At 49.7% G+C, this 246736-nt stretch overlaps 1 protein-coding gene across 7 annotated transcripts; it reads right to left on the minus strand.

The window, feature by feature from the left end:
• Positions 1-55961: 55961 nt before the first annotated feature.
• Positions 55962-229634, minus strand: CDK5RAP2 (CDK5 regulatory subunit associated protein 2). Of its 7 annotated transcripts, XM_047068657.1 has the most exons (38): positions 229305-229423; positions 219557-219624; positions 216485-216552; positions 200060-200170; positions 196551-196627; positions 189536-189659; positions 187690-187844; positions 181402-181564; positions 180040-180093; positions 179060-179179; positions 176599-176691; positions 168103-168321; positions 153193-153363; positions 149046-149183; positions 141141-141238; positions 136277-136407; positions 135082-135191; positions 132877-133005; positions 125581-125676; positions 123572-123759; positions 116918-117350; positions 111471-111702; positions 107381-107503; positions 102637-103207; positions 100573-100805; positions 89811-89859; positions 86710-86885; positions 82367-82486; positions 78188-78304; positions 76096-76285; positions 75161-75282; positions 73846-74082; positions 71041-71118; positions 69754-70019; positions 67578-67721; positions 61073-61199; positions 56536-56582; positions 55962-56057 (listed from the first exon to the last, which is right to left on the minus strand). In XM_047068657.1, exons 1-38 carry the CDS (start codon positions 229361-229363, stop codon positions 56001-56003), a joined length of 5694 nt encoding a protein of 1897 aa, XP_046924613.1. In that variant the 5' UTR covers positions 229364-229423; the 3' UTR covers positions 55962-56000. The 7 variants fall into 7 exon arrangements, with proteins under 7 accessions (XP_046924613.1, XP_046924572.1, XP_046924595.1 ...); XM_047068616.1 differs by lacking the exon at positions 107381-107503; XM_047068639.1 differs by lacking the exons at positions 107381-107503; positions 168103-168321.
• Between the last annotated feature and the right edge of the window lie 17102 nt (positions 229635-246736).

The raw sequence follows: 246736 nt of genomic DNA on the forward strand, positions 1-246736 counted from the left end.
CCCACGCTTCACGCAAGGTGCCGTCTGGCTTGCCCACTCGAGCGCGAACTCCTTGAGGAGAGGTCCGTGTCCGAAGCTTCCGTGTCCCCATCTTGAACACAGGAGCTGCCACTGTCTGTTCAGGACGCACAGGGAGGTCAAGCCTGAAACCGATCCTCCACCAGCAGCCAAAAAGACACTGGCAGAAAACGCGGAGCCAGGAGCTGGGGAGACGAGGACGAGCCAGACACTACTCTCTCGCCTTCAGGTGGGCTGTGGTCCTCAGCAGGGTTCAAGTCCCTACCCACCACCTCCCCACTATGTAAAGGCTGCAAGAAGTTGTACTTTTCTGAGGCTCAGCTATGTCATCTGTACAACAGAGATAATTTTCCCTACCTCCATTGGTGGTATTGAGGAAGGAAGAAAAGAAGGAAGGGAAGGAAGGAAGGAGGGAGGGAAAGAAGGAAGAAGGAAGGAAGGAAGGAAGGGAGGGAGGGCAGGAAGAAGGAAAGGAAGGAAGAAGGAAGGAAGGAAGGAAGGAAGGAAGGTGGAAGGAAGGGCAGGAAGGAGGGAAGGAAGGAAGAAGGAAGGAAGGAAGGAAGGAAGGAAGGAAGGAAGAAGGAAGGAAGGAAGGAAGGAAGGAAGGAAGGAAGGAAGGAGGAAGGGAGGGAGGGCAGGAAGGAAGAAGGAAGGAAGAAGGAAGGAAGGAAGGAAAGAAAGGAAGGAGGGAAGAAGGAAGGGAAGGAAGGGGGGAAGAAGGAAGGAAGGAAGAAGGAAGGAAGGAAGGAAAGAAGGAAGGGAAGGAAGGAGGGAAGAAGGAAGGGAAGGAAGGGGGGAAGAAGGAAGGAAGGAAGAAGGAAGGAAGGAAGGAAGGAAGGAAGAAAAGAAGGAAGGGAAGGAAGGAGGGAAGAAGGAAGGGAAGGAAGGGGGGAAGAAGGAAGGAAGGAAGAAGGAAGGAAGGAAGGAAGGAAGGAAGAAAAGAAGGAAGGGAAGGAAGGAGGGAAGAAGGAAGGAAGGAAGGAAGGAAGGAAGGAAGGAAGAAAAGAAGGAAGGGAAGGAAGGAGGGAAGAAGGAAGGGAAGGAAGGGGGGAGGAAGGAAGGAAGGAAGGACAGAGGAAGGAAGGAAGGAAGGAAGGAAGGAAGGAAGGAAAGAAGGAGGAAGGAAGGAGGAAGAGGTAGGGAGGGGAGGGAAGGGATTGGAGTAAGGAGAAAGGAGTTAAGTATGGACACAAACCGCCCTAAGACACGAACGGGTGAACAAATGAATGAATGGATGAACTGGTGAATAAGTGAATGAATGAATGAACTGCATTTCTCCCCACCATCTCCTGGTCCCACAAGCCATGTGGCAAGATGCCTGGGCCGCGTCTTTATCATTCCACCCGGAGAGAATTCATCCCCCCCCCCCGCCCCCGCCCCTGCCGCCTTTACAGCCTAGTTTTCAGTAAGTGAGACCTAGTTAAAGATCCACTGCTCCAAGGAACAGCATCATTGGACAGAGAACCCACGCCTTCGCCCATTTACGACCATTAATAATACATGGCAAAAAGCCGCAGCTTTATTTTATTTCGTCCTCCAAGTCAAGCTCTTTAAATCAAATATTTAGGGAGGGAATACTTACCCACACATCCTTGAGGAGGCATTTCTGGTCTTAAAGGCACACGATCGTGGGCTGGTACACACAACAGCTGAGTGTGGGTTCTCTCAGGGCAGTCCCGCAAGATACCTTCCCTTATGGATAAGGAAACAGGCTCAGAGCGAAGGGAGTCAGCTCCCAAGCAGAGGGGCAGGGGTTCACACGCAAGCAGCCTGACTCAGGGCTCACCGCCACCGGCCCCGGGCGTTGGGGCAGGAGGCTGAGACCAAGGGGGTCTCCCGGCCATTAGCCAGCCCATATATGGGTGCCCACCCCTGCTGGAGACAGAGCAGGGGGGCCTGCAGGCTGGTTCAAGAGGCAGAAGTAAAACGAACAGAAGCCCTGAGCTTCGGGTGCGTCTGAGCCGTTTGCAGAAGAGACAGAAGTGGTGGCCAGACCTTGGAAAGCTTGAGGGGCCAGGAGAGCAGAAGAGAGGCCTCCCGGGGCCTTCCAGAGCTTGGAGTTTGAGGGCCACAGCCTGGGGGGTTCTGACGCCCACCGCCCAGCGCTGAGCCAGGAGCAAAGATGGCCGAGAAGGGGAAGCCACAGGCCCTTCTCGGGAGAAAAGGCAGCAAATCAACATTCACTCCATGAGGGGCTGGGTGCTAGCTGGGCCCTCTGCTCGGTTATACCCGCTACTATAAACGATAGCCGATTAAGTTCCCATTGTATGCAGGAGTGAACTGAGGTCGAGGAGGTCAAAGCAGCCCCCGCCTGACGGTAGAGACAAATGCAAAAATAGCCAACCCCAACGCACCCACCGCAGTAGTAACAAAAGCAACTAGCATTTATCAAGTACTTTATTAAGTTCCAGTCCCCAAGCTCTGCGCTTTCCCTGGGCGTATGTCTTCCCAAATAAATCCCGTCAACAGCCCGGTGGGGAGGGATCACAATCCTCATGCCACAGATGAGGCTCAGAGAGGTTAAGTAACTTGCGCGAAGCGGCACAGCTGGCAAAGGGCAGAGGACACTCCCTCTCAGCCCACCTGTTTCCACTGCCTCCTCTACTCACTGCTCACGGCACCCACATGTGTCCAAGGGGCACTGAGAGTAAAGGAGGAGGTACTTAACCAGGTCGGTGAGGTTTGAGGAGGCGGAGGAGACACTTCCCAGGCACAGAAGGAAGGAAAGGGCATCGGCACCCGGGGACTGTCAAGTGCACAGAGGGTTCAGGATGTCTGCAGCCCAGGGAATGTGGGTAGGAAATTAGGCGGGGGAGAACCTAGGTTAGCACCTGAAGAACACTGGGTGCCAAATCAAGGAGTCGTGGCTTTATCCCGCTGGCCCCGAAGACTGAGGGGCTGACGCCCTCACCTCATGCTTAAGGGAGCACCTGAGAGCCTTTGGGGAGGACGGAGAAAAGAAGGGGAAGGATGACAGCCAGGATGTTGCCTGTTACAGTCATGACTGCAAGGACCCCTGAAAACCCAGCATCGACTGTCCTCTCTGTCTTTACTAGGCTAGTAAAGGCAGGCGTAACTGTCTCCTGAGGGATGTCGCTTCCGCGAGAGCAAATTAAAGCTGCTTCCCTGTCCCTTCCCAGCCCAGCCTCCCCGGTGACCCATGACTGTCCCTGCTGGGCCCCCACCGCAAGACTCTTGCTTCTCTCTCTCTAGCCTCGCGTCATCCCACCTCTGCCTCCTTGGGCCCTGAGATCTAGCCACTCACATTCTTTGCTTTATTGAAGGCGTCCCACTCCTTCTCACCTCAGGACCTTTGCACGAGCTGTTTGTTCGGTCTTTGGCTGTTCTTCCCCTGGGGGAAGTCGGAGACGACTCCTACTCAGGTCTCAGCACAAATGCTACTTACTCGAGTGCTCCCGTGACTCCTCAAGCTAACCACCCACCAGTACATCCCACTCCATTACGCTTTTGCTTTATTGCACATATCACAATTTACAAGCGTGTGTGTGAGTTTCGCTTCAGACTCGCAAGCCTTAGGAGGGCAGGGATCAAATGTCTGGCAGATGGTCAACAAAAATTAGCTGCCAAAACATATATATCCGTTGGATTAATGAGTGGATGGTGTGTTTAGGGTAGAGAGGTAGTTTGAGGAGGGGAGTGGTAAGTGTCGTGTTGAGGGAGGGCTGCAGACAGAAGGAACACCTGAGTAGGGTTTTGAGGCACAAAGAGGTGTCCACCAGAGGGCTCAGATCAGGGACAGGGGCCGGCATTCTTCAGAGGGAGAAGAGCCTTGGGGTCACTGAACAGATTGGGTGTCGGGGGAATCGCACGTGGTTTCATCTGACCTGCGAGTTAAACGCAAGAGGAGAGGGGGTTGGGGATGCGGCTGGAAAGATGGCCAGGAGACAGAGTTAGAATTTAATAAAAAGGTACCAGGGAGCCATTGAAGGACCGCGAGCAGCAGTGACGTGGTCAGAGCTGATTTGAGAGCCAGGACGTGGGTGCTGGCGGGGAGGGAAGTGGCCCGGGGGGGAAGGTGTGGGCAGAATAATCGGATGGCTGTCGCGGTGGCAGGGGCAGTGGGTGGTTGGGTGACGGGGGGCAGGGGCGGGGGGTGTTGTACAGCTGAAGTGAGGGCTCGCCCGGGAGGACTGTGGGTAGAAACGGTTTGGGACCTACTGAGTGAGAGGTGCCTGCGGTGGCCCAGATGGACGAGGTCATGAGGCTGTGGGGTCTGTGACCAGCAGTACCAAGGAGGTACCCAGGCTGAAGGTGTCAGTCTGGGAGGCCAGCTTGGAGGTGGCACCTGGAAGCCAAGGGCACGGATGAGAGAGCCCAGGAAGGATGGTTGTGGGGAGGAGAGCTCCCCTGGTGGTCCTGGCAGCCGTGATCTCGTGGGAGTGGGAAGCTTTATCAGCCGGGGGAGTGGGGGCAGGGGGCAGAGTTCAGGCTTCAGCTCCAGACGCGGGAGGTGGGAGTCAGAGGGAGCAGGAGGGACGGGAGGGCCCATCATCCTCCGCCTCCTGGCATCGGGCATCACTCGGGTTGGCCTCGGACCAATGAAACAGCTCGGGGCGGCCGGCAGCCTGGCATCGGGGGCTCGCGAGGCTGGGCCGGGCTGCCGAAGGCCGTGTCCCATTCCCCCCCTCAGCTGGCCTTGCAGAGGGACATGGGCCAGCAGAGGGGTCACTAGCCGAGGTCAGAATCTATGTTTCTTGAGGGACAGGCCAAAGGACTGGAGAAGAGAAGGCCCCAAAGCCCAGGCCGGAAGCCGCCCCGGGCCAAGGTGGTGAATACAAGCTGGGGGTGGCTCATATCGGGGGGTGGCGGCCGTGAACTCCCTGTCACGGCGAGCACAGTCTGCACATCCGGGCACAGCTAGCCTTAACAGAGAGAATTCCGGTCTTGGAGAACGGGTGGAATGAGATGACGCCGACCTAACCATCCGCACGCGAGGCTTTCTCTGGGCGCCTGTTGTCACATCTCACCATCCCAAAGTCTGGAGACTTCCACCATAGACATCTCCCGTCAAGCCCTCGGGCAGCGGCCTCAGCCACCCTGGCCCATGTTAAGTGGCTAAACTGCAGCCACATCGTCCCTTTGGCCAGACCCTCAGAGCCTCTCGCCCTCTGCCCAAAGACCACCCACCCCACCTCCCCGCCCAGCCCTGTCCGGGTGGCCCTGTGAGCGTCCTCCACCAGCAAGAGGGAAGATAGGAGCCAGGGGGTCAACACTAGGCCATTGGAAATCCACGCACTGCTTTTCTGACCCACGGGACACCCTGGGCCTCGGTCTCCATGCTCAAAGGACGTAGGACAGGGACACTGCTCACCAGCAGGGCAGCCCCGGCGATTCCTCGGCTGCAGAAGTCCTTGGAGTGGCCCCCAGAGCCGTAGGACTTGGGAGCAGGTGGCCAGACCCACATCGGGCAGGTGCAGCCTGCCCCGCAGGGGCCAGGAGCTCTTACAGCACCTGCCAGAGTCCTGAGAGGGACATCTCAGTCCTGGCCCTGAGGCAGCTGTGACAGAAGTTCCCAGAGTTCGGGGACTTCTTAGCTGTCCAAATGCAGGGCGCAGGACATCCGTTCCGCCAGTTTGTGGCCAAGAAGTGACATGGCTCGGGCCTGAGCAGTGGTGGGGACTTGTCGGTTTAGCGGGCGCCTTGCTGGTCTAGGGCTCCATCACAGCGACGGCGGGGGGCTCCCGGACAGCCCAGTTCTGGGTGCGGTTCTGGGAGAGGCGGATGAAATTTCAACGTGACTGCTGTTCCTTTGGGACCGCCAATGATTCGGTAAGCATGCGACACCGCAGTCAGACCCCTCGTGATTTGGCCCCTGACCCCCCGCCGATAGAAATGCCAACATCTCTCCCGAGGCCCTGCTCACGCCTGCTAAAAACCAAGACCCCGAGAAGGCAAGGGCTTAGCCAAGGTCACCTGAGGGTCGGTGTGTCCCAGGCCTTCTGATTCCAACCCTTCTCACCCAACTCCAGGAACGGAGAGAGGGCACAGGCTGGCGGGTGCGTCCGTTAGCACTGAGGAGAGGGTTAGGACTCAGCCGTTTCCTCCATAAAGTCCCTGCCAGTCCCCGGGTTACCTGCCCGAAAAGCCCCGGTCGGCGGAGCCAAAGACAGGCGCCAGTAGAGAAAACGGTAAAATTCCGACATACTGTTTAAATAAAATAAATACAAGTTCTAGAAGACTCTCACTCCCCAAAACTAACCAGATCTGTCCAAATGAAAAACCATCTCAGTGAGGATGGAAAGCGGTTGCCTCTCATGAGTAACACTACCACTTTTTTTTTCCTATCATTGTCTTTTTCAATCATATCATTTCATTTCTGAAGCCCAGGCGTGGATTATTTTTATTAAACAATATTTAATTATTAAAGTAGTAGCTAATACCTTATAGACATGATTATATATGATTGTACATTAAATATATATGCTTGGACCTATCATCTATATTGCACATTGCTTTGTATATATTATATGTTCAATACACTCGAAAAGTCCTAATTTCACGGCACGGCCTAGTCGTATACATCGAACAAATTCAGTGTTATGACAAACTGAGTTTTTAAAAAATTCTTGCTATGGCGGGTAACTTTACTCTTGAATTATACTCTTCAGGATTCAAAGACACATTGTCTCTTATGCCAACGATATCCCATTTTAAGCATTCATGCCAGCCCTGGCTTACAATTTGATGTCTTTTTTTTTTTTTTTTTGCCCCCTTACATTCTCCTTCGTTTTATTTTTGCAAGACTTGGTGACGTGCTTGTATAGTGGCCTTTCCGTAGCTTATCATGACGCTGAAGGCGTATTTTTCTGGCTCTGTTCTAAGGAACTCTGCCTTAAACAGAGCTCTCATTCTGTGATCTTGGTGACACCTGCCCCTTTGCCTTGGAACTTCGAGCACTGAGACTGATGTCGGCATTCAAGGCCCTGCTGAAAGTCAGGGGTGTCCTCAGGCCTCTGAAGCCTGGCCCCCACCGGCTCCTGAAAACGTATCTCTTGCTTACGCCCCCATCACGAATGCCAAAGACACCTTCCCCCGTGCTCTCCTCCACCACACCCTTAGGCACTGCACTGCCTCCCCGTGGGAATGCTGTCCCCTGATATCCTCACGTGTCCACACCCCTCCAGGTGAGCTGCAACAATTAAGACAGCCAGGAAGTAGAGCAGCTACTATGTGCGTGAGGACACATCCCAACATCTTAAAGTAGCGAATGTTTACAGAATGACGCATACGTATGAAGTCCTTTGTACCCATTTCCATTTCATCTGCATGCTCTCCTCACTGAGTGGAGAGCCTACTTGGGATTCTCTCTCTGTACCCCTCCTTTGCTCGAGCTCTTTCTCTCTCCCTCTCAAAATAAATAAATAAACTTTAAAAAAAGAAAAGAAAAGAGAAAGACTATAAAGGCGTCAAAGAGTCAAACACTGAGTTACCATGCGACCCAGCAATTCCGCTCACAGGTATACGTCCGAGAGAAATGGAAACGTACATCCACACAGAAACCTGTACACGCATGTTGTCAGCAGCAAAAAGGTAGAAGCAACTCGAATGTCCATCAACAGACAGATGAACTGTGGTGTAGCCATGCAACGGAGTATTCTCTAGCCATAGGAAGGACGGAAGGACTGACACCAGAGACAGCACGGATGAACCTCGAGGACACGGCACTACGGGAGTGAAGCCAGACACAGAAAGTCACTGCAAGGTGCTGTAAGTGACAGAGGCCCTGCGTGTGCCTACGTGGGGCCCAGGTGCCTACGGAACTCTGTGCCTTCTGTTCAGTTTTGTTCTGAACCTAAAACTGCTCTAAATGAGAAAGTCTATTTAAAAAAAAAAAAAAAAGGATCACGGTGTTAGTTCGCTAAACCTACTGTAATGAAGGAGCACAGGCTACGTGGTACTTAGCAGAAACCCTAAAACAACAGAACTTTATCTGCTCACTATTCAGGAGATCAGAAGTCTGAGATCGAGGGGTCAGGGGTTGGGTTTCCCCCAAGGCCTCTCTCCTTGGCTTGGAGGGTGGCCATCTCCCCGTGTCCTCACGCGGCTTCCCTCTACGTACGCCTGTGCCCTACCCTCCTCTTCTTATAAGAAGACCAGTCATATTGGATTAGAACTCATCCTAAGGACCTCAGTTAACTTAATTCCCTCGGTAAAGACCCCACCTCTAAATACCATCATATTCTGAGGGTCTCAGGGTTAGGACTCCAGCATGTGAATTTTGAGGGACACGCTAAAGCCCCTAACGGTCCCATGTTGAACAATCCCTTTTAGAGTCAATATCCAGAGTAGACAAGTTCATAGAGACAGAAAGACATGAGTGGTTCCTAGGGGTCAGGGACAGGGGAAATGGGGAGTGATTAGTTACTGAGGGCAGGGTGTCCTTTCAGGGCAACGGAGGTATTTTGAAACTAGAGAGACATGGTGTTGGCACAGCGCCGTGAACGCATCACATGTCGCTGCCATCGTGCACTTTAAATGATTCTTTGTGGGGCGCCTGGGTGGCTCAGTCAGTTAAGCGTCCAACGTCAGCTCAGGCCATGATCTCACGGTTCGTGAGTTCGAGCCTCACGTCAGGCTGTCCGCTGTCAGCACAGAGTCTGTTTTGGATCCTCTGTCCCCCTCTTTCTCTGCTCCTCCTGCCCCTTTCTAAAATAAATAAACACTAAAAAAAATTAAATGGTTAATTGTAGGCTACACGCATTTCACCTTAATTTTTTTTAAGCTAAAAAAAAGAAAGAAAAGGCTATAAACATAGGCCTCCCTGCAGAGTCCCAGCTCCCTCTCTTTCCTCCCAGCCAAGCTTATGCTCTCTGCCTGTCTTTACCCAGGGGAAGGCAGGCCTGGGGGCCGATGGGGCCCTGCGCTTTCCTAAGTATAACATAAGATTAAGTCAAGCTTGCCAAAGAAAGAAGGAAGAGAATGGCCCCGATTTTCAGGAGAAGGTAAATAAAACCAAGGCTCCAAGCAAAATATCAATCCAAAGAACCCACCGCTGCGGGTCTGAGACAGGCCAGGTGTGAAGTTTATTCCTTTGTTCTGGGCCCTGAGCCAGTGCTTACTGCTGAAGGTCCGCAAATGCCATTGGCTGAGACTGATTTCCCAGAGTTGGCCGGAGGGCGTGGAGTCTATAAAAGGGGGCAGTTAAATTGGGGAACGGCAACAAGCTGTACGAATGCCTCCCTGGGGCTGAGACCTGGGCCCCACCTCATCTGGGGAGCCCCTGGGGTGCCCAGGTTGGCCCTGGGTTTCCTCCACCCCAGGACTTCCCATGGTACATTGTACGTGGCCCCCGCTCAGCACGGGGAGGGCAGGGACGGTGTCGCATCCCTGCCCCGATGCCCGTTAGGGGGCATAGGGCCTGAAACAAAAGAGAGGCCTAGCTAAGGCTGGGACAGGAGGGGAGGGGGGAGAAGAGACGAGGGAAGGCGCATCATAGGGAGCCATAGCGCTGATCACCTCAGGCCTTGCTTGCACTTGAAGAGACTTGTTTCCAGACAACCAAAGGAAAAATGTTCCAGAAATGCAACAGGTTCAAACAAGCACGGGTTTTGAAGGCCACGCTCCCTCTGTCAAGTCCAAATCCGGACCAGTCACAGCACGACCAGCATCATCCACCATCTCGGAAACTGAAAAGCCTTCGCCTAAAACCCTCTACACGATGATTATGGGACAACACCCATCACTGAACTACTGGCATCCCCACTATCTGAAAGGGGAGCGTTCCTATGAAAGCTTTCCTACACTGAAATGTGGTAAAGAGCACAAGTAATTATCGTTAATCTACATGGAAAAAACGCGAGAGCTCCCAGACCCAAATTATCACCTCTCTTAGGCTTTTCTGATGCCGGAGGACACCTGTTGCTAACGGGTGCTCAAGCGACGTGGAGATAAAGCACAGATGCTTCCAGAAGGCACAGCTCAGAGCTCCGGTGGCTGACACCAGTGCCGAGTGTGGGAGACCTAAGTCACGTCCACGCTCAGCCACTAACTAGCTTTGAGTCTTAGCTGAACACGTCCTCTCTGTTCTACAGTTTCCAAATCTCTGCACGCACTCACCCTTGCGTGATGCACCCAGATATCCTGTAGTAACTAACGTGTATCGTTCACATACTACATGCTTCCCGCCACATGCTTTCTGCACTCCGATGCATTGTATCCACACAAGGTTGAAAAGAATGCCTCCTAACCGGAAGGAAGAGAAATCTCTTTAAGGTCAGTTATTTTTTTTTTTTAATTTTTTTTTTCTTTCAACGTTTATTTATTTTTGGGACAGAGAGAGACAGAGCATGAACGGGGGAGGGGCAGAGAGAGAGGGAGACACAGAATCGGAAACAGGCTCCAGCCTCTGAGCCATCAGCCCAGAGCCCGACGCGGGGCTCGAACTCACGGACCGCGAGATCGTGACCTGGCTGAAGTCGGACGTTTAACCGACTGCGCCACCCAGGCGCCCCAAGGTCAGTTATTTTTGTTTGCTGTGTGTGAGCCTGAATGCCTTTCAGCGGTGATTCTGTGCTTTCTCTCTGTGGTGGCTTTGCAAATACCTTATTTTGTAAAACGATGGGGTAGGTCTGCTGTGCGTTACTTCATGCTAAACTTCAGATTGTTTGCACTAAAATTTACTTTGACTATTACCTGTTGAGTCTTCGCGCTATGATGTTGGAATAAAAAAAAAAAAAATCTGGGAACGGGCCAAAAATATCTAGGAATTACTTAGTCTTTGGAGATACGTAAAGGTAATGTGAAAATGGAATTGCATCTGAAATGTGCCATAATCCGGTTGTACTTTGATCCTTTATGGCGATTCATGTAGAGCCCAGCTCATCTGATAGTGTGGGAGCTCCGTGGCGGCATGAACGTTACTCTTTCTGGGTGGGAATTGGCATTTTTTTTAAGCCTTAGGCCACTCTTTGTGAATAATTTGGGTAAAAATGGGAACAGAGAAACCGGATTTTAAAAAGTTATGTACCAGGTGCCTGAATGGCTCAGATCTTAAGCATCTGACTTCAGTTCAGGTCATGAGTTCTCGGTTCATGAGTTTGAGCCCCCCCCGTCGGGTGAGTACGAGCCCTGCTCCAGGTGAACACAAACTCTGTTTTGTGTGAACACGTATCCCTCTTCAGGTGAGCCCCGCTTCTCTCTCTCTCTATCTCTCACCGCCCTCCCTCCCCCTCCTGGGATATTCTCTCTCTGTCTCTGCCCCTCTCTCACTTGTGTCCCCCCTCTCTCTCTCTCTCTCAAAAAAAAAACAAGTTACGTACATGAGGGCTGTACAAAAATTGGAGGGTGAGGGGTAATGGGGTTAACAGTGGTTTTAGTAAAAGGAAAAATAGGAAGGGGGAAGGAAATAGACCGAAGGGAAGGTGCCCACCTCGTGCGCCGCGGGTGGGAAAGTAACACAGTGCTGCCGCGGCAGAACGCACGGTTGCCCTGTTAGCCAGTAGTCCCGGTCCTTGGTTTGTAGCCAACAGAGCTGAAAATAGAGAGACAGACACGGGCATTCCAACGGTGACCGCAGCACGATCCCCCTAAACCAAAGGTGCCCACCACCCAAGCGTCCATCCATCCACAGATGAATGGGTGTACCAAATGTAGTATATTCACACAAAGGAATATCGTTCAGCCACAAACAGTAGAAATGTTGTATGATTCCACTTCGGCGAAACGCTTGGAAGAGGGTCAATTCATGGAGACAGAGAGGAGATTAGAAGACACCAGGGAAAGGGGAGGGGGCGCCCGGGTGACTCAGTTGGTTGAGCGTCCGTCTCGATTTCGGCTCAGGTCATGATCCCAGGGTTGTGGGATCGAGGCCCGCGTCAGGCTTTGCGCTACACCCCCAAGCAGGCTCTCCCCCTGTCTCTCTGCCCCTCCCCTGCCTGCATTCTCTCTGTCTGTCTCAAAATCAATAAATCAACCTTAAAATTAAAAGGAAACTGTCTCTCTCTGCCCCTCCTCCGCTCATCTCTCTCTAAAAAATTAAATAATAAGTAAACAAATACATAAATAAATAAATAGGAGTTGCCAGGGGAAGGGGAGATGGGAATTATTGCTTAATGGTACAGCGTTTCTGTTTGAGGCGATAAAAATGTTCGGAAATAGAGCCGTGATGTTGTACGACATCGTGAATGTAATTAACGTCACTGAATCGACTGAATCGAACGTTGTTAAATGGCAATTTTTATGTTAGATGTGTTTTCCCACAATTTTTTTTTTTAACTTGGGAACAGAGGAGCAGAGAACCAAGGACGCTCGAATGGGTGTCTGTGGGGCTGAGCTGGCTGCAAAATGTTTTGGGGGTTCTTGATTTATTTCACGGTGAAACCGTTCATGCATCTGCAGGATGTTCATGGTGCATAAATGATGTTAGTGATTCTAGGGGACCCATTTCTGCCCCGTTAAACCGCTAACGACTTTTTCTTCCAACTCGCTAAAAAAATGTGTTACGTGGGGTTCCCGTGGGAACCCCTCAATTCCCCGCAAAGGATTTTGAACAAAACTGCCGGCACCCGTACTCGTCCACAGGCAGCCCTCGATTCTCATCTTTGTTAGGCACGTGGACACTCCACCTGTGACATCGAAGGTGCGTATCCCACGTCTGAACTTGAACCTGAGGGCGGTTTGCAATAACCCCCCTCACCTCGGAATGCAGCCTTGGCGAAGACACATCAGGATACGAATGCTCAGCACCGGACGAGTCGAAATTAGATTTAAAGGAATAGCGCAGGTGGGTTCTCCTCCCTCCCAGGGTACAGACCCTTTTTAGCGGTTTTGGTCAAAACTTTACTCTTGATCTTCCAGAAGGCAGGGAAATGAAATAGAAACAAAGGAGCTTGTCAGCTTCCAGGTAGACAAGTGGTGAGAAAGTTTAAATTCAGAGGACATGACACGATAGTTAAAAATACACTGGCAGGTAGCAACACCCAGAATAATGAGATAACAAAGTAGGTCAGGGCCATTCGCCGTGGTCAGGAGATGCTGCTCTGGGCCGGGCAAAGAGGGAGACCGCATCGGGTACTGGAATAGGTGATACCGTCTGTGGCCTGGCATGCAGAATTATGTATCTCAGAGTATCATCGCTCATCCATAGCAAATAGCAAAGAAGGAAGGAAGGAAGGAAGGAAGGAAGGAAGGAAGGAAGGGAGGAAGGGAGGAAGGAAGGAAGGAAGGGAGGAAGGACAGAAGGAAGGAAGGAAGGTGAGAAGGAAAGGAAAGGAAAGGAAAGGAAAGGAAAGGAAAGGAGATGGAGGGAGGGATGGAGGGAGGGAAGGTGCTAGATGAGGAAAGTCACAAATGAATTCTTTTTAATAGGGCAGTAAAAATATAAAACAACACCTGGGGATAGCGGGGGAATACGGAATGTGAAGTCTTTGATCAGAGAGAATCTATGGTTTAGGCGGATGGGAAAGTGTCCGAGTAGCTAGGAAAGAGCCAGAACGGTAGTTGGTAAATTCCAGAGACACGCAGACCAGTCCTCGATGGAGCAGAGAGGTGAAATAAGGAGAGAGAACAGGCAGACCGGGGGACGGTGGCATTTTTTTTTAATCTCAAAATTTGGAAAAGACGGAAATCTCCATCAAAGCCACCTGCTAATGCTCCATTCCCAGGTGCTTAAAAACAGAAAGGCTCCTTTATGCTAATGACGTTATAATAAAGGGAAAGACGTACAGAAGTGAAGAAACGGTGAATTGCCTTGTGCCTTTGTATCAAATTACCATGAACTTCGTGGCTTTCAACAACACGGGTTTAGTTACCGCCTTACGGTTCTGGAGGTCGGGTGTCCAAACTGCACGCCACTGGGCTAACACCGGGGCAGATCTCCTTCTGGACGCTCTGGGGAGCATCCACTCCCTCGCCTTCTCCAGATGCTAGAGGTCGCCCGCGGTCCTGGCCTGGCAGCGCCTTCCTCCGTCTACAGAGCCCGCAGCACAGCATCCGGGATACCAGTCTCAGGCTCGGGCTCTGACTTCTCTTATGCCTCCTTCTTGCCCTCGCAAGGACCCTTGTGACTACAACGGGGCCATCTGAGCCACCTCCCTCTTCATGCGAATAACAAGGTTAACTCCACCCGCAACCGGAACTCCTCTTTGCTATGTAACGTGACACACCCCCAGGATATGGGGGTCAGGACAAACATAAATCTTCGGGGCAGCCATCACTCTGTCCCCCACCCCAGGGGAGGACCACCGTGATACAGTTAACGCCGTCCCGGGAAAAGGTCTGAAGAGAGTCTTCCTTCCATGTCTTGTCCCCTGTTGTGTCTCTCCCCAGCTCTCGTCGGAGGCCATGTGGAGGCATCGATCACACGGCTTGTGTCTCTGACTGGCCCCGCCAGGCCGACTCATCGGTGTCACCGCCCAGGAGCGAATCCCGAATTCTCCTCAGCCAAGGCTGCGGAAAGGCGGGTGGCCGTTCGTCCTCTTGGTGCGCCCTGAACGTCTTGGTGCCCGTCGTGTGCAGAAATGTTGAGTCACTAGAAAGAGGTGGGGAAGCCCCCTGCCTACACCGCTCCCCCGTCCTTTCCAGCTGACAGGTGGGACCCACCCAGACATGGGGAACGGGCCAGGCGTCCACAGTAGGCTCCATTACTAGCTCCATCCTAAAGGTGAAAAACTAAAGCCTAGAGACGCTACGTGGCTTGCCCATGGCTTGTCCTGACTAGTAAACAATGGATTTGGCTGGGATTTGGCTCCAGACCCGTCTGACCCGCAAAAGCTCGGTTGTCCATTGAACAAGTACGCCATTATACTGGATTCTAGGTACACAGAGATAAGCCACGTATCTATTTTCAATGGATTCAATTTGTTTTTAATTGTTTTCACATGTATTCATTTTTGAGAGACAGAGAGAGACAGAGCGTGAGTGGGAGAGGGCCAGACACACACACACACACACACACACACACACACAATCTGAGGCAGGCTGTAGGCTCTAGCATGCAGAATTATGTATCTCAGAGTATCATCGCTCATCCATAGCAAATAGCAAAGAAGGAGGGAAGGAAGGAAGGAAGGAAGGAAGGAAGGAAGGAAGGAAGGAAGGTGAGAAGGAAAGGAAAGGAAAGGAAAAGAAAGGAAAGGAAAGGAAAGGAAAGGAAGGAAAGAAGGAGGGAGGGAGGGAAGGAGCCCAACGCAGAGCTTGAGCTCAGAGACCGCGAAATCACAGCCAGTCCTGAAGTCGGCACTTAACCGACTGAGCCACCCAGGTCCCCCTTCCATGGATTCGACTTAAAGGACACACTTGGCAAGGAAGATACGGAATGCATATGATATCTAGATTATACATACACGATGGAATATTATTCGGCCGTAAAAAGGAATGAATCCTTGCTATTTGCAACAATAGGGATGGACCTGGAGGGTACAGTGCTAAGTGACATAAGTCCGTTGGAGAAAGACAAATACCCCCTGGTTTCACTCGTGTGTGGAACGTACGAAACAGAACAGACGAAGGCAGGAAAAAGAGAGGCAGACCAAGAAACAGACTCTTAACTACGGAGAACAAACTGGTGGTCACCAGAGAGGAGGGGGGTGGGGGGATGGGGGAAATAGGTGATGGGGATGAAGCCTACACTCGGCGTGAGGAGCACGGAGTCACGTGCAGAAACGTTGAGTCACCGGCTCGCACCCCTGAAGCTACCACAACACTATGGTAACTACAGTGAAGTGAAGTGTTTTGTCTTAAGGACACCAGCGCTTACTCCTTTAGGCGGAACGGCATTGGGGTTTGCAGACCAGAAAGCCAAAGAGGCTGTGGGAGCGCCAGGGCACGTTTTTGGGAAGGGACAGCGAGGAAATTTCCAATCCTGGCGGAAATGGGGAAGCCCGGGCAGGGGCGGGGTGCCTAGGGGTGACTAAGATGTCATCTGTCCCACAGGGCGAGCCAGGATGTGGGGGCAAGCTCCGCGCCTGCGTTTTCGCATACCCGCCAAATCACGGAGGACTTGAACTTTCTTTCCCAGGCGCATGAAGTCACCAAAGGGAGGGGAAACTGGAGCCCTACGACACGGTGTCAGACGGACCAGTTTCCGGGCCGGGGGAGCAAGCGTCCCTCCCAAGGTGTTCATACTGGACGAACACCAAACATTCCACTGAAATCGTTAAACGGGTAGAGGAGTTTAATTATGAGAATTTAATTTTTTCCGAAGCAAAAGCTGCCTTTATACAATTACAGTGAGGCAACTTTTAATTAACTTTGGAAACTTTCTGGTGCTTGGAACATCTAATTAAAAATACTCAGGGAACTATTAACATAACACAAGATTCAGGAGGGGGGTAAGAGATAATATTGAGAAGGCGTGGGAAAGAGACGTAGAAGAAGCGTCACTGGCCAGTTAGTGGCACCTCCGTGTCCCCGACCATTCAAGAGTCCCTGCCCCTCCCTCGGCTCCGGGGACATCAGCAAAAGACCCTGCCAGCAATGGTTCTGCGGGAGTCCCCTCAGCAACGGGGTCCGGCGAGACTTCCGTCTTTCGTTCTTCTACGTTGGGGACCCCCCCACCTCTGATGTAGGGAATACAGAGGAAGGGGTGAGTGGTCAGAGCACCTCCTGGGAGGAGGCGACCGGGTGGATGTCATTGGTTTTGCAACCCATCTACCCTAGAGCTGGCCCAAGGGGATGAGCGTATGGCCTTGACCACAGCGGTTCTCCGAGAGTGGTCCCCCAGCAGCAACACCATCAGGAAGCTGGTTAGACACATCATCCTACAGACTCTTGGGCCCCACCTAAGATCCACCGAATCCGGATGGCTTGAACACAATGCCCACGTAGGATCTGTATACGCATCGAAGTCTGAGAGGCAGTGAACCTGGCCACAGGGATCTCCAAGCGGGAGTTGCCAACAGTCTGCCCCAGAATTCCTTGGGGGGAGTTTGTTTACAAAGGCCCGGCCCCAAATGTCACGTATCAGAATCCCTGGAAGTGGGGTTCAGGAATTCGCATTTCAGATTTTTTTAATGTCGATTTATTTTTGAGAGAGAGAGAGAGAGAGGAAAGTGAGCAAGGGAGGGGCAGAAGGAGGGAGACAAAGACACCGACGTAGCTGAGCTCTGAGCCGTCAGCACAGAGCCCGACGCGGGGCTCAAACTCACAGACCGCGAGATCATGACCTGAGCCAGAGCCGGACGCTCAACCGACTGAGCCACCCAGGCGCCCCAGGAAGTCATTTTTCAAAGAATCTTCCCAGGAGTTTCTGATGTGTGCTAGAGTTTGGGAAGCACTGGCCTGCTCTATAGAACTCCAAGTTCGAGATCAGGAAGCTGGACCTCCACCTGCTATCCGAGGAGCCCATCAACCGTCCTAGGCCTCGGTTTCCTCACCCGTGGCACGAAGAGGGCAGAGCCTCCCCAGAGCTGGGCACAACGGGCTGCAAGTCCCAGGGCTCTTTGCCGATGACGTCATCACCTCAGGCTGGTGCCACCGAAATCAGAGGGCCCTTGGGGGTCGGCCCACCAAGAGTCCGGTCTGGCCCTGCGGCTAACTCGCCACCAGACCTTGCAAATCAGACCACCTCCCCGGTCTCCGTTTCTCAACAGCCGAGCAGAAAGTTGCAAACTTAGAGCTCATCTGAGATCTAAGGTAACCTCTGAGGCTTCCCGGGGCTCTGGAACCTGTCACTGGAACGGCCCACCCCACGGCCGGGGGTTTGGAGAGGGAAGACTGGACCCCTCTGTTGCAGAAATGTGGTTTTCTCAGTCAGTTCCTTCGGCGGCTCTAAAGTCAAAGCGAAAAGGAAAACAAACAAAATTGATTCCCAAGAGGCTCCCGCATCCCCCCCCCCCCGCCCCCAGCCCACGGGGCCAGGCGCCCACTGGGGGTTCCGCATAGAACCACCTGACCCGGATTCCTGAACCCAAGGGCCTCCTCGGCTTGTGCAGGGCAGAGCAGTCGAGAGGAACTTTAATGTTACACTGACCCCCTGTGGAAGTCGGAGTCGGAGGCGGCAGACAGGGCTCCCACCTCTAGCAGCGCCCCCCCCACCCCCAGTCGGACCCCCAGCCCATCCTCCCAGCTGGACCCTCCAGACAGCAATCCCGGCTGCCTCCTCGGAGGCAGAGAGCACTGGCGAACCTGACCGCATCTGGTGGGGGAACCCGGCCAAGGTCAGACAGAGGACAAGGGGAGGGGGCAAGCCCTCTGCTCCAGCCCGATGTCGCCCACCGGCCTACCACCACTCTTGCTCGGATATGGCTGCAACCTTCTCAGTGGCCTCCCCGCCCCTCGACTCACCCCCCTGTGGAGTGAAGCCTCTTCCCTGCTCCAAAGCCTTCGCCAGCAGCCTGGAGCGTCCGGGATGAAGTTCATTCCCCGGTCTGGCTTCCAGGGGTCCCCACGATCGGGCGCAGCCTGCCTCGGCGAGGCCGGGAGAGAACTTCTCCCGCTCCTGCAGTCTCCCTTGGCTCAGGCTGTTGCCTCCACCTGGAAGCCCCCCAGCCTCCTCAAATGACCACATCTCGCCCGGGCTTGCAAGCACAGCAGACTGCTTCCCTAATCGCTCAGCGCCTTACGGCAGGAGCACACCAGGAGCACCGTTGCACCTGCGACGGCCAGTCCCCAGATGTGTGTGGCCGCTCACGGGCCCTCTTCAAGCCTCCGTTTTCTCAAATACGGAATGGAGGTACTAACTCCAGCCAGTGGCGCTCGGAGGAGGGGCACGGGGGCGGAACGAGATACCTGAGGGCGGTGGAAACCATTAAGTCCGCGACCAGCTCACGACTCACTACGGCGGCCTCTGTCACCCGGTGACTGGCATCACAGAGACGTTTTGTCTCACACACTAAGCCCGGAGCGACTGAGCGTGGCCATCGGAGCCGGTGAGTGGCAGGGGCGGACCTGGAACCCTGAGGTCCAACCCCGTGCCGAATGCCAAAGACACCAAGATGCCCTCAAGAGGCCCTCGGCCAGTGGAGAAGATAGCCGTGAAGGTCACAGATCAGGTTGCAGAGGGCTGGGACAGAGGTGGGCACACAGTAGGGCCCCTGTCCTGGTGGTCAGGGAAGGCCCCCTGAAAGAGGTGACCTCTGAATTGAAACCTGAAGGACCAGTGTGTGTTGGCCAGAAGGATCGTGAGGGTTGGCGGGAAGGTGCCAGAGGTGTGGGCAATGAGCCCAGCGTGGGAGAGACGTAAGAGGCCCGTGTGGCTGGGGCAGAGAGTGGGAGGGACAGGCAGCAAGGCTGGAGGGGACAAATCACGCAAAAGATGCGAGCCCAGAGGAAAGCCTCTGCCAAGTTTAAAGCAAGAAGGTGACATGGTCAGATTATCTGGAAAACTCTGACTTCAGGGTGCAGAACAAAGGGGAGCTGGGGGGAGGCTGGAGACAGGGAGGAGGCGGAGAGGGGGGCCGGGCACTCATTCCAGCCGACACATCCCCTATGTTCGGACCCTGCCCTGCAAAAGAAAGCCCCGCTTAAAGCTGCAAGCAGACGGGTCTGTAAAAATGAGGGACCCACACATACGCTCAGACAGAGTCCACAGGGACCTCAGCCACAGGGACCTGGGTGGCTCAGGGCATCAGGATTTAGGATTAGGTGGCCGATGAGATCAAGCCCCGCATCGGGCTTCTTACAATTCGATGGCTTGTCACAGTCTAACCGGCATGATTTTTTTTCTTTGTTAGCGGTACGTAAGTAATGGTGCATTTTACAATATGCGGTATTTTCACTTAGTTCAGGGATTGGCGGACGTTTTCTGTAAATGGTTAGATGGTAAATATTTTGCTCCGACTTTGAGAGCCATACGGTCTGCGTTGTAACAAATCAGCTCCGCACTTGTGGCATGAAGGTAGCCACAGACAACGTATAAACAAGGGAGCATGACTAATGTTCCAATAAAACTTTATTTACAAAACAGTGGGTTGCCTTTGGGTCCAGGGGTTGAGACGTGACTTAGATGAACTATGATCTAGTGAATATTCATCCCGGAGATTTAAAATCTATTTCCTAAGTGATGGATGTTTAGATTCTTTCTCTTTTTCTTTTTAGGTTTATTTATTTATTTTGAGAGAGACAGAGAGAGCATGAGTGGGGAAGGGGCGGAGAAGGAAGGAGGGGGAGAGAGAATCCCAAGCAGGCTCCCCACTGTCAACGCAGAGCCCAACGTGGGGCTCGATCCCATGACCCTGGGTTCGTGACCCGAGCTGAAATCACGAGGCGGGTGCTTAACTGAGCCACCCAGGTGCCCTGTCGGCTCTCACCGTGCAGCCCAAACGCACTAGGCCTTCGCCAGCCTGGACTTCTCCCATCAAGCTCTACTCTATCTCCAGCCACTCATCAGATATTCCCCCGGCCCCTGTGTGTCGTAAGGTCTGTGAGTCACAAACACGCTAAGGGTCGCTGCCCTCCACACACCAGGTGGTAGGAGACGCTGAAGGGGAGCAGACCACACCCATACCACGTGGGAGGAGCAGGGGAGCGCAGTGGGGGGCTGAGGAATCTGGGAAGTCTTCCTGGGGGAGGTGGCATCTAAGCCACCTTAAGGAGGTATCGGCTGGGTGAAGGGAGGAAGGAGAGAGAGGCGCGCAGACGGCACAGCCTAGGGAGGTGAGAAAGAGAGGGGCTCGGCTGTGGACCCGGAACCAGTAGAGAGCCATCTGGCTAGAGCAGAGATGCGAGGAGAGGGGTAGGGGGAGACCATGCTGGGAAGGCCAGCTGGGCCCAAGGGCACACAAATCCTAATGAGCTGGGCCTCGGCTCACGGCACAGGGAAGCAACACTGTCAAGGGTTGCTGTCCGCAGGGTCCAGTCGAGGCAGAGAGGGCATGTGGGAGGGAAGAGTCAGATGGAGGAGGACCAGGGAGCACCGGCTGCTCTCCAGGCCCTGCCCTCAGCACCTTCCACACCTACCGGCTCAATTTCCTTCTCACCGGGAGGAGGACGGGCGGCCGCCCCGCTTCCCACACGAGGAAGCGGAGGCCCAGAGAAGTCACTTAACCTGTCCAGGGTCACGGGACCGTAACGGTGCAGAGTGAGGGGAAAAGAGCCAGAGCAAGCTACAGATGCTCCTTTCCCTCTTTGCCTTGGCTGCTGGGGAGCTCAGAGCCAAACATAAATGTGATCATCCAGCCCTATCAGTTTCCTAGTGCTCACCGAGGAGGCCCTTTCCACAAACGCAATTTCCCGGCATACCCTGGCGGGAGCAAACACGCCCTTAGGTGTCTATCTCAAGGTCCATCTTACGTTGCTACATTTGTTTATGCCTAGCCCCAGCTTCCTTACTCTTTTCCCCCCCAAAATAAAAATGCACACACCCCACTTGAAATTCACCCCTCAGAGATAAATGTTCGTGTGCACATTTGGGTGAACGTCCTCCCACACAGGCAAAAGGATAGTTTTCATAACAACGGCATCGTATAATCGACTCAGCTGTATGTCACGGAGAGCGTTTCGTGTCAATGAAAGTAAACCCACGGGACCGCGCGGGGCGCCGGAATGCCGATCACTGTTACTGTTCGTCATTTCTCCAGTTATTTAAAAAAAAAAAAAAAAAGCTGCCATGAAATTCCTGGTGCATCATTTCTAGATTTTTTTTTAATGTTTATTTCTGAGACAGAGAGAGACAGAGCATGAGTGGGGGAGGGGCAGAGAGAGGGAGACACAGAAATGGAAGCAGGCTCCAGGATCTGAGTCATCAGCACAGAGCCCGACGCGGGGCTCGAACTCACGGACCCCCGTGAGATCATGACCTGAGCCGAAGTCGGACACTCAACCGACGGAGCCACCCAGGCGCCCCACCTGGTGCATCATTTCTTCCCATTTGTGTGACCTTCTTCTCATGAAATATTCTTAGAAATTGTCTCTCATTTTTGTTGTTGATCTGTCAGCTGTCTTTGAGTTTCGTGGCTGGTCGATCCTTTGGGGAAGTAGAAGAAAAAGGTATTCACCAAATGAAATACACGAAGCCACGTTTATCCATTTGGCAAAACGATGGAATATTACTCAGCCACAAAAAGGGGTAAAGTACTGGGGTGCCTGGGTGGCTCCGTCAGTTCAACGTCCGACTCTTGATTTCAGCTCAGGTGATGATCTCACGATTCGTGAGATCGAGCCCCACATCAGGCTCTGCACTGGCAGCACAGAACCTGCTTGGGATTCTCTCTCTCTCTCTCTCTCTCTCTCTCTCTCTGCCTGTCACAATAAATAAATAAACATTTTTTAAAAATCTGTTTTAAAAAGGGGGTGAAGTATTGATACATGGATGAGCCTTGCAAACATGCTGAGAGAAACCCATCATCAAAGAGCACAGATCGTATGGTTCCATTTGTATGAAATGTTCATGGTGCACAAATCTATAGAGACAGGAGTTAAGTGGCTGCCCCAGCCTGGGAGGGATGGGTGGGGGGGAGTGGAAGGTGACAGGTAAAGGGAAGTGGGTTTTCTTTTAAAAAATGAAAATGTTTAAAAACGAATTTGGGGGGGGGGGGTTGCACAGCTTTGCGAATACCATTCAATTGAATTGATCTGAACTGCAATACCATTGAATTTCACACTTTATGGGTGGACGGTGGGATGTATATCTCAATAAAGCTGTTACAAAAAATAAAATAATAAAATAAAACAAAACAAAATAAGATAAGGTAATAATAAAACAAAACAAAATAAAAGCTGTGAACAGATCCCAGGAGACGGAGAGGAGACAGGAGGACTGTTGGAGGACAAGGGGGTAAAGGAGTTGACATCCTGGGGCTCCTTGTCCTGGAGAAGAAACCCGGAGACACTGTCTCACTGCCACCCCAGGCCGGGAAATGGGGGCAGGAGACTCCTTCTGAGGTTTGGGGGCACAAGGGAGGGGCTCTCAGACCGGCAGGGCCTCCTTCCCTGGCCCTACTCCCCTCCCGGAGCAGTTTGGTCCCACCAACTAAGAAGGTCGGGAACGTCGGTGGAGCCTTCTCGGGGCTCCCGTTGTCAGCCGTAGATGGCTCGAAGCGACCATGGGGACGTGGGCCACGGGGACGCCCCAACAGCCGAGGGCAGAGGGAGGAGGGCAGCTGGCTGCCAGAGGCCCCCAGGTGGCCTCCGACTCTTCCGGAATGTTCCTCCTTTCCTGTCGCCCTCCCACAGGCCTTGCCTGCAGAGTGGCCAGTCCACTCTGTGGGGCACCGGAGTGGCACAGAGCCTGTCGGTGTGACAGCAGGTGCCAAGCAGCACAGAGAGGTAGTGTTGGCCGACCCTGAAAGACAGCTCTCAACGGGACCACTTTCCTCCTCTGAGCCTCAGTTTCCTCCCTGGGAAATGGGGGATCCCACTCACCTTTCATGTTTGCTAGATGAGGGGCGTGGAGTATACTCAGCACATAATGAGTCCTCAGTAAAGAGTAGCTATTAGCATTTTTATACTAGTTTATAGTTTTTATTATTTTGTAGAGGCTATTAGCAAGTTCTTCCGATGACTTAAAACCTAAAAGCCATCTTTTTTTATGTTCTTTGCCCGAATTTTTTTTCTAGTTTTCTTTTCTTTTTCCATTCCACAAATAATGTATGTTCACTGTAAAAATTCAAACAATCCAGAAGGATTGAATCCTACCACTTATAGTTTGGGGCGTAGTTTTCCAAACATTTCTCTATAAACAGGAATAAACCTATAGCTGCCATGATCCTCTCTCTCTCTCTCTCTCTCTCCCTCTTTTACACACACACACACACACACACACACACACATAAAAACACACACAAAATGGCATCACACACTGTAAGTTGTGCAGAAATTTGCTTTTTTTCTCTACTCAACAAACATCCTTCCATGCCAGCATAGAGATCCATTGACCTGAGGGCTAAAAAAGTGTTTTATTACATGTTTTATTACTTTTATTACAAAAGTGTTTTATTACATATAAAAAGTGTTTTATTACACCCATGCCTAGGTCCATAGGCACCTATGGACAGACATATAGGTATTTTTTTTTTCCATTCTTCTCACCAGACCCGCAACGCCCATCTTTGAACGTTTATCCTTGAACCTTTGATAAGCGTTCCTAGGCAACCGCCATGCATCTGGTGCGAAATACTTAACACGCACCTATCTCATTTAAACCTTGCCACATCTCGGGGCGCGGGGGTGGCTCAGTCGGTTAAGCGTCCAACTTCGGCTCAGGTCACGATCTCGCGGTATGTGGGTTCGAGCCCCGCATCGGGCTCTGGGCTGATGGCTCAGAGCCTGGAGCCTGCTTTGGATTCTGTGTCTCCCTCTCTCTCTGACCCTCCCCTGTTCATGCTCTGTCTCTCTCTGTCTCAAAAATAAATAAACGTTAAAAAAAAAAATTTTTTTTTAAATAAATAAACCTCACCACATCTCTGCCAGATTCGACAGACGAAGAGGCTGAGATTGAGACTTTCAAGGCCCGCACCTCTGTTCCGGGAGCTCGTGAGTGGCAGGGTCAAGATGAAGCCTGTGGCGGATTGACTGCATTGCAATCCACGAACTTCCAAGCATCCCTCCCCCGGGGTAGCCCCGCCCACACCGACTCTAGGCGTGGCCGAATCACTTACTTTGGCCCTTGAGACGGTAGCAAACCAGATGCAAGGAGAAGCCTGAAAAAGCTTTTGTATATTTCTGCTTCTGCCCTCAACGTCCTGTTCTGCCATGAGAACAAGCTCGGGTTCGTTGGCCAGAGAATGAGCAAGTCCATGAAGCATCCCACCCAAGGCCATGCTAGACTAGCAAGCCCCCAGCCCACCTGCCAGCTGACCTAAGATACATGAGGAAGCCCAGCCAAGATTAGTCAATCGAGCCCAGATCAGCAGAATAGCACAGGTGACTTGTAGAGTTCGAAAAATAATAGGCAGTTGTTATCATAACCACTAAGTTTGGGTAGGACTTGTTACGCAGCAATAACTGACTGATACAAAGCTGAACTGACTGATCCCTATTATCTGCAAGACCCCACTGCCCTTGATAGGGACCGAAGCCCTACAGGCAGCCTGTATACAGCAAACACTACACTCATAGAGGTCTACCGGTCAAGACTAAATAAGATAGGGCTCCGCCACTGAGGAGCCGATGGTCCAGTGAGAAAGAACCCAGTGAGTGATTTTTGTTCACGGACAGGAACTGGGGCTCAGAAGCGACCTGTAATTGATCATGACCACACAGCACTTCGGTGACAAAGAGAAACGTCGGGCTCCTGACCAGAAATCGAGAGTTCCCAGGGCCACTCAAAAGCTCAAGCATCCTCGAGTGCCAATAAAAATTATTTTATTGTCCTAGAAGCCACCCTTGACTACACCAGGCAGTAACCCCAGGGACAGCCTGTTCCCCATTTAGTGAGTCAAGGAAAAGAGCTCCAGTTTCTGTCTGAAGGCATTAACTGCAAATTTATATTTGAGGCCCCGTGTGCAGTTTTTTATGCATCCTTAAATACCAAAACATAATTACCAATGTCAATACATAATGTTTATTTCTTTCAGAACCGACATTTTAATTTTCCTGAGCAGGCGGGAAAAATGATATGCATAAAAATAATGACAAATATTAAAAGTCTCCCAAATAAGGGACCGGGATCACCCGCGTAATCCTAAATTTAAATGCATTCACGATCACAGCCATATTAAAGGTCTGATAAGCCAAATTAGGTTCCATGTAAGCATAATTAATCTTCCTTTTCAATGAAGATATTACCAGGGCGTTAATTTGAATCCCAAAGGCCTTTGGGAAATTGAATTATATAGATAAAGCAAATATTTGACCTTTTACAGATAATTACTATTAAAAAAAAAAAAGTCACAACGCAAATGAACAGCAAGTAAACCTTGGGTGTTGCCGGGCCCTACCGAAATAAAGTTCTTTATAAACATTCAGCCAAAGAAGAGGCAGATTTTTGTACCCTATTCAGCTTCCTAGCTTTTCATTTCAAAGTTGGAAGCGTAAAACTCCAGCCAGGGGTCCTGGTGGGTTTTTTTAACAAATAATTGAATGGAATTGGCCGGTGCTGATTATGTCAAATTTGCAAATTATCTGTTATCATGCACAGGTCATTAAATTTCAAAAGACAGGGCAATGGAGCTACAGTAACGATCCCAGGGCCAAGTTCAGCGGGACTAATGTTTATCTAGATGAATGACTCATCATAGGAACAGCACTCCTGAAACCACTGAGTCAGGTTCCCCTGGTCCCCAGGTGGGGTGGGAAGGAGCAGCCACCACGGCCCTTCCCTTAGGCCAGCTGGTGGCCTAAAAGAAAGAACAGGTGCCTCGGGCCACAGGAGGAGTGAATGACACTGGACCGCCTCTAGCCTGGTTTCCTCAACAGGAAGTGAGTCGAAAGGCCCCTCGGAATCTGAAAGGAGATTGGGGGGGTACTAAAGCCTGAGGCACTTTGCAGTTGGACAGACCTGTGTTTGCACCCTTGTCCCCGCCCCCCCACCGCCCCAACCAGCAACCCCCCCCAACCCATGATCAGGTCTCCCGAGCCTCCCAATCTCAAAGGGCATCTCTATCACCAACTCGATATCCTGAGGTTCTTGCGAAGAGGAAACAAGGAAAGGCAGAGAGTAAGCGCTCCCGGATGCTCAACTCAGCCTCAGCATGCTAAGTGCCTCCCCCACACCCCCAAACAGCAGCCCCCTCCCCAGTTCCAGAACATTCCCCGTCTCTGGGCCCAAAGCAACACAGCGTGTTTGGGCCCAGAATCCCACACATTCATTCCCGAAGACAGTTCCTGTAGCTTCTGGTGCCAGCCCCTCTCCAGAATGAGGTCCAAAGACCACTGCCACTCGTAGCTGATGTGGCTGAGTGCCACCCCACTCGCTGCTCCGAGGGCTTTACGTGGGCGTTGCATTTAATCCTCCAACAATCCTATAAGGAGGGCCCAAGAATATCCCCATCTGAGAGATGAGGAAACTGAGACCCGGAGAGACGAAGGAAGTCCCTGGGGTGGCAGGACTGGGGGGCTCACGCCCACGGTCTGGCTCCAGGCCCTTTATCCCATTGGTGCCGCCACCCACGCCCTGCAAGAGGCCAGGCAGGGACCCAGCCACCTTCCATCGCCACCCTGGCCTGGTCTCCCCACGCCTTCTCAGTGGCCTGAACACAAACATAGGAGCCCCCCTCTTTCCAAACGCAAAGGCTTTTATTCCATCAACCTGTTCCCGCAGATCCCCGGGGGTCCTCGGCTGACCGGGTCTGAAGCCAGAAGGAACCATGACCATGTGGCACAGAGGAGCTGGCCTGAGGACCTCCCTAGGCCCCTGCATGGAGACATTATAGAATAGTGTCTACCTCAGTTTCCTTTGAAGACTGAGCTTATCCCCAGCTACGGGGGACGGCAATGTTCAGACGTCCAGATCTGCGTTCAGAGCTAAGGTGCTTCCAGGAAAAAAGGAGGCTCGTGGAGAGAAGGGCAAGAAGAACAGACTCATGGGATAGAACACAGTGACCAGCTTTCCCCCAGGGACCGGGGGATGGGGTGAGGGGGGGGCTGGTGTTCAGAGGGGACATTTTGAGCGGGTTTTGAAGGATGAGTAAGAGGTCACCGGTGGGACAGAGGAAGCAGCAGCGAGAGCAAATAAGGGCGGTGGGCAGGGCATGTGCTGGGGGGGCAAGGCACTCTCTGAAGGCCCTGGTCATCATTGCTTGTGGGACGTTCCAGCCCTAGACTCCCCTCGGCCCAGAGTGCTGCCACCAGGTGCTCGGCCTTGCCCCTGGACCCCCAGGTTGGCAGGATGCAGAGACGGACCAGCTCAGAGCTGGCAGGGGGATGAGTTCCCCCATCAGCACTGTTTGTCATCGTGTTCCGAGCTCGCCCGAGGCACCATTCAAAGGCCTCACCCGGGCTCTAGGGGAAAAGAGACTATTGACCTATCGAGATCAGGTAACAAGGTTCCACCAAACCCTCGGCCGGCCGGCCCACAGCCCCAGCAAAGCAAGTTCAGGGGCCTCAGCTCCCGGGAAGTGTCTGCGGTGGGAGACATTTAAGCGGCCGGAGACAAAGTCATTTCCCCGTCATTGTCACACTGGAGTTTTCGATCTCTCTGATTAGAGCAGAATTGAATCTGGCCAGGCGAAATTGAATCTGTACCCTTCCTTAATCATACAATCTTCAAACACCGAACGTCCTAGACCCAATTAGTCTGCCCTGATCTGGAAGGAGAGGGGAGCCTTCCTTATTGGCAAGAGTGGGGTGAGAACTCAGAGCCTGGAGTTACCGGCGATTGATCAGCTGAGTCCCCAGTAAAAGTCAGAGCCTTGTCCCAGGGGTCAAGCCTCCCCTCCAAGGCAGGGGACAGGCCCTGGAGGAGGTCTCCCTGCAGTAGGCGATTTGGTGCCCCCACAATTTGGGCCATTCTCTGGGCCTTTCCAGAAAAGGAGAGATTTGTTGTAGGTCAAGTACTTGACCTTTGACTGCCAGGTGGGCTCCACAGGCAGGAACAGAACCCACGTTAAGCCTCACATTGGGCCTGGACCCTCCCCAGGTCCGCCCCCTGTCCACTTCCCAATGGTGTTTCTCTTGCTGCGTCTTTTTGCACTGAATACAATTTCCCGGTGGTTTAATCTGCCCGCTCGGCTTGGGTTACCATTTCCACCCCAGACCTCTCCCTTGAGCTCCAAACCCAGGGATCCAGTAGCCCTCTGAGCCCCTCCACTCAGATGTCCAAGATGCCTCCCGCTCAACGTGGCCCAAATGAGGTCGGCATCTTCGTGTATCGAAAGTCCCAAGGCCAGGCAGAACGAATGAAAACCCCAATGCCGGGCACTCTTCTAAATGTCAAAATACACACATATTTCATGCAGCTCTCTCATGAGCTTATCAGGAAGTCCTCGTATTAGCCCTATCTTACAGGTACATAAAAACAGTCTGCCTTTGTATACGTGAGCATCTTTGGAAGGACGAAAATAACCAGGGCCGCAACTCGGCAGATGCTGGTCTGTTGCTTCAAGGGAGGGAGGTCTGAAGCCAGCCTGACCTGTTCCTTGCTGGGTCACCTTGCTTCTTCCTGCCTGGATCCTTGCGGGTTCTTTAGTTTGCTTTTTCCTGGTAATTCAGTATATTATCCGGAATGTATCAAAGCGGCCGTCTTCCATTGGCTTGGAAGGAAGGGGCCTTGGGAACCTACACGGTGTGGCTTTAAATTTTTTTTTTTCAACGTTTATTTATTTTTGGGACAGAGAGAGAGCATGAACGGGGGAGGGGCAGAGAGAGAGAGAGAGGGAGACACAGAATCGGAAACAGGCTCCAGGCTCCGAGCCATCAGCCCAGAGCCTGACGCGGGGCTCGAACTCACGGACCGTGAGATCGTGACCTGGCTGAAGTCGGACGCTTAACCGACTGCGCCACCCAGGCGCCCCCACGGTGTGGCTTTAATTTCTGCCTTGGTGGGGCGCCTGGGTGGTTCAGTCGATTAAGCACCAGACTTTGGCTCGGGTCATAATCTCATGGTTCGTGGGTTCGAGCCCCACATCGGGCTCTGTGCTGACAGCTCACAGCTCAGAGCCTGGAACCTGCTTTGGATTCTGTGTCTCCCTCTCTCTCTGCCCCTCTCCCACTTACTCCCGCGCGCACGCTCTCTCTCTCTCTCTCTCTCTGTCTCAAAAATAAATAAGCATTAAACAAAATTTAAAAAATTCTGCCTTGGTGCCAACTGTCCCAGCTCTTTCCACAAGACCCTCCATCATATCTTCTATTGCCCCATACCCTCTGTCTTTATTTATCCTTTGCTCCCACCTTCTAAGGAAGCTTTTTAAGATAGTCTTCCATATTGCTGATTTGATTTCCATGAAGTCAACTCCACCATCGAGTCTTGCAGAGACATTGTAATGCTTCTATTGCCTTCTAGGTCCTCGGTCAATCTTCGTCATCTCGTGCATCTCTCTTTGTATTTCATTGGTGCTACTGTTCTTCTCCGCTTGCTCTCCTTAGAGCTTTCTGCTGTGACTTGAGCAAAGCCTCGCATTCACTCGAAAATCCAAACGAGATTGGAAAATTGCTTTCCGGATCCAGAGAAAACACTTCTCGGAGGTCTTCGTCGCCCTCTGGGTCTTGAACGATGTTCTCATTTAATTATTCGGCGATGTTTTTTCAGAAGCCCCAAACCATGTCGTGAAGAAGAACATGAAACCACACTGGTTGATTCGCCAAATATTTACTAAGCATCATTATGTCTCGAGCGTTGCGGAAAATGCCGCAGAGGCCGTCAGGAGCTCCTGGCGACCCACTGGCACAGAGCGGCTTGGAATTTGTTTGCCCTCAGGCCAGGCGGAGGCCCTGCAAGGGCAAGGAACAGAACAGGTCTGTCTTCTGCACCTGCCAGGGGCCTGGCAGAGCTCTGTGGATGGGCCGCTGGACCCTGAGTAGGACCTGAAGGGGCTAATCATTCGAGGGAAGACAAGGGACACTTGCTGGCCCTCAGGGCTGGATGGCACAGCCAGTTCCCAGGAGACGGTTTCTTCCCCTTTGGGAAAGAGACACCTCTCTTCCCGAGCCCTTGCCCTACGTGCTGAAAGGACACGAACCACGCAGCGGGCAGCCTGGATCTTGCGGTGTGGAGGCGAAACTGGGAGCAGCCGCCTCCAAAATGGAGCACAGGAGAAACCAAAGCGATCACGGCCAAAAGCGATCACGGCTCCTGACCGCCGCGCCCACACCCTCTGCTCCCGCCGCTGTACCTGGACACAGCCCTGGAGAAGCCGGACCAGAGGGAGCCGTGGCTTGAGCAAGGCAGTCAGTTGGAGAGAGAAGTTTTGTCAGCAAGAGAAGTTCTTTTTTTTTTAATGTTTATTTATTTATTTTGAGAGAGAGAGAGAGAGAGAGAGAGCGCACAAGCAAGGGAGGGGCAGAGAGAGAGGGAGAGAGAGAATCCCAAGCAAGCTCCGTGCTGTCAGTGCAGAGACGGACACAGGGCTCGGATCGCAGGAACCGCGAGATCATGGCCTGAGCCGAATCAAGAGTTAGATGCTTGGGGCGCCTGGGTGGCTCAGTCGGTTAAGCGTCCAACTTCCGCTCAGGTCACGATCTCACGGTTCGTGAGCTCGAGCCCCGCGTCGGGCTGTGTGCTGACAGCTCGGAGCCCGAAGCCTGCCTCGGATTCTGTGTCTCCCTCTCTCTCTGCCCCTCTCCCACTTGTGCTCTGTCTCTCAAAAACGAATAAACGTTAAAAAAAAATTAAGAAAAAAAAAGAGTTGGACGCTTAACTGACTGAGCCACCCAGGTGACCCAGGAGTTCTTTTTTTTTTTTTTTTAACAGTGGTATTGAGGCATCACAGATATACAAAAGCCTGCACATTTTTAGTGTATATAATCTGATGAGCTTGGACGTACCTGGAGACCCATGAAACCATGATCACAATCGAGGTAAGAAACAGATTCATCGCCTCCAAACATTTCCTTGTGTCTCTTCGGTTTTTTGTTTTGTTTTTTCTTTTTTTTCTTTTTTTTTTATTATTAGATTTTTTTTTTAACGTTTATTTATTTTTGAGACAGAGAGAGACAAAGCATGAACTGGGGAGGAGCAGAGAGAGAGGGAGACACAGAATCGGAAGCAGGCTCCAGGCTCTGAGCTGTCAGCACAGAGCCCGACGCGGGGCTCGAACTCACGGACCGTGAGATCATGACCTGAGCCGAAGTCCGACGCCCAACCGATCAAGCCACCCAGGCGCCCCTGTTTTGTTTTCTCGTTGTTGTTGTTATTGCTTTGGTTCGGTTTTGGGAAGAACGCTTAACGTGAGCTCTACATTCTTGACGAATTTTTCAGCACACAATACAGTATTGGTGATTACAGGGGCTATGTTGTACAGCGGATCTCCGGAACTTAGTCATCTTGCGTGACTGTAACTTTACACCAGTGGAATGATGGTCCCCCCACCCCGCTCTCCCCCGCTCTGGCCCTTGGTAACCACCTTTCTACTCACTGCTTCCGCGGCATTTGAGACAATCTCCTGCAAGTGGGATCGTGCAGTGCTTGTCCCGTGACTGGCTTATTTCACTCAGCGCGATGCCCCCCAGGTCCCTCTGTGTCCCAAATAGCAGGATTGCTTATTCTTTAAGGCCGAATAATATTCCGTTTTGTGTCTATAGCACATTTTCTGCATGCATCCACCTGTTGATGGCCATCCGGGTTATTTCCACATCTTGGCTATCGCCAGTCACGCTGCAGTGAACGTAGGGGTCATCTCAGGGCAGTGGGAAGGTCCCGTAGTAACAAAGACAGGGGAAGACGCTCCACACAAGAGGTCCACACAAGGGCTGGAGCCATCCCTGCCTTTAAGGAGCGGATACAATTCGGTGGCAGAAAAAAGTTCGAACGACATGTAAACCAACAACATACGTGCGTGCATCCTGGATTGTTTTAGAGCTGCACCAACTCTCCACGTTTTGGAGCCATGCACTAAGGGATGCAGGGATGAAATCCACGATGTCTGTGACCTGCCACTCGGGCGTCGCCCCTGGGACCAGCAGCAGCGGCTGCGCCTGGGAGCTTGGGCACGATGCAAATCCTCAGGCCCCGTCACGCGCGTACAAATCAAAACCTGGAATTTAGCAAGATCCCCAGGTGACCTGCTGGCACGTTAAATATCGGGGGGGGGGGGGTGGAGAAGGGGAGAGCAAAGCAAAGAGAGAATCAGACGCGTAGCCGTTGAGCCCAGGACATGGGCATCTGGGAGATCAGTGAACCAGTCTAACTGTTGCGTGTATTTGAAAACATCAGAAGTAAAAAGAGAGAGAGAGAGAGAGAGAGAGATGCACCGATGAACTGACAGAAGATACCGTGGTCCGGGACGCCAGAGGTCATCACTTCCAGGAGGACCTGCTTTGCACTCATCTTGCATGACTGTCGCTTCACGCCAATGGAACAGTGATTCCCCCATCCTGCGAGGCGGGCAGCTCCAAGCGCCACGTCACAAGCCCCGTGCTGGCCCCAGGGACGGGACCGTCGCCAGGTGGTTCGTCGAGGGGCTGCACGTAGGATGCCGGGGGCGGGGAGCTGTGACCTCAAAGAACAGGCAGGACCGAGACCACACAGGACGAGTGAAGAACCCCCCCCCCCCAAGACAGTTGGTGAGATTGCGGCAGAAGAGAAAACGCCAAAGGCTTCCAGGGAGCAAAACCACGGAAGCTCCGACGGTTAGCCACCGCCTGGAGCCACAGGCACGGAGGCGGACGTCTGCGTCAGCTTCCTGTCGCTGCTGTAACAAATCGCCACCAACTCGGGGACTCCCATCAACACAAATGTAATTTCTTGCAGGGCTGGAGGTCAGGGGCCTGAAACCAGTTTCACCGGGTGTCATTCAAGGTGTCTGACTACCTCCCTCCAGAAGTCCTAGGGGAGAACCGGGCCCCTTGCCTGGCCTTTTCCAGCTTCTAGAGCTGCCTCCCACACAGCCCTGGGCTCCTGACGCCTTCCTCCGTCTTCAAAGCCAGCAGTGTAGCATCTGGCCTCAGCAGCCACATGGCTTTCTTCCCCTGTAGACAGATTCCCCCTCCCTGCCTCCCTCTTGTAAGGACCCTTGCCATTGCTTTTAGGGCCCACCCGGACCCATTCCTCTCCCCATCTCAAGATCCTTACACACATCGGCAAAGTCCCCTTCGTCACACAGGGTAACGCGTGCACGAGTTCCAGGGATTAGGACCTGGATATTTGGAGGGGTCACTATTCTGCCTACCGCAGGTCTCAAGCTCCGAGGAAAAGTGGTTTTAATCCCAGGGTCCTATACAAAGCCAAGCTATTGAACAAGTTCCCGAGAATGCAGAATATTTACCACTCGGCACCCGGATTTCAGGACACGTCTATGGAGATACTTCTGTAACCAAATAACAATAACGTTAAAAATGTTTTTTCAAACGACAGAAAGACATACAACCCGAATCAAAGATGTGCCAAGGACTCGAATAGATACCACTCCAAAGAATACGCACGTTGGCCAACACGCGCGTGGAAAGATGCTCCAGCATCATTAGTCATTAGGGAAATGCAAATCAAAACCAGAACTTCGCACCCCGGGTTGGCTGTCATCAAAAGTCAGAGAATAATAAGTATTGGCAGGGATAGAGGGTATGGAGAAATTGGAACCCTCATGCTTCACTGGTGGGAATATCAACTGGTGTAGCCATTCTGGGAAACAGTGTGGCAGCTCCTTGATGAGTTAGATATAGAATTACCATATGACCCAGCAATTCTACACGGAGGTATGCACCACCCCCCCTCCCCAAGAAGGGAAAGCAGGGACTCAAACGGATACTTGCTCACAAATGTCGGGAGCAGCTCACTCTATAATAGCCAAAGGCGGAAACAACCCAGATGTCTGTCAACGTATGAGTGGATAAAATATGGTATATCTGCACGATGGAATAGCATTTTGTCCAGGGAACGCAGAACTCGCTGTTACATGCTTGGAAACATTATGCTAAGGGAAAGTAGCCAGACACAAATGGCCACGTATGATTCCATTTATTCTTCAAGAGTCTGCAGTAGAGACATCCACAGAGACAGAAAGATTAGCAGTTGCCAGGGGCTGGTGGGAAGGAAGAATGAGGGCTGACTGTTCCGGGAGGATAGGGTTTCCTTTGGGGACGATGGAGTGTTCTGGAACTGGATCGAGGTGATGGACGCCTAACATTGTGGATGTACTTAAATGCACTGACTGACTAGCACCTTTAAAATCACTGAAATAGTATATTTTATGCTCAAGAAACTTAGGGAAGAGAAAAAGAGTAGACACAGGAAGCAATAGCCACTAAGGAGAAGTCAGGACCTAGGAAAGTGCAAAGCAAACGAGCGGAGAATCCACACGCCCCGGTGTTTAGAACATTCCCTTTTGAGCGCAAAGGGCTTCCAGACGCAGGATCACATTCTCCTCTCTGCAGCTATAATCACATCACGTTGGTTCTGCAGTGACTATTTCCACCATCTAGTGTATGAATGGTATCTTGTTGGGTGGGAAATTTTAGGAGCAACCTATAGAGAAGTCATGAAAGATCATTACGGCAACAGAGAGAATGTAAACGTGATGAACCTTGACAGTGTTAGAACAATCGTTTAACAAGAATTGGGGGGCGGGCAGGAGATACAGAAGAAAGCGTAAGTGTACTGGCTTCTTGGTTTTTCAGAGCAGAGATCAATACTTACCACCCAAAAGGAATAAATCAAGAAATAGAGACTGACGACGGTATTTAAAGTTGCAAAGCCAAACTATAGGAGAACTCAGATTAATAGCATAACTAAATTCAGTCAGGGAAAGGAGAGGTAGAAGACAGCAAAATATGCTCAATTCCTCATCTTTCTTAGGGAGGAAACAGACACTGTCCAAAGGAGGTACGTCACGAAACAGGGCTGTAGTCAAAACTTCAATTGTTGGTAAACACGAGTTTTTACCTGACTTTGGATGCCTCCTTTCCCAGGGGATTACCCGCTTGTGTGGTTAGGGTGGGGCTGACCGACCTCTTTGGCCATGGGAACGGTCACCTGATCCAGCCTGGCCAATCGGGACCTCCCCTGGGACTTTCCGGCCAGCACTCCTGGGGGAGGTACTCACTGTCAGTGTTGTCACATTGGAGGAGTGTGAATCTGGGCCTTTCTGTGTCCATCCTCTTGCTCCCGGCATGCATCTGTGTACAGCTGAAGCATATCCGAGCCAAGGACATTAATGAGTCCCTAGACGTGCCTGGAGCTCCTATCACCCTTCAGATGCCTGCTATGTTACCCAGTAAATTCCCCGTTTGCTTTAAAAATAAGTAAAGTGCTCTGGGACAGCCATTTGGTTTCTGTGCTGTGCTGATAGGTGCTGGTGACCCAGGGAATCCTCCAGAAGGATATGGAGTTCACCAGCACTGAAAAGGAGTCAGAACAGGGGCGCCTGGGTGGCTCAGTCCGTTAAGCGTCTGACTTCGGCTCAGGTCACGATCTCACAGTCCGTGGGTTCGAGCCCCGCGTCGGGCTCTGTGCTGACAGCTCGGAGCCTGGAGCCTGCTTCGGGTTCTGTGCCTCCCCCTCTCTCTCTGCCCCTCCCCTGCTCATGCTCTGTCTCTCTCTGTCTCAGAAATAAATAAAAACATTAAAAAAGAAAAGGAGTCAGAACAATAGCCCATGGGAAAACCCTGAAGCATTCAGAACCAGACCGCAGACGGACTTCAATGGCTAGAACATCACCCTGTGTGGTAATGATCATGGCAGGAACTTGACGGTCCGACAGCCAGACTGGAGGAGTCCAGATCCCCATCTAGGAGCTGTGCAACTTGGACACGATTCTTAACCACTCTGATCTTAGTGTCCTCGTAACTGAAATAGAGATAATACTATAACGTCTATCTCATGGGGTCATTGAGATGGGAAAACAATGAATGAAAAGGTACTTTAGCAACGACACTGGGTTTTCTTTTTTATGACCATTCATTTCGTCCCTGGGTTGGTCAGTTAAACGGATTCTGTCGTCTGACCGCGGATGATACCCTTAATTCTGCCCCAACCACCCACAAACGTGGGCTCTGGCTCCCAGGGGGGTGTGAGAGTGTGAACAGTTCACCGCAGCCCCTTCCGACGACTTGGTGGGGGACCCCCTGCGGGGGGTCACAAGTTACTCAACCGAGATCATCACTCATCTCTGGCCCCTCTTCCCACAGGGTACCTCACCCTTCTGGCCAGTTCTTCTGATTCGATTGTGCTTTTGTAAATGCCATCCTCACGGAGGGGCAGAGGGGATTTCGTAGAGCAGGGGTTATGATTCAGACGATCTGTGTGTCTCGAGAGAGCAAGAGAAACCTCCATGGGAGGCTTGGAATGGCTCGGCGCTGAGACAGGGTCACTTACAAATTACGTGGTGTGGCGTCCTTTCGTAAACGTCCGTGTTTTTTCCTCTTCTAAAAGTAATACTGTGTCTTGTAATCTTCTATTGCAAGTAATGTAATATTATGTATTACGGGACACAGAGAAAGAAATAAAAGTCACCTGCAATCCCACACCAGACGGAAACCCTGTTTAACCCTGTTTAACATTCTGGTAGACCTCCTTCTACTCTGTTCCCCCAACACTCCTGAAATCATACCCTATATTGGGCCCTGCTGTTTCCACTCAATGTTACATTGTGAGCGTGTTTCCATTTCGTTAAAAATTCGTCAGAAACAGTTTCCGATTCTGTGTCTCCCTCTCTCTCTGCCCCTCCCCCGTTCATCCTCTGTCTCTCTCTGTCCCAAAAATAAATAAACGTTGAAAAAAAAATTAAAAAAAAAAATTCGTCAGAAACATTCTTCTTATCAGAATAATACGCCAGGGCATCCAAATCTATTTCATCAAGCTCCCATTATTAAATATTTTAGAAACTGCTGGTTTTTCACTATTGATCACTCACCCTAATTTTTTTTTTAACCTGTTCAATAAGAGACTTTAACCATGTGAACTGACGGGGTCAGCCTTACAGCTCTCTGGGCTCACGGTCCAACCTGAAGCCCATCGTTGCCCACACAGGGGGCAGTGACCCTGCCCCAAAGGCCCCCTGCCCTCCCTCACCTCCTAATCCTCCGGGGGGGGGGGCAAGCCAGTTCCCCCTGACTTCTCTCCCCCCACCCGGTCTGCATCTCTGGAAGCAGAGACTGTGGCCTCAGCCGTGTCCTTCAAGAAGGTTCTGGGCTCCGTATGCAAGCAAGTCCCTCCCCGCTCAGCCTCCAGGCCCAGAAGGTAACGGTGCATTTTTCTAAATTCTCCCAAATAAACGGCTGCTTGACACCCTAGCCCCCGTGCACCAGGTGCCTACAGACTGAGTCTGTGTCACCGAGGCCCTGTATCTGCCCTTCTTGCCAGGGGAGGGGGCTCCAGGGGAGGCAGAGCCAGAGAGGACCAGCCAGAAAGATCCTGAGCCAGTGCCCCATTGTACGGGCCAGGAAACAGAGCTCACCCTGGAGAAGGGACAGCGCTGCTCCACATCCTCGACTTTTGTCACCATCTGGTGGCCCCACCCAGCCGGACGTACCCAGGATCTGGGCTCGAACAGAGGACGCCCGGGTCTAGCTACAGCCCTGCCACTCCCATGCTGTGTGTCGTTGGGCAAGTGCCTTCCCCTCCCTGGGCTGCAGGGAAGGCAGAAATGGGAGATGACTGGAGGATCTCCAAAGCCCTCTTGGGTCTGTTTGGGGGTTCGAGCCCCGCGTCGGGCTCTGTGCTGAAAGTTCAGAGCCTGGAGCCTGCCTCGGATTCTGTGTCTCCTTCTCTCTCTGCCCCTCCCCCACTCGTGCTTGCTCTCTCTCTCTCTCTGTCTCTGTCCCTCCCCACCCCCCCCAAAACAAATAAATAAACTTAAAAAAGAAAAACCTTTCCACAAGTAATTACTCATTTCAAAGTAAAAGAAGTGACTTACAGTGACAGGAGCTTATAGACACAACCTTGATCAAGTCACCAAGAACGGGACATCGTGAATTTCGCGCACCCTGATGGGAGGTGCCGAGGAGACTGTCAGCACATGGGTCTAATCGTCAGGAGACATCAGACAAACCCCAACGGAGGGATGTTCGAGAAACAACTTCAACAATGTCAAAGTCACTAAAGTCGAGGGGGGGAGAAAGACAAAGAGAAATTGTTCCAGGTTGAAGGAGAAAAAGAGTCATGACGATAGAGCGCAGCACACGGGATACTGATCCTGGGGCCTTTTGCCGGGAAGGACGGTACTGGGACGTTTGGTGACCCTCTGGGGTCTGAGGTCAGATGGGAGAGTGCGTCCACGCGAATTTCCTAATGGCGATGGTGACAGCCTTTAAGACGGTCCCCAGGGGGCCTCACCTCCGTACTCCTTCCTGTGTCATCCCCTCCCCTTGAGTGGAGAATATGTCAGAAGAGATGGGACGTCATTTCCGAAGTCACGTTTCGAAAAGACTGTGGCCTCTTCCCCTCTCCCCCCTCTCGTAACCCACTCTGCTACGAGCAAGCTGTCCTACTGTGCGCAGCCCCATGGAGAGGCTCTCCTGTCCCAGTGACAACCTGGGGCCCCCCGTCCAACAGCCTGTGAGGACCTAAAGCCTCCGACAACCGCCTGAACGAGGCCACAAGTGGGTCCTTAGACCCAGTCAAGTGCGAATATGAACGTGGCCCTGGCCAGCAGCCTGACTACACCTTATGAGTCAAAAGCATCCCGAATGCTTGCGTCAGAACCATCCGGCTAAGCTGCCCCTGTGAGGCAATAAATGTTTGTTGTCTTAAGCCACTAACTTTGGGGGTGATAGGTTATGAGGCAGCAGATAACTCCGCTATGTTGTGGTTACGCAGGAGAATGTCCGTGTTTGCAAGAAATACCCGCTGAAGGAGTCAGGCCTGCGGGGACATCAGACAAGGCATTATGTTCTTTTTTCTTTTTAAAAAAATTTTTTTTAATGTCCGTTTATTTTTGAGAGAGACAGAGAGACACAACATGAGCGAGGGAGGGGCAGAGAGAGAGGGAGACACAGAATCCGAAGCAGGCTCCAGGCTCTGAGCTGTCAGCACACAGTCCGACATGGGGCTCGAACCCACAAACCGTGAGATCCTAACCTGAGCCGAAGTCGGACACTTAACCCACTGAGCCACCCAGGCACCCCAAACGAGGCATTCTTTTCAAATGGCGCAGGAATAAAAAGTTCTTTGCACTGGCAACTTTTCTGTACGTTTAAGATGGTTTTCAACTTAAGACATTTGTTTTGAAAAGAATCCCATCGAAAATGGGATCAAACCACCTCTGCCTCATGCCCTTCGATGACTTTTTTGTTGCCCCAAGATAAAATCCACCCTCCTACTGCTGGTGAGAATGCAAACTGGTGCAGCCACTCTGCGAAACGGTGTGGAGGTTCCTCAAAAAAAATAAAAAAATGGAACAACCCTACAACCCAGCAATTGCACTACTAGGAATTTATCCAAAGGATACAGAAGTGTGGATTTCAGGGGACACACGCACCCCCAGGTTTCTAGCAGCACTATCGACAATGGCCAAAGTATGGAAAGAGCCCGAATGTCCATCGCTGGATGAATGGATAAAGAAGATGTATATATACAATGGAGTATCACTCGGCAATCAAAAAGAATGAAATCTTGCCATTTGCAACAACATGGATGGAACTGGAGGGTGTTATGCTAAGTGAAATAAGTCAGAGAAAGACATATATCACATGACTTCACTCATATGTGGAACTTGAGGAACTTAAGAGGTGATCGTGGGGGAAGGGAAGGAAAAAGAAGATAAAAACAGAGAGGGAAACCGTAAGAGACTCTTAAATATGGGGAACCAAAGGAGGGTTGCTGGAGGGGTGCTGGGTGGGGGGGATGGGCTAAATGGGTGATGGGCATGAAGGAGGGCACCTGTTGGGATGAGCACAGGGTGTTTTATGTAAGTGATGAATCACTGGGTTCTACTCCTGGAGCCAAGACTACACTGTATGTTAACTAAGTTGAGAATTTAAAAAAAAAAAAAAAAAAAAAATCCATGCTCCTGGGTCTGGCATTCAAGGCCGCCCCCCCCCCCCCCACCGGTCCTACCTCACCTGCATCTTGCACACCTTTTGTACCTTAATCCAGACAGTGCACTTTCTTTCTTTCTTTTTTAATGCTGATTTATTTTCAGGGGGGAGGGGCAGGGAGAGAGAGAATCCCAAGCAGCCTCCGCACTGGCAGCACAGAGCCCACACGGGGCTCGATCTCATGAACTGTGAGATCATGACCTGAGCCGAAATCAAGAATCCGACACTTAACCGACTGAGCCATGCAGATGCCCCAGGTAGTGCACTTTCTAGCAGCTCCCAGAGCCCTGCTGTTTCTCCGTAGCCCCCCCTTCTCCCCAACCCCCCTGCCGTGCTTTCTCTGCCTGGACGGCCCCCTCCCCTGCTTCCCTGGACGGTCCCTCATAATCCCCTAAGACTCGTTTCAGAGTCACCCCTCCCTCTCCGTGCCCACCCCCCCAGCCCCTTCACCTTCCCCAGTCACAGCCCAGCATATACTGTAGGACACGTTACTGACTGTGAGGTCAGTGAGGACGGGGGTTTTATCCGGTTCCCTGTGGGGACCCAGCCCCCAGCCCCTCCATGCACAGTGGGCGCTCATTTCCAAGGTCCCCTCTGTCCCCCCAAGGCAAGACCAGGGAGGGGGCCCGCCAGACGCCCCCGCCCCCACGGGGACGGTCACGCTAACAGCCCGAGCAACATGTTCGGGGGGTCAGTCTCGGATGGGGGGCCCGGATTCTGGTGCCTAGAAGTGACCTCCCTGCGACAGGCCCTCGGGGCCCCCACGGCGCCTGGGGAAGGCCCCCGGGGGGAATTTCCGGCCCTGCAAAGGAGCAATTTGTACTTCAGGCCCGTTAATGAATCCCTAAACGGAGGAATTAATTACCGTCTGTCAAAATTAGACTTTTCCTTTCCTTCGAGATGCATCTTCTTTTTATTCTTAATTAATTTTTAAAATTACGGCGTCAGTGCGAAGTCTAATTCATTTTACTTCTAGCATTATTTCTCTGATCAGTCATTTCACCTCAGGCCAGGCTCCCGCCTCGGCACCAATTTATCACGGGGGCTCCAGCTTCGGGGAGACCGCACCAGACTTGGAGGGCCGGGGGGTAGAGCCAGTAAAGGGCCTTGCGAGCGCACGGCCCTGCGGGGGTCGGTGACGGGCTCCTGCGTTACTGTCTCACGACCCCCCACAAAAGCCCTTCTGAAACGGAGCCCGTCAGCCCCATTTTATAGGTGAGGAAACTGAGGCTCGCAGAGGAGACGTGACCAGCACACGTTGGAAGAAAGGGGCTCGGCCTCCAAACCTGATAATGCTCCTACTTGCCCCTGGTACTCGGACGGGCCTTATTTGGACTTTGCGCCCTTTGACTTAGACCCAGGCGCTGACAGGACGGGTCCCGCGTGACAGTAACTTCATCGTGCCTCAGCGATGGCTCCGTTCGCACCCGTAGCCCCCTCCCTGGGGTTTTCCTCCCTGCGGCTGCAGGAGAGAGCGGTCTCCTCCCTGGTTATGAAGCCCAGCAGGTGTGAGCCCGGAAGCTGCCGGGCTGGGTGTCCCCCACCCCCAGCCCGCAGAGGAGGGAGGACGGTGGCCCCAAGACAGACGGAGAGGCAGAGGGGTGGTGAGTCCCTGGTTCCAGCTCCTTCCACGGCCCGCTCCTCCCTGGCTGCTCGCGGCTGGTGACACAAGCCCAGGAGGCCCCCCCAGGGTCCAGACGGGTCCGAACGGGGTTTCCGCCCCTTGCTGCCCTACGGGTTCTCACTGGCACAGGGGGGCTTGCGGAGCTGGAGGAACGTAGGAGCTGAGCCCCAGGGGCCCTGGAACTGCTCCCGGTCACTGTCCTGGGACACGAAGCACTGAGGCCTGAGGGGAGAGAAGAGGGCATTCTGAAACCCAGGCAGGGCCTGTCCCGGCGTGCTCGTCCCCTCTCGCCTCCCTGGGAAGAGCCCACACGCGGGAGGCTGACACACAGGTCCCCGGCCCATCTCCCAGCCCTGCGTCCGTCACGGACAAGCCCCACACCACGTCCCGCAGCCTCAGGGGACGGGAGCTCGCTGCCCTTTCCCTTGCCGCCATGCTTTTGCACATCGGTTCCCTCGACCAGGCCCTCTTACCACGGCCTGCCTACGCATTTCTAACACCTCCTCCGGGAGGTCCTCAGGCCACCCCAGAAAGAGTGACGCGCCCCTCCTCTGGTCACGCCCGTCCAGTTCCGGCACGCGGCACCCGGGTAGAGCTACAGGGTTAGGTCACTTGGGAGCTGTCCGAAGTCCTTGGATTGGCCGTCCCGGTGCCCAGCCCCGGCCCACCTCGGGGGGAGCATCATTTAGCCAACAAATATTGATCAAGGGTCTACGAGGTGCTAGGCAAAAACAGACAAGACAGCAAAACTCGCGGAGTTCACCGTCTACGAAGGGAAACGAGACAATGAACGATGGACGTAACACGTATAAAAATCACACGGCAGTGACCCTACTAAGTGGGACCAGAAGCACAGGGGCCAGGCGGTGTCTTGTAAACGGGGGTCAGCGGAGGCCTTGCTGAGAAGGTGACGGCTGAGAAAGTCTCCGAGGAGGCGAGGGAGTGAACCACGTGGACGTCCCATGGGGAGGGCACTCCAGGCACAGGGAGCACTTTCTCGCCTCCTCCCACCTTCTTTCTGGTGGTGGGTTCCTTGGCAGTGACATCAGTCCATTCTCCGCCTCTCTCGTCACCCTGTCCTCATCTGGCGCTTCCCCCGCGTGTCTCCCCTTCTTACAAGGACACCCGTCACGTGGGGTTAAGGGCTCACCCTCCTCCAGGAGGACCTCGTCTTCCCCACGTACATCTGCAACAACCCTATTTCCAATAAGGTCCCACTCTGAGACGGTACGGGTTGGGACGTCAGCGTATCTTTGAGGGATACACACAGTTCAAGCCACAGCAGATTTCTAGCCTCCCAGAGACCCAACGTGTGACCTTGGAGGTGCCACATTCCCTCTCTGGGCCTCAGTCCGTCCTCCCGGAAGACAAAGAGGCTGCCCCCCCCCCCATCCCTCCAGCGGCCCTGGTGCCTCTCCAGGTCCTTTTGAAGAAACCAGTCTCCTTTTCTCACCGTGCCGCCTCTGATCTCCAGCGCAGCAACATGGGGACAGGAGCGTAGATGCTTCCAGACTGTATCTTCACCATAAAACAAATATTTTGAAAAGCCTTTGGATGTCGCTCCGATGGAGTGCGGAAAACGCCGCTCAACCCCACCCCCCCACATTTTTAATTCCATCCTTTTTGCAATTTTCTTCCCCTCCTTTAAAGCTTATGTTTGCTTTCGTGTTACACGTTATTTATTTAGTTGCTTGTCAATTAGTGTCTATTCTCCGAGCGACAAGCACATTAGCAGCTGCAGAGACTGGGATTAAAATTTGCGGCCCGGTTGATGGTACCGAAGCCCCGCCTGCCCGACTGCGACAGCAGCACCTCCTCGTCATTTCAAAAGATGACCTTCCTCTCCCTTCTTCCTGTTCCTGGCTCCTGATTTAATTCCAGCTGACTCCTCCACGGTCACTGCACTGACGTGATGGCTTTGAGACGGAACGTTTTCAAATGCACAAAGGAAGATGTGCCTCCTGTTAACAGTGGCCTTTGATGGCAGTTAGTGTGAAACAGGAGCGGGCTGGATTTGAATAACACGCTCGAAACCGCCAGTTGCGGGGGTCTAACTCAGCTAGCCTGATCCGACACGCCTCCAGTCGGCAGGTCAGCACACCCTTAACGAGGTGACACAACGCGGTGGCCACACACGGACCCGGTACCGGCCCCTTGACTTACTGGGCCCCGTTCCTGAGCGAGGGAATTAATCACGCTGAGGTTTATTCCCTCGTCTGCAAAATGGGAGAATGAAAACCAGCCGCAGAGACCGTCCCGAGGGCTGAGACGGGGTGCGTGGAGGGCGGCAAACCAGGCTTCAGCGCCCGACTCTTCCAGCAAACTGGAAGTATTGACTTGCACACGTTAATCCTGTGGCCAGGAGGGCTCTGGGGACAGGAGGTTGAGGATGGGGAGTCCCCGGGGCAAAGGCAGGGGCCTGTCCTCAGCCCAGCCCGGGACAAGACTGGCCACTGTGCACAAGGCTGCAGGCAGAAGGTAGAGGGACCAGGAGACCCCAGCCTAAGCAGGGGCGGGGGGCAGGGGGGCTTCAGAGCCCAATGTTAAGGCAAACAGCCAAGCAAGTGGGAGGGCAACATCTTTCTCTGTTCCCGATGTGCCACTGCACAGATCCAGGCAATGGAGGAATCAGGATGACTGCTTCATCGTGAGCTGAGCAAACGTCTGTTACCACCACATGCCTCTGAAGGACGCCCTTCTCTGTCCTAGGTCCCCTGGGAGTAGGGGAGACTCTCTTGGCAGTTCCAATGGGAAGACAGGAGCCCCCAGGGGACGATGTGACTGAGTGCGATTCTGTCCAGATCACATTGCAACACGGTGCCTTGCCTGGGACTTCTGTCTTCTCACTGCTGGAATCCAACAGGCCTGAGGGGAACCGGAACCCTCCCAGGGCTCCCCCCTTTTGGTGGCAGACAGGACAAGAAGCTGGCTTGAGCTCTGGCTCCCCCAGACCCTCTCTGTGACCTCAGGCGGCTGTCTCCACCTCTCTGAAATGTTCCTTCAAGTATAGAAGAAAAGGACGTGAAGCTTCGTTTACAGGACCGTTTGCTGAGAGACTTAACGGTGAGAAAATATGCTGAAAATACCGTAAACGTGGAGGCCCAGGCAACAAAGGTGTGGACAGCGGTAAGGAGGGAGGGACTGCCACTGCACCGCAGGCAGGACGCCAGGGGGAGTCTTTTCTCCAGCGTTCTTCCTGGGTGGCCACGCCCTGGCCACGGGGAAAACCAGAGGGCGGGCTGGAGTGGATGCCCCCTGGCTCAGGAACCCGGGCGACGCTCCCGGAAGCCATCCGGCCACCCCTCCTTCTTCTCCAGACCCCCAGCGTCCGCCCATCTCCTTCAGAGTCACGCTGACCGTCCGAGGGCCCGTGTCCACCCCGCACCAGCCTCCTCCTTGCTCCTGGGCTCCCTCCTGCCTCCCAGTGGTGCTCCCCTGTCCCCTCCCTGGGCCTGGGACACCCGTACCCTCGTCTCCTCCCGCTTCGCTCTCCTGTCCCGGGGGGCCGAAGCACCTTCACCCCTAACAGAGGAGGTCGCTCCTCCGTCCTGCGCCCACGCTGCTAGAATCTAAGCCACGGATGCGTCCCCAGGGCCCAGAACAGGAACCGTGTCAATCTGTGCCAGGGTGGCCGTGGCGGCGGGACGGGGCCCGGATGGGGGCAGGCCGGTGGGGTACAGGGAGGAAGCCGTCCTAACTCCCCGTGCAGCAGGGTCCCTGGGGCGCCTGTTAAAACTGGGGACTCCTGTGCTCCCCCCTCCCCCACCGAGCCACCACGCCTCACTCTGGGGCTGGGCCTCCCCGTCGGGGTGACCGACGAGTCCCCGGAACCCCCCACCCGGCGAGGGTTGAGAGAGCTGTGAGTCCCAGCCGTGGCCCCAGCTTGGGGTGCGACCTCGGGCAAGCACTCCCCACCTGGGCGGATACGGCGCCGGGCCACTGGTTTGCAGAGGGGGCCCCTTGGAGCCCCCGTGCTCTGCGCAGGGGCGCCAGCGTGGGGGTGGAGGTGTGGTGGGCTCCCCGGTGGTCGGGACCCTGGCCGCGCACGTCGGCTTCCCGCACAGCGGACCCCCTCTGTCTGCCGGGCCCGCCCAGGAGATGCTCCGTGGAAAACGGTTCGATTCCAGTTCCCAAGGACGGCAGGGACACAGGAGCCACCAGTTTACGGGTGCTGGGCCGCGGGCAGATGGCCTCGCCCCTCAAGGCTTCACACACCCAACTGTGGGACGTAGGCCTGGGCCGAGTGGCCCCCACCCCCACCCCGGGCCCTCCCACCTCCCAAGCTCAGGTGTGCGGGTTGCCCGGCAACAGACGCGTCGGGAGAAAGCGTGGGAACCGGGTGAGGATCGCGAGACGGCGTCTGCCGACGGACAATTAGCATCACGCAATATAACACTCTAATGGCAGAATCTTTTCTATTAGAATAGACATTATGGAGCACGGTTCCATCACATGAATATAATAGACTTGTTTTATAATACAATGCACACTGTAATTACACATTTCAATAATTCCTTCGACGCGTTACACAGAAGCATTCCGCGGTAATGGAGTCCTGTAACCATATATAATCGCTCGCCGGAGGGGAGGACGCTGTGGGTGGTGACGGGTGACAGAGAACCAGGGGAGAGAACCCTAATCTCCTCCCGCTTGGAGCCACCCGGCTTCTGACTCCGATCTCTGGCCGCTCTTCAGAGGGGGGGTGCTTCGTCCAAGCACCTGCCCATCTGGACGAGAATCCCCTCGACATCTCGTACGGCACTTCTGCAACCATACCTCTGGGGATGGGGAGCTCACTACCTCCAAGGCCACCTGTTTGATGGGCCCTTAGGAAGTTACTCTACGTTGCTATGGGGCACATGGCTTACAATCTCTAAATTCAGATGATCATATTTTTGTAAGTCCACTTATTTATGCTGAGAGAGAGAGAGAGTGCAGAGGAGGGGCAGAGAGAGGGGGAGAGGAAGAATCCCCAGCAGGCTCGGCGTGGCCAGCACAGAGCCCGAGGCGGGGCTCGAAGTCACGAACCAACGGTGAGATCATGACCTGGGCTGAAATCAAGACTTAACTGCCTAAGCCTCGAGGCGCCCCAAACTGTCGTATTTATATTGACTAAGGCATTGTGTTAGGTTCCTATCGCAGCCATAGCAAATCACCATACACTTGGTGGCTTCGAACAACACAAATGTATCCTGCAGCTCCGGAGGTCAGAGGTCTGACATGGCCTCACTGGGCTACAATCAAGCAGTTAGCAGGACTGTGTTCCTTCCTGGAATTTCTAGGGAAGAATCTGTTCCTTGCCTTTTCCAGCTCCCCAGGCCATCAGCACCCTTGACTCATGGCCCCTTCCCCCACCCTCAAAGCCAGCCACTCTCTGACCCTTTTTCCATCGTTCTCTCTCTCTCTCTGGCCACTGCTGGAAAAAATTCTCTTCGAAGGACTCAGGCCATTAGCGTCCCACCTGGATAATCCAGGATGAGCTCCCCACCTCAAGGTCTTTAACATTAAGCCCATCCGTGAATGTCCTTTTGCCACGAAATGTAAATATTCACAAGTTCCAGGGATTAGAGAATGTCTCTGGGGGGCCCTGTTCTGCCCACCACAGGCATTATTTTCTTAATACCAAGCAGACTGTGGGTTCAGACTGTGAGTTCCTCTTCACCTATAGAAAGGACGGGATTGTAGGATTAAATGTGACAGTATGTTTCGAGGTGCCTGGTATCGACAGGTTTGATGAATGAAAAACAAATTCACTGAACCAGTGTGAAAGGATCAGTGAGAGAATCCCCTTTGTCGATATGCCCCCTAAAGCCAGGTGCAGGAAAGGATCACAGGGCTCACAGCGCAGTATGACAGGTCACAGGCAGGACAAGACTATTCGCCTCTCTTGTTTTGGACTCTGTCTTTATTATTTTTTTAAGTTACCTTATTTATTTTGAGAGAGAGAGAGAGAGAGAGAGAGAGCGGGGCAGGGGCAGAGAGAGAGGGAGAAAGAGAATCCCAAGCAGGCTCCGCACTGTCAGCGCACAGCCCGATGTGGGGCTCGATCTCACGGACCGCGAGATCACGACCTGAGCCGAAACCCGGAGTCGGACGCTCAAACCCACTGAGCCACCCAGGCGCCCCTGGCTTTTACCTTTATTAATGCAGCCACGGTAACATTAGCATGTGAGGCCCTTTCTTTGGAGTCCGTTAACTTAGCTGCTTGCAGTCCATTAAAACCGTTAAGTCTGTCTGCAGTTACAAGGGGACAAATAGGATTGTGCCCATTTAACAGGGGGATAGACTGAGGCTTAGAGGTTGGGGGCCGAGGTGATGCCTAAGAGTCTTTAAGGATGAGTGGAGTCAGCCTGGGCCCTTCAGACCGGGAGACACAGAAGGCTGGCACTGTGGGCGAACAGGAGGTGCCCCTGGGGCTGTGAGGGGTGTGGCAGCACAGGCCCCTCGGGAGGGGGAGGAGATACCAGCAGTGAGGAGCCCAGGGAGCCGGGAGCCGAAGGCCGGGGCCACACAGGGGAGGTGTGCATGCCAAGGAGGAACGGGGGCTCGGCCGGGAAGTGAAATGGCCTCTGGGCTCCTGATTGATAAGCTCACTGTGTCTTGTGCACAGAGACTGGACATAGGCAGGAGGCCAGGAGGCTGCAGTAAGGAGGAGGAGGGATGGAGAGGAGGGAGCAGGGCAGACTCAGCAACTGAGAGGCAGCGAGAGACCGAGGACAGCCTCGGGGAGGCTGGAAGCAGCTGGGGGCTGGGCAGGGGCTGGGTGGGGGGGACAGGAACCTCTCAAGGGAGGAGGAAAAAGGATGTATTATTACCCCATTCTCAAAGATGAGAAACTGAGGCTGGGAGCGTTCAGATCCCTTCCCGAGGCCAGGCAGGCAGGAGGCCATGCACAGCTGCCCGGACCAGCATCACGGTCCCATTTCCAACAGAAGAGCTGCCCGTAGCCAGGTCACCGGCTCACTCCAGGGCGGGACCCAGAGTCAGCAGACGAAACAGGAGTCCCGGCAGGGCCCCAGGAGGACACCTCAGGCCGGTATCCCCCACCGCTGCCCGGCCATCAACCTCCCTAGAGCAGCGGCAAGAAGAGAGCAGGGTCACGCGTGCTCGGGCCAGGCCCACCTGCCGTGGCGCTGGGCTGGGTCCTCCCTCAGCCCCGCACTGGCCTCACTTCCAGCCTTTGTCTTCCCGCCTCCCCTCTGCTCTGGGCTTCCTCCCCCACCTCCCTTGGGTCCCCATTGGTGCCCCAACGCCAAAAAATGGGCCCGAATCCTGAATACCTTGTCTCCAACCTCACGCTGGCCGCCTGGCCGCACGTCACTACCACGGGGCCCTGGCGGCCTCCATGCCTCTGTACAGGCTGTTCCTTCCACCCGGTGCCCTGTCCCCACTCCCCAACCTCTGACATTTTGCCTGCTCTGAAGGACAAACCCGGCATCAGCACCCCTCCGTGCACCCATTCTCCATGAATGAGGCCGCACCACGGCCACCGCCGGACCCAGCAGCCCTGACACTCTTCCACCCCTCCCCTTCCCCCTCGTGTGTGCACACAGGGCCCCACTCAGCCAGTGCACCGGTCCCCAGACCCCCCTAAGTGGCTCACATTCACCCCACCTCCCCACACCTGGCCTTGCCCGAGTGAGGACACCCTGGGCCTCCCCGGCCCCCGTGCTGTCCCTCTCCATGGCTGTTCCACCCTTCCCAACACAGATCCCTCCGTGTCTCTTCACTGCCTGACACCCTCTTCCAAAGAAGCCTGGCTGCCTTATGTGGGCAGTCCCCGGCCCCCCAACCTCCAGCCTGCCCTCTCCCTGTCGCCGACCAGATCCCAGGCTCCATGCGCACGCCTGTCCTAGGCTGTTTGTTCGGCCTAGAACGCCTTCTTCCCCACCGTCCCACGTCACGCACTCCTGGCCAGCCTTCACCCGCACCGCAGGGCACCTCCAAGGCCCGCGGGGGAGCCTCTTTCCCAGGCGCCCCTGCTCTTGTCATTTCCCACCTCACGTGGTTAACCGTGTGCCTGCCCCTCCCCCTCTGGATCTGGTGGGTGCTTGAAGGTGAAGGTCTCCCCATCCCTTCCGGTGCCAAGGGTCTCCTGCCCCTCGTGAGTCACACATGCGTTCTAGCTGGGCTGGCGGCACGGGCATCCACCACCAAGGAGCCTTGTGAGCTGGTCACCCCCTGTCTGTGACCCCTGAGCCCACGGTCAGTCTGGAGAGCCAGGGCAGCGCTGTTCCCCTTCTTCCCTGTTGTGTGCCATCCCTGGCCACGTGGCGCCACAAACAAGCCGGTGCCACACGTTGTTCCATGTGGCGTTAATACAAACAGAGGATCCTTTTACACCTGAAAACCTGTAATTAAGCTCTCCTGTAAATGCCTGTTGACGAGGATGTGATTACGGCGCGAGAGGAAAGCGTGGGAAGGTGGCTGGTTGACGCTGTGCCTTTCACCAAGGTGGCGGTCGGGGAGGAGAGGAGCCCGCCGTGCCCAGGGCTGCCCTCTGGGGTCAGCTGGGGGCAGCGGCGTCCCCAAGATCGGGGGCGAACGGACAGGGGCGGAAGGGCAGGACAGGAGCCCAAGAGGGGGGAGTCGAGGTGGCTCCCACTCCCTGTCTCCCGTTGAGGATGGGGAGACTAAGGCCACGCCAGGGGCAGGGCTGGACTTCGCATCTGATGGCGGGAACCTTCTGGGCACTGACCGTGTGGATCACCCCGGGGCCACCCCGCACCATCTTGGACTTTACACGCGGCGCCGTGGTGGGGGCTGAGCTCCGCAGCCCGCCGGCCTGCCTCTGAGTCCGGCTCCAGTGAATAATGGCCACGTGATGCAGGGCAGGCCACTCTGGGACCCCGTCCTTCGGCTGGCAAAAGCAGCCTCCCACCACATGACTGCCTGTGGTGACATTGGGAAGACAGCCTGGTCCGCAGGACCCCCCTGAACAAGTCTTCCCCACCAGTCTGATTTCTTCCAAAGGGACCCTGGAGGGGCCCTGGGAATGTTTGGTGAGTGAATATATTTGCTGCCCTGTGGCTGGCATGGGGGTCAGAGTGGGGAGCAAATCACACGGGTCTGTGCCCTCACGGAACTTCTAGGTACTGACGGGGCGAGGCCTAACCCCCCAAAAATCGCACTCACACAGTCCAGTTGATGAGGCGAACAAAGGCAAGAGAAATGGAACATAAGTGAACTCTTACAGCTTGCGTGGCCTTCCTCAAGCAACTCAGGGCTGCCTGACTTCCTTAATGTTTTTGTTTTATTGAAGACTAACCGTATCTTAACAGCAGCTGGCCCCTCGAAGTCCTGAAAGCCTTGCTTTCAAATTCTTTAGAGACTTAATGCTACCCCTCACCCCTACTAACTTAAAAGCATATGATCAGTCAGTCCTCACAACCCCAGTGCAGCTCTTTCTGCCCACGGGTCCTGTCCCCGCGCGTTAATAAAATCGCCTTTGAAAACCGAGAATAAACTGAGGGTTGATGGGGGGGGGGGTGGGGAGGGAGGGGAAAGCGGGTGATGGGCATCGAGGAGGGCACCTGCTGGGATGAGCCCTGGGTGTCGTATGGGAACCAATTTGACAATAAATTTCGTATCAAAAAAAAAAAAAAAGGCCAAATGGGTTAAAGAAAAACAAACAAACGAATAAATAAATAAAATCGCCTTTTGGCACCAAAGACGTCTCAAGAATCCTTTCGCAGCCGTCTGCTCAAGAATTCCATCACAGTCACAACAGCGGCCACGTGCCTGTGACGGGGAACCATGCTGTGACAGTGTATATAACACAAGCTCCTCATTGGAAAGAATTCCCTGACTAGGGGTGAGGCATGAGTAGGACCCAACTAGCCAGGGAAACAAGAGAGGCCGGGGAAGTGGATGGAAGTCTGCCAGGCAAGTGGCAACACGTGCAAAGGCCCTGCGGCTGGAGAGAGGAAAGCCCCCATGAGGCTGCAGCATAGGGAGCTGAGAGGGTGGGCAGCCAGAGGGGAATAAGGAACGGGCAGGACTCAGCACACCTAGGGCCTGCAGATCATGCACAATGGGAAGCATTCAACATTTTAAACGGAGAGGGTATGCTCGGCTTTGCATTCTGAAGAATCCCTCTAGCTATGATATGGGGACGCTGGAGGAGGTAAGGCTGGATACGAGGAGTCCAGCCTGCAAGCCAGCAAGTGATCCAGGTGAGGGACAATGGTCATCTAGGCCAAGATGGTGACGGAGATAAACGAAGAACGGCCTCGGGAGAGGAAGCGGATAGAGTGGCCATGATCGTGGATGGGATATGGAGTGTGAGGAAGGAGGCGGCTCAGGGAGGACCCCCGCCTGTGCTGGAGCCCCGAGGCAGAACCTTCACTGAGACAAATGAACAAGCGAACCCGGGATCTGGCCCATGTCTGGGTCTTGTAGTGAGCCGTCACACATCCTTATCTGTCTATATCATAATCTTGCAGGTGAGGAAACTGAGGCCAGGGCAGGACCCGGGCTCTCTGGACCTGCCCGCACCCAGCCCACCTCACGCCAACAGAGCTGGGAAGGCCTCATCCGTGGCAAGAGGTAAACACGTCTGGCCCCTAAGGCACACAGTCCTGGGCTTCTCAGAAGACGGGATGAGTAATTTTGATAATTGAATTTTTGAGTTAGACTTAAAATACAGCCAAGATTGAAGAGGCAATTTGGCAGGGTCGACAGCCCCCAGGCAGGTCTCCCTGCCTCCACGGTGCTGAGAGCTTATTAGCAAGATCACTCTTCCTTCCATCCACAGCCCTTTTATAAGTGCTGTGTCGAGGAATCCAATTGTGGGCCTCCAAGCTCCTCTCTGGTCACCCAGAGACATGTTGTTGCAGGAAAGAGTGGGAATACTTTGGTTTGTAAGGTAGGAGAAGGGCTGCAATTTTGTTTTTGTTTTTTTGTTTTTGTTTTTTTTTGAATAGATAGCATTCTGGGAAGACAGGATAGTCCAGAGGACAGGATAGAGAACAGGTCGTAACAGGCTCGGGTTCAGATCCTGGCTCCAACACTTACTGAGGGGACGATCTACCCGTTCTCTCATTCATGAAGGGCACAGGGTAGTACAGGTTAATGAGACCATGCATAGCACAGTTACCGCTATGCAGGTGGGCACTGGCCCGGAAAGACCGGGATTACCATCCTGGCTCATGACAGGGAGGTGGACAGGTGAGCCGAGGTGGGGGCGAGGAGACTCCCGGGGGAGCTGGAAGCCCTGTGCCCCTCTCCCCCTCCTTCTCTCTCTGTATATTTAGCCCCTGCAGCTGCTTCTCTGGGAGCGCCTCATCTCACATGGTGATTAATTTCACCAACGGGAAATTGACACATCCTCCTGAATTCAGCTGCTGCAAACATGAACTCTCCAGGGACACGGGAGCTTTCTCCAAGATCCAAATTGTCCTTATTGCAGTTTGTTCTTGGCCTGAGTCCAGTCCAAACAAACCAGGCTGCTCCTGCACCCCCCAGAGGGGCCTTCACTAGCCCAAGGTTGGGAATATTTTACACGAATCTAAACTGGTGTTGTGCGGGGGAGGGGTGCAAAAATACACTTTGCTTCCGGCTACTGCCTTCCTGGAGAGTTGTGGGTGACTAAGCCAATGGCCAGCTGGATTCCCAGGGCCCCCTCCTCCGTAGGCGGTGCTCCCAGGCATGCCTGGGTCTCCCAGCCAGATGGACCTGGGCTGTAGCAGCATCCAAGTGGAACCCTCTCAACCTTCCAGCTTCCCCACCCTTGCCAACGACCAAGTTCAGTGCCCAAGGGCTACGCAGTAACCATGTGCAAATACACCTACAACTTTCCCTGCAGGTACAGCTGAACCCAGCTCCCGCTTCCACACCTAGCCTAGGCTCTAACCACTCACTATACAGCTTACTCCCCACATCTCTCCCCCCCACACACACACACACACTCGCATTTGGGCACAACCGCCATGTGAACTTTAAGTACTGCTTCAAAAATCTGTTTTGAGACCAGCCACTGAGAATCGCTAAGAGTCGCTGATTTTTGGAAAAGGTCTCATTGTTCTGCGAGTTTCAGATTTTGGGGCTCACAACCGTAACCAGGTCTGGGCAGAAGGGGGAGGGCTGTCTCACCGGCACGGAGACCAGCGGGGGAAGCCAAGCCCCCTGCGGCCTCCACCGAAGCACGCCAAGAGGCCTCGTGTGCAGTTCGTGCGGCTTCTGGAGGCAGGAGCTGCTCCATTATTTTCTGCCGGAATCTGCATTTCCACACTCTGGCAAGTATTAAAATAAGGCACATCTGTGCAAGTAGTCCTTATGAAGGAAGCTCAGATGACAGGAACCCAAGCAGAGTGGGTCCCCGCCCCCACCCATTGACCCCTTATCCCCCTTACTTCATGGGAAACAAAGGTCCAGAGGTGGGGAGCCCAGGAGAGGCCGGCTCCCTGACCCCCCGCCCCTGCACCTCCACTCCCTATACCTGTAGCTCACAGCATCAGTCACCTCAGATCATCCCCGGGTCCCAGGGGCTGCGGGAGCAGCAGTGAGGACGGTGTGGGGTTTGGCAGGACAGGAAGGATCAGGGCCCAGCTACACCACTCACAAGCTAAGGGCCTCGGACAAGTCACACGGGGCCAGAGTGGGGCCTGGTAAACCTCCTTAGGGACTTGGGCTCGGAGCTGAGGGTACACCTGTTTCAGAGGGAGCGGCATCCGGGGTCTGATGGTGCCTTCTCTCAACACCTCAGGGTAGAAAAGGGATTCAGGTGTGGGTGGCAGGACTCAAGACGCCTGACAGGAAAGGAACTAAAAACGAGGATCCCACGGACAGGGAAAGAGGCAGAGGGACCGGAGGTTAGGACCTCCAAGAGGTCAGAGGAGGGGACGAGGGAGCGAGCAAGCTGACGGACAGGAAGCGACAGTTCAAGGACAAAGTGTCAGAGTAACTGCAGAAGACAAGTAAACAAGTAAACAAGTGTCGCCCAGACACTGAAGCCCCAAGAGTGATGGCCAGAACGGGCACAGAGGGAGACGGAGTCAGGATTCAGAACGCTCCCCACCCAGGCCCAGCGGATGCCCAGGCGGTGGCACAGAGGTGGGTGGGGGGCAGCGAGGCCACAGCTGAGCAGCAAGCGTCCTGGCAGAGCAGGGCCCCTCAGGGCTGCCGGGGCTTCTTCTGCAAAGGGGGCTGAGCCCTACCTTGTGCATTGCTCAGGGAAACCATGACGCTCAGGGCAAAGGCGAAGGCTGAACATGAGGGTCAGTGGCAAGATTGTAGCAAAGCACCAGGCAGTGTTGTGGACAGGGGAATGGAAAGATCACCGTCATCTGGGGGACGCTGCAGTGACAAGTCCCCGCTCCGGGCCTCACCCTTGGATCTTTCCTACCCTGGGAACGCACCAGCTCCGGGGACGGCTCTAGGATGTGACCATGTACTGCCCAGCGTAGGCCAGATACAGGCACCAGTGCCCTGGCCACGCCGCATGGCATCGTTCATCCCTGGACACCTAAGTGACCTGGACAGAGAGCCTGTGAGGTATCTGAGGGCCGGGCCACTGCCGAGCCCCTGGCCTGTCCCTCTGTGGAGTTGAGGGCCTGGGCTCTGGGGCTCTACACGCAATAACCAAATCACCAAGTTGAAACCACTCACTGAGGATCTTCAAACCGCAGGCTGGGCTGAGCACTCGGCAAATCCATGGTGGACACGAAGCCCACCGCCGTGCACAGACACGAGGCCGCAGCTCGGGGGGGGGGGGGGGGGGGCACACCCAGCGCCCGGAAGCTTGAGGCCCGTGAAAAGCCTCATTACTGAGCATCTGAACGCTGTTTGATAACAGCCCTTCAACCAGCTTTAGGATAGAAAACATAAAGGGAAAAGTAGATTTCCTTCAGCCAGACAGTCCTTTCTTTTCCCCCTCAATAAATAGAAACCCCACTTGTAACAAAGACACAGCGTGAGCTCGGTGGGAACCACAGGCTTTATTGGCTGCAAGTTCTCCTCACGAGCCTGGTCGGCCGGGACTGGATGTTCCTGGGTGGGCACCCCCGGGCCTAAGCTAGGAAAAGGGAGGGAGAAAAGGAGAATTTTAGGTCCAGTGGAGGGTTTCTGAAGTTAAGATCCCTGACAGAGTTAAAGGCAAAATTGTTATTGTGAAACTACTTTCAAAGACATGCTGTTTGATCAGTAAATATTTATAGAACCAAATGGCAGTGAGATCATACTGTATTCATTCATTCATTCATTCATTCATTCACTCAAGAAACGTTTATCAAACACCTACTATGTGCCAGGCATTGTTTGTGGTATTCGTCCCTCGTAAAAACAGCACACAAACTTAATGATTAGAACAACCACTGAAACCATGCCACGCTAAAACGAAACTTTTTATGTGCTACTGGCAGAAAAATAGAATCGTGGAGGACGTGTGTCCCAGTTCCACCTTCAACTTCATTTTTCCAAAGTAATTTCCTGCCCTGCACCCACTCCCCATGCCCCAAATGGGCTTTCAGTAACAGAACTCAAAAGGGCATTACCTCCAGGTTTCCTCGGGCCTTCCGGAGGATTTTGTGGGTGACGACCACTGAGGAGAAAGAAAGAATAGGGATCGTTAGACACAGATGCCCAGGAAGACAGCGTAAAAGCCAGCTGCAGGGAGGAGGCTCCTGAACCCCAAATGGGTCAGACAGACACGTGGACAGGCCCGAGGCATCCAGACCCAGAGAGGGGTGTGGGAGGCTCCATCTGCCCCATCACACGGCCCAAGACCAAAGAATCCGTGGGGTACCGGAGACACCCCTTCACGTTCATGCTAGGCCACAACCTCACAGCGATACCGGCCCATGTTTTAGGTAACAAAACCAAGGCTCCAGAAGGCTGGCGGGCGCCCAGGCACCCCAAAGCCTCACCTCTATGGGTCTGGGGGCCAATGGTGCAGGGCAAGGGGAGGGCCGTGTGACTGACTAGCCCCCACACGCTGTGGTTTCTCTGGGAAGGGGGTGTGCCCGACTCCAAGCAAACCCGTGTGCCAAGGCCCAAGGCAAGGGTCACGGGCAGTTCTGCAAAGTCAATTTTTACCCTTAGGGCGGGCTTCCCATCAGCCGAGGGAAAGCATGAACTCTGGGCATTTTCGCTCCTTGGACTCCCTTCAGCAGGTACAGGAACCCGACGTGGTTCCCCGGGTAGGACGATTTCAGAGGTCCCACCGACTGGACGCTCTCAGCTGCGTGCAGGCAGATCGTCAGTGTGTCAGAACCCCAGGGAGGAAGGGGGGTGCAGCCAAATGTACAGGAAGGCCGCTTCCTCCCTCAATCCTTTTCTTGTCCGGCACAAACACCGGCAACAGGGGGAATGCCGCCACGGAAGAGATTTCTGCCTTGATCCGGGGTCCTTTCTAAACAGGCCTTGGCGAGGGTCACAGATTCCATTTACTCCCCGGAGGAGACAGAACCAAGGCTTCTGGAATTAGGGCTTTGGCCAATGGTGCCCAAGGATGAAACAGACTCCCCATCAACACACATACAGCCCAACTCCCCAGCGTCTCCTTCAGAACAGGAGCCACGTGGTGGCCTGGGGAAAATATTTATTTCTTGCCTTACAAAAAAATTTCCATCTGGGGGCGCCTGGGTGGCGCAGTCAGTTAGGCGTCCGACTTCAGCCAGGTCACGATCTCGCGGTCCGCGAGTTCGAGCCCCACGTCGGGCTCTGGGCTGATGGCTCAGAGCCTGGAGCCTGTTTCCGATTCTGTGTCTCCCTCTCTCTCTGCCCCTCCCCCGTTCATGCTCTGTCTCTCTCTGTCCCAAAAATGAATAAACGTTGAAAAAAAAAAAAAAATTTCCATCTGGGGGTAACAAAGTCTGTTTGCAATCTGTGATGCTGGCGGGGGGGGGGGTGGCGGAGGGAGATAACCGGCGTGGGCTTCATTTTTAACCGGCCGACGTCGATTTCAGAGGTGCCCACTGTCTCTCCGTGCCCTCCCCCACCCCCAGGCTGCAGACCCCTCGACCTGGGTCCGGGCTCTGCTTTAGGAGGGGTCCCAAATCCCTGGAAAGCAAGCGCAAATCTGTGTGCATCTGGATGTGTGCGTTTTTCTGCAGCGAGAACTCACAGCTCTCCTGAGACCGGCCAAGGGGCCTGTGACCCAGAAAAGATTCAGCCTCCCAGGTGTGGAGGTTAAACATCACACCGGAAGGGTACCGGAGTCCCAAAGCGCCACGCTCCCGGCCAGGAGCCAGGGCTCACCCGCCCCCAGCTGCAGGGGCCTCACGTCTGAACCGTACCGCTCACCTTGCAGAGCCCAAAATCCCTGCTGCAAGGAGCAGCCTGGGAAGACAGCGCAGTGACGAGCTCGTCCAAACCCAGGCTTGCCCGGGGCTGAGGTGCGACTCGAACCCACGACTCTCCCACTCAGTACGGGGCTCTTCCCACCTCACTGCTGGCAGGGAAGACACCGACCGGGGGGTCTAGCTCGCGAACTGTGACCTCAGCGAATACCCCCGACCCTGCGCAGCAGGCTCTCCTGCGTCAGAGGCCGTGAGGGAAGTGACACTTGTCCTTCCTCTCCCCTGCACGCTCCGGGACACGTGTTCGGCTTGCCTCCGGCACCGACCAGCCCCGGGCCCTGGTTCTCCCCAGTCACCAGGTGAGGGCAGGCAGGGGAGGGGACACTACGCCGACCTCCGCTTGGCCCCTCAGAGCCAGAAGCAGCCCCGTGAGGCTGGCAGGGTTGGGGAAACGTCCAAGGACCCGACTCACTGGGATGAGGCACACAGCCCGGCCGGAGTCAGCCGCCCGCTGTGCGACCTTGGGCAACCCCTCACCCAGCTCTGAGCCGATCCCCGCTCGGGGCCAGGCCCTGGAGACATGGAGGTGGGTGACGCCATTTCAGCAGGGGAGGCGGTGCGAGACATTTGTGATTTTTTTTGTATGAATGGTCTGCCACCTGCACACCCGGAATTCAGTCCGAGCCAACAGGAAAAGAAGAGGCAGAGAACTAGGGTCTGCTGAGCATCTGCTTTGTTCCCAGGGTACGATAAAGTTTAGGTATTATTACCATCCCACTTTACAGATAGGAAAACTGAGGTGCTTTTTACAAAGTCGTGATTAGAACCCAGGCCTGTCTGGCCAATCTGAGTCCTTTGGAATTACCGGCTCCCGTTAGAAATGAGGAATCAGACGCTCGGGGAGTCATTTAGTCCAGGCGACACAGGACGGCACTCATTAATGGCTGCATGTCACTGAGGCAGGACCCCGAGGCTGGGTTCTGTCCTCTGGATCTACCACAGGAACTTACACCTTTGAACCTACTGCCCGTTTCCAAAACTTCCTCAGCAGCAAGTGCCCCGTGACCCTTCGGGGCTGCCCAGGAGGTGCTAACGCAGAGTCCTAACTGTCCCGGACTTGCCCTGTTCCCCTGCTGCCCTGGGGTCGGACCCAAATGCTCCACAGCCGTCTCACACGTGGCCACGACTGGCACTGTCCCCCACAGGCCCCGCCAGGGCTCCTTTTCTCTGAGTGACACGAACGTCTTCACTATCTGCCCACCATCCCCTCCCCTCCACAGCCCCACCCCAGCCCTGCTGTCATGGGCGGGGGGCGGGGGGACTGCCACAGCCCCCACAGAGGTCTCTGCCTCCTGGCCCCTCCGCGCTCGGCCACAAGGACCTTCTAAGACATGACGAACACCAACAGCCCCTGGAGTCCATCCACAGGCCCCTTGGGACCTGGTCCCTATTTATCTCTTTCACGCGGCGTCTCAGGGCGAATCCCCTCACACCTCCTGTGTTCCCGAGTGCTTAGTTCCCACCCTCGAGGCCACCTGCCACAACCCTGTCCCTAGCCCTTCTGTAACTCCTACTCAAGACCCAGTGAGTCCAGAGCCTCGAAGCACCGAGGCTGCGGGGGAGGCACCCAGCGCCTTGCCCGGCAGCTAACTGCCGTGTCCCCCTCATCAGGCCAGAGCCCTGTGCTGGCAGGAACGGTGCCGTTCACCTCCGTGCCCAGAGCCCGGCACGGGGGCACGAGCGGGACGTTAGCGCTTGCTCCTCGACCGCGTCTCTTTCTTCCGCAGTTCGAACTCTGCCAGTCTCACGGAGTCCGTGTTCAGAAGGTCCCCGGGGGTGGCTAAGGAGAACTCCCACCCGACCACAATCTAGGTTCTGTGCTTCTCAGAAATGCCACAGAAACGTTGGCCTTTGGTGAGCGAGCAGCACGGGGCAGACTGACACCTCCGGAGGGAAGGTCCGCAGTGGGCGGCCCTCCCACAACAGGGAGGGTGACGGGCAGACCGCGAGGCCGGCCAGGGCTGTGACAGACACGAGGGGCGCCCCAGGGCTGCGGGTTCCCATGATCTCTGAAGCTCCTGGATCGGACGAGGACTGATGTTACAAATGTCATTTAGCCTCCCTGAGCCTGAGTTTGTGGATCTGCCTTGGGAAGCAGGCCTCACGGCCATCCCCTCCCCTGGATCCGCGCGGTACGGCCGAGGCCCTCCTCCTCGCCTGCCCGGACCAGGGGAGCCGCGGTGACAGGTCCCTGCCCTACCCTGCGTGCCAGCCGCCCTGGGCCTGCCCTCTAAGGCCTTCACGCCACAGTCCTGGTCCCAGCGGCCCCTCCAGCCTCGACCTGCCCCTCGCAGTCCTGCTCCAGCCACGTGAGCTGCTGTAGGTTTCTCACATATGCTTCTTGCCCCTCCGCACCGCTCCATCTGACCAACACCTGCTCCTTCTGGCAGACTCAGCTCAGGTGTCACTTTGTCCAAGAAGCCCACCTTCCAGGACAGAAGGACGCCCTCCCCCACTCCCCTCTCAGGGTTCCCTAACACCCTACCCCACACACCTGTGTCCCCACCGAGATGACTGTCCCTGGCACCACGTGGCCTCGCCACTGAGGTCTGTTAAGTGCATTTATTTGTCTGTGCGGGTCAAAAAGGACGAAGTATGAAAGGAAACCCATAAATAGGAGGCATGAGGACACATGATCTGGGCTCCAAAGTAGGTGTCCGGGACTGGGCTTTTTGTCTTCGGAGGCACAAAGTGGCTGGACGTGGCGGCCCGCCCCCCACCGCTCACTTACACTGGTCAAAGATGACTTTTTCCTGGCGCTTGCTCAGCTGCAAAAGCTTCACAGAGTTCTGCAACTTTTTTTCTTGTTCAAACAGCTTTTTGTGTAGTCTGGTGATCTCTGCCTTCATTTCTCCAGCCTCAGGAGAAAAGGAATTAGAAAAATGAACGAAGAGTACAAAACAGTGTATCACACAGGAGAGAATTAAAAGACACACAAAAAGATGCGCGACCTTCCTGACGATGCTAGTTGAGGGAAAACTAGAAGCCATGTTCTGCTGGTCAGATGGGCCAAGTCCAGGGACAGCCGGGGTGTGGGGCAGGCACTCTCGTGGCCGCAGGCGCGGCCCGGGGGGAAAGCCCTGGCAAGATTTACCAAACCGTAAGACGCACTCAACCTGCTGACCCAGCAATTCTATACTTGGGCATCTGCCCCAATAAGTAACCACACAAGCACAGGAAGACGCCTACGTCCCAGGAGGTTCATCTCCGCGCTCTTCATAGCAGGAGCCAATGAACAACCTGCTTTGTTCCAACAGGGGTCTGGATGAGTAAATCACGGGTCTTACAGACAATGGCATAACTGTGCGGCTGCTAAAAATGATGTTGTGGGACTCTATTTATTGACGTCGAAAGATGATCACAATTAGTGACAAAGAGAGCCCAGAACAGCTATTGTATATCAGGCATTCCTGTTTCAGAAAACCGCATACATCTATCTATATCCGTACATGCGTATACGGAGATGTCTAAAAAACTGATGACGGAGAGACAACGTCAAAATGATTAACGGTGATTTATCTCTGAGGGATGTGATTTAGAAGTTTTATTTTTCATTTTTTAAAATGTATCAGAATTGTGTGAGGTTCTGTTATGGTTTTTTACAAAAACTATAGAGCAAATTTTTTGATGGTACAAAAAAGAGAACGTAAAAGCATTATGAGGAGAGTTTAATCCTTCAGACAGCTTCCATCTTTTAGAGGGGTGGGGAGAGTGCATGGGTAGCCAGAGTCCCCAGCTCTCCCGTGCAATGTGGACACCCCAGGGGCTCTCTCCACCGTCTCCAGGGAACTAGGTCACAGAGGTGAGGACCCTCCTCTCTCATAAGCCCCCCCACCACAGGCTACCCTCTGCTTCCGTGAAACACCTCTGTTCCCGAGAGGGCAGATGTTGGGCGGTCAGCTTACAAAGAACCACTTTACTTTGTTCCCAAACTTGTCTATAAGGCAATTGTACTTGCAATCGGTTACAGGATTTAATTAAGTATTAGTAAACCCATGAAATACATGCATGAGAACAGAGAACTATGAAAACATATGCCTCAGAAAAGACGTGATAAAGGCAAGTCACTAAAAACCACGTTTCTGGCAAATTAGGTGTGTGTGGGGTGGGGGGGGATCAACTCTGGAAGACGTGGGAGGATCGGAGTCTAGAAGAATTCTATATTCGAGTTGCCTTACAAGTGTCTGCGTTTTTTTCTTCATCTTAAAAAACAGAAACTGGAAGTGACAGACATACATTATGGATGTAGTTTATGAAAGAAGGAAGATGTGAAACCCTAATCAGCAGACCCGTATTCAAAGAAAAGGCCCCGGCCCTACATCAAAAGAATGCCAAATGAATGTACGTTGAACTGTTTTCAGTTAAATTACAGTGTTTAAGGTATGTATCATCTCTTGATTCCCTGCTTTAACCTACTTTCAAGATTCACCAATTGTGTCAGCTACAAGACTGTCAACGGTCCTTCCACAACAGACCTGAACTTAAACCTTCGGTTTTCTCTGATTCTCTTCCTCATGCTAAGAGCCCACAAAGATTTGTGTTCAGGTCGTGGCTTCCTAGACCACACAACCTGGATAACCCCTGACCCATCCATCTAGAGTGAGACGCAAAGGAGATACACCTGCAGACAATGATTTATTTCCTCACCCCTGCCTGGCTAACCTCTAGTCCTCTTCCAAAAGTCACCTTGGGCAACACCTCCTCCAGGAAGCTTTCCTTGAGACTCCTCCCCACCCGGAGTCTAGGTTGGTTAGCGCTCCTTCGGGCACCCACTATGCCCAGCGCTCCCTCTATCACTGCCCATTTCATGTGGAACGGTAACTGGTCATCTACTTGTTTGCTGCTTCACCCAAGACCCCATTCTTCCCTCTGACCACCAGCGCCTGGCACACAGTAGGTGCTGCGAGACCCTTTGCCAACTGGTGGGTTAATTTTCACCTGCTCTCCCCAAATGCCTTATTTATTTGAGAGAGAGAGAGCAAGCAGGGGAGAGGGGCAGAGGGGGAGAGAGAGAATCCTAAGCAGGCTCCACCACGCTCAGTGCAGAGCCGACAGGGCTCAATCCCATGACCCTGGGGTCGTGACCCTGAGCCGAAATCAGGGGTCGGATGCTCAACCGACTGAGCCACCCTGGCGCCCTGCACCTTATACATATTCTATCCAGCCTTTAAAACGAGCAATTTTGGGGCGCCTGGGTGGCGCAGCCGGTTAAGCGTCCGACTTCAGCCAGGTCACGATCTCGCGGTCCGTGAGTTCGAGCCCCGCGTCAGGCTCTGGGCTGATGGCTCGGAGCCTGGAGCCTGTTTCCGATTCTGTGTCTCCCTCTCTCTCTGCCCCTCCCCCGTTCATGCTCTGTCTCTCTCTGTCCCAAAAATAAATAAACGTTGAAAAAAAAAATTTAAAAAAAAAATAAAATAAAATAAAACGAGCAATTTTAATTGTGTCTGTCTGCTGCTCCACTGAACTAAAATCTTCATTTTTAAAGGATGAATTCACCACGGTAAACATACAACGGGGCTCGACCCGGCTTGGTCACTTCCAGCTGTGATGATGACAAAGCAAGAAGTTTCAGTTCCTCCTTCTGGAAGGTGGCAATAATAATACCTAGCTCTGGAGGCTCCCGGAAGGGATGGAAGGAGGTGCTGAGTGCATAGCAGGGTGCCCGACACCTGGGAGAGTTCAAAAGACCAACTCCTCCTCAGGGCCACAGAGCCCAGCTCAGGGCTGGGCCCCACGCTCCTCCCAGCACGGGTAGGCGGCCTGACTCCCGGAGCTGGCTTTGGTAGTGGTTGGTTTTTTCTTTTTTGTAATGAAAAATCTTAAACATTTACAAACGTCCTGGAACGGGATAATGAACCGCCAGGCACCCACCCAGCTTCGGCCATTATCAACTCACGGCCAAACCCCTTACGTCTCCGTCCCTGCCCATCTGCACCCTACAACTATTTTTAAATTCAATCCCAGGAGCTAATTACATTTCACAGCCATACAGTTGTTTGGTATATAGGTCCAGAAAAAAACCAAAATCCATAAAAAGAAAAACACAACATCATCACTACATCTCAAATAATGACAGAAATTGCTTAATATCACCACGTGTCAGGAGACACATTCCCCTGAGTGCATCGTAATTTTTTTGAACAACTGGTCTGATTCCCCAGCATCCAAATAAACTCCATGTTTAGCACGTGACTATACGTCTCTTAAGTTCCTTTTAATCCAGTGGTTCCCAGGGCTACCAAGACGACCTGTAAAAGCAGACCTTCTGAGTCAGCAGGTTTGGGGTGAGGCCCCAAATTTCCCTTTCCAACAAGTTTTCAGACGACACTGATGCTGCTGTCCAGGGGGCCATATTTTGAGAACCACCGTAAATCTGTTTTACTCCCTCTTTCCCCTCTTTTTCCCTACGATGAAAAGATGTCCGAGGCTCATAGTGTATACTTCCGGCCCCAGACCTAGAATCAAGCCATTTCTCCAGGGAGTCCTCGTTCCCGTGAGTGGGGAAAGGTACTTAGAAACCATAATTCGGCGCTTGAGGTACTCACTGGTACTGGATTGGACATTTTTAAAACCTAAGTGTAAATGTTTTTAATCGGAAACCCATGAGTTCATGCTGATATTTTCAAATCAAGGATGGCAGGATTTTTATTTCTTTGATTTTTTTAAATTTATCTCTCTTCCCTGACAGTAAAAATCTTAATAAATTAGCTATTTGTTTGGTCCTCTAATAGAAATATGACAGTTTTAACTATCAACACCAATATCATTATTAACAATATCACTAGAAACAATCAAAAATGGTTTTTGCAGGTCCTTTTTAACCTCCGAGTAGTTCCATTAGGGATGCAGTCAAATTACCGTGTTCTAGGCTTGAAATGTTTCCTCTTTGCATGGGTAACGCCTTCAACGATGTCTACAGGAAGGTCTGTTTCATTTTGCTATGAATTTTAAGAGACTGCTTTTATTCTCATTTTGATTTATTTTTAATTAAAACATTTACATAGTTTCAATGCCAAACTTGGCGAAACAAGGTCCATTCGGGAGAGAAATCTATGTTCTACGCCCGTCCTTCCAACCTCTTCCTTCCCACCTCCCCAGGTAGCCTGTTTTCTTGTGATCGTTTGTTGTTCCAGCTAATCAAAAATTTTCTAAACAAGTAGATGTATATGTTCATATCTCTCCTCACAACTTTCTTAGATAAACAGATGAGTAGGATACACACTTTCCAGACTAGCCCTCGGGATGGCAGGGGGGTGGTATAGTACATGCAAAAGGCAAATTAATGACAGAGAAAACCTTAGGTCATAAAAAAAAAAAACCATTGGGGTTGCTGGCGACAACTTGGAAATCTGCTTTACACACATTTCACACTAAGAAAAAGGCACCGTATGAAACACAGGCAGGGGCGGAAAAGTGGCTCGAGGCAATTTAACACCACACAGGGGGTCTGTGTCCACGAGCCCTCGTATTGGAGTGTCTCTAAGGTCCTTTTTCTGGCTCTCCAATTCTATGATGCTAAAGTGAGCATAATCAATTATACGACAAACGTCTGGAAAGAAGGGTGAGTCATCACAAGCACTGGCCAGTCGCCGGACTAGCTGGCCGGTGGGAGAGATCAACGTGTCTATAATTTATATTTATACACACACATGAAATAAGAAGTGCGTTCCGTCTACTTAACAGACATTACTGTGTACTGAGGACAAAAACACTGCGCTGGGTTCCGTTCGGACACACTGTGCTTTATAAATCATACGGGCAAGTGCTAGGCTGCTAATATGAGAGAAAAACTATTCATTCAAACATATGAAAACAGCCATGGCCCCTCCTGGAAAACAGAGGAAACAGACATTAACTCTAACAACAAATCTATAGTTTAATCAGGGCTGTGATGAAACAGAAGAGGATGCTACAACTGAGCAATCGGGGAGCCCTCTCTGACCTTGAGGTGACATTTTAAGCTGAGACCTGAGAGGTGAGAAGAAGCCAGCCAGCGAGTGGGAGCCGGCGGGCCGGGGTGGGGGGAGGTGGGCAGTCAGAGCATCTGTGCTATCAGGCCTACGACGGGAAGAGCTTGGTGGGTGAGCAGAAAACAAAGGCCAACATGGGTCTGGAGCCCAGCGGGCCCTCTCCCTCTCCATGGCCCCCGCCCCCGCTAGAAGTGGGCAAAACACGATTTCCCTGCGAAATGACCAGTTACCTACTCCGCCACACTTCCTCCCCAGGATCCTGAGAGGGAAGCCTCAGGAGGGGCTCATGAGACCCTTCGGAGCAGAGAGCTGCTTCGCCGCTGCTCCCCTGCCATGACGGGGGGGGGGGGGCGGGGGGGACCCGAGCACCGTCAGAACGGGTGTAATGAGGGCAAGTACCGGCGTGGAACTCAAACTCCCCTCTGCCTGCCTGCTGGCCTCTGGCACAAAGTCACAGGTCAGGTAACTGAAGGGGAGCGAATCTGTCAGACCGCCAAGCACAGTTCTGACTCTGCGTCATCTGCGGGCCCTTCCTCCCAGGGACGCTTCTCTCATGACCAGAGTGGCTGCTCGACCTGCTTCCCGCGGACTAAACCCCAGGGAGCGTCTGCTCTGCCGGACGCCCGGTCTGTGCCGTGAAAGATGGGGGTGAGCGCAGTGGTGGGAGCAACGGTTCTGAACTCAGTCACGTTCAAGTTACTGCAAAGTCAAGCTTTCAAGGGAAGCTTCAGTGGTTTCACGATAAATGATTTTCATTGGTTAAAAAAAAAAACCAAAAACCTTTCTTAGTAATAGAAGAGACTGAAGCAAGACCCACTAAAATATGATGCCAGAAGCATCAGACGGTCCGGAGAAAGGCACCTAAAATGAAAAGAGATTTAGAGTGGAAGGGAATGAGCTAGTCTATGAGGACAAACTAGGACTTAAAACCTGTACAATAAAAGCGTATCTTTTGGATTCTGATACTTGTGCCTTCAAAACCAGCTCTGTACCCTTGGTCGGGCCTCTCTCCCGAAGTCTCAGCTTCCTGTACAAGATGCAGACAGGATTTCCCGCAACAAAGACGTACCGGGAGTGGGCCTGCGGTCAGTCAGGAGCACAGGCCGGCCCAGCAGAGGCGCTGGGGGAGCAGGTAAGAACACGCCTGAGGCAGCCGGCACGGCACCTGGCGTGTCACTCTTGACAAACAAGGCACCTTCCCCTCCCTCTGACTGTTCCCCAAACTGAGAGCACATCTGCCGCGAGCAAGGCTGTGTCCCCTCCTACCTGTTCACCCTGAAGCGAGCACTGGTCATTTGTGGGGAGCGAGACCCTCCAGAAGAGCATCAGCAACCTCGCGGCCTCTTCGAGGATCTGCTTGGCTGTGCCCACGCCGGTGACAAACCCGCCCGGGGGCGCCGAGTGTGGACCCTGCGTGAGGGGGAGGGGCGGGGGATGAGAAGGGTGTTACAGGCAGTCTTGAAAAGGATTATGGACAAGCCGGCTTTAACGGGCAGCGTAAATCTCCAGGCCACGGGGTTTGTATCCACACGCTGAGCGAGGGCCTGGGGCCAGACGGCACCAATTTATTGTTCTTCAAGACTGGTGAATTATAGATTATGAGAGAATTTCGGTGGTGATTTCAGCCCAATCAATAACCACGACTAATAACCACCTGCGTTAACCGTATTTACTAGGCCACAAAGAGGGTCCGCGGGAGGGCGGTTCACGTGGTTCGGCACCATGGAGCCTCTCCAGAAGGCACAGGGTGCCGAGGGCAAGTGACGGGATGGGAACGTTCCCGTCTCCAGCAGCCCCTGCGACACGGCCGTGTGCATACTGCCAATACCCAGTCGGGGCCGGCAAAGTCTCCCTCACCCTCTGCTGGCAGGGGCAAAGCTGACCTGGCGGGTGTCAAGGGCATGAGAAAGCAAAGAACACGAGTCAGAGAAGGGAAAAGACAATAAAGTTCAAGAAGAAAAGAAGTTAAAAGAGCACTGTGTTCACAAGTAATCAAATCAGTACAAGATAAAACGGCCTACTCTTTTTAGCTACCAAGTTGGCAAAAAAGAAAAAAAAAAAAAAAAAACAACAACCCACTTACAAATCAACTCACGCAACGAAGACGCAAGTGTAGCGAGTAGGATACTCTCACTTGTAAACGGGGATACGAGTGATACTTCTGGAAAGTAATGTATCAACGGTGATCAGCAAGGGCTCTAAAGGGTTCACAACCCCTAAAGGGTTTAAAAGGATGTGCGCCACACCTTAACCAGGCGAAAGAGTACATAAACGGTGGCACATCCACGTGTTGGCTTCTTTGTCAGCCAAGAAAAGTCAAGTTCTAGAAAAATATTGAATGGGACAGGAAAATTGTTAGTATGTTAGCTGAGAAGCAAACCATGAAATTCATAGAAGTAGGAGTCAGTTGTTTTTTTTTAACATTTATTTATTTTTGAGACAGAGAGCATGAACGGGGAAGGGTCAGAGAGAGAGGGAGACACAGAATCTGAAACAGGCTGCAGGTTCTGAGCGGTCAGCACAGAGCCCGACGCGGGGCTTGAACTCACAGACCGTGAGATCATGACCTGAGCCGAAGTCGGACGCTTAACCGACCAAGCCACCCAGGCGCCCCAGTAGGAGTCAGTTTTACTGAACTTCATGAATGAGCTAAAAGCGTGTGTGTGTGTGTGTGTGTGTGTGTACCAAAATTTTTAGCGGAGTGCTATGTGATGTTTTTACACTTTTCTACAGTTTCTAACCTTTTGTACACCAAAGATGATCAGAAAAGAACAATAATCTTACTAGTATTTACTACGTTCAACACCCATTCACCATGTGCCTGCACACTGCACACCAGGCCCTGTGCTAGGTAGTAAATACACGATAATGAGCAAAAGAAATACTATCCCTGCTCTCCTGAAGCTTATTACCTAGTGAAATATAAAATACGGAATTGACTCCTACAATATAATAAAACAAAACAAAACGGCAAATCAGGTATCGGGAAGCACGGGGCCTCAGTAAGGACCTGAGAACAGGGACCAGAAGACGTGACCCGTGGAAGCTTGGCAGTTGGGGGTCCGGCTGGGGAGGAAAAGAGAATGTGACCCCCGAGCCTTGGAGGAAGTGAATGAATAACTTTATGCCAAGCACCTGGCACGAGGTTCTTCAACAAGAGGTAACTTTACAGTGAGGAGGGTTCCAGGAGGACGAGGCAGGAAGGAGTGACCCCAGCGAAGAGACCTCACTAACACAGGTGACAAGCCACAAGTGCCCCCCACAGGACAGCCACCCGGACTGGACCTGAGCTCTGAGCTTTGGCGGGCTACGTTTCCCGGACCCTCTTCCCAGGGCCTTCCCGAGAAGCTGTGCACCCTCGCCGTCTTAGGGCCCTCAGGCGGCCCCTGGGCGTGGTGCTCCCAGTGAGTACCTCCTGGCCTCCAGCCGTCCATCAGCTCACCTTTGTCTCCAGCTCCAGACCTGCAGGGTGGGGAGCCTCTTGGATCCGAAGGGCCATCTCGGCAAGGAGCTTCTGGCCCTGGTCAATCTGCTGGCACAGGGCCTCGAAGTCCCCAGTCAGGCCCAGGACGTGGCAGCCGCTGTCGTCGGCCCACAGGCGGTGGCCAGGGACCAGGTGGGACGCGCACGGCGTGCCGGTGACCGAAGTGCCACTGCTGCAGGACAGGGAGTCCGTGTCATTTCCGGAGAGCGGCGGAGTCTCCGAAGCTACAACATGAGAGGGAAGATGTGAGATCTATTTGGGCCGGTATCCTGTGTTCACCAACGCTGAAGCCAGGCGGGAGGACGAAGAGAGGCCTTCAGACCCCAAGGCCACGAGGCACCGTGCAAGGGGAGGCCTGGCTCTGGGGCCTCTGTCTGCGGATTACCCCACGCTGGGCTTATTCGTCTCACGGGACAAGCTCGATTCAATTCAGCCAACACTCCTCAGGCACCCAGTCTGCAGAGACCCCTGATCTGCACAGATGAATCAGGCCAGTGTCTGCACTCCGGGAGCCCGTGGTCTAATCAGACACCATGCGGGAGGTGTAAGAGCACGATGACAGAGAGCCAGAGCGCAGAGGAGAAAATAATCAATTCTCTGTGCGGGAAGGGAGATCAGGAAAGGCTTCCTAGGAGAAGCAACAAGTGAGCGGGCTTCCACACGAAGCAAGGTTACACTAAACAGAGGTAAAGCCTGTTGGTCTTTACCTTTGGATCAATAAAAGTCTGGACGAATAGCTCTGACTGGGGGGCTCCAGAAAGGCATGTCACAGACCAGTCTGCACTCAGGATGAGTCTCAGGGAGGGAACGGGGCTTGCACTGGCAGAGAATGGGACAAGGGTGGTCTGGAAAAGGAGGAGCCACACCGCACCATCCTGGGGAGAGGAAAGTGCAGGCCCGTCTGCAGGACGGTGACCCCTCTGTCGGCAGCACGGATGCACAAGGACAGGGCTGGATGGGCCCAGTGAGGCTGGACGCTGGAGGGCCTTACAAGCTACACCAAGGCGGTGACACTTTTTCATCTAAGGCAACAAGGACCCAATGACGTTGCTAAGGTCGGTAACAGCTAGGAACAGATGAACTGGCTTAGAGGAGGAGATCACCAGCTAGACGTGCTGAGAACGTGAAACCCCAAATCCTGGCAAGCTCCCTCTTGATTAGACCAGGGACCCCCTTTGGTTCAACTTAAAAAGTCCTCCTGCCAAACCCAATCGTGCCACAGTTACCCAGCCTTCAGCTCCGCACCTGACCGTGGTGGCACCACCAGGCGGGAGTCAAACAGGTCGCAGGAATTATCTCCAGGCATGGGGCACTTGTCAGCATCTACAAAATGCAAAAGAAGAGAAGGAAAATACACTGTCATGGGCGTTTGAGAAAGAACTGAATGAGAAAACAGTAAAGTACCAGCCACACACGAGCATTCACTCCAATCTTCCTGGCATCCCCTCTGCAGGACCCGGGGACACAGAGTGAGCACACCCAGTCTCCTCTCTGGAAGGACCCTCCTGCCCAACAAGTGAACAGGCAGCTTCCCTTCCAGGTGGTCAAGGTAAGGGAGGGAAGCACAGGGGCTGCGGGCCCTGGGGAGGGAGAGGGAGGCAGGCAGGCAGAGGGATGAACAGATGCAAAGGCACAGGCGACTGAGCCACAGGACGCCTTCGGGGAGGATCAGGCAAGGGGTAGGCGGAGCCCAGGGCGCAAGGGAGGGCCCTGGTGGCAGCACGGTCAGAACAAGGAGGACGGTGGGGCCCCCTCGAGGGCGTCAGGCAGGGCAAGGTCAAGCTGAGGGCCGCGTTCTGGACTGGAGCAGTGAGTCTGGAGGCTGCGGGAGCCACCCAAGCAAGAGAGAAGAGGCCCCAGAGTAGAGATTGGGAAGCGATGTGCTGGAAACAGCATAAGGGGGCAAAGTCAGTTAGATGGCGAGGTGGCCTGCCACTCTGTGAAATCTCGAGAGCACTTGTACACCTGAACCCCCAGTGGCACCGTGGGCAGGATGGCACCGTCATTCAGACCTGGTGGAGGAGGGACGACTGAGGGGCAGGGACAGCAGGTGATCCAGCCAGAGCTACCCAGAGTGTGGAGGCACAGTGAGGACCGTGCCTAGTGTCCAGGCCTTCACACGCCCCACCAGCCCCTTCCCACCCAGCTGCCTCTAAGGGCGCACTTCATTTCCAGGGCCAAGGAGCTGGCCCCTCAGAGGGATTGCTTTCTGCCCAAAACAGCCATCTTCAGAGCAGAACTTTCGAACAAGCGCGCTTAAATACAATCCTGGAAAGTCTTCTGCAAAGGAAGAAAGGCCCGGCCGAAGGAAGAATTCCAATGCCCACTCGAGGACACAGGAGCACTTGCGGCACTGAGACAGCACGGTGGATTCTCAACACATTCTCCCGGGTCCTCTGGCGAGGCACACCTAGGCTGACCCCGGACCGGTTTCAGAAGCAGCAAATGCTGTTCAATGGCCGCCTCCCTTCAGCTGCCCCAACTGTCCCTCCTGGGCAGCCCTGGTCCTGGATTGTTCTCCCTGCCCCAAAGTCCCCAGAGCACCCCCCTATCTCCTCAGTCCCATCTCCGCTAAGCCCGAAGTAGGGCCAGGAGAAGCCTACGTTTAAAACACAGACACCCACTACTGATATACATCCCACGCAAAAGGAGGCAACGTGGCTCCTTTCCAAGTCTTTTGAGATTCCACTAGTAGGATTTTATCCTAAGAATGCTGTTTAACAGCAAAAAGCATATTAACATCGACGTTTATTAAAGCTCCAAATCAGAGACCACTTTAATAATCACCGCGGTAATGGTTTCGTGACTGGCGATAATCTGAAAACAGTAATTAGGAAGCCCGTGTGAAAGACTGGGAACCATTCATGATGCAACACCGGGCAAAAACAAAGAAAGGCCGTAGAATGGCACAAAACCCAACGTGAACAATATAAATTCACACTGGCATGTGATTATCAAATGAAGAGAAATAACGCAAAGCAAAATATTATCATTCTGTAGAGTCATGAAGGATTTTTCTTCACTTTTTTTTTTTCATATCGTCACATCATCTCCTGGTTAAAACTTTAAATTCTTTATCAAGGAGAAATCAATAAATCGATCACGGTAAGTTCTAAAGCACACTGGGTGCTCTTTAAGAGATTTTAATTTCTTTTTTTTTTAATTAAGGGCAATAAACAGAATTCCCAATCCCAGCAAAGACTAAGTCCAAACTTCTATACAATATTTTTGTATAAACTACATTGACATTCCTTGTCCCACTAGATGTGCACACCCACGCTGCGGGTATTCGGGTGATGACCCCGGACACCTGAGGCTCCGTCGGGTCAGGCGGTGCTCCAGGGACAGCACTGGACTCGGGAGCTAAAAGATGATTTCCAGCTGCAGCTCTGCCCCTATCTGCCATGTCACTTTGGGTGAGCCCAGTACCCTCTCTGGGTCTCAGGCTCTCCATCCATAGAGCAAAGAGGATGGCCTGGCCAACTGCCTTAAGTCTGACCACTTTCTGGCTTGTTCCTGGCTCTGTGCTGGGCAAGGGACAAAGGAATGATGGGGACCCGCTCCTGTCCTTTTTCTGCTACCCTACACAGCTTCTGCAGGGCTAGACAATAAACCCACAAGCAAATGGCAAAACAGAATCAGTTTTCAAACCTACCGGGATGCTTTCAGATCCTGAAAGACACTGAGAGCCAGTGTAAGAAGTTTAGATTCTTTTTAAAAGGCAGTAAGAGGGACCAAAAAGGATTTTCAGTGGAGCGATATGGGCAGGGCTAAATGGATGGGGGAGGGGGGACAAGACAGGAGGCGAAGAGAGCGTTGGCAGCCCAAACTCCACTTCCCTGAGAACCGAGGGCCCCGGACGGAGATCGGACCACCCTGCCAAAGGTGACGACTGCTCAGTGGCCAGGCCCCTGGCTCCTGGGGTCCAGCATGCCTGCAGTCAGCGGAGGGACACCTCCACGGGGCAAGGGCACCATTCAGAAGCTCACGTGTCCCAGTGACATGCACAGGGCTGCAATCTCAAGAGGTTAGGAGGTGCGGGGGCAGTACCGTGCTTGTCCAGCTGCAGGGGCCACTCGGGGACACACGGCGTCTGGAGAGCCCCGGTGAGGGCTCCTTCCTGAGCCTTCTTCCCCTCCTTCGCCAGCTGCCCCTCCAGCTTGTTCTGCAGCGTGCTGTTGGTCTCGATGCTCCTTTCCAGCTGTCCCCGCAGAGCCTGGACCTCTGTTAGGAGACCGTGCAGGTCACTGAAAGGGTCCTGTCCCCTCCAGCCTTCTCCTGATGGCTCTGCAAACAAGCGCAAAGGGAAAACCTTGAACGTCTTCTGCCTCCAAAAGGTCAGCCATCAAAGGAGCGCAACAGGGTCTTAAACCCGCCATCGCCACCGCCCTCCCCTTCCTAAGAACTGGGTACAATTTAAAATAACAACTTGACTTAAAAACAAAAATATTGGCAGACTTAATTGCCGCTATTCCACAGCCTAAATAAGAGCTGGAAATTAATTTTCGCTTCTGGCCATAAAAGCCTCGCAAATTGCACACCAAACCCCGAAATTATGTCTAGTAGTAATAAAATCTATTTGGGCTGGAATTATAGAATGAAAGGGGCTGATTTTAAGAGCCACAGTATATTAAAAAGGCACAACAGCAAGAATAAGAAAAGTGACTTGAGGAGAAAATGAAAGCTGTGAGGTGACCCTTTTCCAGCTAAACTTTCAATAGGGAGAAACCATCTGGAAAATTAGTTAAAAAACAAAACAAAACAAAACAAAAACCCTAGCACACCTCAAAAAAGATTCTGAAACATTAGACCTGACGGTCAAGTCCCTCTGATCTGGTGTCTAGAGGACCGGGGCGAAGCACCATCCCGCAGCAATGCCCTGCGATGTGGTAGGTGCTCCATAATCATGTGCTGAATGAATGGACCAAAGAAACACGCACTAGCAGGAAACGTGTAATCAGATTATTCCTTGAGTGTCTACTGTGTCCCAGGCACTGTGATAGTGTGCTGTTCAGAAATGAGCTCGTTTAATTCTCAAGACTCCACAGAACAGACATTAGGACACATGTTTGATGGAGGCAGAACCAGGCCCAGAGGGGCCAGGCGACCTGCGGAAGGTCCCACGGCCCGGGAGCGAGGCAGAGAGAACCCAGGCCTCGGCTGGCCTGACCCCCCAGCCCGCGTCCTTCCGCGTTTCTTGCTGCTGCAGAAGAAGAGCGGGCCCGAGGGGCTCGCTGCGAAGCGTGCCCCTCCGCCCAGGAGGCAAGCCTGGGTGTGACGGCGGCATTCCGGAAAGAGCGGCCAGCCCACAGCCCCCACGCAGCAGCCCCAGGACGGGAAGCGCCTCGGGCAGCGCGCCCAGTACCTCTCGGCCTCCTGTGCTCCTCGTCCAGCTTCGCGTACACCTTCAGCTCCACCCGCAGGGACTGCAGGAGCCTGTCGTTCTGGGAGAGCAGCTGCTGCCTCGACTTCGCCTCCTCCTGCACCCTGGAGAGGCCCCCCGGCCACAGGGAGGGGACGTTAATTCTGACGCACGGGGACTTGCTCTGACTCCACAGCCGGCAGAGTGTGGACGAGACTGACAAGCGTGGGTGACAATTCCAGTCACGGCCACTCCTTCCCGAGCGGCCCCCTGGGCCCGGCCCGGACGTGCGTGATCGACACCCAAAGCGTACGTGCTCTCAGTCCCCAGCGCACAGATAGCAAATGAGGAAGTGAAGCTTAAAGGTTACGTCTCACCCACGGGTGCAGAGCTCGGGAGGGCCCGGGGACTGCACGATGGCAAGAGAGCGATCTTGCTGGGGGACAACTGGAAACATGGGACAAGACAGAGGCGAGGGGAAACTGCAAAGGGGGCGGTCAGTACGAGCCCTTTCATATCTAAGTCGGACAAACGTCCCTCCTCTGCGCAGACTCCCCTCCGTGGCTTCCCAGTCACTCAGAGTGAAACCCCAGTCCTCCCCACGGCTGCGAGGGCCTACGGGACTCGGCACCCAGCCTCTCCGGTCCCCCTTCACTCCAGGTGCGCTGGCCTCCCTGCTCCGCCCCGCACAGGCCAAGGACACCCTGCCCCAGGGCCCCCACCCCTCCGCTGCCTTCAGGTCGCCGTTTCAGAGAGGCCTACCCTGACGTCCCCCGGAGAAAAACAGCCATCTGCCCCCCCAGGCCCTACCCTCTTCCCTCAGACGATTCTGCTCCTTGTGCTTTGTTCCCACCTGACGTCGTGTGCCTGAGTGTTTGCTGGCCTTCCCCGGCACTTGGGCAGGGGTCAGCGCGCCCCGGGATGACCCTGACCGCTACCTGCTCAGTTCGCTGCGGGTGCTGCACACTTCCCGGAGCAGCTGCTGGGAGTGCCTGTCCCGCTCGCAGACCTCCCTCTGCAGCCTCTCATTCTCCTCCTTCAAGCAGGCGTACTCTCGCCGAAGGAGCTCGAGGTTCGCAGCCTTCCTGGAGAGGGACTCGCGTAATTTCTCATTCTCCTTCTGTTTATCTGCAAACACAAAAAAAGCACCACTGAGAAGAGACACCATTTGTTTTTTCCAACCCTATTACGCAAATACGGCCCTTCAGCTCAAGCACTCCAGGAATACAAAACAGAATGAGATTTAATCTGGCATTTATGATTTTGGCATTCCAATTATCTTATGCATTTTGGGCAGATAAATCTGTCAACATCAAGGCTGCAGATTAAACGTCACTGGGATGAAATGGGCCTGTTTAATTTTCTATACAATAATGGGCCGTGCAAACCTAGTTACTTTGCCGTCGCGGAGCAAACCGTGGGTATAAATTATAGACACAGGCAAGAAACAGTCCCAAACTCTGGCAACGGATGTGAGGAAAGTCCGTAAGCCCTCCGGTAAAGCCGGCAGGGCTGTGCAAAAGGCAACCTGGGGCCCCATCTGCTCCTCAGCCCAGGAGAGCACCTCTCCTGATGGAGAAAACACGCCCAGGACCCAGAGACGGGGCAGTTAAGAGCACGCCCCGGAGGCACAGTGGCATGTTCAAGTGCACTCTTCTGCCTACTCGGAATCTAGGGTCAGAGAGATTAAGACTTCCTTCCCCAAGGTCACAAAGCCAAAGAGGGGCTGAGCTTTTCAGGTCCCACTCTTCGCCCCGGCATGCTGATTTCTCAGCAAGTGCTCCCCTCCTCCTTCACACTCCAGCCACAGTGAGCTTCCTACAAGTCCCGAGTGGTGGATACTCTCCCTGCCACTAATCCCCAGGCCTCTGTCTGCTCTCTTTCTTCTACTTAAAAGGCCCTGGCTCTTCTAAATCTTAGGCACCTTGGCTAATCCCTGCTGAGCCTTCTGGACTGAGCTCTTGAAGCCGAGCCTCTCCTGGGTGCTGTGCTCCCTGAGCCTGCCTTTGCCAAGCCTGATCCTCATGCTGGCCTGCCATGGGCTGCCTGGCTGCCTCTGCCATCAGACCACGAGTCCCTCGAGGGAGGGGACCAGGTCTCATTCATCTCTGTATCGGTCTACACAGGCCCTAACATGTTTGCTGAGTGAATGAATGATCTGCAGAAGCCTGGACTCTGTCTCTTAAGACAACAGCCGCATCAGTATCCTCTAGGGAAAGTAGAGACGCTGACCCACATCCCAGCTCTGCCCATTTCTAGACAAGGGACCACAGGCCGGCCAACTCCCCAGGCCTCAGTTTCTTACCTATAAAACAGGACTGATAATTCCTCCTTCCAGAAACATCTTAAGTATTGAGAGATACTGTAGGTGAAAGCTCTTTGGGGACTAAGCTCCAAAAAGAAAGAATTAAGAGAAAGGATCTTCCTAAGAAATACTAAGGGCGCCTGGGTGGCTCAGTCGGTTAAGCGTCCGACTTCAGCTCAGGTCACGATCTCACGGTCCGTGAGTTCGAGCCCCGCGTCAGGCTCTGGGCTGATGGCTCAGAGCCTGGAGCCTGTTTCCGGTTCTGTGTCTCCCTCTCTCTCTGCCCCTCCCCCGTTCATGCTCTGTCTCTCTCTGTCTCAAAAATAAATAAACGTTAAAGAAAAATTAAAAAAAAAAAAAAAAAAAAAGAAAAAAGAAATACTAGAAAACCTCCCTGATAGTAGGGAGTCTCTGGATGAGATTCTGGCAGAGTAATGCATTTCTAGCCTTGCTCTCTTCCACTGTAAACTGAGGCAAACGAGAGGTGGCTGTATACTTATTAGAGACACTGTGCTAAGGGCTTCACAGAGATAACCATCACAACTGCCCCCTGAGGTACTCTTATTTTACAGCTAAGAATACTGAGGTTCAGAGAGGTTAAGGGACCTGCGCAAAGTCACAGAGCCACAGAATTTGAACCTAGGTTGGTCAGACTCCAATGCATTCTTCCCAGGCCACAGAGGGCTGTGGGGTTCCAGCCGGCAGATGGCTCCGTTAGTTCCTACCTCTGGATCCCTTGGCGAGCATTGTATTGAGAGCCTGGTTCTGCTTCCTCAGGAAACAGATCTCTGATGTCAGAGAATTATGCAGCTCTGATCCATAAGCCAAACCGTTCGTAGAACCTATAAAAACACACATGAAAAGTGATTTATGGATAGTTGCCAGGTCAGTATGCACGGAACTTTCTAGAAAACAGTTTTAAACGAGGAGGAAACACAATATGCAATGGAAATGACTTCAGTGAAGCAGATGAGGTATCACAAGAGTCCAAAGGGAAATAAGAGTGAGCTTATTAAAGAGGAGGCAAAAGGCACCCCCTCCCGTTCTCACCTGCCCTCAGGGTGAACGAAGGTGAGTGGGTAACAGTCTTAACCTCCACGGATGTCTCTCCTGGGGTCCACACCTTCAGTAGACCTCTCCGCTGAGGCAAGCTCCCGGGCCCCAGAGCCAAAGCTGAAGCCTTCCCCTTTCCTCCCTCACCTCCCAAACCTGCCCTCTTCTGATTGTTTCTGCTCCTATAGATGCTGTCACCACCACCCCTAATCTGAGCTGCAAACCTGGAGTCATCCTAACCACCACTCTCTGGCATTGCCCAAGCAGGCAATCACGACTGCTGGCTCTTCCTCACCAGCGCCTCGGATGCCGGCCCACTCTTTTCCGTCCCTGTAGTTCAAGCTTCATCACTGCGCCCTGACCTTGCCCCCCTGCTACTCTGCCAGTGGGGGGCACGCAGTCCACTCAGGTTATCCCCTGCTCAGAAACACCTGACGGCCCTCCGCTGCGAAGACAGACAGACAAACCAAACACGAGGCCCAAACTTCAGACCTCCATTATTTCACTCCAATCTCACGCACAGCCCGCTCCCTCTCTACCCTGGACTCTAGTGGCCTCGGATGCCGCCAAACTGAGCTACTTCTGTGCCCCCACATACCGTGCGGTCACACATCTCCCAGACCCTGTACAGTGAGGTCGTGAGGTCTTTATTCTCTGGGCCTCGAATGCCCAGCTCCTTCTTCACCTGTCAAAATCACAGTTGTCTTTCAACTCTCAGCTCAAGCTCACAGCCTCTGAGTATTTAATACAACAAAGATCAGGGTCCACAGCCAGACAGACCGGGGTTGAGGTCACTTACAAACTCTGACCACTTTCCTCGTCTGTAAATATCTGCCCAGGCTGTGGTCTCTCTCCGAAAATCCCACTCCTTCCTCTGGCCGGACAGCTGCTCTGACCCTCCCTCCACCTCAGCTTTCTGCACTGCACCCTGTGTAATGTCCAGAGCGTGGGGACGTGCTACCTACCCTCTGCAGAGCACAGGGCTTTCCGCGTGAGGCAGGCAGGGGCCTCCCTCCCCCCACCTTCCTTACTACACCACACGGCCAACATGCCAGACAGAGCCTGCTTTCCCAGACCCCGGCGCAGCTAGAACACAGCCAGGTGCCACTTCCGGTCAACGAGACCCGACGGGAAGCCTGCTGGAGGCTTCTGGGAAAGGTTTCTCACCCGGATGAAAAGAGCAGAGCAGGGGGAAGCCCCACCATCTTCGTCCCCGTGCTTTGGACGCTGTCCTGAGAGGATGTGGTATTATAGTGACTGCGGCCATCACAGATACTTAACTCCAAGCCCTGCTATCATTTCACGGAGTCATTAAACCTGCCTTGGAACTGCCTGCATCCGCATTTCTTGTTACGGAAGACAAGAGAAACCCCCATTGTTTACACCGGTTTTTCCTCATGTTCTGCTCTCCGCAGCTGAAAGCATCCTGGTCCACAAAGGATTCCCTGTAACGTTCAAACTCCCCGTAAGGAAGCTATGACGTCAGGCCTCCCAGAAGCCAATGTTCCACAGTCTTTCTGCACAACAGCACTCCCTTTCCTCGGGTTAATGACTCACAAACCATAACGTCACGTCATTTTTTCATTCACATATGTCTCTCCCCTATGAACTCTGCCGTCTTTGCAGAGACACCTGGGGTTGAATCATGGCTCTGGCTTCTTAATGGCTGTATGACCTCAGGTACGTCACACAACTTCCCCAAGTCTCCACGAGCCCAATAAAAATGATCAATGTTATTATTACTGCTATTACCGTTTGTATTAATATCATAACTGATGATAGGCTAGAGCCCAAAACGGGACCCAACAGCCATCTGGATGAACAGGAAACATTCTGCAGAAGAAGTCTGCTCTGACCACAGCTAGCGTGGTCGCTTCTCAAAGGGAGACCCAGGCCAGAGAAGGGCTCCTGACAGAGCCCGAGCCAGCGGGGTCCAGTGCTGAGGTAAGAGGCCAGTCTTTCCTCTGAAGGCGTCACTACCAGCTCCCCGTAACTGGTGACAAGCTACCACGTGAGATGACAGTTTTAACAATATTCCACCTCCAATCACACGGAGCCAGGCCTTTCTCAAAGCTGCTCCCAAGATGAACGACTCACAGCAGGGGGGAGGCGGAGCCACTTTTCTTTCTTTGTCTTTTCAGAGACTGTGAAGACAAGGTGAGAACAGCGCGTCTTTCCACCAGCCACCAGCGTAAATACTTTATGAATGCCTTTTTTGTAAACCTTCCCATCAGAGTGAATTACTCTCCAGAGCAACTGCCAGCTCCGTTGTCGCTGGTGGCCATGTGAGCCCCCAAATAATTCTATAATTGGATTTGCCAGGAAAAATGTAAAACAGAATGAATCTAATTCAGGCATTACCAAGAGTGAATGTGAAGGGTCCAGGCATGTATTTCTTCCCAGGGTTTGATAGGACTAATAACTCAGGTTAATCAATTTCTCTGGGGGTGAGAGACAGGGAGGGAGCAGGATGGGGGGTGGTGTGGAGAGTGGGGGAGGGAGGCAGAGGGAGGCGTGGGTGGGTCCACTCTGTTTATCTCGCACACCGCAGCACATACAGTACTCTGGAAAGATCCTTCCAGGCTGATGGCTACGACAGACCAGGGGTCCAAGGACTCAAGTGCTTCTACGGAGTTCATCTTTCTAGAACTCCGTGATTTAATCTCTAAAAACGTTTGCGTCCCCCCTTGTTGCCGAGCTTTGCAATGTCCAACTAACAACGTTGTACAAAATAAAATAGTGAAATAACATGATAATGGCAAAGAAAACAACCACGTCTTGAGTGAGGCACAGAGCAACACCCTATTCAGAGCACTGCCTTATCAAAATCTCACGATGACTCTGTTTTGTACAATAATGAAAGCCGGGAGAGGTGGGGTGGCTTCCCCAAAAGCCCCCCAGCTGATACACGGAAGAGCCGGGTCCACACTCAGCTCAGTCCATCTCCCAAGCAAACTCGGGCTCTTTCCCAGGGCACAAAGCTGCTCCCAAGGCACATTCTTCAGGTACGAAAACAATCTCTTTGGAGCAACAAGGAAAGATGTCCAAAAATACTCTGTTCAAGGAAAACAGGGACAGGCATAAAGTATTCTACCTTTTGGGCGAGGGAAAGAGTAAGAAGATATATTTGCATTTGCACTGAAAAACCACTGTAAGGTTGTGGAAGACACCTACCAGAGGTGGGAGGAGAGGAGCCAGGAGAGGATGGATGGGCACAGAACGGAGGTACTAAGTTCTGTACCATGTGAATGTCTTCCCTACGGAAAAACCCATTTTTAAGTTCCGCATGGAAGAATATTCCATTCAGATCTAACTGTGTTTACGCAGGAATAATGGCGACCTGGGAACGGGCGTGTGAGACTCTCACCAAACTGCCTACATGCTAATACTTTTTAAAATCCATTACTGACAAAAAGACGAAACGCCGCTCTGTTTTATTTTAAAACCCCCTATCTGTTTCTCTACAGCCACCGACGTCACATGAGGAGCCAAGCACAATCCAGGGTGCAGGGGCCGGCGGACTCGTTCAGTGCCTGGGAAGTCACTCCGTGCCAGGGACCGTGCGGGCACCCTGCTGAAGTTAGCTCACTCAATCCTCATCGCACCAGGATAAAACGGGGATTATCGTCCCCACGTCATGAACACAGTACTGTAACTAACACGTTACAGTATTTCCACAACGTTAAGTGAGGTCACCGTGGAGGTGAGCGGCGAGGTCAGGATTTGAGCGGAAATCTCTCTGGCCACCGGGGTGAGTTCTCCCCAACACGGGGAAAGCTTATCCAGGCAAACGTAACCGAGTCCCTTCCCGGATGAAGCACAGGCAGGCTGGCAACAAGGTCTTCCCTTACCTTGATCAAATTCACACCCTTGCCTTTCCAGTTGTCCCCGAAGTTTCTCGTTTGTTTTGATTGATTCTTCTAAACGTCTCCTCAAGCTTCGAATTTCTTGTATATGTTCCATTACTAAGTCTACGGGAAGGAGAGTATTTTTAATTTAAAGTCTGAAGCCCCCAACAAATGGAATAATTTACAGATTATGCCACGATCTTGAAATTCTAAATCGTGCGGGATGTGTTGAGTCAGTCAGTAACTGGCGATTTTTTCCCAGGCATGGTGACCACAGCCCACAGACACAGCTCTGTAATGATTCCCTGCAGCCCTCCACAAGGAGGGGGCTTTACAGCACATGGAAAAATTATATTCCATACAATTTTAATGCTAGCTGTAATGCAGCCCTTTATTCTTCTAAATATCAAATATTAATTTAAAATCTTCCTTACGGTGAAACTAACAGATCACTTTCAAGTCTGCCTGAATTGCCTGAGAGTTGATTAAACTACCTTCATAATGAATCCAGATATTTTTGAGACTAATTCTCTGGAAGGAATATATTTATCCATTTGCCACTTACTAATTTAAGACTTAAACACAAAGCAAAATGATAATCCCAGTGCTAGTGAAAGTTGTAAGAAGGGTACTCTCAAGGGCACATCCTGTTCGTGTGAATATAAATGTGCGTGACTTTGGGGAACTATTTTTATCATTAGCCGTAGAAGGGTTCTTTTCCAATGTCTTTCCCCAAATAAGTCTACTTCTAGGAATCTATTCAAAGAGATCACCAGACATGCTGACAACCATGTGCCAGAATGCATGAAAATGTTAATCTTCAGCACTATACGGAGCACTTAAAACTGAAAATAACTCAGATTATTAAGTAAGCTGTGTTACATCCACCGTGATGCAATATGACACGGCTACTGAAATTATATCATGAGGACCATGTAATATCGCAGAAAAACACAGATACAAAATGGATTATCCAGCACAATTATAACTCTATTTAAAAGTTTACAGACAGAAAAGACACATAAACACACAAAAAAGAAAAGATACTTAAATATTGACAGCAGTTGCCTTTGGGTGTTAGATTTCAGGTTTCTCAAAACTTCTACACTGTATCTCAATATAACATTTAATAAGATGTAAAAATTTAAATTTCCCAAATGTTCTATACTGAGCATGTCCTATTTTTCTAGCCTCTGCCACATCTCACTTGAACGAAGAAAGGAAGAGACACAGTTGCAATCTCGAGGTACACTCTAGAATCAGGATCTAAAGCATAACCACATTAGGTATCCAAAGGCAAAACTAATGTCTTTAATTCATCAATTAGGGTACACTCAGTGTGTCTTAGTAATGTTTGTTTTAAAACATTAGACTAATGTTATGACCCAGTTTTAATTCCTCCAAAATGACTTTCATTTAAAAGTAGCACCATGTTACAGATCTTTTCCTAATTAAATAGTAATTCTGCCATGAATCTGAATGTTTATGAGGTGACTTAATTCCCGGGCCTTCAGCTATCTCGATTAATGCCGCAAGTGTGGCCAGTCATCTGGTGGAACGTGCGAGGCCCTCGCCGCAGCCCGCAGCCGGGGGAACCCATCTGCAGCCAGGTCCTGGCGGCACCTCCCGTCCCTGCCTGGCTGCGTCGCAAATCTGCCGGCGGCCAGTCAGGGCGGAGTGAGGCGGGAACTTCTCTATTTCGACCGCAGTCCTCCGAGCGGGTTTAGATCTGCATCACCCGCTGCCGGCTTCTGGGGTAACAGCGCTTGGCAGCCATGGGCCCGCGTCACCTCCTGCTGAGTCTGGCCAGGGGCTGGAAGCATCGCTGGGGCTTAAGGAAACATTCCCAGTCGAACTGGACACCACTTATTAATTATGCAGCCCTAACCGAGAGAGGGAAACACGACACTCATCTTTACAAAACGGGAGAAAAACAGCTGTCCCTCTTACAACTAATATCCTTCTGACGAACGCGAACTTTTTAAAGCCAAAAATCCTGCAAAAAGCAACTGCTAAAACCCGCGTGTGCATCTTTGGCCTCGTAGTTCCACTTCACAGAATCGAGGAGAAGAAAATGCCCCAAAATAAGGAGAAAGAAAGCTTCGTGTTCAAAGATACTCCCTTGCAGCAGTGTTCGTAATTGTGGAATTTTAGAAAGGACTGAAATGTTCAGCAACGGGGGAACATAAGGAAAACTGCAGTTCAGCCATTCAACGGACTATATTCTAAAGCCACTAAAAATGATGTTATGTAACAACATGTCAGAAAGCTTATGATATAATGTCAAGTGAAAAAAGGAAAAATCCTTAAATTATCTCTCTACTTAGAATAAAAACACGACAAAAGGAAAAACAGATGCAGAGACCAAAAGTCTGAAGAGAAGCAAACCAAAAAAGCTAAAAGTGAAGTGTATTAGGAGGGCTCCAGAGAACACTGTCCCCATTCAGGAAAGTGCTTGGTAAATTCACCGGGAGGGCATGATAAGCCCAAGGTCAGGGGTGCCCAGAATAATGAGACGTAAAGGAGATGCCTAAATGGTTCTATATTGGAAATAAACCAAGGTTGGCCGGGGGGGGGGGGAGGGGAGGGGGGCAGACATGTGGGAGGGTAGGAAAAAAGAGGGGCAGGCAAGAGAAAGCAGAGAGAGGTACCCAGCACCATATCAGATGGGTTTGAAAGAACAGAGATCTCAAATATTCCCATTAAATGATCTGGCCTGCTGCGCTGTAACCCCCCACTGCCTTATAATTCCTCAAGCCCTCAATCAAGTATGTTTCTCCCACAAAGGCCTTGTAGGAGTCGATTCGGGGGTTCTTGGAAAGGCAATGAGTTCCATGCCAGGTTGATACAGTACAGAAGGAAGTGCAAATAAGGACAAGGAAACAACTCATAGGTCTGACCCAATTCAGCAGAAGGCAGATCAAAGAGCCAGAAATAACCGAGAGAGACCTAGTACACAAGACTCACAGAAGTCACACAGGGATACAGCCAGAGATCCAAAGAAGGCACATCTAGGTAACCGGCTACTAGAAGAACCCAGGTAACACCTCAGTTATATCACACGTGTATATTCCACGCTCCAGGTATGTTTTCAGACTGTGCTCCTCTGGGCTCGGGGTATCCTAGAGAAGCCTCAGAAGCCACCAGGGAGGATAAAGGCTCTACCTGCAGCCCTTTCACATGTTTGGCCTCCATGTAAAGTTTCATCTGAAAAAAAGGGGGGTGGAGCTCTGTTGCTAAAAAAGATTTTGATTTTTGAAAACCACGTTCTATGTGATCAGGTGTCAACAAAAGGCTTTTAGAATGGAGGTGCCAGTGTCTGATTCGTGCTCTGGGTCCACTCTGGGTGTCTTGCCAACAACCACTGGAAGAAAGGAGAGACCAGAGGATGTCAGCTGAGGTCCAGAACACATACCAAGGGTCAGAAAACCACAGCTCCTAGGTCGAACCCACCTACCACCTGTTTTGGTAAATAAAGTTTTATTGGAACAGAGCCACACTCGCTCATTTACGTTTTTTTGTCTATGGCTGCTTTCTGCTACAACAACAGGATTGAGTAACTACAACAAAGACCATATGCTCCCCAAAGCCCAAAATATTTACTATCTGGCCTTTGTCAGGAAAAATTTGCCAATCCCTGGTCTATATTATCCCTTGAACTTCGGAAACACATTGACTTATAAACATGAATCCCTCCCTAACACCCAACAGGAGGCAATGAAGACTGTAAATGCAGAAGAGGTAAAAGGGAGCTCGGGTAGATGGACGCTTGGGATTCTACCGACTGAGCCCATGGACCACAGTCAGAGGCAGGACAAGGGACTGAGCCGAAGGATGAAGGGTCACACACTAAAGGGAAATACTGCAGATTGACAGAAGTACAAAATGTTCAAATGGTGGGCAGTGGGGGGGGGGGGCGGGGGGTGGTTAGGTGCTCTGGGGAATCTGTACGATTCAAAGCAAGAGTCTTCAAAGCGACAGTGCCTCGGAAAGCGTCTGAAAGGAACACCAGGAAATTAACCACACTTGGAACAGACACATAACCTCTGCTTTCCAGCCTGTTTTCTGCCACCGTCAGAAGCACGAGGAAATGGCAAATCACGTAATAAGTCATCATTAAGAAATAAAAATGACTCTTCCCCAATCACCAACACTTTCAACAACCGCAGCTTTCCCTGGTGATAAATGATAGTCTGAATGACCAGCTTTGGCCCTGCCAGGATCTCCTTTCATCAGACAAATATTCGAATGTCACTACGCTCTGCTTACTCAGGCAAGACGGCAAATTACTGTTTAAACCAGGAAACCTTGGCCGCATCTGAAATGCTTAGCAAAGCTCAGCTTACCTTGAGAAAAATGGTTCGCCATTACCGAGGTCCTCCCGGTCTCACTGTCTTGCTTCTGGTCTCGTGAGAGGCCGGAGGACTTCTCGGACATTTCACAGTCGGACAACGCGTGAGAGGCAGAAGGCTCGGGAGACTCAGGCAGGATGTGTTGGTAGGTTAAATTGCCTTCCTCGATCCTTGACCATAGGGATTGAAAGAGAAATCGTTTCCCACACTAAGATTCCAAGCCAGGACCATGACTTGGGAACAAACACTTAAGATCATTTGGCCCCTTGTAATTTCCCCGTATTTACAACTTTGTTTTGGAGCCCTTTTGCTTCCCCAGAGCAGTTTTTAGTGAGGACGCTCTAAAAACAAAAAGCACGCCGTGGGGTTGAGTCTGGAGCCAGTGAAGGGGGAGCCACTACGTGGCTTATGGGGAGGGAGCCTAAGAAAGAACACGGGTCAAAGGCAGCCGCTTATCGACGGCTCCCTCTGTACCAGGCATGTTAGATGTACTACCTTACCTGGTCCCCACAGAAACCCTCTGAGGCAGGGACGACCATCCTCATTCAGAGCTGGGGAGACTGAGCTGCATCACAAGTTGCTCACTGTCTCACAGCTTCTTAGTGGCAGAGCTCACACTTGAACCCAGGTCTGTCTGGCTCTGGGACCCCAGGAGAAAGTGGGAGGCCACCTCAAACCCATGAAGAGGCCTTATGGGTTTAAAACTCTCAAAACCCTCACGGCCTCCAAGCAGGTCCCAAAACCACCACTCTGGCAATCATCTGGTTATTAACCTGTATTTGCCAAGAGCCACCTAAGCCATAAAGAAGAACACCCTGAACTCTGCGAAAAGCCCACCTGAGTCTCCATTATAGATAAGCTCCTTAATTTAAGCTCTTTTTTTTCTCCCACTTTTTCCTATTACTTCTTGTCTCATTATTCATGAGCTCAGACAAGAGCAAAGGACTCCGGAGCTGCCACGCATTCATTAACAGGTAAACACCAGATGCAACTTCGCCCAGACAGTGTGATGGACGCACGGGCTTGTCGCTGCCTTGCCAAAGTGCCGAATGGGCCAAGGGCACCCATTTAATTAGCTTAGGAGTGACCCGTGTGAGCGCTAAGCCTACAGCTGAAAAAGGCAGAACAGAAGGAAAAGAAACAAACCTGTCGGAAACGGGAAGGGTGACACATGGTTAAGGGGGCTGAAGGAGGCTCCACGCACCCCCCCCTCCCCACCCCACCCCTCCCCCGCCCCGCCCCGCAGCCCATTCTCCAAGCAACCACGGGCGTCTTTCACAATAGCAAATCTCTTGCCTGGCCCCAGCTTACCCTCCTTCAAAGACTCCCCTCTTCCTGCAGCACAGAATTTGCGCTCTTAACAGAGAATCTGAGGACCAGTCCAGCAAGGCCCTGCCTGTCCTCTGGCCTTGACCCTTACGTTCCCGGCACCAGCTCGCAGGGCCACGTCTCCCTCGCCTCGCACACGGACACTGTCCGGCAATCCCTGCCCCTGGCCTCATCCTTTAGCTCTCAGTTACGACCGCCTCCACCCTGGAGGCCTTGCTTGCCCTCTCCACGGCCCGCCACTGCAATGTGATCCGTTATTAGAAGGATGGGAGCGGAGGGTCAAACCGGGAGGGATCTGCAAAAATACTACAGTGGGAAAGGAGTTTTCTTCCGAACTCACAGAAGCTCTGATTAAAACATCCTCCGGTGAGCGGTGATGCCTCCCCACCTGCTCACTCTGATGATGTGGCCTTCAACATGCCCATAAAATCTACAGTTCTGCACCCCAGACATCTTAGCCCCAGAAGCCCAAAGGGTCGCTGCTCCAAAGAGGAGGGAAATACCCATAGCACTAACAACAGTCAGAACCTCTAGGGGCGCCTGGGTGGCGCAGTCGGTTAAGCGTCCGACTTCAGCCAGGTCACGATCTCGCGGTCCGTGAGTTCGAGCCCCGCGTCGGGCTCTGGGCTGATGGCTCAGAGCCTGGAGCCTGTTTCCGATTCTGTGTCTCCCTCTCTCTCTGCCCCTCCCCCGTTCATGCTCTGTCTCTCTCTGTCCCAAAAATAAATAAACGTTGAAAAAAAAAATTAAAAAAAAAAAATAATAAAATAAAAAATAAAAAAAAAAGAACCTCTAACCAGTAAACAGAGGAGGACGACACCTTGACCCTCCCTGTGGGCCATCGAGGCAAACTAAGAAAGTATACATTTATTCCATGAGCGTTTTGTGAACTCCAACTATACGCTACACACTTGGGGCTGGAATTCAAGACACAGTCTCTGTCCCCAAAAAGGCAATTTGTGGTAATAAGGCCTCAGGAGTACGACAGACTCAGGTTCAAACTCCAGCTCTGCCTTTTCAAGGCAAGCATGCAACTCTGACCCTCAGGTTCCTCGCCCTAAAATGGGAACAACAATGCTTGCCTCCTAGGGTCAGAAATAATGAACACGAATGCCTAGAGCAGCAGCAGACACACGCCAACACCCGGTTATACGCTAGCCGCTTTCCCGTTCCGGGGAATTCTGGGAGCGGGAAGGTAATTGCAGGAAGCGTCACATCGCCATGTGGTTAAGTGCTGCAATGTGACGATGTGCCAAGTGCTACAGGAAGAATCGCTGATCCCGGGAAGTCGTAGAGAGACGGGGGCGCCGGGGAGAGCCAGGTTCATCGCCACGAACGCCGACTCTGCTGAAGGACTTCCAAACTACAACAGGAAGAAGTCGAGCATACGGCTCGTGTCCAGGCACGGGCTGGAGGACAGCAACAGGTCAGATAAGACCACAGCACGGGGAACATGACAGAAAGAAAGACGGGTCAGACCGAGGAGGGCCTCAAGTGTCAGGCTGAGGCATGTGACGTTTAGCCTGCAGGTACCCAGGGGCCGACAGAAGGAACGTGTCGTCCCAGTCACAGAACCTAACAGAGAAATGCCACGAATGACCTAAAACGACTGACTGAAGGCTGCGGGCTTTGCGAGGGCACCGTCAGTTTCACAGCTGTTTACGCTTCACGTACAAGAGGCAGGGGACTCACTGAACGGGAGGGAGCCACAGTGTACCCAGCAGACCGACCAACCGCCGTCTTCTTCCCGAACGCCACACACTCACCTCTCCGTCGGTTCATCCTGGGTGCTCATTTCCACTTCAACCGATTTCCCTGGAAGCAGAAGGAACATCAAGAAGAAGGAAAACATTAAAAAACAAACAAACAAACAAACAAACCCCAAGTGATCCCTAATAATCTCTGACTCATACATCCGCAGAGGCCCTGTTCCATTTGTTTAAACACTTTTTCTAACAATCCCGGGTATTTAAAGTAGGATGACCGAGAACCCATTCAGACCACAGGCTCCTCCTTCATCACTGCTCTGGCACCAGTTCTGGAGGGACGGGACAGCCCTGAATCTAAAAAGCGATCACAAAATGGGGCGTCTGGGTGGCACAGTCGGTTAAGCGTCCGACTTCAGCCAGGTCACGATCTCGCGGTCTGTGAGTTTGAGCCCCGCGTCGGGCTCTGGGCTGATGGCTCAGAGCCTGGAGCCTGTTTCCCATTCTGTGTCTCCCTCTCTCTCTGCCCCTCCCCCGTTCATGCTCTGTCTCTCTCTGTCCCAAAAATAAATAAAAAACGTTGAAAAATAAAAAAAATAAAAAAAATAAAAAATAAAAAGCGATCACAAAGGCGCTGCTGGGTGCATGCTCTTTTTCCTTCTCTAAAACTCTCAACACAATATATCCTCATTACAGGAAACAGGTAACAGAGACAAGAAAAAGAACATGACCGTCCTCCAGGTACCTACAACAGACATGCCGTGGACTTCCTTCCGTCCTTTTTTTCCACGCATTTTGGCCTGGGTGACGCTGCACTGGGGCTTAATTGTTTTCCCTTCGAATTTTATTATTAGAAGCATTTGTCTTACTGAATTTGCTTTAGAAACATAAGTTTTAATGGCTGCATTAATATTCCACTGTAGGCATGCATGTACCAGTTTCTGCCGGTCCCTTTATTTGACATTTAGGTCATCTCCGATTTTGCACTTTTATACATAAAGGAAATACACATCTTTGTACATACAGCTTTATCTGCATTTAAATGATTTCCTCAGGAAAGACTCTCAGAAGTGGGATTAGCAGGCAGAGGAGTATGTGAGTGCAGCTGAGTAAGCCAGCGCCTGCAGCAGGGGAATGACTACAAGAAATGGGGAAAGACAACAAAATAAAGCTCGAAACGTAGCTGGGAAGAAGGCGCTCGGCTCCCCCTGCACGGCCCCGTTTGCTGTCTGAAAGGAAACACGGGAGCCCAGATTTCAAAGAGACTAACAACTTCATGTTAAAAATACTTCAGAACTCTGGAAATTGCAGCCTGGGATGAGCTCTTTGAAGAAGCTAACGTGTGGCTAAAGGAAAAAACAAACCCTTCTGTGGCCGTACTTGAAACATGAGACTATAATTAAAGTGCACCCACACATACCATTTTCAAAACTACTCCTAAAAGGGAAAGTTCTCGAACACCACAGCGCAGAGGAAAGGAGCACCCGGAGCCTCGCGTGTTTGCCTCGTGCCTTGTGGTCCCCACCGCCTGCTCCCGGGGCCGGCTGGTGTTGTTCTCGGGGCCCCCTCAACACCCCAGCAGCACAGCCACGGGCACCGAGAGCCAGCACGATGTCCCGAGGGCTTGAGAGTCACCTGCCATGGCATGGCATCGGCGGGCACCGGAAGAGGGCCAGCCAGGCCCCCGAGATCAGGTGCCCGGCCCCAAAGATGGCTCCTTGACACTGACCCCGTCCGGAACAGTGGCAGGATTTCCACTGTACAGAAAAGAGGTGCAAATCCAGAAGGTGTGATGGGGCCCCTCTTACTCTGCTCAACTCACACTCGATCACCTACTTGAATACATGCTCCAGTGAAGCAAAGGATGCAGAGATACTCCAGAGCTAGCTCAACCACAAAACTAGGTCTTGATCCTCTTGGTTACATCCTGATCAAAAATGCAGTGACACTGTGGCTCCCCAAAAGGCAGAGAGAGGTTGACAGGCCCCTACCACAGTGGACGGGTTCCACCTTTCTGTCTTCTACATTCCTGGTCAAGAGGGGAAATATCCATTTAACTGGGTCTATTTCCAAGACGCTGACTTGCAGTCCCGGGCGGCAAGACCCCCATAAACGGGCAGCGACAAGTGCTGTTAGAAGAACAACTCGGCATTTTCCATCTCGCACCTGCACAGGGCTGCTTACCAACATTCAGCCGGTAAGATTCTGGCCCTAAAACCCTGAGGATGGCCCATCTGCCCAGCCCGGCCCTCCAAGGGGCTCAGCAGTCTACACGTACCAGCCTAGCACACGATAGCATCACAGCCTGCCTCACCGTGCAATCGCCCTCCAGGAGCACAGACACACGCCTCGGAAACCGCACAGGGCAGGGTACCACTGGTCGGGGGCAGGCTTTAAGCACGCTGGGACTTCCGACCAAAAATTCATCTTGTAACTATCAAAAAAACAAAAAAAAAAACCAAAAACAACAACAACAAAAAAAACGCCTCTCCTCAATTCCTTAATAAAATCCACGACCACAGAAGGAAGTGTCCTGAGACCACCCAAAGCACGAGTTTCTGTCTTCAAACAGGACGTCCTTTGAGGAGTCTGTAAGGATTCAACAACTGTATCCTGCCCATTCCCCAGCCACAACAGAGTTCTTTAAAACCAAACGACAAATGGTTAGCGTGGGAGTCACAGGGACGTCATTACGAGTGGTGCGGTGAACTTTGCGGTGGAAACCGCTCCACACAGGTGACAGGTACCATCTGTCCAGCTGTTCCAACAGCTTAGGGAGCGTGGCATGAAGGCACCGCTTCCATCTTTCAGGCAAATCTTACCGCTACGCCTAAAAGCTGGGTCGTGGCGGGGGCCTCACCTTGTCAAATAAAAACGCGTCTAGTCACCCGCTCCACATGTGAACACGAGAATTATCACGCGGGACCTGCAGGACTGGCCGACCCGCCCTCCTCTCTGCACCGGTCCATCGCGTATGCTGCCTCCATTTGAGAGGCCTCTTTTGAAACAGGACTCCTTTGCTCAAAGTCCACCGGTCGTAGAGAACCCGGTTCAAATATCATAGCCTGGCATCTCCTCCACGGCCCAAATGTTTCTTCCTTTCCGTCCACCAGTAATTTGTGTAACGTGCTTACACTCTCCTCCCGGTGCCCGTGCTGGACACTGAGGATACAGAGGTGACTGAGGGGCCATCCGACCCTCGTTGAGTTCACAGCTGAGTGGGGACAAGAGACCCAAAAGACAATTACACTACTGAGCTGTGACAAGGGACAGCACGGGATACCATGGGAGGGCGCACAGAAGAAATGAACATGACCCAGCCTGGACCATCGGGGCAAATTTAGAGGAGGTAATGACAGACAGATATTTGAGGCAGGAAAGGACTGCTGTATGAAGATAGGAAGCAGCTAAGGCGCTACATGGAGGGCAGATCCCAGGGCTACTTAGGAGGAAAAATGTTCCATTTTACCGGACAGCCTGGTTCACCATGCTAACTCGACCCCGCATGCCCATTACGGCTCCCAAAATACCTCTCCCCATCAACTATGAATCCTTCCAATACGGAATACCCCTCCAATACCCCTTCCTCCTGGAAGACTTCCCTTCCGAGCTCAGAGATACCTCTCCCTCCAGGCCCCTACTATGCGGGTCAGACAGAGTCAGACACAGAATGGAAGGGAGCCCCAGCGTAAGATCCAAACCACATAAAACTAGCAGTATTGCCCTCAAATCCTGACTGGGCACTACATGTATGGCCCCGGCCTAGTTTGGAAGGCCGGGACGAGACGAGGCCCCCATCTTCCAGGAGTTTATGCTCTCAAGAAATAAAATATGCTCACGAGAAATCACTGCTGTCACCTCCTGAGCTCCCAAGATTGGTCAGGCAGGATACAGACACTTGAAATAATCTCATTTAATCCTCAGAAATAACTCCGCGAGACAGGTAGTATTCCCTCACAGAGGAAATCTGACCATGAAAGGGATAAGAGAACCATAAAGCTGAGATTTGAACTCAAGTCTGGCTCCAAAGGGGTCTGTTCTGTCCACCCTGGCAGAGTGTCCTTCACAAGGCCGGACGTAATTGTCATGTGCAAGCTACGAACAACCCAGAATAAAAAACCAAACAGTTTTGCTTCCACCTGGGGTGAACAAAGAAAGCTTCCTAGAAGCTTTCTAGAAGGGAAGAGACAGTGAAAGCCTGCTAGCAAAGGGAGTGGTTTGAACAAAGTCCCAGAAGTGGGGAGTTGCAAGCAAGGCCCACAGCACAGAGGTACAGACCAGACACCTGAAGTGACAAGAGTGTGAGAAGTACGACATCATGGCGGTCAGGAGGTCAGGCTGTGGAAGCAAACTGCCCGGGCTCAAATCCAGACCCTGCTACACCTAGTGCAGCCCTGAGCCAGTATGTTAACTTCTCTGTTCCTTGTTTCTTAAATGAAGATGATGGGGGCTCCTGGGTGGTTCAGTCAGTTAAGCGTCCGACTTCGGCTCAGGTCATGATCTCGGGTCTGTGAGTTCGAGCCCCGCGTCGGGCTCTGTGCTGACGGCTCAGAGCCTGGAGCCTGCTTCGGATTCTGTGTCTCCCTCTCTCTCTCTGCCCCTCCCCTGCTTGCTCTCTGTCTCTCTCTCAAAAATAAACGTTAAAACAATTTTAAATGAAGGTGATGAACCGTACCTTCTCCTAGGCTGAGAACAATGCCTAGCATACAACATGCAGCTGCTAAAGACCAGCCTTCCTCATGGTTTCCCCATCATCATCATCACCAACACCACCACCATCGAGACGGTAGTGGGCTAGACAAGGCAGACTGTGGGAGGCCTTGAAAGTAATGAACAGTTTAGGTTCTTCCTGCAGGCAGAGGAGAGTCAAGAGAAAGGACCCCAGCGGCTGCCTTCTATTCATGTGGCTAAACCCTGACAAACCTGGTGAGCTGGTGGAGGAAAGAGGCTACCTCACCATCTCCTACCATCCTCCCCAGTGCTTACTCAGACATTCCTGGCGACAACGCCGTCTTCCTCATTTACGCTACTGGCCTTGGGGGGCACTCTGGACGAGGACACGGTGGAAAACCTGGGACTGCAACCCCGGTTCTCCATCTACTTTGGCTCCCAACCCACTTTTAGAATCTGAAATTTGCAGATCCTCATCTCAGAAAAATGCACAGAGGCAGAAAAATCTTGCAGGGTTCTGGACCCCTAGTGAAATCCCTAGCTTGTGAAGCTAGAAAACACACCCGGCTCTCATCCTTACAAGGAGTGAGAAACCACACCATCATCCTACCAACTAAATATTATTAAAGGAAAGCAGGGATATGTACAAAGATTCCAGCATGGTGTTCTTTCAATAGCCCCAAACTGGAAACAATCTAAACGTCCACCTAATGGGGAATGATTAAGTGAATTACGGGACATTCATACAAAAGAATGCTCTGCAGTCACTAAAACTTACAATGTAGGTTAATATTTATTATCTACAACTTGACAGAGGGAAAGGCTGCAAAGAGTTCTAGTTCTACAAAAAATACATATACATATAAAACAGAACTGAAAGTATAAATTCCAGGGCGTTCATTTTTGCTGTATAAATAATGCAATTATAGGAGTATTTGCTTATCTGGTATTCTACCATAAACAAACACTGCTTTGTATTCATAAAAAAAAAAAAAAAAGGTTATATTTAAAACTTTTAGGAACTCATGCCATGCAATTACCTCAAATATAAAACTACTTTACAATAAGCTCCTTTCATAATGCAGGAGCCAGACCCCTCGGATAGCATCCAAGAAAGACCCACCTTGGTTACATTTTACTCTCTAAGAAAGGAAGTTAGAGAGAAGTACCTGAGACTTTTACGCCTTTTGTATACAAGAAAATAAAGTTCTGTGTTTGTGTTGTCTGCTAAGCCTGAAGTGCTTTCTACTTCCAGAGCCAGCAAGAAACAAGAAGTGAGATCTCCTTGGGCTTGTCAAGGTAAATAAATAACTAAAAAATAAATCAAGGGGGGCGGCTGGATGAGTGAGGGAAGGCAGCTGGTGCCAGAGGCAGTCTTTCTCGGCTTCCCAGGCTTCCCACCTCCTCAGGCCGGTTGAGGGCCTGCAGGAAGAAGAGAGACAAACAGAAAAACGCCTCGGGCCTGGAAGATACGGCTCTATCTTGAGGACCCAGTTATTTCTCCAATAATACAATGGAAACTAGCTTATTTGGAAACCCTTGGTCAGAAGAAAGTGGGTTTCGCAAAGCTGGGAAAAGTCAACTGCTCCTGCGTCCTGGCCCCCAGGGTCCTGGGGAGCTGGTCCTAGGACAATCAATGTGCAACAGGCCTGAGCTGTTAGGTTCTATAAAAAAATCAGGAAAAGCTCTCTAGACCCAGAAACCCAAACTATCCCACGTTCTATCTTGAAATTAAGTTGAATATAGGTGGACCCTCGTGAGTCATCTGTTTTGTATGTACGAAGACAGAAGAACTAAGGTCAAATCTTGGTTTCACCAAGTCAGTTATAACTTTGAGCAACTGACTTTCCTCTGTAAGGCTAAGTTCCTCAAGTAAAACAGGTTGTTCTGAGGAGTAAGCCCCCCGCTCACAACAGGTATGGCTATCAGCAAGCACGGAGCGCATAGGAGCATGGACCCAGCGCTGAGTCAAGGCTTCATGCTCATTATTTAACTCTTACAACTCACATAGGAAAGCCTTTGATTTTAAGCAGAAGGAACAGGACCTGATTACATTTTGAAAAGATCACTCTGTCTCTTGTACGGAAATGGACCGTGGCAGGACACAGGTGGAGGCCGGAAGGCCAGGGAGGCCAGGCCTGGAATAATCCACTGGAGCTGCAGCAGCAATGAGGAAGGGGAGATCGGTCAGATTTGCAGCACGTGTTGAAGGCAGAAACTCCAAGGTGCGGCCAGTGGGGTGGGAGGAGAACTGGCTCTGGGTGGTGTCCTCCTAGAAGCCCAGGGAGGAAAGGATTTCCCCCAGGAGGGAGGGACGGGCCACATCCAAAAAATACTGCTGTGAGTTTGGGTGAGGTGCCATCCAAAAGCGATCACCGGATTTAGCAAAGTGGAAGGTGTTAGTGTCTCGGGCACACGCCCATTCCGTGGAGAGGCTGGGATGCCTAAAAGGCCAGTTCCCGAAGGTTTGAGAAAGGGGAACTAGAAAGTCATACTCATGGATATAAAGGAGAGGGACAAAAATAATGATTTCATAGAGGCAATTTCAATGGAGAAAGTTTTAGCTTGAGAACCACCTTAATATTTTTCATATTCAAAACATAAAATGAAATCAGTAAAAACGGGAGGGGAACCCTAACCCTAAAATTGAGCACAAATGGAAACAAATAAATCTAATTATATTTCACACGAATATCCTAACAACACTGCAGAAAGAATGAAATCCAATAACTTTTCAATTTAATACCTGACTACATACCCTTAGCCTAAAAACTAAAAGAACTGATCTCTTAGCAGGTTTGCTTTTCACAGTGCTAAGGATGGGGCAATTCTGGAACTATCTGTGTGTCTTAGAGAACTAAGCAAAGGAGCGGACATACTGATGTGAGAGCCAGGATTCTCACTGTTGGAGACAGGAAACACAAATACAGAAGTGGAAACAGCAATAAAGGGCACGGTGGGCTGGACTGGAATTGGAGGCCCCACTGTGAAATAATGATTTTTAAAATAAATAACATATTGTTATATATATCATGTGTATGCATGTGAGCTATATTCTAGTCCCGCCTGCTAAAGGGTCTAGAAACAATGATCCCCTAGTAGCAATGAACCTACACAGCCCCAAATCATAGTTGTTGTGTTTTTTTTTTTAATGTTTATTTATTTTTGACAAGAGAGAGAGACAGCATGAGCAGGGGAGAGGCAGAGAGAAAGGGAGACACAGAATCTGAAGCAGGTGCCAGGCTCTGAGCTGTCAGCACAGAGCCCAACGCGGGGCTCGAACTCACGGGCCACGAGATCATGACCTGAGCCGAAGTCGGACACTCAACCGACTGAGCCACCCAGGCGCACCCTCCAAATCACAGTTTTTGCATAGCATTTCCCTTTAAGATGAACCAGGGCTACTTGGAGAAATGGCTGATTCAGGGGCAGGGACAGTATCAATGGGGCTGGAACATCTTTTTTGTGCCAGGATGCACAGATGTACAGAAGGAAGCTCCTCCAAAAGATGGAGACCCGTCAAAAGGAATTGCCACTTGCCAAACGAGGAACAATTTGAGCATCGGGATGAATGACAGAATGAGTAATAGTCCCCTGAATAAAATAAGAACCTAAACTAAGTCCACACTGCTAATAAACAAACAACAAATATAGGAATAAAAAGGGGCAGGTAAAGGAAGAGTTTATCCTTCTACAGACGCCATCTAATAAGAAATGAAGACAAAATAACGACGTCAAGAAAAAAAAAACCACCAGGTGGCCACCATCGTAGTCATTAATTAATAACAGAGGCAAGGAACGTTGTGCAAACCTTGAGTACAAATTTGAAGAGGAGCCAAGTATTTACAAGGTTACAAAGTACCTCCCACTAATTGCTTCTATATGACACAGAGAAATGTTGTCATTTAGAGTGGAGAAACCTGATGCATATCAGCTCAACCAAATGGTCAAAGTTATTTTCGCCAAAAACGGGACAAACTAATGGCATGCGGCCTCATGAACACGATACCATGAGAACACAATACTTAACATCGTATTCTTCCCCAAATCACATAATCTCATCTAATTTTCCTAACTTAATCCTAAAGAAACAGATAATCCCAAACTGGGGCACTGGCCTGAACTCTTCAAATAGGTCCGTGTCATGAAAGACAAAGGGTGAACGACTACCCCCGATTAAAGGAAACCAGAGAAACAGACAACTTGATGTCACGTAGGGAGTGGGTCCTGGAACAGAATCAGGAATAAAATTCATAGAAGACATTATTGAATCAATTAGCGAAATTTTAGTATAGACTGTATATGAGATGATGATACTGTGTCATGAATTTAGCAGCGGTGTTTTGGCTAAGAGAGGGTCTCCGGTGTGAGGGGCCACACACTGACACATCTAGGGGGAAAGGACAGGACACCATCAATCCATCCTCAGAGGGTTAGGAGAAGATAACAATCATAATCATAATAATGTGGGGTGCCTGGCTGGCTCAGTCGGTGGAGTGTGCAACTCTTGATCTCGGGGTTGTGAGTTCGAGCCTCACGTTGGGTGCAGAGATTACTTAAAAATAAAATCTTAAAAAACAGCAGGGGGTGGGGGGGGGACACCTGGGTGGCTCGGTTGGTTAAGCGTCCGACTCTTGATCTCAGCTCAGGTCTTGATCTCAGAACCTTGGGCTCAAGCCCCATATCGGGCTCCGTGCTGGGTATGAAGCCCACTTTAAAATAACATAACAGGGGCGCCTGGGTGGCGCAGTCGGTTAAGCGTCCGACTTCAGCCAGGTCACGATCTCACAGTCCGTGAGTTTGAGCCCCGCGTCGGGCTCTGGGCTGATGGCTCAGAGCCTGGAGCCTGTTTCCGATTCTGTGTCTCCCTCTCTCTCTGCCCCTCGCCCGTTCATGCTCTGTCTCTCTCTGTCCCAAAAAAAATAAATAAACGTTGAAAAAAAAAATTTTTTTTTAAATAAAAAATAAAAAAAAATAAAATAACATAACATAAAGTCTTAGAAAATAACAATAATAATAATAATGTATGTGCGCACATATATGCATATGTATGCATACACAGGTGGTCCCTGACTTACGAGGGTTCAGCTTACAGGTTTTGACTTCAGGACGGTGTGAAAGCAACAGGCACCCAGTAAGGACTGGGCTGCAGATGCTGAATTGTGATCTTTTCCCGAGCCGGGGACATGCGGTACGATCCTCCCTCCTGGCTCCGGGCAGAGACGACGGTGAGCTGCGGTTCCCAGTCAGCCCCATCATCACGAGAGGAAATAACTGATACAACCATTCTGGACCCACACAGACATTCTGATTCTCACTTTCAGCAGGGCGTTGGGCATATGACACGAGGTACTCAACACCTCACTATAAAATGGGCTCTGCGCAAGGGGACAGGGCCCAACAGTGGGCTACTGTAGGTGCTCTGAGCACGCTTCAGCTGGGCTGGGCTAAGCGATGGTGTTGGGAGGTTGGGGTGTTATATGCATTCCTGGCTTATGATACTTTTAACTCATGATGAGTCTGCCGGGATGCGACCCCATCACAAATCGAGGAAGATCTGAATATAGGCAGAGAGAGAAAACGACAGAGCGAACACGGCAAAACTGATGAGGCTGGGTAAAGAGTGTAAGAGAATTCTCGTTCTAGTCTCAAAAGAATTGCAAATGATTATTTTTTTACTTAAATGCAACAGCCCCTATTTAAGTGCCTAGCACATAGTGACTGTTTAGCAGAGGCTTTCTTTCATCCTTGCTCTAAACCACCTCTGACCCTTGAATAGATTTTTTTTAACCGATAAATGTTTGGGGTTTTTTTGTTTGCTTGTTTTGTCTGTTGTTGCCAACATTTAAAACTCAAGAGTTCTTACCCTCCTCCCCCTCGAAAAAAAAAAAAACAACAAAAAACACCTGATTCCCATCTTCTCTTGAAAATCTGGAGCAGCCATGTGGCGGGCACTGGAGGGGTGTCCCTCCCCAGCCGGACCCCGGGTCTGGAGCAGTGAGGACGACCAGCCGCTGGAAGCAGTCACCGGAAGGGACAGCAGCCAGTGTGGGTCCGCTGTCCCCTCATCAGAGCAGAGCTAAGTACTGCCAAGAAGTCTTGGACCGATAAATGCTGTTTCTTAAGACTCGCAAGCCCCTGCCCTACTTACCGTCGAGGAACAGCTTTTCCAGTTTCTCGAGTAGCTCCGCACACTGATTCAGCTGCTCCTGGAAGCCCTCGGCCACATAGCGATCCACGTCGCTGGCCTGTAGCAACTCCTCAAATGCCTTAATCACGGTGTTCATATGTCGACGGTAAATGACACAGATGCCATGGCTGTCCTTAATCTGCTGTCTTTGAAGGGAGAGCTCCCTGGCTTGGGACTGAACTAATGAATCGTATCTGATAAAAGGGGGGGGGGGGAGGGGGGATAAAACGCTTGTACCATTTCAGAATTGCATTTTTGTGACCTTAACACTAATTGGAAAAATGACAGAGCACAATTTTTTAAAGCCTGCAGCTGTACAAGTATATATACCTCTAGAAAAATTGGAAGTGTGTAAGGTCACTCCTTCGATTTCAAAACAACCCACAAACGCTGGAACAAAGGTTCTTCTGCGCTATTTTCAACCTTATAAAGCCCCCAATTACAGTACAGACTGGCAAGAACTCGGGAGAACATTTAGTTTCCATAAACTCCTCAAAAATATTATTCTGAATTATAGAAACAAGTGCTCCAAGGGTCAGAGGACCCGCCACAAATTCCCATGAAGAAGAAAAAAGAAACTGTTGACACAGGAAAACAAAATCGCGACTCTCTCCTCTCCAAAGGTCAGGGGGTAATCATAATCCTAACTACCATTTATGGAGGGTCTATGATCTGCCGGCCACTGCGTTAGGTGTTTTTTAGAAGTTAACTGTTCCTCCCAATCTTTCAACAAATGTATGAACCTCCTTGTCTACAGCGAGGAAACGGACTCCGAGATTGCGAAGTTAAATGGGGAAGGTTTCGGACTCAAACAGTCCGCCTTCAAAGCCCATGCTGCATCGCACGATACGGCCTCTCCTGACGCCGGATCTGTCTTCCCCCGTGTGAGCCCACCGGTACTCCGAGGCATGGAGAAAAACCCAAGTTAAGCAAACCGTGGCTCATATACAGCGTGGCCACAGTAACTCGGCCCCAGCGTGGCTCGGCAAAGATGCTGACCCTTCAGTTCAACGTGTCCCCCTTTTCCTGAAATGAGGGCAGTACGTGGGGCTGCTGACCACCTCTGGCGGTGAGCGTGCACGTACAGACCATGTGGCACCAGCCTTGAAGGTGGGGCAGGCCTCGCTGGTGAGGAAGAACACGGGGCGGGGGGGGGGTGCTCGGGCAGGACACTGTGGGCTCGCGCACTGGCGACAGCTCTGAGCAACACCACCCGTCTCCTTGGGCCATCTGCTCGGTCAGCCTCTTTGAGGCTCCACTTCCTCATCCATATTTAGGAACACCACCTTTCCGGGCGATGCTGAGGATTAAATAAGAAAAGTGCCTACCCGGGCGTCTGACACTACCGTCTTTCAATAAAATGCAAGCTTCCTCCCAGCTTGCTGTTTGCGAAGGCTCGAAAAACTTCGCTCTGGCTCCTGACAATTTAGAATAATGTGTCTGTCTCAAATTAGTGACGAATGAAGGTCAACTTTGCAACTGGTCGCTTTTTTGTCACATCTCATAAAGCAAAACTGTACCTATCTATGCCCGTAAAACATGACGTAAGAATTCTTCTCTTTCAACACAGGCTTATTTCTCTAAGATGACCTTAAAGGGTAAAGATATGGGAAATATTTATATCCTTCCTACCCCGGCTAGGACATCAGTTTCAACCCCGCAGTAAAGGCCAAAACGGGGTCCAGGAGGAAACACTGCCGTTCAGCAAACGTACCAGGACTCCCCGAATGGCTGGCATAATACCTTCACCCCGTTCCCAGCCTGAGGAGGGCAAAATCTGTTCTGCCAATTCCGGAAGACACAACACAAGAATTGTACGGCCACCACTCCCTGTGGCCTCACGTTCACCTCTCCATCGGGCCCACCTGCCCTAAACCCACCATCGAGCCTTGCCCGGCACACAACCCACAACCACAACCCACCGAGCAGCATCCCCCCCCCCCCCCCCGCTCACGGGCTCCGACCTAGAGGCAACGTGGGGGAACTGCAGGTTGCCACCGTGGAAGAAGCAGAGGTGGGATGTACCTGGAGGGGGAGAGATCTCTGAACCTATTCTGCAGGTTACGGATTTCACCGAAAAGCTCCACGTTCAAGTTCTGCTCCTTCTGCAGCTGACACTCCTGATCCACCAGCTGCCGTCTGAGGCCCTCCAGCAGCCCACCGTCGGTCACATCTGGAGCCAGCTGATGAAGGATCTTCATGTGTTTCACATACCGAACCTGCTGCAAACTTGAAAAGGTCATTTCTTCTTCGTCGGTACTACCCTTGGGCTTGTTCAAGGCATCCTGGGCCGCTTCTTCTGTCCCACACAAAACTGTGATAATGGCCTCACTGCACTGGGAGTGCTTTTGAAGCTGAAATAAGAAATTCCGGTAGCCCTCGAGCTCAGTTTCCAAGTCACAGATTTTCCGTTTTAAGTTTTCTGCATCACCCGAGGTGTCAACGTTCTCCGACTGGTGGGTCCCAATCACGCGGACTTTAGTGGGAAGCTGACTCAAGTAAGTAGCTACTGAGGTCGGGCCCGGAAAATCTTCAGAAGGATTCTCATTGCATGTTGGCAAGACGGCAAGGCCATCGGGCTGGTAAATTTCAGAGTCTGCAAATCAGACATGTGTATATCAGTACCTCCTTTGCTGAAAGCCACCCCCCGCCCCGGCCCTGTGCGGCCACAGCCTAACAAGCCTCTCTGACCCTAGTCCTTCCTCTTACCCTCTTCCTCAGAGTAACTACTCTGAAAAGTGAGCTTGGCCATGATAACCACCAACACCCACCTAAAATCCATCGATAACCCCACTATCCTGAGGATCAAACCCAAACGCCCTCTTAAAGCATCTGAGACCCTCCACGATCTAGTTCTGGGCAGGCTTCCCAGGAATATCCCCTCACGCCACCTATGGAGACGCCCTACTAAATTAGCCAGAATTCCCTGCACACACCAGGCTATTTTGTGCCCCCATGCTTTTGCACGTGCTGTTCCCTCTGCCTGGAATATGCCTGGTCCTCTACACCTACTCAACAAACTCCTACTCGTCCTCCAACATCCAGATCTAATGCTCCTTCTGCAAGCCCATCTTCAAACTGTGCACAACAGTCCCTCCTTTCTGTGCTTCCACAGCCCCTTACGCGTCTTGCCCGGGACAAACATTCCACGTGCAGGGTGCTGCCAGAGGAACTACATCGGCTTGCTTATTTATCTACCTAGCAATTGTTTATTTGGATTCCTCTCTCCCTCCTTCCCAGGAGGGGCTTGGCCTTTCACCTTCACGTTCCCAGTGCCTGGTACAGTCCTTAGCCCAGACCAGAAGTCAGTGCAGGCCTGAGAGATACCGGGGAGTTCGTGAAGTACCATTAAGAGCAGTAATTCTAAAACCCATCCCCGACGGGAGTCTTCTTTTCATTTCCACGTCTAACAGTTTCCAGGAGGTGCCACGATGTCCCCCGCAGTGAGCCGTTTCACTGATGCACGACCCTGCCGGGAAATACTTCCTGACAGCTAGTTTAAATCCCCAGACGTGCGGCCAAACTTGTCTAAGCGCTGGGGCGGTGCTGAGAAAGAATGCGGAGCTCTGAAACCAAAGAGCAGGGGGCTCACACCCAGCTTTGCCACCTGCTGACTCCGTCGCCTTAGGCAAGTAATCTAACGTCCCAGAACCTCAGTTTCCCCAAAAAGATGCCTAGGGTGCCTGTTATGAGGCTTCAAGCTCAGGCCCGAGTCCAGAGCTCCTGTCCTTAATCACATACCACACCACCCCATGTGCGGGGAAGCCTCAGCTCGATAGAAGCGTTGCTGAATACTTAGGAGGCAGCAGAATACAGGAGAAAAACCCATCTTCAAAATCCAACAGATCTGGTTTCCCACTCTGGCTGTGCCACTTACTAGCTGCGGGACCTTAGGCAAGTTCCTTAACCTCTCTGAGCCTCAGTCGCTTCACGCGCTGCATGGAAAGAACATCGCTTACTGTGAAGGGTTGTGTTTGCTGTGTTCTTAGGATCACACGGCACAACAGCTCTGCAAAAAGCATCTGGCTCGCAGTGGTGAAGGAACCCAGCTAATGCTGATAGTCTTTGCTTCCCTGAAACTGTCTGAAGATGGAAGAGGATGCTGATGGCAGGAGGCAGGAGGCCTGCGAGCCGGGGCTGAGGACCAGGGGAAGCGCTGCCTAAGCAGCCGTGCGGGTTGGACGGCAGGGCCTGGGGGAGCTCTCAGAAGGAAAAGCGCACCAGAATCCTCGGCAGACTGTATATTCCAATTTCTGGGTTCCGCAACTGTTCCTCGTGGCTGTAAGCCCCTTCTTATCTCTCTGTTCACGATGCAAATACCATAAAATAACTCTTTTTATTTTAGAAAGCAGCTGCTCCATGACCTAAAGGAAGCATTCCCCGCACAGCATTTCTACTGCATAAAATGTGTGACAGTCGCCAGTCCCCGCGCTCTCTCACGTGCAGGCATGTCCTTCTGCAATCCAGGGCCTGGCCCGGGGCCTGGGGCAGACAAGGGGCTCAGTAAGTAACCGCCGGCTGAATGAGTGTAAGAGACAGAGACAGAGCGAGACATCTCAGCAGGCCTTTTCCCCAGTAGATCACCTTCCAAGTCAAGGAAGTATCTCTGCCATAACAACCTCATGACAGTGGAATCTCACGGCAAGAAGCAATGTTCACTCAGGGGAATAATGATCAGTTTTGATGATTTTCACTAAGTAATCATGAGGCAGAGACAAACGTAAGACCCACACAAACGTCCTGCCGTGGTGCAGACCGCGGCCGGCTCAGACGTTTAGGGGCACGTGCATCTCAGGATGGCGGGGACGGTGTGCCCGCTCACACAACACTTACCCTCCACTGGAGGCTTTGACCCTACGGCACGACCAGTCTCACACTCATACACTCGGCATTCGTAACTTCGACTCTGGAAGCGCCCTCAATCCGCAGCACCTGGTGTTCAGCAGCAGCGAGGAGGCAGTGGCCCAGTGCCAAGGCCGGTATCCGGCACGTCTCGCGGCCCAGCATGGGCTCTGCAGTGTGGCTTTGCCACTCGCGGCCCAGCAGCCCTCGATGAAGGGCCAAAGGCAGATATTTCATCAGAAATCACTGCACGGCGGGTGTGGGACAGGGAGGATCACAAGCTGTAGTATGTGGTGTGAGCCTGAAGGCTCTAGAAAATTCTAGAAGCACATTCAGAAAGGCCTCGGGACACGTAACTATGCCAGGACCTGGCCTACCGCCGAGCGCCAAGCACCTCGCCTGTGATATCCATTTAGTCTTCGCGACAGTCCAGCGAGGAGTCACCAGTGTCCCCATTTTACAGAAGAGGAACTCGAGGTTTAGTTAGAGAGGTAAGAACCTGCCCCAGGGTCAGGGCGAGTAAGCAGCACAGCCCCTCCTTCAAAGCCTGGCCACCTGCCTCCAACTCTGAACGCCGCCTCCTGATGTGTCTACCCCTCCCACGCCTGGAGTCTCCTGTAGCAGGGGTGCACGAGCGGGGAGGGGCAATCCTCAACCCTCAGTGTGAAGGCCAATAACATCTGTGGAATCAGACCAAAACCTGGGAGGCCAACAGGAGTGTCTAAATAACTGAGGGATTCAGGAAGGCCTTCCCTGGAAAATGACATCTAAGCTGAGACCTAAAAGACAGGGGCCTCGGCTAGGCCTCAACTGAAGGGGGCAAATTCAGGCAGGGGTAACAGCACGTGCAAAGTTCTAGAAGCACATTCAGAAAAAGGAAAGAAGGTCACCAATGATGGGGATTTGGGAGGGAAAAGGAAACTGCCAGTTCGACACGAAGCCTTTAGTAACCAACTGGCTGTGAACAAGAACTCAAAAGATGTCTCCAGGACCACTTATTTGTGTTGGAGGAAATACTGCAGCTCTGGAACTTTCTACAATTCAGCTAAGAGTACTTTACTGCCTGGTAGAGTGGCTTTCTCCTCAAAGCCCACAACCTTCAGAAGCATGTGACCAGGTATTCAGTGCACTGACTGGAGGCCTCGGGGAAGCGGACATCGTAACTCAGTACTTCCCCAGAGACGGTGTTCTCATAGCCGCCCCATGACAAATTTAGGATTCCTGAAGATAATTATTTCTTACGGAGTGAATTAGGTCCAGATGAAAGGTGACTCCTTTTTTTTAACAAAGGCAGAGGGGGATGGATGTAAGGTAAAAAGAAAAAATGTAAGCATTTATTCATTCTGGATGAATGGGAACGTGAATATTCTTTTATCACCCTTTGTGATTCTCTGTATGCTTAGAATACTTTATACTGCCAAGAAGAAATAGATGTGACTTGCCTGGGACCTCACTCATGTCTCTGTACCTTTCCCACCGGCCTGCCTGACAAACCCCACAAACCAGGAGTCAGCTCGGGCTCACCTCTCACCCCCCTCCTGGGCAGCCGGAGGCCGGTGGGGCACACCTAACCTAACCCAGCCAGCACCACACAGAGACCTGCCTGCCTGCTGGGCTGTGAGGTCCCTGAGAGCACGTACCACGCCCGCCAGGACCCAGTCCACGGCCTGGGAGGAAAGCGTGCCAGACAGACTGGTAAGCTCGGACACACAGTCTACCAGACCTCCGCTCGTCTATCCACTTACCAGCTGGGTGACCTGGATCAATTCTTTCTAAAAACCTCAGCTTCCTCACGTGTTAAGTGGGAATAATGATGATGTCCTAAGAAGCCTGTTGCAGGGCTTAGTGACAATTTTTTCTATACAAGACCCCAAGGAGTGCCTGGCACACGGAAGCTGTTCGACACACACAGAGGCTGAATTCCGACCGGTCTCGTGGCTGGTGTGCTGATAACTGTCCCCTTCCTTGTCTCTCCAGACACAGGCCATGGTTCTAATTCCTTTCTGCTCTCCTGGGCTGTCCTGGTAGGCTGCTCCCACAAGGGGCTGGGCTACAGGCGTTCGTGAAGAGAAGGAAAAATAAATAAAACCGTAGACTTGAAACTTAGCCAAGCAACTGAGAAGAACACAAAGATACAACGGGGAAAATAAAAACACTGGGGAGGCAAAATGCAATTTATAAGATAAAATTAATCTATCGAGCTGCCATAACAGGACATAAAAAGCATAAATATACTGCAGCTTGTCTGAAATGGTTTAAGTCTAGGCTCTCAAAAAACTATGAGTGAGAAAATGAATTCTATAGACTCATGCCCACTTTTCCCCTGGAAGAGAGAGGCCTCGGGGGTCTCCTGGGAAACCGCGAGAGCAGCACCTGGTTGAGGCGCCCTGGTGTCTCAGCAAGAAACAAAAACATTGGTAAGTGCATACGGCAAGCTCCGGGCAAAGTGCCAGGGCCTCTGTTGGGCTGAGTCACCTTTGCCGTGCAAATCTTTCCTCCCTGAAGTGCCCCCCGCTTCTGCCCCACACTGATGTGTTTAATTCTCTGCCCCCTTCCCACTGGACAGGGAGTTCTCAGAAGGCACTGAGACTATCTCATTCCTCTGTCTCTCTGTCTCTGTCTCTCTCCTACACCCAGTGCACGAGGCTGGCACACAACAGGTGCTCAGGGAATATCCACTGAATGCATGAATGATGTCTGGATGGATGGATGGATGGATGGATGGATGGAAGGAAACAAAGTGGGAAAGGAGGGGGGAAGGAAAGAGCAGTATGCCAAAGCCCCAATTATCTTGAAACCTCCACTAAGGTGAACCCGAGAACCTAAACATAAATGGAAAACACCATACGCTACAGATCATCAGAAAATCCATACGCGAGTTATCAGACACGAGGCTTTATGAAGCAGTAAAGGGCACAGGCTTCGAAATCAGGCAGGCTGGTGCAAATCTACCGCCGGAAGTTAGTGGCAGTATGACCGCAGCCAAGTCACTTTATCTCTGAAACTGTGGCCTCAACGACAGACAAACGGGGATAATGACTATTCCTGCCTCGAGGACTGTGAAGAAGAATCAATTAATCTTGCATTTAAAAAAAATTTTTTTTTAACATTTATTTATTTTTGAGACAGAGAGAGACAGAGCATGAATGGGGGAGGGTCAGAGAGAGAGGGAGACACAGAATCCGAAACAGGCTCCAGGCTCTGAGCTGTCAGCACAGAGCGCGACGCGGGGCTTGAACTCACGGACCGTGAGATCGTGACCTGAGCTGAAGCCGGTGCTCAACCAACTGAGCCACCCAGGCGCCCCTAATCTTGCATTTAAAGTGGGCAGTGAGGCCGAATAAACAACAGGCGCTTCTCTCATCACTGACACAGGAAGCCCAAGACTCCCAGTCACGGCCCAGCCCTGAACCACCCTGGCAATCCCCTAACCGGATGCAGTCTCCCACCCCAGAAAGCAAACTCCTCGATGGCAAAATCCCGAATAACCTCAATCTCCTCCCTGAACGTGCACCTTGCCCCTCGCTCCAAGGACCTGGACGGCGCCCCGACACTGCCTCTCCCGCAGCGCCCCCAGGACTGGACGTTTCCTTCCCACATACCTCTGTTATCACAGACCTGGAAGGGCCTAGGTGCCTTCACTCTTCGCGGACCCTTCCGGATCATGATCTCTCCCCCAAACACTCCAGCTCTGCGGCTCACGCTGCCAGGCCGTAGCCGTGACTACCCACCTTGCCGCAGTCCCCACCGTCCCGATCCACCGAATCCCTTGAGGCTCCCTGACAACGCGGCTCCTAACGGCCCTGCCTGTCCACACCGCCTTACGGTAAAAATCCCTCACAGCCGTCTCTTCCTGCCGTCTCGGTTCCTCTCCTCCACTGGCTCTCTGGAACCTGTGGCAGGCAGGCCCGGCCACGCCAGGGACGCAGCTCCCTTCAAGGTCACCGGTGATGGCTTCCTGTTCCTTAATCCCGAGGCCAATCCGCCATCCTTGCCTTACTTATTGACAATATTGGACGCAGTGAGCCTGCTCTTCACTCCGCTTCTGGATGGCACCCTTTCGTGGCTCCCTCCCTGCCTCTCTGGCTGCTCCTTCTCCGTCCGGGCTCCACCCGCGACAGTCCAGTCTCAGTTCCAGGGTCTGCTCACCAGGCCTCCAAGCCTCAGAGCTCCAAAGACCAGCAACAGGTTGGCATTTGCTAAGTTCAAAGCCCCAGCCCAGATCCAGCCCCTCGACTCCGACTCCTGCATCTCCGAGTGCCAACCTGGCATCTCCACGGGGATGGTCAACAGGCATCTCAAGTCAGACCAAAACCAGACACCCGGTGCCCGCCTCCGCCTGCCTCTCCTGCGGCCTTCCCCACCATCATTTGATGGCTCACGTTACAAGCGATCCTTTAAAGCACAGGTCGGCCCGCTTCTCTCAAAGGGCCAAACACAGAATATTTTAGCCTCTGCGAGCCACACGGCCTCCATCATAACCACTCAACTCTGCTATCGAGCGCAAAAGCAGTCACAGACAGGATGCGGAGGAACGTTCCTGTGTTCCGGTAAAACTTCAAGGCAGGCAGCGAGCATGGATGGCCCAGAGGCCGCAGTTTGCCAGTCCGGCTATAAAGCTGCAGTCGGGTCATGTGACTCTGCCGCTCCAAACCCTCCAGCAGTTTCCCGTCTTAACTGGGCGAAAGACAAAGCCCTAGAACGACCTCCTAGGGCCTCCCTGACCTCTTTCCCTCTTCCTCTTTCTCACTCCACTCCAGCCACATAATTGGCCTTCTTACTCAACCAACTGCCCAAATTCAAAGCAACGTCAGGGCCTGCGCCCTTGCTCCTTCTCCCAAGAATGCACTTTCCAAGCTGACTGACGATTCCACTCATTTCCTCCCGTTTTCCACTCCAATGTCCCCTCATCAGGGAGGCTCATTCCATGTGTGGTAGCAAACTCTACCCCATTCCACGTTACCCATGCCCTTGACCCTGCTTTCTCTCTCTCCCCACAGCACCTGCCATCTCACATACAGCTTGTCCACTTATCAGCTTATTGTCTTCCTCCCCACAACAGGAAGGGAAGCTGTCCACACACTTAGGTCACCGGTTTTGTTCACGATCTCCCCAGGGCCCACAACGGTGCCGGGCACACAGGAGGATGTAACCACTGCTTTTTGAATAGATAAATCAAAGACTGCTTGGTACTGGGTGTTGCTATCATTTGCTTGCAGCAGAAGTTCAAAATCAGGAGTGCACGTGTGCTTTTGTGGACTCACGAACCCTCTGAAAATGAGGTACGACACTTACCTGTGTGCTCACCTACACTGCTCTCTGGTAACGGCTGGCAGCTTTCTTCAGACTCTCGAAGGGGTGGTGGCCCCAAACCACTGTCACTGTTCCAGCCGAGGGACGCTATCTCACACGCTCCCTCCGAGTCTATGCAGTCTAACCTGGACACATTTTAACCCAGGGGCCCTCCATTTTGGGGGCTCCCACGAGTGCAGAAACAGCAGATTCAAAGTGGGTGGGGAGGCAGGTCACTTCCAGAGGAAGACGTAAGGTCAACAGGGCTGGGAATTAGCCCTCAGGAACCCAAATTGATGTAGCCTGGACATTCTAGAAAACCCCACCACGAGGACTCTCGCTTACACATGTGATTTACCCATATGCCTGAGGCTTCCACAGACAAAGCCAGAAAAAAAAAAAAAAAAAAAAAACCCAGATTGAAATCATCCCACAGCCGGGGTACCCGCAGACCACCCCAAGTGAAGGCAGCGGTGACCTCACAAGACCCGTGAGCGCTTACAAGTCCCCTTCACGTGGACTCCAGAATAAATGAAAACAATAGATTCATTTCCCTTATTGTGTTCCTTTGATTGTGTGTTTGTCAAGAGTCAAGATTAATCACTGTAATTCATAAAATTTATATTCAAGCTTACCGCAGTTCTACACAACAAGGCTGACATTTCGAGCAGCTCTATCGGGTTGTTTGTCTCGCGCACGGAGAACACATTTCTCCCGGTGCTTACCTTTCAGGAGCGTTTTGTCTGGCGCTGGCCTCCCCTCCGTCATCGCTTCAGCCAGAATTAACTTTTGCCGAAGTTGCCTGTTGCGGACTTTAAGCTCCTTCAGCTCCCCCTGCAGCTCCAGGACCTGGCCCTGCAGCTGGGTCACCAGCTCCTGGGTGGCGGGGAGGCGGTACACATTTCCTAATGATCGGGACGCTTTTATCAGGATGGGCAAGCGGGACTTCTTGGCATCCTGAAGAGACACACGAAAAGAACAATGAATATACGTCCTCTGGTCACGCAGGCAACACGTCCTCAGGCCGACCTTGTACAACAGGATTCAAGCCGGCCGTCCACACTTCCGGTTCCTACAGTGGCATCTAAGTTTATCTCCCGGTCTGCAGAATTCGTGTCTTGGCAGGTTCTTCGTCTGACTGGCCGCCACCAAGCTTTTCCTCGTCGACACCCGCTTGGCCCTGGCCCACCGTCTCCGGACACGGCAGATGCTCAATACACGGCAGTCCTGTCCTCAACACGATCTTCTGAGGAGCACCTTCTTGCTCCTTCTCTATTTCCTCCCCCCGCCCCGCCCCTCGGTCTAAGCCAACCTGCCTCCCGCCCCTGCGAGGCCACCAGAACCACCTCCCACCGAAGTTCTCCCTGGCTACCGAGTCACTGACCCCGCAGCTACCGCCCGGGCGGGCTCAGATCTCCCCACCCGCCTGGCGCGGGCACCTTCATTTCCACTGGCCAGCCCAGCCCTCAGCCCCTCGCTCGCGCCACCCCAGCCCCCGCCCCAAAGCCACGCCGCCTCAACACTCCCTGTGAATCACGCTACCACCCCCTCACCGTGCGTCCCAAACCCGCGAGTCCTTATCAGACTGCCCGTGACGCTCATCACCCACGCGCCCCACTCGCCGGGCTCCACGGATCCCTGCCCCCGAGTCGTCTCTGAGGTCTTTCGGCTCTCCTCACCCCCCACCAGCCCCAAGACGCGGCTGGTGCTCACCGAGCCACGGCAACCACCTCCTGAGCGCCCTCCCCCATCCAGCCCTGGCCTTTCGAGTCCACTCTCCCCACTGCGGCAGGCAAGGCAAACCTGCCATTCCTGGCCTCTGCTTAAAACTGTTGTAATGCTTCCCTCTGCTCCCTGATGACAAAGGTCAAAATCCTCACCACAGCCTCTACGCAGAGTCACTGCCCCTCTCCTGCTTCCCTACGCCCACACACTCACCTTCTATCAGTTCCTCAGTGTCTGTGTTCTTTCCAGCCCAGGGCCTTGGCCAACACCGCCTCCTGCGTCTACAACACTCTTTCTTGCCGACCCCCACCCCTCGCGTAATCCCAATACAACATTAGGACTCAGCGCGCAGGTAGGTGCCTTCCTCGGGAGAATGGGCCTTGACTTCCAAGACCAGGTCAGGTCTCTCTGTTAAGGACGCTCACCGCCCCCTACACTGGTACCATTATAACTAAATGCCTGTGCAATTACTCGTCTGTCTTCTGCCCTGGCCTACAAGCTCCAGCGCTCAGGAACTCCGCATTTCTTGGTCATGCTCTACCCACAGCCTTCACCACAAGAACATGGTAGGTACTCAACTATTTGTGGAACTAACATACAAAAAATAATTTAAGAGGCCAAATGGGGGTGCCTTTGAGTGTGGAGAATTTTAAATATACTCAAAAGCTGGGGAAAGGGACCAAATCTAGAATATGCGGACTACTCTTACAATTCAGTGACAAAAAACACAAATAACTCAATTAAAAGATGGGCAAAGGATCTGGCAGACATTTCTCAAAAGGAGATGCAGTTATGGCCAAAAACACACGAAAAGATGTTCAATATCATTAATCACCGGGGAAATGTAAATCAAATCACCGTGAAATATTGCCACTCCCAACCCATCAGGACAGCTTATAATCAAAATAATAACAAGTGTTGGCAAGGACGTGGAAACACTGGAACTTATCATGTTTCTGGTGAAAACGTAAACTAGGAGCAGCCGCTTTAGAAAACAGTTTGGTGGCTTCTCAAAAGGTTAAACAGAGGGCCGCCGGAGGGCCCAGCTGGTTAAGCGTCCAACTTCAGCTCAGGTCATGATCTCACGGTTTGTGGGTTCGAGCCCCACGTCGGGCTCTGTGCTGACAGCTCGGAGCCTGGAGCCTGCTTCGGATTCTGTGTCTTCCTCTCTCTCTGCCCCTCCCCTAGGCTCACTCTGTCTCTCTCTCAAAAATAAATAGGTATTTTTTTAAAAATTAAAAAAAAAAAAAAAAAAAAAGGTTAAACATAGAGTTACTACCTGACCCAGCAATTCCACTCCTAGGTATTCACCCAGGAGAAACGAAAACACACGTCCACACAAAAACCTGTAGTACGTGAACGTTCGCAGCGATGTTATTCATAATACCTGAAACGTGGAAACAGGTCAAATGACCATCAACTGACGAATGCATAAATTAAATGTGCTACATCCATAGAATGGACTGTTGTCTGGCAATAAAAAGAAATGAAGTACTAACAGAGACTACAGCACGGATGCACCTTGAAAACATTACGCTGAGTGGAAGCAGTCGCCAAACATCACACACCGTATGAGTGCATTCATATGAATATCCAGAATAGGCAAACATAGAAAGACAGAAAGCAGATTAGCGGTTGCCGACAGCTAGGGCAGACGGGGGGAAATGGCAAGTGACCACTAATGGGTCAGGGTTTCTTTTCTGGATAATGAACATGTTCTAAAACTTATTACGGTAATGGTTCCACAACTCTCTGTACGTACAAAAAGAAAACGAAACAAACCACTGCAACTACATACTTTAAATGGATAAACTGTATAATATGTGGATTATACCTCAATGAAGCTATTATTCTTTTTAATTTTTTTAAGCGGAAGAGAAGGAACCTGAGAGGAAAACAGGAAATACTTGGGACCCTGGGAATGATGAAATCAGCAAGGTCTCCCAAGAAGGAAAAGGGAGGCAGGAGCCCTGCTTGAACGTTCTAGGATGTACGATGCTTTCGAGCACGTTCTCCCACAGTCCTCAGGCAAACTGCATTCCCAGAGCTCGCAGGATAACAGAAATTACCAGGCCTATTTTCCAGACCAAGAACCGAGATGTCAAACAACCCGTCCGAGGCCATACGACGAGAAGGTTAGAGATGTGGACCTCGCAACGGCTCTTCAGCCTCTGCTGCTCAGTTAAGGAAAGTGAGACACTCTCTGTCCTGAAATTCGAGGGAAGAGAACAGGTTCAAGGACAAGAACAGTCTGAGGTGGTGAAGGGGACCAGCTGGGAGGAAGTGCATGCCTCATCAGAGAGGACTGGAAAATAACAGTCAATTGCTTGGTCCTCAGTCTCCACCAATCTTTATTCTTAGATCCAAATCTGTGTGTCATATGGCAGGAGAAAAGATATCTGCAAGTACACAAATGCCAAAGCCAATTTCAGGCTGGAAGACTGCCGTCAGTCAACCTAACGCGGGTTCTAAAATAACACCGCACAAAATGCTACCTTATGGACGCTGAGCGGAGTCCCACCTACCACCTTATTAAAGATGTCACGACGGGACTCCTCACTTGGCGGTGGAAGCGGGCCAGGAAGGCTCACACACCGGGCTCGACCTGCGCACACACGGCCACGTACGAGGCACTAGCCGGCGCTCGCCACGCACTTCCTCAAGTCGCCACTGCGCCAGCCTCAGGTTCCAGGTCACACCCGTCCCATCCGAGCCACTGAGAAAGGTGAGCGGTCAGGCCTGAAGCAATCCCAGGTACGTCTGGAATGGTGACAAGAGGGTTCCTCCCTTCCTGGGAAAGGTTTGTGTAGAATATCCCTGTCTGCCTCTGAAGCTGGCCTCCGGCCTCCAGCCCTACTCTTCCTCCTAGCAGCCGACTCGCTCTGGACCATTTTCTGAGCCTTTCCGGGCTTGTATTTTTCATGTGTAAAATGTAGGGAATACCTACCTACCTCATCTGCTTCCTGAGAAGATTAAATGTGATGATCTAGCACAAACAATCCTGGCACAAACAGAAGACACTAAAAAATAAACACAGTTGCCTTCTTTTGAAGACACGAGCAAGAAGGAGAACTCCAAACTAAAAAATAAATAAGTAAATAAATAGTTTTTAAACACATTCAGGGAAATTAATAAGTTCATTCGATTTTGCAATTTTCCTACACAAAGGAGGCTATCCCCTGCATAAACTGGGAGAAAAAAAAAAAAAACACCTAGCTTTCCTAATAATACACAGGTACAAACTAACAGGGCTGGGGGCAGATGAGAGCGTTTCTATCCCAGCCAAATTGCACAAATTTGCATCTGGAGTACCGTTAATATGATGGCAGTGTCTTTTTTTTTTTTTGTCTTTACTGATATCTTTAGAAAACCCTTTTCTAGAAATTACAGTTTTGGTGCATAATTTAAAACAATCAAAAGCAATTTTGCTAATGATATATCTAACTCCCTTTGGTATGCACAAAAGCAGTAATTTAGTGGTCAGAAAATAAACTTAATTCTCCATTCTGATGCTATGAAGCAGTGTGTACAGCTGATTTCTCAGATACAAAACACCCATCAGAAACAAGAACACCAACAGCCATCGCTGGAGCTCTATTAGAAACATGACCTACTTCTCCACCAGAACACTCACATCCCCCTGCTGCGGGGACCAACCAACCCCAACCCCTCGGCCCAGGAGGATTTCAGTAAAAGGTCCAATCGAACACTGCCAAGAGAGCCTGGCTTTTAATAATCTGGCATCTGTGATGGTATTTGAGGAGAAGCATAGAGACGGCATCTTGACCGAAGCAAAATGCACTCACCCAACAAAACCGGACCCTACCACTTTAGGCCAGCAGGAGCTGGGGGCCAGCCTGGGAAAGGGCATGGCTGTCCCAGCTCTACCCTTTAACTGCTGGCTACCTGCGAACATTCAAAATCTGGCTTCCTCAGCTCTGACAGGTGTTGTAAGGATACGAGAATGTAGACAAAGCTCACAGAAAAGTACCTCTCCACCAGAAAGTCTGCGTAGGAGAAAACCTAGGTTCTCGGCCCGACTCGGCCCGACTCAAGTCATCACAATTTCGCTGCAACCTACAAAAGTAAGTGTCCACCTGGAGGTGGAAGTCATACAATTTCTGGCACATTCCCCACGATGGAATTCTACAAAGCCATTACCAGGAAAGATGTTCCTGGTACACGGCATGAAAGAAAAAGCTACACAAACAGATACATAAATATGACTCTATAAGGAAACCGTATAAATGTCACGCTATAGAGATAAGTAAGACTGGGCTGGGGGGAAGGTTAAGACAAAACACACACCTCAAGGTAGAGGCCAGACTAAGTACAGGTAGAGGGAGATACTGGATTTTATATAAATCAAGTGGGATCAGAGGTGAGTTTTGAAGTCTTACCTCTGTATAAAAGAAGGAATTAATAAATAATATACAAACAAGCTTACTTTGTGGGTCCCACCGGGGAAGGCAAGGGGGGTGACGTGCCTCCCTGACATCACACACAAGTTCTCCGGCTGACCCTCCATGTGGAGCACGGCATCCGGCGGCTTCTCTTCCCAAGCCTCTCTCTTGCCCTCCTGCTGGAATCCGAGCGTGTCACCCTCCACGGTCACGGTCTGCACGGAGGCATCTTTCAGTTCCGGCTTGGATGCTTCACCTGCCATTTCTAGCCGGGCCGTCCGAGGCGACTTCAGTTCATCGTGAGACTTGGACAACGAGTTGGGTCGGGTGAAATGTCCGAGTTCACCTCTCAGCTGTACAACCATTTGCCTGAGTGACGTCTCAGTTTTACCGTCAAGGTGTTCTGCAGAAACTCCCTGCTCTGCCAAGCATATTCGTTCCAGAAGTAGTTCACGCAGCACTTTCAGAAGGTCAGGCCTGTTTTTCCAAAAGGGAAGGAAATAGAAGAACTCGGTTTTCTTGTGCCCTACCCAGTATCCCAAGTTTTCCCAACTGGCCTAAAGCCTGCTTAAACTAAGCACACTGACCGCCCGACAAGTGCCGGGACCCACACCGAAGATTTTATCCCAGGTCACCTCATGTGACCACACAAGGTGGGTACCACCTTGTCTATTTCATGGACAAGAGGAGGAGAACTGATTTAACACAAGTATATAGAGGTGAGGGGCCACGTGGCTCTAAGGACGCAGGCTGGGCCTAGAAAGGAGCAGACAGGGTCATCAAGTGTTGTTGACAAGTGAAAGGTCCGCCCGCCCCCAGCTCCATTCCTACATCCAGGGGCAAATACGGCTGCGGTGGATCCAGCCAACCTCGTGGACCCGTCAGTGAGCAGGCCCATCACGGTACACAGTCAGTGCTCAGGAAATAGGTGCTGAGTGAAGGGATGCTGTGAACCACTCATAATAGGAAGAGCAGTGGCTTTGAAACCACACGAAAATGGCTTCAAGTTCTAACTCAGCGACTCTTTGGAAGGTCAGGCTCCCCCGCCACAGGACAGCGATGAGGATTCAACGAGAGGGTGTACAGGTGGCAGGTCCTTTCGTGCCCCTGGCCACATGCCCCGGGCTCCCGTGGACCCCAGCTCAGTCCGCGCGGATGCTGTGTGGACGGCACCTGGAGACACAGACAGTCCCGCCTCGAGCACTCCTGGCCTTTCCCTGCCGCACTGGAGCTTTTCCAGGGCTCCCTGATCCCCCGGCAGGGCAGTGGGAAGTGAGAACCAGTTTACATGTGGAGGGAGACCCTCAAGCAGCGGGGGAAGAGAGCTACTGGGGAAACGTCCCCATCTTCCAATGTCTGGAGAGACAATGCTGCGGCCGCCCATGGCACCAACCAGATCACTCAGGAACCCTTACTGGCTTTGCCTCTATTCCTACCTTACTCACTCTGCTCCCTGGAGTCATATCCCCAAGAAGCCACTTGTACCCGAATCCTTACTTCAGGCTCTGTTGTCCCAGGAACTCAAACAAAGCCAGCATGTAAAAGGCTGCAGAGCAGTTCAAGAAGAATCCCTGTGGGTGTTTCTTGTGCTAGGCCCTGGGACAGGCACTGAGGGTGCAAAACTGCCTGCAAGGCCTTAGCCTGGGTTGGAGACAAGGCATGTCAACAAATCATTGCTCCACGGGGTAAAAAAAGCAAACATGGGCCCTGCACAACTTTTAATGGGTTACGGAGCCACGATCCCAGGGTGTCCAGGGCAAAGGGAAATGGGACATTCTAGGCCAGGCAAACAAGGGGAACACAGATGAGACATGCTGGAGGGTAAGGGGGTGAGGCTGAAAGCCAGGAGGGGGGAACTGAGGCGTGACAGCAAAGGCGAGCCACTGCAAGGCTCTGTGGCAGAGTGCCCGGTCACTCGTGTGCTTTGCAGGGGTGATTCTAGCTGCCGTGGAAAGAATGAACGGAGAGACTTCTGTCAAGGGGGAGGAGTGAGTACATTCAGGAAACCCACCCACCCTGCTAAAAACACACTTAAGTGACAGCAAAAAATACCTAACAAAAACATATTATAAGGTGCACTATAGGCCTCAAAGACAAGGTACAATTTATCCAAAGGTCAGAAACTGAGGAGGAGAACCACACATGGTGGAGAAAACCATGGAGATTTCAGGAGCCAGAGGGCCAAGCAGAGGTGACTGCAGCGCCCCACAGGGGGAAGATGAAGCGCGGGGGACGGAACCGGCTGTCTACACGGGCAAACCAAGCACAGTCCAGATAGACAGGCCACAACCCAACAGATCACAGTTCACACTCAAGAAAATAATATCAATAAAGCAACCTGAAGATTTTAAAATAACTATGTATAGGGGCGCCTGGGTGGCTCAGCCAGTTAACCATCTGACTTCGGCTCAGGTCATGATCTCACAGCTAATGAGTTCAAGCCCCGCGTGGGGCTCTGTGCTGACAGCTCGGAGCCTGGAGCCTGCTTCGGATTCTGTGTCTCCCTCTCTCTCTGCCCCTCCCCGCTCAAGCACTCCCTCTCTCTCAAAAAATGGATAAACATTAAAAAAAAATTTAAATAAGTATGTGTAAGTCATCTAAAACATAAAGGAGAAAAAGCTACTCATTTAAGGTGAAAAAGTGACTCATTTAAGAAAGAAGAAACCAGGAGACTGAGGCAGAAAAAGAAGAAAAAAGGGAACAGAGCGGGCAAGGAAAGGAGAGGCCAGTGGGAGAGCTATTGTTAACTTCCAGGAAAGGGTTACCAGGAGGAGAGGTCAGGGCAATCGGTAGTGGTAGTGACAGGGGATGGAAGAGGCCCTCATCCGTGTTGCGCCCTCTCTCTTCTCTCTGCAATCCCTCCAGCCTCTACAGACGGCTCCCTGGCCGTCCCCCTCCCGGTGTCCCTGCTGCCACTCTCGCATGAGCCCTGGTCTCACCTTCCCCGCTGAGCCCTCTACCGGCAGGGGGAGGCCCTACTGCTGTCTGGATTCCCATCATCTAGCTCTGGGGCAGAGGCGATTCCATTCAAATCACACAGCCACAGCACGACGAAGCAGGGTAAAAAATCAAACAGCTTACAAAACAAAATTAAAATGTATGGTGCGTTTTTCACTCCTAATATGGAATCATCTAGACGACACAACCCATCTTAAAATTTAGTAAATCCAGACTTTAAAAATATTTCTGGTACTTTAAGCACGTTAAACTAAATTTTCCTTTCCTCTCCTTCCCTTAATATAGATTAAAAATAATGACAATCGCTATTCAGCTAGCCAAAGGAGGCCTGTTACTCACCACAAACAACACACAGTGAAGCCCAGGGAAAAGACTTTACAAATGGGTAGTAAGAGGTGGCGAAAGAGGCCATTACAATATACTAAAGTGGGGTTGCTGTTAAATAAAACATTTCAAGTGTTACTTTGCCAGGAATCTGAGCAACGGATTCATTAAGCCATCGCTGTGATCAGGACCTTTTTAATGGTTCAGTCGAGGGTCTCGCCAGAGGCCCAAACATTGTTGATACACCCTTCCTGAGAATCTCTGCCACAGAGAAAAGGTGTAAAGGGAGACGAACGGACGTTTGTGAAGCACTTAAGTGTGTCAGATCCTTTAAATACACTGACTACATTCATCGTTTTTTAAGTTCATTTACTTGAGAGAGAGCGTGAGCAGGGAAAGGGCAGAGAGAGGGAGGGAGAGGGAGAATTCCAAGTGGGCGGCAGGCTCTGACCTAGCAGCTTGGAGCCCGACGTGGGGCTCGATCCCCAAAACCGCGAGATCATGACCTGAGCCGGCATCAAAACGCTTAACCGACTGAGCCCCCCAGGTGCCCCACACTGACTACACTTAGTCGTCACCATAAGACGAGGAGGTGAGGCAATGCTAACCCCATGTTACACATGAAGAAACGGGCTCGTAAAGATTCAGCATCCCTTAGCAAAGGGGCAGAACAAAGACCGGAACCCGGATCTTTCGGACTCCAAAGAATCACGACCCTCTTTCTAATTTTCTAATTTTTTGATCATCTGCACTCACTGAAATATTTTATGGAGCACCTCCCACCTGCCATGTAAGGCAGCAGGCGCACATGGTGAAAAGGAATCGAGGGGCTCCCATTTCATTAAGAAGACAGACAGACATTCAGACATACGTCGATAACTAAATAAGACCAGGTAGAGCAATGATAAGTACTATGAACTGAGGGAGGGAAGCAAAGGAGGCAGAAGGTCCTGAGACCGTGTGTAGAAGCAAGGTTTCCCGTTCGTGGTCAGCAACAGAGCTGATGTCTGGCCGAGACCCCACCAGTCACACATACACCTAGGAAAAAGGCCCTCCAGCTAGAGGGAACGGCCACTGCAAAGGCCTTGAGGTGAGAACCAGCCAGGATGCCTGAGGAGCAGAGAGGAGGTCTACGTGGCCGGAGCTCGGTGAGCAAGACGGGGAGGTGATAAGGACAGACAAGTAGGCGGGAGCCAGGTCAGGAAGCTCTGATCTTACTGTAAGGGCAACGGAAACCCGCTGGAGGGTCTCAAGCATGGAATGGAATGATCACTGTGGCACGGGGCGCCTGGATGGCTCAGTCGGTTAAGCGTCCACGTCTTGACTTCAGCTTAGGTCATGCATGATCTCACGCTTGGGGAGTTTGAGCCCTGTATCAGGCTCTGCACTGACAGCGTGGAGTCTGCTTGGGATTCTCTCTCTCTCCCTCCCTCTCTGCCCCTCCCCTGCTTGCTTGTGGTCTCTTTCTCAAATTAAATTAAATTAAATTAGATACAAGTAAAAAGGTCACTTTGGCAAAAAAAAAAAAATAATAATTGCAGCCTCTCTGTGGCAAACGGACAGTAGAGGAGGTCATGCTGCCGGAGTCCAGGCAACAGACGGTGGCAGCCTGGACCCAAAGGGAACTCCTAAGCGGAAGGCTGGTGTTTCCCTGACCGATCAAAATTCTGGTTATCCCAGAAAATTCGCCAACAGCTCCTAGCACTTACTTGCTAAGGGAAAGTCAGGTCCCCAGAGGTCGGCTCCCATGTTTACCGCCACGCCAGCGGCATGCAAAGCCAGCGTGAGGGTGAAACACGACCGGGCACGTGATGCCCAGTGTGTGTGCCGGACGGGGGTGCCGACCACGGTCGGGCCTGCAGGAGGGCCCTCGGAGCCACGAGTCCACTGTCACGGGCCTCAGCAGTGCACCATGAAGGACAGCGGTCCGGAAGATTCAGGCTGGTGTAAGAAAGCCTTTTCTGACACTACAAGTGGCCAGCGCGGCCCGAAAGCCTACAGAACAGTCACCTGCAGGGCACAGGTAACAGAAGCACGGATTGTCACAAGCTTGCCCCCTGGCAGGCAGGGCGTTGGCCCAGAAAATGCTTTCTGGAAAAAACGTTACTAGGTTTGCGTTTTCAAAAATCAAGAGACTTAGAATATAATTTGGGGGCTTCCGCTGAAAGACCGGAAGGCTGCGAGCCCCTGTGCTCACACCGCAACCGTCAGTTGGGCCTAAGAAGCTCCCGCCCACCAGCAGGGAGCCCACCCCCCCGCGTCCCACATGCCCACCACGGCCCGTTGTTCTTCCCCCTCCATCCCCCCGCTCACATCACCCAGGCACATCCCTAGGCGCTCCCCAGAGGAGAGCTGCATCTTCAAGCTCTGATGTAACGTGTGGGACCCTGACGTGGAGAAAATCCTCCAACTCTCAAGCGTCAACCACGGGCACCTAACTCCCTGTGACAATCAACCAGGAGAGGCACTAGACATGTGCCCCCAAGAGGATGCGCGCTAGGAAAATGCTGGGCGGATGCCAGGGACTGGGGAAGGGGCAGCCTGCCTGAGCTTACAATGACAGAATGCTCCAGTCCTATTTTAGCTACAGAAACGCCGATGAGGCTCAGTCCACCCACGGGAGAGACAGTGGGGTTCCTGGCTCTTGCCAAGAGTCACGGGCAGGAGTTAGCGGCTCCGTTTCTCTGTCTACACTGGAGGAGAGCGCAACACTTTCACTGAACACACACCACCCGCCTGCCATTTTCCTTAAACGGTGTTTTCTTCCTCCTCGCGGCTCCCGAGGAAGTGGCCGGAGAGGCCGGGGGCCCTGAGAGAGGAAAGCGCGGCTCCTTCTGGCCCCAAAGCCCAAGCAGCTGTCACGACGGACTCGGAAGAATGCGAAGCGGGGAGGGGGACAATCTGCTCCCAAAGGTTAATTTTAAAAACACGAACGTGCGGAACGTTTCTCCTTTTTCGTTTTAAGGCAAACACCCCGAGGTATTTCCTCACACAGGATGACCCCCGGCCGATATGATGAGACGAGAATTTCAGTTCGAGCTCCACATAAAACCGCGAGTCACGACTACAATGGCAGTTTTTAAGCTGCTGCAGAAACCGGAAGAGACTCCGTAGGCCTGATTCCTCTTGCTGACAGCCAGACACAGCCCTTCCCGGGGCTCCCAGGACCGATTCCAGAGGAAAGCTCGCTTTCGCTCTCTATACTGGGCTTGCACGAGGCTTTGCTGAAGTCCCCTCCCAGCCACTAGCGTGCAGCCTAATTACTTAATTGCCTGACTGGCACGATTCCTTCCAAGACATTTCGGTGGCTCTCTCGGCTAAATTACACAGCACCACCATCTAAATCCATTTAGCAAAATGAGTTTGTTCTCCCCTCACACCCGAGAAAGAAACCACTACCGGGGCCCCATGTCTACCTGGATTCCAGTAACAACGTGGCCTTCTCACTGAAAAACGGGGCAAGCAAGTTCATGAGTTCGCCTTCTTCTAGACTCCGGTCTCCGGGGCAGCCAGGCTTGTGGGCGCCGTCGGAAGCTAGAATATTGGAATCCGTGTGCCTCAAATATCCATTTTTGCAACCTCCTTTGGAATAATCCTCCACAACCTGCAAATCAGAGTATCTGGTCAAAATACGGACCTGGGAAGAAAGTGAGGGGGTGCGTGCAGGAGAGAGAGAGGACGGAGGCAGAGAGCGCATCAGCAGTGGAGGGAGAAGGAAAGCAGGAGAGGGCACAGAGCGGGCTCAGGCTCGAAGGTCCACACACGTGCCTTGCGGCGGAGGGGCTCCCACAAGAGCACGGACAGGTCTACGTCACTTCTCCTCCCCTCGGTTCCCTCATCCACAAAATGGGGAGAACACTGCCACTTCCCCGGGTGACCACGAGAAAAAAAATGAGAGGAAGGGCCGCGTCCTGCCCCCCAGGCATGTGTCCCCCCGCCCCCTGGCCAGCTCCTAGCAAGTTCTTCCTAGGAAGGGTAGGGAGCCCATGCCATCAACGACCTTGTGGACATCCATCATCTACTTCTTGCAGTGTATCCTCCCCGTTACCTATCAGAAAGGTGCCTCACTCTTTACAGATACATCCTAATTAACATGACTTTGATTTGTCTCATTAGGAAAAGAAGAGAGCTCCTAAACTCCCAGGGAGATGTTATTTACGGATCCACCTTCTTGGGTCACCGAGGGCCCCGAAGGAGTGGCACCGAGGACGCATCTAGTTAAAGCTTGTGCTGGGCATGTCTGGAGGTGCTGCAATTAGCATTCTTTCTCCCCCTTTCCAAAGCTGTAAATCTCTTCTACCCGTCTATAAATAGCTCCCCTTGACTTCATTACTGGTGATATACACACTAGCCATCACACCCCTCTCTCACACTTGTGAAATGATTAAGATTTTTAAATGGAAGACAAGACCCACACAAACGAGCCGTTATTTATAGGGTCTTGTTTGCCACCAACCTAGTTATTACATCCATCTAAATAAGCAACTTCCAAAGAAGGAAAGGTCTCGGAGATGCTGATAAAAAGAGTGATAGCATTTACCGAGCACTTGGTACACACCTTTCTATTTAAATATCACAAAAACTCCAGCAAGGATGTATTAACTCCCCTGAGAAAAACTCGGGCTTGGGGGTTAAGCAAGGGTCAACGGAGGTCATGAAGATACACGGCAAGATTTAAAATCAGCGCCCACTCGGAGCTGCTCTGCTCACCCAAACCATCCACCTCTTAATAGTCTCCCATTCACGACCACGAGAACTCGAACACTCTGAAGGTCACAAATGCCAAGCCTCCAGCCTCCTATCTCCCACTGTGCCCTAGTCTCTCGGGTTCTTTCAAGTTGGGAGAATGTTTGTTCCAAATGCCCAGTATGGATGTGACTGGAGGAACGTTCTACAGGGAAGGAGTCAAATTCTCAACAGTGCCCAGATGACACGAAGCTGTGTTCCATATCAGGGGACCGGAGGGGGCCCCCGAGAAGGGAGTCCTCACACTCCGGTCATGATCTGGGACTTCGCAGAAGTCCAGGGACAGGGCCCTCACCTCGGCTCTGCCACTGACTTGACGCTGTGTCCTGGAGAAACCCCCTCCCCTCACAGGCCTCAATTTCCAACGCATGAAACAAATGGGCGGGGTTAGATCTCTAAGGATCTGACCAGGTCCAACATCCAAAGCCTGTTATTCTCTTACAACAACCCTGTTTTTACTGGCAGCCCTACGTATGTCCTCCTGTCCCCTGACGGGCCCTCCGCCCCGTGTGTGGTCTGAGAAGAGAGAGACTCAGCGTCTTTGCTCTCCACTGGCACACGGCAAACACTCGACACAGGTACGAGGAACAGAAAAGCCAACGGATTCATCCCAAACTGGAGGACTGGTTTGGGCACAGCGAGGGGAGGACGGAATCGGGGTGGACCGCCACGTTCCTACCTTGTTGCTCTGCTCCAAGAGCTGGTCGCTCAGGAAGTTATTCTCGTCATCCTCTCCAAGTCTGGTCGTGTCCTCGTCCTCCTTGCTAGCCAGAAGCTACATGGAGCATGGAATGGTGTGAAAACGCAACCCAAAAAAGTGCGCAGCATGAATATGTATGAATAAGTCAGCGATGTCTTTTTTTTTTTTTTAATGCAAAACAAAAAACAAACCAAAAAGGAGGCAGAAACGAATGCCAAAGCCGATGAAATAAAAATTAACCAAAGTTAGAGATGCTGGTTCTAGCCAATCACACGCAGCTGCCCAGGATCGGGCATAATGTCAGGACAAAGGCCCCGAGAAATGACGAAAGCCATTCCCCTGCCCTGGCAGGCCCTCCCCGAGCTGCTGTAGATCGAGCATGCTGTCTGCTGTGCTGTTGCCACTCCTGCCGTTGCTAAATTCATTTTCAGATTATATAAAAGTAACAAGAGTTCAGGAAAAAGCTATTGACGGAATTGAAAGTATCAAATAGCAAGAAAGCAGTAAATGAAATTTATGCTCTGCCCGATTTCTGCATCACGTCTCCTATTTAGCCCAGCACATAAACCTCCTTCTGGACTGTCACAGAGCTGCGATGGACAGTCCCAACAATGCCGTCATTCTGTTGACAAGAAAGTCCTCGTCGCTAATGAGTAGAGTATCGACCTTGCCTGACGGTAACTTTGCGCTTTGGAGACGAAGAGCAGTCTTTTATAAAGACTGCATAAATCCCTAAGGCTTTAAAGAGGCGGAAGGCCCAAAGCTTCTGCACTGTGCATTCTCCAGAACAGGCAGTACGATGTTCCTGAGACGGCCAGATCTCAGCTCTCTGGAAGAGCGAAAATTCCAGTCCTGGGACACCTGGATTAACAAAATCAAAATGGGAGAGGAGAGGTGGCCACACCCAGGAAGCTAATCAGTCAGGGCTGTTGCAAAAATTATACTAAACCTCTCCTCACCGATGAAATTGTAAGTTCTGCACTCAAGTGTCGCTTGCTGAGTCACTTGCCGGGCGTGTTGTGCATGAGATTTCTAAGGTTCTGTCTCTATAGTTTTACTTAGCAATTCCTACATCCAGTCCCTAATTTTCCCAGACCAACTTACGTTTTTCTGATCTTCCTTTTATAGGAAACCCTTATTTGGGAAGAAAGCAAACAAAGCAAAGCAATTTGCCTTCATTAAGTCATTTTCTAGAAACCTTTTCAAGACCAGAACACATTCAACCTAATCATAGCCAAATCTGCAGTCAGGATCAAATGGAACCGATGATCTCACAAACGAGAGCTCCCTAAACTACGAAACATTAAACAGGCCAGACGCGTACGAATATATTCACCAAAGGCGTCAAGTTTCTCCACGCGGGCCAGGGGCTTCTCTCCCTCTACTGACATCTTCCCTCGTTACTAAAACACTCTCAAGTGATAAAGATCAACCAGGGCTCTCAAACTTGTTGGTGGGAGTAGAAGATGTTAGACTACTGTGGAAAAAGTACTGGCAATTTCCTATAAAACGAATAAACCTATGACCCGGGAATTCTACTCGTAGGTATTCATCAAGAAGAGTGAAAACCTCAAGATCTGTACGTGAGTGTTCAGATCAATTTTTATCATAATGTCCCCAAACCAAAACAATGCAAATCAGCAGCAGCGGAACAAAGAAACAAATTTTAATGTATCTGTGCAATGGAATACTACTCAGCAATAAAAAGGACCATGTTGTTGGTTCATGTAACAACATGGATGAGCCTCAAAAAACAGAATGCCGAGTGAAAGACACTTTACACAAAAGAGTCTACTTGATGATTCCGTTCCGGTGAAGGCCTAGCGCAGGCAAAACTAACACATGGGGGTCGAAAGTAGAAAAATGGCTGGGGGGGAGCAGTGGGAACTGATGAGAAGGGATGCTGAGGGGTCTGGCGGAGGTGTGGGTTACACAGGTACACAGGTTACACGTTTGTATATCTGAGCAAACACAGACTTACGATTTCTACATTTCAATGTACATAAATGTAACCTTAAAAGGAAAAATAACTGTAAACACATACTGAAGTTAAGATACTCGTGTTTAAGTATTTCAGGGGAAAGGCACAGGTGTTTGTAACTTACAATTAAAACGTATCAAAAAGATCAGATGGAGGGAATGCGGTGGGACATGTTAACAGCAAGGTCTAGATGGGGAGTGTGTGGGTGTTCACCATCAGGTTCTTCTCACTTGGCGGTGTTTAAATTGTTTTCAGGATAAAATTCTGGGGGAAAGTCTCTCCCATCTTTAAATTTTTTTTTTTCAACGTTTATTTATTTTTGGGACAGAGAGAGACAGAGCATGAACGGGCGAGGGGCAGAGAGAGAGGGAGACACAGAATCGGAAACAGGCTCCAGGCTCTGAGCCATCAGCCCAGAGCCCGATGCGGGGCTCGAACTCACGGACCGCGAGATCGTGACCTGGCTGAAGTCGGACGCTTAACCGACTGCGCCACCCAGGCGCCCCTCTCCCATCTTTAAAAAACAAAACAACAACAGTCTCCCTCTGCTCCCGAACAGCTCTGGTCACTGAGCGTCCCTGCCTCTCTCCGAGCTTCTCCGAGTGTCCATCCCCACCTCCGGCACTGTGGCTTTTGTCGCTGACACTCTCTAGAAACTGCACGTGAAAGGTCCCCAGACACCGTCCAACACGGGAGACGGAACCCACACTGGCTCAGGGAAGAGGCACAGAGAAGCTCATCCCTGACCCTGTGGAGAAAGGAAGGGTCTCCCCTTAAGTTAAGCTAAGCACAGTACTGTTAACCCACGTCATTCCCAGTTGAAATTTCAAAAGCCTCGAAGCCATTCTTCATTTCCAGAACCGTAACCACACCACTACCCCATACAGCGAAAGCAAGATCAACGTTCATTTCTCTTTACCTCTGCCGACTTGGTCAAAATTAAAAGTAAACTCAATTTCCAGCAATGGCCAAGAAATTAAATGTTGTGGACAGAGAGAAATGTCCCTCGCTCCACACGTGAATGACTCGTTGACAACTTCCCACCACTTTTTTCGGGTCTTCTGACAGTACTTGACCCGAGTGGACACCCCTCCTTAAAGCATCGCTCCGTAACGTCTGCACCATCCTGGTTCTGCCCCAGCCTCCTGGGTTACTCTTTCTTGACCTGCTTTTCGGGCTCTCCTTCCTCCTCCGGGAAGAATTACCCTCGACCTCAAAAGAGAAGGCCGGACCCCTGTCCGCTCACTCCCTGGGCACACCGTGCTCATCCTTCGCAGTCCTCCCCACACCCAGGGGCACCTGCCCCCCAGCTTCTGTGCCCAACGTAGCGGCTGGGGCAGGCCCACGTCTACGTTCAGTTCTAACAATGCGGGTGCACAATAAAGTACCTGCTGAAAAAGCAAAGGAATGAACAGAGTCTTTCAAAATGAGAGCTGAGACCAAAAAGTATTCGGGGTTACCTCTGGTCTTGCCGCCCCAAGGGTGTCCTTTGGAGCAACAGAAGCTCATGACACATGTGGACTCTCGGGCCCCATGCCAGACTGATAGAACCAGAATCTTTAACAAGATTCCCCGGGAAAGTCACATGCACGGTAAACTTCGGCAGCACTGGCCCGTGGTGTCACGAAAACACGGAACTGGAGCCAGGAGAAGGCTGCAGGCCCAACTCGGCCACTAACTTACTAAAGAAATTAAACGAAACTGGGGTGCCTGCAGGGCTCAGGTGGTTAGCATCCGACTCTCAGTTTCGGCTCGGGCCACGATCTCGCGGTTTCGTGAGTTTGAGCCCCGTGTCGGGCTCTGCACGGACAGTAAGGAGCCTGCTTGGATTCTCTCTCTCCCCCTCTCTCTACCCGTCGCCCGCTCGTGCTGTCTCTGTCTCTCGAAATAAACTTAATAAAAATGTTTTAATTAAATTAACTGTTTTACCAAGTGCCTACTACACGCCAGGCACTGTGCCGAGGGCTCTTTATCCATCCTGTAAAATTCATAGTAACTTAGGAAGTCAGACGGTTAGAAAGCGCCTCCTTTTAATGAAATCAAATCTACTTCGGACAAACGAAATTGTATTCTGTTACTAATAGCAGAATTTAACCAGCACCTTCCGCTTCGGAGTACCACGTCTGTCCTCTAGAGTCACACAAGGCCTACTTCTGATTCAGAATGACGGCCCTTCCAATTGCTGCGTTCAATTAAATTATGCCCCTCAATCCGTGTTTGCCCTCCAGGAAGAAAAAAAATTAAAAAAAGATCTTAGTTCTCTAGCCGTTTCTAAAAATGGTGACGTAAGCAAACAGGGATGTTAGTCCTCATAGAGACTAAGCCCTTCTGCGCACTGACGCACGTATCCGACGTCCTGCCCCTTAGAGGGGACGGTGGCACACGTCACCCAGCTCGGGGTTTGCCCGCAAAGCAGGCTCAGCAGCACCCTGACTGCCGGCTGCTCCAGTCACTCCTGTGCATCAATTCTCAAGCACATAAATCAGTAACCAGTAAAGAAACGTGAAGAGATAGCGACAAACCGATCTGGGACTATTTTAAGGCACTCTTAAAACCAAGGGACACCTGTCCTCAGTCTTTTGTTTGTTTGGCTGGTTTTTTTTTTTTTAAATTTGTTTTTCAACGTTTATTTATTTTTGGGACAGAGAGAGACAGAGCATGAACGGGGGAGGGGCAGAGAGAGAGGGAGACACAGAATCGGAAACAGGCTCCAGGCTCCGAGCCATCAGCCCAGAGCCTGACGCGGGGCTCGAACTCACGGACCTCGAGATCGTGACCTGGCTGAAGTCGGACGCCTAACCGACTGCGCCACCCAGGCGCCCCTGTTTGGCTGGTTTTAAAGCGAACGGCCCACACGGGGGAGTAAGCGTGGTCTTCGCCAGCTGGAGGGGGCCCGTTCCAGGGCATCCATTTTGAGGACAAACCCAACAAACCGTATCAAGGGCCTCTCGCTGTTCAGACCCCTTGTCAAATTAAAAGTTGCAGGGGGAGCCTCTATGAAAATAAATTGTATGCTTTTCTATACCTGTATCTTTCTACATCTGTACTTTTGACCTAGAAGTTACGTATCTGGGATACGTAATACCCAATGAAGTCTCAGGGGAAAAAAATCCTAAACCCAGAAAGAGATTTGGGTCCAAAGACCCTCATCAGGTAATTGAAAAGAGTGACTCTCTAGAAACCATCCACATGTCCAACAATAATCAGGGGCTCAGTTAAATTTCAGTGCCTTCGTTAGGTAAAATAAGATGCTATGTTGGAATACAGCAATTGGGAAGAAACAGGAAACGAAACCGTATATGCGCTGTGGGCCTGTACATGTTCATACACACAAACAGAGAAGGAAGGATTCCAAAATGTTAATTAACTATGCGTGCTTTAAAGTGACAGGATCGGGGTAATTTCTTTTCTCTATTTTAACCCAATGCTGTGGGTTAATTAAACACTGGAGAAAAATACTGAATTTTAAAAACACAAAAGCGATTTGCTTCCCACCGCCTCCCTCCCCCGCCCCGCCCGACTTTTTCTCATTTAGCGGGAATGGTGCCCAGCCCCCGCCCCACGAGCCCGGCTGCTGGGACAAGGCTGTGCACAGCCTGGGTGTCTCCGGTCCCCCTCTGAGCAGAACCCCACGCGCCCCTGGGGAACTGGCCTGGGGAGAGGCAGCGGCCCCTCTCTGCCGGCCCACCCTCACCCCCCGCAACCTTTCGGCTCAGGATCAGCGTGGGCACAGCCTCCTTCCCACTCGGATCTTGGGATCCTCCCATCCCATTCCGGGGGAAGATGGAACACTGCTACACAGGACAAATGTATTCACAGGGAACATCAAGCTGAAGTGCAATCTGACAAATGACTCAAATCCGAATCGGCTGGTTATTAAGATCTCAGAGTGGGAAGAGGAAAAAGCCTCTGTTCTCCAAAGGACATAATGGGACATTTAACAGATTTTTTTCAAAGGGCAAATGAACAAACAAACTCGCCATTTACGACTCAAATGAAGTGGGTGAAGAATGAGCTGCTTATTAAAAATGCTGCCTTGGAGAAAACAAACCAAGAGACTTGTTTCTCCCTAAATGGATTGCAGATATTCTTAGTTTCCAAAATCATCTGGAGCCCGGGAGGCTACGATCAATAACGTTCCCTCCCTCAAAGACAGCAGATGGCCTGAGCGAAACGTAGATACCTTTGAGCGGCTCCCCCTTTGAAGGCGGGAGGAGACAGCTTCAAGGCTGATGGATCTTTCCCGGAATGTGGCAACGAGACCTCCTTTTACCTGGCCATCTAGGCCGAATTCAAGACAACCGTCAGCAGGAAGACTGAGGGGCCCGGGACCCAGAGACAAAAGGTCCTCCCGCACCTCGTGGCCAGTACAGCCCCGGTCCCCTGAAAAAGGCTTCACAGACGCCCGGGGCAGGGCTCTTCCCTTGGGGGAGCGAGGCCAGTTAGGGGCTAAAGGGAGGGACAGGCTCTTTCTCAGCGACACGACTTCAGGCCCCCTTTTGTACGCACAGGCCGAGAACGGAGAATCGGACGCCCGGATGTCACCAGGCCGGATAAGGCTTCCCCGCTCTCTCCACGGGGCTGGACGGCTAACAGAGTGGGCCTCTCACTCGCCCCGCGGGTACACGAGCCCAGCGAACCACACGCTCTCTGCGGTCCTCGCAGAGACACCGTGATTTAACCTTTCGTGGCCCTTCCGGGCTTTCCGATGCCACCGGCAGAAAATTCCCACAGCCGGGAAGCCGGGCTCGAGGGCTGTGCTGGCACAGGCTGTGTGCTCCCCACCACGTCCCCTGTACGAGGCAGAGTGCAGGAGTCCCGGCTACGTGCGCGAAGGGACGACACACATCCAGTCAGAGCCACCGGTCCAGAGGCCGTGAGTGACAAGTTGCAGAGAATTCAGAAGATTAATACACCAAGAAAATGAAAAATGTGTTTACACATGTGCTTTTCCACGTTAACAGAGTCATTCATTAAAGCTGCACCTACGCCACCCAAATTACCTGGGTGATGCAGCGACTCTCCGGATCCCTCTGAGGCCATCCCACCCATCCAGATGTGCCATCCGTGGCCCAGACCCCAGGGCCCGACTCGGGAGTCAATGGTATCAAAATACGCCCAATGTGTCCATGCAGACAGAACCCGGACGTGAGGAGGACCTAGCAGGGCCCTCAAAACCACGTCCAGCAAAGGCAGCTTCCACAGGGGCCTCCTCAGGACAGGTGCCGTCTGAGGACATTCGGGGGGTGGTTACGGTTTTGTAGTCGGCACGTAACACGAACGTTTCTTCTTACCTCTGTTTGCTCTGTTGCCTCAGGTCCGTCACCCCCCTGGAAACCCACGCAGGAGAGATCAAAAATGGTTTTCTTCAGGTGCTGGTTGTCTGTATACAGTTCCTTCACCAGCTGTATCAGGTCACTAACCTGAGAGACAAGAGCAGAGATAGAGCTGGGGACCCACAAGCTGACCTCAGCGCCCCTGGGCCCCGGCCCTGCACACAGACCTTCTCCTGAGCGGACTCTCCAGCATCACAATTATGGAGACTCAGGCAGCTGGTTCCAGACTTCAGGCTAGGCGGGGTACGGTAAAAAACCACTAGCATGCCTGTGTTCTAATCCCACGGCCACCGCTTCAAGGCAGAGTGATCCTGCGCTAAGCCTCCATTTCCTCATCTGTGGAATGGGCTACAGTGGGGATTGAAGGTGATCATGGTCACGGTGCACTGAGGACGTTGGCACCATCTACGTGCCCCACTAGCGACGGCTAATACGATCTCTGCCTCGTACCTGGGGTCCTCTGGAGGAAAAGCCCCGAGACGGACATTTCTGAGACTGCGTCAGTCTTCTTTCATAGCATCGACCTTCTTCTTTGTATACCTACCCAGCGATGTCAGTAATAATAATCGTCTTCCAACACCAAGCAATCGACAGCTACCGAAATACGCCCGCAAGCTTTAGTCATTCATTCCTTACAAAAGTCCTGAGGAGGTGGACAGGCTAGAACGACTATCCCTATTTTACAATGAGGAGCCACCGAACAAAGAAGTTCGTTGCCCACGGTTCGCCCGCTGGGGGTGTCCGGGGGCCTAAATGACATACAAGGATAGCCAAGGTGCCTCGCCGCGTGGGGAAGGGCAGCTGCCCCCCCAGAGGCAGAGCGGGCCTGGAGCTGAGCCCCCAGAGCCCCCAGACAGGGCTTTGCTGGACCAGGTACATAAGCAGTTCACAGACGCCACCTCCGTTCCCTGCAAGCTTCAAGTCCCGCCGGCCGGTCATTTCACAGACTTCCTAACGGAGTCATCGTTAGCCCCTCAGATCAAGTGGGACGTCCCACCCTGACTACACACAGATGCCCAATACAGCCAAACATGAACACAAACTGGACCCACCCCGCAAGGCGGGAGTGAGAAGAACAAAACCCTCTGACTCCGCAAACACCTGCCGAGTGCCAACCGAGTGACCTGGTTCCTGGCCTTAACGCTGCCGCAGGTGCTGTCAGCGATCCTCGTTTTCTTTATCTTCCAAAACTAAGAGGCCTTGGCGCTCCATGCTCCGCTCCTCCCAAAATCCTGAAAAATTTTAAATTCTCCTTTCGACTTTTTACTTTTAGTGCCTTGCACCTACTCCGTCTCTTGCTGCTGAAAAAGTCCTCCACCTAGACAAGCTCCTATTCGTCCTTCAAAACCCACTTCAGGCCTCACTTGTCGAAAAGCCTCCTCTGATCAAGTGAGGATCCCCCAACCCCCTAGCAATTAACCCCTCCTCCTCTGCTGCCTTTGCGACCTATACCCTGCACACCCGCCTACCTCAGCGACCCTCACCCTCCACAATGCAATTACTTGTTCCTACCAGAATGTCAGCTAGCCCAAGGCAGAAACCGAATCTGTCATACATATATGGTAATTTTATAATAAATCAGTCTCCTCTGAGCTCACATTTCCTACTCTTCGCAGTGGTTCTTAGGCTCTTGAAACACTAAACCACTCTAACCACACCAACAACCAACAGGTTGAGAAACTTGGTTTCTGGTTTTAAAAAAGATTTACTCAGCAAACCTGGACCTTTATTCTTTCAAAAAGCAGGTATTAACTCCCACTGTGTGTGGTAGATACTGGAAAATCAAAAATAAATAAAATGCAATCACTAACTTCGAGCCGCTCACAACCTGATGGGGTCACAGATGAGTAACCAGATCATTCCAGGTCATTATGAGCATGACACGAACGCAGTCAGGTCTGAGAAGAGAAGAGAATGACCTGAGGGAGGGATAGAGAGCATTTCCTAGAGGAGATCAAGACTGGGCCGGGCCTCAAGCCTGAGAAGGAGGGTATCAGGCACGAGGGAGGGCACGGGAGGTAACACACACCAAAGGAACCAAGACCGGCCGAGAGAGAGGGAAGAAAGGAGAGGAAAGGGGCTTTCACAATCTTACGCCTCAGGATCAGGAGCCCAAGACACAACAAATAACCAACAAAGCACGGAAAGTTAACAGGTCAATACCTTTTTCTTAAGTTCTTCTTGAGAAAAATGTTCCACTTGAAGCCGATTGTGCTCTTCAAGGCAAATACTCAGATAAGATGTTTGATCGCTATAAAATGAAAATGGTTCTTCTGCAAAAAAAAAGGGGGGGGGGCGATGGAGAGCAAAAGAATATCAGAAATAGATCCTTCCAAGACCAATCCCAGTACAATCCACGTAAGGCAATTTGAATTGGGAGAAGGGGGGCAGGGGGTTGCTACAAGGGGGAATAAGTACAAATAGGGAGTTTAATGCACCACCTTTGGAGCAAAAGTAATTTTCCCTCTTTCTCTACAGGCTGATATCTCAATGTATGGTTTCATCATGGGCTGCAGGCGTTCACTGTGGCCTTTTCTGAATTATAATTTGCACACGAAGTGCTGCACCTAGGGAGCATTCTGAGCGGCACAGGCAAATGGTGGTTTCGGTTTAAATGGGGGAGTGATTCTGTTTAGGTAAGAAAACAGGAAAATGAGATGTGACCCTCAAGGGTAGCGCTCCAGGGAAATACACGTGCCCGATGTATCTTTCACTGGCCCCGGAGCCCTCTGTGGTAGTGAGCACACCAAGTACAGAAAATGGGCTGCTAGATCTAAGAAAAGAGAATCTCCGGTCACCTACGTAAGGGTCTGCTTCCTCTGCAGCAAACGTCACATCCCAATGGGGGGGTGGGGGGGAGCGGGCCAAGTGCTGCTGTGATGAGCAGAGCAATGCAAAGACCACAGGCTCCTCACCCCCTCACCCTGTGTCCCTCCCTAATGAATCCCTTTGTGGTCACGACAACGCTAAACGCAAAGTTTCAACGCAAAACGGCAACCTCCAGGCTGTGGGTCTGTGTGGTGCAGGCTTTGCAGTGGGTACCCCGGTAGGCAGAGCCCAGACGTGGTGGGCCCTGAGGTGACGCGGATCTAGAAGCACCAAGTGATGAGAGCGCGGCAGAGGCAGCGAGGTACCACCCCCCGGCACACCCTCTGAGGCACGGACGTGACGCGCTGGGCCTTTGCACCAAGGCCAAAGCCAGGTGGACGCAGACTGGGAGAGCCAACGTTAACACAGAACCCAGAGGAAATCCCGTGGCTTCCCCATCCCCTACTTAAGTTTTAGGACTTTCTTCAAGCTCAGCCAAGGCCCTCCACGTGGAAAAACCAAAGGGAAACACATGCAAGAGGGCACGTACCTTCCCGCCTCCGAATGTCACTGATCTGCTCCTCCAGGGTCCTTTGCAAATTCCGACAGGAGAGCACGTCCTGCTCCAGCTGCGTCCGCAGAGCGAAAATGCTGCTCAGCTCGGCCTGCAGGCTGTTGATGCTTTGTAAAACAAGACACCAGGATTTTTTTTTTTAAGTTCTTATTTAAATTCCAGTTAGTTAACACCCTGGGTAATACTGCTTTTAGGTGTGGACTAAATATAGTGACTCAACACTTCCATACATCACCCGAAGACACCAGAAATTTTTACACAGACCTATCTGCGTTTCAAATGACAAAAGCCGGGGCGCCTGGGTGGCTCAGTCGGTTGAGTGTCCGACTCTTGATTTCAGCTTGCAGTTGATGAGTTCGAGCCCTGTCAGCACAGAGCCTAGTTGGGATTCTGACTCTCTCCCTCTCTCTCTGCCCCTCCCCCGCTTGCTCTCTATGTCTCTCTCAAATAAAAATAAACTTTAAGTAAATAATTAATTAACTAATTAATTTAAAAAATGCAAAAGCCAGCAAGCCTCCCTTTGATTGTTATGTCATCAGTGGGTTTTTTTTTTATTGGTTATGACAGTTGGATTTACTTGTTTATAGAAAATTTAAAATACAAAAGTATAAGAAAACAAAAATTACATTAACTAACATTAATTAACTACCAGTTAACACATGGCAGACTACATTTCCTTGTTTAAGATTTTATTTATTTGTAAGTAATCTCTAATCCCAGCATGGGACTCAAACTCACAACCCCTAGATCAAGAGTTGCATGTTCTACTGACAGGCAGCCAGGCGCCCCCAGACTGCATTTCCTCCCCATCTTTTTCCTTGAGCGTTCACCCTTACAAGGTGAAAATAGTAGTTGGTGTCAGATACTGAATTGTGCATTCCTCACTTAAATAGTTCCCTACATTTTTGGAAATTATTTGTAAGCATCATTTTCAGTGACTACGTAACATTAATCAGGTAAACTTCCCACCGTTTATTCCAACTCATCCTCTATTAGTGGACATTTGGGTCATTTCCAAGTTTTTACTACAGGTGTAAATAAAGAGAAATAACGTAATTGCCCAGAACACTTCTCTGTTTGGAGTAATGCCTCACAAGGGCTTGGGTGTGGATGGGGAGGCTCTCCAGGGCCTGCGTGTCACCTGGCACCCAGGCTTCAGAAGAGAGGACAAGTGAGAAGAGCGAATGTGTCATTCCTGAAAGAGGTAGTACTGGGGGTAAAAACGAGGGGAAGGAAGGAAGGAAGGAAGGAAGGAAGGAAGGAAGGAAGGAAGGAAAGAAAAGAAGAAAGAAAGAAAGGAAGAAGGAAGGAAGGAAGGAAAGAAAGAAAGAAAGAAAGAAAGAAAGAAAGAAAGAAAGAAAGAGGAAGGAAGGGAGTTGATAATGGGAGGAAGAGAAGGACCAATTTAGGGACCAACAGAACTCCATTGTGATAGGTCAGCCCCATTCACAGAAGCATAGTGGAGTGAATGCGTGTCAAGTCTCACATCTGGGTCTGTGTGACACAGTGTGACCTGCACAGAGAGCCTGCATGACACCAGCAGCCCAGAATTCACAAGAGGCCATGAAAATGCACACCTCCCAGAATCTGCAGGAATCTGCTGTCCAACAGAACTTCTGGAAGTTAGAAGTGTTCTGTCTATGCACTAATATGGTAGCCACGGGCTAAATGTGCCTACTGAGCAGTTGAAATGTGGCTAACATTCTGGGGAACGGAATGCCGCATTTTTCTTAATTCAGATGTAAATAGTCCCATGGCTCGTAGCCACTGACTTGGGGCAGTACAGACCCACCAGATGGGCTCTGGATTCCTACTGACGTGGCACCTGGCAGGGATCTGAACTGAGTGCCCCCAGCTCTCAGAGGAACAGAGACCCCGGCCAACGTCTGAATAACATAAGCCATGTTTCACTGGACATCTCTGTGCCTAAAGCCTTTTCACATTCAGGTTCGTTTCTTAAGACCCATTCCCAGCAGTGCAACTGCTGGGTCAAAGTACATGAACATATTTTGGGGCACCACATTTCCAAGCCACACTGCCAGTGCGGAGCCTGCTTGGGATTCTCTCCCCCTGTCCCTCCCCCGTTCACTCACACATTCTCTATCAAAATAAACAGATAAACTTAAAACAAAATATATGAACATTTTTCGAGACTAGCAAAACACCTTAACACATCAGAAAGCCTCCTCTTTTAAATACTGAGAAATACATCACTCTCTGTCCAGCATCTGACCTTTGGTTCCTTAAGAGGGTCCATCAACACCTTGAAACCGCATGCGAATACTTAAGAACATGTGGATTTTTCTAAAGAGAGGGCCCATGAGCTTTCATCAGATTTTTCAAAAGGGATCCAGAGCCCCCAAAGGGTTACCATTAGCAGCAACTGCTCCTAACGTCTGGGCTTGAGACTCAAGCCCCACTCTCCTTCAGAGATTTCTTCCAGCTCCACCCCTTGAACCGCGCACATAAATCAACATACATCGGAAGGAAAATAAACCGTTATGTCTAATCGTCTATGCTCGCTGCTTTGACGATGGTTCATTGTGAAGCAGCCTCCTTGCAAGGGAAGGGGCCCTACCAGCAACGTGTGCCTAGTTCCATTTCAAGACAATCATAATGATCAATTTGTAAGGCTGATGGAAAACCTCACGGAGGTGTCACAGCACTCGCTCGGATGCAGCCGTGCTGCAGAGACATTTCAGCAGGAGAAAAAAAAAGGAGCGTGTTTCCACGCAGCTCTTGCGATGAGGGCGGAGGAACGCGACCGGCTGCACTCCCTCCTCCGTCTCCTGACAGGGTGAAAAGTACACCGCTGTTGCTCCTGTGCCTGTCATTTATGTTCCCCTAACTCCAGGGCCTTTTCCAGGTGTGAGGAGTTGGTGGAACAAAAGGTGTTTCGCCTGGAAAGAAACAAAAGCCCTGCGTATTCCTCCTTCTGCAACGTGGAGGGAGGGGTAGGCAGAAACGAGGGGCCGGAGCCAAGCTCCCGACGGCACCACCGCCCCGGACCTCGGGCAGGTCGGTCAAACTGCCGGAGCCCTGCCTTCCTCATCTGTGAAATGGGGCTGATACCTTTCCTTCGGGACTGTTCTGAGGATGAAACGAGAGCTGCATGGGAAAAGAGCTCAGCACAGGGCCCAACACACACGCGACAACTCGACAGGCGTTTCCCTCTTTCCATACATCTGAGCAACTCCCGAACGAAAAGAGGGTATTTATAAGCCAAACTTTCTGATTCTCGGGAGTTACAGCAGTGATTCCCATCTGGGGACAATTAACCTCCCAAGAGATATGTGGCACTATCTGGAGACACTGTTGGCCGTCACGCCAGGGCAGGGGAAGGCGCTTCTGGAAGGGAGCAGTAAAAGCTGAGATAGTGCCAAGCACCCCACGCGGCCCAGGACCCAGAGAAGCTGCCCAGGTAACCTGACTTGGCCCGCTGCCCCCGAGTTTCCCAGCTTCACCGGCCCCGCCCCCTGTAAAAACGCCGAGCTGCTGAGGCTTCTGGAAAAGGCCCACTTTTACAGAGTGACGCCTACTCCCAGAATCTCATCGGCATGTTTCCATTTTCTCTAAATTCATTTCAGATCAACAAATCTGAAAATTATGTCATCTCTCAGAAGACCAGGCGGGGGTTGGGGGGCCCGTCCACTCACGGCTTCCTGCATGGCTACTCCGCCCCAGCCGCGGTGACAGGCACGGGGGAAATGGAGCTGAGCGACACAGCATCCCACCCGGAGGGGGCGCAGGGTCCCCACGAGGAGGCAGGCCAGTTACAGACACGTGCCCAGAGGGTGGCAAAGGCAGCTGCGAGGGCAGAAAACTCACGACGACAACCATCCTGGGGACAGCCTCCTCACGAGGGTAGCCCTCCAGATGAATCCTCAAGGACCTCTGGGAGACAAAGGCAGGCTGTGGAAACGGTGCGAAGGCAGAAGCAGGAGGGCACACGGCCCAGGCCCTGGTGAAGGAAGGAATGGAAGACCATTCCAGCCAGAGTGAAAGTCTTAGAAGGAGCAGTAAGGGGACAAATACCTTAACTTTTTATTATGGAGACTTTTAAACAGACACAAACGAAGAAAGCTAATACAATGAGCCCCTGCCCATCTACTCACAGCCCAGCCCTGACCACCGGGCAGCCATGACCGCTATCGTTCCCTCGGTGTCCCCAACCCACCTCCCTCACTTCTGTATAGTTTTGAAATGAACCGTATCCTCTCACCCGTACTACCCCCACTGTGTAGAGAGAGGACTTAGTGAGGTGACAAATCACCGAGGCCAATCCTGCACTGGCGAACAGAGGCCCCGGACAGAGTGGGCCACCTGCCCGCGGACACAGAGCAAGAGCACTCGCCCGCGGGGGGCTCTCGTCACACACCTCACGGGCACCAAATCATTTCAGCAGTTCTATAAAGACACAAGTCGCTCCAGAACCTTGCATGAGCCCCTGGGTTCGGTCACTCACCACCTGTGTAACTTTGGAAAAGACACTCAACCTCCCTCAGTCTTCGTGGCCTTATGGGAAATAGGGTAACAATAGTTACGAGGTAACACACATGGAAGTATTTCTGTATCTATTAAGAAGGCACTATAGATTACTGAGAAATTATTGTCATGTTATTTTTATCCTGAGTTCATTAGAATGAAAGAAATCAACCCCAAAGTCAGATGCTTCTCGATATAAAATAGGTTTACCCGATTTAAGTCAGGCAACCATCATCCAAGCATCATCTAAGCTTCCTGACCAAACCAGGATGGCTTTGCTGCGTCAGACGCCAACCGTATTTATTCGGAATGCGTGTGTCTACGTAGGAGTGTGAGGTGCAAACAGTAACCTTACCTGTCTGGGTTCTGCAGAGATTTTACCAGGTGAGTATAGATGTCCTGCTCCTTCTTTAAGACTTGAATCAGCTCTTCATAGTCTAATTGTTGCTTTTCCTGGAAATGACAACGGGCATCTGACATTAAGGGGAGAACTGTAAAAGAGTCCATCCTGACGTTATGCAAACATATGTGGGTAGTTTCTAAATCCAAACGGAGGTGATCCCGGGTGCCAGGCTGTCGGGCAGGCCACGGTCGCAGAGCACCACCTGCAGGAGGAGTGGGGAATGACTGCCCACCACGTCCCTCGGAACAAAGCCGAGTGCTGTGCTTCCAACACCGAATGGCTGCTATAAAAGGATCATCGCTGTCACCCGATCCACCAGTCGTGAAACTGCCTCCCCTCCAAGCGGCTGGTCATCGTTTTCGCAACACCACAGAGAACGCCTCTCCACGTTGCTCTTGCTCCGGAGAATAGAAGTTCATCAACCAAAAGGGACAAGGGACTTACATTAAAACAGAAAAGGCCAAGTGAGCCGCTTCTAAAGGCATCCGGAACAGAGTGATGACAAAGGGACCTAAGGGGGATCTCTGGAACCTACTTATGTGACCTCAGGTAGCCAGCTAACGCAAATGGGTGAAAGTTTGAAGAATATCAGGGTATTTACATAGGCTCAAAACACCTCAAAATGCTTACCAATTACAAAGGAAAAAGAGTACCCACGTGGTCAAGACACCTAGCAGGCGCCACCTGCATAAAGCCGTCGAAGTCAGCTTGGCCGGTAATGAGACAAATCTAAATTGGGGACCAACAGGCTGCGATGAGAGGATATTCCCACCAAATACACCTGCCTGAACCCGATCAACCCAGCAACGTCAGACAAACCCAACCCGAAGGACATTCTACATATGACTGGCCTGGACACTTCAAAATTACGAAGGGCATGAAAGTCAAGGGTAAGACCGAGAAACTGCCCCAGACTGAAGACTAAAGAATCACGACAAAGCAACGTGTGATCCCGAATCAGATCCTCTGGCCACAAAGGGCTTTACGGGACGAGCAGTGAAGCACCCGTGAGTCTGAGGATTAGAAGGCGGGGGGGAGTCGGCCTAGTCCCTGCCCTTGATGGCTGCACCATGGCACACAGGTCAGTGTCCCTGCTTACGGGAAATACACGCTAGGGGACTCAGAGGGGACAGGGCTTCTCGTGGGCCACTTGCTCTCAGAGGCCTCAGGAAAGGTAAACTCTTTTATTCTCGAAACCTGCCTATAAATTTGAAATTATTCCAAGACAAGGGAAGAACGCTAAATAAAGTTAACATGCGCAGACTGGGGCAGCGTCCTGCGTGGACGAGATGCTCCCTAAATGCTCGAGGGCGGCGCTCAGGTCGTGGGGAGACTAGAACAGCAAGCAGCCCTTGTACTTCCCACTGACCTATGCCTTCTCCTAAAGTTAAGATACCGCCTGGGACACGGGTGGAAACCTGACTGGACCCAAAGGAGCACGGTTACTGCACCACAGCGGTGTTGGTGTTTTCCTGTGACAGTGTCATCCCAAAGAAACGCAGGGACCCTGTATGTGTTACAGGCATCTCAAGTTATCTTAAAATATTCATTTTTACCACCGCTTCAGAACTATAGCAGTCACTATACTCATCATGAGACCCCGTCATTTAATGCGTTAATAAAGAAGCACCATTTCCAAAGCAGATTTTTTTCAATAGTCTGATGACTGAATTTCAAAGTAATTGGCTTCCTTTATAATCCTGTGCATATATTTTATGCATTGGAAGACCTTTCCAGGGAAGAGATCCCTGGCTTCCGCAGACTGCCGGCCGCAGGGATGCAGAGGGCAAGGAAAGGTTAGGGGCCCCTGACCCGCGAGAACACCACCAGGCCCCTCGCCCTGAACAAGACAAGGCAAAGGCACCACCTGCTAATTAAGGGTTCCAAATGCTAAACCACCAGCTCGGTCATGAGAAGTTAGGTACCCAGACTGCTAGAAATGTCGGGCCCTTTTGTAAATCATGCCACATGTCCCTGGCACAGGGAGCTCCCATATGCCTTTTGTGCACAGCAACAGTGTCACGTGGGATTCTCTCGGCTCCCACCTGTATACACCATGTGCGTCAACAGAGGGTCCCCGAGAAGAGCCCGGGGAAGAATTGAACAGGATAACAAGACGGTGTCAGCCACTGTGCTCAGTGCTCCCTGGGCATTTTCTCAGGCCTCCCAACGACCCAGGGAGCTGAGGTGTCACCACCCTCCTCATTTCCGCGATGAGGGAGCTGCGGCACAGAGGGCTGACGGCAGCCAAGGTCAGGTGGAGAGGCAGGGCACGGACCCAGGCAGCCAGGCCCTGAGGTCTGAGCTCTTCAGTCCGGCCATCCATGCCCCAGAATGGATGCGACGCACCGGGGCGCTTGGCAGGGAATCACTGTCACTGTCAACCACATGAAAGGCAGCCAACAATGATGAAGAAAATTTAAAAAACTACTGCCTCTTGCCTGAGCGGCTCGGTCAGTTGAACGTCCGACTCTGGCTCAGGTCGCGCTCTCACAGTTTGTGAGTTCGAGCCCCACGCTGGGCTCTCTGCTGTCAGCACAGAGCCCGCTTCGGATCCTCTGCTCCCTCTCTCTCTGTACCTCCCTCGCTCGCGCTGTCTCTTCAAAATAAACAAACGTTAAAACAAACCTACTGCTTCTTGAGCACCTACCATGAAGGGCAGGGATAGTTAGGAGGGTGTGACCTTACTGTGTGACCTTCAGCAAGTTCCTCAACCTCTCTGTGCTTCAATATGCACACCTCTAAAGGAAGGTAATGATTCTACGTCGCTCACAGGGCGGTGAAGGAGACCGAATGAGCTAATCTCTACAAAGTTCTCAGGGTGATGACCGGTACAAGATAAACACTCGATAACGTCAGCCATTACTTCTGTTCCCACGTTCTGGTGCTATGCTAGGCACTTGGGACACAGATCGTGTCTGATGGAAACCAGGGAAGCGTGTTAATCCTCCCATTTTTCAGATGACGAAACTGACTGTCTGAGAGGGAACATTTGTTTGAGGCCGTCCAGCTGACAAGCGGCGGTCAGAGTCTGTGCTTACGTATGTAACTGCAAAGCCAGCCAAGAAGGGCTAGGAAAAGAAACGGGTAAATACGGACTTCTGTCGGATGGAGTGGGCTCCAGGTGTGGAGTGTGTGTGCCCAGGCCCCGTGTCTTAACCGGAGGGTGGTGGGCGGGGCCCCAGAGGACCACCCGCTGCAAGGCGAGGGCCCGGATGCCTGGCTCAGCTCCCCTCCGGCCTTCTCGCCGGCAGCTCTTCGAACCCCCCACCCCCACCTGCCAGCTGCCCACACCTGCACTTCCCTTCCCCCCGCTCTTCCTCCTCAGTGGAACGGAGGAACCCCTCCGTCCGAGCTCCAGAGGAACGACCCCCGCCCCCGCCCCGCAGAGACCATCATTCACCCCTCTCCACTGACACACTCCCAAGCACCTTACGGGGTCTGCTTAGGCCACATTCTCACCAGGAAGCCTTGCTTGACAGAGAAAAATGCCCTCTTCCAGCGCCCACGGCACTGGTTCACTTTCACCCCGGGGCAAGCGTACCAACCACCTGCCGACAGGTCCGACGGCCCCTTGTGGGCAGCCATGTCCCAAGCCAGGAACAGTACCTGGCACAGACCAAATGCTGCCACAGACTGGTGCCATCCACGGTGTGTAAGGGCCTGGGTGAGGGGCACCACTCGGGTGTTATGGTGATGGGTGTTATGGGGATCCCATAACGCCAACACAAGGATGGGCGTGCAAAGTCCTGAGCGCCAGGGAGGAAGAGGAGACGTCACTGCTAAGCAGGGGCAGGGAAGGCGACACCACAGGGGCTCCTTTAGGGATGTTTAGGAGTCACCCAGTAAACAAGGACACAAAAGCCACTCCAGGCAGATGGAACAGCACGTGCGAAGGCACAGAGAGAGGCGCAAACATGGCACTTTCAGGAATCTGCAAGAAAATGGGTAATCTGCACGAAATGGGTAAGCGGAGAACACAGGGACCGATATGGATCTTAAGAGCAGAGATTCCTGTGGGTATTTTGCATAATGGAAGTCAGAGTGAGTCAACGTCTTCCTAGAAGCAAATAGCTCACCCATGTTAAATAAATGAACTCTTCAGAGCCATCTGGGTCCCATTTCATCATTCACCTACTCCCCTGTGTTGAATCATGCCCCATTAGAATGAAGTCATCTGGCTCCCTCAGCAGAGCTCACAAACCAGTGGATCTCCTCAGCGTAGAGGCAGAGGGCCAGGCCGCCCAGAAGGGAGCGACAAGCAGCCACCCCCACCCTCCCTCCTGCCCCCCAGACGAGGAACAAGACACAGCCAGACCGGAGGTCTCTCACCCCGAAGGAGAGTATGACAGCCACACACCTACCTGCAGTCGTTCCTCCACAGCCCTTGGAATGACCACCCAGCTCACCCCTCCTCCCCTCTCTCATCTGAAAACTGTCCCTAAAACACAGGGGCAAGACCCTGGAAGCCCCCTCTGTCAGTGAGCCAGCCCCCTGGACCCACACTGAACCAGTTTGACTTTCTCTCCGGATTCAGAGACTTCAACTGAGAAACCAGAAGTCTGGAACACTGGGTGTGCATCATGTCAAGGACAGAGCTCGAGGGTTCAAGACCTCTGCTGCCCACGGGGCTGCCACAGTTTCACCCTCCCCGAGACACGGCTACTCAGCTCTCCCAACAAATACTCCCTTTCGCTGTGACTGTTTTGACCACACTGCTCAATGCTGGATTCACAGCTTGCAACCAGAAGACCCTTAAGTAATGCACTTACATTATTTCCAATTCTATCAGGAGGTAAGCATGCAATTCCCCCATTCACAGATCGGGAGGGTGGGTTTCAGAGAGATGAAGGGACTTGCCCAAGGTCACGGAACTAGCAAGAAGAACCGGCGTTCCAACACAAATCCTGGGCATTTCCTACTCTGCACAGTTTCCTTAATGACTAGAAGGAAACACATGTCATGCACAGACCACAACCTGAAGAGGTAGCAGATATGTAAAGAGAAAGCTTAACGGCTCACTTCTTGGTAAGCAGGGCAATTTAGTGGCCTGCTAGATGGATGGTGTCTACTTTGGTAGCTATGTCACAGCTCGGCAACAAAGACATTTGTTTGGATACTCAGGAAATTCAGCAGCGCTGTCCCAACCATGTCAACAGCCAAGCTATAAATCTTTGGCTGAGGCGAGTTAAATACGGTCAGTGTGGTTTACTCTCTGTTCTTCAATTCCCTGATCGTCCAGCATTAATTCTCAGGATCACACAGTGATCAGAGGCAACAGAGACCGCCCAGACTCCATGGAGACCTCATCATAGCCTCAAGTTCTTTGTAGAAATGGGCAGAGGATAAACCCTAAATCAACACAAAGTGGCCGAGGGCACAACAGGAGAAATCCACGTTTTCTACAAAGAACGAACTACGGTCTAAAAAGCATACCTTTCTCATTGGGGGGGGGGGGGGGGGAGGAGGGGCGCGAGGGGAAGGAAACTGCAGGCTGCGCCCAGTCGGGACTACCTGAACTGACACTTTAGAAATTTATAATTCCAAAACGATCATTTATAATTCCTTACCCACAATTAGCAATTAGTCTTGCAGAACAGAATTAAAGCCTTTGCGAAAACACTAAGGCATTTTAAGGGCGCCTGGGTGGCTCAGTCGCTCGAGCGTCTGACTTCAGCTCAGGTTATGATCTCACGGTTCATGGATTCGAGCCCCTCATCAAGCTCTGTGCTGACAGCTTGGAGCCTGGAGCCTGGAGCCTGCTGCGGATTCTGTGTCTCCCTCTCTCTGCCCCTCCCCTGCTCGCGCTCTGTCTCGCTGTCTCTCAAAAATGAATAAACGTTAAAAAAATTTTTTTAATAAAATAAAATACTAAGGCATTGTGGTAATTTAAACATCACCAGCATCTACATGTAACAGAAAATGAAATGATGACTCTTCACTTGTCATTCTACGCAGTACAGACAGCGCCCAGCCCAAGAAACCAAAAAAGCGGGACAGCTGATCAAACTAGTGAGATTAAACTGGAAAACACTCAGCCTGTTCCACACACCCATAAACGTTTCGTTCGACACTTAGACACAGTTTACGTGACTAAAACAGGATTCGACATAGCAAAGTTCGATGAGATGCGTTCAGGTCAGTGAAGATCTGTCCGTCTAAATGCCCAGCATCACCTACGTGGTGACAGAGCCAAGAGAAAATCCTGGCCTCCAGGCTTCTGGCCCAGCCCAAGGGGTCCTCGACGCTATGCTGGTATTCTCATCCAAGAGAAACGGCAGAATGCCAGTCCACCAAGGGTCGGAGGTAAGAAAAAGCCCCCACTGTCCAGTCAGTGATGCCCCCCGGCCCAGGGCTGACCCTGAGCCTATCCACAGTGCAACAGCTAGCACTGGCTGCCAAACAACTCCTACACCAGCCGTAAAACGACCCCTGATTCGTCCTCCCCAACCACCCCAGGTGCCCTGGCCCCTCCCCTAGGACCTCTCCGGAATCCAGTAACCGCAGGGTTGGTACCCGCACCAGAGCAGGTACTCCAGCCCTACTGCCCGAGTCTGATCCGATGGGTGTGCCCGTGCTGTACCGGTTGTTAATTATTGTGAGAATCACCCTTCACAAAACCACACGTCACGATCAGAGCCATTCATCAGGGAGCTAATTTGCGTAAGAGTTCTCTGTCTTCTGAATGTATGAACTTAATTAAAGCCAGGTTTAAGGGAAAAAAAAAAACCAAAACCTTGGCCTACAGTGAGCTCCTCTCCTTTCCCACATCTGGCTGCCAAGTTGCATCACATGCAAGCTGGGGGTCAGAGCAATCTGTATGTATGTCACACGAACCAAATCATTTCTTCACTCAACAGACATTTGCTTACTGGGCCACGCACTGGGCCAGGCATCGGGATTCACACACGAATTCCAGTCCCCTACCCTGAGGTGCCATCCGTGGTGTGTAAGGGCCTGGGTGAGGGGCACCACTCGGGTGTTATGGTGATGGTTATGGGTGTTACGGGGATCCCATAACGCCAACACAAGGATGGGCGTGCAAAGTGCTGAGCGCCAGGGAGGAAGAGGAGACGTCACTGCTAAGCAGGGGCAGGGAAGGCGACACCACAGGGGCTCCTTTAGGGATGTTTAGGAGTCACCCAGTAAACAAGGACACAAAAGCCACTCCAGGCAGATGGAACAGCACATGCAAAGGCACAGAGAGAGGCGCAAACACGGCACTTTCAGGAATCTGCAAGAAGTCAGCTGTAGTTAGAGATGATGGCGAGCGACCTGAGGCCAGACCAGGAAGGAGGGCCTGCTGGGCCAGTTTTCGTGTGTATTTGAACAGGAAAATTTTCTTAACACAGAAATTACATACAGAGATTACATAGTTCTTGAGAGGTGAACCCTGGGACAGCAAATACAAGGCTCATCTTTTTCTTTTTTTTTTTCAATTTTTTTTACAGTTCATATTTCGAGAGAGAGCACGTGAGCGGGTTTACAGAGAGAGAAACCCAAGCAGGCTCCGCACTGTCAGCACAGAGCCTGAAACGGAGCTCAAACCCACGGACTGTGAAATCATGACCTGAGCTAAAATCAAGAGTCAGATGCTTAACAGACTGAGCCACCCAGGCAACCCCTAGGCTCATCTTCAACGAGCTGTGATTTACCAGTTTCCTGAGTGTTGCAAATGCCAGTGCTCAGCTAATGGATACTAATCTGTAAGGCAGACAAAGAACCCTCCCCGTATCTGTTAGAAGCTCAATTACTGGCAAGAAGGCCCTGGAGGGGCTCTAGATGAGAGCAGGTATCACATACGTGTCGGGAGAGAACGTGAGTTCACGTGTGACGTCCGACTCCGGTCAAGCTTACCTCGGAGAAGAGCCGTTTGCATGGTGACCGCCACAAAGAGCACTTTTCCGGGGAGTCTTCACTCCTGACCGTGAGATCCTCCCCGGTCTGTGAATGACAGTTCTGCTGGACTGCTTCCGAATCTTTTTCACCGAATTTCTATGGAAACAAATCGTGAGGAAGTTTTCATCAAGAAAAAAAAAAATCTTCGTAACAGATTGTCCAGAACTCTTGAAGGGAAGATATTTTATTTTTTCTTCACATTATTTTCCTCGAAAAAATTTCCATCATCCCCAAATACTAGGCAATCACAAAACTGTAATGCAGCCAGCACCCCCAGGAGAAAAGCAGCCCGCGGGCACGGCACAGGCAAGGTGGTGGCAGTCGTTACAAAGCCCTTCTTCCCACCACCGAGATGGCTGCCCAACGGGTGTGGAGCACCAAGCCCAGGCCTGGCCCCATGGGATGGGGTTCCCATCCTGGGTCCCCCTTGGCCAGGGCGTGACCTCCGGGTCTGCTTTCTATCCTGCGGGGTTACTGCGATGATAGAGGAAGTGTTTGTCGCAACCCAACAAAATCCCGTCTCTCTCGAAACATCACAAATTTGACAAAACTTGAACCATCGATATCCGCGAGGAAACTGGACTTCGGGAAGAAAAACTGCAAACAGTGTTCTGAGGTGTGGTCACAGATGAAAGGGTCCTCGTGATGACGCACAATACAGTCCCCCTCATCGACCCCTTCAGAAGATCGGGCATTCAACAACACAACAGGACTGGAGACCGTTTCTCTGATCTCGTGGCCAAGTTCAAGCATGGAATCTATCTCTAAGTGTTTAAAACCTAGAAACTCCTTAGCTAGGGGTCTGTCCACTCTGGGTCAGAAATTAAGGACGAGAACCACCTCTCATTCCTAAGAACCTATCAGACATACTTCATCATGTCAAGCTTTTATGAGAAAGGAGATCAGCACAAACATGAAAAAAACAGAGGCACTTTTTCTTATAAAAACCTCTTTAACTATCCCAGGAAAAATTAGAAACCAAATAACCAATAGTGAATTTCTAGACTTGCTATAATACAGCTGCGCTTGACGTAACGCTTTTCATTTTCCTTTTTTAAAAGTCCAATTATACGTATACGCTGTGTAACAATCAAACAGCACAGCACGGCTTACAGGGAAAACGTCAGCCCCCACCTCTTCCTCCTCACCTCCGGGCCCCACTCCCAGGAAAACACAGCTTCCAGCCCCTCGGCTTCTTCCGCTATTTATATTACATTCCTACTCTCCCGCGGCCTGACTTGTGAAAGTAACATGGGTCTCGGCTCCTACGGCACAAGTTCAGGGGTTTGGCTCTTACATCATCTGCCTCCCCACCTCAGCACTTTTCCTGATAGTTACAATTTCAATTCAAATGACAGTCCGCATTCACAGCATCATGACCACACAAATGCTGTCCACGACTCACCCACATGGCCCTCCTGTGAGCACATCTCCTTTCATGCTTGTTTCTCTGCTTTCCTTGGAATCAGTAACAAGTGCTTTGCTCTATTTGTCCACTTAGTTCATGAAACTAAATTAGGTACTTAATGTAAATTCATCTCTTTTTTTTTTTTTTTTAATTTTTAACGTTTATTTTATTTTTGAGACAGAGAGAGACAGAGCATGAACGGGGGAGGGCCAGAGAGAGAGGGAGACACAGAATCTGAAACAGGCTCCAGGCCCTGAGCTGTCAGCACAGAGCCCGACGCGGGGCTCGAACTCATGGACCGCGAGATCATGACCTGAGCCCAAGTCGGACGCTTAACCGACTGAGCCACCCAGGCGCCCCTGTAAATTCATCTCTAAACTCTCTAAAATAACTTTCAAATGTCTCTAGATGGAGCCAGACACACCAGGTAAGTGAAGGGCTCCGTTTCTGTTTCTTGGAGAAAGCCCAACGTGGAGGCCCTCTCTCGAAAGCACTCAAATACAAGCTCTCTGCACCCTGGCACTTCTGGTCACCACAACCTAGGAAAATCCCCTACTTGCTGGATCCCACGTCTCTGTCCTGTTCAGTTAGCTTCTCATTTGTATGGATAGGATCACTGTTCAGGAGTTCCCTGCAAGGGGGTACCCTGGAGGCATAGGATTTTAGGCACCGAATGCCAGAAAACGCCTTTGTCCGCCCCCCTCTCGCTGCCAGCTCAGCGGAGTACAGAATGCTGGGCTGGACGTCGCTCTTCCCCCACAATCTGAAAGTGCTGTTCTCCTGCCTTCTGGCCTCCGGTGTTGCTGCTGAGACCTCTGATGTTATTCCGAGTCTGGGTCCTTTGCATCTCGCTCTAGAAGCCTCTCAGAGCCTCTCTTTATCCCCACGTGCTACTATTTCACAAGGACGTGCCTTGGCAGTGTGGGTCACTCACGACTCATTGTGTAAGAAACGCAGCAGACCCTGTTGAGGCACAGGTGTCTGTCCTTCCGCTCCGGAAGCTCTCCTAATACTCAGGTTTTCCCTCCTCTGCTCTGCCTTGTCCCATCTTTCGGGACCTCCTGTTGGCCAGAGATTGGAGCTCCTGAGTCAGGCTTCTACAGCTCTTATTGCTTCCCTCTCATTTTCTCACCCCTGTTTGTTTCTTTGTTGGATTCCATTTTCTGGAAAACTCACTCAACTTTATCTTCCAGTGTTTCTAACTCTCCTATGAAACTTTTTATATCTGTAATCACACTTGCAATTTCCAACAGCTCATTCTTCTTTTCCAAGTATCTTTTATTTTTCAGATCCTGATCTTGGCTCCTATCTAAAGAAGTTATAGTATAGAGCCTTTGGAGAGCTGTCTGGTCTGCTTCACATCCTCCGGTTTCTACTGCCTCCACACAGCTTTGTGCTGTCTGTCTGTCTTTCCTCTTAGACACTTTTCTCCTGTTTGGGGAACTCAGGCCATCCAGCTACCTTTAAAGGTAAAAGTGCTCTTGGGGCGCCTGGGTGGCGCAGTCGGTTAAGCATCCGACTTCAGCCAGGTCACGATCTCGCGCTCCGTGAGTTCGAGCCCCGCGTCAGGCTCTGGGCTGATGGCTCGGAGCCTGGAGCCTGTTTCCGATGCTGTGTCTCCCTCTCTCTCTGCCCCTCCCCCGTTCATGCTCTGTCTCTCTCTGTCCCAAAAATAAATAAAAAACGTTGAAAAAAAAAATTAAAAAAAAAAAAAAAGTGCTCAGAGGCTCTGAGTGTGGAAAGGGCAGGGCAGTGCAGGCTCGTTGTGAGAGGACCAAGTGGGGACTTGCTTGTCCTGCTGGAAGACGCCCGACTGTCTTTTCTCCCCTCAAGGACTCTTCCACTCCCTCCTCGTTTGCATCCAAGAGACCCACTCCTGCCTTCCACTCCCTCCTCGTTTGCATCCAAGAGACCCACTCCTGCCTTCAGCTGTATCTGGTGACCCCCAGGCCAGAGCTTCTCTGGTTTAGGTTCAGCAGAGAGATGGTGAAGAGGACGCGGTCACCAAACTGCCCAGCATTCCAGCCAAATCTCCTGGTTACAAAGGAACCAGGACCCTCATCTGCCTGCTGCGCCTCTCTGGGTTCTGTAGGGTAAACCAGCTTGCTTCTTATTGGCACTTATTTCACTTTTGAGTGAAAGTAATAAAATCACCCAAAGGCTCTCAGTCCTGTGGGCTTGTACCTTTCATCCCTTCACTGTCATCTTAACAAGGCTCCAGTTGGAGGCAGAGTTAAATGCCCATGGTGAGTCCAGCTTGGCTTACCTGTACGCCTGCACTAAATCAAAACTTCACTATACGATCAAGCAAGAGGGGTACTCCGCGACAAAAAGGGACAGTTAGAGGAAAAGCACAGAGTCAGAGGCCACGGTGCACGTCAGGAGCAGCAGGCACTCACGGCGGAAGGACCTCGGTGAAGCGGGCCGGCCTCTGGAGCGAAACAGCCCAGGGCCTCAATCGCGCTCTGCCGCTGACCAGTCGTACGACCCAGAATCAGTCCCTTCCCTTCTTGCTGGTGGCTGGCATCCAAAGGACATAAAGAAAGCTCTGATGTGCTCTGACACACAGCAGCGAAGGCTATAATCATTTTTGCCAGCCTTATTTTTATATACGCATTTCTGCAAAAGAGTTTTTCAACAAAACGACCTATGGCAAGTCAACAGATTTAAACACAAAAGAAAAAGAAGCTTTGGTACCCGAAGCAACAAGTCCTTTGGATTCATACTTCCTGTTAGACTTCTGATCATCTGCTCTTGACTGTGCGATTTTTTATTGCTTTCACTCAAAAGACTCTTGTAACGATTCTCCACGGCCTTCTCTCTCTCATTCACTTCATCGCGTAATTTCTCAACTTCATTCCTAAGGTCCTACCCAAAGGAAAAGAAAAAACAGAATTTATTTCACAGATTTCAAGGGGACACTCCCTCCCCTGTTTCCGCTATAGAAGAGCAAGCGAACAGATGTGTTTTAACAAACATGCGCTTCCTTCTCACAGAAGGTCTCGTGAAAACCAGCTTCAAAAATAAGCTGAGGGGGCGCCTGGGGGGGCTCAGTCGGTTAAGCGTCCGACTTCGGCTCAGGTCATGATTGCACAGTTCGTGGGTTCAAGCCCCGTATCAGGCCTGCTGGGGATTCTCTCACTCTCCCTCTCTCTCTGCGCCTCTCCCCGACTCGCGCTCTCTCTCTCAAAAGTAATAAACTTAAAAAAAGGAATAAGCTGAAATTTGGAAAAAGCTTTATGCACATTCATCACAACATTATTTATAATACCGAAAACCAGAAAGAAATTAAATATCCAACAATAGGGAATTAATTATAAACAGTACGGTATAAAAAAAAAAAGCACACAATTCTGAGGAACACCAAACCAGGATACTATATAATATGATGCTGATTGTTTCCTAAATGCTTACACAAAATATTGTTAAGCCCATGAGGAAGCACGTCAAAATAGTATACCTAAACAGTGGGAATGTGGGTGACTTTCAACTGATTCTTATTTTTCTGAGTTTCTAAAATCTCTAAATAAGTCTATATTACTTTCCTGATCAGGAAAAAAAAAAATTATCTTCAATAATGACATTCACAAGTAACATGGAAAATGCTCGTGTTATAATGTCAGGGAGAAAACCACAAAACCAACAGTAAACAGCGTGATTATAACTACCTCAGGATATACACTATTTGTAATACTGAAGTACTATTCATAATAGCGAAAAGCTGGAAACACCCAAATATCCACCAGTAAAGGAATAAACTATGGGACATTCTCACAATGGAGCACTCAGAACCGATAAAGAAAAAAGAATGAGGACTCTATCAATACGCTGCCCTACAGTAATCTTCAGAATGTACTGCTCAGGTGGGGTTCAGGAGGAACCCAGGAGGAAAAAAAAAAAAAAAAGAATGTATAGCATACTGTCATGTATTTAACTATAAAATAAATTAGATGGTTGCCTTTAGGGAAATAAAAGAGAACATGGTAGAAGGAGGGAGAAGAACTCATTTTACAGATGTGACACTCGAAGCCGTTTAAATGTTTAGGTAACTATTTGAAAAACAACATAAAAATCTCCTAAAACCAGAAGCACAGCAAACAAACAAACAAATAAATCGAACTGTATATCAAGTTGATTGGTTAGCCAAACAGGGAGGAGTTATTTCAGCAACTTAAAAGCAGAGTAATTTATATGCCCCTAAGTGGGGTACTTCTCCAAGGACACAAGGAACCACTGCAGAAAATCTTACACTGTTTGAGTAATCGTGCTGGAAGCAATATTTGTATTGTTATTCTGAAACTGTGCACGTATATATACACTTATTAAATAAGTAAATATTAATGTGATGAGAACCAAGACTACAAGCCTAAGTGAAAACCAATACAAATGCAAAAATAAGTACATGTCTTTGTAAATATGAATTCCAACTATCAAGATGAACTTCTACTTTCTGCGATTTCCTTCCTTTCACTGCGAAAGCCTAAAATCAGCATCCTCCCCGGCATCCAGACTGTAGTCTTTAAATACCATTTCCCACCAAAAAGAACCAGGGTGCTCAGAACACAGCCCCTAGAACATCAGCAGCAACACCTAGGAATGGCAAATGCAGTAAACAACCAGAATAGCACTCAATAAATATCTGCTGGGAGGACGGACGGATGGATGGATCGACGGACGGACGGATCAGGTAGATGGGATTTGCTCCCCATTTTATGAATGGGGAAACAGGCTCAGGTAAAGTTATTTACCCACAATCATGGTCACTAAGGGACAGCACCCGCCTGATGCCACCTCTGATTACCAGCCTCTCAAGCTCACTTCCACACTATGACCAGGGTCTGGATTTCTTTTGAAATGATCCCCATCCACCTACAGTCATCTGACACTTGCTCGTAGAAACCTCCTCCTAGGGCGCCTGGGTGGCTCAGTCGGTTAAGCGGCCAACTTCGGCTCAGGTCATGATCTTGTAGTTCGTGGGTTCGAACCCCACATCAGGCTCTGTGCTGACGGCTCAGAGCCTGGAGCCTGTTTCAGATTCTGTGTCTCCCTCTCTCTCTCTGACCCTCCCCTGTTCATGCTCTGTCTCTCTCTGTCTCAAAAATCAATAAACGTTAAAAAAAAAAAAGAAAAAAAGAAACCTCCTCCTAAAAACTGGATCATAGGGACCATAAAATCTTGTGTTAAGCCAAAAGGTACATCTTTAAATTCACAATAAGTTTGCCCGCCATCTTGGAAAGGTCATCCTGAAAAGATCATGCCTCCTTTTTAATCTTAAAATACTTCTGCATCATATGCTAAGTCAAAAGTGTACACCGTTTACATGCATAGTAATTACTGGTCCACTTACATCATTTCCTTGATTCCGTTCTCTCCGTCACGTAAGCACCCATCAGACGCATTATTTTAATGTCTGGTTCAAGTTCTAGTCTCTATGTGCATGTACAGCAATTTACTCCGCTCTCCCGTTTCATTTGCTTATACAATTTTAATGCGGGTACCTAGATTAAGAACTTGCATGTTTTAAGTGAGAAAGGTGACCAATATGCCACATTTCTTCCACATGTTCCCCAAACTAACAGAGTTGACCACATGAAAATGACCTGTTCCAAAATCCCACAAAGGACATGTAACTGGGTCATTCCTCAAGATTACAGGTGCTTAATCTGAGGTCCACTGAATGGGTCCCCGGGAGCCTATGCAAATGTGTGTGTGTGTGTGTGTGTGTGTGTGTGTGTGTGCGCGCGTGTGTGTGTATTTTTGGTGGTAGAAGGACCTCAGCGTAAATCAGAGTCTCAGGGAAAGTCAGGACACCAAACAGGATAAAGCATTTCTCTTATTATAACCATTTGTAATAGAAACTACTATTTACCCCGCACCCGCCTTGAGCCAAGCATGTGCCAAGGCCCTTGGACATAAAACATCCTGAGCCCTGATGACTGCATACATGGTAAGTATTGAGTCCTGTGTTTTTTTTTAAAATTTTTTTTTTCCAACGTTTATTTATTTTTGGGACAGAGAGAGACAGAGCATGAACCGGGGAGGGGCAGAGAGAGAGGGAGACACAGAATCGGAAACAGGCTCCAGGCTCTGAGCCATCAGCCCAGAGCCTGACGCGGGGCTCGAACTCACGGACCGCGAGATCGTGACCTGGCTGAAGTCGGACGCTTAACCGACTGCGCCACCCAGGCGCCCCGAGTCCTGTGTTTATAGAAAGGAAACCAAGGCTCACGGAGGCTGAAAGTTGTTTACAGAGCTTTACAACAAGTAAGTTCTAGTGCTGAAATTCAAACCCAGGTCGGTCAGACCCCAAATTCTGCGCTCTCTCTCACCCAACCGCACCTCTGTTAAGACCAAAGAAATAGAAAACCACTCTGGGACACCGGCTGCCACTGGTCAACAATTCCAACACCCCAAGCTAATGTCACAGTTTCTCAAGGACTCGGGGTTGACAAAACATCCAGCCTGAAAGCTACGCCCTCCTGCTAATGAATGGGGCGGGACCAAGGACCCTGGACCTCACGCGAAGAGCAGTCAGAGAAGGCTTGAAGTAAAAGGCCCACTGCAGGGAGGGGGGCACGTGTGTGCTGAGGTGGCCTTGAGGAGGAGCAGCTGCCATGGCAACACAGAGGCGCCGACAGGCTCCTGTGCTCGGCACCAGTGGAGTTATAATAAATGTTTAGGGGAGGCATGGAGACGGCATGTCTCGCCTGAGCAAAACAATCAGAACCGAAAATTGATAATCTTGGGTGGTTTCCCCAAACCTCTTTCAATATCCCCAGGCTGTGAAGATAGGCAGAAGTAGACTCGAATCCGGGCTCTACCGCTAACTAGCCGTGTGACCACAGATAGATAACAAAAATCTTTGAGTGTTTCCTTTCCAGTAAATGGGGATAACGGTACAGGCTCCTAGGGTCCCCGGAGTTAGTTAAATGAGACAATGTGCGATGGGCACCCAGCACAGCAGGTGCACAGGAAACGACACTATGTCATCTCCCGCCCTCTGCACGCATATCCTCCAGGCGGACCTCTACTCCCAGGTTTCCTCCTGTGGCCACAGCATCACCACCCACCGGGCCCCAGATCCCGCTCCTCCCCCTGGCTCTCACACACACCTTGCCAGGTGACTCAGGCCTGAAGGGAGAGCCCAGCCTCCGCGCAGAGCACACGAGAGAGGAAGGGTGAGTATGTGGTGATTTTACGTGGACACGAGTGCCCAAATCCCGCCCTGCCAGCTACCCCTACCCCCAACCCCCTGGAGTTCTCACAGGAGCTGAACCAACCACAGACTGGGAATCAAAGTACAAGTCTGTGAAAATGGCCTACCCGAAGCAGGGCTTTCTGATAAAACACGGCTGTTCTGGGTTTTGCTTTTTGAAGGAGGAGGGTACATGCAGCTCAGGGGAGCCATCTCCCCAACAAGTGCCAGGCCTGGTTAGGTCTGCAGCAAGAAAGCTAGGGAATCCGGAACCTGGGTTCTTGCCTTAAGGGAGAGTAACCCACGCATCAGCAAGGCTGGCCTGGTGAACCGGGACTCTGAGTACCCGGACAGTCCCCCATCCTCCCTTGAGGAAGTATTAAGAGGACAGGTAGAACCGGAAGTACTGGGGAGAAAAATGTCCTCCCTGCTCAGCCCTCCTCTCCCTCCACCCCCCTGCCTCTGCCTTCTTCAGAAATCAGCTCTCAGCTGCTCAAGTGCAACAGCTTCCTAACTGGTCTATCTCTGCGTTCACCCACCAAATCACACACACACACCCCGATCATTACATCTCTACCCAGGACCCCGCAGTGACCTCGTGCTAACTGTGAATGAAGCCACCTTGCTTAACAAACCTTCGTCCCAGGCCCCCTACTTCCCACCACGGGCTCCAGCCTACCTTGTAGCCTTACCTCGCCTGACCACCTGTCCCTCTCCATCTGGAAACAGACAGTATAGCTCCCCCCAGTTCTGCCTGGAGACAGCATGCTCACCCTGCAAGGTCCATTCCCAGTGCCATCTCTTCCACGATGCCCTCCCGGACTGCTCTGGCCCTCAGCGATCGTCCTCCCAAAACACCACCCACCACCTTTCTCTGCAAACCTCTACAGCGTTTAGGACAGTGATGGGCCCTTTACAACCATCCCCTCACGCAGCTCTCACAACACCCCTGTGGGCAGATGCTCTGACCCCACCCATTTTACCAATCAGGAAACAGAGGTTCAAATACACCAGCAACTTACCCAAAGGAAAAGGTGGCGGAATCAGGATTTAAAGCAGGTCTATTCACGTTCTTTTCACTAAACCACTAAACCAGTGGTTTTTCCCTTTTTTTTTTTTCTTTTTTAGACAGAGGGAGAGAGAGCACACGCACACACATGCATGCACACATGCGCACACAAGTAGGGGAGGGGTGGAAGGAGGGAGGGAGAGGGAAAGAGAAAGAGAGAGAGAAAGAGAATCCCAAGCAGGCTCCACACTGAGCGCAGAGCCCAATGAGGACCTTGATCCCTCATCCCTGGGATCATGACCTGAGCCAAAATCAAGAGTCAGACAGTCAACCGACAGAGCCATCCAGGTGCCCCCACACCAGTGGTTTTTCAAAGGGAGCCCAGGAAGCCCGGGGATTAGCAAAACCCAAGGCTGGCCCTCGCATCCTCTAACTGCACACTCCTGGGCCTTCCTCCAACAACGGACCCGGTTGGCTTGGGGACAAACATGGAAATCTGTACTTGATTTTAGTGCAAGAAGCCACTACCCTGAGGAACCTGCAAACCCCCTCAGGCGCACCTGTCTTACTTGCTTCTGGACCAAGGGACAGGGAAGAGAGTCTGAAAACCCCTCTCCCGTACCAGACCACCACCTTGCTTTCCAGAAGAGAGCTGCCACAGGAGGATCTGCGTGCAGTGACATCAACCGAGTGGCCTCACTTTTCACCTAATGGGCAATTTTGCTTAAGATGCGCAGGTGTGCTCTGGACCAACACTGAGCTGAGCGTCGCCTTTGCATATCACAGGGAGAATGACAGAAAAAAGAAGCGGATTATTTTAAAAATAAAATATCCCTATAATCTTAGAATCACATTAGAAATGAAAAGCCAGGCCCTCTTACTTCCTTCTGCAGTCAGCTGGTTTGTTTTATCTCCGGCCAGATGGAGAATGAGAAGGTTCTCATCCATCAAATTTCCACCTTCTCAGGTTTCGCTGTGAGAAAGCTTGTCAGAGTGCTCAGTGGTTACCTTTTTCAATACACAAAGGAAACTTCTCCAAAATCTTAATGAGGTATAGGAACCCAGTGATGTAAGAATTTCCAGAATTAGCATGAGAGAGCAGTGTCCAGCCCATGTTCCGAAGCCTTGTCGCCCCTGGGGGCGGTGGAGGGTGACATGGTGGGGGAGGGGGTGCCCGGCCTCCCACCTCACTTCTCCCGGAGCAGCCCTGCCTTCACGTTTTCTCTCCAGAAGAGCTACATTTGAACAAAGAATTCATATGCTTCAATGAATGAATAAATGGACAAACGGAAACTGCTGGAATGAGCCGGGCTCACCACAGAGATCTGACACACGCGTGTGGCACTGTGTGGTCCTGGCTGCGGGGACTACAAAAGTTCTGAGCAAGGAACTCAGTGTGGCTTTCACCAGGAAGCTGGCTGGGCGGGGGAGGGACGAAGGAGTCAGAGTTCAAACTGGGCAGGGGTCAAGGCCCAGCTGAGTCACTTAACAGCCATCAGGCACCACCCCTCTCTCCAACCCCAGCCGGGGTGTGATGGAACCTTCCGCCCTCTCCTCTCTGCCAGCCACTCACTGTTCTTCTTTGTGCCAGGCTCGTGCATGCTCCCCAGGTGTCCACACAGGCTCTCCCTTGACCAGCAAACAGCTACTCAGCCTTCAAGTCTCCCCTCCAAACCTCCTCCTCGGTGAAGCCCTCCCCACTCCCACCCCTGCTGTTAGTGTAGATCCATGCTCTGTGCTCCCAAAGCGTCTGGCCCATCCCCCTACCCGCACTTATCTCGCTATATTTTAATTAGCTCTCTGTCTGTGTTTCTAGTTCTCTGCCAGATTCCTTCGGAGACTGTGTCTGATTTGATTCAGTCCTGTGCTCCCAGTGCCCAGGACAGAGCCTGGCACAGAAATTATAAAGTAAGAACCAGAGATAAGGGAAAGCCTTTCTGTCTGTGCCCCCAGAGAGACTACAGCAATTCCACGTGAAAACTGATGGGAACAGCCTTTTACACCAGCCTCCAAAGCAGCCCCATGCACAAGCCACTGAGGTACTACAGAATCCGTCACTCGAAAAGGGTTCTGCCCCCCTTCCTAGAGGGATCAATCAGCTGGAAAGGAACAGACAAGCACTTTCTTCAGAGGAGAGGGGAGTGTTGATCAAGGAAGAAATTTACAGCTTTGTTGACTTGGCTGGTAACCGGGCAGACCACATTTATTAGTCAACAGTGTCCATTAGATTCTAGCGGGCAGTGGTTTGTCATTTGAAGTCCTGAGCCAGCACCTGCCACACAATTAAAAGCAGGAAAAGAGGAACGAGGAGGAGTCCAACACATCTGCCTCTGCGTGCCAGGAACCTCTGCTTTCTCATGCATTAAATGTTACTATCCATTCATTTAATCCTAAAATAGGTAAAATCAACCCCATTTCAGGGGAGAGAACCTCAGCTGAGAGAAGTTAAGCAACTGACCTAGAGGCTTAGAGCTAAGCACCTGCCAAAGCCAAGATTCGAACCCAAGCCCAGCACTGTTGCCCCCTGCTCCCAAGATACCGACTCGAACTGCCAAGTTTCTCGTTCCCAGGGGAGTGGCATCATCTCCACCATCAGAACAGCTACTACTCATTGATCGTTTGTGACGTGCCAGGTGTTATGCTCGTAAGTGCTGTCCCCGATCTCAGACAATCCTTACAACCAAGCTCTTTTTCTAAGAAGAAATGGACCCCACAGTTTGGAAAGGCAAAGTTACTGGCTCATGGTCCAACAGCGAGCCAGTGGTGGAGCCAGAACTCAAACCCGGTTTTGACCCAAGTCTCTGCACTCAGCCTTTTTCTTTTTTTTTTTTTTTTGATTTTTTAATATTTATTTTTGAGAGAGGGGGTGGGGGAGAGGGACAGAGAGAGAGGGAGACACAGATCCGAAGCAGGCTCCAGGCTCTGAGCTGTGAACATAGAGCCCAATGTGGGGCTCGAACTCACAAACCGTGAGATCATGACCTGAGCCGAAGTCGGACGCCCAACTGACGGAGGCGCCCCGTGCACTCAGCCTTTCTTAAGAGTGGCTGGAATTTGCAAAGACAGGACTTCCTCAAGCAAAGGCCATTTAAACTGCATACCGGTCTACAGGGACTCCAACTCAGAATCTTCCCACCCGATTGCAACAAAAACGAGGCAAGGGGAACTCTGATTCCTGAGTCACACTACTTCAGGTCTGTGGTCCTAGCCCTACCCAACCAGCCTACAGACACTGTCTCCAAATGCCATGTTTTGACTACGGATCACAAGAGACGCCCTGAACGCTGTCATAATCTCATCTGGAGCTATCCATCAACAAACGCATGTGAAACCAGAGGGGTTCAGGATGAACTACCCTGAAATTAAACCTGCTCCTGTCAAAGCACATGGGATTAGCCAGCTGGGTGACGGGTACAACTTTAATTAGATTTTTGGGCTTTAGCCAGCAAATGCATCCCCACAGAGCTAAGTGCCCAGGTACTGAAGCACACACTTGTCAGAGGAGCGGATGACAGGTCTTGTAACAGATGAGAGCATTATGAGACAGTCTGGGGAATACAGCTAAACCAATGTCTCATATACGTTGCTTATAAAGGAGAAGAAAAAGACTAGCACTTACTCCTTTCCCCCCACCCACCCCGAGTAGCATACAGAACACCTGACCCAGAAAAAGCAAATCTAAAATAAAGGTAAATAAAGGTTTACCTCTCTCTATCACTTTTCACCAAACACACACACACACACACACACACACACACACACACACACACACAAGCACGCATGCATATGCACACACACGTACACACTAAAAGGAGAGGCTTAAGCCTCTGGAGCCAAATGATACACCAAAGTCAAGGTGTGAGGGCAAGGATGCAACAATCCGAGCAGCATTCCCGTTACAAACCACAGAAGCCAGCACACTTACAACATGGCAGTTAAGACACCAACTTGGGAACACCAGGTTTGTTGGTGTGTATTTTGCCAAGACCTCCTGAACTTCCTGGTAGGGATGTGGCTCCCTCTGGTGGCAAGGAGGTATAATACAAAGAAGGGGCTCTGTCTGGGAGACGCACCTTTGGACCCTTCTGGTTGTGGAAAGATTTCGAAGGAAAAGCCAAAGCTTGTATTCACCAGGGCCTACCAACAGTGCCTGTGCCACCGCGGGGACTCATTACACGTCCCTTGAATAAACAAACAAACGCAAATTATAACGTGTGCCGAGTCAACCGGCACTGGGTCACCGCAATCCCAGGCAACTGAAACAAACGTGACAAAGTGACTCTCATGGTCGAAGTTCGCAGGGCCCAGGCACCTTCTGACACAGGGAACTCCTACGCCCCAGACCCAAGCTGCCTGTTCAGACAGGTATCGGCTCCCTCTGAAGAGCTGAAGAGCAAGCACACTGAGACAGCAATTCACGTGCAAAGGATGGTTTGCCCACATCCAAAAGATAACCGGTCGGCTTTCCATCAGAAAGAATTCAGGGGATGCTGAAAACAACAACAAAACCCAGTATGCTTGACCGTGGACCACGGCAAAGGCTCTGAGTCAGGACTCGCCTATAAAAAGGGCTGCAGCATTTCTCACTGAGCTTGGAGTTCCTGTCTAAGAAACGAGCATAATGGGGGGGTGCCTGGGTGGCTCAGTCGGTAAAGCGCCCGACTTCAGATCAGCTCATGATCTCGTGGTTCGTGAGTTCTAGCCCCACGTCGGGCTCTGTGCTGACAGCTCAGAGCCTGGAGCCTGTTTCAGGTTCTGTCTCCCTCTCTCTCTGCCCCTCCCCACTTGTGTTCACTCCCTCTCCCTCTCTCTCTCTCTAAGATAAAGACATTTAAAAAATCAAAAAAAAAGAAAAAAAGAAATGAGAATAATGGGAAATAGCTGGACCATCGTCCCAGGGACTGGAAACCACATCTGAGCTTACCGACTTGGGTGACACTGACGTGGCCCTGCACAGAACTGCTTCTACTGAACGGCATAGTGTCAAAGACCCTATCCTGCTCGAGAACTCCAGAAACCCACCAGAGGCAATACCACTCCCAGGCCTGAGTCCCAGCAGAAGCCGTGCTCTTATCTCAATGTGTTCATCTTCAGACACTGAAGACCTTGTACCCGAATTTCCCTTTTTTTTTTTTTTTTTCCGAATTTCCCTTTTTACTTTCGCTGCCAGGAGCTGCCGGCTGAATTTTAAGCCCCACCTTTGGTACCGTCACAGGTATCGCGACGTGCATTTCTCCTCACTCTGCTTCCATTTTACTACTCCCCCTTTTCGTTCCTTGACCTTAACGCCTTTATCTGTATCTTTGATCTCATTTTTATGACTCTCCGTAAACCTCTGAAAATGTTTCTGAAACACCAAAGGGAATACATCACAATTTTTAAAGCTCCAAATAATACTGTTTTGTGTCCCCAAATACACCATCCGCTCTCATACCCCTGTGCCTCGGCCCTCTCTACAAAACCCTCCCTTGCCTATCTACTATTAACCTTTGTTTAACTCCAGCTTCAGAACCGGTTCACAAGTCGCTTTCCCCGAGAGCCTTCTCTGACCCTGCGAGCCGCTTCCCTGCCCTGTGCTCCCGCGGGACTTCGTTCATACCACTGTCGTGGAAGCGTCCCCACGCCCAGCCGAGGGTCTGCACAGTGTTCAATGTGGCCGAACGCACGGATGGATTCCTCTCCTTTGCCAGGGCAGAAACAGAGGCCCCTACAAGGTCTGCTTATTTGTTGGTTTGTTTCAATCCGGAAGCAACGGCAGTAGCAGCTGGTGAGTGAATCTAGTTCATTAAAGAGCCTGTTAGAGAACAAGCAGACAAGACACGCCGGGCCGGCAGGTCCTGCTCTACGTCTGCATTGAACACCCCCTTCATGCTCCCCGGACTCTCAACAAGCCAGCGCCCTGACGTCCAGTGTAAAACGTTCACAGGAGACGGACACGGCCGAATTCTTCGGTCGTAACCAGAAGGTAAGCAGAGATACCACTGTGACGCAATACATACACAAAAGGAAAGAATCCATGGCCACATCACCTCGCCGGAAACACACATATGACCTGATGCAGAAAAGGAGTCAAGGCGAGATCTAGAAAGCTCGGGGTCACGGCCACGTTCGCCTGAGGTAAGCGTTTAGCGTGCGTTGTGGTTGTTCAGGTCTGGAGCAAAGCAGCCCGCTTCTCTGGGTAACTGCCCAGCCCTCCCAAGCATGTGCCTCTGAGGAGGCCGTCCGTGGCGGGACTCACACGCACACGCGCATGCACACGTACACACCGCTGACAAAGAGCAGGCACGTGACCCACGCTGGTCTGGGCCTCTCCATACCTCACCCCTCCGGCCATCCTGACAGGGAGACAGCGGGGGCGACGGAGTGGGAGAGTCCTCCTCCCTCTTATGTAATAAACCGGGACTATGTGACCCCAGCAGGAGGGCAATGATGGTCCAACCACCTGGAACTGGAGGATCTCTCCACCTGGAACTGGAGGGAACCGGCTCTCAGGGACCAAGATCCGGTCCCCACAGTGTGCCAGGGTCTCTGTCCCTCCAGCACTTTAGTTATTACACAAGGCAAGAATTCCCTCTTTTTGCCTAAGTCAGCTCAAGCTGGATTTCAGTCACGGCAGAAAAACCCCTCCCACCCCCAGGATGCTCAACCCCAATCCCTCCTCTCACTGTCCCCCTCCCCTTCCTTTCGTCACCAAGCACCCCCCGCCTCCCCACACAGATGTGCAGGTGCTACACAGGAATATATCTGCTTACCAACAGCAGCCCAAAATTCTTTCAGAAGCACCAAGGTGTACCTGAGTAAGTGCTTTACGGAACCACCAAGGTCTGATGGCAGAGGGACAGGTGAATAAATTACAGCATCTCCACCTGATGTAACATCACACAGCCCTTTCAAATGTTTACCAAGAATGGGTTATGAGATTAAAAAATTACTTATTTTATAGAGAGATGTGTGTATGTGTATGCATGTCCCCAATCCAAATTCTACTGAATGAACCTTTTATAATGACAGTGAGGGCTGGAGGGGCTGAGCTACTTTAAACTAAGTGGAAGTTATCCAGTGAAGGAATAAGAACCATGAAAACCGCACCTCTACCTGGCCAGTCTTTGCCTTACCGCACACAACTCAAACCCTACTTCTTCTCGTTCAACTCATGTCACCTCCTCCTAGAAGGTTTCCCGACTACTCCATCCCACGGGGATCTTCTGCACCGACTCCCTGAGCTGCATTAATGAGCCCTGGATTTTAAGCTATTTTGCATTTTATCACAGATAACATTTCCATCTCCCTTTGGAAAAGATGAAACTTTCAGAGACCATGGCTTATATTTCCATCAACATCTAAAGCAGGGACATCTGGTGTTCAAGAACACGTGGGAAACGCTTCTTTTAACAACATGCACTAAACTGGTATACTCCAAGGTCGCCGGTGGCAGCATAAACTGGGCCAGCCCTTTGGACAAATGATTTGGCAACATGATTAACTAGCATAAAATGTTGGTAGCATCTGACCTAGTAAACTCACTCAAATCCTAGGAATTTTAAGGGAAAACACCTTTACGCCCAAAGACGGTTATCGTGGCATCATTTAAACAACAAACACGGCGACAGAACAGGAAATGATTATGTAAAGCATGTGAAATCTGTTCAGTGAAGAGTATGCATCATTCCACACGGTCACTCTGGGCCCCACACAGTATGGGAAGATGCCCGTGATAAAGTAAGGGATCAAAGGACCCAGAGCGGCACCCAGCTGCACCAAGGTCTGAAGGGTGACACTGAAAACCAAAAAGTTACTGTGTCAGGCTGGTGGAACTGTAGGTGACGTTTTCTTTTTCTAAATTTCCATTACTGTTCCCTTGATGTTCATTAATATTTGTGTTAAAATACACAAACATTCATATTTCAATTCTCTTGTCAGTGTTCACGTTAGGATTTCAAAGCAGGGGATCCAGACGTCCGTGACCACAGCAGCCACGGGAGAACTCAACTGTAGCACCTGTGGGCTCCCCTGTGAGACTGCCACTCTAATGACTGCCCACCCGAGGTCCTGTGCCTGCCCGGGGTTCCTGTGCAGGTTATTCATTTGACCAGAGTGTCAATGATCACTCAGACTCAGACCCTATCCCACCCAACTGCACCCAGGTGACGCATCTGGATGTGACTCTCAACACGCTGAATACTTAAGTTGAAATGTAACAAATTTTCGGGCACCTGGGTGGCTCAGTCGGTTAAGCGTCTGACTCTTGATCTCGACTCACGTCATGATCTCACAGTTCGTGGGTTCAAGCCCTGCATCGGGCTCTGTGCTGACAGCTCAGAGCCTGCTTTGGATTCTCTCTCTCTCTCTCTGTCCCTCCCCTGCTTGCTCTCTCTCTCAAAAATAAATAAACTTTAAAAAACATATAATAGAAATCTTCAAAGATAAACTACTTTATGCCTGCCAAATTCAGAATTTTTTATTTTAAATTTTATTTAAATTTTTTTTAATGCTTATTTTTTTGAAAAAGAGACAGAGCGTGAGCAGGGAAGGGGCAGAGAGAAGGAAACACAGAATCCGAAGCAGACTCCAGGCTCTGAGCTGTCAGCACAGAGCCCAACGCGGGGCTCAAACTCGTGAACCATGAGATCACGACCTGAGCCAAAGTCAGACACTTAACCGACTGAGCCACCCAAGTGCCCCCCGAGAGAATTTTTTAAATGCTAGCATCCAGTGCTGAATAAATACACAGTCTTTAAAAAAGGATCACTCTAATACACAGAAATCGGACATAATCATTCTGGGAAACAATTTGCATATATCTATAAAATAATGGTAAAAATATTCATACTCTTTGACCCAATAATTATGCCTCTATCAGGAACTAATCAATGGAAAAGTATTTAGATACAAGGATGTTTGCTATTGCATGTTATAAGGCAAAAAAAAAGAAAAAAATAGTGTAACAACCTAAATGTCCTACATAAGGGAGTAAATAAACTGCAGCACATCCAAGTGATGAAATATTATCCTCGTACCGAAAAACAAACAAACAAAAACATGTTTCTGAAGAGCACTCATAACATGGCAACACACCAAAAAGAGAACACCGAAAAAAGCAAAATACAAAACTGCATTTTCAGCCTGATGCCAATCATGTGTGCATGTGACTGTGACTGAGTGAGCGAGTGAGTGAGTGGGTGAGTGTGTGTGTGTGTGTGTGTGTGTGTGTGTGTGTGAGAGAGAGAGAGAGAGAGAGAGAGAGAGAGACAGAGAGACAGGCAGAATTTCTAGGTGATGAGACGAGGAGTGAAACATTTTCTTCTTTATGTTTTTCAGACTTTTCTACGTCTTCCGCAAAGAAGATCTCCCTGAAACCAGCAAGTGCCAAAGAGCCCGGCCCGCCCACGCCGCTGCCGCTCACGTGGATGGTGCGGTCCCCTCTGCTCCTCTCGCGATGGGCCTCCTCCAAGTCCTTCTCCAGTCTCTCTCTCTCCTGCTGCAGGCGGCTCAGCTCCTGGGTCACCTTCCTCACGCTCCTACGCAGTCGGTGGTTCTCCGCGCTCTTGTTGAGGTTTTCTGAGCGCAGCTGCACCAAAAGGGTGGCCTTGTCTAGCAGAGCAGCCTCACAATCCTCAGACCCCTACGAGAGGAAGAAGAGAGGGGAGACGAGCGGGTTTCTGGAGTGCACTCAACAGACTGCCTTGGGGTGGGGGGAAAGGAGTTGAGGAAGGAAAAGAAAAAGATGGACATAACCTCCAGGACCCAAAGCACAACTAACATGAAGATTTTGAAATAACACAGAGTAATGATTATGTTACGATGCTGATGTTAAGAGGGGAAAGGCTACAACCGGGTAAAAGTGCTGTGGTTTTTTTAAAAGACTGCAAGGAAAAGCACAGAATATTAACAAAATCTGGATCTGGGTGGGTACATAGAGCTGATTTCTTTCCTTCGCTTCTTTCAAACGTTCTGAGGTTACTGAGAATGTTCCTGTTATAATGGTTTAAAAAAAGAAAAACAACTTCATCCACTTGTTTTTACAAGGTAGAAAATGAAGAGTGCCACGTGACAAGCAGAGACAGATTCAAGCCGGCAATGCTCATGGAGCTGAGCCCAGCTCAAACCCAAAGTCATCTGGAGAAAGAGAAGTGGTCAGCATGGCAGTCCAGTGGCTACCTCGAGAAGCTGTAAGTTCAGCAGACTGCAAGGGCTACTTGTGTCCAGAACATCCTTACTTCATTAATACACAGGTTAGTAGAAAAGAAAATAGGGGGCCTGGGTGGCTCAGTCGGTTGAGCGTCCAGCTCTGGGCTCAGGTCATGATCTCACGGTTTGTGAGTTCGAGCCCTGCGTCGGGCTCTCTGCCGTCAGTGCGGAGCCTCTTTCAGGTCCTCTGCCTCCCTCTCTCTCTGCCCCTCCCCTGCTTGAGGTCGCTCTCTTTCAAAATTTAAATGAACATTTAAAAAAAAAAAAAGGGGGGCGCCTGGGTGGCTCAGTCGGTTAAGCGTCCGACTTCGGCTCAGGTCACGATCTCTCAGTCCATGAGTTCAAGCCCCGCGTCGGGCTCTGGGCTGACGGCTCAGAGCCTGGAGCCTGCTTCCGATTCTGTATCTCCCTCTCTCTCTGCCCCTCCCCCGATCATGCTCTGTCTCTCTCTGTCTCAAAAATAAATAAACGTTAAAAAAAAAAATTTGGGGGGCGCCTGGGTGGCTCAGTCGGTTGAGCGTCCGACTTCGGCTCAGGTCACGATCTCGCAGTCCGCGAGTTCGAGCCCCGCGTCGGGCTCTGGGCTGATAGCTCGGAGCCTGGAGCTTGCTTCCGATTCTGTGTCTCCCTCTCTCTCTGCCCCTCCCCCGTTCATGCTGTGTCTCTCTCTGTCTCAAAGATAAATAAACGTTAAAAAAAAAATTAAAAAAGAAAAAAAATTTTTTTTTTTAAAAAGAAAGAAAATACATATGGGGTTATCAAGCATTTGAAAACATACTGTAACTCACCAATAATCAAACAGAGCAAATGAAAACAAGGTTTCATTTAACAAGACTGTTTTAATGAGAATATCCAGTGCTGGCAAACTTACTATGAAGCAACACAATTAATATTAACTTTTCAAGAACTGACCGAGCATCCAGCAGCCAAGAAATACACTGGCAGGAATGTAAACTGATGTGACTCCCTATGGACATACTATAGATAACAAGGGTGTGTGTACAGGATAAACATGTTCACACTCATCCCGATGATTCCATTCCCAGGACTCAATCTCACAGGAAGAGTCCAAAATATAGTGTAAGGAAAAGCCTTATGCCCAAAGTCATCCATCACAGATTTACTTTAACAGGAAAAAAAATAAGAACCTAAATTGATAACACAGGAATATTCCAAGTCATAATGTTATATAAAAAAAATAGAAGATTAAATTGTGAGTCCTTTAAAAAATAAAATCTATGCAGAGGAGAAAGCAGAAAAAGAAAAATATCAAAATGTTAATAGTGGCTGGGTGATTTCCTGATTCTTTTTTTTTTTTTTTCCCTTCTTTCTGGTCTCCTGAAGGAAAATTTGAAGCATATGTAATACTTACAATCAGGAGAAAATAAACTTTCAGGGTTTTTATTTTTTTTACTGTTTATTTCTTTTTGAGAGAGAGACAGAGAGAGAGAGAGAAAGTGGGGGAGGGGCAGAGAGAGAGGGAGACACAGAATCAGAAGCAAGCTCCAGGCTGTGAGCTGTCAGCACAGAGCCCGATGTGGGGCTCGAACTCACAAACCATGAGATCATGACCTGAGCCAAAGTCAGACGCTTAACCGACTGAGCCACCCAGGCGCCCCATAAACTTTTAATTTTTTTAATCTGCTCTTTGGATTAGACTAGGGCTCACGATGACGAGCTGTCAAGGGCTGTCAAGGCCACAACGCAGACTGTGGAGTAAAAGTAGTGGCCCCAGCTTCTTGGCCTTCCCAGGAAACACTGCTAGTTAAGCCCTAGTTGTCAGGAGAGGTGGGTGGGCTGCAACCACAGTTCATCAGGGAGAGGCGGGGCTGTGCTGGTCCTGGGCCCCCACGGCCTAACCATCTGCTCCAATGCCTCCCCGCTGCTATTCAGGACCCAGCAACAGAGACTGAGGGGGAGCCCCATTCACATTTCAAAGTGGGTTTTATAGAGGTTCTATTTCACTTTCTTTTAAAGTTAAAATTTTTAAAAAGAGTGGGAAACCTAGGTCACAAGACACCCCACCCCCCCAAAAAAAAAGTATTAGCGGGGGATGCCTGGGTGGCTCAGTCAGTTAAGCATCCAACTCTTGATTTCAGCTCAGGTCACGATCTCACCATTTCATGAGTTCAAGCTCCGAGTCAGGCTCTGCGTTGGCAGTGCGGAGGATGCTTGGTATTCTCTCTCTCTCCTTCTCTCTCTGCCCCTCCCCAACTTGTGCTGTCTCTGTCTCTCTCAAAATAAATAAACTTTAAAATAAAGTATTGGGGGGGGGCACCTGGGTGGCTCAGTCAGCTGAGCGTCTGACTTCAGCTCAGGTCATGATCTCACGGTCCGTGAGTTGGAGCCCCACGTCGGGCTCTGTGCTGACAGCTTAGAGCCTAGAGCCTGCTTCGGATTCTGTGTCTCCCTCTCTCTGCCCTTCCCCCACCCATGCTCTGTCTCTCTCTCTCTCCCTGTCAAAAATAAATAAACTTTAAAGAAAAAAAAATTATTGGGGATAATGCTTATTTAAATAAATACAAAAAACAAAAGAAGATAAAGAATGATGGGAAAAACATTTAAAGTGAACAATCTTCAGTTACCTTTTATTAAGCACTGATTACACATGAGGAGCTAATCCAGGCACTTTTGAACACATCATACTCTATTTCTCATATCAACCCTATAAAGTACATATTAAGTAATGTCCCCATCTAAGTAACTCAGGCTCAGAACTGTTATCAGACCTGTCATCAGACCATAAAATGATTACATCTGGGATTCAAATGATTCCTAGGTTTGTGTTCTTTCCACAGCACTATACTGCCCTGCCCATTCCAGTCCAGATTCCAATTAATACCGATAAACTAGCAAGAATTAAAACAAGAAGACTGAATTCAAGGAGGGGAAGGTTAGAGACAGGAATGCTAATTAGAAGCTTGTTAAACACAGGCCAGCAATGTTGATGATTAAAATAACAGTTATTATAGGGGCACCTGGCTGGCTCAGTTGGTTGAGTGTCCAACTCTTGATTTTGGATCAGGTCATGATCTCAGGGTAATGGGATTGAGCCCTGCGTCAGGCTCCTCGTTGAGTGTGGAACCTGCTTAAGATTCTTTCTTTCTCTCTCTCTCTCTCTCTCTCTCTCTCCCTCCCTCCCTCCCTCTCCCCCACCAAGTAATGCTCTCTTGCTCTCTCTCTCTCAAAAAAAAAAAAAAGATTAATAGTTATTATAGAGTGATGGACATTCTGCGTCCAAATGATAACAGAGCCTCTTTAAAAAATTCAAATCCATACTCCCATAATAAAGATACTTTTCATGTTCAATTTTGCTTAAATGGCCCTTTGAGACACTTTTGAAGAGTTTTTTTTTTAGCTTTTTCTGCATGACACCCTGCTTTCTGAATTCAATGCCATCAGTCAAGTGCTTAACGCAGGTGGCAAACATTTGGCACAATGAGACAGACATAGTCAGAAACTAGAGGCCAAGTATCATATTAGACAAATCACACTTCCCCGCCCTGCAGAAACATGATGAGTTTAATAAAGAGACAGTCACAGAGCCCAGAGTCCAAAGACCAGTTCTAGCCCTATGACTTGGAAGAAGTTTCCTGAAGTTCAGTTTCCTCATCTGTGAAATCTCGATTTCACAGGGTTGTTGTGAGGGTTAAATACGATAAAGTATTGCTTCCGTGAGTGCAAGATAAATAAACCCAGTTCCCCTCTGCCAGCACCTACTCCACTGTATTTCATTCCCAATCAAGAGATAATATGGAGAATTTCCTCCAAATGAAAAGCTATTTGCAGAGTACCATTAGCGGAATTTGAAGAACTGGCCAAAGTCACTACCGTATTTTTGTGTCAGAAGATTATACCACCCACCTCAAGGATGCATTAACATTTACTGAGTGACTACTTGCGCCCAGATACACTTTCTTGTGTAATCCTTGTAAGGATTATGTGACCTAAGTGTGATTATCCGGATTTTACGATGGGTAAGCAGGCTGGTAGAGCTCAAATATCTCACCCGAGGCTACGGACGTAGTGAAGAACAGAGACAAGGTTCAAACTCACGTCCTACCCCATGTTCGCCCCAGTAAAAATAATGTGGTGCATACGTACAGCAGACTACACGCAACTGTTTAAAAAGGTAGTTTAAAAAGCATAGGAATAAACACACGAGTGCACGTCAAACTGCTGACATCTGAACAAGGTCCATACGTTGCACCGATGTCAGTGTCCTGGCTCCGATACTGTTACTAAAGTTATGGAAGACGTCACCTTTGGGAGAACCAGAGAGAGTATAGAGAAATGTACTGTACATAAGTCTACAATGATTTATATACATATACACACAAATATACGATAATATATAAAAATACATACAAATGTATGATAGGAATATTAAATGAAAAAAGATTCTAGAACAAAAGATGTATTATCATCCTGTCCGCTTTTTCAAAGGTTGTATGTATGTATATATGTATAAATACACATTGAAAGAGTCAAGGTATTAGTACTGAACATCTTTGGACATGAGTTTACTGGTGACATCTATTAACCTCTTTCCACTCTTTTAAGTATTTTACAATATGCAATTTTACTTTTCTAGCTAAGCGGGGCAGGGAGGGAAAATAATGCTACAGGTAGGCCCCACTTCTCAAACGTTCGCATTACACCACTTTGCTTTTACAAAAGACCTACAACGGAACCTGTTCTCGCTAACTAAAAGAAATCCAAAGAGGATTTGCACTTCTATGACAAAAGGCACCAAGTCAAAGTCAGAGATCCAGAGAGCAATCTGGTGGCCGCCAGAAGAGAGAGGGGTGAAGGGATGGGCAAAATGGGAGAATGGGATTAATCAAAGGTACAAACTTGAAGTTATAAAATGGGTCACAAGGATGTAATGTACAGCACAGGGAATACAGTTAATAATGCTGTAACAACCCTGTGTGGTGACAGATGGTAGCTAGATTTATCGTGATCACTTCGTAATACATATCAACATCGAATCGCTCTGTTTTACACCTGAAACTAATATTGCGCGTCAACTAGGCTTCAGTAAGAAAAAAAATTTTTAATAAAAATGGCATTCGGCGTTGGTTTTGCAGCGAGCCATCCTAGCGGCAGCATGCGCCCAGAGCAGTGAGCGCGGCCCCGCCAAGCCCCTTCCCTGGGAACTACACTGCGCATGTCGGGCCACCATAGCTCTGAATAGCGTCTTGTGAGCACCTGTGCTTTATTTCGATCTATCCTTTATATCTGTTAGCAAGATGTGCCCTTGGATGTCAGGAAAGCCTAAAAAAGAGAGGTTGTTTTTTATGTCTGAGAATCCTCAAAAATTTTTCCATGTGAATTACTGGTAATTGCTTCTTTGTTTTATGCCACGCTGGCTTCCGAAGATTTCACGGGAAAGCTCTACTTTTCGGCAGCAGGGGAAACCTGTATTCCAAATGCGAAAATATGTGTTTCTGGTGGGTCTGGAGGTAGCACCACGCAGCCCACGCTGTAACCTGGCCAGAGTCACACCTGTGATTAGAATCCACGCCTGTGCATCGTGGCAACCACTCCAAGAATTCGAATATCACTGCTGTCGCTTCAACATGGGACCTAATGCCAACCCTGTGAACCCGGGCTATTCTACTCACGCTGCAAATCATGAGTAGTTCTAATTACACGACATCCCCAAAAGGTCCCAATATGTGAAAGAAAATGAATTTTCAAGTGTCTGTGCAACATTCAAACTCTCTCGACCTCATAATGAAACAGCCCACATAAGCATACTGCGCGCCTTTACTCACACACACACACAATCAGAATAGCGGCAAGGACACAGATTTTGGAGCCAGACTTGAGTTCAAGTCCTGACAACCTGCCAAGCCAGTAAACCTACTCCCTCCATAGGTAAGGATGCAAGGAACAGCAAGCAGGCACCGAGAATCAGAGCACTTTCAACACTGTGTGACATCTGTATCTTGCAAGACAAGAAACCCGGCCAACACCGTAAGTGACAAGACCCCCAAAATCATTGAGAGTCCTTCGATTAGGACAGAGAGTTATGAAACTAGTAAATGCATGTGATAAATCTGGGTAACATTTGTTTTTAATTTTTTTTCACTAAGTTTATTATTTTGAGGCAGAGCGAGCATGAGCAGGGGAGGAGCAGAGAGAAAGGGAGGGAGAGAATCAGAAGCAGGCTCCGCGCACTGTCACATGGAGCCCGGCGTGGAGCTCGATCTCACGAACCGCAAGATCATGACCTGAGCTGAAATCAAGAGTCCACTGCTTAAGCAACTGAGCCACTCAGGCACCCCAACCTGGGGACCATTTAAATGTATAAGATGACTTTCTTTCCTTCAAGGCCCAACATAACAAGTAAAATATCACAATGATTATAAGGATGTCTGTCTGGTCCCTCTGCTTGTCAACTGCCGACATAGTTTTTTTTTTTCTCAAGCAGTGGGAAATATCACTGGTTTCTCTAAGAATTCAGCTTTTAAAACTCGTCATTTTCCAAAGTTGGGGGGGTTGGGGGGACCTCAGTGTAAAGTATAGTCTTGGCTCCATCTCATGAAGCAAATGTTGGGAGAAGGCAAATCTGAGATTCCAAAGGCAGAGATATGCCTATGCTTCTCATGCACCATGATTTAAACCAAATTACCTCAATTATTCTTACCTGTGAACCAGAACTCTACAAAAGATAAGAATGTGGGATATGAATCTGAGGGATCAAACAGTCTTAAATTAGATTTGACTTCTAACTTCTACATTATAACCAAAACTAACGTGGGGGGAGAGGTGGCAGGGAGAGCTCTAAGCAGTGTGGTCTCTACTGACTCGTTATTAGTAACAGGGATACACTGTAGAGGGAAATTAGAAACATGGGAAGAAAATATTAAAATAATGGAAAACACAGAACTAAAATCAGCCAGAAAGAGGGAACATCAAGGAGGTGGCCAGCAGGAGTCGTTAGAGTGCAATGTTGGGAGAAAAAAAGGAGAAAAGGCAGGTTAAGTCATCAAGATACGGAAGTGATACCTGGCAGAGAGTGGTTGGACTAAAGAAGCCAGGTGAGGGGACGGGGGTTGGGGGCGGGCAGTGGTAAAGCACAGGCTTGGGGGTGAGCCTGGCTCTGGGGCAAATCCTAGCTCTCTCAGTCCCCTCTTCTGTGACCCGATGCAGGGTACTTGACTCTCTGAACATGGATATTAACAGTGCCTACTGCACGATCTGCTTGTCCAGATCCCTTGAGCTAATCCAGAGAGAGCACTTAGCACAGCGCATGGCACATAGTATGTGTTCAGTAAATCCCTGCTGTTACCATTAGCAATTACTACAGTTAAATCCCGGCCCTGCCACTTGCGAACTGCGTGACAGTGAATAAGCTGCACACCCTCCCTGAGCTTCAAAAACCCCACAGATACAGCGGGATGATGACGGCCGTCCCCGCAAGATTGTGAAGGTCAGTTGAGGTAACCACACATCTGGCACAGTCTACCACTGGCACGAGTAACCTCGGCAGTCCTCACTGCAGGGGTGGCTGCTGTCATACTGAGGAGGGGGCCGGAGAGGCCTCCAGAGCTGACAAAGGACACCCTTCGATTAGACTGAGAACTCCATTTCTAAAGGCCACTGGGTGTTCTCCCTGGTTCCTTTCAGCTGCAAAGTGCTGACCTCCCCGGGAGTAAGGACCGGGCAGACGGCTGCTTCAACCAAAGCGAACACTTACCTGCAATTTCTGTGTCTCCGCTTTCGGGGGCACCTCTGTGGCTTCGGCAAAGGCAGCACTGAGCTCTTGGATTTCAGCGTTAAGGTCTCCCACCTGGGTAAGAACAACAGCAGCCGAGTGTGCACCCGGACTCTCCTCTCTGTGCACAACTCAAGCGCTCTCCCTGCTGAACTTCTCATCAAAGGCTTCGTAGTTAGACGTGAAGTCAGAAAGGGGGCGACTTCCACTTTGGCCACTGAAGAGCTGGATAACCTCAGGCAAGGTACTTAATCTCTCTGAGACTCAACTCCCACAGCTCGAAAATGAGGACACCACGACTCACCCACCTCTGGCATCGTTGGGCTAAACGAAGTGACGGGTTCTGGCGCTAAAACCACGCCCGGCTGAGGCGAAGCACTACTCTCATCGGCGTCCACAGAGATGACCCAGCCAACGACCTGGCCTGGCCATTCCCACGATCTCGCATCCTCTAGTGACCTTCTCCCGTACCCCGGTCAGCAGTGACTCCCGTGGCCACGCGCCGGACTTCACCGGCACCCAGAACTGCCCCTCCGCCGGTCCCACTCCAAGCTGAAGGTCTCCAACTCCGGCGGGGCCCGAACTCCCATGTTACACAATGACATAAGCTAGAACTACTGGTATCAGGAGCCAAAGCTCCGCCACGCCTCACACCGGCAATCCCTCAAACTCTGCCCCGGTTACCTTCCTCAGCACTACACTTTCCTGGGTAGCTCCGCCCTCCTGCGGCCACTCCTGGCTCCTTCATGCATTTCTCTCCCCGTCCCTGAAACTCTGATGTCCCCCGTGGCCCCGTCCTCAGCCTCGTTCTCTGCCTGCCACATGCTCCCTGGACAGGGAGGCCCGCTCTTAGAGTCTGAACCCACACCTGAGCTCTCTCCAAGCTTGAGACCTGCACGCCTGCCTGCCGCCTGGACGCGCCACCCTGACGGTCCACGAGCTCCTCAAAGTCAACGCTCTCTGAACAGACGCGTCACCTCCATCGCCACACGCACCTTGCCATCACAGTCCGTTTTCTCTGCTGTCCACTGAATTGGTGGCACCTCCATACCCCAGTCAGGCCACCCGGACACCCGGAAGTCATCCTCCACTGCCCCTTCTCTCGAGTCCTACATCTCAGCAGCAAACTTCCCCAGATCCACCTCTACTCTCTAATTATTCCTGGCTATTTCTGATCTCATTTCCCAAATAAGCCCTGCCCTCCCACTCCTACTTAGCGGTGGCCACTGCTCTAGCTCAGTCTTTCTGGGCTCTCGCCTCTGCTACCGGCCTCCCTGCCTCCATCCTCTCCCTCCCGCAATTCTCCCTCCAGATACAGGCTGAGACCCCGCCAAAGTGCAAACGTGGCCACCCCCCTCCTTTTAGGAGCCTGCAGCCCCAAACGACTACTTGCGCCCCCACCGGCTGGCCCCACGCGACCTCACAGCTCCTCCTTGGCCTCACTTCAGTCCTGCACCTGGTGCGCTGACCACCTCGAAATGCCTTTGGTTCCACAAACCCCCATCAGGCTCTTTCCTAACCTACTGCCTTAACCAACGTTCTCCCCTCTGCCTCCCCTTCCAGCCCAACTGCTATTCATCCTGCGAGATATGGCTCAGACACCTTCTCCTCCAAGCACCACTCCCCACATACACACCCGAATCGGGGCCAGGCCCCCCGCCCTCCACTTGCACGGCCCCCCCTCTCCCCCGCACGGCCCTCAATCACCACACCTTTGCCCTGTGTTTTGCCCTCACCAGACCTGAGAGCAGAGCTGGGTTTTCTTCTCTGTATCTGTGCCTGGCTCAGTTACTGAGAAACAGCAGACTGCTATACTAACAATAATTAGGGAATAATAATATTATGACATGGAACCATCACTGGCCGCAACCTTGGATCCCAAAGGCAACGACCCAGGGAGCTAACTGTTCACGGTCATGGCCTCGCCTCCCAAGTCCTTCATCTCGACCTTGCCATCTTCCTAAACGACTGGGCATTGTCCAACAGGGTGGCCATGGGCCACCTACCTGTGTGGCTGGACACTTGAAATCTGGTCAGTCTGGAACGAGACGTGCTACAAGCACACACGGGCTTCAGAGATGGCATTAAGACCAAAAAGACGTTAATACCTCATTACTACTCCTGTTTTATTGATTACATGCTGAAATGATGGATGTGTTATCGAAGTTAATTTCACTTGTTTCTTTTCACTTCTTTTAACGTAGCTCCTAGAAAATTCAAATGTCCCCACGTGACTCACACAGTATGTTTATTGGATAGCACTACATCGGACGCTCCAAAAAAGTTTCAAGTGGACTAAAGGACCCTTTCCGCACTTCCTATGCTCATCCCAGCTCTCTTATAAACTTTTCCCCCAAAGCTAAACGTGCAGGGACACGACAGGCCAGCCACAGAAGCTAATAAAGAAAAATCTCGCTTTGAGTGTATCAGACATACCACATACCTCTTTTTCCTTTGACTTTAATGCCATGGTTAGACCCTGAATGGCTTTGTCCCTCTTTAAACTATTTTTCTTTTCTGTAGCAATCTCTCTTTCCTTCTCTCGCAGGTCCTCCTGAAGTGCCTAAATTAGATTAGAAAAAGATTCACTAAGTTGATGCGTTCCAACCAAAATGCACTGTAAATATATCTGTGAGAGCACACTCAAACGCAGTTATTCTATCTTATTCCTGTCACCCTGTGATTAATGTTCCCAAGTAGAGCTGAACGCAGTGGCGGCAGCTCCCGGTTACGCTGTTAGCGCTCACGGCAACAGGGCCGGGCGACAAGAAGGGGATCAGATCAGTTAAGACGATGACAGCTACTCCTGTGGGAAGGACTCCAATGCCTCCTGGAATTTGAATGCAGTCACATCAGAGGCTTTGAAACCGTACCAGGTTATTTGGGGGAAATAACAGATCATTAATTTCATTCCTTAATGCTACAAAAGCCAGCAGAGAATTTGGTTTGATGGAGACTGAACATATACATTTCCGGTCTGAGTTCATCTCTAAAGATAATCACGCTGCCTCCCTCCCGGGCTATTGCGAGGATCAAATGAGATAATGGACGGAGAGCACTTTCTAAGCTGGCAGGCGCCTTATAAATGCCGGCCGCTGTGAGCGGGGGACCCAGAGCGATGGTTTTGGAACCACACTGGCAGGTCCGGATCCCCGCGAGACCTCTTCCAAGCTACACGATCTTGGGACAGGGCCCTCCCCTCGCTGAGCCTCACGTGCCCCATCTGCACAATGGGAATGCCTACTTCACAGAATCACTGCCAAGACGGAGAAACCTTCTCTGAAGTACCGAAAGCCTGACTGGCACACGCCGGCATTCCATGAGTGACAGCTGCTGTCACGCCCAACTGTCTACTGCACTCAGAATAAAGCAAAGAGGCAAGGATAAATCTTCAAGACGTTTTGAAAAATTTTATCAACATACCTGGATCCTCTCTTCAAAGCGCTGTCTCTCCTTCTGGAGCTCCATTTGTACAGCCTAAGAAAAGGCATTAATTGGCACCTGGAAGGGACTCCCAATACAACAGCTTCCCCAGAACAATTAGAACGAGCATCTCATTTCCGGACTTTTCCGCACTGCCGTGGAAGGCACGGAAGTAAGTGCCCATTCCTCTCTGTCTCACCTGGAGTCCCACCCGAGTGAAGAGAAACGGAAAAACAAGCAACCCACACGGATGGATCGCCAGCCCCACAGACAGTCAACCACGGGGCCGCCGACAACGAAAAGGGCAGCTAAAGAAAGGGCCCAGGGTTAAAAAGAGGAGCAGCAGGGGCGCCTGGGTGGCTCAGTCGGTTGAGCGTCCGACTTCGGCTCAGATCATGATCTCACGGTTTGTGGGTCCGAGCCCCACATCGGGCTCTGGGCTGACGGCTCAGAGCCTGGAGCCTGCTTTGGATTCTGTGTCTCCCTCTCTCTCTGCCCCTCCCCTGCTCGTTCTCGCTCTCTCTCTCAAAAAAAAAAAAAAAAAAAAAAGAGGAGCAGGAGACGAGGGCTGATTAGTTTTCCAGCAGAAAACTAACCAGTGAGGCTGCAGGAATCACTGCTGTAATAGGAACAAAGAAGACTCTGCTCCATAAAAAATCAAGACTTTTCCTGAACATCCCATATCGGGAATGTACCACATGCAGCAGCCATCCCTGGCCCAACAAAAACAGGAGGGTGTCAGCGAGGCCCACTGCACCTCCAGGCCCGGCCCCGCTCCCGCAGCTTGCCCTGGAGACCGCCTAGGGGAGGGATGGCCTCTGGGGGGCTCGGGGGGCTGCCACTACCCACCCACCTCTTAGCGCCTAGGAAAATACAACAACTCCTCTGAGCCCGTTTCTAAATCCCATGAGGGGACAGTGACCTCGACCTCGCAGAGCGGCCAGAAGGACTCAAGGAGGTTCCACGCAGAAGCCCTTCGCCGGCTGCCAGGCCCAACACCAGGGAGTCCCCTTCCCCCCACTGCCTCTAACCGCACAGGTGAAACAGGGACTAAGTTTTATCCCAAGAAAACCCAAAGGACGGAAATAAAGTCTCCGGGCAACGAGAAATCAACACACAGTAAAACAGAGGCAAGCAAGTATGGACTGTTCTGTTAGCCAACCCTATATAAACATGAGGCTGGAAGGAAAAAACAAGCCAGGGCCGCTGACAAAGGAGGTGCCTGCTAATTCCTCAGCTGCCGGGGAGCTAATATTTGGAAGCAGTCTGCGTGTGACCCGTGGGGACCGAATGTGCGTCCCATCTGCCACAGAGGAGTCTGGTCTGCTAATTAAAGTCCCCCTTCACACCCCATCGCCTCACCTCAGCGTCTCTCTCCTTTTCTCCCCTTGGAGCGGCAGAAAGTCCTCGGAGCTCTCCAGATGACACGCTCTCATCAGGACATGCCATCTGAGATTTCTCCTCTTTAAGGCACTGAATTAAAGCTTCTTTGCTCTTCAAAGACAGCTTCAACTCCTCAATCAGTCTAAAAGCGAACAAAATTTAAATATTAATTCTAAGCTGTTCTCCTAGCTCAGTGGAGCAGGAGGAGGCAGGAAATGGGGCCAAACATCTTCAAAGGAGACATGTCCAATGACTGAACAGAAATGGAATCGCATTTTGCTGGTGGGAGAGTAAGGGCCAGAACGCGTGTGACATTAACTGTGCCCTCACCTCCAGCGGGTGGTGGCCCCGGCAGATCCAACCTCTGAGCCACCAGACTAGGGTCTGATCAAGCCACACCCGTGCTCAGACTTTCGACAGCCCCCACCACCGACGGCAGCGGACTGCTCATGGATTTTTTTGTTTGTTTGTTTTGTTTTTGTTTTTTTGGCCAAGAATCCTCTCTGCCAAAGAAATCAGGCACTGAAGCCTGAACAGACACGACCGATAAAGCAGAACTGAGCCGGCAAAAACAGACAATCTCTCTCCTCGGCCTCTCGGGGCAAAGTTTAAAATACACTGATGTTCAAGATAAAGGCCAAGCTCGTGAGCAAGGCATTCAAGGCCCCCAGCTCTTCGGGCCTAGAAGCTGAGAGGCCCCGCTGGCAGCTGCGGTCTCATCCCTCGCAGGAGGCCGCTGCCTGCTGCCTCACCGCCCAGCAGCCTCCCTTCCAGCTCTTTCCAGAAGCCAGGCTGTTTTGTGCCTCCAGACCTCCACTCACACCTGCCCCTCCACCTGGAATGCCCCTCTCGGCGCCATCCACATCTAATACACACCCAGCACCCCGCCAGTTACTCCAGGCAGTGCCTGTCCCCAAGGAACCCGTGCCGACCACACCCCGTGTCCCCCTCGGGTACAGCTGAACACCTGCTCGGGGCCACCACATTACGCTTCCCTGACCGTGGCCAAGTTATCTGACCTCTTTGAGTCCACATTTCCTCGCTACAAAATGGCTTTCACCTGCTCATGTGGATAAGCGATAAAATATTTGAAACAGCCCTACATACCTCCAGGCAGATAGCACAACTCAACACAGGGCAGTTGCTATATTACTTTCTTTTTTTAACATCCAACAATTAGCATTCTCTCAGAAAACCCTCAGAAGGGCCTTTCCACATCTGAGCCTCGAAAGGAACGTGAATGGTAGGAAGACAGCAAGGGTTTTAGTCAGAGTCCGAGAGCCGGATGCCTGGGGGGTGGCTCGGTCAGTTAAGCATCGACTTCAGCTCAGGTCGTGATCTCACGGTTCATGGGTTCGGGCCCCACATCGGGCTCTCTCCTATCAGCACAGAGCCCGCTTTTGATCCTCTGTCTCCCTCTCTCTGTCCTTCCCCCTTTCACACACTCTCTCTCAAAAAATAAATAAATACACATTTAAAAAAAACAAAAAACAAAGAAACAAGAGTCAGAGAGCTTCCCTGGCTCTCGGGGTGAAGGTAAAGGGTCAGTTGGCTAAAAGTAGTTAAAAGCAGCTGGCGAGGCATGGGGGCCGAGGTCCAAATGCTCGCGGCCTCCCCAAATTCCTATACTGTGCCGGTATTAGGAGGTGGGGCTTGGGCTGGAGATCAGGCCACGCGGGTGGAACTCAGGAATTGGACCAGTGTCTTACAAATGAGGCTCCAGAAAGATGCCTCAGACCCCCACCTCGTGGGGATGCAGTGAGAAGTCTGCAGGCTGGAAGAGGGCTGTCACCTGACCATGTGGGCACCTGGTCTTCCAGCCTCCAGAACTGTCAGAAATAAGTTTCTGTTGTTTGTAAGCTACCCAATCTGCGGTACTTTGTTATAGGGCCCCAAACAGGCTAAGACAATCAGGTATGGGGGGGCGGGGGGGGGGTCCCGAGGCAGCACCAGGGCGATGCCTCCAAATCTTGGATGGAGGAGTAAGACTGCCCTCTAGGGGTTCTACTCTGAAATCACCATATAATCAATTGAAGAGGTAACAAGTCACTGACTACATACTTGAAACTGGATGTGTTGCATTGTATGTAACTTCTACTTAGATCGCCTTGATTTGTTTCAGTTGCCTTGAAGCAAGTTCCAGAAGGCATGGGGCTGAGTGAGGCAGGCCTGTGGGGACTGTGGCCAAACTAGAGCACCAGGCCCACCTCCGAAAGCGGCCTCGATCCAGCAAGACCCAGGCCCAGGCTCACCACACCTTCCAGGTTTTCAAAGAAGCTGGAAATCCAGACTTTTACATGAAACTAGATTTTTTTTTAAATACTAGCAACTAAGTCAAACTTCTAAAAGCACTGCATAGGCCAAACAAAACATATCTGTTGGCCACATCTGACCTGCAGGGTACCTCCATGTCAGCTGCCTTACGGACACAGATCACAGGAAATAGAGTAGCTAAAGCACGCACCTTTCAAAAGGGTGGAGGAAGCCAGGAAAGACCTCAGCAGTGCCCATCCAAGCAAGGGCCCTGCCCTGTCACAGGGCCACCTGGATGGCACATCTAGATGCATCTCACCAGGGCAGGCCCAAGGACACCTGTCCCAGGTCTGTGCTTAGCAACTCACCTCCTGACCTCCTGCCTTCAGGGAGGAACATAGTGATGCCGGTCCCAGGACAGACGCACCGCAGAGAGGGCCACACCCCAAGTAGGCAGCATCTGGTCGCTGCTCTGGCCTTGGGGAGTGTGGCTGGGGCACATCCGCTCCTGAGAGAGAGCCGCTCTGGCAGTACCAACAAAGCAGGGTTCTGTGCCTGCCACGCTAGGCCTACGGGAAACCCCAAGGAGGCGCAGCCTTCGGCAAAGCCCTGACCTGACCACCCACACGTGGAGACCCCTCCCCCCCCATCCACACCGCATTAAGTACTCAGTGAGCCTCAACCCTCCCCAAATTTTTTGCTCCGAGAAGATGAGTAGCCACACTTCTGGGCATATGTCACCAGAGACCACTTTCTTCTGTGATTCGCTCGACACGTGCCGGGCTCCACGCCTCGCATGAGTCTACTTCAGCGGCCGCCCGCCTCACCCACCTCCTCGCGCTCCTCCTCTGATAAGCCTTCTCTGCCCCGAGCCCAAATGCAGCTGACCACTGCTTTGTTTCTGTCACTGCACAGAACCCTGAACTTACTTCTAACGCCAATCACGACGCTTTTTTTTTTTTTTTTTTGGACATCTGTCCCCTCCCCCACACCGGGGGCACCATAGAAGGAGGGCAGGGCTCCCGTCTCCATTCCTGGCACCTAACCCAAGGCCCTGTTCAGTAGCTGCTCAGTGAATTTACCTAGATCTCCTTTAATCTCGCCTTAATCCATCTGGCCAAGCACCTTCTAGACTCTACTCTTGCTTGGATGCCCACAATCCCTCAACCCAACACGTCCAACTGAAAGCTTATCTTCCCACTCCCTCCACCCAAAAACATCTGTTCTTTCTCCCTTTCTTTCCCCAAACTCGGCAAACCGCACCACCATCACACAGTTGTTCGTGCTCACAACCTGGGTGAGGAGGTATCTCGGCAGCCTTGTCCCTCATCCCCAAACCCATCAATGATCAAGCCCTTCAAGCCATCGTGCCAATTTACCATCTAAATATCTCTGCCTGGGGGCACCTGGGTGGCTGGGTCAGTTGAGCGTCCTTTGGCTCAGGTCATGATCCCAGGTTCATGGGATCAAGCCCCGCATCAGGCTCCGCACTGAGTGGAGCCTGCTTGGATTCTCTCTCTCCCCCTCTGCCCCTCTCCCCCACATGCGTGTTCTCTCTCTCTCTCAAAATAAAATGAAATCAAAGAAAGAAAGAAATATCTCTGCCCGTTCTTCTCCACCCAGTTCTTTTACCTCAATCCTGGTGACCGTAATCTTGTGTCTGGACTTCTGCATCATCCTGAGAAGGAATCTGCCCACCCAGCCCCACCACCAACTCATCCGCCAGGTTCAGCCAGAAGGATCGCGTTAAATTACAGGCTGACCCTGACACTACCCTACTCCCAATCTTAATTCATCAGCAGCTCGTCACGTGCCCTGAGGACAAAACCCAAACTGTTCAACAAAGCCCACATGATCTGGCCAGCCTCCCTCTCCTCATCTCTTCCCACCTCCCTTCCAGAACACAACTCTCCAGCCATGCTATACTTCTGACAGTTCCTGGGTCGAGCTCTGTGCCCTTTGGCCTCTGAACTTCCACTCATGTGGTTCTCAGGACCTGCAACACCCTTTCTTCCTCCAAGTAATTCCTCCTTTATCCTCGTACTTCCTCTGGGAAGCCTTTCCTAATCCCTCTAAATAGAATTAGAAAGATGTAATGTTAACCCAGCATTTATCCATCTGGCCCTGGTCACTCTGTTCCTGCCCTCCAGTCCTCCCAACCCAGCTAGGTGACGAGGTTCCTTGGGACAGGGACCCAGCCTGTACCACTCACCCCTACACTCGACCCACCACTTACTGAACACAAGATGCTCAGGAAGTATTTGCTGAACAAAGGGCGTGATGATCCAACGAACCGGCTGCTGAGCATCTGCTGGGGCCCTGGCAGGACCCCTCCAACCAGCTCTCCCCCACCACCTCTCCTCAAACCCACCCCCAGAGCTCGCCCCTCTTCCCCTGCACCCGCACCAGGAATTCTGCCTTTTCTTCTTTGGTGGCTGCCTCCCACACATTCTAGTCTCTTCCCTGAGCCCCCTATTTCCAATTTAACTGTTGGAGACCTGCAGGTCCCCCAGGAAAGACAAACCTATAAACCTTCTAAGGGCTTCACCGCTCATCAGCTGGGAGAGATGCAAGGGAACATATAAATAACTTGTATGGAAAAGGATTCCAGACTCTGTCACAGTACGGTGGCCCCAGTCTCCACCTCTCTCAGGTGGTGCCTGGAAGAAGGGGAAGGGGAAGCCCAGCAAAACACCACCCGTCCAAGGAAGCTTCTCCTCCTAGCCGTGCAATCGAAACACTCATTCACTCAGCCCTGATGGCCTACATCTCCTAGAGAACTCTGTTTCCTGGCTCATCCTGAGATTCATCCCAAACTTCCGTTTTCCAGATCGAAGCTAAGAAGAGGTTACATAAATGCTAGCTCCCCCAAGCACGGACTAAATGGAAGCCATGGGCTCCCCCTGAGAGTCTACTCATTCCTCTTTCACAGAAAATCCTAAAACATTTGCTCATCTCATTTCCCAACCCATCATGCAAACACGTTGCAGACTCAAATCTCAAAAGGTGGTATGGAGACAGAAAGAGAAGCAAACAGCGGTCGGGGAACCAGGGCAACCAGGCACCAGAACCTCAACAACGTGGGGGGCCGGTCAATCGGGCAACACACCCCCCAAAAAAGGAACCATAGTCAGTTTCCTCTATTTAAGGAAGTAGGCGAATAGATCATTTGCCTTAGAACAATTTCTGTCAAATTCCAAGCAAGCTTGGCTCTTCAATGGATAGATCACAGGTTAGCCAGACGTTTCACCTGTATTTACTTTACTCAACTTTCCACCTAGTGACCACCAAAGCAAGGCAAGAGTAAAATGTAAGGTTCGTGATAAAGAAGAAAACCTCAACTCTCTCCTGACTAGTTTTGATCAAAAGTCTGGTTGCAAGGTATGAACATCAAAGACTGCCTACAGATCCTCCAGTCTGTCCATTTCTCTGGCCTACGTAGCACTCATTTTATTTCTGGACCGTCACAGAGCCCTGTGCTTGGTCTACACTGCTTCGGCCCCCTGCACTGTATGAATCTGGGCCCACGGCCTGCATTAAAAGACACGATGATAAACAGGGTCACACAAAATTCACTAGCATCTATTGTGGGGATACAATCACTTACCGTTCCCTCTGGGCAGATCCACAAGAGAAATTTCTCCCTGACAATGTCAAGTAAAACTGGGCTTCTCCAGAATTGCTGACTCATTTTCTCTTGTGAGCAATGTGAATCTTAGGTCCATCAAGAAAGCTGTTCTCTTCTTCCTTCGGCTACCGGGAAGCTTACAGCCAAAACTGAATGCTAAAGGTAGTATCTGAGAACTTTTCAGCAGGAGTTTCTATCTCTAATTCTATCCCTGTCCTCACAGCACTACCCTCGCCATTTTCCTGTCACCCTGAGGTTACCCTAGGTTTTTTCACTGTCGGGGAACAAGGAGAGAAAGGGGGGATAAAAGGGTAGGAAGGGAACAACCCTCTGGCCATGCTGCCCGATAGATGAATGTCAGTGCGTGGCAGAGACAAGAGCCAGACCTGTCTTTCTGCTCCAGGACCACAGTCATGTCCAAGGCCCCCTCGTGCCTCTTCTTCATCTCCGAGAGCTTGTTTTCCAGGCTCAACCGAAGAGCCTTCTCTGTCTCTGTCCCCGCAAAGGCCTTTTCCAGTTCTGCCTGGGCGGCTTTCACATCCTAGAGTTAAATGAAATGCATTTGATGCAATTTTTCAATACAATTGGGAACATTTTGAAAGGAAATTGGATTAAAATATAAATATTTATGACTTTTTCTCCGGCACATTTCCCCTCCCTGCATTGTACTATACATGGGGAGAATCAGTAATAAATACATTTGCCAGCCATTTTCTCCCTCTTGTATCCTGAAGAGTAATAGGCATTTCCAATGGAAAAGACTCAAGTCTACAAAAACTGTATTTTTGGGTTTGAAGAATCGGATCAATATTTACAGCTTCAGTGAGAACAAGGAGAAATGTGCCTCTCAATACCTAAACACACATAAATTCCAGAGTCCCCAGAATCTCCATACAAATTCATCCCACACCCCACCGCCCCCTCACTATTTCTTTTAAGATAATGACTACACGATTCTCAAATGCATTTTCTGAATCTCCAAGGTGATGTGGGTGCTGAAGGACTACGTTCTTCCTGAGAGCTCCGAGAGGCCAACAGGGGAAGGATCTAAATCACAGAGGCAGGGCCCGTGTTGGGGAAAAGGGCCCTGGTGCTCAGCAAAGTGTCCTGGGGAGACATCTGGATCTCCCAGTGCCAACCGTCTCTGGTTACATCACAAAGATAAAAGTCAAATCAAACTGGGTTCAAAACCCAGCTCTCCTACTTCTTTGCTGTGGGACACTGGGTAGCCACCTAGCCTCTCTGAGCCCCAGCTTATCTGTGAAACAGGGACCACCACCACCCCATCAAAGAGTTGCTGTGTGACTGTCAAATGCCTGCTGCATCACAGGAAGCTCAAGAAAACAAAACGAAACGAACCGAAACAAAAGCACTGGCTGCTTCTTCCCTGCCCTTCGGTCCACAGGGGCTACTGTGCACACTGGGAACGGAAAGCCCACTACGAGCTGCAAGTATAGTGACCCGTGCGTCTTTCTGTGTCCAGCAGGCTTTGTGCTGCGTTCCTCCTCATATCCAAGAAGAGTCAGGGTTTCAGGGGGAGAAAGTGAGATGACACGACAGACCTCAAAGACCAAGAATTGAGTGACGAGTGTCACTTCGTACTAGCTTAATACGGAGGGAAACTTTCAACGTCTAGGAGCCAGGATTTTTTAGCCGAGACACATGCTGCTTCCCATCAAGGGCACAGCAAGCGCCTGGGAACAAGCAGGAGGAGGAGCTACACTCAGTGCCTCCCGGGAAAGGGCACTCAGTGAGCACTGGGGTGACGGGGGATGGAGGCCAGGACCAGACACAGGGCTGCCCGGGGAACGCGAGGGCCTGCGAATCAGAATCTGCTTCCAGGCTTAGCGCATGTTAGGGGAGTCCTTCCCCTCTCTGGGCCTCAGTTTCCTCCTCTGGAAAAATAAAGAGACTAAACGAGGTAAGAAGGGTGGTGTTGCATCAAGAACGCAGGCTTTGAAGTCAGCAGTCGTAAAATGGAATCCAGGATCAAACTTAGACTCGTTAGTCTTTCTGTACTCCGGCGTCCTCGTCTGTAAGCATCGAGACGACAACCAGGACGCAGGGTGTACCAGGCGCCTGGGACAGGGCTGGAACCCGTGAGATGCTGAATAAGGGTGGCTCTCATTTCTGCTGCAAGTCTGCAAGTTTGTGAAAGAGGGAACAAAATTCTGCTCCCTCCACTATTAACCCACTGCAAGAACACATCCTCCTCGGGGCCTCCAGACTTGCCTCTTCTAGATGGAATATTCTCTCGTTCAGGAGCTCTTCGACCTGCCGCACCTTCTTCTGGGCATCTTCTGTCACCCGCTGCACTTCGGAGCCACCCCCTTCAGCCAGGCTCTCAACTGCTTTACTGCAAAAAGAAGCAAAAGTGTAAAATCCATGTGGGGACAGTCAGAGGGTGGTTTCAGTGGCCCCAAAGAGACAAGGAATATTTGTTAGCCATTTCTCCCACAGACCTGTGGAGTCTTGTGGTTGTTGTTTTCAATTTTTATTTTTATTTGTTTTTTTGAGAGAGAGAGAGAGAGAAATCAAGTGGAGAGGGGGCAGAGGGAGAGAGAAGGAATCTTAAGCAGACTCCACACTTAGCGTGGAGCCTGACGTGGGGCTTGATCCCACGACCCTGGGATCATGACCTGAGCCGAAACCAAGAGTCAGATGCTCAACCAACTGAGTCACCTGGTGCCCCTTTTTTTAAATTAATATTTGTAATTCAAATACACAGTGAAGTATATGAATGTATCAAAATCAGTCAACATGTACACCTTGAACTTACATGGTATATGTCAATCATACCTCTATGTAAAATACATATATATAAACACAAATTAAGAAAGAAGTAAGAATCATCTATAATCTTATCAGCCAGAAAAACTAAGTTAACATTTTAGCATGTAGCCTTTCAGACGCTTTCTACAAAAACAGAACCAACCATACAATATATATCCATGATCTGACTTTACTACTTACTACACCATAAACATCCTTCTGTGTCAATAAACATAAATCTCTACCATTTTTAAAGGCTACATATTAATTCACTGTATGAAATATACTAGAGTGTATTAAATCAATCCCCTATTTTTTTATCGAAGTAGAGCCGACACACATCAATCCCCTCATGTAAAAATATTTAGATGATTTCTGATTTTACACATTTGTCTGAAAACACTTCTAAAGCTCTGAGGACAGTGCAAATAAAGGCTTTATTCATATCTTGAGTACAAAGTACTCCAATACATGTTAGTGTTGTTATCATCTCATAAGCAACATTATAATAAGAGCATCCTTGCATATATACGACCCGGTGATCTCCCAGGGTCAGTTTCCACAGAGGGAATTACCGGGTCAAAGGGTAAGCACACTTGTAAGACTCCTGACAGCCACTGCCGACTCTCCCACCAGGAAACTTCCGGCAAAGTACACCTCCACCTGCGGTAGGAGAGGGGGAGAGCTGGTCCAACGAACCAACGCGCAAAGGAACAGCACGCGACGGAAAGAAATCTGAGGGATCGAGGGCTTTTCTACAGCGTCTTTTGCCAACTGGAGGGAAGAGCATTTTAAACACAGCGTGCCCCACCTGTGAGCCCCAGCCACCACTCCGGGCGTGAGGCCAGGAGGCTACGCAGGCAGCCCACGCTCCGTCAAGTGCAGAGTTCACGCTGCTGGACAGCACGGAATGTTAGCCGTCCAGCGGGCCAGGACCGGTGGGGACGGCGCACCAAAGCCTGACACAGGACCCCAACGCCTGACGCCTCTCATCGGGGTCCTCCTCAAAAGAAAAACCGTCAGATACGACCTTGTGGGACATTTACTCGGAGCGCATCTCCGCAGATTTCTAAACGACTGCAGGTTGGCAGAAGGCAGAATCATAAAGGAAACGGCTCCACCTAAAGCTGGCTTCTCAGAAAAACTGCAACAGAACAAATTTATTCACCGCCAGCCTCCCGTGCCCTACTTTAGGGGGCATATGAAATGTTCCCAACCAAGTGCCATGTGATCAGACGCTCACATGCACGGGCCATGTGAATTTTTGACTGAGAACAATGGAAAGTCAAGAGGGCCATACTTGCCGTCCAAGCATCAAACAGGAGCTGCCTACGAATAAAGACTTTATTCATATCTTGCTTCCTTTCGCCAACAGGCCCTCAGAAGGCCCCAGTGTCATGACATCATTTTAATGGAATTCAACGTTCAACTGCAAGAACGAACATGGACTCTGAAGCCTGAACAGATCTGCTTCCAAATTTACACTGTCTCATGTCCTCAATGTGACTCTGGGCAAATCACCCCTTACGCCTCAGGTTCCTCACTTGAAAAGTGACACGCTTGCCTCTTAGAACGCACGTGCTAACACGTGTGGTGGCCACGGCACGGCGCCCTTCTCCCCCGATCTGAGCGCCACCTGCTGGCCCTGTGGCCACCACAGCACCAGCCCCTGCTGAGATGCCCGGAGAGGCCTCCGTCTACCCCTCTGAGCTGAGACAGGTCATTCTCCGGCCAGAACCGGGCCGCCACTTCCCCTCCAATGCCATGCGATGTGCGCGGCCCCGGCTCCCTCGGCCTATTTCTCCATCAGTGACGTCTGGAGTTCCCCGCGATTCGGTCGTTTCTGTCGTTCCTCAGAAGGCACGGCACACGGCTGATACCACACACAAGGCTAGAGGCTCTTCCTCCTGAGCCGCGGATACGGGATTTTTCCAGTCCTGAATTCCCACTAACCACCAGCAGTGTTTTAGCCCTGGGCTTCACAGAGCCCCCTCTAGGGAATGGTCCCCCCCCCGCCCAGAGAGGGCAAACACGTCGTCTCCCTCCCGTCCGCCCACAACGAACCTCGGTGTTTTATAGTCAGAATCATATACACTGGCAAGAGGCGGACTACAGTTTCTAACAAGTGCTGGTATTATTCAGTTTGTTTGCATTTTAGTTATACCAATAAAATATATCCCCAATAATAAATGTTCCAACTTTTCATTTATCATCTTTGTATTTTACAGTTACTGTAGCAATAAAATTTATACTCGGCAGTATGGTGCAATTTTCCTCTACTAATGGAATTATTATTTTTGTTTGTGCTTTAAAGCTACAGAGATAAAATTTACTCCCGACAATATGTCTGCCTTTGTTTTTAATGTCCCCTTACTGTAACTGATAAGTACAACAATGGAGACCCAGCACACATACGTGTTTCCCCCCCGCAGCAAGGCAGAGCGGGCTCCAGAGCCAGACGGGCCCAGGATCTGTCACCCACCTGGGCCGGCCCCCCAACTCCTCCAGGCCCCAGTTTCCCCTGCACTCAGATGAGAATGCCGGCTGCCTCACATCACTGTTGTGAAACTGATAAAGCCATAAAGCAGGTCAAGTGCCAGACACAGGGTCTGGGGCAAAGTAGAATAAATGGCAGTCCGCTCCCCCTACCCTGTCTCTCCTTATAGAATCTGGGCCAACAGACGAGATGGAGAGCAAGACCTAAGGCGAAGAAAGGTGGGGACAAAGTGGTCTAAACCAGCATTCCACCCGATACAAAAGAGAACCTTCTATAAATATCACCCCTGCTACCCTTTTTAACCATCACCCTTTCCTCTTGATTCTTTCCATTCTAATTATAGTTCTGGAGAAAAAGCAGGTGCTTTTCCTGTGACAGGTCCCCATCTCCTGCCCAACCCCCACCAAAAAAAAAAAAAAAAAAAAAAAACACCGTAAAAGTGAAAAAGGGAGTTGAGGGCATTAACAAAGGTATTTTTTCCGTCACCAAGAATGTACCTACACACGCCTGTAGGTGCTGGGCGGTTGGGGGCAGGGAAAGGCACACTTAGCAGGGATGTGACAGACACCGTGCGGGTCCTACAGCACACAGCACGCACAAGGGGCCCACGGAGTAGGAACGGCGGAGGTGCCCCACGCTGCGCTGAAGGAGAAGAGGCTCTTGGCCTTAGAAGAGGTGCAGTCGTGTTGGAGAAACAAGAATCACACACGTGAAAATTAAAAAGAGCATACGAGGGGCACCTGGGTGGCTCACTCAGTTAAGCGTCTGTCTCTTGGTTTCAGTTCAGGTCATGATCTCACGGTTCATGGTTTGAGCCCCACATGGGGCTCCAGGCTGACAGCACGGAACCTGTTGGGATTCTCTCTCTGTTCCTCCCCCGCTCATGCTCGCTCTCTCTCTCTCAAAATAAATAAATAAATACACTTTAAAAAAAAAAAAGGTCCACGGAAAAAAAGAGAAAAAAGCGTATGAAATCAGGGCTGGACCCAAAGTCAGGGACCTGCGTTCTCATCCCAGCTCCAATCATCCCGCCTGAGTGGTGCTGGTCACAGTCCTTCCCTTCTCAGGCCTAAACCCCACCCTGTCCACAAGGAGGCTTTCCTCGAGATTTGCCTGGCTCCCAGGAGAACGATGGCATCCAAACGGATGCAAATGGGTCTTATAAACTATAAAGTGCCGGCACACACGCGGGAGTGTGATTCTCTGCCAGGGAAGCTTGTGAAGGGATGGAAACGTGGGCTACAGGCAGCCAGGCGGGGCTCACCCCGAGCCTCGGTGTCAGCTAGGCGACAGGAAAAGCAGAAGGGGCCGCCAGGGCCAAGCCAGAGCAGCGGGAACAGAACGTGTTCAGTATCCGTGAGCCAGACGAGGAACGTGTGTCAGACGAGGCACTGGCAGGGAGAACGCCGGAGCAGCTACGTCGTCGCGAACACTCTTCACAGAGCTCGCGATCTTAGCCCCTGGCCTAGGAGTCAGCCTTGACATCCCCCTCCCCATCCGTGACCCAGCCCTGTTGATTTTGCTCACCAGGCGCCTCTCCAGGCCGCCCACCCCTCGCCATCGCTAGCCTCTCACCTGAACTACCGGACGAGCCTCCTGACTGGTCTCCCTGCCTCCCCGCCCCGCGCTCCGTCTACGAAGCGCCTTCCTCTCCGCATCCAGTGACCTCCACAAAACTAAATCTGATTGTGTCAGCTGCTCAAACCCGTGACTTCTTCCCGTTTATCTGGGATAATCTCTGCTGTGGCTTCAAGACCCTGCAGGACAAGACACAGACCTCCCCAGACTTCCCATATTCCCTCGGACTGCACGTGCACCAGCTAATTCCTACTTGCTCCTCAGACCTCACCTAAGTGCTCCCCCCTCAGGGCCCCTTCCCTGCAATACGTCTCTATTGACGGACCTGTTCCTACCCTGTCAACACTCCCCGCTGCCTCTGTCTTCCTCACGGCTCTTTTCCCACTTGGTATTTATCCGCTTACCATCCCAAGTATTTTATCACCATCGCCCCTTCTAGAATGCAAGCCTGTCTGGATCACCACTGCATCCCCGGGAGCCTAGCCCAGTGCAGCACAGAACAGCTGCTTAATAAATCTTTTCTGGATAAATTAATAAAACTAGCCAGACCAGGGGCGCCTGGGTGGCTCAGTCAGTTAAGCGTCCGACTTCGGCTCAGGTCACGATCTCGCGGTCCGTGAGTTCGAGCCCTGCGTCGGGCTCTGTGCTGACAGCTCAGAGCCTGGAGCCTGTTTCCGATTCTGTGTCTCCCTCTTTCTCTGACCCTCCCCCATTCATGCTCTGTCTCTCTCTGTCTCAAAAAATAAACGTTAAAAAAAAAAACAAAAAACTAGTCAGACCAAAAAGGTCTGCGTGGGCAGCTTGGGGAATCTACGCCCACAAATGCGTGCACGAGCCCTGAAAACATTCAGCCCCGTGTGTGGTATGGAGGAGCGCACACAGCCTTTGTGAGTTCGGGTTTCAGCGTGTACTCGCCCGCTAACGGCAAGTCCTAGCCAAGACCTGCAGCAGGCAGGGCGCTGAGCATGAAACAGACCAAATTCAAATTCTACTACCGACCTCCAGACTTGGTAAAGTTGACTTGACTTCGTGCCAGAGAATGATGTGCTTCAAAAAAACCAAAAACCAAAAAACAAAAACAAACAAAAAATGTGCAACAGCAGCCAACAAAAACAAAAACTTATCAATCGAGTTTTCTCATTCATTCACTCATTCACTCACTCGTTCAGAAAATACCAAAGCGTACAAGATCGGCAATAAGCGAGGGAGGTCTGGGCCGGGGAGCCCCTAGTGTCCTCGAAGCCAGCAGCAGCCCAACTTCCAGCTGCTGGCCGCATGACAATGAAAGGAATGATATGACCCGGCCCAGAGCGGTGCAGCTGTGCCCTAAGCCAAAGAGTCCACGCTCCTGGCCCACCGGATCCGGCAGGAGCTCAGCTACCAAGACAAATGGTGTGCCTCCCCCCAAGCTTCCAGCCAGATCCTTGGTGGAAGGTGGGTCAGCCCCGGCAAGCCTCATCCCACTCTCACCAAGCAAAACCGTATACTTCGGTGTCCCAACAGACCCACAAACGCCCTCTTGTCGCCGTGCCCCCATTATACTCTGTCTGCAAGCGTGCTACAAGGCTGAAGTGGGGGGACGTCTCTTTTCAAATCCTCGCTACGCAGCACAATTACATGATAAATGTTTACGAATGAATGAATAACCAATCGAGTCATCGACTGTATTCTCTGAACTGGGCTTGTTGTTCGACAAATATTTAACTATTTGATTAATTAAAATAATACTTCTCAAACGTGTTTTAAGCAGAGCACCTCTTTTAAACAAAATATTGTAAGAGACCCTAGTGCATTAAACAGATACAAAAACAAGTTCCTCTGGTTAAAGCCCTACCCTCTGCGTCCCAGCCTCACTCACCAGAGTCCCTCAGGATTCCTGCAAGCCCCTAGGGCCTTTAGCGCAATGAAAATGAATGAGCTGCTGATAGAATTAAGGACGTGGGTGGATCCCACAAACGCTGCTGAGGAAAGAGGCCAGACACAAAGGGGGGCGTGTACGGTACGGGACTCCATTCCTATCAAGTTCAAAAGTGGGCAGAACTAAACACCGATGCCATCAGTGTTCCGCACAGTGGTTATCTTGGTGGAGAAGGGGACTTCTGGGGGATGGGTGATGTTCCGGTTTTCGATCTGGATGGTGGCCCCACAGGTGTGTTTTTAGTGCAAATTCGCCATCTGCACACTTAAGATCACATCGTTTTCCCTGTTAAGTACATTACACTTCAAAAGTTTGTTGAAAAGTAATTCAACAAAAACGGACACCTCCTTGGGGTCCTTAGGGCCCAGTGGGAAAACAACTGGCTCAGAAAACACAAGGCTGTGTTCTATGGACCCAGCCAGCCTCCACCCCCCGGAACCCCGGGCACCCTGCAAGCTTGTGACAGGATGACAGGTACTCACGAGGCTTTGATGAGAAGCTGCTCCCTCTCCTGGAGCTCCCGCTTCAGACTCTCCACTTCCACCTTCAGTTCGATGTTCTTCCAGTCAAGATTAGGAAAGAAAAGAAACAACGTGAAATACGGGACCCCAGAACGTGCGCGGTGGGGAAACAGCTTTCCGCACAGACTAACTTACAGGACGCTTATAATAGGCAGATGCTAGATTCAAAACCTCATTAGCCTCAGGGCACAGGGAGAAGGGAATTATTAAACACTGGTGGTCTCAAAAGGAAGCCCTGGATTCCTCAAGACTTGGAACAATTATGTAAATTTTCCAAGCTTCTAACAGCCAGAGCACTCAAACACTGAGGCATAAATGTCATACAAGTGAGGCTGATTTAAAAATGGTTTGCCCTCCGCCAGGCAAATTTACAAGCAATTCTGCAGTTTGCTTTTCCCATTCCAAGGCAATTACTTCTGCTTGTTTACAATCACGCATGTGGTGGCTGTAGCAGTGGGAACGTGTTACAGCCTCAAAATAAATAAATAAGTAAGTAAATAAAACACGTGGATGGATAAGTGGGAGGCCACACCACTGCCTGTCTCGTTTCAGCGTAAGATTTCGGGGCACTTACAAAAAAGCCACAACCGCGTGGGGCAAGCTGTCTATGAGGGCCACCACGGCGTTCTCCAACCACACGTCCTCCTCTTAACTGACTGCAGCGAAGGGAGTCACACGTGGCCTCGGGCTTCTAACTCACGTGACAACCCAAAGACAGAAGCTCTGGTAAAGACACCGCAGTGTGAGACACTGGGGCAGTGGCGGGCTTCTCAAACCTGTCCACGAATGTATCCCAGGTGGAATAGCAGATGAACTCCCGCAAGTTAGAGCCTGAGGTCTGAGTGCGTAGCTGGTGGAGGATTGCTATAAATCCAAGATTTCTCCGAAATCTTGCTCCTGTTTTGTTTTAATAATTCATGCCAATTTCACATCCATAATCCATGTGGGTTATTTTAAATAAAAGTCACATTTCCGGTAAAATTTATAATCTCAGGGGACACGCCTCCTACCTTCCTGCCAAGCAGCCCTGGGGGAATGAGGACCCGAGACTGAGAAGTCAGCCAGAATGGAAATCAACCCGCTAACCTGGGCTGGTCGCAGACATATACCGATCACCTGTGACAGGACAGGCACGGGGCTAAGCGCTGACGACGGCGTGGTAAACAAGGCAGACACGGGCCCTGCCTGCACACTGGCATCAACTATGAAACTGGAAGCGCAAGCCTGTAGTCGTCCTCGAAAGCACAAGTCCAGGAGGTGAGAGAGCAAAGTTTCTTCTCTCAGGCCACTCGAGCGCCAATGAAACACACAAGCCCTACCTGACATAGGGGATTTGAGGAGCAAATGAGCTCACAAATGGGAAGAGCCTAGCAGACGGGGCTCCCAGTGCGTTATCTCCTTCCCGGTCAACAACAGGCACTAAAGAAGTCATCTACGAGACCAAACTTTGTTAGGAGAAGCTGATCTTTGCATAAAGATCACTGCATGACAGTTCACTGGTCTTCAGCTGGTTTTGTGAGGCCCCTACAGCAACAGCCTTCAAACAGAGGACACCTTTTCAGCTCTAAGAAGGGCAGAGAGTTTCCATTTAAGAACTGACACCAGATAATCTAAACTGCTTTCTGATGAACTAACTGGCACCCCCGACCTAAAACGATGGAGAGCTAACATGTCCACGAGACCAATTTTTCAAGCCCCAATACCTGAAGTTATAAACTTATAATACATGGGAATCAGTCTCCAAACCATAAGTCAAGACACCTTATAAGCTTAAAATGGAATTTCGTTATAAAAGAGAATGAAGACGCCCTTACACTACTATTAAGGAAAAGATATCCTTATCCTTATTATTAAAGAAAAATGCAAGGTACAGAACAGAACGTGCCTGCGTTTATGTAAAAAGGAGATTTATACCCACACACACACCTGCTTGTACATACATAAAATTCCTCTGCATAAATAATTAATAATATCGGTTAGATCTGGGGAACCAGGAGACAAGGGTGGATGAAAGTCTCTCTAGTGTATTCCTTTGATGCTTTTTGAATTCTGAGCCATGTACACCTACCTATCCAACAACTTGAAATAAAAGTATAATTAAATCAGGTCATCTAATCAGACAGTGTAAAGAAAAAAGAAAAAGCTAAACAGCAGAGTAAAATGAGGCAGGCCTGTATTCAGAATACACCTCTCATAGTAGCTTTGTGACATCCAGCAAGTTACTGATCTTCCCTGAACTTCAGTTTCCTCTTCTGTAAAATGAGGATAATCTCCACTGCACAAGGCTGTCTTGAGAGTTAAAATAAGATGATAAATGTCCAAATGCCCAAGACCGTGGCTTACAAAGAGCAAGCAATTAACACGCTTTGGCTCCCTATCACCCTAGAAGTGTGTAACCATACTTACACAGAAAATGTTTTAGGCTATTGGTTTTTCCTTCAAACTATGATTGCATCATCACTCCCTTCCAGAAAAGGTGACATCCTCATTGCCTTTCCACCCCCATACTGAAGGGAAAAAAAAAAAACAAAAAACTGCCTTAAGGGACAAGAGAGCTTTTCAATTCTTGAAAAGGCTCAGAAGTACAGTACAATCCTTCTTCAAGACAAGCCCATTTAAGTCCCATCTGCTGAAACTCAAGGAGAGTCCTTTTTCCCCCTTCAAAAGTTTCCAGTGGTGCAAACTTCAGAAGAGAAAAGACGGAGACATTCCCCGGGCCAGGGGCTAATCTGCTGGAGAAAGCCAAAAAATGGGCACTGAAATATTGTTTGTACTTATGTCTTTTCAGGAAAGCCAAGTTCTGTTTTCAACTTTCAGCACCAAGGTCTGTTTTCAGGCAGAGGCCCCCAGGTCAAGACTTCAGATGGGAACAGACGCTTTTCTGACCGTCACAAGCAAGCACGCAAGGAATACAGAAGAGCCAGGGCACAGACAGCTGACGGTCCTCACTGCGGGCTGCCAAGGGAAGCCTCTGTCAGACAGCGAGGATCATCGCCAAGCACTGACTGTGTGCTAGGGCTTTTCCTCTGCCATTCCGTTTTAATCCACACAAATAACCCTGTGACAGAGGGACTATCACTTAACTCCGAAAGCAAGCCCAGGGAGCTGAAGGGCCTTGCCTACAGCTACACGAGTTAGTGGGTAACAGCAGGCCGCAATTCCAAAGACACTCCACCATTTCACCACCTTTGTCTCAATCCTGAATAATTAGGAAAAGGCAACTGAGATAGAAAGAGTAAATCAGAATTAGGATTTGAAAAAGAGAGACAGAATCCCTTAAAATTAATCTCGCAACTCTTTGCTTACTATTAAGGTCATCCTATTGTTTTATGCTCCCCGTAATCCATTCAGATTAAATGAAAGCAGCTCTGTCTGTTCAGGCTAACTCGGAGAACAAATATTAATCAAGTTTCTGCTGGGAATGACTCTGAGAAAAAAACCAGGTGTGGCCGTGGGAAGTGGGACCTCACAGTTTTATAGACGTGTTCGGTGGGGCCATCAAATTCCTGTTGCATTCTTTCCTCCAGGAAATAGATGCGGAGCTTTAAATTAAAGTTTTCTTTCTTCAATTCAGTGATTTGCTGGAAAATAAGCACAGAAGGGTTATCAAAAGTAAGGTCTGAAGGACGGTACCTGCATTAATCCCTGTAGCTCCTAAGGCTACGAATGGACTGAAATGTTAAATACTAGAGAAAACTTACCTTTGCTGCAATTGTACCAGCCCAGAATTAAGTGGTTCTCGCTAGTCGAATTTAAGACAATCTGAGCACTTGAATGAATAATGACTGAAGAAAAGAATTCGTGACTCCACACTGCTGATAAGTAAGTAAAGAAAGGAAGAAAGGAAAAGAAAGAAAACAAAAGGAAAGGAAAGGCAAATCTCTTCTTCACAAATGAAATCCAGTTAGTAAATGCAGAGGAATAAAAGAGAAAATCACCATTATAAAAAAAAATAAATTAAAAAAAATAAAATATAAAAAATAGGGGCGCCTGGGTGGCGCAGTCGGTTAAGCGTCCGACTTCAGCCAGGTCACGATCTCGCGGTCCGTGAGTTCAAGCCCCGCGTCAGGCTCTGGGCTGATGGCTCAGAGCCTGGAACCTGTTCCCGATTCTGTGTCTCCCTCTCTCTCTGCCCCTCCCCCGTTCATGCTCTGTCTCTCTCTGTCCCAAAAATAAATAAACGTTGAAAAATAAAATTTTTTTTAAAAAAAATAAATAAAAAAAAATAAAAATAGGGGTGCCTGGGTGGCTCAGTCGGTTAAGCGTTCAACTCCTGATCTCAGCTCAGGTCATGATCTTAGAATCTGTGAGTTCAAGCTCCGCATTGGGCTGCCGGCACAGAGCCTGCTTGGGATTCTGTCTCTCCTTCTCTCTGCCCTTTCCCCACTTGCACTTTCTCTTTCTCCCAGAATAAATAAACTTTAAAAAAATAATAAAAATAAAAACAAATTTAAAAAAAGGAAATCACCATTATCCAACCATGACAGTAATAACTGATTCAGGTAAGAATCATCAATGCTAGGGGCGCCTGGGTGGCTCAGTCGGCTAGGTCTCCAACTTCGACCCAGGTCATGATCTTGAGGTCTGGGAGTTCGAGCCCTGCGTCAGGCTCTGTGCTGACAGCTCAGAGCCTGAAGCCTGCTTCAGATTCTGGGTCTCCCTCTCTCTCTGCCCCTCCCCCACTCACACTCTGTCTCTCTGTCTCTCTCTCTCTCTCTCAAAAATACACCTTAAAAAAAAAGGAATCATCAATGTTAAAAGCATTTGATAAAAGATCACTGGAGAACATGACATTCACCCAGTTATTACCTCACAGATGGCTTATTAATTACTAAAGGAAAAGGTCCATTACAATTTAGGAATCCAGTAGACACCACCTAAATCAAGATAATATATTAAATGTCACCAGTGATGGGGCAAAGTGACATGCAGTGTCTCCTGAAACAAAGCACTGAAAGCAAGCGACTTCATTTTAAATGTTCCTGCCCTTGGGGCGCCTGGGTGGCGCAGTCTGTTAAGCTTCCGACTTCAGCCAGGTCACGATCTCGCGGTCCGTGAGTTCGAGCCCCGCGTCAGGCTCTGCGCTGATGGCTCGGAGCCTGGAGCCTGTTTCTGATTCTGTGTCTCCCTCTCTCTCTGCCCCTCCCCCGTTCATGCTCTGTCTCTCTCTGTCCCAAAAATAAATAAAAACGTTGAAAAATATTTTAAAAAAATAAAAAATAAATAAATAAATAAATAAATGTTCCTGCCCACAACCTTTAGCCTGCACCTAATGAAGCAGTCCATCTGACGAATCCAAATATAAGGACATTTGCAGAACAGCAGGGAACAGCAGGCCTGAACCCTTCAAAAGTCTTAATGACAATCTTAAGGTAAAAGTAGTTGGGGAACTCTTCTAAATAAATGGAAGTGATGGAGGCATGATTACTAAGTGCAATGAAATCATATAGTAAATCTTGAATTTAAAAAAAAAAAGAAAGAAAAGAAAAAAGCTCCATGAGGATAAGTGGGGAATCTGAATAACAACTTTGTATTAGGTAATAGTGTTATAATTTTGTAAAATGTCCTAAGAGAGATACATCCTCAAGTACATAGGGATGCTGTCATGATGTCTGCAACTGACTCTCTAATGAGTGGGGAGAGACAGAAAGAAAGAATAAAGCAAACGTAGCAAAATACTCACTGATGAATCCAGATGCAGTATATATGATTGGTTGTTGTGTTTTTAATTTTTTTTTTTTTTTTTTTTTTAGTGTTTATTATTTTTAAGAGAGAAAGAGACAGAGAGCTAGCAGGGGAGGGGCAGAGAGGAGGGAGACACAGAATCCGAAGCAGGCTCCAGGCTCTGAGCTGTCAGCACAGAACCTGACGCAGGGCTTGAACCCACAGACAGCGAGACCACGACCTGAGCCAGTCGGCCACTTAACCAACTGAGCCACCCAGGCACCCCTTAAAATTTTGTTTTGATGTTTATTTATTTTTGAGAGAGAGAGCACAAGCAGGGGAGGGGCAGAGAGAGAGGGAGACACAGAATCCGAAGCAGGCCCCAGGCTCTGAGCTGGCAGCACAGAGTCCGATGCGAAACTAGGACCCAAGAACTGGAAGATCATGACCTGAGCTGAAGTCAGATGCTTAACTGACTGAGCCACCCAGGCGCCCCAGTTGTTGTGCTATTTTGCAACTTTCTATAGGTTCACTTTGCTTGTTCATGGATATGCTCATGGATATCCTGGGTCATAAAACAAACCTTAACAAATTTACAGAACTGAAAATCAAACCATGTTCTCTGACCATAATAAACTTAAGGTAGAAATCAGTAACTGAAAGAAATTGGAAAATACCCAAATACTTAGAAATTAACACATTTCTAAACAATCCATGGGGCAGAGAGGAAATCTCAAGGGAAATCAGAAGATATTTTGAATTATCTTTTGAAATGCAATATATTTTGAAATACAAGTATATCAAAATTTGTAGGGTACAGTTAAAGTAGTGATTGGGGAAAATTTATACTATTTAAAATGTGTTAGAAAACAAGAAATGTCTCAAATCAAAGATCTAAGCTTCTACCTTACGAAACCATAATAAGAACAAAATAAACCCGCACAAGCAACATGACAGATATAATAAACATAAGAACAGAAAACAATAAAATGGAAAGCCGGAAAACAGAAAAAAAAATCATTTAAAAAGATGCTTCTTTCAAATGATTGATGAAGACTGGCAAAGATAAAAAGAGAAAAGAAAAAGACATAAATTACCAATATCAAAAAATGAAAGAGAGGTCATCACAACAGATCCCATAGCAATTAAAGGGATAGTAAGAGAATAATGCATATAACTCTACGCATATAAATTGAACAACTCAGATGAAATAGTACATTTCCAAGAAAAGTACAAATTATCAAAATCCACCAAAGAAAAATAGATATACAGAATAGTCTTGTATCTATCTATTTTAAAAACTGAATTTGTAATTCAAACCCCTCCAGAAAAGAAAACTCCAAAACAAAATTATTTCAGTCGCAATTTCTACCAAATATTGGAAGAAGGAATAATGCCACTTCTATACAATATCTTCCAGAAATCAGAAGGTGAGGGAACTTTGCCACTTCATTTTACAGAGGGCAATGTTACCCTGATACCAAAACCGGACAAAAACATTACAAGAAAACTATGACTTAGAAAACTAGATTAAGTCACCCATGAACATAAATGGAAAATCCTCAACTAAATTTTAGCAAACTGAAAAAACAGATTAATACTTCATGAGTGGGACTTATCCCAGGAATGTAAAGCTAATTCTAATTCAACATTCAAAAATCAATCCATGCAATCCACCAGACCAAAAAACTAAGAACAAAAAAAATATATGATATCAATAGCTGCAGAAAAACATCTGACAAAACCGAACAGCCACTCAAGATAAATACTTGGCAAACCAGGAATTAAAGGAAACTTCCTTTATGCTACAGGGTATTTACAAGAAACTAATACATTTATAAATATATATAAATATATTTATAAATTTATAAATATATATTTATATTATGTATATATTATGTATATATACATAATACATGTATTATAAATGTATAAATATATTTATATTTATATATTTAATTAAAGATTAAAGTTGTATATATGTATTATATACATATATATGTATATATATTATGTATGTATATATTATGTATGTATATATTATGTTTATATTTATATATTTAATTAAAGATTAAAGTTGTATATATGTATTATATACATATATATTATGTATATATACATAATACATGTATTATAAATGTATAAATATATTTATAAATATATTATATATATATAAATATATATATAATATATAAATATATTTAATTAAAGATTAAAGTTGTATATATGTATTATATACATATATATTATGTATATATACATAATACATGTATTATAAATGTATAAATATATTTATAAATATATTATATATATATAATATATAAATATATATATTTATATAAATAAAAATATATTTAATTAAAGATTAAAGTTGTATATATGTATTATATACATATATATTATGTATATATACATAATACATGTATTATAAATGTATAAATATATTTATAAATATATATAATATATATATAAATTTATAAATATATATATTTATATTTATATTTATATTTATATATTTAATTAAAGATGAAAAACAATGCTATTCCCCTAACACTAAGAAAAAGGAAAAGGTGGGGCGCCTGGGTGGCTCAGTCGGTTGAGCATCCGACTTTGGCTCAGGTCATGATCTCGCAGTCTGTGAGTTCGAGCCCCGCGTCGGGCTCTGTGCTGACAGCTCAGAGCCTGGAGCCTGTTTCAGATTCTGTGTCTCCCTCTCTCTGACCCTCTCCTGTTCATGCTCTGTCTCTCTCTGTCTCAAAAATAAATAAACGTTAAAAAAAAAATTTTTTTTAAAGAAAAAAAAGGAAAAGGATATCCACTCTCACAATTTCTATTTAACATTGCATTTGAAGTCCTAGCCAGTGTAATAAGGTTAAGGGAAAAAATAAAAGGCATTCGATTTGGAAAGGAAGAGCTAAAATCATCCTTATCGGAAGACAGTATGATCATCTATGTAGAAAATCCCAAGGAATCTACAAAAAAGATCCCAGAATTCATAAGTGAGTTTAGCAAAGTCAAAATGCAAACATCAAGCGTTATTTCAATACACTAACAACAAACAACTGGAAACTGAAACTTTTTTAAATACCATTTTCCAATACCTCCAAAACACTTAAATTCATAAACATAAGTCTAATAAACCATGAAGTATGCTTAACACCACAAAATGCTGAAGAAATCAAGAACTTAAATAAGTGAAGAAGCTTACCAAATTCATGAGCTGGAAGACAATATAATAAAGATGTCAATTCTCTCCAAACTGACCTATAGATTTAACACAATCCCAATCAAAATCCCCACAGGATTTCTTATAGTTAGAAACAAGCTGATTATAAAATTTACATGGAACAGTAAAAGAGCTAGATGGGTGAAAACAATTTTGAAAAAGAATCCAAAGAAACAGACTATAAAAACAGACCCACACAATTACAGCCAATTAGTTTTTTTTAACATTTATTTATTTATTTTTGAGGGGGTGGGAGAGAGGGAGAGAGAAAGAGAGAGAGAATGGGGAAGGGGCAGAGAAAAAGAGAGAGACAGAATCTCAAGCAGACTCTGCGCTGTCGGCACAGAGCCCTATGCGGGGCTCAAACCCACGAACCGCGAAATCATGACCTGAGCCAAAATCAGGGGTCGGACGCTTAACTGGCTGAGCCACCCAGGTGCCCCCAGCTAATTAGTGTTTGACAAAGCAACCGCTAGCCTTAAAAATAAAACTGCCATTTATTCTACCAGCAAAAGATGAGTTCATTCAGGAATAGCAGAGATGGCAATCCAGGACAAGCAAGCTGCTGCAGACCCACCCGCAAACCCAGAGAATAAAGGTGAGAAGTGCTCTTTTACAGAGAAGGGGGGGGGGGGGGGAGTTGGGATGGGCTGTTGTAAACTAAAAGTCCACTAGAGTAAACTGGGAGCTGGAAGTATGGTGGATTCTCATTGGATGGCTGGGCTGCTGCGGGGGGTGGGGGGGGTGGTGAAAGGCTGCCGGTGTAAGAAACCTTCCTGCCTCCTGCTAAGATAGTAAAGTAGTATCTAAGAGCAAGGCAAGGGAAGGCAAGGAGCCCTCTCTTCCCGCTGGCTGTGCCACTGACAAGAGACCGGATTGAAAGCTCCCCCTGCTGGCACCCAACTGCATTCTAAGCAAAGTTCTTTTATTAGTTCTCACAGTACAAATACAATTCAATGGAGAAAGGGCAGTTTTTTCATTTTCAACAAATGGCTTTGGAACAACTGGACATCCACCTACAAAATAATCAACCTCGACCCAACAATTAGACATCTATTTACCAAAAAAATGAACCTCAACCTATCATACTTTAAACAGGAGTTAACTCAAATTAGATCATAGACCTAAATGTATAACATAAAATTATCTAACTTTTAGAATAGACAGAGGGCAATCCTTGAGACCTAGTGCTATACAGTTCCTACCTATAATCCCAAAGGCATGATCCATTTAAAAAAAATTTTTAATCAATAAATTGGGCTTCATCAGAATTTTAAAACATTTGCTTTGAAAAACAGTGTTAAGAGAATGATTAGAAAAGCTACCTACTGGGATTTGTGCAAATCACAAATCCAACGTAGGAACTGTATCCCAAATAACTCCCAAAATGTAACTGTAAGAAAACCACCCAATTAAACAAACAAACAAACTAAAGAACAGGCCAAAGATTTTCAAAGGAACTTCACAGAAGACATACAGACGGCAAATAATCACAAGAAAAGATTTTCCACACCTTCAGCCATTAGGAAAACGGAAATTAAAGCTACAATGAGTTTTAGTACCGATTAGAATGACTAAAAATTTTTTTTGAATTGAGAATACCTAATGCTGATGAGGATGTGAAGCAAATGGAAACCTCATACTCTGCTGATAGGAAGGCAAAATGCCACAACCACTTTGCAAAACCATTTGGCAGTCTCTCTCTCTCTCTCTCTCTCTCTCTCTCTCTCTCTCTCACACACACACACACACACACACACACACACTACCTTTACCATATGACTCAGCAATTCCCATCCTAGGGATTTACCCTAGGGAAATAAAAACCTATGTTCACCCAAAAACCTGTGCACAAATGTTTACTACAGCTTTAATAATAACCACCAAAACCTGGAAAGAACCTAAATGTTCTTCAAAGGGTGAATAAATAAAATGTACATCCATATGATGGACTAATAATCAATAACTATGATACACACACAACAGCATGAATGAATTTCAGAGACCTTACGGTAAGGGAAAGAAATCAGCCTCAAAAGATTATATTACTGTATGATGCCATTTATAAGACATCTGGAAAAAACAAAATTATAGGGACTAAGACCAGAACATTAGCTGCCAGAGGTCTGGGATGAAGAAAGGTCTGACCACAAAGAGACAGCACATAGGAATTTTTTGGCATTATGGAATGTTCTGTATTCTAATTGTGGTGATGGTTACATGAGCCTAGAACTGGATATACACACATATACCAAAAAAAAAAAAATCATTTAATATATATATGTGTATTAATATGTATGTGTGTATATACACACATATATATACTTTGATTATGACAGGCTATAAGGCAGTACACATCTGTCAAAGCTCATCCAACATTAAAATTGGTGAATTTTTTCATGTAACTTATATCTCAATAAAGCTGTTTTAAAAATTGCTAAAATGGGGCGCCTGGGTGGCGCAGTCGGTTACGCGTCCGACTTCAGCCAGGTCACGATCTCGCGGTCCGTGAGTTCGAGCCCCGCGTCGGGCTCTGGGCTGATGGCTCAGAGCCTGGAGCCTGTTTCCGATTCTGTGTCTCCCTCTCTCTCTGCCCCTCCCCCGTTCATGCTCTGTCTCTCTCTGTCCCAAAAATAAATAAAAAACGTTGGAAAAAAAAATTTTTTTAAAAAAAATAAAAATTGCTAAAATGATGGGGCACCTGGGTGGCTCAGTCAGTCGAGCACCTGACTCTTGACCTCAGCTCAGGTCATGATCTCAGGATTCCTAGAATCCAGCCTAGCATCGGGCTCTGCTCTGACAACACAGAGCCTACTTACGATTCTCTCTCTCTCCCCTCCCCTGCTCTTTCTCTCTCTTGCGCTCTCAAAATAAATAAATAAACATTTTTTAGATAATTAAAATGAAATACAGTAAAATAGTACTGATAATACAGTACTAATGAATGATAATATGATCCCCACTGCGTTTTTTTCAGCATTTAAAAAAAGTAATTGGTAAGAATATATAATGCTTTTTAACCAACATATTTTTATAGCTGGATAAAAGAAAATGATATGCACACTCTACATCAAACTGTCCTTGGCCCTCTTGTTAGCACTTAAGTTTTCAACTCTGTGGCTAACAAGGACAGCACAAGAAACCACTGGTAAGTTCATTAAAGCCTTGCTTTAAATGTTTTAAGGAAACAGCACATAAAACGTTCATTCAAACAAAAAGTCCACCCCACCAGATGCTTCCTATAAAGAGGAACCTTGTTCTATTACTCAACTACCAATGAAATATTTATGGAGGTTGCTTAAAATACCCACATTGTACATACTGCTAAAATTCTCAGCAACACTCGAAAGAATATGTATCCTGCGTATAGGTAAAGAAGTTTTTAAAAAATAAGAAAAAGGCAAATAAGCCTTCAGAAGGTGAATGCAAACACCAGACCGGCCCAGGTGAATACAATGAGGTACAGGCACCCTATTTTCCACAACAATGCCAGCCTAGTTCTCCACTTAATACCACTTCCCTCATAAAGTTTTCTCTGGCTACCCCCATCCGGCTGGACTGGAGACCCTTCGAAATGTTTCCATCTACCCTCTACTTTCTTTATCATTGCAACTCTCACACTGCATTATGCCAGCTGATAACTTGCTTTTTCTAATCAATCCATCTCTAAGAGGTCAGGCACCACACACTTGTGTCTTGTACGTTCCAGCCCGAATCATAAAGAGACAGTTACCAAGTGCCCAACGGCTGCCCAGGTGGCTGGACACATTTAAGAATTTCTTGAAGGCAATGTGATGCAAAGAGAGTCCCACGGTCTTCAGATTCAGATCTAGTACAGATCACCCCATTGTTTTTTGTCCATCACTCTTAGAATTAAACTCCCTGCCATGGGCACAGAGAGGTGTACGATCTGGTCCCCACTCTCCTCGCCAGCCTCGTCCTATTATCACCCTGTCACGCAATGTTCCAGCCCCACCGGCCTCCTTTCTGGTCCTCAAATAAGCCAAGCCCCTGTCTGCCCACACGGCTCTTCCCGCAGCACGTGCCCGGTGCCTCAGCTCCAATGGCACCATCTCGGAGGCCCTTCCTGACTACACAATCTCAAGCGGTCCCCACCACTGTGACTGCCACCTGAGTCACTCCTGAACACAGAACTCTTGGTTTTCTTGCTAGAACTTTTCACAATCTGTACTCCTTTATTTACACATTTATTACTTATTATCATGCCAATTACATGAATATAATCCACTTGGGGACAGGGATATTATCCGTTTATGGCTGTTTCCCTTAAGGCTTTCGCACAGTGTCTGGAGCACAGGGGATGCTCAGTCGACCTCTGTTAACGCACACGCAAACGAATGAATGAATACAATCCAGACCATCTTACTAGCTGTAGGACCTTAATCAAGTTCATCCTTCTGTGCGTCTGGATTCCTTTCTACAGATTAAAGGAATACCTATCTCAGAGACCTACTACAGGATTGAAAGAAATTAGTTAGAACGTTTGGTACTGTGCCTAGCACAGTACAAGAACGTAAAATATATTAATATTTTTCTCATTTGTATCTCCCCCTTTAAGAGAATCGACCTCAAGAAGAGAAAAAAGAAACAAAAACCTCGAGCTGGAAAAAGTGAAAACAGCTTACCATACACCAGGAATAAATACCCCCAAGATAAAACCCACCACACACGACTTAGAAACCTAACGCTGACAAGCAAGCTGACGCGTGAGCTGTACTTTGCCACGTCCCAGCCCCCGGAGCCGCAGGGCGACTGTGGAACTGCAGTCATCCGAGACGGGAAACGTCCCAACGTGATTATGGGGTGGTGCTTTCCGAAGCTGGAGGGAGGCCCCAGCGCGCAGCAGGACAGATTCTGAAGGAGCTGCTGTCACCCTGCCTGCCTCCCTTGGCCAAAAGCCTTGCCTGGCCTAGAGCTCCATCAGGAAGGGAAGACAGACAAAATCCAACAACGCAGGAAAGAATCAGGGCAACTCCAACCAGGCCCCGCTGAAATCGCAGCAATTCACCTGACTCTGGTGATCGCTTTCAGCAGCTTGCTGGAGCCGGGGCCCCCAAAGCTGAGGCTCACCCCAAGGCATCTTTGGACCCGAGGCAGCCGGAGCTAAGAGCAAGGGGGCCATGGGGTCAACAGAAACAGACTGAACTCCCAAGGCCACCAACCTGTGAGCCATGTGACCTTGGAAAAACTATTTAACATCTCTGAGCCACTGTTGGCTCATCTATGAATAAGGATAAAAATCCGTCACCTCACAGGAGTGTCGTGACAACACCATGAGCTAAGGCACCTGGCAAGCGGGAAATGGCGGACAGCCATTTCTCACTCAGACCCTCAACGGACACATCTTTTGGGCCACCGTCAATTCTTTTTATGCTCCTTGAAAGTCCAAAAACTGTTAGACCACTGACCTAGACGTCATAAAAACCATGACCTCTTGCCGCTCCAAGTTCACCTCTGGTCGACAACACCGCACGTGAGGTAATTCTGCCAGCGACAGCTCAACGAGGTGCATAGAATGAGGAGGACGCTTTGGAATCAGTTTCTGAGTCCAATACTCTCCCTCGTGTCCTCAAATCATAAAAACGGTTACTAGGCAAACATCTGCTTATTAACAAACAATACTGCAGCAGTAACAGAATTTAGAAACTGAGCCCCAAGCAACACTTGGAATATACCTACATTATGAAACCAACTCCTTTTATATTCCTTCCAGCCTAGCATTACATCCTCAGTATTTTTCACGTTGCTGCAGAACCGCACGTAAGTATCAAGTCAATGACAGCGCTAGGTACCACTGAACTGATTCACAGTCAGTGATTTAGCCGTCTCTCTGCTGAGCATTTATGGTTTCAGGATGTCCCGTGGAAAGCAGACAGGCTGTACCATCAAAGCCTTCTTCCAGTTTCTCAACACACCAAGCTCACAGGCAAGTCATTTGATCTCTCCAACCTCAGCTTCCTCATCTGTGAAACACCTTCCTCAGGAACTTGTTGCAAGACAAAGAGATAACAAATGTAAAACATAATTCCCTCGTTCCCGATTTTTCCCAACCGTACACAATGTGGCAACAAACAGCTTCACGCACACGGCATTTTCCTCCCACTGGGTTGTTTCCCTAGGACAAATTTCCCCCAAAACAGATTACGAGGCTCAAGAGTAATACTATTTTTATGACCATAAAAATCTCTTTCCAAATGGCCTTCAAAAAGATTGTAAAAATTTACACTGCCCAGCCTGCCATCTGGCCAGGGTTTTGGAGGGCAAAGGTATGAGAACACACAGCCTTCAATGGTAAGCGGGAGGCCAAGGATGAACCAGAAGCACGGGTGAACCCCGGCACTTAACACCGACCAGACATTCCACCGGCCACAAGCCAAACTTGAATCCAAAGGCCCTCGGTGCTGGCCAGCCCCATCCTGAACACAGCCAGCACCACGGAGAGTGGCTGCAGCACGCAGTCTGCCAGCTACAGACAGTCCTCAGCCCCTTCCACGGACTCGCATCCACACGGTTCCTGGTCGCCTGCCTTGTTCTAAACGCACCCCTCACGCTGCGTCCCTAGCCTCGGCTTGCCTGGTTGCTGCCTGCTCTCCTGTAAGGCGAGCTCTGCGTGCCCCCACGCCGACTACAAGCTCTGTCCCCCTCCCACTACACGGTCCTGGCATTCCCGATTCAATCCTTATCACAACCCAATGAGACAAAAATTATTTTCCCATTTTACAGACAAGGTAACCAAAATGTACAGATCTAGTTTCTTCTACAAGCTCGTCTATTTACTTACTCAACAAATACTTATCAAGCGCCCACCATCCTGTCAGGCGCTGAGTACTAGGGATAAAGGAGACGCACGTTGAGCAAGCACACAAATAAAACACCGAAGTACAAATAGTCGAAAGATCCATGGTGGAAAAGGCCGGTGCTGAGTGCCTGCTGTCAGACAAGATAATGGGGGTCTCCAGAGAGCTGGGGAAGGAGTTAGGGGCGGCCTCTCTAACAAGGTCACACTTCAAGCTGAGACACGAAGGTCCTGCCACTCAAGGAGAGGGAAAAAGGATTCTAGGCAGAGGGAGAAGCACGGAGAAGGCCCTGCCCGTGTGGGTTAGTGAGAGCAGGCTGTGTGGCCAGAGCACAGGCTGTGAGGGAAGGAGGAGGCATGTGCTGACCTCAGCAACACGGAAGCAGCCCCTTACACAGGGCCGGGTCTCCGCCCGCCTCAGCTGAGACCAGGAACTTTGAACACAAAGGAACAGGGGCCTGGGCACAAGAACACCAGCACCTCGGGCAGGCGGGTATGAGACCAGAGCAGCAGAATTTACCCTAAGGACATAATCATGTAACTGTAAAATGACCTACACGAGGAGACTCATCAAAGCTTTGTAAGAGTGAAAAATTCAAAACAACCTGGAATGTCCCACACTAAGAGATTATGTAAATTACGGTTCAAGCCCTTCCTTTTAATACAAGTCTTTCTGAACTAGTAGTCATGAAATAATGCTGTCCACCAGTATTAAGAGAGGCAGAAAGCTACCCATGCCATGCTCTGTCCGGAAGGTCACAGAAAAAGCCAGAATTAAATTCTTCTATATACAGATAAAGATAGCTACCTGGACTGGATATACTGATCCAGATTCTGGGTCTCCTCCACTCACCGAAAAAATGTTGAGACAGAGAGAGAAAGAGAAAGAGAAATTGACTGCCTGAGTACCCAGAACAGGCCACACTACACAGCACAGTGTCTTACAAAACGCTGCCTCTGCCAGGCCTCCTCCGGTAGAGGTCCGGGAGCCCCCACTGCGCTGTCACCTGGAAAGGACCAGTAAGACAGGCAGACTTGCCAGCTCCTCCCCCTAAGGCCTGCCCTACAGGTGATTACCACCTCACCTGATGCAGGTACAGACAAAGGATCGGCAATGCAAAGACCCACAAGGAGGCAAGTGGCTTCCACACAGAGGGGACAGCAGAGGACAGCAGGAAAGGCCGCCTGTGTGGAAGACCTGGTTCCCAGCCTGGAAGAGTCAGCGCCCTCTCTGGGCTTCGGAGCGCCCGTGTGTCAAACGAAGGGACGGGATGGTCTCCCCCAGATCTGAGTCTCAGCCTCACTTCTTGACCTCTCCCGACCACAGCCACGTAGCTCCAGCACCACCCCACGGAGCAGCCTTTCAGTGACAGCGTGTCGCCAGGCCTCCAGCCCAGGGGGCTTTTGAGAGTACAGCTCTGGTCTTTTCCCTCCCAGATAAGCATCCCCCACCGGCCGTCCTTCGTCTTCAGGACAAAGGTCAACCAAAGCAGGGTAACATACGAGACCCCTGACCCCTGCCTTCTTCAGTGGCCTCACTGCTCTCAGGACCCCCTGACACAGCCTCCTTCCAGCCAACGGGAACTTACAATCCCCTAAACTCCCTGCGCCCAGCATACCTCTCGCTGCGCTTGCCCAGGTTGAGTCCCTGTGCCTGGGATGCTCTCCCAGTCCTCTCACCTTGGCTAATCCCTACCTGTCCCTGATGACCCAGCTCGAGGAACACTTCCTCCAGGGAGGCTTCCCTGAATCCCCCCAGCCAGGTTCAGAGCCCTCCTCTGTGCCCCACCGTGCTCTGTACTTCCCTCTGTCACTGCACCATTTTCCCATCTATCTCCCCAACCGGCCTGTGAGTCTCATGAGAGGGAAACCTCCCTGGTCTTAATCTACTGCAGACTCCCGAGCCTCAGACCACAGACTGGCACAGAGCATATATCTGAAAATATTTGTTGATGAATGGATGAACTCTGAGCAAACCAGAAGAAGGCCGAGGTCTTGCTAGACCTTAGCTAATAGACCCTGATGTTCGGTTACCCAGCAGCTGAGACTAGCATAAGAGGAATCATGAACTTCCTTGTAAATCAAAAGTATTCCAGCCCCTCCTTAATATGCATGCTGACTTTAAAATTAGCATTCGACGCCAACAGCATTTCCTACAAGCATCCCACAGAAAGTTCGGACCACCTCTGCGTAGAGCTCATGCGCGTAGTAGCTCAGGCCAAATGAAACATTTCAGCGACTCATAAAGACTTGAAAGGGAGACACTGGGAACACTGTGGTCATTTCAATTTCAACAGCAGAATTTGCTCTTGAAAATGCTACAATAAAAAATATTAATGCCATAAAAACCTAACAGCAGCCGGAGGACCACAGCCATAAAGAAAAAGCATAAATCCTGAAACGTATCGGCACAGAAGACTCCCTCTCGCCTTCCAGAACAACAGCATTTAGGTCATCCAGAACCCATCTGGAGAAGGGACACTTGAATCACACGGCAGAGTAGAAAAACTAATAACGAAGTTAACAACAGTGAAGAGGAGGAGGAGCTCTGCGTCGGGCCGAGAGGGGCTCACTTAATCCTGCCAGCAGCCTGAAGAAGCAGAAACTGTCAACACGCCCGGTCTAAAGACAGTGCAGACGGATTACGCGACTGACCCGAGGTCACTCGTGAGCAGTGAACCTGCAGGCAGCCTGGGTCCAGGGGCCACGGTCTGCCAGGTCACATCCCTGCACCTCAGCTTCTCCTAGGGTTGGACTCGAGTCTAAGATTCCTTCCGGCTCAAAAGGCAGACAATAACATGCAAAACGAAAATTCTAAGATTCTGTTAAGTTTTTCCACCTAGGAATAAAATTCAAAGCCGTGCCCTTCAAAAATTAAATAACTCTGTGTCTTGCGGATCGGCTTCCATATTTAAAGTAACATACATGAAGAGCTACATCTTTCAAGTGCCCAGCTCAGAGCAAGAGCTCAATAAACAGTGGCTATTCTTACTCTGAGGATAAAACAGAAACAGCCATTTAATAGCAGAGCACGTTTTAATTATACACGATGTGGAATAATCAAATCTCATTTGATTGAGGCCCCAGACCCCACAGCATAGATGGAGTTGTACAGTTGAAATGAGAACAACTCAAAGCTCAGAAATTACTTGTTTCCATTAGAGATCTGACAAGTCATTTCTTCAATTGGTCACTGGTGGTTTGCAGATAACTATTAGCAGTAATGAGTATTCTAAATTAAATCCAGAGACAGTACCGCTCTGTTCTGTAAAGACAACCGGGGAGGGAGAGACGTAACTGTGGAACGTCCTTCTCTCTGTCCTCCGTCTTCTCCCTGATAAATATCTCCTGTGTCTTGCATAGTATGGATTTCATTTGGCTGCAAATGAAGAAGGGTCTAATTCTTCCCATGACAAATGAGAGCACTGAACAGGTAACTTGTTAAGGAGAATTGGAATTGGGAAAATAACCTTATTTTCCTGTTCCTTGACAACAAACCCCCTCTGTTAACAAATGGAAGACACAATGCGGGAAGACACTAAGCATGGAGGCCAAATCCATCACCACGTAAGGCGTCCTCAGACGCTATACACAACCGCCCTGGGCGCAGGCTGCTCGCGTTTTGTTCCACAGCAACAAAGACGAAGCCTATGAAAAGCAAGGAGGTGGCACAGAGCAGCGGCAGGAATAAAGGTTTTGGAATCCTTAAAAACCTGGATTCAAATCCCAGCCCCACCACTCAAGTATTACGTGACTGTAAGCGAGTCTCTCCTAGGCTTACGACTTATCTGCAAAATGTAAAATACCTCAAAGAGTTATAGCAAGGATTAAATGGGGACCATCAATAACATGCCTCACGTTACAGGGAAGCCCTTGGCAAATATTAGCACCTCTCCGCTGGGCAGTATGGTAATATCCTGACGTTCAGGACCCCAGAAATACATCAAACTCCCCAAAGCTGGAAATTGCTGGTCCTGTCAGAACCCGCATCTGGCCCGGGACAGAAGGGCCGGCTGCACAGGTAGGGAACAGCCGTACGGAGAGCGCCCCCAAGAGGCAGCACCGCCCGCAACTCTGGCGTGATCCAGCTTCGACCCCTCGCAAGAAATACAGCTCCCGCCTGGGCCTGCCTGGACCGCGGCAGCAGACGTGATTTGTTAGGGATGATGATCTGGTATCTCCACTTACATTTTCAAAGTCCTTCATGTTCCGTGCTCTGGTGGGAGACACTGTTTCTTCGGACACATTTGGGAGCACTATAAAAAGGTAAAACAGACACAGGAAAACGGCATGGTACGCAAACCACCCAGCATCCCTGTTAGGGAACAGAGCCCAGAAAAGAAAAACACAAAAACATGAACAGCTTCCACAGTACATTCGGCTGGCACTTTCTGTCTATTGTGATTTACTGACTTGAGTCCAGGGAAAGCTCTAAACCATTATATTTCAGGTATTTACAAATTACTTCAAGGAGCCCCAGTGTAACCTGTCGGAGAACGAACCCACAAAACGCACTGGGCATGTGGCCAACCCCAACTGTTCCGATAGGTGCTTCCTCTGTGATCGTCAGGAAGTTATTTCACTGAATGGGATACCACCTTCCCGTGTCAGCAATTAAAGCATGTCTAACTGCCTGGGGTTGGCAAATTTTTTCTTAAAACGCCAATCAATATTTTAGGCTCTGTAGGCCATAAGCAAAGCCTAAAATCTGTCATAACTGGTCAACTCTTCTGCTGGAGCACAACAGCCACAGACAATTAATTCATAAGTAAGGAAGCTGTGTTCCAAGAAGTGTTTTCAAAAGCAGGCAACAGGTTGAAAACTGCCCCATCCTTGCTTTAGGGCGATTACAGACTTTGCCACCGCCCAAAGCTTTTCACAGCTCCTCTACTCCAACAAACATTCATCGCACACCTACTCTGTGCCAATCACCATCCTAGTGCTGGGGAAACAATGGTGAGAGAGACACTGATCCCGCCTAAAGGCTCTCGATCTAGTAGGCAAGACAAAGATGCAGACAAACTGGTACCATGCTGTAGAAAGTGCCTGGTGCTTTTTAAGTGTTGGGTGAAACGTGCACTGAGTAAATGAATGAATCCATTCTTCCAACAAATATGCATTGAGGGCCTCCTCTCTGCTAGGCACCACTCTAGATGTGGCCACGTCAGGAAACGAAACAAATGGACCTGACAGTCTCCAGAGAGAAGACGGACAATGAACAAAATGAGAGGGCAATTAGATAGTATGTTAAAAAGAGATAAATGCTGTGGAGAAAAATTCAGTGGCGAAGGATTGGAAATATCCAGGGTGGGGTGAGGATTGCTATTTTAAGTAAGGTGGCTAAATCAGGAAGGTCTCGCTGAGAAGGTGTCCTCTGGGCAGACCTGAAGAAAAGGGCAAAGGGAGATACTGAGGTGGGAGGGTGCCCAGTGGATGTAAGAACCAGCCGCAGGGGCCTGGAGGACACTAAACAATGGGACCGCAGGAGAGGATGTAAGGGAGGTGCTGGGGGGCAGGCTGTGCCTGGCTTTGTAGGCTCTTCTCGGGACTGGGGAGCCACCAGAGGGCTCCAAGCTACGGAGGAACATGGCTGGACTTGAGTTTCGACAGGTTCCCTCGGGCTGCCTCGCCGAGACCAGACTGAAAGGAGCTTAGAGGGAGACAAGGGCACCAGCCAGAGTACTGGAACAATCCAGGCCAGAGATCACGGTGGCTTAGCACAGGTAGTAAGATGATACTCAGGGAAGAAGGGGTCTGATTCTGGAGGTTTTTAAAGTCACCAATCAACAGGAATAAATGAAGTAAGTGAAATGTGTAAGTTCCAGAGAGGAAAGAACACCAAAGCGAACCTGGGGAGAGCCAAAGAAGGTGGTGAGCTTTGAGGTGAGTCTTAAAGAGGCAGCAGGCAGATGAAGGCAAAAGGAAGAAGAAACTTCACAGGCAAAGGCCTAGAGGCAGGCATGGCGTTCAGAAACCAATGGGCACAAGAGGCTCGGAGGTGGAGGTGGGCAGGGGCACACTGTAAAGAACCCTGCGTAGCAGACAAGGGCACACAGATCTGTTTTCCTGGCTCTCAGACACCCCGTGCTCTGCCACCAAGGACTGCGTCCCTATCTAGGTCCTACTCGTTCGTCAAGTCTCAGCTCCAGTATCAATGTCTTAACAAACTCTTGCCTGACCGCCTCCCCCTCATCCTCCCTCACAGCACCTTTTTTTATATGATTTGTCATGACACTTCTCTGCTGAACTTTCTAGGCTTGACTGTGACCACGTTCAAGGTTGGATCCCAGTGCTCAGCCCCGGGCTGGGCACAGAGCAATGTACAAACACTGTGGACTGAAGCAAGGAGCAGGCCCGTCAATTTTCCGCAGGAAGAATAGAGATTGCTGGATTTTGTGTGTAAGGTAGAAGTTAACAGGTTCTGAAGGAAAACCTGAGGGTGGCCTTTAAGTGTTCTCCAGAAATAAACCTCAGGACACTTACACTGTCTGTTCTAAAAACTTCCTTCTGCACGTCGTCTCGCTTTGGAAAAGAGAAAAAAACAACCCACAAGTCAAAATATCTCTTCAGATATTTTAAAAAGGCAAATTATTAGCACTTCCCAAAGATACTTATAATAGCATTTGCTTCTTTCAGAAACAAAACTTGGGAAGAATGCTTAGCAAAAGCCGAGCTGCCCAGCAGAGACGCTCCTCGCAACCCAGCTTCCGCACAACAGACTGCTTATTTCCTCGGCGCCGTGTCCCGTGGTCTGACCAACTATTTGTCTCCAAAGGGCAGGCTGCTGTCGGAATGCTGGGCCTCGGCCAGCAGATGGAAGCCAGCGGCCTGCCGGGAAGGCCTTGGCACACCGCGCTCAGAGGGCAGTGCTCAGGGCCTGCAGCCACGCGGCAGCGGGGGCAGCAGGCCCTCCACACCTGACCAGGTCACCACTTCGACACGCAGCCTCCGTGCAGGCGCTCGGCTCGGCAAACACCGGCTGAATCTCTTCGCGTCTGGTGGCGACAAATAAAACTCCCGAGACAGGGCCTAGAGGACATCAGTTCCTCCAGGCCAGTGTTTAAGAGAGGAGGTGAACAGCAACTCAGTAGGTATATAAAATACCGAGCACCCACGGGGAGCACCTAGCCATGCCAGGGGAGGCCCTGGGCCCCGGAGACATCGAAGCCCAGACCTAGGCTCAAGGCCACAAGGCCTTCATGGTCTAGTGTCTACTTCCCTCGCTCTTACTCAAGAGACTGACCGGCTTTGTATACTTACCACCATTTCCCAAACCAGCAATGGGGCTGATGCCATCCGCGTCGTCTGGTAAATTGGGAACAAGGCCACTAGGAGAGAGCATGTGCAGGAGGAGATGAGTTAGTGTTTGAACAGACCGTCAGGACGGCCTGGACTGCACGTGACAATCATCGGGCCGCAGCCAATGAGGGACACACAGCTGAGTGACCCGGGAGACGTGAAGCGCAGAGGTTAAGAACTCAGGCTCTGGGGCTCTAACACTTAATAGCTGAGTGACCTTCAGTAAGGATGGTCATTCATCCATTCATTCATTCATTCATTCGTATATCAAGTGTTCTGTGAACCATTCATGTGCTCGGTGCAGAAGCACTTTGCCAACTACAAACGTGTTTCTGAGTCCCATTGCGTATTTTACATGGGGATACCAACCCTCTACCTGTAAACATCAAATGAGTTAATGTTCATAACACTCAGCACACAATACTCAACAAATGGTTACCTACTGGTTTTGTCATTCCTAGTATTATCGCTATTAATACGCTTTTCACAACCAAAAATAAGCTCCCAAGACGTAGGCACCAATTCAGATGCCTTAAGAACGTCACATAAAAATGCAAAATTCACTGATCCAAGAAATTTTACCGGTTGAATTATAAAAATAGGTTAAGTGAGGATCTGAAGACACTGACAGAAAACTAAGCCATAATAGGAGGCGTGGTTTGACACAAAAGACACTACCCCGGATTCTATTCGAAGCTCTGCCATATACCTCTCCAAGCCTCACTTCCTTCCTCCCCAAAAGGAGAACAGCAGCTACGTCGTAAGTAATTGACAATCAAACAAGACACAAAGTGCTCAGCAAGGTACCTGGCATATTGTGGGCACTCCTTAAATGGGAGCAAAATACTGCTGTCACCATGAAACATACAGTGCTTTGTAATTTACAAAAGATTTACCGTCGTGAGAGCTGCCCGAGAGGCCACGTGTTTTCAGAGGGGGGCACCACGGCATAGATAATTTCAGCGGCCTGGCCAGAGTCACACAGCAACCAAGTCAAGAACCCAAGCCTTTTCTGTCTAACCCCCAATAATGCTTCCCCGTCCCAAGCTATCAACTAGAGACTGAGGGACACTCAGCTTGCCTTCCCAGCAGTGTTCTCTCCATGTTTCTAAATCCAAATCCATCCTGTTCCTAGGACAATTCTGCCTGATCACCAAATTGTGGAGTTGGCAACAGATCTTTGTGGTCAGAACCGAGCAAAAAACTGGAGATCACAAAATTCCAACATCACAAGAATGATTACATAATATGTGTCTGCTGTAAAGATAACTGAGAAAAAACTTCAGTAGAATGTGCCTTCAACTATGAAAAACTAAATACATGTACACTAGGGTCACCTCAAATCCTTCTTGGAAACTAGGTGGGCTACACATCCATTAAAAGACAAAGAAAAATATTAAAAATCCTCATTTGTAGGAAAATGGGAGAGATTTCCTCCATTTTAATTTTCTATAATTCTCCATTCCCTCTCATAAGCATCAGTAGAAGGAGACACTCCATTCTCTAAATTGAATAGTAAAAGTTCAAATCAAGTTCGACCACCACCTTCTTTGCAGATGGTGGCCCAGGGGCCCTAGGTCATACACCAGCTTACCGGTCAAGTTTAGCCTACGTCTGGTCTTACATTTCCAGTCTGGGTTCTCTCCACCACAGCCACTAACTTACCACCACTGGCTGAAATGGCCCATCAGTTACTCAAGCCAAGATCAACCACGGTTGAAAACTACATGGCAGGCAAAGCCAAAGAATTTGGTCTCAGACAAGTTTCCAAGAGGCAAACAATGAAGTCTGAAAAATGACATCTGACATCCCAATTATTAAAAGAAACCGCTATTTAATGCAGAAGTTCCTGCCTGGTTCCTGCCAAATTTCCACTTGGGTTTTACATACCCACTTTTAAAATGCTATGAATCTCTGTCATCTGCAATCTCCAGTCAGTTCTAGCCACCCTCCAGCTTCAAGTAGCTCCCTCTCCCCACTCGGATCATTTACTCTTAGCCTTAGGCCTAGGTTGAAATCAGAACTATGCAAGCGAAAGCAGAGGGCTGAGGTACAATCTTATCATGGTATTGATGGGGGAGACTAAGGCGCAGAAAGGAGAAGGAACCTCTTTGCTCAAAATCACAAGGGGTTATCAGCAAAGCAGAGACCAAAATCCAGGTTTCTTTGTGCCCATGTCACCGCTAACCTGTGCCCAGGCCGCCCAAAGCTCCCATACGAGCTTTACCTAACATTTATCTACGAGCATAATCTAACAACCTTCCCTGCAGGGGCACCCACAGTGAACGAGCACCCCACTAGGATGGGCAGCCTCCTACTGAAGCCTCACCATGGCCCTTCTACAGCAGGTGGCGGTTTTGAAGGCTGCCATTTTTTTTAATGAGGAAAACAGAAACTCAGAAAAGTCAGCTGAAAAGACCCAAGCTGGCTTGATTTCGAACCCCATGCCCTTAATCTCTACACCACCCTGGCGCCCCTTACACCTTCCTCAAGGAAGACACGGCGAGTTCCAAACGAACCCAGGCAGAGGACTTCCAGTGATCGGCACAGGGCAAGGTCGCTGAGGCTGCTTTTTATGGACTCTCTGTCGAGCAAATGAAGAGACGCTCACCTGTGCTTCACCACCTTGCCCTCCCGTCTTGGTCCTACCGCCACCCAAAAGGCACAGTCACTTTCTGTGCTGTATGTGGCAGCAGGCACCGTCCATTCACACCACAAGACCCAACAAGGTCTAGAGGACTAAGTGTCTCGTTGATAAGGCGTTGGGAGAGCTGGGAATAGAACCGGGCATCACATTCAGAAAACAATTACAGCAGGTGCACCTCTGTCTGTCTCTTGACAACCCACTTCTCGTTACGTGTTATGTATTCTTAGAGAAGAAATATATAAATACAGAAAATACAGACAAAAGAAGACATACAGGTGGCCGATGGGCACATGAAAAGATGCTCATCATCACTCATCATCAGGGGAGGTGCAAATCAAAACCACAATGAGGTCTCACCTCCCACCTGTCAGAATGGCTACAATCAAAGAGAAAAGAAGTTAAGTGTTGGCAAGGACGTGGAGGAACAGGAACCCTCATACGCTGCTGGTGGGAGTGCAAACCGGTACAGCCACTGTGGCAAACAGTACGGAGGTTCCTCAAAAAATTACAACTAGAGGGGCTCCTGGGTGGCTCAGTCGGTTAAGCATCCGACTTCGGCTCAGGTCATGATCTCACGGTCCATGGGTTCGAGCCCAGCATAGGGCTCTGTGCTGACAGCTCGGACCTGGAGCCTGCTTCGGATTCTGTGTCTCCCTCTCTCTCTGGCCCTCCCCTGCTCATGCTCTGTCTCCCTCTCAGTCAAAAATAAATAAGCATTAAAAAAATTTTTTTCTTAATAAATAAACATTTAAAAAAACTTTTTAAATTAAAATTAGAATTACCACATGACCCAGTAATCCCACTACTGGACATTTACGCAAAGAAAATGAAAACACTAATTTGAGAAGATGCACCCCTATGTTTATCGCAGAATTATTTACAATAGCCAAAGATATTGCAGCAGCCCAAGTGCCCCTTGAAAGATAGATAAGGAAGATAAGGTCTAGACATACAATGGACTATTCTCAGCTGTATAAAAGAATGAGATCTTGACACCGTAAGAACAGGGATGGACCTAGAGGGTATCACGCTCTGTGAAATAAGTCAAAGTAAGACGGATACCATACCGTTTCGCTTATATATAGAAGCTAAAAAACAAAACAAACAAAAAAGCAGAAACGGACCCATAAACACAGAGAACCATCCGGTAGCTGTCAGAGGAGAAGGGGTAGGAGGAAGGGGCATATGGATGAAGGGAGTGGAAGGAAAAAAAAATACCGACCAGCCTAAAGCTCTGGACTATTCCTCTTAGTAGCCCCCTCCTCAGAGGTAACGACTCCCCATCATAGCCCCGTCCTAACAGGTAACCACTGTTGTCAGCAAGACACTTCCTTCCAGGCCTTTTTCTATGCACTTGCAAACATAGGGACATAGTTTTGTGTGTGTGGCTTAAAAACAAAACGAATACAATCAAACTGTGTGTCTTATTCTGCAGCATCTTTTCTTTATGTGTCCTGAAGATGTTTTCATGACCGTACAAACAGATCTACCTTCATGCTTTAACTCCCACAAAGCATTGAACAGCAGTGTTTTTCAAACTTTACTGACCATGACCCATAGACGGAAATATATTAGCCTTGATTCTTGAAGTGCTTTCCATTCTGTACTGTTCTGTTTTTTTAATTCTGGCTGCAACTTACTAAATTGAATTTCATGAGCTGTCAATGGGTCACAGTCTGAAATACACTTTGGAAAGGATGTGTGTTTACCCGATCCCCTGACGGTAATTCAATTTGTTTCCTACTTGTTCCTTTTACAAACAATGCTTTATGAATATCCTCATACAGGTCTCCCTGTGCACATGCATGAGAATTTCTCTAAGGTAAAAAGGAGTGGAATTGCTAGGTCAAAATATATTCACATATTTTGAAGGGGCAAAGGATTTGAAAAGACAGTGGACCCTTGAATAACATAAGTAGCACTGCGCAGGTCCACTTATACGGGGTCGTTTTCAATAAATACCGAACAGTACCGTAAATGTATTTTCTCTTCATTGTGGTTTTAATAACATTTTCTTTTCTCTAGCTTACTTTACTGTAAGAATACAGTATATAATACATATAACACACAAAATATGTGTTAATCGATGGTATACATTATGACTAAGACTTCCAGTTAACAATAGGCCATTCGTAGTTAAGTTTTGGGGGGAGTCAAAAGTTACAAGTGGATTTTCCACTGCGTGGGACATCGCGCCCCCAACCCCCATGTTGTTCAAGGGTGAAACGTATACAAGCGGCTAAAGAAAGCATAAGAAAAACTGTCTGGCATCATTAGTCGTTAGGGAAATGTAAACCGATACCACAGTGAGATATCGTGTCATGCCCCCAAGGATGGCCATGATCAAACGACAGACCAGAAGTGTCCACAAGGCTGTGAAGATATAAGAGCCTTCATACACTGCTGGTGGGAGCATAAAAAGGTGCAGCCCCTTTGGAAAAGTGTTGGACAGTTCCTCCAAATGTCGAACATACGCGGAGTTAACACATGACCCAGCCATTCTATCCCCAGATATATGCCCACGAGAAACAACACAGGCCCACACAAAAACCGGTGCACAAACATCTGTAGCAACAATATTCACAACAGCCAAAAAAGCAGAAACCACCCAAATGTCATCAACCAATGAATGAGTGAGGAGGTGGGGTTAGATGAAGGCAGGAGGGTGGCGCCCGCAGGAATGGGATTCGTGCCCTCACAAGGGTTCCTCTTCCTCTCTCTGCTCTCCGCCACGTGTGGAGAGACGGTGAGAAGTCAGCAGTCTACAACCCGCAAGAGGGCTCTCACCAGAACTCAACCATGCGGGCACTCTGACCCTGGGACTTCCAGTCTCAGAAACTGGAGAAATAAATTCTGTTGTCCGTACATGGCCCAGTCTACGGCATTTTTGTTACAGCAGCCCAAGCTAAGACGGGGAGTGACGGCTGATGGGCGGGCACGGGGTTTCTTTTTCAGACGAGGAAACCATTCGGAAATGAGATCAGGGTGATGATGGGACAATTCCGTAAATATACTGAAAATCACTGAACGGTGTATTTTAAGTGGGTGAACTTTATGGCATACAAACTGTATTTCAATACAGTGGTTTTTGAAAAACACACATGGGCACATCTTTGACACCAAATTGTGTTCCAGAAAGTCTACCAGTGTGTGCACTGGTGTGCACCTCTTTCACAGCTATTACAAAGGAGCATTTCACTACTAAACATGGAGCCTGTATTTACATGGTAGTTATCTTTTTAGAGAGTGAACAAAACCGACTCATTCAACAAACATTTGTTGATCCTCTCCTATGTGCCAGACGCGGTTCTAGGTCTGAAGACACAGTCGGGATCAAGGCAGACATGCTCCCGGCCCTTACTCAGCTTACACTGGGGACTGGGAACAGGTTCCTCACACTGGGAACGCGATCCAAGATCAGCCTCGGATCAAGCCTTCAAACCTTCACCTCAATTTCATTCCACCATCTTCCTTTTCCACCTCCTGCCACAGAAGTCCATGAAGGCATTCTCTGCCTGACGAAGTACAACTGTGCACAAACTTACAGGAAAACATTTCCTTTCGGTCTGCCCCTAACCAGACAGCAAGCACTTAATGGTCATGCACTGAAGGAACCTACAGATGAACAAGCCTGGGCCCAGGCCTTAGGAAGCTCACAGTTAGAGAGAGGAAGAACCCTGGGCATAAAAACAAAGGGACAAATCCAGGGTCGTGGGCACCGAGGATTCTGTCCAGGAAACAGTGCGATGCCGTAACAGTCAAACAAAAACAGCTAACATTTCATGCACCCCCAGTGGGTCTCAGGCACATAATCCATACGACCTGGCTCCATCCACATGGTCACCCAATAAATAGATATTATCACTGAAGAGAAACTCAGTCTCAGAAGGGTTAAGTGAACTACGAAAGCAACTCGGCTAGTAACTGGGGGAAGCAGGACTCAGAACCAGTCATCCTGAGTACAAAGCCCGGTTTCTTTCGACCCGGGCAGGACTTAATCAAGGGCCTTCGCTTGGGCAAGGTTCCCGGGCCTGGGATGGGAGCCTGACTCTCAAGGGGCTGGAGCTCTCTGGGGCACCCCCAGGTGACCAGGTTTGGAGAGAATGACACACACTGACCTGATTCAACAAAAGCCTGAGGACAAACTGGACTTCGGTTTAGTCTCTAAAACTGGGGCTTGGAAATTACCAAGCAGAAGGGTGCTCATATTAGAATAAAAAGAGGTGATTTTATTCCAGGATTTTTCTCTTGCTCCGTGACCATCTAATGGAGAAGGTATCTGTCTCAGGACACTTCGGCCGCTCTTTCAGGGCCGGTCCAAGTGCCAGTAGCTCCCTAAAATCTTCCCGGTCTTCTCAGAACTGGTTCAGAGAACTAATTCGAAGGCAGGACGGACAGCGAGAGCCAGGCTCTGGAGTCAGTAAGCCTCGATTTAAATGGTCTCTCGATCATGTGCTTTTCTGTGGGACCCCAGACCATCCACCTCACCTCTCTGAGCCTCAGTGTGCCCACCTGTAAAAAGAGGATAAAACTGTCACCTCCCATTTATGTACCTGATACCAGCTGGGGAAGTGGAGTCACGAAGACGAACAAAACACAGCCCCTGCTCTCAAACAGGCCAGAGTCTAATCAGGGGGACAGACACGTCGCAGTCATACCTGCACCGCCCAGGGCAGGAGCCACCAGTCACAGGTATCTGCTGAGCTCTTGAAATGTGGTTAATCCAAATCAAGAAGTGCCGTTAAGTGCGAACTGCATATCGGATTTCAAAGGCTTTATAACATAAAAGGGAATGTAAGATATTCCATTAATAATTTTGTTATTGTTTGCGAGTTAGAATGATAACACACGGAAATATTGGGTTAAATAAAATATATTACTAGAAGTAATTTCACTCGTTTCTCTTTTACCTTTTCTCATCGTGGCTGCTGGAAAAGTTTAAATTACATACGTGGCTCACGATATATTTCTACTGAGCAGCGTCAGTCAATAAAACTCCGTGAGGTCAATAAGGACAGGGACTGGGGTCAGTGATGGTCGTGGGGGCTGGAAGCGTGCAGAGGGCCGGGGCGGGGGGGGGGGGGAGGGGGGGAGGCGTGGCATTGAAATCTAACTGAGACCTGAAAAATAAGAGGCTTTAATAAGGCAAAGGGGAGCAGGGAAGGCACCCCGGGCAGCAGGAAGAGTGAATACACGGGCCCAACAGTAAGAAAGAACAAGGCAAGGCCATTTGTGACAAAGGGTTTGGCAACCAGGCAGAGGGTAGTGTTTGGGGAGGAGACAGGGAGGGACAGAAAGGACAAAGGAGGTAGTGAGGTCAGTGGGGCCAGGCTAATGAAGGATCTTGGAAGTAACATTAAAGTACTTCACCCTGAGGGGCGTGGGGAACCAGGGAGGGTCTGAAGCAGGGAAGAGATTAGTCAGGGTCCCAGCGAAGGCAGGGAGAAGAGACAAGGGGGAGGATCTGCTCCTCGTGGAGCTGCTGCTCCGTGTCAGACACCGGCCAAAGCCCCTTCAGATTCACCCATCTCACAGATGATGAAAACTGAGCGAGCGAAGAACGAGAGACTTGCCCAAGACCACAGGGCTGTTAAACAGAGAACTGGGATCGAAACCCACCTGGGTGTGGGTCAGATGGCACTGAGACAGGAAGAGATGAGAGAAAAACAATGGACTTTATCTTACTGGCACAGAGAAGCATTAAACACACAATGCAGCAGACTATCAGATTCACATTTTAAAAAGGCTTTCAAACTCTAGTATCAAGGAGAGTGCTGGTGAGAGGTCATCCCCAAATAAGATTGGGGCGGTGGCAGTAAGATGAAGAGAAAGGGACTTGAACTACCATAGGATCCAATCAGGCAGGAGCTGCCAAGGGCCTTGCTCTGCGCCTGATATATAACAGGTTCTCAAACAGAGTAACCGCCTCTCCAGGTTTGCCCAAGATAGGACCAGATTATGCCTGCTGTCTAGGCATAAATATTAATTGTGCCCACGTCACTCTTAAAATTGCCCCGGACTGCACAGTAGATAACGAGGGAACCCTTTCACTGAGGGTCTGTTGACGAAAACCAGCAGCCCCTCCCTGGCAGAGCTGGATAAACACTGCAGATTCTCAGGGCTCTCGTCCACATCCTTCTCCCCACTTTCCAGCAGGAGGCCCAGAAAACCAAAGGGCCCCAGCCCTGGGGCAGGCTAGGGCTCTGTCAGGACTTCCTGCCAAAAAGAAAGCCACCGGGCCCCACCAGCAATGTGGACTCCAACAGCCTCTTGGGACAGGTGCATTGGAAGGCCACTCTCAGCCCTTATTCCCCAAAATGTAGTACTGATGATGAGGAGGAGGATGAGGATGTAATGATAACATAGGATCATTTTTCAAGCACCGGTTCTGTGCCAAGCACTGGGAAGGCATCTTCTCTTTTAATCCTCATCCCATCTCCGTTGGGTAGATATTACTACTAGTCCCATTTTACAGACGGGAAAACAGGCTAAATCATTTTACCAAAGTCACCCAACTAGTCGGTTTAAAGGCTGGGATCTGAATCCAGTTCTGGCCAACTCCGGCCAAGGTTCTTAACCGCTGCACTTCACTGCCTCCGTCTTGGTGGCCACTATGTGAGCCGGTGAGCAAAGTCTGGACAAACCAACTACCTCCCCACGATGAAAGCAAACCCCCAAATCAGAATGAACCTCAAGTGCCCCCAAGGGCGCCGCCCCTCAACCAGCCCCTACTAATGGTACACCCCCAGAGGTCCCCCTCGCCACCGTCTTTCAGGAAACCCCTTACTTGACCCTCACACCCTCTTCAAAGCACGTCTCGAAATAACCCGACGGAGGTGTGAGTCGGGTCAGGACCCCTACCCCGCACCCCCGACCCCACACTCAGTATCAGCTGCTATAGGTGCTCGAGACACCTACCCCAAGACCCCAACCCACACACCGCCCCCGTCCGGAAGCCCTCAATCACCCTCAAGAGCAAACCCCCAAGTCTCCGTTAGGGTGTACCCCCATCAGCGGGAATCCCGGCCGCGTCACCGCGCCCCTGCAAAGCCCGGGCCGCACCTGCAGCCGCCGAGCGTCCCGGGGAGGGTGACGTCCTCTTCCAACACCGACTCCATCATGGACACAGAGAAGGTGGTGGCGTTGGTGTCCGTGGCGGCGGCGCCAACTGGCTCCCCCGGCTGTCGCGACCCGCAGACTCCCCAGGTCCCCGCCCCCTCCAATCCTGCTCTTGTTCGGACTCTGGCGGCGCCGCTGGAATTCAAACCGCAGCCGCCGCCATCTTTCCCGGCGCTTCTTCCTACGGAAACGAGGCGGGGTCATCGAGGCGCGCGCGGTGAAGCCGAATAGCAGGGGCCAGAGGCAGGGCAGGGAAGCGCGGGCGGGTGCCATCTTGACTAAGGGCAAAAGCATTCGCACTTGCCCAGCAAGACTAAGGAAAGAAAGGCAGGCTGCCATTTTTTGTGAGGGCACTCAGGCCGAGGCCAGGGCACGCGCCATCTTTATTGAGGGCAAAGGCAGGCCTCGGTCCGTTAATTTAAGCGGGAGATGGGAACCCAACCCTCAAAGTTCACCGACCCTCGAAGTTCCTAACCCAGTATGTGCTTCTCTAGAATAATGACCCCTAACCTTAGAGTCTGTGCCTCCAAAAGGCTTCCGCCTCGAGCTGAAACTCAGATAATCCTGGGCTGCGTCACTTGAGAAGAAGCCTACCTGCGGAATCCCACCTCAAGCAGTCATTTGCACACTTAGGTTGAAGCAAATAAGCTCATCCTTTTGAGCCAGTGGTCGGAAACATTCCTCCAATCTCTCACCAGGGATCCCTTATTCCTTTTAGGGCTCAAGAGCACCTGAGATCAGTAAACTGAGGCCCAGAGAGAGGAAATGACTCTCCCAAAGCCGTGCACGGTAAGCATGTGGACAGCAGCCACACCCACGGCTCCTGCCAACTAGATCGGGGCTCTCCACAACGCTGGCTGCCGTTCTTAATGCACAGATCAATCACTAAACACAGATAATTTTGACAGAGCTGGGTCAGTGAAGTCAACCTTTCTCTCCCCATCTCAGCATTGCTACCTTCCTCTGCAGGCGGTCAGAAGGATCCTGGATGAAAATGACCTGAAAAGATGGGTGAGCAGGTAGATGGTGACTTTCCCTGTAATCATGTATGAGTCCTCCTTCTGCCTCAGTTTCCTCACGCCTGAGTGGAAGTGTACTTTCCAAAGGAGGCCTTCTCTAACCCCCTAACGTAAATCAAGGCCTTTCTTGTATTCTTAGCAACTCAGATTTTTCTTTTGTGGCAATCATGGTATGCAATAATGTATTTCTGTGTTTAAAAAAAAAAAAAAAGTCTTCCTTTTGGGGCACCTGGGTGACTCAGTCAGTTAAGTGTTTGACTCCAAGTTTCTCTCTCTCTGCCCCTCCCCCGTTTGCTATCTCTTTCTTAAAAATAAATCAATAACAAGCTTTAAAAAAAATTCTTCCTCTTGCTCTAGCCTGGAAACTCCATGAGGCAGAAACTGTGTCCTGAATTGTTCACTGCTATGTCCCCAACACGATGCCTGCCACCCAGAAGGTGTTTGAAAACAGATGTTGAATGAATGCTCCCATCAGTCTGGAAAAGGGGGTTAATACCTGTCCTGCAAGGTTGTAGTGAGGCTGTGAGGATGATCTGAGACGGCTTTAGTAGCCCCGTCGATGGTAATCCCGTCAATCGCTCGTCCCAATCCTTTATGACCTTCAGTGAAGTCTACAAAACCCATGGTCCTGCCCCTTCCCTCTTCCTTAACCAGCTCTGCACCCACCCCTAAATCAACAACCCCCCCCAAACAACAGCCTGAAAGAGAGAGTGGGCAGGAACCAGTCGGCACATCAGATGCCCCGGCCCAGGGAATGGGCAGTCCTCGACGCCTGGGACGGTGCTAAGTTCAACCAAAGAGTTGAGTGTGTCCAAAAGCAGGGCAGCTGGAGGGGGCAGGATGCCTGCCCTGGTTCTGCCCACTGACTCTCTGTGATCTCTGCAGACCACTCTTCCGGGCCTTACAGCACGTACATCTCTAAGATCAGAAGGTTGGACTACATGGATGTCTCAGGACCTCACTGCTCTTTGTGTTTATTTCAAAGCCACAGAGACACCACCCATTCTGTTCCTGGGGAGGGAGGTTGAGTTACTAATCATCACTTCCCAAGTGAAAGAACTAGCTCTCCATCCAGCAGATGAAAAGCGCTTGAGGAAAGAAACGAGAGAGGGGACTCACACATTTCGAGCGTCTGTCACAAGGCGTCACCTCGCTGACATCCCGAGGCAGAGTCCTCTGGAACAGGTGCGACCGTCATCACCGTTTTACCCACAGATAAGAAGACTGAGACCAAAAGAGGTAAAAATAACCCAGTCCGGTCTCACTGCTGGTCAGTTGCAGAGCTGGGACTGGCGCCCAGGTCCCTCTAAACTACAATGCCCTGATTATTTCCGGCCGCCCGTCTTTCCTATTTATTTTTCTCCGCTTGAGAATCTAGGAGGGAGAAGTGAGGTCTACACCCAGAAAACAGTATTTCAGTGACGTGTTCACCGGACTCCTCTCCTCGGGCCACTGCTTTCAGGTGGCCAGGAGGTGTATGTTAGTGTGGGCAGTGTGACTGCAGGGCTGGAAGTCAGGGCAGCCGGATTCTGACTCTGGAAAGTCCTCCAACTTATCCCGTGACTGGGGTCCCTTCCCCTTGCTCCTCCTTGGTTTTCCCATGCATAAAATGGGGCAGACAGTGCTGGGCTCACATGGCTGCGTTTTCTAATTGGATGCTTTGGAAACTATAAAGAAAGAGCCTGTGAGGAGCTCTCCTTCCGATGAATACATCGCCCTGTCTAGCAAATGTTCCTGGATGGTGTGTGCTAAACCCTTCAGTGAACCTGGAAACTGAAAACAGCATCAATTGACAACGGATAGCCTATGTGGGAAGTTGTTTTTCCCATGTTCACGGTCACGGACGAAGCCCTTTGCCCCGTCTGTGTCTCATCCTGCCCTTTCTTTCTGCCAGGCCTGGAGATGATGTCACTCCCACCAGCTGTTTGTGCTATCTGGCGCCCTCTCCTTGACAACAGCCACCCGGCCACAAAGCTGGCATTATTATTCTTTGGGCCAGGTCACAGCGAATGGCTGGGAGGAAGTCGCTTCCAGCCAGATGTTTCTCATTAGGGTAGAACCCTCCTGAAGCTGTAGCAGTTCAACCATCTCATCAAGACACGTGAGCTGCCATTACTCACAGCAAAAACAACTTTGTAGCATGAATACATCCACGTTGGAGCGAGTGCCCCCCTCTACAGACGAGGAAACTAAGGCTCAGGGAAGGAAAGAGACTTGAAAACAGTACAAAACATGCCCCGCGTAGGCGTCACCCGGCTTTCTAATCCATGAACATCTTCCATAACCATGGCATAGTCGTCAAAAAAAAAGAAATTACATCGATACAACACTATTTACCGCAGACCTTATTTAAATGTAATCAGTTTTCCCATGAATGCCCTTCTCCTGGCCCAGGATCCAATCCAGGATTCCACACTGCATTTACTCATTATGCCTCCTTACTCTCCTCCAGTCTGTGATAGTTCCTCTGTCTTTGGATTTCATGACATTGACACCCGCACGAAGTTCTTGTCAGTTACTTAATAGAACAGCCCGCAGTTTGGGTTCATGTGGTGTTTCCTCAGGATTAAATGGAGAGGTTATGCGCTTTGGGGAAGAATGCCCCCAGAAGTGATGTTGTACCTTTCTCGGGGTATCAGGAAGCAGATGATGTTGACATATGTCTCGCTAACTGGTGATATTGACTCAGATCCTTGCTAAGGTGGTATCTGCTAAGATTCTCCATGGTAAAACTATTCTTTCTCTTTTCTTTTCTTTTTGTAATTAATAAGAATCTCGTGAGGTGATATTTGAGACTATGCAAATATCCTGTGTTTCAGCAAACTTTCAGCCACTAATTTTAGCATCCATTAATAATTCCTTCCTAAAACAATTGTAACAGTGGTACTTGCCAATTGGTGATCTGCTATTTCCATCGTTCCTTCTATATTTTTTTAATTTTTTAAATTTTATTTTAGAGAAAGAGAGAGAGAGAGAGCATGAGTGAGGGGGAGGGGCAGAGAGAGAGACAGAGAGAGAATCCCAAGCAGGCTCCACACTCAGCACAGAGCCTGAGGCAAGCGCTCCATCCCACCACCCTGGGATCATGATCCAAGCCGAAATCAAGAGTCGGACGCTCAACCAAGGGAGCCACCCAGTTACCTCTCCTTCTGTATTTTTTTAAAGATTTTGTTTTTGGGGAGGCTGGGTGGCTCAGTCGGTTAAGCGTCCGGCTTCAGCTCAGGTCATGATCTCACAGTCCGTGAGTTTGAGCCCTGCGTCGGGCTCTGTGCTGACAGCTCAGAGCCTGGAGCCTGCTTCAGATTCTGTGTCTCCTCCTCTCTCTGCCCCTCCCATGCTCAAGCTCTATCTCTCTCTGTCTCTCAATAATAAATAAATGTTAAGAAAAAAAAAAAAAATTTAAACCCAGAGGCTGGCTATGAGAGAGTCAAAGGCTATGGGGAAATTATCCAGCACCCTTCCCAGCTGCACATCTGAATATGCAAAACAGCAATAGCCATAGGCAAAAGACAGATAATTGAATTAATCAGTTGTCTGGACATTTTGCAGCTTAAAAGATGCACTTAAGGGGCGCCTGGGTGGCTCAGTCGATTAAGCTTCTGACTCTGGATTTCTGCTCAGGTCATTGTCTCACGGTTCATGAGTTCGAGCCCCGTGTCGGCTCTGCACTGACAGTGTGGAGCCTGCTTGGGGTTCTCTCTCTTTGTCCCTCCCCTGCTCGTTTTCTAAATAAGTAAGTAAATAAACAAACAAATATTTTTCAAAAATAAATAAATAGAAGATGCACTTAATGTGCATCCTGCAAGGATGTGGTTGTAAACTGCGGCCTCTCCCTTAAATGCAGTGACTTTCTATTGAGAGAGCTGGTCAGGACCAGGGACGGAGGGCCACAAGTAGGTGGCCACTGCACTTACTTCCTCGAAGGGATGGATGTAAGGCCCTTGGCTTTTGCAAACGCCTTCCCGCCTGTCCAGCAGGCCACCGGGTACCCTGCGTAGATTGTGCCCTGCTTGAGGACACCCAGCCAAAGGACAAGTGGAGGCTGAAATCTAGTCCCTGCTCTGCTTGCCGAGCTGTGGGTTCTGTTCCCCAAGGGGAACCCATTCCAAAGAAGGGGCATCCGTTTCTGACTTGCCCAGAGGAACTCATTGTCCACGTGGCTATCGAACCCTGGAATGTGAATGGGGAACTGAATTTTTATTTATTTAAAAAAATTTTTAATGTTTATTATTTATGTTTGTGTGTGAGAGCGAGAGGGAGAGAGATGGAGAGTGAGCAGGGGAGGGGCGGAGAGAGAGGGAGACACAGAATCCGAAGCAGGCTCCGGGCTCTGAGCTGTCAGCACAGAGCCCGACGCGGGGCTCGAACTCACGGACCGCGAGATCATGACCTGAGCTGAAGTCCAACGCTCAACTGACTGAGCCACCCAGGCGCCCTGAGGAACTGAATTTTTAAAAACTTTACCTTACTTAAATTTAAACAGCCACTTGAGGCTGGCAGCTACTATATTCACATAGATACAAAACATTTCCATCGTCCCCGAAAATTCCCCTGTGATGCAGTCAATCTCCCTTCCACCTCAGGAAAAACCACTGATCTACTTTTCTGTCATTAAAGATTTGCCTTTCTAGACTTTGATATACCTAGGACCATACAATATGAACTCTGGCTTTTTGATAGCAGAGACTTTTAATTCTGTATTGTAGGGTCTATTATAGTGTCCGGCAGATAATAGGTGAGAGAATGAATAAATCCTAATTGGAATTAACGATCTTATCCCCAAAACTTTTCTCCTCCCCCGAGAGAATACAAGAGTGAGAAGGGCGCTCACAGAGAACATTTAACTAAATCCCTTGGATGTACCGATGGATAAACTGAGCCCCAGATGGGGTCAGTGGCCTGCTTCAGTTCACCCTGTAAATTTATAGCAGAGCCCGGATTCCAAACTAACCATGCAGCCTCCAAAGCCCGTACCCTCCTCCTTCGGCAGTGTTCACTTCCCATCCATTCCCGTGGGCCAACGTGGCAACTCTTGTGAATCCCTGGGGGGCCACAGGGATGCAGACAACAGGCCCCAACGCCCGCTTCAGCCTCCTGGGGATGCCACCCTGGCCCGGAGATCCCCCCGCCGAAAACCAAGAAACAGCAGCAATTCAAGTTAGAGAAGTATTTTGTTTCGTTCCAAATATACCTAAAACCTAGGAGTGGCCTTACTCCAATACTGGGACGTGGGTTGGTTTTCTGCCCAGAAAACCAGGCACCTGGTCCCAGATCCAGTTCCCCACTCATTGGACAAAGAACAGCCCTGGTTTGGGTGGGGGGAGAGGGGATAAGGCTTGTGTTGAAGATCTCTTAAAACAAAAGGGGCGGAGGGAGAAACCATCATTCATCATAGCTATAGCACGCGTCGGGGTGCTTCCCATTTAAGGTTTACTTCAAGGTCAATGCAACCCTAAGGTCAGTATCATTCCTTTTACAGAGTAGGACTTTTACAGTAAGTAGGACTAAGTGCCATTACTCACTTCCCCCCCCCCCCCCCGAGGTCTTCCGGTTGTGAAACCTGCCCCGGAGGCCATATCGCTCTGCTTACTGCTCCGACTGTTTTTTAGAATTCCGCGGAAGAGATTTTTCGGTTGATGTTCCAGCATGCATCCTTTAATTAGGTAGTAATAGCTAAGTAAGAGATGTTGCCGGTTGCTGAGGAGCTCAGCGAAATTTGGGCGTCAACTGCTAATGTAACCTTTGCCCTGGGTTTGCTGGCGTCGTAATGATCTCTGTCTTTTCAGACGAAAAAGGTGAGGTACATATTATGAGGAAATAAGGTGAATTCTTTACCCCGGTGCCACACCTGTCAACATCGCTACCTTTTCATTTTAATTAAGGAAATTCGAAATATAACTGTCACCAAACTCTGATTCTTGCTCCAGAGGACAAAGGCCCTCTCCGTTTCAGACAATTCCTTTGGAGATTAATGGACCGTTGGAGCCCATACAATTTGCTTAATTACCCCAAAATTATTATCTCAACTAAAACAGACCCTCAATAGACAACCATTAATGTCTTTATCCTTGTCTGGAAGAATCTCATCTCTTGGCAAAAATAGCTTCTTCGAATGAAACTGGATAATCCCCTAGCATGGTGATTAAAGATAACAATGGCTCATTTAGAAAATGTTTGGAGGAAATTAAAAAGCTGAGCGATAGCCTGTTGGTTCTGCAAGCTACTAAGAATAAAGGCAGGAAGGGGAGGGCCCCCAAAGCATCTATATATCAGACTGAGTTTGCTTCCCACACAGTCAGCACATGCCCAAATGTTTGAGAATGTGCAGTCCAGTCTGTGGGCGAGATCTCTGCCCTGAAGGAATGAGCTTGATCAGCACCATCCCACAGAAGGATACCTTGTGCTGTTTATTTCCAGGGTCACCCTCCAGAAAAACATTTCTCCTTGAAAGTGGCTTGGGGCTGCCCAAGATAACAGTTTGGGTTTGGGTTCAGGCTTACATTAATTCGAAGCCTCCCAACCGAAGTATACTCCTGTGTCTCCACCGTGTTTCCCAGTGTAAAAACTGCAATACAGCTGATTCATTCATTCATTTACTGCTTTTATTGAGTTTTTGGGGGGTGGGAGGGGGTGGGCAGGGCCTGTGCCTGGCAGTGGGATTAAATAGATAAAGACAGTCCAGCCGTCAAACTGAACCGATAACTCGATAGCAGAGAAGTATCATCAGCATCTTCTTCTTCATCATCTTTATCATAAATCAGTGTCGGACTTGGTCAAATGCTTTTTCTGTATCTCTTGGATGATCATCAAATACTTTTTTTTTCAGTCTGTGTGAATTACATTGGTTGATTTACAAACAAGCTTTGAATCCATGGGATAAATCCCAGGTAGTCATGAAGTTCTATCTTTTTAGTATACTGTTGTATTTCATTTGCTTACATCTTCTTGGAAGTATGTATGCCTGTGCTCATGAGGGATGTTGGTCTGTAGTTTTCTTGTGATGTCTTTGGTTTTAGTATCAGGGTAACGCTAGTCTCATAGAAAGAGTTGGGTTATCTCCTTTTTAATTTTTCTGGAAGAGTTTGTGTGGGATTAAGTATTCTTTCTTCTTTAAATGTTTCCTAGAATTCAGCAATGAAGCTCTCTGAACTTGGAAGGTTTTTGTTTTGTTTTGTTTTGTTTTGTTTTGTTGGTAGGAAGTTGGTAAGTACAAATTCTATTCCTTTAATAGAGGGCTATTAAAAGATTGAGCTGTTATCTATCACTTTTTGAGAGAGCTTTGATAGTCTGTGTCTTGCAAGGAATCTGTACGTTTCACCTAAATCATCAAATGTATTGGCATATGTGAAGAGCAAGATGGAGTCACTTGTCAAACAGGAGCCTGTGTCAAGCAATGACGCCAACAGCTAAGGGTGTTGCCGCTAAGACCGGGTATCGCGGAGACCGGCACCTGCTGATGACACGCTCAGAAGTGACAAGCAGCAGAAACAGAGGAGGTCTGCAAAAGCCCAAGCCTCATTAAATCCCTTTAAAAAGAGGGGATCTTTGCAGCACACTGTCAAGACTCCTCAGACACTGACCCTTCTACGTCTGACCGCTTCAAAAAGCAGCTGCCACTGAAGGTTCTGCCTGACTTATCGCCCAGAAGAACTGAGATCCTTCACTGCTTGAACATAATAAGCAGTAAGTGCGGAGAGCGGACCCTGATGGGACCAGAGGCCTTATCTCAACTGCACACCCGCAGAGTGACTTTTGCCTTTGGTTCGCTCGACTTCCTACCCCCTGTTCTATCTTGTTTGTTGCGTGACAGGTAAGAGAGGTGGAGCTAAACACAGAGTGAAATGTCACTGAGTTTGGAATCCTTAACCTGCTTTATAATTATGTTCACTTTACGACTGAATAAAGCAGACGCCGAGGAAAGATACAACTTATGTGTGCACCTTCAGAGCATGCTTACAACAGTAAACGTCCCTTATTATCCTTTTAATGTCTGTAGGATCTGTAGTGATATTCCCTCTCTCATTCCTTTTTTTTTTAATTTTTTTTTTAATGTTTCTATTTATTTTTGAGACAGAGAGTGACAGAGCATGAGCAGGGGAGGGGCAGAGGGAGAGGCAGACACAGAATCTGAAGCAGGCTCCAGGCTCTGAGCTGTCAGCACAGAGCCTGACGCGGGGCTCGAACTCACAAAACGTAAGATCATGACCTGAGCCGAAGTCGGATGCTTAACCGACTGAGCCACCCAGGAGCCCCTCCCTCTCTCATTCCTGATACTCATTGTGTGTGTGTCTTCTTTCTGTTTTTGAAAACCTGACGATTCTGGTTGAAAGTTTATCAATCGTATTGAATTTCTTAAAGAACAAATTTTAGTTCCATTGATTTTCTATTGTTTCCTTTCATATTTATTTTTGCCCATATCTTTATTATATCTTCTGCTTCTCTGGGGTTTATTTTGCTCTTCCTTTTCTAGTTTTTTTTTTTTTTTTTAAGGATAGAAGCTTGGATTATTGATTTGAGATCTTTTCTTTTTTCTAATGTAAACATTCAGTGCTCCTAATTTCCCTCCAAGCCCTGCTTCAATTGCATCCGGCAAATTTGAAATGTTGTGTTTTCATTTTAATTCAGTTTAAAATACTTTATTTTTTCATTTTTTTCTTTGACCTATGGGTTATTTAGAAGTATGTTAGTTTTGGGGTCCCTGGGTGGCTCAGTGGGTCAAGCATCACAGGGCTGTGAGTTCAAGTCCCACATTGGGCTCTGCACTGAGCATGAAGCTTATTAAAACAAGAGAGAGAGAGAGAGATGTTAGTTTTAAAAGACTCCAGAATTTTCCAGCTATATTTCAGTTACTAATTTCTAATTTAATTCCATTGAGGTCAGAGAACATATTTTGTATGATTTGATTTTTTTTTTTTTTTTTTAATTTGTAAGGCTTGTGGGAGGATGCCTGGCTGGCTCAGTCAGTGGAGTATGTGACTTGATCTCAAGGTCATGGGTTCAAGCACCATATTGGGTGTGGAGCCTACTTTAAAATTTTTTTTTAACTAAAAAAAACTTTTAAAAAATTTGTAAGACTTATTTTATGGCTCAGCATAGAGTGTCTCGGTAAATGTTCCATGTGCAGTGGAAAAGAATATATATTGTGCTATGTTGAATGAGTCTGTGTCAGTTAAGGTCAAGCTGGTGATAGTATTCTATATCCTTACTAGTTTTCTGTCTACTTGTTCTACGCATTGATAAAGCGGTTGCAATCTCCAACTGTAACTGTGGTTTTGACTATTTCTCCTTTCGGCACTATCAGCTTTTGCTTCATGTGTTCTGAAGTTCTGGTATTAAGTGCATAAACACTTAGGAGGACCTGACGATTTGGTCTTTTACCATTAAGAAATAAAATGTAGTGGATTTGTTTTGTAACCTTTATCTCTTTGATTTGTTTGTCCTAATCATTGGGCTATCTATACACTTCCAGGTCTCTAACACTTGGTTTTGTTTCGTTTAACCTTTTCAATAAAAAAAAGTTCGCCTGTTTCTCCCACCCCGGTGGGAACAACCACCAGTCTGTTCTCTGTTTCTATGAGCTTGGGTATTTTATTTTTAGATTCCGCTTTATCAAACAGATCACATGATGCTTGTCTTTCTTTGTCTGACTTATTTCACTTAGCACGATGCCCTTGAGGTCCATCCATATTGTGGCAAATGGCGAGATTTTGTTTTTTAGAGCTTAATAATATTCCATTTTTGCATATATCTACCACAATTTCTTTGTCCATTTATCCATCGATGGATACTTAGGTTGTTTCCATACCTTGGCTACTGTAAATAATGCTGCAATGAACATGAGAGTGCAGGTATCTTTCTGAGTGAGTGTTTACATTTTCTTCAGATAAATAATCAGAAGTGGAGTTACTGGATCATATGGTAATTCTAGTTTTAATTTTTTCAGGAACCTCTGTACCATTTTCCATAGTGACTGCACCAATTTACCTTCCCACCAACAGTACACAAGGGTTCCCTTTTCTCCACATCCATGTCAACAGTTGTTATTTCTTGTCTTTTTGACACTAGCCATTCTGACAGGTGTGAGGTGATACCTCATTGTGGTTTTGATTTGCATTTCCCTGCTAACTAATGATACTGTGCGTCTTTTCATATATCTGATGGCCATCTGTACATCTTTGGGAAAATGTCGATTCAGATCTTCTGCCCATTTTTTAATGACACTTTTTTTTTGTTGTTATTGAGTTGTATGAGTTCTTGGTATATTTTGGATTTTAGTACCTTATCAGATATATTGATTTGCAATTATTTTCTCCCATTCAATAGGTCGCCCTTTCATTTTTGTTGATGGTTTCCTTTGCTGTGCAGAAACTTTTTAGTTTGATGTAGTCCCACCTGTTTATTTTTGCCCTTGTTGTCTTTGCTTTTAATGTCAGATTCAAAAAGTCATCATCAAGACCTTTCTTCCTATGTTTTCTTCTTCCAGTTTTATGTTTTCAGGTCTTACATTCAAGTCTTTAAATCATTTCGAGTTGACTTATGTATATGGTGTTAAGATAGTGGTCCAGTTTCATTCTTTTGCATATGGTAGCCAGTTTTCTCAACACCATTTATTGAAGAGACAGTCTCTTTCCCACTGTATATCCTTGGCTCCTTTATTGCTGTAAAATGTATGCGTGGGTTTATTCAGGACTTTATAGTGATCTACATGTCTGTTTTTATGTAAATGCCATACTGTTTTATTATTGTAGCTTTGTAACATAGTTCTAAGTTGAGGAGCATGATGGCTTCAGCTTTTTATTCTTCTCAAGATTGCTTTAGCTATTCGAGGTCTTTGTTACTTCTTACACATTTTAGGATTATTTGTTCTATATCCATGAAAAAGACCATTGAAATTTCCATAAGGATGACATTGAATCTGTACATTGCTTTGAGTAATATGGACTTTTTAATAATATTAATTCTTCCAATCCATGAGGATGAAATATTTTTCCACTTATTTGTGTCTTCAATTTTTTTCATTAATGTCTTATAGTTTTCTTTTTTTTTTTTTAGCGTTTATTTATTTTTGAGACAGAGAGAGACAGAGCATGAACGGGGGAGGGTCAGAGAGAGAGGGAGACACAGAATCCGAAACAGGCTCCAGGCTCCAAGCAGTCAGCACAGAGCCTGACGCGGGGCTCGAACTCACACGCCGTGAGATCGTGACCTGAGCCGAAGTCGGACGCTCAACCGACTGGGCCACCCAGGCGCCCCTGTCTTATAGTTTTCAATATACAGGTCTTTCACCTCATTGATTAAATTTATTCCTGAGTATTTTATTCTTTTTGATGCAATTGTAAATGAGTTTGTTTTAATTTATCTGATAGTTCATTATTAGTGTAAAGAAATGCAACAGATTTCTGCGTATTGATTTTGTATCCTGCAGCTTTACCAAATATGTTTATTCATTCTAACAGTTTTTTTTTAATGGAGTCTTTAGGGTTTTCTATATATAATATTGTGCCATCTGCAATAGTGACTGTTTTATTTCTTCCTTTCCAATTTAGATGCCTTTTATTTATTTTTCTTGCCTAATTGCACTGGCTAGGATTTCCAATACTCTGTTAAATAAAAGAGGAGAGTGGACATCTTAGTCTTGTTCCTGATCTTGGAGAAAAAACTTTCCACTTGATATTAAATGTGGATCTGTCATACATGGCCCTAATTATGTTGAGGTAGGTTGCCTCTATACCCACTTTGTTGAGTTTTTATCATAAGTGGATGTTGAATTTTGTCAAATGCTTTCTTTGCATCTATTGAGATGATCATATGATTTTTAATTTTCTTTTTTAAGTAATCTCTACAACCAACGTGGGACTCAAACTCATGACCCCAAGATCAAGAGTCGTATGCTCTACTGAATGAGCAAGCCAGGCATCCCATTGACCATATGATTTTTATACTTCATTTTGTTAATATAGTCTATTCCATTGGTATACAATTGTTGAACCATCCTTGCATCCCTGAAATGAATTCCACTCAGTCATGGCGTATGATTCTTTCAATCTATTGTTGAATTCAGTTTGCTAATATTTTGTTGAGGATATTTGTATCTATCTTCATCAGGGATATTGGCCTGTAATTTTCTTTTCTTGTGGCATCCTTGTCTGGTTTTGATATCAAGGTAATGCTGGCCTCATAACATGTGTTTGGAAGAGCTCCTCCCTCTACTATTTTTTGGAAGAGTCTGAGAAGGATTGGTATTAATTCTTCTTTGAATGCTTGGCCAGAATTCACCTGGACTTCTGTTTGTTGGGAAGTTTTCAATTACTGATTCAATCTCCTTGCTAGTAATTGGGATATTCAGATTTCCTATTTCATCATGATTCTGTCTTGGTAGATTGTATGTTTCTAGGAATTTACCTGTTTCTTCTAGGTTGTCCAATTTGTTGGCATATAATTATTCATAGTAATCTCTTAGAATCTTTTGCATTTCTGTGGTATCAGTTGTAACACTGGGTTTTTTTTAGTGCAGATATCACAAATTATGGTATTTCCTTCCAAACATTTTCTGTATTATTTTTTTCAGCATAGTTAAATCATGTTGTATCCACCAGTTTATATCCTATTGAAAAATTTCACTATGAAATGTTACATGGATACCAGAATATGTGTGTATGCTTGTGTGGGTATATGCAAATAGTGTAAAAAAATTACAATATGGGGACCCTGAGTGGCTCAGTAGGTTAAGCATCTGACTTTGGCTCAGGTCATGATCTCACGGTTCGTGAGTTCAAGTCCCGCATAGGGTTCTGTGCTGACAGTTCAAAGCCTGGAGCCTGCTTCGGATTCTGTGTTTCCCTCTCTCTTGCCCCTCCCCCACTCACACTCTCTCTCCAAAAATTAAAAAAAAAATTAAAAAAAATTTTTTTAAATAATACAATAAAAAGCTCATATACACACATGCTTCTTAAACATTACTAGTACCTTTGAGGTCATCTCTGCATCCCCCTCTCTCCTACATAGTTATCTTTATTTTTGCATTAATCATTCTGTTTTTCTTTATAGTTTTCTCATATATGTATGTATTTTTAAACAATATATTCTATTTCCCTTTTTGGCCATTATAGAAAAAAATTATATTGTATATTTTCTCTATGGCTTGCTTTTTTGCTTGACATTATGTTTTGGAGATTCATCCATATTGATATATATAGCTATAACTCATTCATTTTTGACTACTGCCTAAAATTCTGTTCAAAGTATTTGGATATACCACAATCCCACTTCACAATCCAAATCCAATCAATTCTTCTACTGCCAGACAATTGGGGTATTTCCAATTATTTTGCGATAACAAATGATGCTGCGGTGAAGAATTTGATATGTGGGTTGCGGTGCACATACGTAACAGTTTTTCTAAACCGTATACCAGAGGTGGAATTGCACACACATCTGCAAAATACCCTGTTTTTCTTCACTAAACCTTAATTCTGTCTTTAATCATTCTTCCCTTCATTTTAATGATTGTATCTCCACAAGTGCATGCACTAAGCCATATCTCTACTGTTGAACATCTAGGGTTTGTCCTCATTTTTTTAATTTTATACACAACCCTGGAGAAAAAAAAAAAACATTTTTGCACAGAACTCTCTGCTTTTTAGGTCATTTTCTTATGAGGAATTCCCAGAAGTGAATTTCTTGAATCAAGGCTGTACTGATTTCCATTCAGTGGAAAGATTTTTACTGCTGAAATACACAAAATAATTGCCATCCATATAGTCGCTAATCCTTTTGGGATCATAGATCCTTTGGAGACTATGATTAAGGGTATGGACCTTTCCTCCAGAAACACACGCACACGCACACACCCCCACAAGCACACACATACACACAAATTATTTATATTCACAAAGCAGAATGCAATTTCAAGAGTTTCTCAGGCTCTCTGAAGCCCTATGCTGATACCTCTATTAAATAAGATACACTGTTGGGGCACGTGGGTGGTTCAGTCAGTTAAGCATCCGACTTCGGCTCAGGTCATGATCTCACAGTCCGTGAGTTCGAGCCCCGCGTCGGGCTCTGTGCTGACAGCTTAGAGCCTGGAGCCTGCTTCAGATTCTGTGTCTCCCCCTCTCTCTGCCCCTCCTCTGCTCATGCTCTGTCTCTGTTTCAAAAATAAATAAAAACATTAAAAAAAAGATATACTGTGTTACCTACTGCATATTTCTAATAATACTTCACCAAATAAGTTCACACACCACATTTCTTATAATACTTCACCAAGTAAGTTCACATAATTTCGGTATCTGTCAAGTACCTTTTGTTTTAAACCACAACTTACTGAGCACCCACAATGTGTCAGCGCTAATGCCAGATTCCAGAGATAGGAGAATAAATGCTCCTGACTTCAAGGATTATAGAGTCTAATGGGGAAGACATAAAATAACGAGTATTCAAAAAAAAAAATATGTGCAATAAGAGAGATATTCATTAGGCAAAAGAGATACAAATTAAGGATTGATCAACTGTCGTTTACCAAGGGGTTGCAAAGAATGAATAAACAGTCTCAAGGATGTTAGAAAACATAGTACCAGCAAAGGGAGAAAGGCATCATATAATCTGGCATCTATAGGAAGTTACACATGAGTCAAATATAGTTGGGTTAGAATGGTTAATGAACGTAAGGAAGGGTTAAGACTCTTCGTTATTTGAGAGCAAGATTAAGAAAACAGTATTAACAGAGGTGCTTGGGTGGCTTGGTTAAGAGTCTGACTTTGGTTCAGGTCATGATCTCACGGTTCGTGGGTTCAAGCCCTGTGCCGGGCTCTTGTGCTGATGGCTCAGAGCCTGGATCCTGCTTCAGATTCTGTCTCCCTCTCTCTCTGCCCCTCCCCCACTCATGCCCTGTCTCTCAAAAATAAATAAACTTAAAAAAAAACCAGTATTGACATATAAGACTGTAGCAGTTGATCTGACAACAGAAAGGAAACCACAAAAGATTTCCTCCCAAACACTTCCTTTATTACCCCAAACCTGCTCTTACTAAATACAAAGGAAAACATTTTGCCGGTGTTTTGTGCAACTGTCTGAAAGTTCAGTGCTTGACATACAAGGTTTAAAACCTACGTTTTAATACAAATAACACATTTAACGTTCTGTGATGGCTTTCATTTTGTAAGTGGAAGTATTAGAAAGCCTGTACAAGAAGTACTACAATAATCTTTTCATAAAATTGCCTTGAAAAGCTAATTTATATGTAGAAAGGATGTCTTTTTAACATTCACTTAAAATATCACTTTTAAGCCTGTCAGTTAACACTTCTAATATAATCACCTCATGAAAAACATTTTGTTTTTTTGAATTTAGCTTAACTTTATAAATGTAACTAAACATAATTGTTACTTGGAAGTTACTGGTTTAACCATAATGGAGCATGTGGAATTTTGGAAAACATATGCAACTTATACTCCCATGGAAAACGAATACACCCAATTTTGATAACCTAGTAAATATCTTTGATGCACTTTCATCCAAGGTATGAATACAGCACTATAAAAGTAATCTTTTTGGCACTGTACACATATTCCTTTTGAAATTTTACTTAGATTTCTGCCATGCTTATTCTGTTCCCTTAAAATAATACCCAAATTGTATACATTATAGAACTACACGTATAGAATCACATATAGAAACATATAAGGTAGGATTATAGAGCAATACAACTTATTTTCTTGGATGACCAGAAAAGAAAGGAAAAACAGGGTTTTAAAGTTTAAATAGCAACCACCTGAAGGTGAATAAACCAACTGAAGTTTATAAACCTCTCAGCACAAGGGTGCCTGGATGGCTCAGTCCTTTAAGCTTCCAACTCTTGATCTCAGCTCAGGTCATGATCTCTGGGTTTGTGAGTTCAAGCCCTGCATCAGGGATTCTCTGTGGGATCCTCTGTCTCCCTTTTTCCCTCTCTCTCTCAAAAATAAATAAACTTAAAAAAATTGAAAACATAATAAAGCTCTCAGCACAAAGAAAGGCCTGACCTACTTTTTCTTTTTTCAAAGTGCCCCTAGGATGTCTAGATGGCATCCCATCATTAAATACCGTTGAGCTTTGTCAAAATACAGGATCTTCATGGGTTCCTCAAAATCATAAAAATATGTACTCTCATTGCAGGCTAATAAACATATAGAACATGATTCCATTCAGATTTATATGAAGAAAGGAAAATTTTTATATGTATGAAAACAAAATTTAAAAGGAGCACGTTTTTTCTTTAAAATTTTCATGGAAAGCCTAATGAATCTCATAGGGTACAGGCAAAAGTACAAATAAGAATATCTGTTAATATATGCTTTTCCCCCCCTCAGGTTGTTTTGT

Source organism: Lynx rufus, unplaced genomic scaffold, assembly GCF_022079265.1.
Source record: "Lynx rufus isolate CCGP_SWC_20201006 ecotype Redwood Valley unplaced genomic scaffold, mLynRuf1.p SCAF_10, whole genome shotgun sequence".
Taxonomy (NCBI): Eukaryota; Metazoa; Chordata; class Mammalia; order Carnivora; family Felidae; genus Lynx; species Lynx rufus.

Coding starts and splice junctions, on each gene's coding strand:
- CDK5RAP2 (XM_047068608.1), bottom strand. CDS start 229,634: ATGGCACCCGCCCGCGCTTCCCTGCCCTGCCTCTGGCCCCTGCTATTC. Junction 176,692..179,059: donor TAAAGTCAAAGGAAAAAGAG/GTATGTGGTATG, acceptor GTTCTTACCCAG/GTGGGAGACCTTAACGCTGA. Junction 70,020..71,040: donor GGTGGTGCCACCACGGTCAG/GTGCGGAGCTGA, acceptor CTCATGTTGTAG/CTTCGGAGACTCCGCCGCTC.